The following is a 288,358-nucleotide window of genomic DNA, read 5'->3' as shown; positions in this document are numbered from 1 at the left end:
ACCTCTTTACCCGCATACATATCAATTGTGATCATTTTTACTCTCATTACCCGTCTTCATCCCTCAGTCTATTTTTGTCTTTACCCACATACATATCAATCGTGATCATTTTAACTCTCATTACCCGTCTTCCTCCCTCAGTCTATTTTTGTAATTGTTCTGCAAATTTTCGTGCTTCTTCTGGATCCGAGAATAGTCTGTTTTGTTGTCCTGGAATAAGTATTTTCAATACCGCTGGATGCTTTAGTATAAATTTATACCCTTTCTTCCATAAAATCGCCTTTGCTGTATTGAACTCCTTTCTCTTCTTTAGGAGTTCAAAACTTATATCTGGATAAATGAAGATTTTTTGCCCTTTATACTCCAGTGGTTTGTTGCCCTCTCTTACTTTTTCCATTGTCTTCTCCAGTACCTTTTCTCTTGTAGTATATCTTAGGAATTTTACTACAATAGATCTTGGTTTTTGTTGTGGTTGTGGTTTAGAGGCCAATACTCTATGTGCCCTTTCTATTTCCATTTCTTGCTGTAGTTCTGGACATCCTAGGGTCTTAGGGATTCACTCTTTTATAAACTCCCTCATATTCTTGCCTTCTTCATCTTCCTTAAGGCCCACTATCTTTATGTTATTTCTTCTGTTATGGTTTTCCATTGTTAGGAATTAAAGTACCTTTAAAGAAATTGCTCGAGACAAAAATTGAGAACAAAGAACATTTATTACTACAACAATGCAAAGTTGGGTGCTTCCCCTTACCCTGGGAATACACACACATACTGGGGCTCACCCAACTTTTATACAGTCAATTTCAGTATCAGAATGCCCTCCCCCTTACATTCTTCTGCCCCCTGGATGGGTTTGGCATAGGTAATTCTTCCTGCCTACGTGCAGTTTCAGTACACTTGGAGGACCAGGGGGTATCCTGTGGGTGCCCCATCATGTCATTGTCCTTATTCACACCTTCCTGATTCTCTGGGCTACAGTCTCTTAATATGCAGAGTTGACTCATTCTATCTAGGGTTGGCTAATTTCATATGTATAAATCTGTGTATGGTTAGCTAATTAGAAATGTATGACTTGGTACTTCTGTCCAGGGCTAGGAGACCCTTATCTGATCCAGACTACCTCAACTTCCTACATTCTATTGTACCTTACCATTCCTTATCTTAGTCCTATGGTCTTGTCACAAAGGATAGAAGATTCTTATGTTAATCGTGCTGACTCTGCTTTCCTGCATCCTAAGCCCCAAACTTATCCTGTTTGAACTGGTTTCAGCCATTTTACTGATGAACTTTAGTTTCTTCCATGTTCATAATTTTAGATCAATTTTCCCATCTCTCACAATCCTCACTTTTCTTTTAGATCAGTAATACTGATCTTTCACCATGATCAGTGTTACTGATCTTTGGTTACTAGTGTCAGTGTGACTGATCCCCCCCCCCCCCTCTCCTCACTTTTCTTTTAGATCAGTAACACTGATCTTTCAAGTGTAAGGTGTAGTTTTACCCAGCTGGTCAATAACCGAATTGTAATGTCTGTGTAAAGTCTTTAGGTAGGGGAGCACCATGAAGGTCAGGGGAGTGAGTCCAGCTGCTTATTAGGGTTTGGAGTATCAGGCTCCAGTTCTCAGTAAAGAGTCTAGTCCATCCCATACGTTGAAATATTGAAGCAGTGTCTTTGAAGCACACGACCTTTGTAAGTGTTGTCCCGACGAAGTCTGTGAGAGGCGCTGCCTTCAGCAGCGAACGAGTAGCAGTCTATGAGAAGCGCTGCCTTCAGCAGCGAACGAGTAGCAGTCTATGAGAAGCGCTGCCTTCAGCAGCGAACGAGTAGCAGTCTATGAGAAGCGCTGCCTTCAGCAGCGAACGAGTAGCAGTCTATGAGAAGCGCTGCCTTCAGCAGCGAACGAGTAGCAGTCTATGAGAAGCGCTGCCTTCAGCAGCGAACGAGTAGCAGTAGTCAGGCGGTTCCGTTTGATTGTGGCTCGTATCTGATGTCCTCTTCAGCCCCGAACCCTAGGGCCACCGATCTCCGAAGGCTGTTTGGAGCCTGATATTAAAGTGTCAAGCAGCTCACGTTGTTGGAAACTGGTGCTCCCTTTCATGGGGTGATGAAAAGTGACCAAGCAGGGGGGGGATTGTTTCTTGTGATTTAACTGTGTGTTGCAGCTTGTCTGCTAACATTAGCATATATATCATTGAACTTGTGAGTTGCAGCCTGTCTGTGTACATTAGCATATGTATTAACTCTCTCTCTCTCTGTTACATGTACAATGCTGACTACCATTCTCTCTGTCTTTGTCCCACCATGTCCTTTGTGCTATCGCTTCAAAACTCCTGTCTTTAATACCTGTGTAGGCTAAGATACAAATTAGATGTACTCCACTAAAGCTGTTTAATTCCCCTGGTCCGTATTGGGATCCCTTATATTCCATTATGACTATACATTAAATCTATGCCCTGTCTACATTCTAAAGGAGCTGAATTGTAACCTCTGCTGCCCCTATTCCAGGGGGGCTTAAAACATTAACGAACAATATTCCAAAGAAATTAGTAAACAACAATGAACAATACATGTAAAGCTCATTAAAAACAGCATTAAAATACAATAAGAACTGAATAAAGCACAATAAATGTAAAGCTCATTGAAAACTGCAATAAAATACAATAAGAACTGAATAAAACACAATAAATGTAAAGCTCATTGAAAACTGCAATAAAATACAACAATAACTGAATAATCAAAAGACAAGTAAAATACAACAATAACTGAATAAACCATTAAAGAAACGAAAAAAAATGTTAAATTACGGCACTTTGTCATTAATTCTTTGAATGTGGGTCCAGCCTTTCTCTCTTGTTCTTACTGCGGTGTCTGTAATTAAAAGTACACAGAAGGGACCATCCCAGGCAGGTTTTAGTTGATCCTCTTGCCATGCTTTTACATATAACCAATCACTAGATTTTAATAAAATGAATAACAATCTGACTTTCCTTTGTGTTAGTGTAAAAATTGTAAAATGAAACACAAAACATATTTGCATGGGTTTTGAATATGTTAGACCTTATTAAAATGCAGTTGGAGCTGCTTGTCTGTATGGGGCACAACCCTCCAATTTGTTAGAGTGAGTACATAACAGACATTGCAGCACAAGAGCCCCTGCAAGAGAACTTGAAACATATTCAACCTTTAGTTCTGCCTTAAGTAAAATGCCTTGTGCCACAGCTCACAGGAGCTGGCCTTATTTAAAACAGTCTGTAAAACAGGCACCAAAAAAAAGTTAAAGATGTTCTTATGAAGATTGCACACACAATAATTTAAGTACAGGCTAGTTTCTATTATATTCCACTTAAAAGTTCTGCTGCATGAATCCTGGAGCTTGTGGAGTCATTATTGAATCAAGAAATATTGGTACCATGCCAATCTCATTCTAACATGCCAATTTCTCCAGTCCTTAAGTCAAGATGTACTGAATAGCATCCGGTACAAGATCTGTGAGTTCTTAATGATATTATTATTCTTATGCACCCAATTGTTCTGAACTATGCCACCAATTTAAATCATATTCCACCTATTGCAGTACTCACACAGCACCATAGACCAGTTCGCAGGTTTATTTCTCCATTAAGCTGAATCCAGTTGCGCAGGGTTTACCTCCGTGATTATTTACAATGTAACTTCCGCACTACCGGATTTAAATATAAACCTGATGAATGGGGGAAAGTTATCATGAATTAAATAACAGCGGCAATACAGAGAAATTGTGCTGAGGCATTAATTTCACTCCAGAGGAAAATGCACCAGAGAAATGAATGATTAAACTTATAGGAATCCCCATAGGAATCCCCAGAGGTATCTTTATTCTCCAGAGGTGGGTGATCTTTAAACTCACGGACCTTGACTGCTGAATGTGTAGAAGAAATGTATTAAATGTGTTGATAGGGCTCCATACCTCTAACTGCAAGACAAGAGCCTGAAGCCTCAATTTCAAGTGCCACAGTGTACTTAAAGGGACATGCACACTCCCCCTTCAACTGGCTGATCCAGCCACTTTACACATCAGATCCTTTCTTTATCTCACATACACTTAAAGTTAAGATGTATAGAACTCACCCTATTTGCGCAAACATTTCTCCCTGCAAATGTTATAACATCACTCAACTCTCAGGTACTCCCTGTGCAAAATCACATTTAAATACAATTTATTTCATAAATTGGAATTAACTGGTAGTTAAATTCGCTAATTCTACAGTATTGAAAAACGATCATTTATGACATTTAATTTTTAGCATGAATTTTAATCAATATTGGTCAGTGACTGAAGTGGGAAGTCGTGATTTATGAAATTATCTCTGGTCTCTACTCTCCCACTCCCTGCACTTCTCCCAACATTCAGGAGCTGGCACACAGTCCCTGCCTTTTCCATGTTACTCATCTACTATTACTTTAACTGCTTGCATCAAAATGTTAGCCTTTGCTTTCTGCTTATCCTCAGATGTCTGGACAAATGCTTTTTGTGTGATCTGTAGAAGCTGGGTTATTCCCTGCTCATGCCAATTTTCTGTCTTTTGTAATTTTCTCTTAATGTCTGGGGCTGAGTTGGTAACAAAACCTGTTAGTACCATTTGTTCCCCTGCTGGGGATTCTATGTCGAGACCCCCATATTGTATATATATTTGGTCCCAAAAATTGGTCTAACTGTTCAGCACATCCCTGGGGATCTTCTATCAGGGAGGTCAGTTCTTTCTTAAAGTTACACACTTCAGTACTGGTCAGGGGCACATTTACGAAACCGAGACCCTCTCCCATGGGAACTTCCCACAGTGGTCTCATCCAATTGGTTTCTAGCTTATTAGGTCTGGGTTCCTGCTCCCTGGGAAATGAATCAAAGGGTTCTGCCCTTTCTTCCTGAAGAGTCTCACGCTGTTCTGAATTAAAGTTACCTCTCTCTCCTGCCAACAGAGGTGGTAATCGAGTGCTTTGTGAGCAAGTTATCATACCACTCCTGCTCTCTTCTCTCTTCTCTAGTGGTGGGGGAGGTGGGGAAGGTGCAGAAGGGTAGGCAATAGGAGGGGAAGGAAAGATAGGAGCTGGCATAGGAGGAACATAGGGTGGAGGGAGGGAATGTAACACATCCCAACCCTGTGATTCAGGGACAAGAGGTTCCTCCTCTCTCTTATTCCTGAATTCTTTCTCATTCAAAACCAGCTGTTCAATGGATCCCTTAAGCCAGCAGGCTGCATATTCCCTGCTCTCAACATTGTCTGGCTGGTTTTGATAGAGCCATAAGTTCAAAGCTTCACACATCCATTCATCCTCGGATCCGAATTTTGGCCAGTACACGGAGCTCCCTTTAACCGGGTATCCCACCCATTCATTACAACAATACCTGACCGTCGTCAGTTTGTCTTTACCGCGGGTCTTTCCTGTGCCCCACTCAGATAACATCATCCCAAGCGGGCTGTACGTAGCTATCTGGTGGTCACGTCCTGTGTCAGGACTCTCATCTCTACTGCCCGCTATTCCCATACTTAGGAACAAGTAAAATACTCTTACCGAGTTCTGGCAGTACTGCTCTAGCGCGCGTCCTTCCGCCGTTTGTTCTCAATGCCTCTTCTCGGATATCACTCGCTTCTTCCACTGACCAGCCACCCGTCGCCCGTGAGTCCAGCTGAATCAGCCGGGGTGCACCTACTCTCGTCGTCGGGGCACTCTGTCAGTGGAGGGAGTGTGATCCCGGACGAGCCCCCATTTGTTAGGAATTAAAGTACCTTTAAAGAAATTGCTCGAGACAAAAATTGAGAACAAAGAACATTTATTACTACAACAATGCAAAGTTGGGTGCTTCCCCTTACCCTGGGAATACACACACATACTGGGGCTCACCCAACTTTTATACAGTCAATTTCAGTATCAGAATGCCCTCCCCCTTACATTCTTCTGCCCCCTGGATGGGTTTGGCATAGGTAATTCTTCCTGCCTACGTGCAGTTTCAGTACACTTGGAGGACCAGGGGGTATCCTGTGGGTGCCCCATCATGTCATTGTCCTTATTCACACCTTCCTGATTCTCTGGGCTACAGTCTCTTAATATGCAGAGTTGACTCATTCTATCTAGGGTTGGCTAATTTCATATGTATAAATCTGTGTATGGTTAGCTAATTAGAAATGTATGACTTGGTACTTCTGTCCAGGGCTAGGAGACCCTTATCTGATCCAGACTACCTCAACTTCCTACATTCTATTGTACCTTACCATTCCTTATCTTAGTCCTATGGTCTTGTCACAAAGGATAGAAGATTCTTATGTTAATCGTGCTGACTCTGCTTTCCTGCATCCTAAGCCCCAAACTTATCCTGTTTGAACTGGTTTCAGCCATTTTACTGATGAACTTTAGTTTCTTCCATGTTCATAATTTTAGATCAATTTTCCCATCTCTCACAATCCTCACTTTTCTTTTAGATCAGTAATACTGATCTTTCACCATGATCAGTGTTACTGATCTTTGGTTACTAGTGTCAGTGTGACTGATCCCCCCCCCCCCCTCTCCTCACTTTTCTTTTAGATCAGTAACACTGATCTTTCAAGTGTAAGGTGTAGTTTTACCCAGCTGGTCAATAACCGAATTGTAATGTCTGTGTAAAGTCTTTAGGTAGGGGAGCACCATGAAGGTCAGGGGAGTGAGTCCAGCTGCTTATTAGGGTTTGGAGTATCAGGCTCCAGTTCTCAGTAAAGAGTCTAGTCCATCCCATACGTTGAAATATTGAAGCAGTGTCTTTGAAGCACACGACCTTTGTAAGTGTTGTCCCGACGAAGTCTGTGAGAGGCGCTGCCTTCAGCAGCGAACGAGTAGCAGTCTATGAGAAGCGCTGCCTTCAGCAGCGAACGAGTAGCAGTCTATGAGAAGCGCTGCCTTCAGCAGCGAACGAGTAGCAGTCTATGAGAAGCGCTGCCTTCAGCAGCGAACGAGTAGCAGTCTATGAGAAGCGCTGCCTTCAGCAGCGAACGAGTAGCAGTCTATGAGAAGCGCTGCCTTCAGCAGCGAACGAGTAGCAGTAGTCAGGCGGTTCCGTTTGATTGTGGCTCGTATCTGATGTCCTCTTCAGCCCCGAACCCTAGGGCCACCGATCTCCGAAGGCTGTTTGGAGCCTGATATTAAAGTGTCAAGCAGCTCACGTTGTTGGAAACTGGTGCTCCCTTTCATGGGGTGATGAAAAGTGACCAAGCAGGGGGGGGATTGTTTCTTGTGATTTAACTGTGTGTTGCAGCTTGTCTGCTAACATTAGCATATATATCATTGAACTTGTGAGTTGCAGCCTGTCTGTGTACATTAGCATATGTATTAACTCTCTCTCTCTCTGTTACATGTACAATGCTGACTACCATTCTCTCTGTCTTTGTCCCACCATGTCCTTTGTGCTATCGCTTCAAAACTCCTGTCTTTAATACCTGTGTAGGCTAAGATACAAATTAGATGTACTCCACTAAAGCTGTTTAATTCCCCTGGTCCGTATTGGGATCCCTTATATTCCATTATGACTATACATTAAATCTATGCCCTGTCTACATTCTAAAGGAGCTGAATTGTAACCTCTGCTGCCCCTATTCCAGGGGGGCTTAAAACATTAACGAACAATATTCCAAAGAAATTAGTAAACAACAATGAACAATACATGTAAAGCTCATTAAAAACAGCATTAAAATACAATAAGAACTGAATAAAGCACAATAAATGTAAAGCTCATTGAAAACTGCAATAAAATACAATAAGAACTGAATAAAACACAATAAATGTAAAGCTCATTGAAAACTGCAATAAAATACAACAATAACTGAATAATCAAAAGACAAGTAAAATACAACAATAACTGAATAAACCATTAAAGAAACGAAAAAAAATGTTAAATTACGGCACTTTGTCATTAATTCTTTGAATGTGGGTCCAGCCTTTCTCTCTTGTTCTTACTGCGGTGTCTGTAATTAAAAGTACACAGAAGGGACCATCCCAGGCAGGTTTTAGTTGATCCTCTTGCCATGCTTTTACATATAACCAATCACTAGATTTTAATAAAATGAATAACAATCTGACTTTCCTTTGTGTTAGTGTAAAAATTGTAAAATGAAACACAAAACATATTTGCATGGGTTTTGAATATGTTAGACCTTATTAAAATGCAGTTGGAGCTGCTTGTCTGTATGGGGCACAACCCTCCAATTTGTTAGAGTGAGTACATAACAGACATTGCAGCACAAGAGCCCCTGCAAGAGAACTTGAAACATATTCAACCTTTAGTTCTGCCTTAAGTAAAATGCCTTGTGCCACAGCTCACAGGAGCTGGCCTTATTTAAAACAGTCTGTAAAACAGGCACCAAAAAAAAGTTAAAGATGTTCTTATGAAGATTGCACACACAATAATTTAAGTACAGGCTAGTTTCTATTATATTCCACTTAAAAGTTCTGCTGCATGAATCCTGGAGCTTGTGGAGTCATTATTGAATCAAGAAATATTGGTACCATGCCAATCTCATTCTAACATGCCAATTTCTCCAGTCCTTAAGTCAAGATGTACTGAATAGCATCCGGTACAAGATCTGTGAGTTCTTAATGATATTATTATTCTTATGCACCCAATTGTTCTGAACTATGCCACCAATTTAAATCATATTCCACCTATTGCAGTACTCACACAGCACCATAGACCAGTTCGCAGGTTTATTTCTCCATTAAGCTGAATCCAGTTGCGCAGGGTTTACCTCCGTGATTATTTACAATGTAACTTCCGCACTACCGGATTTAAATATAAACCTGATGAATGGGGGAAAGTTATCATGAATTAAATAACAGCGGCAATACAGAGAAATTGTGCTGAGGCATTAATTTCACTCCAGAGGAAAATGCACCAGAGAAATGAATGATTAAACTTATAGGAATCCCCATAGGAATCCCCAGAGGTATCTTTATTCTCCAGAGGTGGGTGATCTTTAAACTCACGGACCTTGACTGCTGAATGTGTAGAAGAAATGTATTAAATGTGTTGATAGGGCTCCATACCTCTAACTGCAAGACAAGAGCCTGAAGCCTCAATTTCAAGTGCCACAGTGTACTTAAAGGGACATGCACACTCCCCCTTCAACTGGCTGATCCAGCCACTTTACACATCAGATCCTTTCTTTATCTCACATACACTTAAAGTTAAGATGTATAGAACTCACCCTATTTGCGCAAACATTTCTCCCTGCAAATGTTATAACATCACTCAACTCTCAGGTACTCCCTGTGCAAAATCACATTTAAATACAATTTATTTCATAAATTGGAATTAACTGGTAGTTAAATTCGCTAATTCTACAGTATTGAAAAACGATCATTTATGACATTTAATTTTTAGCATGAATTTTAATCAATATTGGTCAGTGACTGAAGTGGGAAGTCGTGATTTATGAAATTATCTCTGGTCTCTACTCTCCCACTCCCTGCACTTCTCCCAACATTCAGGAGCTGGCACACAGTCCCTGCCTTTTCCATGTTACTCATCTACTATTACTTTAACTGCTTGCATCAAAATGTTAGCCTTTGCTTTCTGCTTATCCTCAGATGTCTGGACAAATGCTTTTTGTGTGATCTGTAGAAGCTGGGTTATTCCCTGCTCATGCCAATTTTCTGTCTTTTGTAATTTTCTCTTAATGTCTGGGGCTGAGTTGGTAACAAAACCTGTTAGTACCATTTGTTCCCCTGCTGGGGATTCTATGTCGAGACCCCCATATTGTATATATATTTGGTCCCAAAAATTGGTCTAACTGTTCAGCACATCCCTGGGGATCTTCTATCAGGGAGGTCAGTTCTTTCTTAAAGTTACACACTTCAGTACTGGTCAGGGGCACATTTACGAAACCGAGACCCTCTCCCATGGGAACTTCCCACAGTGGTCTCATCCAATTGGTTTCTAGCTTATTAGGTCTGGGTTCCTGCTCCCTGGGAAATGAATCAAAGGGTTCTGCCCTTTCTTCCTGAAGAGTCTCACGCTGTTCTGAATTAAAGTTACCTCTCTCTCCTGCCAACAGAGGTGGTAATCGAGTGCTTTGTGAGCAAGTTATCATACCACTCCTGCTCTCTTCTCTCTTCTCTAGTGGTGGGGGAGGTGGGGAAGGTGCAGAAGGGTAGGCAATAGGAGGGGAAGGAAAGATAGGAGCTGGCATAGGAGGAACATAGGGTGGAGGGAGGGAATGTAACACATCCCAACCCTGTGATTCAGGGACAAGAGGTTCCTCCTCTCTCTTATTCCTGAATTCTTTCTCATTCAAAACCAGCTGTTCAATGGATCCCTTAAGCCAGCAGGCTGCATATTCCCTGCTCTCAACATTGTCTGGCTGGTTTTGATAGAGCCATAAGTTCAAAGCTTCACACATCCATTCATCCTCGGATCCGAATTTTGGCCAGTACACGGAGCTCCCTTTAACCGGGTATCCCACCCATTCATTACAACAATACCTGACCGTCGTCAGTTTGTCTTTACCGCGGGTCTTTCCTGTGCCCCACTCAGATAACATCATCCCAAGCGGGCTGTACGTAGCTATCTGGTGGTCACGTCCTGTGTCAGGACTCTCATCTCTACTGCCCGCTATTCCCATACTTAGGAACAAGTAAAATACTCTTACCGAGTTCTGGCAGTACTGCTCTAGCGCGCGTCCTTCCGCCGTTTGTTCTCAATGCCTCTTCTCGGATATCACTCGCTTCTTCCACTGACCAGCCACCCGTCGCCCGTGAGTCCAGCTGAATCAGCCGGGGTGCACCTACTCTCGTCGTCGGGGCACTCTGTCAGTGGAGGGAGTGTGATCCCGGACGAGCCCCCATTTGTTAGGAATTAAAGTACCTTTAAAGAAATTGCTCGAGACAAAAATTGAGAACAAAGAACATTTATTACTACAACAATGCAAAGTTGGGTGCTTCCCCTTACCCTGGGAATACACACACATACTGGGGCTCACCCAACTTTTATACAGTCAATTTCAGTATCAGAATGCCCTCCCCCTTACATTCTTCTGCCCCCTGGATGGGTTTGGCATAGGTAATTCTTCCTGCCTACGTGCAGTTTCAGTACACTTGGAGGACCAGGGGGTATCCTGTGGGTGCCCCATCATGTCATTGTCCTTATTCACACCTTCCTGATTCTCTGGGCTACAGTCTCTTAATATGCAGAGTTGACTCATTCTATCTAGGGTTGGCTAATTTCATATGTATAAATCTGTGTATGGTTAGCTAATTAGAAATGTATGACTTGGTACTTCTGTCCAGGGCTAGGAGACCCTTATCTGATCCAGACTACCTCAACTTCCTACATTCTATTGTACCTTACCATTCCTTATCTTAGTCCTATGGTCTTGTCACAAAGGATAGAAGATTCTTATGTTAATCGTGCTGACTCTGCTTTCCTGCATCCTAAGCCCCAAACTTATCCTGTTTGAACTGGTTTCAGCCATTTTACTGATGAACTTTAGTTTCTTCCATGTTCATAATTTTAGATCAATTTTCCCATCTCTCACACCATTGTATCTATTTTTTGAGCTAGTAGTTCTTGTGTCTCTTTAGTTTTTTTATTAGATTTCTCCAATTTCTTTTTTTAAGTCTTCTACCTCCATTTCTGCTGCTACTGCCCGCTCTTCCATCTTGTCCATTTTCTTTCCCATTTCTGTTAAGGTCATCTCCATTTTATTTATTTTCTCTTCTGTGTTGTTTATTCTTTTTCTTAAATCCTTAAATTCCTGTGTTTGCCATTCTTTAAATGACTCCATGTATCCTTTAATAAGAGCAAGTATATCCTTTACCTTGCCTTTCTTTTCTTCTTCTATTTCCCTGTACTCTTCCTCTTCCTCTTCTTCTTCCTCTGGGTTGACCATCTGTTGTTTCTTTGGTGCCCTTTCCTCCTCTTCTTTCTTGTTTCTATTGTCTTCTGTGGTCTCTTCTTGCTGCAGGTGTTCTGCAACTGTCGTTGCCGGCTGTGGAGGTCGACTCCCCAGCTGGTCCCCCCTCCCGTCGGTGTGTTTTTTTTCATTCGCATCATGCATGCGCGAAGTATCGCGCATGCGCGGTTGCGCACTTTTACTCGGCTCTGCGAGCCATTTTTGTAGTCCATTATTTACCGACCTGAGGGAGCGGGTTTCTCTCTCCGCAGCGGGCCTCTTCGGACAGGTAAGGCCTTCACCTTTTTCCTCCTTTGTCTTCTCTTCCTCTCTTCTTACTGTTGCTTTCGATTTTTCTTTTTTTGTCGCCATCTTCTTTCCACCTTTATACTCACTTTTCTGTAACTTTTATTTCTGTGCCTTTGTGTTTTCCTTTGTTTTTCCCGACTTTTCTGGAGAGGGCTGGAGTTCACCGTCCGGCCACTACTCCATCACGTGACTCCCTCCGAAGTTTGTAATATTTGAAGGGGAATTAATTTGATTACATTGAATTATGCAAAAAGGTGAAAATTTGGTTGCTTGCGAAACTGCGCAAGATGTTCCTTCATTTATAGTTTCAATGCTTTTATGTCTACCAGGGAGAAGAGGATGAAGAAGGTTCTCATGGAGATCGAGCTTACTCAGGAACTATGGTACACACATATATTCCTTTGCCCAAAGATGCTAAAATAAGAATTGAACAATGTTCTTTCTTGATATTGTCAGAACTCTTTGACTCAAGTTAGTTTCATGTTTATCAGGCCTTCTTGATCCTCATGGTGAGCCAGGTGCTCTGGGAGAATAAGGGCAGAAGGTATTGTCAAAATAATATATTTCAATTATGAACAATGATTCTTTTGAGTGCAGACTGACTGGCACCTGATCAGTGCGTCCTTACAATAAGGAAGATGTGAAGAATATGGAATTTAACTCCAATAGGTCTGAGGTGTTGCATTGTGGTAGGTTAAACTGTAGCAGGGCTGACGTGGCGAATGGTAGGGCCATGGAGCATAGGAAGCTAAATTGGGGGTGGGGAGGAGTGGGGTGGTGGTGACAATATAGAAGCAATTAAAATCAGAAAGGGGATAGATGGGGTAAATTGTTATTGCCTTTTTCCCCAGAGTAGCTGAACCTAAAACTAGAGGGCAGAGGGGAAAGATTTAAAAGGGATCCAAGGGACACCTTCTTCATGCAGAGGGTGGAGGGCATATACCAGAGGAAGTGATAGAAGTGCAACTACATTCAAAAGATATTTAGACTGGCCCATGGATGGGAGAAGTTTGGAGGGATATTGGGTGAATGCAAGCAAATGTGACTTGCTTGGTCAGCAGGAACAAGTTGAACTGAAGGGCCTGTGGCTATGCTATAGAACTATGACTCTGTGACATTATCTTTTAACCATAATATCCAAATGACTCCTCAATATGCAGTAATGCAAATAAACATTTATGTTTGGAGGCTATAAAAACTGCTAATTTTTCATATTTAAATTAACAATCTCATTGAATTTATTCATATTCATTACAAAGCTATTTAATACCTCTTGTATCATCAGAATTATTTAAGGCGAGCGACAAGTTCTGATGTATTTCAGAGAGAAATCATTCACTTGGAGTTCCTGTTAATTCCACTCCTGGAAATTTAATCAGACCGCTGCTGGCTAAAACGTGGCCAACCTTTTTCCTGTCAAGAAAACATATGGATTATATGTTTCTATAAATAAGCACTATTAAAAAAGATAAAATTTTCTCAGTTTGGGAAATAAAATAGACAGGAGCATTGAAGGGAAATGACCACAAATTGCAATATTCTTTGCTGATTGCTCCTGCATGATTTGTATATAAAAATATTCCAGAAAAAAACCCAATATGGGGCTGCATGATGAGAAATAAAGGAGAAGTATGCCGAGAGATGGAGGAGATTGACGAGATCCTAAATGAATACTTCAGTATTCACAAGAGTAAAGGACCTGGATCAGGGTGAGATCAGAACAGAACAGACTTGTGTGTTGGACGATATTGAGATTAAGGAAGAGGAAGTGTTGTTCTTCTTAAAAACATTAATATTGATAAGTCCCTGGGGCCAGATGTGATATATCCCAATTTGCTGTGGGAAGTGAGGGAAGAGATAACTGTGGCAGATGGAGTTAAATCTGGATAAGTGTGAGGTGATGCACTTTGGAAGGACAAACCAGTAGGGTGAGTATAGGCTTAATAGTCGGTAATGTAGAGTGTGGAAGAACAGAGGAACTTTGGGGGTCCAAATCCCTACATTCCACAGGTTGATAGGATAGTTAAGAAGACCTATGGGATGCTGGGCTTCATTAATAGGGGGAGGTCATGTTGCAAATCTACGAACCTCGATAAGACCACGCTTGGAATATTGTGTTCCGTTCTGATCACCTCATTATAGGAAGGATGTGAAAGCAATGGAGAAGGCGCAGAGGAGATTTAACAGGATGTTGCCTGGATTGTGAGTAAGTCTGGTGAGGTGAGAGGAGCTGATACTTTTCTTTTTGGAATGTAGAAGGATGAGAGGAGACTTGATACAAGATTATGAGAGGCATAGATAGGGTGGATGACCAGTGCCTTTTTCCCAGGCAGGAATAGCAAACTCCAGAGGACATATGTACAAAGTGAATGGAGGGAAGTTTAGGGAGACATCAGGGGTAAGTTTTTTTTACACAGAGAGTTATGGGTGCCTGGAATGCCTTGCCAGGGATGGTGATGAATGCTAAAACAATAGGGGTATTTAAGACACTCTTAGACAGGCACATGGATGAAAGAAAAATAGAGGATTACAGGGTAGGGAGGGTTGAGTATTTTTGTAAGGAATATATGGGTCGGCACAACATCAAGAGCCGAAGGCCTTGCACTGTGCTGTCATGTTCCCAGAGCAGGTGAATCCAAAACAAGAGGGTATAGATTAAAGATGAAACAGAAAAGATTTAAAAGGGGCCTGGGAGGCACCTTCACTCAGAGAGTGATGGGGATATGGAATAAGTTGCCAGAGGAAGTAGTAGAAGTGGGGACAGTTGTTACACTTTAATATTTAGACAGGTCCATGGATTGAAAAGATTGAGATATATGGGCTGAACGAAGACAAATGGGACTTGCTTGGTTGACAGGAACAAGTTGGTTCTGACCTGGTTTGCATGCAGAGTTTGAATCTCTGTGATCTCAGAGGAGAACATGAGTTTTCTCCAAATATTTGGGCTTCTTTCCATATCCCCAGGATGTATTGGTGCTCTCAAAATTGAGTGGTAGAATCTGAGAAAAGTTTGGAGTGTGAGGACAATAAATGTGACTTGTATAAATGTGTGGATAATGACTGGAGTTGTCTCGTGGGCCAAATGGCCTGTTTTCCCTCAATACAACTTTACAAGTCTAAAATATAAAAAATGTTGATGCATGATTTTCTTCATGAAGCATCTCCAATGTACAAACAGTTTTCTTTGGAGATTTTTAAAAAAGTTAAAGGAAACATACACCCATTTTGCTCCAATGTGCTTTAATAAGAATATTTTCATCAACTATTTTTGTCACTTCAGACAAACTGCATTGAAACCAAAATAAATACTTCTCATTATCAATTATTAGTTAGTGTATTTTGTGAGTACCAGACAAATGTGAGGAGGAGATGTTTGTTCTGGAGCTTAACTGGGAGATCAGTCACGATTGGCAACTACATTCCACTCCTCGCAATATGAAAAATTTAGCTTGTGCATGGGAAAGGGAAGTGTCCTCTGGGTCTTATGGCTTACCCTTAACCAGGTGTTTACACTAAGCAGTTTTGCTGTAGTCTGATAAGGCATAGAATCCACAATTCCTGTTTGTAACATGGAGTTAAATAGATATCTAAATGTATCAAGTATATTGGGAAAAACTAGATTTATGCGATTTTTAAAAAGCCTCATATTAGTTTGAATTTCATTAAGCAGTGGAACACACTCAAGGGGCTAAATGGCCTGAATATGATTAGTGAATTTCTTTCTTACTTGTGTTAGCTTGTCAGCTAGGAAATAGGGGATATCCATACAGTGATGGAAATAAATTCAAAGGTGGTCTCGTGCATGCCAACTTCTGTAGGAATTGCTAACAGCATGGGAACGGGTCACATGAAATTCCTCTCCATTGACTTTAAATTGCTTCAGGCTCCAGAGATTAGATGAAATTACTTTTATTGTCCAGAAGTCCTTCATAGAAGTTCATTTGGTGAAAACACATACTGCTTTACACATTGACAGCAAAACTTGTGCAGTGAGGCATCAAATAGTGATGCAATACTTTCATTGACTAAACCCTGAAGGGAACTGTTGGATATGGTGGAAGTGAGCATCTGCCTGGTGTAGACTGATGTAGATTGATCACTGATAATTAATGCCAACATATGCCTTGCTGCTTTGTGAAAGAATATTGAGTGGATTGTAAATATTCAGGGAAGTGAGGAGCCCCATAATTTGGGTTGCCTGGTAACCTTGGCTGAGCTTTTTTCCCAAAAAATAGACTTTATTCACAATAAATTATTTACAAAAAAGAAACAATTCAAAGTCTTTTCACACCCATAGTGTCTATCATATTTATATATTCTCATCAATGTACATTGTTTCATTTGTTCTCCAAATACCCTGTAACCACCTCTGTGTCATAATGTCACTTCTCCCCCTCTGTTGCTTGAGGGACTTCTCTTCGGTCTCAGCACTCAATGCCCAGTAATAGGAGGAACCTAGACAGTGGTCCTTTGCCACAGCACACTTGTGTTGGCTGTGCCGAGTCTCTGTGTGTCCCTTAGCATGTAGTCCTGCAGTCTGGAATGTGGCAGTCAGCAGTTTTCCCTCACTGACATTTCCATGTGCTGAAAGATCAACTGGTTTCAGGCAGACCAAAGTGTATCTTTCACCATGTTGGTCTTCCATCAGTTCTGGATGTCTGACTCTGTGTGCATCCCCAGGAACAGCCCATGGATCAGAGAGTCCTCTGTCAAGTTGTTGCTGGGGATGTGACAGATCCTTGCATCCTTTTCCACTCATTCTTTGCGAATCTGCATTCAGCAAAGAGGTGGGCAACTGTCTTCACTCCATCACAGGTCAACATGCATGGTGGGTGATTCTCCACTATTTTTATATAGTAAATTTCCACTAGCATGGTGTTTCCAAAATCGCGTGACTTGCAAGAGGAATGCCTTAGAAAAGGGGTACCTATTTCTGTGATTGGTCCACAAAATGACACAATTTGTAAATGAATAGTGTTGAGCTTAATGCTTATTCATGAGTGAAGCCTGTTTTGTGATTGGTTAACATCAGAGTGTGGCAGGGTATACAGCCCATGCATTTGTATATTTGGAGAGCTCCTTGATCCTCTAAGGAGGTGATGGACCTCCAAAGGCCTGGGTATTAAATAAGGAGCTGTCAAAGTAAAGTCTAAGTCCTTCATTCCTCAAGGAATGAACCTAGATCGAGGTTTGACACTGGTCCACAATATACAGGCTCACTTAGGGGAACCACGTACATAGGGTGAGATTGTGAATATCTCAGTATATATAAACTATGTCAGATATAATACAACATAATCTGCAAAAAGACTAATTTTAGGTTCTTTATCTTTAATCTTAAAACCCTTAATATCATTATCTCTTCTTATCACCTCTGCTATAGGTTCTATGGCCAACACAAATAAAAAAAGGTGATATTGGACAACTCTGTCTAGATGATCTTTCCAATGAAAAAGGGTTTGATGTTTATCTATTTGTAACTACTTTAGCATTTAGGTAATTATATAATGCTCTTATCCAATTTATAACATTTGTTAGAATTCCAAAAACCTTCAAAACTTTAAATAAATAGTCCCATTCTAATCTATCAAATGCTTTTTATGCAACTTAAGCCAAAGCTACTGATAGTATTTTTCTTTTTTGAGCTATATTTAATAAACTTAAAAACCTAACAATGTTATCTGCTGATCTTCTATTTTTAATAAAATCAGTTTGGTCCATGTTTATCAATTTAGGTAAACATTTAGCTAATCAATATTTATCAACTATGTCATTCTCACGTTAACAACAACTTACAGTTAAGAGATTGGCATCGTTTAATAAAGAGTATTGGGATTTTTATTTTACACACGTTCATTTGAAGTGTGGAACAGGAACATCTGGTGAAGAAGGCAGAATATCTCAGTGATGCATCAAGAAATCAAGAGTTCAACTTTATAAACACCCTAGAGTTTTGTCATCTACTTAATAAATTCTGTGGATTTTTAGGTCACATGATTCTGTCTAGAAGATCATGCTAACTTGTAGTTGTTTGCCAGTGACTCAGGCCCACTGGGACCACCAAGTATTCCGGGATTAAAGGTGATAGTTAATGTACCATTGTCCTTTTTGAATGGTGTTCCAAATGTTAGCAACAATGGAGAAAATAGATACTTATTATTGTAGTTGGTGGATAAAATCAAATCATTTTGATGGAAATTGAAAGGCATATATTTAAAATAAATATTAGAAATAAAGAGCAAAACAAAATGCTGGAGAAGGCCTGTAGGTGAGGTAGCATCTGTGAAGGGAAAATTGACAGTTAATACTTCAGATTTTAAATTGCACCTTTTGTCACTCATCCCTACCTCTGTCCTGAAGACGTCTCAACCCACAGTGTCAATTGTCTATTTCCATCCACGTGTGGTGCCTGACCTGTTGATTCCCCCTGACAGTTTTTTTTAAACTCAACATTCAAAAATCAGCTGTCTCTGTGACTCCTTCAGAAATAACAACTTACCTAGAGGTTGGCTGTCACCTCGAAGTCTGTTGATGGTCTTCCAGCAGTTCTGGGTGTCTGACTCTGTGGTGGGCTAATGAGAATTTTAAAGTATAACTTGTGGCAGTGGACATACTTACAGCGGCGAACTGGCTCCGCTTGTTACCCGCAGTCAGCGGAACAGCCGCAGCAAAGATGGCGTCGCGGGTCCTTCTCTTCTGGTACCGACCAGAAGTTTGAGCTTACATCAGCATGACGTGAGTTCCGGTACACGAGGGGCAGGGCTCTGGATGGACTTAAAGGCTGCAGCCAATTCCTCCCTTCACCATCAGGGCAGGACTCTGGCAACGCCTTCATACTGGAAAGACTGAGAGACAAATTGCGATAATTTGCACCACCTCCACTTACCCCGCAGACTTAAACTCCTGCAACTCTGTGTTTGTTCGCGGGGTGGAAACAGGCCACCCCTCTCATTTCCCTATGCAGGACCCTACAGAGTACTTCAGAGAAATGCCTCTACTTTCACTCTCGACTTCAGGGGCAGAGAGGAACTTTTCACTCTGGACTGCCTCAAACCAGCACACTTAGACTTGTCACAGCCGGTAACGGTCCCACTGCCAACACGTAGGGGTTGGCCACTGAAGCAGAAGACCTCACCTTCAATACACAGTGAGACCACTGGCACTGCTTCTGGGGGGGGGAGGGGTGTGGGTTGTGTGGCATTGCACATATATGAAGTGGTGAACCGGTCCCGCTTGTCACATGTGGTCGGTGGAGCAGCTGCGGCAAAGATGGTGTCACAGGTCCTTCGCTTCTGGTCCACAACGGAAGTCTGCGTATGCGCTTACATCATGTGATGTGAGTTCCAGTATATGGGGGGCAAGCTCCTCGAGATGTGGCACGAACTTCAAAGTAAATCAGTTCTCCACACAGCAGACTGTCTCCCCCCTCCGTCTCCCCCCTCCGTCTCCCCCCTCCGTCTCCCCCCTCCGTCTCCCCCCTCCGTCTCCCCCCTCCGTCTCCCCCCTCCGTCTCCCCCCTCCGTCTCCCCCCTCCGTCTCCCCCCTCCGTCTCCCCCCTCCGTCTCCCCCCTCCGTCTCCCCCCTCCGTCTCCCCCCTCCGTCTCCCCCCTCCGTCTCCCCCCTCCGTCTCCCCCCTCCGTCTCCCCCCTCCGTCTCCCCCCTCCGTCTCCCCCCTCCGTCTCCCCCCTCCGTCTCCCCCCTCCGTCTCCCCCCTCCGTCTCCCCCCTCCGTCTCCCCCCTCCGTCTCCCCCCTCCGTCTCCCCCCTCCGTCTCCCCCCTCCGTCTCCCCCCTCCGTCTCCCCCCTCCGTCTCCCCCCTCCGTCTCCCCCCTCCGTCTCCCCCCTCCGTCTCCCCCCTCCGTCTCCCCCCTCCGTCTCCCCCCTCCGTCTCCCCCCTCCGTCTCCCCCCTCCGTCTCCCCCCTCCGTCTCCCCCCTCCGTCTCCCCCCTCCGTCTCCCCCCTCCGTCTCCCCCCTCCGTCTCCCCCCTCCGTCTCCCCCCTCCGTCTCCCCCCTCCGTCTCCCCCCTCCGTCTCCCCCCTCCGTCTCCCCCCTCCGTCTCCCCCCTCCGTCTCCCCCCTCCGTCTCCCCCCTCCGTCTCCCCCCTCCGTCTCCCCCCTCCGTCTCCCCCCTCCGTCTCCCCCCTCCGTCTCCCCCCTCCGTCTCCCCCCTCCGTCTCCCCCCTCCGTCTCCCCCCTCCGTCTCCCCCCTCCGTCTCCCCCCTCCGTCTCCCCCCTCCGTCTCCCCCCTCCGTCTCCCCCCTCCGTCTCCCCCCTCCGTCTCCCCCCTCCGTCTCCCCCTCCGTCTCCCCCCTCCGTCTCCCCCCTCCGTCTCCCCCCTCCGTCTCCCCCCTCCGTCTCCCCCCTCCGTCTCCCCCCTCCGTCTCCCCCCTCCGTCTCCCCCCTCCGTCTCCCCCCTCCGTCTCCCCCCTCCGTCTCCCCCCTCCGTCTCCCCCCTCCGTCTCCCCCCTCCGTCTCCCCCCTCCGTCTCCCCCCTCCGTCTCCCCCCTCCGTCTCCCCCCTCCGTCTCCCCCCTCCGTCTCCCCCCTCCGTCTCCCCCCTCCGTCTCCCCCCTCCGTCTCCCCCCTCCGTCTCCCCCCTCCGTCTCCCCCCTCCGTCTCCCCCCTCCGTCTCCCCCCTCCGTCTCCCCCCTCCGTCTCCCCCTCCGTCTCCCCCCTCCGTCTCCCCCCTCCGTCTCCCCCCTCCGTCTCCCCCCTCCGTCTCCCCCCTCCGTCTCCCCCCTCCGTCTCCCCCCTCCGTCTCCCCCCTCCGTCTCCCCCCTCCGTCTCCCCCCTCCGTCTCCCCCCTCCGTCTCCCCCCTCCGTCTCCCCCCTCCGTCTCCCCCCTCCGTCTCCCCCCTCCGTCTCCCCCCTCCGTCTCCCCCCTCCGTCTCCCCCCTCCGTCTCCCCCCTCCGTCTCCCCCCTCCGTCTCCCCCCTCCGTCTCCCCCCTCCGTCTCCCCCCTCCGTCTCCCCCCTCCGTCTCCCCCCTCCGTCTCCCCCCTCCGTCTCCCCCCTCCGTCTCCCCCCTCCGTCTCCCCCCTCCGTCTCCCCCCTCCGTCTCCCCCCTCCGTCTCCCCCCTCCGTCTCCCCCCTCCGTCTCCCCCCTCCGTCTCCCCCCTCCGTCTCCCCCCTCCGTCTCCCCCCTCCGTCTCCCCCCTCCGTCTCCCCCCTCCGTCTCCCCCCTCCGTCTCCCCCCTCCGTCTCCCCCCTCCGTCTCCCCCCTCCGTCTCCCCCCTCCGTCTCCCCCCTCCGTCTCCCCCCTCCGTCTCCCCCCTCCGTCTCCCCCCTCCGTCTCCCCCCTCCGTCTCCCCCCTCCGTCTCCCCCCTCCGTCTCCCCCCTCCGTCTCCCCCCTCCGTCTCCCCCCTCCGTCTCCCCCCTCCGTCTCCCCCCTCCGTCTCCCCCCTCCGTCTCCCCCCTCCGTCTCCCCCCTCCGTCTCCCCCCTCCGTCTCCCCCCTCCGTCTCCCCCCTCCGTCTCCCCCCTCCGTCTCCCCCCTCCGTCTCCCCCCTCCGTCTCCCCCCTCCGTCTCCCCCCTCCGTCTCCCCCCTCCGTCTCCCCCCTCCGTCTCCCCCCTCCGTCTCCCCCCTCCGTCTCCCCCCTCCGTCTCCCCCCTCCGTCTCCCCCCTCCGTCTCCCCCCTCCGTCTCCCCCCTCCGTCTCCCCCCTCCGTCTCCCCCCTCCGTCTCCCCCCTCCGTCTCCCCCCTCCGTCTCCCCCCTCCGTCTCCCCCCTCCGTCTCCCCCCTCCGTCTCCCCCCTCCGTCTCCCCCCTCCGTCTCCCCCCTCCGTCTCCCCCCTCCGTCTCCCCCCTCCGTCTCCCCCCTCCGTCTCCCCCCTCCGTCTCCCCCCTCCGTCTCCCCCCTCCGTCTCCCCCCTCCGTCTCCCCCCTCCGTCTCCCCCCTCCGTCTCCCCCCTCCGTCTCCCCCCTCCGTCTCCCCCCTCCGTCTCCCCCCTCCGTCTCCCCCCTCCGTCTCCCCCCTCCGTCACCCCCCTCCGTCACCCCCCTCCGTCACCCCCCTCCGTCACCCCCCTCCGTCACCCCCCTCCGTCACCCCCCTCTCGTTCCCCCCCTCTCGTTCCCCCCCTCTCGTTCCCCCCCTCTCGTTCCCCCCCTCTCGTTCCCCCCTCTCGTTCCCCCCTCTCGTTCCCCCCTCTCGTTCCCCCCCTCTCGTTCCCCCCCCTCTCGTTCCCCCCCCTCTCGTTCCCCCCCTCTCGTTCCCCCCCTCTCGTTCCCCCCCTCTCGTTCCCCCCCTCTCGTTCCCCCCCTCTCGTTCCCCCCCTCTCGTTCCCCCCCTCTCGTTCCCCCCTCTCGTTCCCCCCTCTCGTTCCCCCCCCCTCGTTCCCCCCCCCTCGTTCCCCCCCCCTCGTTCCCCCCCCCTCGTTCCCCCCCCCTCGTTCCCCCCCCCTCGTCCCCCCCCCTCGTCCCCCCCCTCGTCCCCCCCCTCGTCCCCCCCCTCGTCCCCCCCCTCGTCCCCCCCCTCGTCCCCCCCCTCGTCCCCCCCCCTCGTCCCCCCCCCTCGTCCCCCCCCTCGTCCCCCCCCCTCGTCCCCCCCCTCGTCCCCCCCCTCGTTCCCCCCCCTCGTTCCCCCCCCCTCGTTCCCCCCCCCTCGTTCCCCCCCCTCGTTCCCCCCCCCTCGTTCCCCCCCCTCGTTCCCCCCCCCCTCGTTCCCCCCCCCCTCGTTCCCCCCCCCTCGTTCCCCCCCCCCTCGTTCCCCCCCCCTCGTTCCCCCCCCTCGTTCCCCCCCTCTCGTTCCCCCCCTCTCGTTCCCCCCCTCTCGTTCCCCCCTCTCGTTCCCCCCCTCTCGTTCCCCCCCTCTCGTTCCCCCCCTCTCGTTCCCCCCCTCTCGTTCCCCCCCTCTCGTTCCCCCCCTCTCGTTCCCCCCCTCTCGTTCCCCCCCTCTCGTTCCCCCCCTCTCGTTCCCCCCCTCTCGTTCCCCCCCTCTCGTTCCCCCCCTCTCGTTCCCCCCCTCTCGTTCCCCCCCTCTCGTTCCCCCCCTCTCGTTCCCCCCCTCTCGTTCCCCCCCTCTCGTTCCCCCCCTCTCGTTCCCCCCCTCTCGTTCCCCCCCTCTCGTTCCCCCCCTCTCGTTCCCCCCCTCTCGTTCCCCCCCTCTCGTTCCCCCCCTCTCGTTCCCCCCCTCTCGTTCCCCCCCTCTCGTTCCCCCCCTCTCGTTCCCCCCCTCTCGTTCCCCCCCTCTCGTTCCCCCCCTCTCGTTCCCCCCCTCTCGTTCCCCCCCTCTCGTTCCCCCCCTCTGTTTCCACCCTTCCTGCGATACTTGGCCTTAACGATGTCCATAGCTGCTTCGTATGAGATCGTGTTGCAGATAAACAGGAACACTTGGGGCCGACACACGAGAGGAGTAGTCTCAGTCAGTTAGCATCCATGGTAATGGCATCCATGGCTGCTGACAGGAAGTTTTCAAAGCTGGGTAGCCAAAGTTTGAATGTGTTTGGGGCATCTGGCGACCATTGGTGATATCAAACTTCTCAGGTTCCAGGTACTGTTTCATGCTTTTTTTTGTAATTTTTAGTTAATAAAATTGATATGCCATCAGTAATCACCAAAAGCTGAAGTTGTGAAACTATTAGGCTTTTATTAACTAAGACTGGAACTACTATCAACCTCTTTGACTGATTGTAACAAAGAGAAAGGGGAGCACCTAAAGGCCTATGGGTAGGATTGATCTCGGGAGGTGTGTCCAGCCGGCAGCAGCCAATCATGGCTAACAGTGGAATTTAAAAAAAAAAACAGATTATTTTAAGAAACACACTTTTCTTTTATCAATAACTTTTTTGGTAAAGTATTGTTAGGAAGCACTTTTTGCCTATTGTATCGTGTAATTGTTTTGAAAACAGAACTATTGCAAAGTTTTTAAGGTAAAATATCTGTTTGTTTGTAATTACAAAATCTATGAAATATCCAATATTCCAAAATAATTTATCTTTGTTTTTCTAGGGTCCAGGAATGCCCAATATGAATTGTGTGAAAGAGTGGTGAATGAGCAAATAGCCCTCTATGCATCTGTGATTCAGCAGGTTTGTACACAGGCTTGTCCAATCAATAATGCAACATTGATAGGGCACCCTGGCCCTCCTGGCTTGCCAGGGGAATGAGGAAAGCAAGTAAGTTACTCCTGAATCATTGTATTTAACATAAATCTCCAATAATAAATCCCTATTGTACTTTCAACTCACTTGTTCCTGATTTCCTGTCTCCCTTCCATCCCTGGAGCCACACTTCCTGGTCTCCCTTCCATCATTGGAGCCGCACTTCCTGGTCTCTCTTCCATCCTTGGAGCCACACTTCCTGGTTTCCTTTCCATCCTTGGAGCCACACTTCCTGGTCTCCTTCCATCCCTGGAGCCATACTTCCTGCATTCCTTTCTACTCAGTGGAGCTACATTACCTGAATTCCACTCAATTCACCAGAGCCACATTTCCAGTGCATCCTTCCACTCGCTCGAAACCCATTTCCTTCACTCCTTTCCTCTGACAGGTGCCCGACTTCCATCCAAGAAGGCCCTGGATTGTCACAACCATCATGAACATTTTAATTCTTTCTTGTATTTTGGGTTTCACCACCACATTGACACTCTCCACACTTGAATTGGTACAGGCACTGATATATTTTTGAAAAGGACTGTCTTTTTTTGAAAGTCTTTTAAAATTAAGTTCTGCTTAAATAGATTCAATTAAACAAACAATTAATGGAAGTTTTTTTTCAACAGCGTGATTCTGGTAAACCAGGAATGGTTGGTAAACTTGGACCAAAAGGTAGAACAGGATTACATGGACCAAGAGGTGCTCCAGGAATGAAAGGTGACACTTGGTTGTTAGAGCTCAACACAAAATGTTTCCATATAAATCTTCCTTGGGGATCACCTTTTATGATTTTTATCTGAAATTCTCTTCTATTTTAGGAGATAAAGGTGAAAATGGACCAATTGGAACTCAAGGGCTTGGACTTCCTGGAGCAGATGGAACACAAGGGCCTAGAGGTTTATTGTATTTAAAGAGCAAAACTCATTCTCTAATTGTATTATTTTCCAATTTCCTCTCCAAAATATGGATTTGGGTGTTGGTGGAATAAACATTTCTGGTCAGAGATTTTTTTGATTGGCTGGACTTAAATGATAAGAAATCAAATCCGTTTCAAATTAACCAGATGGCAGACAAACACAACTTGTGGTGAGTTGGAAGGAAAATCAGGAAATTCTGTAAGTAGCTGGTCAGGAGGCACTGATGAACAGAGTTATAGAAGTCCTGTCTCGAGTCAGTGAACTTTCAGCTTTGGTTTGAACCTGCGCATAGAACAGAAGGGAGTGGAGGAAGGTTTTTAGAAATGTTTTTCTTATTAACCATGTGCTTGGAATAGTTCTGGTTAATAGGGAAGTACTTGTGATACCAGTATGAACCATTCCATGTTTTTCTTGTAGTGCTATTTAGTTCCCTCAGCTGGTCAAAGTGAGTCAGATCATGTTGCTACACAGAACTTCAACAAAAGTTGAGTTGGGCTGAAGGTCCTGCTTCTGTGTTGTGTAACTCGAAATTCTCTCTATCCTTCTTCTTTAGGATACTCTGGATATCCAGGAGCTTCCAAAAATGGAGAACCAGGCCCTCGTGGACCAGTTGGATATAGTGGGCCTCCAGGCTCACCAGGAATACGTGGAGTTCCAGGAATTCCATGAATTTGTAGACCTGAAAACTGTGGAATCCGTGTTGCTGGTTCAGCATAGATATTTGAAAGGTACAAATTACTAGTGTTAAGCCACTGGTGAAAACTAAGATCAAAGATAAAAGTATAACTTGAAGCAGCAAGAATTGATTATCCTTATAAGAAGTGTTGCATTCAATCTTGATTTTATAGCCTCATCTCTGGGTAAAACAGATAATATGCAGGATGATTTTCATGGTTGTTTTAAAGGAGACAGCTGTGCAGCTCAATTTTAAAGCTGCACATCATAATTATTCTTTAAATTATAGAAATAGCTAATCAAAGATCTTTCCCTTTAATGTTATGGGTATTTTTATCCAATATATCTTGAACATTATTCTCAATTATCTGTTTAAAAGCAAAATATTTTTGTCTTTTTGAATGGAAAAAAGTGAGTAGTGGAAAATTAAATCCCCAAATACAGTACCCAGGTAAAAAATCAACAAAAGTTCCTCAAATACATTGAACATTGTTGAAACTAAAGAAAATAATGAACCATGAAGAATAAATAGATGTTAATCCACTGTTCATGACATCACTTTCAGAAGTCTGACGGCACGCTTGCACTTAAATCTCAAGCTATTGCTTGAGGTTAAAAACAAAACTGAAGCAAGAATGAATCTTCTTGTGCTATTGTGATACAGGGACAACTTAAAATGATGGCGGATGATGGAAAGATGAATACAATAAAATCCCCATTATATGGAGTTCAAGCAACCAGCCAAAAAAATAAATAGGTAAAAAAATTTGCAAATTTAAAATTGGGGTCCCCTAGCAGTTAGTTCACCAATCACGCCACACACAATCTCAAGAAACTGGCAAATACACTTATCTGGCATCTATTAATAAGTGCTAGATACCAGAGTTTTTTTTTACTGTATAATGATAATGTCTTAGTGCAATTGCTGAGTCAGCCTATGATTTCTAACCCAACGTTATGGGGAATGTCAATTATAGTTTCTCATGTCCTTTTGGCATTGTTGCAGAACTAACCAGAAATGATACATCAACATTAGTTGTAGTGAATATTATTACAATTCCTTACCAAATGTGGTCTCTGTCATTTTTCAAAACCAAAACTAAACTTGTATTTCATCTGTTTACAATGACTTAACTGCATTAGAACAGATCTTTTACTCCTGTTTAAATTTGAGTGGGAATTTTTCATCTCTTCCCCCCGCCCCCCCATTAAAAATGTGACTTAATCAATAGAAAGTGGTAAAAAAAATGTTTTACTTATACAGTACCCTAATCACAAAATTATAAAATGATCTTGTTGACTAAGGAAAAAGTTCAATAGATTTTACCATATTATTAATGTGTTAAAACTGTAAATGGGTATAAGGTTATACAGTGAATGCTGTTGAGGGGGTAATAGATTAGGAAGATAATGGAAAAGATATTGGAATATTCGCAAAGCTTCTCTGAAGAAGTTCAATGTTCCCACTGACTCCTGGGGATCACTGACCCTTGACTGTTCAAAGTGGAGAAGGGATGGACAAATTTTATTCCTGCATTGAGAGCAAATGTAGTGACAAGAGCCTTGCAAATGACCAATTTGCTACATCAGCCATCACCTACCCCATCAGCAGAGGAGTCTGTAGTTCCTACATTGGCCACCAAAGTATCTGTAACCCAGAATAATGTAAATCATCCTCAATCCTGGGGAACTGCCTAAATAACTGCCTAACTAACTACGATCAAGAAGAAAACTTGTATTAATGGTTCTAATTTAAAAAAAATCAATTATGTTGCCAAATTACTTCATTGGGTATTTGAATTGATTTTTCAATCCCAATCATCCTATTAACCAACAAAAAAAGTTCTTTAATGTACTGGTGAAGGATATATGTACATGAGATACCTCAATAGGATAGTTTGTAATCTAAGCTACCTGCTTTTGCTACATTTTCTATATTTGTTGTCCAGGAAATATTGTTTCATTCATGGTCAAAAATAAAAGGAGAACACCACTGATTATGTAAAAGATGTGAAAACTAGAGCAACTGTTGATTTCTTAAATTCTGTGAAAATAGACAAATTATTTTGAAATTCCTGTTTTAAAGTTTGTTCTGCATTCACCTGTCCAACTAGTGAATACTTATCCTAATTCTCATCTTATTTCCTGCAAAAAGAGCATGAATACAAACCTTGAGTGGAAAATTCAAAAAGCATATGTCAAATCAGTGTCGGCATGGATTCTGGATGACTGCTTTAAAAATTCATGGCAGTAGATTGCAGAAGATCAAAATGAACCTTTTAATTATGCAAGCACTAAATTATGAAATCACAAAGTTGTGTAAACTGGAAATTACAATTGTCAACACAAAGTTCTATTTTGTGTTGCTTCCTTGATTGTGTTCTGATTCCAAAATACACTCCAATGTCAACACTTGTGGGGTGTGTCAGGTGAGGTAAGACTCCAGTTTGTCAAATGCTGTTGGAAGAATGCTGAGGAGCAAGGCTGTGGTAGTCAATCAGTAATACTAACTTTTTTAAAAAAATTTTTATTTTTCATACCATGAACCATATTAACCAAAATACACACAAACATTTCCCTCTTGAATATACATGGTGTCATTTTCTCCCCTTTTCCCCCTCCCTTCCCACCCTCCTCCAAACCCATTAAAAGTTCAACATATACAATACAATAAACCCATTAAACAATGTCATCACACAATGAAAATAAACAAGAAAATTGTGTCATCTACTTTACACACGGGGTCAGTTCATTTCGTCTTCGTCTCATTCTATCATTTTAGGGGGTGGAGGTCCACGGTAGACCCTCTCTGTTGTGTTCCATGTACGGTTCCAAAATTTGTTCGAATAATGTGACTTTATTTTTTAAATTATATGTTATTTTTTCCAGTGGAATACATTTATTCATTTCTATGTACCATTGCTGTACTCTCAGGCTCTCTTCTGATTTATAACAAACATGTACATCAAGCTGCAAGAGCATGAAAATGGTGAAATAAGCTGTAAACCCAAACAAAAGTGGGAACAAGATCTAAACATAAAGATAAAAAATGAAATATGGGAAAAGCTATGCTCTGGAACTATGAGAAATACAATAAACACGGGGTTACGCATGATACAATATAATTGGTTACACAGGCTATATATCACGCCCAAAAAGATAAATAAATGGGACCCAACAGTATCAGATAGATGTTTTCGCTGTAAGAAGGAAACGGGAACAACAGTACATGCAATTTGGGCATGTGAAAAGTTTTGGGAAGATCTAAATCAGATATTAAATAAAATCACAAAAAGCAACATACCAAAAAATCCAAAGATCTTTCTTCTAAGTAATATAAGAAGTAAAGAATTAGGCCTCAAACTGGATGAACCACAAAAAAGATTTATTATGATAGCCTTAGCTGTAGCAAAAAAAAATGTATAATGTCAAATAATAATAACTTGATGACAGCTTTATGAAGAGCTCAAAGCTTCAGCTTTTTCCTTTCCTTAACTCCAATCAGTTCAACACATCCACAGGCAGGAAGAAACTCCCAATGTTAATCAAGTAGACCAGGGGTGTCAAACTCAAATTCACGGAGGGCCAAAATTAAAAACTTGGACTAAGTCGAGGGCCGAACTAAATATTTATTGAAAATTTTCAACAACATCTGCATGTTTTCTCTTCTTTCAACATATGTAATGTTAAACTTTAGGATATAACTTTAGGAGGATAATGTTACAGGTCAGGAGTAGGTAGCTCAAGTTCACCCTTTGCTTGACCTGAGGGAAACCTATTTGGTCCCTGTGGAGATGTAGTCAGCAATCACAGGCTGTGTCCATTTTGGCCTGCATCAGGACTCAGCATTTCCTGCTCACTCCTCAGGCTCTAGGCCTCTATTCACCCTCGACCCACCATCCCTCTACCTGACCAGTCCTTTACCCAACCTCTACTCACCCCTCACTCCACTCACTCTGCCTCTACCCACCCCATCCTCTACTGTCTCTCCCCTCAACCTGTTCCTCCCTCTACCCGTCTCTCACCCTCTAATCACCCCTCCCCGACTCGCCCTGCCTCTCCCCTTTTACCTCTTCCCTATCCACCCCTCCTTCTACTCATCCCTCCCTCTAACTGCCCCTCGCACCACCATAACTTCCCCTGCCCATTACTCCTCACCTACACCCTCTGCCCACCCCTGCTTACCCACCCACTCAGGCCCAGCGCGCTGCCGATCAGCCCTTGTGGACAGCCACCATCTCTCTCTTCACGTGCAGGGCCGAACCAGCTGTCCCTGGAGTCCGCGCGAGTGCAAGCGCTGAAGGCCGTGGTGACTGGGAGAAGTGCGCTCGTGTTGTGGAAGGGCTGTCCGGTGCCAGTCGCGCGGGGCTCACGCTGCCCGAGGGCCGTGCGCAGCCTGCCATGCCCGTCGCACCGACAGGAAATCACAGGCACTCGCCAATCCGCCGCACCGCTCGACAGGTGGGAGAAGTGACTGGTTGTGCGGGGAGGCTTCCAACCGGCTTGCCGGCTGATGATATCGACAGACTTCTCGTGTTACAATTTCTCGTGTTACAATGGGGAAGGATGTGCAATGAAGGGGGAGGATGGTGGGGGTGAAATTGCCAAAAAACAGCATCGGCTCTTGCTGCAGGGCGGGCCACCTCTAATACATTTTTGAAATGATCTTGCGGGCCAGAGTTTGACATGTGTGAAGTAGACCATAAAGGTACTTCCGTAAAAGTGGCTGACTGATTTCCATCAACAGAGAAGTGGGACTGTGTAGAGCACTGACCACTTGGAAGAGGGAATTAGGGAGGGGAAAGACTCTGAGCAGGAACTGTATTCAAGAATATCTAACCCAGTCTTGATGCAACAGTATCAGGCTCTGAACCTCCCTAAACAACACAAATCACAACACCTCTCCAGGACCAAAGACTTTACAATAGTAACATCATTTTTTTTTGTTACTGTGAATGTTATGCTTGTTCTTTCAAGAAGAATTACTTTACATGGGTTTAACACTTTACTGACTTTATTTTCCTTGAGCTGCTTAAACTGACTTCCAGCAACTATATCCACTTATTTTTCTGCTCAAGGAGTGACCCAAGTGGTGCTGACAGTCAACAGATGAGGAATGAACTTAACCAGGTAAGTCACTGTCCCCAAGAAATGTCTCCCCTCGTTGTTTTGGGGCTTCGCAAAATTCTCAATGGCTGATGTCTTTCTTGGATCATTCCCTGTTCAGATATCACATCTCCTACAAAGATCAGTGTCTTTATGCCAAACTCACATTTCTCTTTATTTAATTTCAAATCACCATTCCATGTCATGTCAAGCATTTGCCTTAGTCGTGTGTCATGTTCATTCTTGATGGACCCCCATACAATGATGTCATCCATCATGGTCTCAACTCCAGGAATACTTTCAAAGATCATGTGGATGGTTTTATGGTAGACTTCTGGTGCGGACAAGATCCCATATGGTAGCCAAAGAAAGCAGGATCTTCCTTGTGGAGTATTGAAAGTACATAATCTCAAACTTGCCTCATCTGCCAAAATCCCGATGATGCGACAAGCTTGTTAAACCACTTGGCACCTGCAGACCGGGACATGATTTCCTCCCATGTCATCAATTCAAAACCATCTTGGGTAAATTCAACAGGGATGCCTCTACATGAGGTTTGGTCTATGTATGTTCTGTCTTGGTGCTGCTTGCTTTAGTTGATAAATCTAGTTGTTTAAAAAGAACCCGTTCCTTTATTGTAATAAAAGAAACATCACACTCATCAGGGAAAGTATCACAGCTGTGCTCAGGCAGGACAGACCAGAAGGAGGGCTTATCTACTGAGGCTATATGGGTGGAGCTGAGGAATGGGAAAGATATGAGCACACTCATGGAGTAGTATTGTAGACTCCCTCCGCCCCCCCCCCCCCCAATTGTCAACGAGAATTGGAGGAGCAAATCTGTTGAGAGATAGCAGACAGTTGCAGGAAACACAAGGTTGTGATAGTAGAGATTTTAACTTTCCACATATTGACTGCGACTCCCAAACTGTAAAAGGGTTGAATGGCTTGGAGTTTGTCAAATGTGTTCAGGAAAATTTTCTAAATCAATATATAGGGGTCTCAACTAAAGAGAGTGCAATACTAGATCTCCTATTAGGGAATGAGACAGGTTAGGTGACAGAAGTATGTGGAAGGGAACATTTTGAGTCCAGTAATCATAATACCATTAGTTTCAAATTAATTATTGGAGAAGGATAGGTCTGGACCTTGTGTTGAAAAATGACCAATTTTGATAAATGAGAAAGGATCTAGAATGCATAATTTGTTTTCCAGCAAGAATGCATGAGGTAAGTGAAAGACTTTTGTTATATACAGAGGAAACTTGGGACTATTTTATGGTGGAGCATGAAAACTGCAAGACAGTAAGAACTGCATCACACTTGAGCACTGGGCATGCTCAGGGAACCTTTGTTTTTGATTTTTTGATACTGGGGGTCTAGTTCAAAAGAAGAGATGTGTATAGCAGGTACAAGCAGCAAAGAACAAATGAAGTACTTGAGTATAAAAAATGACATGGAAATGACACCAAAAAAGACTAAAAGAAGACATGGAATTGCTTTGGCAGACAAAGTGAATGAAAATTCTAATTCTACAGGTATATTAAGAGCAAAAGGATAGTAAGGGACAAAATTGGTCCCCTTGAAAATGAGAGTGGTCAGCTATGTATGGACTAAAATAGATGAGAAGATCTTAAAAAAAAAAATTCCATCACAATTCCCTCGGGAAACTGGATCAGGGTCGCGGGAAGTAAGGAAAATAGTTAGGTCATGGAGCCTATACAGATTAAAGAGAAGGATATGCTTGCTGTCTTTAAAGCAAACAAGGTTGGATAAATCCTCAGGGTCTGACAGGATATTCCTTTGGGCCTTGAGGGAGGCTAGTGTAAAAATTTCAGGGGGTCTGGCTGAAATATTTAAAATGTCCTTAGTCATGGGTGTGGTGTTGGATAATTGAAGGGTAGGTCATAATGTTCCATTGTTTTAAAAAAGGCTTCAAAAGCAATCCTGGAAATTATAGCTGGTGAGCCTGATGTCAGTAGTGGGTAAATTATTGGAAGGTGTTCTGAGAGATCGGATATACAAGTATTTGGATAGCCAGAAAATGATTAGGGATAGTCAACATGGCTTTGTCCATGGCAGGTTGTGTTCAACCAATCTGATAAGAGTATTTCGAGGAGGTTACCAGGAAAGTTGATGAAGGAAAGGCTATGGATGTTGCCTACGTACACTTTGCCAAGGTCCCACATGGGAGGTTAGTCAGGAAGGTACATTCGCTCGGTATTCATGGTGAAGTAGTAAACTGGATTTGACAATTGCTGGACAGGAGAAGCCAGAGTAGTGGTGCATGATTGGCTGTTAGACTGGAGGCCTGTGACTAGTGGCATGCCTCAGGGATCGGTGCTGAACCATTGCTGTTTGTCATCTATATCAATGACATGGATGATAATGTGACAAATTAGATCTGCGAGTTTGCAGATAACACTGAGTTTGGAGGTGTTGTGGGCAGCAAAGATTTTCAAAGCTTGCAGAGGGGTCTGGACCAGCTGAATAATGGACTGAAAAATGGCAGAGAGAATTTAATGAAGACAAGTGTGAGCAGTTGCTTTCTGGAAGGATATGCACAGTAAATGGTAGGGCACTAAGGAGTATGGTAGAATAGAGGGATCTGGGAATACAGATACATAATACCCCTGAAAGTAGTGTCAGAGTTGGATATTGGCCTTCATAAATCAAAGTATTGAGTATTGTTAGGTCTGCTTTGTTCATGAATGAGTGAGACAAACACCAGGCTGAGTCGAAATCAGGGTTCTTTGTTCTTTATTACCGGATTGTAACACTTGCGACTAACAAAGTTAGCCGGAGAATGCATTCTGCCGTTATCAGCAAAATGGTGATTTTTATACCCTTGGATACATGCTTAGAACATCATCATATCATTACTTGTCCAATGACTAAAACTGTTGCTATCCTTTCCCTGCTAGCTTCCTGCCTCTCAATCCATCAATGTCTCTCTTAAACTGTTGCTATCCTTTCCCTGCTAGCTTCCTGCCTCTCAATCCATCAATGTCTCTCTTATCTTGTAAGTACAAGGATGCATTCTGTTACTCCTTAGTACTGGGTGACTCCTTCTCCGGTCCCATCTCATGATGTTTTACCTAACAGGAGTACAAGGACACCTCCCCTTCTTGTTACTGCCCTGTACAGGGTAACTCCCTACACATTCCCATCTCATGATGTTTTACCTTACAATCCCTCCTTTGTCCTCTTTAGAGGACAATCTCGCCCTGACTATGCTACCACCGCGTTACATTATTTCGCCTATTATTGCCAAGCTCTATACGGGTTCTGTTCACAGGGTAGTTCGGCTGGTGGGCGAGGGCTCCCCCAACCCTCCTTTGCGTACACCCCCCATCCGTCACCCCGATCCCATTGCCCGTTTACAAGTTTCATCCCATTTGCCCCCAAGCAAAAAACTAGCTAACCCCCCGTACATTAGTAAATTCCCAAGTTAACATATGGTCTACAATCTAATTCATAATACTTGTTCTACAATCTGATTAATAATGTTTGTGTTACAATCAATGTTATAATATTTGGGTTACAAGCAAGGTTAAAATTATATGTGTAACAATCTAATTCACAATCCCTCCTTCCCATCACATTCCCCTTCAGACTCCAGATCGATCTCAGCAACTTTCTCCGTCTCCTGTAATGTGAGATAGTCTTGCTCCACAGCCTGCACAGCTTGATATTTCGGAGGCAGTTCATCACGGTCAGCAAGGGCTGTCTCTATGGTCCTCGTGACCAGCGTTCGAATGCATGGAATACAACAACAGCCACAAGTGATAAAAATTGATACAGAAATGAACAAACCCAGCAAAAGTTGTCCTAACAATGTGCTCCATCTCCCAAACACTCCCTGTAACCAGGATAAAACAGGATTGGAGACTCCAGACTGGGCTTTTAATTCTTTCGCCAATGCCCTAAGTTTCGTTAACCCCTTAGTGAGTGATCCATCTGGCCCTGTGTTATTAGAGATAGAAGTGCAGCATAGATCTCCAAACATAGCACACACTCCACCTTTCTCTGCCAGGACCATATCAATCGCTATCCTATTCTGAAGTGTCATAAGGGAAGTTTCTGACAGTTGTTGATGTATTGCCTCAACAACGTCCCTGGTCAAATTTGCAAGGCGCTGGACATTATAGTGAATAAGGTTGATCCTATTAACATTCTTATTTACAGTGATGGGAAATATTGCACTAAAAACAGGAAAGCTTTCAAACCCAGCTGCAATCTCATCGGCTAATTTAAATTCGTCCGGAATATTCCGGGCTTGGCCAATGGCATCAATCCATACCCCATCAGGGTTCCTTCCTCCCGGCCCCAAGAGTCCAACACTCCTCCTTTTTCTCCACAGCCAACTCTCTGTGTGGCGCAATTCTAGGGAATCCTCGTCTCCCTCCTGCATTTTGACAATCAGCACTGGCGCATTAAGGGTTACTAGAGCACACCGACCATCCCAGTTAGCGGGGAGCCAGTTGTACAGCACTCTTCCTCCACAAAACTCATCTGTGTAGTCATTCAATCTGCTACAAGTCTCCTTAGTTTCAGATTCATTTTTTTTGTTATGGGACCTCAAAATCATGTTCATGATAACCAGTAACCTGTTTGGCTGCCCTGTCAGGCACCCATGTGGCGTTTTCCCTGCTAATAGTAGGTCGTCTACATACTGAATCAGTGTAACATCTTCCGGGAGCTTTAATTTCATTAGGATTTCGCTAAGGGCCTGATTGAACAGTCCTGGACTGTCCTTATAACCCTGAGGTAATCTAGTGTATGTGTACCGATGTGCTTGGTAAGTGAAAGTTAACCAGTCTTGCCATTCCTCAGCTAAATTCAAGCAGAAGAATGCGTTTGCCAGATCAATGACAGTATAGTATTCGTGCTCCGGACTCAGAGCCCTAAGTGCTACATATGGGTCTGGGACTGGTCTCCCGATGGTCTTGGTAGCCAAGTTAATCTCCCGGAGGTCGTGTACCATCCTCCAGTCTTTTCTACCCGGTTTGGGAACAGGCATGATGGGCGTGTACCACATACTGTCAGGTGCCGCCCTTAAAACCCCTGACTCCATTAACCCTTCTATCGTTCCTTTAATACCCTCCTCCTGACTGGGCGACAAGCGGTATTGTTTTCTCCATATTGGTTTCTGCCCGGGGTTGGCCAATTCTAGAAATACCTCTCCTTTTATTACTCCCACATCATAGGGCCCCGTTGTCCATATATGTGGACTCAGATTAGAAAGATATTTGTCTGAGTCTCTGTGATCAATATTTTCTCCTTCTATGGCTCGGTCTCTTTCTACTTTCTCATTCACTACCTGGTCCCATGCTTCAATATTCAGTCTGACAAATTTTCCTCCCTCCGAGGTGGAATATCCCGGGATTTCTGTCTGCCTGTATTCGCACCCTATCGCTTCCTTTACCATCGGACCCAGCTGTCGAGCGTGATGATCTTTGTCAATACCCAAGGTCACATGAGGCACACTTTCTACTCCTAAGCAGAACCACTCCATTTGTTCTTCTGTCATGACAACCATAGCAGCTATTCCCTCCTTACCTACAAAGATAAATGGACAATGTATCGTTTCTGTCTTCCCTTCTTTTAGAGAGTCCCACCTCTCCTCATATTCCTGGTCCGGGTGGATGGTGTAGTTTAATGTAACATGCATAGGATCTAGTGGATAATGGTAATCCCCATACCGTGGAATACTGGCCCTCCACTCAAAAAACTGTTTAATCAGCCCTGGGCCTGGTTCATCATACAGTAGCCGACTCCAGAAAATACTTCTGAAGCGTTAGATGGGGTCATTACTATAAACTGTCCTCCCCTTCTTATTGTATCCCCTGGGTATGTTAACCGAAGGCCCTTCTCAGAACATTGTATGGTTATTCCTAGTTTGGTAAGAATGTCCCTTGCTAATAAATTAATGGGGCAACTTGGCACAACCAGGACAGGCGTTTTAACCCTTTGTCGTCCAAATGTCATGTCGATGTTATCTGTATAGGGCTGTGTTTCCCTTATTCCGGAGAATCCTATTGTAGATAATGTTTTGCCCGAAAATGTGCTCCCTGGGGGTTTTTTAATCACTGTCGTAACTGCTGCCCCTGTGTCAACCATAAATTCAATTTTTTCTCCATTTACCGTCCCCCAAATTTTTGGTGGCTCCCAGGGAGGCGTGATTTTTGATTCTCCAGGGCACCTTCAATAATCAAATTCAGCACCTTCCTCAATATAGTCATTACACTGAGGTGCCTGGACTTGTTGATCACTCTGCCACCCCCCGATTCTCTGGGGCCCATCAATGTGTCCATCCCTACCCCTTGCTTGTCCTCTTAAGTTTCCTCCTCTTCCCCGATAGCCTCTAATAGAGGGTAATCTTTTTCCCCTTGCTCTCCCAGCCTCCGGACAGTTCCGCTGGTAGTGTCCAGGATTTTGGCAGTACCAGCATACTGCATGTTCCCCTCTATACATTGTACCTAGCTGTCTTTCCCAACCATTTCTTACTTGGGGTCCCGGATTTATCACTGGCCCCATGACCTGTGGGACTATCTGTTGGGCCGCTAATTTAACCCCTATATGTTCTATGGCTCTCACCAATTTATCGGTTGTTTTGTCCACCTCCTTCTGGGACGCACTTTCTGACTTAGCATGCTCTGATTGACGATGTCGTTTGATTGCATGTGTCAGGTGTCTTTTCCACAAATCCTCTGACATTGTCTCTAATCCCACAATGTCCCTTAATTTTGCTTGAACCGTAGCAGGTAGTCCGTTTATTATCCCATTACGAAAGTGAGCCCTTCCTAAGGGGCTGTGGTCGGGTCTTTCTCCAGTCCCTGTTTCCCATAAGTCCCATGCTCGAGTGAAATACTCGTGTGCAGTCTCTCCTTCCTTTAGTTGAAGGGTTACCAAGGCATCCAAACTATAGGGTGTAGGAAATGTTTCTCTAAGTGCTTCCCAAAATTTATTCCGAAGTGGGTTAAATTCTATTTCATCCCCCAATTTACTGCTTCTTACAATTCTCTCTATTTGCTTCAGGGCCCCTTCTGCCTTTAATTTTATCATGATAGTTCTGACATCTGCGAGTGCTAATTGTTCTTGGCAGGTTTCTCGCTCAAAACAAGAAATCCATGGACTAGCCCCATTACTCAACGGAGGTAGTTTTTTCATTAAACTCTCTAAGTCCATTCGTGACCAGGGTACATATTTTTGAGTTCCCCGTCCCGTGATCAGTAATGGGCATTGATATCTCAATTTTGGGGATTTCTGCTCCTTCTTTACTCTTGGCATGCATTTATTTATCCCACCTTGTTCTGACTCTTCTTCGTCACTGTCACTGTCCCTATCAGCTTCCAATGTCTCAGGGTTAAAGGTATATTGGTCACGTTCATCTCTAAGATAATCTTTTCGGCCATAGTTTAGTTGTTTCACATCTTTCTCTTTTGTTCTAACTATGTCCAGGTAGGCATGTCTATTTTTCTCCCTCCCGAGTCTTTTCCTTTTACTTTCCTCCCATGGTGGATCGTATCTCGTTTCCTCATCTGTACTACACTTTTCGTCCTTTACTCCTATTACCATTCCTTCAGCTTTAATTTCTCCTGACAGTGTTGTAGTTATCTTTTCCACTTCCTTCAATACACCTACCATTAATTCTTTTTGATCCTCACTGATCTGCCCCAGCACATTAATATCTCTGTTTAAGTTTTTAATGTTATCCTGAACCTTTTTCATGTTCCATTTCTGTATCTCTAACTCCTTTTCTATTTTCTTAGACTCCAGAGGGGTCTCTACATCTATTACTCCCCCTTCTATTTTTATTAAAGGGGCCTGTACCTCGTCTGATGTGTCCCTATTCCCGAGGTTCTTGTCACACCCCAGTGTCTCAATATCTGGATATAAGGGACGTGACTCCAGGATCCCATCTGGGGTGTCAGAGAGAGAGAGAGAGAGAGAGAGAGAGAGAGAGAGAGAGAGAGCATAGCGAGAGAAAGAGATAGAGAGGCAGATACACAGAGCACAAGAGATAGAGAGAGAAAATGCCTTGCACTGGCCCCACTGGGAGAAAAGTCTTCAGATTAACACTTTCGTTTCAAAGGTTTTAAAAGGTTCTCATCCTGTGATCACTGGTCTGGATCAAATTGGGTCTCCCACCACTGGGAACTATCACTCCTTCCTTCCCATCTCACCTCGAGTGAGCTACACGTCAGCCCACAATGTCTGCCCTGATCCCGCAATGGTGGGGGTGCGGGAAAAAGGGAGGGAGAGAGGATAAAACAGGATCCCATTTGATGCGGAGCTGGAATTGTGGGCACAAAATTAAAACCAAATTGTATTTCTCTGCCCTGCCCAACCTGGGGATTTCAGGGCAGCACCGCCACAGATTGGGATTGGGAGGGGGAGTGGGTGAGAGAGGAGGGGGGGGAGAAGAGAGAGAGGGGGAGAGAAGAGAGAGGGGGGAGGGTGAAAGGAGGGAGGGAGAGAGCAAACCCGGACACTTCGTGGCTGGAAACTGGAAACAGGCACTTTTCCTTTCCCTTCCGTGTTTTGTTTCTTCCAGCTTATCTAAGCCTCTACGTTTTAAATTTTTTTTCCTCACCTGTCAGGAACATCTCAGTGCCCCCGGGTAACCAACCCCTCTTCCTCCAGCGGTCTACACATTTTCGGAGCATTTTTTGTTTTTCCAATGCCGCATTACTGGTATTTCGCTCCTCTAATTCCTGATTAATTTCCTTAATAACTTGGTCAAAAGTCTTAGCAGGCAACTGTACAGCCATAGCTGCGGGACCGCTTTCTAATGCCTGTTTTAATTTAGGTTTTTGTCTGTTTAGGGGATCTATGTCAACGAAAATTGCTTTTAAAAATGTCCCCTTGCAAGCTGGATGACTAATATCTTTTAAAAGAACAGTCTCTAAGTCTTGTCCTCCAATTGACTTCAGACTGTCCTGTATACTCTGATTGCTCGTTTTCCACTCTCTGTTTTCCCAAAGGGGTCTGAAAGTTAAATTACAACTAGAAAACCAAATATTTGGGCTATACTTTTGTCCTGTTTCCCTGTACCAATCTATGAATTTACGTAACTTTATCTCCTTGGTGATGTTGGGAATACCCTCATTTAACTTATCAAAAGTATTTCGAATAAACTGGGTGTCTCTTAGGAGTTTGTCAACTTTTTCATTAATATCTCCTACCTGATCCGGACACAGCTGTCGCAGCCTTCTGTCGTCGTTCTTGTTCACCAGGCAGGCGTCCCTGAGTACTTTTTTTTGTTGTCTCAAGGTCTCTAGTGTCTGCTGTGGTATTTCACCACGGCGAATTGGGGAAATAAATTCTTAACTTCTTAAGTGTACAGACATTATCATACCTACCGGACATTTATAAGTCAGTCTCTCAGATACAATTGAGGCCAATAAGCCTGAACCTTTGTTTTCTTTCAAAGCCCAACCTTCACGTGGGAGATTTCTCCTCTTAATAACCAGTTTAGGGCAGAAAACTCAGGTCCTCAATTGTTTATAGACCACCTTCTCACTCTATTGGACTTTGCAACGACACAATAAAGACTTTTAAACTCTAGTAGTTTCTTGCGAAGCACTTAATAAATGTCATTCAAACACCTTAAGGACTTTTATCTTGTCTGTAATCACTTACGTGTTACAATCCTGGCATGCGACCTTCAATTGTGGTCGTCTAATTTGTCCGATCTCCAGTTCTTACTGACAATCATAAAGATTTAAAAAAAAAAAGAGAATTTTGTTAAAACAGGCTTCTCTGGACCTTTTTATCAGCCGGCTGAGATGATTGTCAGAAAAAACAGAAACCGTCGTCCAGTGTTCACTCACCCATCACGTCGGGGTCACCAAATTGTTAGGTCTGCTTTGTTCATGAATGAGTGAGACAAACACCAGGCTGAGTCGAAATCAGGGTTCTTTGTTCTTTATTACCGGATTGTAACACTTGCGACTAACAAAGTTAGCCGGAGAATGCATTCTGCCGTTATCAGCAAAATGGTGATTTTTATACCCTTGGATACATGCTTAGAACATCATCATATCATTACTTGTCCAATGACTAAAACTGTTGCTATCCTTTCCCTGCTAGCTTCCTGCCTCTCAATCCATCAATGTCTCTCTTAAACTGTTGCTATCCTTTCCCTGCTAGCTTCCTGCCTCTCAATCCATCAATGTCTCTCTTATCTTGTAAGTACAAGGATGCATTCTGTTACTCCTTAGTACTGGGTGACTCCTTCTCCGGTCCCATCTCATGATGTTTTACCTAACAGGAGTACAAGGACACCTCCCCTTCTTGTTACTGCCCTGTACAGGGTAACTCCCTACACATTCCCATCTCATGATGTTTTACCTTACAGTATAGGAGTTGGGATGTTATGGTAAAGTTGTATAAGACATCGGTGAGGCCAAATTTGGAGTACTGTGTGCAATTTTAGTCACCAAACTACAGAAAGGATATCAATAAGATAGAAAGACTACAGAGAAGATTTACTAGGATGTTGCCTGGACTTCAGGAACTGAGTTACTGGGAAAGGTTAAACAGGTTAGTACTTTATTCCCTGGAGCATAGAAGAATAAGGGGAGATATGATAGAGATACACAAAATTATGAAGGGGATAGACAGTGTGTAGTATCTGCTAACAGCAGCGCTATCAAAATGAGAGATGTCCACACGATACGACGAGGTGAACCAGTAACTGAATTTATTTTGAATTCCTTGCACTGCTCAAATGGTCCACCCACTTCCTGTGAAGGGCGCGCTGATCTAGGAAGTGACGTCAGTGTATTGCGGCATCACTCCATCCTGCGCATTCAACACCAAAGCGGCACTGTCCCCTGGGCAATGCGCATGATCAACCATGGGCTTCTCCATGTGCCATCTTGTGTCGAACGACTGGGGCAGTGATTTGGCCCATCTAACTACTCGTTTGTTCATTCCACTACACAACACCCCCACCACGAATTGCTGCCATCCTTTAAACAGGTTACCATTACTGTCTTTGGGCAGGCAGCATCTGTGTCTGACCTGGGAATCCAGGGCAAGTTAGCCTGAGTCCAGATGCACTGCCTGAGGTAGTCAATAGTAAACCTGTCCTGTCACCTGCCAATGTCCAAGGTGAAAATGACACTGTCACGGTGCAACACCTCGAATGGGCCTTCATAGGGGCACTGTAGGGGTTTCCCTTGCTGTCCTCTCTGCACAAAAACAAATTCAGTAGGCTGCAAATTCATCGGGATGTAACAGGATGGAGAGCCATGTCGGGAAGGTGATGGAGGTTTCTGTTTAACCGTTTGTTCCCTCAATCACTGAAAGATGCCTAGAGCACTGGGTTGTGGTCTGGGAGGGTTGAAGTGATTGTCCCCAGGGATGTTATGGTAAAGTTGTATAAGACATTGGTGAGGCCGAATTTGGAGTTCTGTGTGCAATTTTAGTCACCAAACTACAGAAAAGATGCACCATCTCAGCTGATGACATTGATAGGTCTTCTTTTGGTGCTGTGCGAATTCCTAATAGCACCCATGGGAGTTCATCCATCCAATTCAGGGCTTGTAGTCGAGCTTTCAGGGCAGTGGAAATGTTCGATGAGGCCATTTGCCTGAGGATGGTAGGCCGAGGTTTGGTGTAACTGGCTACCACAGAAATTGGCTGGGTTGGCCCAGACTGAGAATGTGAACAGGGCCCTTCGGTCCAAGGTGATGTCGGTCGGGACTCCAAAGCGTGCGACTCAAATGGACACAAAAGCTTTTTTTTAAATTTTTTTTTATTATTATTAAATTTTTTATTTTTCACACCATAAATCACATTAGCCATGATATACACTTTTTCTTTTTCACACATTTACAGTGACTTTTTCTCCCCCCCCCACCTCCTCCCAAGCTACCCCCCCACCCCCCCCCCTCTCATCCATTTTAGGTATACAATCTAGGTTGCATTAATTCAGTCAGACAATGTTGTCATTCAACAAAAATACACCAGAAATTCTACAGAGTCCATTCTTTTCTTTCCTTCTCCTTCCATCAACTTAGGTAATGTTTGTCCCCGGTAGGTTTTCGCTATTGTATTTAATGTAAGGCTCCCATACTTGTTCGAATATTTCAATATTATTTCTTAAACTATATGTTATTTTTTCTAATGGAATACATTTATTCATTTCTATATACCATTGTTGTATTTTCAAATTATCTTCCAATTTCCAGGTTGACATAATACATTTTTTTGCTACGGCTAGGGCTATCTTAACAAATCTTTTTTGTGCATCCTCCAAGTCAATTCCAAATTCTTTATTTTTTATGTTACTTAGGAGAAAGATCTCTGGATTCTTTGGTATATTGTTTTCTGTTATTTTATTTAATATCTGATTGAGATCATCCCAAAATTTTTCTACTCTCTCACATGTCCAGATTGCATGAATTGTTGTTCCCATTTCTTTTTTACATCGAAAACATCTATCAGATACTGTTGGGTCCCATTTATTTAACTTTTGCGGTGTAATGTATAGTCTGTGTAACCAATTATATTGTATCATACGTAGCCTCGTATTTATTGTATTTCTCATCGTTCCAGAACATAATTTCTCCCATGTTTCCTTTTTTATCTTTATATTTAAATCTTGTTCCCATTTTTGTTTAGTTTTACCATTTGTTTCCTCATTCTCCTTTTCTTGCAGTTTAATATACATATTTGTTATAAATCTTTTGATTAACATTGTATCTGTAATCACATATTCAAGGTTACTTCCCTCTGGTAAACTCAAATTGCTTCCTAATTTATCCTTCAAGTAGGATCTCAGTTGGTAATATGCCAGCGCTGTATCTCCAGTTATATTGTACTTATCTCTCATTTGTTCAAAGGATAAGAATCTACTTCCTGAAAAACAATTTTCTATTCTTTTAATCCCTTTTTTTTCCCATTCTCTAAAGGAAAGGTTGTCTATTGTAAAAGGGAGTAGCTTATTTTGCGTCAATATTAGTTTTGGTAATTGATAATTTGTTTTATTTCTTTCTACATGGATCTTCTTCCAAATATTGAGGAGATGATGTAATACTGGAGAAGTTCTATGTTGTACCAATTTTTCGTCCCATTTATATAATATGTGTTCAGGTATCTTTTCCCCTATTTTATCTAATTCTAATCTCGTCCAGTCTGGTTTTTCCCTTGTTTGATAAAAATCTGATAGGTATCTTAATTGTGCGGCTCTATAATAATTTTTAAAGTTTGGCAATTGTAAGCCTCCTTGTTTATACCATTCTGTTAATTTATCTAGTGCTATCCTCGGTTTCCCCCCTCTCCATAAAAATTTCCTTATTATTTTCTTTAACTCTTTGAAGAATTTTTCTGTCAGTTATATTGGCAATGCCTGAAATAAGTATAATATCTTTGGAAAAATGTTCATTTTAATACAGTTTATCCTTCCGATCAGTGTTAGTGGTAGATCTTTCCAATGCTCTAAATCGTCCTGTAATTTTTTCATTAGTGGATTGTAATTGAGTTTATATAATTGGCCTAGATTTTTGTTTATTTGTACACCTAGGTATCTTATTGCCTGCATTTGCCATCTGAATGGAGATTCCTTCTTAAATTTTGAGAAATCCGCATTATTCATAGGCATTGCTTCACTTTTATTTACGTTTATCTTGTAACCTGACATTTCTCCATATTCCTTCAATTTCTTATATAATTCTTTTATTGATAGTTCTGGTTCTGTTAAGTACACTATAACATCATCCGCAAATAGACTGATTTTATATTCCCTGTCTTTTATTTTTATTCCTTTTATATTATTATCTATTCTTATCAATTCTGCTAGTGGTTCTATAGCTAGCGCAAACAATAAAGGTGATAGTGGGCATCCCTGCCGCGTTGACCTGCTTAAGTTAAATTGCTTTGATACATGTCCATTTACTGTCACTTTCGCTAACGGTCCCTTATATAATGCTTTAATCCAATAAATATACTTCTCCGGTAAACTGAATTTTTGCAATACTTTGAACAAATAATTCCATTCTACTCTGTCGAAGGCCTTCTCTGCGTCTAAAGCAACTGCTACTGCAGGTGCTTTATTTCCTTCTACTGCATGAATTAAGTTAATAAATTTACAAATATTGTCTGTTGTGCGTCTTTTTTTGATAAATCCAGTTTGGTCTAAATTTACCATTTTCGGTACCTGTTCTGCTAATCTGTTTGCTAATAGTTTAGCTATTATCTTATAGTCTGTGTTTAGCAAAGATATTGGTCTATATGATGCTGGTAAGAGTGGATCTTTCCCTTGTTTTAGTATTACTGTAATTATTGCTGTTTTACATGAATCTGGTAAGCTTTGTGTTTCATCAATCTGGTTGAGTACATCCAGGAGGGGCGGTATTAATAAGTCTTTAAATGTTTTGTAGAAATCTATTGGAAATCCATCCTCTCCTGGTGTCTTATTATTTGGTAATTTTTTTATTATCTCTTGTATTTCTACTATTCCAAATGGTTCTGTTAATTTATTTTGTTCCTCTATTTGTAGTTTTGGTAGTTCAATTTTAGTCAAAATTTCCTCTATTTTCCCTTCTTTCCCTTCGTTTTCAGTTCGGTATAATTGTTCATAGAATTCTCTAAAGTTTTCCTTAATTTCTTTTGGATTATATGTAATTTGTTTGTCTTTTTTCCTTGATGCCAAAACCATTTTCTTAGCTTGTTCTGTCTTAAGCTGCCATGCTAGGATTTAGTGTGTTTTTCCCCCTAGTTCATAATATTTCTGTTTTGTCTTCATTATATTCTTCTCTACCTTATATGTTTGTAATGTTTCACATTTTATTTTTTTATCCGCCAATTCTCTTCTTTTGGTTGTATCTTCCTTTATTGCTATTTTTTTTTCTATGTTTACTATTTCCCTTTCCAACTGCTCTGTTTCCTGATTATAGTCCTTCTTCATCTTGGTGACATAGCTTATTATTTGCCCTCCAATGAATGCTTTCATTGCGTCCCATAGTATAAACTTAGCTTCCACTGATTCCGTATTTACTTCAAAATACATTTTTAATTGTTTTTCAATAAATTCTCTAAAATCCTGTCTTTTAAGTAGCATGGTGTTTACTCTCCATCTATACATTCTTGGAGGGATGTCCTCTAGCTTTACTGTCAATATTAAGGGTGAATGGTCCAATAGTATTCTCGCTTTATATTCTGTTTTTCTTACTCTATCCTGCATACTAGCTGATAACAAAAATAGGTCTATTCTTGAGTATGTTTTATGTCTAGCCGAGTAGTATGAGTATTCCTTTTCTTTTGGGTTTTGTTTCCTCCATATATCCAAAAGTTTCATTTCTTGCATTGATTTAATTATAAATTTGGTTACTTTTTCTTCCTGTTAATTTTTTTCCCCATTTTATCCATATTTGGATCCAAATTCAGGTTGAAATCCCCTCCTATTAGTATGTTCCCTTGTGTATTAGCTACCTTCAAAAAGATATCTTGCATAAACTTTTGATCTTCTTCGTTAGGTGAATATACATTAAGTAGATTCCAAAACTCCGAATATATCTGACATTTTATCATAACATATCTCCCTGCTGGATCTATTATTTCCTCTTCTATTTTAAATGGCACATTTTTACTAATTAATATAGCCACTCCTCTTGCTTTTGAATTATATGATGCTGCTGTTACATGTCCTACCCAATCTCTCTTTAATTTCTTGTGCTCCAATTCAGTTAAAGTGTGTTTCTTGGACAAATGCTATATCAATTTTTTCCTTTTTCAGTAAATTTAGTAGTTTCTTCCTTTTAATTTGGTTATGTATTCCATTAATATTTAAAGTCATATAGTTCAGCGTAGCCATTTTATACTTTGTTTATCTTCTTCCGTTTTTCCATCATTACCTTTCCTCCTTTTCCATTTCTGTTTTCTTATTTTCAACTCTTTATAAGACAACATTCCTACAACATCCAACATTTTCCTTATTCTTCTATTTATATCTTCTTTATCCCCAATCTCCCCTTCACCTCCTGAGTTGTCCTTTATCCCTTGTCGGACAACCACATCTGCCTTCTCCATTTGGGTTTGCGAATTCACTCACAAGCGTCAACTGATTTTGCAGTGACCGCTATTTCTCCGCACCCAGCCCTCCCCAGAAAAGATTTCACTTTTCATATGTAACAAAGGTCACTCTTTTAATTCCCTCCTTATTCTCTCTATTCCATTTCCTTCCCTTATTCATTCTTGTCTATACTATCTATATTTTCCTCTAAGTACAGATACCTTCACATATGCACATTTTATCTATTCACTCTTATACCTCTTTACCCACATACATATCAATCGTGATCATTTTTACTCTCATTACCCGTCTTCATCCCTCAGTCTATTTTTGTAATTGTTCTGCAAATTTTCGTGCTTCTTCTGGGTCCGAGAATAGTCTGTTTTGTTGTCCTGGAATAAATATTTTCAATACCGCTGGATGCTTTAGTATAAATTTATACCCTTTCTTCCATAAAATCGCCTTTGCTGTATTGAACTCCTTTCTCTTCTTTAGGAGTTCAAAACTTATATCTGGATAAATGAAGATTTTTTGCCCTTTGTACTCCAGTGGCTTGTTGCCCTCTCTTACTTTTTCCATTGTCTTCTCCAGTACCTTTTCTCTTGTAGTATATCTTAGGAATTTTACTACAATAGATCTTGGTTTTTGTTGTGGTTGTGGTTTAGAGGCCAATGCTCTATGTGCCCTTTCTATTTCCATTTCTTGCTGTAGTTCTGGACATCCTAGGGTCTTAGGGATCTAATCTTTTATAAACTCCCTCATATTCTTGCCTTCTTCATCTTCCTTAAGGCCCACTATCTTTATGTTATTTCTTCTGTTATAATTTTCCATTATATCTATTTTTTGAGCTAACAGTTCTTGTGTCTCTATCGCTTTTTTATTAGATTCCTCCAATTTCTTTTTTAAGTCTTCTACCTCCATTTCTGCTGCTACTGCCCGCTCTTCCATCTTGTCCATTTTCTTTCCCATTTCTGTTAAGGTCATATCTATTTTATTCATTTTCTCTTCTGTGTTGTTTATTCTTTTTCTTAAATCATTAAATTCCTGTGTTTGCCATTCTTTAAATGACTCCATGTATCCCTTAATAAGAGAAAGTACCTCCTTTATCTTGCCTTTCTTTTCTTCTTCTATTTCCCTGTACTCTTCCTCTTCCTCTTCTTCTTCCTCTGGGTTGGCCATCTGTTGTTTCTTTGTTGCCCTTTCCTTCTCTTCTTTCTTGTTTCCATTGTCTTCTGTGGTCTCTTCTTGCTGCAGGTGTTCTGCAGCTGTCATTGCCGGCTGTGGAGATCGACTCCCCAGCTGGTCCCCCCTCCCGTCGGTGTGTTTTTTTTTCATGCGCGGTTGCGCACTTTTTCTCGGCTCAGCGAGCCATTTTTGTAGTCCATTATCTACCGACCTGAGGGAGCGGGTTTCTCTCTTCACCGCGGGCCTCTTCGGACAGGTAAAGCCTTCACCCTCTTCTTCCGTTGTCTTCTCTTCCTCTCTTCTTACCGTTGCTTTCTATTTTTCTTTTTTTGTCGCCATCTTCTTTCCACCTTTATACTCACTTTTTTTTCACTTTTATTTCTGTGCCTTTGTGTTTTCCTTTGTTTTTCCCGACTTTTCTGGAGAGGGCTGGAGTTCGCTGTCCGGCCACTACTCCATCACGTGACTCCTCCCGACACAAAAGCTTTGATGCAAGTCTCTGTGTCGCATTTGGGCAGGGGTATCGCTTCCGGCCAACAGGTAAAATGGTTGATCACTGTGAATAAATCCCGCAAACCTTGGCTCACGGGGAGCGGACCAATGATGTTTACATGCACATGGTCAAAACGGTGCTGTGCTGGATTGAAACTCTGGAGCGGTCCTTGGTGTGTCTGTGTACTTTGGTGCATTGGCAGTCCAAACAAGTCTTATCCCACAGTGTTACATCGCGATGGAGGCCACACCTCATGAACTTGTCAGACAGCAGGCGGACTGTGGATCTTGTGGAAAGATGTGGCAGACATTGTATTTGGTTGAACACCCACCATCACCAGGTCACAGGTAGGATGTGTCTGGGGAAGCCTGTGCCCATGTCGCACAGTAAAGTTGGTCTCCCCGGTGAAGGACAGAAATTACTAACCTTCAGGCTTGTGATGGTGGTCTGGTAGGCCTGGATGCCCGCATCCTCTGCTTGGTTTATGGCTAGCTGAGCAACATCAAGCCCTCCTGAGGTAGCAGCGATGGCCAGTCCAGACAGAGCACTGGCCACCACGTTGGATTTGCTGCATTATGAGCCCAAAGGACCCCAAAACTCAGTAGCAATAGGTATTCACCAAGACAAGTAGTTACTTAAACAAAAGTTGTTTTTAATTATCTTTAAACATGAAAACAGAATCAAAATTTAATTTTTCTCTATTAACTTTACCCAACTTAACCCCTCACTAATTCTAAATGCACGTGTATGTGATGTGTGTGTAAATTTAAGAAAAGTTCTTTGGTTCACAGTTCAATCTCACTTCTCATTCTTCCAAGTTTACTGGTTGCAGGCAATTCTTATACTGTGCACAGAATTTAACATGGATAAAGTTCACCAGGCTTTGGTGCTCGAAAGGTATATGTTTACTGCTCAGAAAGGTTCTTGTAGAGTTTGCAGAGAGAGTGATTTGTTGTTCCAGGATTTCCACAACTGAGGTACCACCATTAGTCACCTCAATGTCTCGCTGATGAATCTTGCCCCATCAGGGTTCTCCTCTTTCTTTCAGGCTACCACAGAGTTCCTTTCTGTTCCAGTTATTCCAAGAGAAAATCAGACAGATAGCACTTCCAGCCATCCGCCACACTGGAGCTTGCTGTTTCAGTTCCAACAAGCTTCCTGGCTTGCACAGCTGTGGCTGTTCAGCTGTCTTTCAGTATCACACACACACTGGCTGAGATAACTTATTTCACCCTTCTCTCTCTCTCTCCAACTGCTAGAAAGCCCATGTGACTCTCTCACTTGCAAACCCCCCTCCCCCCACCTTCTCCAGGAAACAATAGGAGTTACTCTTTCATTCTCATCTGTTGCCTTAGGAAAACAAACTTCTCAGGAGTGACCTTTCTGTGCACTTTACAGAAAGGTCAGAAGCCTTGTAAAAATGTTTAATACAGATGACCTGTCTCCAGTTGATTCATTTGATGACATCATTTCAATTGGCAGCTACTTGTGAAATGTGCATAGCATTCTCCACAGTTTCTGTAATGTTACTGAATATGAATTCTTCAGTATTTCAAATAAGATGTTTTAAAATGCTTGTATGTAAGTAACCTACTCTAATTTTACCAAACTCTCCCAATATTTATCTACATTACACCTGCGACATGGTGAATGTTCATTGTATACTCGGAAATGTAGGAGAGGTGTCATTGTTACCTTGCTGATCACGGGTCCAAATCCTTGCTGAGTATGTGGTGAGTGGTTTGTGGTCTGTGTAGGCGATGAAAACCCTTCCATCTAACATGTACTGGAAATGTTGTATTGCCAGGTACAGGGCCAAATGTTCGTGGTCAAACACACTGTACTTGAGTTCTGTTGTCAGGAGATGTTTGCTGAAGAAAGCCAGGGGGCGCCACTGTTCTCTGGTCCACTGCTCCAGCACCTCGCTGACCACTCTGTCCAATGCATCTTTTGTAAGGGCCAGGGGGGAGGAAGAGCCTGGATGGGCCAATGATGTGATCTCCACCAGTGCAGCTTTTGTTGCCTGGAATGCTTCCATGGTTTTACATGTCCACAGGAGTGCCTTGTGGCAGAGTTTGATTAGGTTGAATAGGAGTTGCGTGAGGGTAGCTGCTCCTGGGAGGAAACAATGATAGAAGTTCACCTTCCCTAGGAATTCTTGTAGGCCCTTGATTGTGCTTGGCCTGGGAAAACGATGGATGGCTTCCACCTTTTCTGGCAGTGGTGTGGCCCCCTCTCAGGTGATATGATGTCCCAGGAAATCGATAGATTCCAGGCTGAACTGGCACTTAGCTGGGTTCACCGTGAGTCTGAACTCCTGAAACCTGGTGAAAATGCGAGTCAGATATGTCTCGTATGTGCTGGTGTCAGGGCTGGTGATAAGAAAGTCATCCAGGTAGACGAAGATGAAATCGAGGTCCCTGCCAACCATGTCCATGAGACACTGAAATGTCTGGGCTGCATTCTTAAGACCGAAAGGTATCCAAAGGAATTAGAAAAGGCCAAAAGGTGTTAATGATAGCCGTATTCGGGACGTCGTTAGGATGCACCGGAATTTGACGGTACCCTGTGATGAAGTCCATCTTGGAAAAGATCTGGCAGTGTTGCGGAGAAAGAATCAACTACTGACACCAGGGTAATGCTTCAGAAGAGTTTTATTACCAAGATATCTTGGAGAGCATGCCCAGCACTCAGCCTGAGCTTTCTCTGCTCACAGCCAGTTTTAACAGAATTTATATACAATAAATGGCAGTGCATTCTGCATGTGGGCTTCCTGTTCCGGTCAACCTGACAATAGTTTATCATTGTCAACATTTGGCAATAATTTAATTCATTGTTTCACAGAATTCCAAAGCTTATCATGTCTGCAGATAAATCACAACCTTGAGGTTCCCTGCCTCCACTTAAGCAATATGCAATGACTCTTGTATGTTCTTGTAAGCAACTTATGGGTGAACCCTTAACCCTTTGTGTTCAGATTTTCCTTGATCCAGAGATCAACATCCCATACCTAACTCCACTAAATAAATGTGTCCTTTTCTCCTTCTCCCCTTCTAGCACTTTCAGTCACCTTTAACAACTTATATTGTATCTTTCTTTCAGTCTTCTCACCAGCCGCTTAAGTCTTATCCATCGGCCTATAATCAGGAGTAACAGGGCAATAATCCTACTGACGATTGGGTGCAGTGTTAGCTTTAGAGGACCATACTTTAAAAATATTCCACCAATGATGGGTGGAGAGCTGAGTGACCCGGATCAACTGTCCCTCCTTGTAAATTAAATCCACTCGGGCTTGATTCATGGTTCGCCCTAATTTTTTCATCAGATGGGTAATTTGGTCATTTTCATTAATTAGTCTATCCAAACGGGTATAGTTAATAAGGGGAGTGAGGAGTTGCTGGCTGTGTGCAATGCGATAATCTTCTACCTGCCTCCAGGTTTCCAATACAATCCACCCCTTGGAGGTCACACCACTCGCCATTCATGAGACAATCAATAACTATGTATGTTACAAGTCAAAACATGTAAAAAAAAAATATTGATCAAGTGGGTCAATATATTCACTAGTGCCGTCCAAATGCCGGACAAGGCACAAAGTCAAATTCAATGACAACACCACACCAGTCCGTGCACCCCTGATCAAACAGGGTTATTGTGTTATGGGCAGGGTTCTGTGGGAGCTGCTCCCCAGTGTCAGAGGGGAGGATAGAAAAAGGAATTTATTTGGTCACCAACTCCTATGCTGGGTTCTCCGGCTAGCTGGCAAATGTGAGCACCCTTACCAACATCTGCGAGCAGGCAGTGCAAGGTCATCCATCAGGTGCCAGAGCCCTCTCTTGGCTTGCGCATCCCGCGTCTTGGCCTCATGCTTGGGCATGCCTCAGGCACAGAGCCCAGGTGTCTGTCACCGTGCTACCCCATTGGTGAGGCAGGGGACAGGCCAGCAGGTCTACATCCGGGATGTACCTGGGGCGTCTGCTTTTCTGGGCTGACGTTTGACACCAGGATGCCATTCCTGCTCACATTCTCTTAAAACGGGGGCCCCAAGTGCCTGTGTTGGATCCCTGTAACGATAGCCAGGAGAAGTCAGGACAGAAAATTAGCCAATTTAGCGTTTTTAAATAAAGGCTCCCACAGCCCGCACCCCATGAGGTGTTTTTCTGTTAATGGGAGTTTCTGGGGTGATGCCGTCATTGCAAAACAAAATATTGTGGCGGCTCACAAGGGCAGATGAACCGGCCCCTCTTGTCAGCCATGCGACGGGGCAGCCGGCCAAAATGGCGCCATTGGGGGTTTCCCTTCCTTCCAGCACGGGGCTCAGAAACCCCGACCACGTGATGTCAGCGCCCTCCAATGTGGTTCTCAGTCCGGACTGGGAGTATAAGTGCAGCTCAGCAGCCCGCACTAAACTAGTCTGCTCACTGAGCTCAACCCATCGGGTTGTGTGTGTTATTGCAAGAGCAGTGTAGCCGCAGCTATAATTGGTGACCCCGACTGGTTCAAATGTCTTTGAACCCATCATGAGAGAGCCTGGGATCAGCGCTATAGTCATAAAACTGCCTGAATTCTGGGATCAGGAGCCAGAGACCTGGTTCGGCCATGTGGAGGCCCAGTTTCATCTCCTCCAGATTTCGTCCGACACGACCAAATTCTACCATGTGGTCGCTGCCCTGGACCAGGCCACCACCAGACACGTGCTGCACCTTGTTCAGCACCCACTCACCGAGGACAAGTACAAGACAATCAAGCGAGTGCTTTCCGGGTCCCTCGAACTATCCAGACACCAGCGTGATGCTCAGGTGCTGCACCTCGATGCCCTGGGGGACAGGTCTCCAATTGAACTGATGGACGAGATGATCGCGCTCATGGGTGAGCACACCAACTGCCCACTCTTCGAGCACATCTTCCTCGAACATATGCCTGGGGAAATCCACCCGCTGCTGGTTCAGGAGAGCTTCATTGACCCGAGGAAGGTCACCCAGAAGGCCGAAGAGCTATGGCTCACATGATTCTCAGATGGCTCAGTGGTCCAGCAGATCACGAGGCACAGGCACAACCACGCCAAGACCGCCCATAGCGCTGCAGTAGAGTACCCAGCCCCTGCAGGAGCCCCCAAGAGCATAACCAAGGACAGAGCATTGCTTCAGGCCTCTGCTTCTACCACCAGCGCCGGGGAGCCAAGGCTCGGAAGTGTCATCGGCCCTGCTCATTCCAGGGAAACAACCAGCCTGGCCGCTGTTAATATCTGTGGTGGCTGGCCAAGGACACAGCCTTCTTTACCTGTGGGACTCAGTCAGCGGCCGGCGGTTCCTCATTGACAATGGAGCCCAAATCAGTGTCAACCCGGCTACGGCCATCAAATCCAGGAACTGACCTTGTGGACTTCCCCTCCATGCGGCCAACGTAACGGCAATCCAGACGTATGGAGACAAGACAGTCCACTTCTAGATCGGCCAATGGAATTTCGGATGGAGGTTCACCATCTCATCCCTCCCGACTGCCATCCTGGGTGATGCCTCCTGATGCCTCCTGCTTGGAGCAACTGCAGATGGCCACAATCAACACACCCAGAGACGTTCCAGCAGATCCAGGATGAGTTCCCAACACTCCTCAAGCCACAGTTCTCCACTGCCTCACCACACAACGGGGTGTTCCACCACATCCCCACCCAGGGCCCGCCAGATCATGCCAAGGCACACCAGCTCCTGACAAGCTCCAGGTAGTGAAGGAGCTTTCGCACCTGTTGAAGCTGGGGGTCATTCAGTGGTCTGACAGCCCGTGGGCCTCGCCGTTCCACTTAGTCCCAAAAGCTTCCGGTGGCTGGCGTCCCTGCGGAGACTAACAATGGCTCAATGAGGCAACCATTCCTGACCGTTACCCCATTCCTCACATCCGGGAATTTACGGCCAACCTGCACGGCGCGAGGGTCTCCTTCACAGCGCGAGAGATATCACCAGATCCTGGTGCACCATGAGGACATACCCAAGTCGGCCATCACCACCCCCTTTGGTTTGTTCAAATTTCTGTCCATGCTGTTCAGGCTTAAGAACGCCGCTCAGACCTTCCAGCACCTCATGGACTCTGTGGGCAGGGACTTGGATTTCGTCTTTATTTATTTGGACAATATCCTCATCGCCAGCCAGGACCGGGCGCAACACAAGGCCCTACATGCCCTTTACTCCCGGCTGGCTGACCAGCCTTACCATCAACCTGGCCAAGTGCCAGTTCGGGAAAGGGTCCATGCAGTTCCTGGGCCATACCATCATGGCCAAAGGAGTCATGCCCGCCTCTGTGATGGTCGCTGCTATCAGGGAGTTCCCATGCCCAGATAGCCTCAAGGGGCTGCAGGAGTTCGCGGGTATGGTCAACTTTTACAACCGCTTCATCCCAGGAGCAGCATGCATCATGCAGCCGCTGTTCGCCCTCATCACAGCCAAGCACAAGACGCTCGCTTTGAACCCAGAAGCCTGCTCCGCATTCGAGGCCACCAAGGATGCCCTGGCGAAGGCTGCCATGCTCACACACCCGCACACCGACCTGCATATGGCACACTCTGTCGATGTCTTTGCCACAGCCATCAGTGACATCCTGGAGCAGCAGGTGAATGGACATTGGAAGCCGCTGGCATTCTTCAGCCGCCTGCTTCGCCCACCAGAATGCAAGTATAGTGCCTTCGAGTTACTGGACATGTAACTGGCAGTGCGGCATTTCTGCTATTTTTTGGAGGGGAGGACTTTTACCATTTTCACAGACCACAAACCCCTCACCCAGGCGCTTGCGATGGCAAAGGATCTCTGGTCAGCCCACCAGCAGCATCACCTCTCCTTCGTGTCGGAGTTTACCACCGACATTCAGCACAAGGTGGGGAAGGACAATGTGGTTGCCGATGCACTCTCACGACCGGCCATCTGTGTGCTGACGACCAGCTTCAACTTTGAGCACCTCGCCTGGGACCAGGAAGCTGATGAGGCGACGAGGACCTTCAAGATCACCATCACCGTCCTGCAGTTCCGAGACCTCCTGAATCTGAGCGGCGAAGGTACCATCCTATGCGATATCTCCTTGGGCACCCCGCGGCCAGTGGTTCCCCAGCAGTGGCGCAGGCTGGTCTTCTGTCACATCCTTTCACATTCATCCATCAGGTCCACGGACCGGATGGTGGCATAACGGTTCATATGGCATGGGCTGCGGAAGCGGATTGCGGGCTGGGCCAGAACATGCACCCATTGCCAGACATCCAAGGTGCACAGGTACACCAGGGTGCCCGTATAGGAGTTCGAGCACGTCCAGGAATGGTTCAGCCACATTCATGTAGACATCGTTGGGCCTTTACCCATTTCCCAGAGCAACCGTTACCTGTTTACAGTGGTGGACCGCACCACTCGCTGGCCTGAGGTGATCCCGATGCCAGATACCTCCACCGACTCCTTCTCCCAAGCACTGTTGTATGGTTGGATCGCCCGGTTCGGCATGGCTCACCACACCAACGTTCGGGGCATCCAGTTCACATCTGCGCTCTGGGCACAACTCGCCAACAGTTGGGGATCCAGCTACACTGCACCACGACCCACCACTCGCAGGCTAATGGACTGGTTGAACCTTCAGTTGGCGCTCATGGCCTACCTCACCAGTCCCAATTGGATGGATGAACTGCCTTGGGTGCTCCTGGGCATCCGCTCCACTCCCAAGGAAGATCTGCAGGCGTCATCAGCTGTGCTGGTCTACGGTATGCCGCTGGCACTACCTGGTGAGTTCGTCAATGCACCTCACAATCCCCAGCAGTTGCCGCACAAACTACTTCCTCACCTCAGGGCACGCTTGGATTCCTTCAAACCCCCACCGCTGCCCAGGCAAGGCACCCGCCCATTTCACATTCCTGGCAAACTGCTTTCTACGGAGTACATTTTAGTTCGGCGGGGCCTGACTGCGGCACCTCTGCAGTGACCGTACGAGGGGCTGTACAGTGTTGTATAGCATTCCGTCTCGACATTCACGTTGGACATGGGCGGCAGCCGGGAGCTGTTTACCATGGACAGGCTGAAGCCAGTGCACCTCGATCCCACTGAGCCCGTGGTCATTGCCCAGCCCAAGAAGTGAGGCCACCAGTTCTGGAGAGGGGCTGTGTGGTGGCTCACCACAAGGAAGGCGAACTGGCCCCGCTTGTAAGCTAAATGGCAGGGCAGTGGCCAAAATGGTGCCGTCGGGAGTTTCCCTTCCTTCCAGTCCGGGGCTCAGAAACCTGCACTGGGGGACCACGTGACGCCCAGGTGACGTCAGCGCCCTCCAGCGTGTTTCTCAGCCAGGTCGGGGCTGGAAGTATAAGTGCAGCCCAGCACCCTGCATTAAAATAGTCTGCTCACTGAGCTCAACCCATCTGGTTGTGTGTGTTATTGCAGGAGCAGAGAAGCTGCCGCTACAATATATACTATGTTTCCTACCATGGTCTGATCATTGACTGGTCAGCTCACAAACTGTAATTTTACATCCACACTGCGATTTTGTATCTATAAATTTCAGTTTCTCTGAATGGGCTTAGAGTCATTATGCCTTGTAAAAACCACAGCAAAACATGCAATTTTAAAAAAGTTGAAGGCTTGACAAGATAGAATGTCCAGTGATAGTTTGCAGAGGCTGTTCTCTTGCTGATTTTTATCGTAATACATGACGAACTGTCTTGTTGGTCAGTCGTCAGTTCGGTGTCACTGTACAGGTGCTTGCAAATTCATAAACAACCCTGAGGAAAGTGTTGGCCGACGAAGTCAAATGGGTTGTAGCAAGTGGCGGCACCAGGCAGAGATTTTCTCCAGAAGACTAGCAGGACTCTGCACCCTTGGATCTTCTGCTGGAGATTCCATTCAGCACCTGCCTTACTGGCTGAGATCTGTAATTTAAAGGGAACACCTGCCTGGCAGGGGGCAGGGGGCAATGGGCAGGGCTTGTTCAACAGCTTGCTTTGCTGTGTCAAAAGCAGCCTGTTGTTCTGGGTCCCCATAGGAATGTGGCTTTCTTATGGAAGACCCTATAGGGTGGATCAAAGAGCATGGTAAGGTAGGGTAGGTTCTGCTGCCAATAACTTAGGAGGCCCATGAGGCTCTGGGAGTCTGTTTTATTTGAGGGGATGGCAAAATTCAAAGTTTCATTTTTGGGTGTCTCAGAAATATCTCTGGCCTGAGCACCATTGGATCCCTCATTATCTCGGTCAGAGCTACCACTATCTTTCCTGTAAAATGGGTACCTCTATTGCTATTTATCTCTCTGGGAATCCCATAGCGGGGAATCAATTCCTTCATCAGGATTTTGGCCACTGTCTGGGCACCATCTCTCTATCCATCGGGTAAACATAACCAGCAAGTACTTGTACCCTTTAAAAGGGGGCATATGGGTAAAGTCAATCTGCAAGTTCTCAAAGGGGGCCTGAGCAGGGGGCAATCAATCAAATTTGGCAGGTGAGTGTCCCCAATTGTTCTGCTGACAGATTAGACAATTCCTCACTTGTCTTTCTATGTTTGTAGAAATTCCGGGGGCAAACCATACCTGCTTTATATTATGCAGCATTCCCGCTTTTCCCAGGTGGGCTTGCCTGAGGGCCAGTTTTACTATGGGCTGATATAGACTTCGCAGGCACACTACCCTTCCATCTTTACTCTTCCACAAGCCTTTGTCCACTCAGCACCGTGGGTTTCCCACGTACACTGCTCTTGGGCAGTTTTCAATTCCAGCTCCTGTATTACTTGAAGCTGCTCCGAGGTAGTGACATCTCAAGTGAGTGTCATGGGCAACATGGGGACTTGTTGTGACTTGTTGTGTTCCTGCTTAGAATCGCACAGCGAATGCAGAAGCTGGTATGTATTAGTGGTGGGCAGTTGCATATAAACGCCCTCCTCGGTACAATATAAAGTAGCATTAAGTTTGCAGAGAGCTTGTCTCCCTAAGATAGGGGCAGGGGTCATGGGTGACACAATCAATCTTTCCTCTACTTGACTATCCCCCACCGTCAGGATGGTGGGTTGTGAAACAGGGTCAGTCATAGGGTCCTGGACACCCCAATGCTACCTACAGTTTTTTCACTCAGGGGTAATCCTGTGGGTGACACAATCAATCTTTCCTCTACTTGACTATCTCCCACCGTCAGGATGGTGGGTTGTGAAACCGGGTCAGTCATAAGGGTCCTGGACAACCCAATGCTACCTACAGTTTTTTCACTCAGGGGTAATCATGTGGATGGTGGCACAGATAATATGGTGGCCCTGGTATCCACCAACATCAAAATCTCTTTTCCTCCCACCCGCACATTAAGCATAGGCTGGCTTTCTCCATCTAAGGACAATTGGAGGAGGGGGGGGGGGCCTGTACCACCAGCCCCTCCAGGCACCCTACAGGTTCGGCTGCTGAAAGGAGAACTGAGGTCGTTGGTTACAGTCCTGGCCCGCAAAGGGATTTCGATAAGGCCCAGGGTCTCTAGGCCAATGGCATCCACTCTTTGCCATCTTCTTCCCCGGGGCTGGCTTCTACATTCCCGTGCCCAATGACCCTTCGTTCCGCAATTTTGGCACTGATCCTAGGTCTTAGCCCGGGGCCTGCCCCGCTCTCGGACACCTTCTCCCTTATGTTCGTTCTTTGTATACATATAAAACTGCCCTGTCCGCTTCTCCTTCTGGGTGAATAATCCTCCTCTGTCTATATTAGTCAATACAGTAACAGTGTTAGCCCAATTCTTTCCCTGCCAATCCAATTGCTTCATCTTATGCATTTTGGCATTTTGGGGTAGCAGGCAATTTAACAAGATCTGCACAGCCAAGGATTGGTTGTCTTGTGAAGGCACCCCAGCATTTTCTTCTCAAGTGTTTTTAAAACAAACCACAAAATAAATTGTTTCTTTCCCAGCCTTCTGGAGGCAGCGCGTTACTTCTCCCATTTTCTCCTATCAGGACTAGGAAAGGTTCTTTTACTGTCTGCCAGTGAGATCCGTAGGCAGCTTGTAACAGCATACGGACGGCGCCGGGCAAGGGATGACCGATGGCGCAGGTTTGCTGCAGCCAATGGAGGAACGCTGTGGGTCCCCTTACTGGGTCTGGTGCTGCTCTAATCATGTCCCGTGCCTCAGTGGGCATCCAGGCCTTTAGTATGGGGGTGTCTCTGATCATTTTTCAGGGCATTTGACTAGTTGAATCTGGCTTTTCCTTTGCCCCCCTACATGTTGTTACTCCAATCCTTTCTCAGACCTGGGTTCTCTGTGCCCTGAAGCATCAGGCACCGAGGCAACATTTGCCTCCTGCGAAACAGGAGGTTCAGCCTAATGCGTGGGCCCGACGGGGGCAGTGTCCCGCGGTCTGCTGGCATAAGCCACTGCTGCCTGGACCAGGTTGTCCCAGTCGCTTCCCTTTCCAGCAGATAACTGGGGATACAGGCCGACAGGAGGTGTGGAGGCCGTGCCCGGAGGCACAGATGGTGCTCTAGGGGAGTATGAAGGGGGCCCAGGAAGCTCCGAATTAGGGTCTGTCCCTTTTCCTTCCTTTCCGGTCGTGGGCTGATGCCTCATCGCGACCTTTGTCCACTTATTAAACACCCATTAAAATATCCGAGATCCCAAATGGGGTCTCCTCCATTCTTTCAGATCTGCTATCAGCTTTAAATTAAAACTTCCCCTGTATGGCTATTCATTCGTGAACCACACATATAGATCATTACTAAATGGGACAGCATAATTCCAGTTTCCCGTTTCTCTCATCATGATGTCAGCTGGGGAGCCCAGAGGATGCAGTGGATCTCCTACCAGTTGGCGACGTCTCCGTTGTTCCTTTCCTCGGGTCTTTAGTGGCTTTCTTCATCGGAGTCATCGTTGTGGTCTGGGAACAGACTTATGTGCTTACCGGGAATAATTGCCTTGCTGAGCCGATTTCCCATCTTGGTCTCCTGTTACATCTTAACAACAGTTATACAATATATACACAGTTGTCAGTTCCCTTACTTTACAGTGCGTGCACCGGTGCCTCTTCTGTCCGCATTGTCACCCTGAGTTCTACTTTTCCATCTTCCCTCCCATTTTATATTGAGAGACTCCTACTCTCTGTACATCACCTCACCCTCTCAAGCAGGGATCTCGGTGTGTGAGCCTCACCCTCTCAAGTGGGGATCTCGGTGTGTGAGCCTGCTTCATCCCCTTTCAGCTAGGTTCATGGCTAGGGCTGTCGCCCACTCACTCCTAGGGGACCCTCAGTCCCAGGTTTGTCATCCTGTCAAATAGGACCCTGCTCTCAGCGCCAGATTTGTTGCGGAGAAAGAATCAACTACTGACACCTGGGAAATGCTTCAGAAGAGTTTTATTAGCAAGATATCTTGGAGAACATGCCCAGCACCCAGCCTGAGCTTGCTCTGCTCACAGCCAGTTTTAACAGAGTTTATATACAATAAATGGCAGTGCATTCCTGCATGTGGGCTTCCTGTTCCGGTCAATAATTTAATCATTGTTTCACAGAATTCCAAAGCTTATCATGTCTGCAGATAAGCGTGTCTGCAGATAAATCACAACCTTGCCTCCAGTTAAGCAATATGCAACTGACTCTATGTTCTTGTAAGCAACTTATGGGTGAACCCTTAACCCTTTGTGTTCAGATTCTCCTCCACAGGCAGCCCTGGTGCCACGTGGCAAAATCCAGGAAGTGTGGGATGGGAAATCTATCTGGGACAGTGGCATTGTGAAGCAAATGGCATCTGTTCATGTCCACCAGAAGCTCGTATGCCTGAAGGAAATCTGCTCCAAGTAGGGCTCGTCCCACAGATGCAATCATATACTTCCAGTGGAAAAGTGTGTCCGGAGCGTAGATTGTGACCAGACAGGTGCTGAAACTCGGAATGGAGGAACCGTTGGCTGCTTTTAGGGGAAGGACCTTGTGATTGTGTTTGAGTTCAAAATATGTCAGTAGAATAAGTCTTTCCTTTGTGCCCCTGTTGACTAGGAAATCCCTCTTTGTTCACTGGTCCCTGAGGTAGAGTAGGCCTTTGTGTGCCAAACTGCTGAGGCCACTAATGGTGGCCAGCCTGTCCATTTCCTGCCGTCATGCTTGGCTTAGTGTTGGGGTACGAGCATGGAGGGATGCACCACTGGGTGTTATGGCCAAATCTGAGATGGTAGAAGCAGTAATTGCTCTGCTTGTCTGAGTGCTCATAACATTGCGGCTGGGCTGCGCCTTCTGCTGGGGGGCATGGTTGGGGGGGGATGGGTGAACCAGCGGTGCCAATGGTGTAGATCGGTTGCATATGTAGGGAGCTCTTTTGTGGGGTGCAGAAAAGTCTCTCTGCTTCTTTGGCTACCAGGTGTGGGGCACTGAAATCCATGTCGGATATTGCCGAGGAACTAGCTTAGAGAAGAAATGATCAAGAAACAGTTTGTGTGTCTGTCCACTAAGGCCACCATTTCATACATGAGCTCAGATGGGTTCATATCACCCAGGCCTTGCATATTCAGGATGGAGATGGTGCGCTTATGCCAGCTGAGTTCCAGGGAATCGAGGAAGAAACACTGGGTTTGTCCATAGGAGGATTTTCCACGAAGGAGCTTACTTTTTCTGTGGTACCAGTGTCCAGGGCACTGACAATGTGCCAGAAATTGGTGTCCTCCAAGACAATGCATCTGATCTGGAACTGTGACTCGGCCAGATGTAACCAATTCCTGGGCTGATTTTCCCAGAAGGGTGGCAAATACACGCCCACAGAATTGGTCACAGCTGTTGTGACTGTAGCGGTAATAGAATCCTGCATTTTGTTGCGTTTGAGGTGGGTTCCTAAAACGTTTGAACCGTCGGAGTCACCACTGTAGCGTCTGCTCACACTGCTCGAGGAGGCCACCCATTTTCTGTGAGGGGCTTGCTGGTCGAGGAAGTGAAGCCAGCGTGTCATGGCATCACTCTCCATCCAGCGGCACACAACACTGAAGTGGCGCTGTCCCCCGGGCAACACTCATCGCCAACTGCGGGCCTCATCTCAGAAGGGAAGGGGGCCCATGCCATCTTGTGTCGGACAACTGGGGTGGCGATTTGGCCTGTCTAACCGCACAGTTGTTCGGCCCGCTACAAGAGAAAATATATAGGTAGGCTTTTTCCACTGAGGGTAGGTGAGATCCAAACTAGAGGGCCTGGGTTAAGGGTGAAAGGGGAAATGTTTAGGAGGAACATAAGGGGGAAAATCTTCACACAGAAAGTGGTGGGAGTCTGGAGCAAGCTGCCAGGTGAAGTGGTGAATGCAGGCTTAATTTTAACAATTAAGAAGAATTTGGACAGGTACATGGATGGGAGAGGTATGGAGGACTATGGGCAGGGTTCAGGTCAGTGGGACTAGGAAGAAAAACGTTCGGTGCAGATTAGAGGTGCCGAGGTGGTCTGTTTCTCTGCTGTAATTGTTCTATGGTTCTAAAACACTTTGTGAGACAATAATTTACCACCATGTACTGTGGTGAACTGTTAGCCAGAATCTTCTTTCTTCTTTGGCTTGGCTTCACGGACGAAGATTTATGGAGGGGTATGTCCACGTCTCCTGCAGGTTCGTTGGTGACTGACAAGTCCGATGCGGGACAGGCAGGCGCGGTTGCAAGGGAAAATTGGTGGGTTGGGGTTGGGTGTTGGGTTTTTCCTCCTTTGTCTTTTGTCAGTGAGGTGGGCTCTGCGGTCTTCTTCAAAGGAGGTTGCTGCCCGCCGAACTGTGAGGCGCCAAGATGCACGGTTGGAGGCGAGATCAGCCCACTGGTGGTGGTCAATGTGGCAGGCACCAAGAGATTTCTTTAAGCAGTCCTTGTACCTCTTCTTGGGTGCACCTCTGTCTCGGTGGCCAGTGGAGACCTCGCCATAGAACACGATCTTGGGAAGGCGATGATCCTCCATTCTGGAGATGTGACCCACCCAGCGCAGTTGGGTTTTCAGCAGCATGAATAAGACACACCCAAAGATAAAGACTGTACAACAGGCTTTAATCCACAAAAACTTCCACAGAGCCAGGCTGGCAGCAACTCAGTGTGAGGCCTTGGGAGGCTGGCGCAGGCTTGTATCCCGGAGGGTGATTGACACCCGACCTGGTGGGGCTTGATCCATTCAGGCCGACTGATTGGCAGCCGGCCAGGTATTGTCCTGTCCCCTTACACGCCTGCAGGTACAGAGGTTGCCCTCTGCAGTAGGGCGGTGATGTACCACCACACGTACTAAACTCCAGCTACATAGCTCATGTTTTTAAACATTTTAAGTCGAGTTCCCATATCAGTTTAATATAATACTTGTAACTTTATCAGCTCTCATATGAATGCATTCCTGATTGCTTTCATATACTCAGTGTCTGTTTTCACTAGTTTACCAAGTATGTCTGTACTAAATGGATGCTTGAAATAAAAAGAGAGAATGGGGTTTAAAAAAAAACATTTTTTAGCAAATTGGCCACCAGAGGGGGGTAAATATCAACAGGTACTTCAACACGACACCCGAGATTCTAACTGTGGCTTTATAAGATCAACATTGATATGTAGGTGAATCAACAATCTTAGTTCAGGAATTTGAAATTAAATCTGTAATCAAAGCAACATCTGCAATAGAAATATTACCATTTGATTCTTGTAGAGCTTGTCGAAAGAACCAAAGACTTGTTGATCCAAACCAAGGCTTTTATTAGCAAAAGACAGGAGCTCTTCACAGGTGGCTGACCAGTCCGGAATGATCCGACCTGGCTAGGGACACAACCCTTTAAGGCCCAGACAATAGGTGTGGCTTAGCTCTCAGCCAATCGCTGTAAGCACAGTTTAGATACAGTAACTATATACACTATGTACATGGTGATAGATCTGTACTATCACAATTCTATTAAATCATATTGTAAAATCATAAAGTGTGCAGATTTTGTTGGCTGGTCTCATTTTCCCAAATTAGATCTGTAACAGTGCCTTGGATTACTTGGTTAGCAAGTAAATGTCCAAATATCTCTTCAATGTTGTAATTTTAATTGCCTCCATCACCTCTTCTGCAATCTCTCCTCAGATATTCACCACTTGGTGTTCAAGCCTTGCCCTCAGATCTACTTTAAATTTCCCCACTCTCTCCTTAAACCTGTACCTTCTAGTTTTGGACTTCTCTGCCCTGTGAGAAAGTTTCTATTTAGACCCCTCGTCATCATGGCTATCCCTCATAGTCGAGGATGATGGCTTTCATTCCATTGATCCACAGATTGATGACGCCTGTGAGTATATTTGTTTAACATGTACTTCTTGTTGCACTCCAAGAAGCACACAATCCTTCACAAATCAACCCACTAATTCCAATGGCATGGAAATTGCGACGATTGGAGCTGATGAATTTGTTACAGCCTTTGTCTGCCTTCACAGCTGTTAAGTTCAGAGTAACTTTGTCTGCCTGTTCCTCCGTTGAGGCCTTATACCCCTCATGATTATATAAATCTATATAATGTCACTCCTCATCCTCCTACTTTCCAATGAGAATAAATCCAGCCAATTCAATCTCTCCTTCCATCTTTTGCCATCAATTCCAGGAAATGTCCTGGTGAATATCTTTTGCACTTTCTATATTGCTACTCCATGTTTCCGGTGGTTACACAACCAGAACAATTCACAAAACTCTGAGAGCTGTCTAACCAATGTGTAGTACAAGTGGAATATGACGTTTTGCCTTTTGTATTCTATGCCTCGGCCTATGAAGGCAAGCATACCAAATGCTTTTATCATCATCCTATCTATCTGTGTAGAGAATCTGGAGAAAGGGTATATATTAAATAAGGCCCTGAGTGCCCACACAGACAATCAAATACTCATGAACACTAATCCTATTTTATCCTCTCCACATTCCCATTAACTTGCCTGCTCTTCCCAGATTCTTTCACCTACCTACATGATGGAGGCAATTAGTAGTGACTGAGCACATCTTTGTGATGTGGGTGAAAACCAGAGCTCCCCAAGGAAATCCATGTAGTCCCAGGGAGGGCTTGCAAACTCCACACACACAGCAGATTCCCACTATTTGAGGTGTTCAAAAGACATTAAAATTATCATTGTTTATGCTTTGCAATGTGACAAATATTCAGGACATTTTATGTTGTAAATTAATGTTTATGAAATGGTTGAAACACACAGGTATTAGACATTAAATATATTTCAATGTTTGGTTAAATAAATATCTTCACAATGTAATTTAAGCAGGTTACATTCAATGTTGCCCATGTTTATTTGCCTATGTATTTAGTTAAATTTTTAAATACTAGTAATATCAACTATCCAAAATATTTTAAATAATGTGTTTGTGGTGGCTTGCTAAAGTTGAAATGTTACATTTTCAGACACAAAACAGAAAATGCTGGAAATGTCCAGTAGATCAGGCATGAGCAGAGGAGAAAAAAAGTTAATGTTTCTGGATGCTGATCTTTCATCTCTCCATTGATTCTGCCTGACCGAGTCTTAGCATTTTCAGTCTATTTCAGATTTCTAGCATTGGCAGCTTTTTGATTACATCTCCTGAAATGGATTCCATAGGTATTACATTATCTGAGTAGCCATTCTGTTTCCTTTCGCTGGTCGTTTTTCAGTATTAAGTTTCTCCGTACCTATTCCTGACCTTAATTTACCCGTAAGGTGATTTTTAAAAATCTGCTTCAGTAACTATTGGTTTCAATAACACTGAATACATTATTCTTGACATTGATCTAATTTAGACAGAGACAACCTTTCAAACTTTTCATCTGTAAAATGACGATATTAACTTCTTCTATCACATGCTGATAGACACCCAGAAGTTATAAAAACTCACTGCTTCTCACTAATTCTTCTTAAGACTTGAATTGCATAAAATGTTGGTAATGGAAATGGGATTTGTGAAGTTGCCTGTTCTGCTATAAAACTGGGTTAACTCCTCCGGAGAAAGCTTTATTGCTCTGGAAAAGTGCACAAGAAATGGGAGCAATAGGATCCCATTGGGCCCCTCCACTCTCTCCTGTTATTCAATGGTTGATTTGACCTTGTAACCTCAATTCCATTTTTCCACCTGATTCATAAAAAAAAACAAGTTTTTTTAATGCAAAAATCCACGTATTTCAGTTCTTTATTGCCCAATGAAATTAAAATGATCTTATTTCAAGTCGGTTTTGATGTCATATTTCAATATGTTTTTCCATTTTCAAAATTAATATCTTTGTGTACCTCAATGCTAAATCTGCCCTCACAAAAGACTTTCTCTTCATTTGTATTCCACCTCTTGCAAGATATCCATTCCATCCAAGTCTTTCTATCTTCTCTAATTCAGGGACTTAACTGATCTTTTAAAACTTAAAATTTTTTTTTAGACATACAGCATGGTATGTGCCCTTCGGCCCACAAGCCCATGCTGCCCAATTACATCCAATTGACCTACAACCCCCTTCCATTTTGAAGGGTAGAAGGAAATTGGAGCACCAAGAGAACGTACAAACTCCTCCCATACACTCCTGGATCAATGGCACTGTAACGGCATGGTGCTAACTGCTATGCCAACCATGCCATCCCATAAGCCTGAGAAATGCAAGAACTGTAAATGATGGAATTTTGAGCAAACAAAAGATGGAGAGTCTCTGCAGGTCAGGTAGCATCTATGTAAATGTGCTACACTTCATCTCACTCTGGTTTAAAGATGAAATCAATCTGCAGGTGCAACATCTTATTTTCCATCTGGGCACTCTCCAGCCAAATGGCATGAACATTGACTTTACTGCTTTCAACTCAACTTGCATCTCTTCTTTCCCCTGTTCCCCCTTTCCTCTCTTTCCAGTTCTTCCACCCACCCAGCCTACCCCTCCCTCTCATTGCTGCTGTCCCCTCCCTCCTATCTCCACCTATCATCTCCTGCCTTTGCCACCCCTTCCCCTCCCCCCTCCCCCACACTTTTGTTTGATGCCTGCCGACATTTTCTCATACTTTGATGAAGCGCTCAGGCCTGAAACGTCAGTTATGTACTTTTACCTTTGCTACATAAAGGACACTGTTTGACCTGCTGAGATTTTCCAGCATCTTGTGTGTTTTTACTTCAATCACAGTGTCGAAAGAATTTTGTGCTTTACTGTTGTGTTATATTTGCATACGTGGCCTAGTTATTAGGACATAATCCAAATGTGGTTTTTAGTACTAAGTAGACTAAATATTTTGATTGCTTTCAGTCTCCTGATTTTCACGAACCTACTTATTTCAATAGTCAAGCTTGTTCAAATATGTATGAGAAGAAAGTAGTTGGCTCAAATGATCAAAGAGGGTTAATTATTATTGACATTCCACAAAAACATTTCTGCCAGAGAGGGAAGAGGAGGGAAGAGGATGGTGGAAGGAATATCTAAGGTCATGCTCCCTTGGCAGTGTTTTATATTTAGGACCAGTGTTGCTTCACACGTTAAAAAAAATTTGTTTCAGACCTGAATGCTTTTGATAGTGTAGATACAAGAAGTTGTTTCGACTGAGAGGTGGCCTGGTAATGTAAAGATCCAAATCTAAGAATTCTGAAAAGAACTAGGGATGGGGCGGTGGGGGGGGGGGGGGGGGGGGGGCAGGGGGGAAACAGACATTTACTGATGGTGAATTGTTCTGATCCAGGGTGCTCTGCCTGAAAGAATACCAGAAACTATTTCAAAGGGGCATTGGAGGTTAACATGAAAAGGGATAAGTTCCAGAGACAAGGAAAGAAGAGACAAGCTCTTCAAATCGTTAAGCAAAGTGGACCAAATTACATCTGCCCACTGAATGATCTGATGGTCAGGTTTTTAACTGCTTGTGCCTGAGAGACCACCAGAGCCATCTGGATTTCACAGGTTTCCTGTGCCAATCTTCTGGAGTTATTTCAATCCAGTTGAAAAGAAAAGCTGAAAATCTGACATAAAAGAGAATATGGTAACTATTCAACAGGGTCAGGCAGCATCTATGGAGGGAGAAGCAGTAACCCACAGGATCACAAATTAATTGAATGATAGAATTATTGAAGGAGGTCCAAGTCAAAATCATTAACATATATTAAAAGGATTCAATGATCCTAACACTGATCCTGAGGGATCTCCATGGTACACTTGCTTCAGCCTGTAAAACAATCTTTAACTATTCCTGTTTCCTGTTACTTTGTCAATTTTTGATCCATGTTTCCACAGTTTCTTTTATTCCATGATCCTTAGTAAACATTTTTCATAAGTGCATGTTACCATATCAACTGATAGCCTCTCTTGTTTTTCAATTTATTTAGTTGGGCACAATTTGTCTTCAAAAAATGCAAACTGTCTCTCTAATCAATCCACATTTGTCCAAGTTAGAAGTGATACATGTCATGATAATGAATATGTATGAGATGTACCGGAAGTCACGTGGTATGAGAGAGAGAGATAAGAACACAAGCAGGAGAACAAAGGAAAACGGGAGAATAAAGCCACTAAGAAGTTTACCTGATAAAACTTGTGTTTGATGTTTCATTAACTTCACATTTCGGGCCACAAATGTGACATTGGCGACGAGGATGAAAGAAGCTTGAAGAAAATTAAAGACTAAACAAGATTACAGAGGATTACAGACAACTTCAAGGTGATAAGAATTTTCTCTGTGACTCAGTACTTTTGGGGCTGGAATACTTCCTCATGGCTGGTGCAGACAGTGACTTTCTAACACATTGTGGAATTGCTCATTTTGACCCAACGGGTGATGCAAGCACTGTAAGTGTGAAGTGGAAGGCATGGCTGGAAGAATTTGAATCCTACGCCGACAGTCGTGGCCTATTTCTAGATACCGGTACAGTTGAACAAAAAGCACAGAGAAGGGCGTTACTTCTTTTCACTGCAGAACCCTCAGTTCGGGAAACTTTTAAGACACTTTTGAATACTGGAAGAAAGGATGAGTACCAGAAAGCGGTAGATGCATTAAATGCACACTATGTAGTGACACCGAATGCTACATTTCAACGCCATTTGTTTCTGAGAACGAGACAAGAAGATGGCCAGACAATTGCTCAGTACGTGACGAGACTACGCCAGCTAGCTGTTGGATGCAATTACATGCCAGCTGATTTGGACAACCAATTATTGGATCAAGTCGTACAGCACTGCAAATCAGATAAACTCAGAAGACGTCTACTGGAAAGAGGGAGTGAGTTGGAACTCACCGATGCTTTAACCATTGCTGCTGCATTAGAAGCTGTTGAAGGGCAATTTCATACCATGACCCTGAAAGACAACTCAAGCCAGCAAATTAAGAGGCTCTCACATCGCCATAACCAGCCAAGATATACGTTGACACAGGACGTGGAGTGTTATCGATGTGGAAACCGAGGTCACTTTGGAAAAGACCCATATTGCCCAACCAAAGGCAAAGTTTGCAGAAAGTGTGGAGGTAAGGACCACTTTGCAAAGAACTGCAAAAGCAAGTCCAATGCAGACCAGAAGAGGAAGAGTACAACTTCCAAAGGCAAAGCCTGGGGGAAAGGAAAGTATCCTGGAAAGAAAGATACCATTCGCCAGATAGACGGTGATGATGATGAAACCCAGGAGGAACAGAGTTGTTACCAACTTACGTTGAATGAAGTACGTCATGAGAAGGTCCCAGTGATCATTGGTGGAGTGACAGTGCAGGTCATTGTAGACTCAGGCAGTGACAGTAATGTGATTGATCGACATTTATGGGAGAAGTTGAAAAGGAAAAAGATCATCTGTACCTCAAAGAAGTGTTCCAAGAAACTGTATCCATACACAGCAACCAAGCCATTGCAGACCATTGGATGTTTTACTGCAACTGTTGAAGCTGGAGATAAGTACACCGAAGCAGAGTTTATGGTCATAGAAGAGAGGGGAGAACCATTGCTGAGTAGAAGAAAGCAAGACCTGGCAATACTTCATATTGGAGCTTGTGTCAATTCAATTCAGTCATACGAGGATATGAAGCAAGAATTCCTCGCAGTCTTCCAAGGAGTAGGAAAGCTGAAAGGTCGACAATTGAAGCTAGCGGTAGATGAAACGGTCAAACCCAAGGCACAACCAATGCGCAGAACTCCATTTGGACTTTGTGGGAAAGTCGAAGCCAAAATTAAAGAATTGATGGAACAAGACATTATTGAACCGGTGGAACATTCGACACAATGGGTCAGTCCCGTAGTGATTGTGCCCAAACCAAAGGGTGACATAAGACTATGTGTTGACATGAGAATGGCCAATGAAGCTATAATTAGAGAACGACACCCTATACCAACGGTGGAGGAAATACTTCAAGAACTAACTACCAGCAAGATATTCTCAAAAATTGATCTGAAATGGGGCTATCATCAATTAGAGCTGGATCCAGATTCCCGAGATGTAACTACATTTGTGACTCACTGTGGATTGTATCGTTACAAGAGACTATCATTTGGAATTAATGCAGCTTCGTAGATCTACCAGTATGAAATCCATCGAGTGATTCAAGGCATTCCTGGAGTTGCCAATATTTCTGACGACATCATAGTCCATGCACCAACGAAAGAAGAGCATGACAAACGGTTGAGGCGTGTACTATCTAGACTACAGGAAGCAGGCCTTACCGTGAATGGAAACAAGTGCCAGTTCGGTGTGTCAGAAATGGACTTCATGGGACACAGACTTACACAGGAAGGACTAAACCTTGCAGAGGCCAAGGTAAAAGCTATTGCAGAGGCACGTGCACCTCAGAATGCAACAGAGGTGAGGAGTTTCCTGGGATTGGTCAATTTTTGTGCAAAGTTCATTCCTAATTTCGCTACAGTGGCAGAACCACTAAGGAAACTAACCAGGAAAGGTGTACCTTTTCATTTTGGATCTGAGCAGAAGAAAGCGTTCACAGCGCTGAAGCAAAGCCTGACAGATGCAAAAACTCTTGGATATTACGATCCGGCGGCATCAACCAAAGTCATAGCGGATGCCAGCCCGGTTGGTTTAGGAGCCATGTTGGTCCAGATGCATGATGGAGGACCAAGAATCATTGCCTATGCCAGCAGATCGTTATCAGATGTGGAGAGAAGATACTCTCAGACAGAGAAAGAAGCACTCGGACTTGTATGGGCCTGTGAGAGGTTCCATGCATATTTATACGGCATTGAATTTGAACTCATCACAGATCATAAGCCATTAGAGATGATCTATGCACCTAGATCCAAACCATGTGCCAGAATAGAGAGATGGGTACTGTTAGGTCTGCTTTGTTCATGAATGAGTGAGACAAACACCAGGCTGAGTCAAAATCAGGGTTCTTTGTTCTTTATTACCGGATTGTTACACTTGCGACCAACCATGTTAGTCGGAGAATGCATTCTGCCGTTATCAGCAAAATGGTGATTTTTTATACCCTTGGATATGTGCTTAGAACATCATCATATCATTACTTGTCCAATGACTAAAACTGTTGCTATCCTTTCCCTGCTAGCTTCCTGCCTCTCAATCCATCAATGTCTCTCTTATCTTGTAAGTACAAGGATGCATTCACATCTTGTTACAGCCCTGTACATTCCCATCTCATGATGTTTTACCTAACAGGAGTACAAGGACACCTCCCCTTCTTGTTACTGCCCTGTACAGGGTAACTCCCTACACATTCCCATCTCATGATGTTTTACCTTACAGTACTCAGACTACAACCCTACAAATATAAAGTAATCCACATAGCAGGGAAAACAAACATTGCAGATCCGCTGTCCAGATTGGTGAAGAATGGTGGTCCACAATCCAAGTCAGAATTGGGAACAGAAACAGAGAGCTTTGTACGCTTCGTAGCTATTCAGTCGACACCGAAAGCTGTGACTACGAAGGAAGTCGAGAGAGAATCCGAACGTGATCCAGAACTCATGGAAGTAAGAGAATGCATACAGAGTGGACAATGGGACAAGTGTACTCACAAGGCTTACATTCCCATCAGAGACGAACTTTGTTGCATCGGACAGTGTGTATTGAGAGGTTGCAGATTGGTGATACCGCAAAGATTGAGACCGAAGATCGTATCCTTAGCGCATGAAGGACACCTAGGTATTGTTGGTACAAAGCAAAACCTCAGGACCAAGGTATGGTGGCCAAGTTGTGATAAAGACGCAGAGAAATTTGTTAAAACTTGTCACGGATGTCAAATCACAAGTAGGAGTAATCCGCCAGAACCGATCCGGAGTACGCAACTTCCGACAGGACCATGGATCGACGAGGCTGTTGATTTTCTTGGACCTTTACCGACGGGTGAATCAATTATGGTAGTGATAGATTACTACAGCAGATACTATGAGTACGTGGTGTTGAAGTCCACAACCACTGAAAAAACAATACAAGCGTTAGCAGAGATATTCGCAAGATATGGATTACCTGTTACATTATACTCTGACAATGGTCCACAATTCATTTCAGAGACATTTACGGAATACATGAGGACCACAGGTATCCACCATCATAAAGTAACTCCGAAATGGCCGCAAGCCAACGGAGAAGTAGAGAGACAAAATCAATCCATTGAAAAACGATTGAGGATTGCACACGCAGAAGGACAAAATTGGCGAGAAGCATTGCTATCTTATGTGGCTGTCTATCGAGCAATGCCTCATGCAACCACTGGAAAAAGTCCTGCAGAAGCATTTTTTGGGAGAAAAATCCGCACAAAAATGCCAGAAATAAAGGAAATCCGAGACGACCAGGAGATGAGGGACCACGATGCTGAAAAGAAAGGTGCAGCAAAGCTATACACAGATTCGAAACGTGGAGCCAAGTACTCAGACATCATGCCAGGAGATAATGTTCTAGTGAGGCATGAAATTGATGGTAAGCTAGACACACCTTATTACCATCAACCCTATACTGTCGTATCCAGAAGTGGCAGTATGATGACAGTCAAGTCTCCGACTGGAGTCCTGTATAAGAGAAATGTCTCAGGTGTAAAAAGGTACCAGTCCAGAGATAAATCGAACGAAGAGGTTGAAAGGCCAATACAAGATGCTGAAACTGAGAGACCTGATGATGTTCCAGAGGCAGTTACCAGCATTCCTGATGAAGTGACTAGAGCGCCAGAAACACCCGAAGCCGTGGTGAGCAGTATTTCCGACGCTGAGAGTGAACAACCGAGAAGCGACGACAATATCGCAGGCAGGCCGAAACGAAACCGGAAAGTGCCCAAACGATACGAAGACTTTGTGCCATAGTTTTAATAAGAACTTTGGGACAGTATTTAATCTTATATCATAAAGTGCATGTATGAGTGCTGTAGGAAGTAAATTTTATGTAGTGGAGTTATTGTATTACCATTAGTTACGATGTTTGTATGTTTCCGAGGGATATTGATAAGTGAAGGTAAAGTTTATTTCTGATTAAAGGAGGGATGTCATGATAATGAATATGTATGAGATGTACCGGAAGTCACGTGGTATGAGAGAGAGATAAGAACACAAGCAGGAGAACAAAGGAAAACGGGAGAATAAAGCCACTAAGAAGTTTACCTGATAAAACTTGTGTTTAATGTTTCATTAACTTCACATTTCAGGCCACAAATGTGACAATACAGTCTTTGGTTGTTTTCCCACCATTCAGATTAATTTGGGTGTTACTAATTGGATGAATTTGGAAATTGATTTCACCAAGACGCATTCCCTCATTTTGATAGTTGGAGCTCCATTAGCCTTTTCTGCTTTTACATTATCTGCTAATTTTGTTGTTAAACATACGTTGAGGATTTGATTCCAATTTAGAAAACATTTTGGATGCCACAAATTTTTATGAATGAATCCCCTTTTAGCTAATTCCTTTTTCCTACCTTTGGTACAAGTTTTTGTTTTTTGTCAATGGTCAGAGTTTGGTATCCAAGATCTTTTTATTGACCAAAATTTGGCCTCTTCTAAATTTAAAATAGCTAAACTTTTTTTTAGATATTTACATATTAGGATCTTTTAAAATTCTTTGGTGTTAAAACTCCCTCAAGATTTGGAATTAAAGATGAAAGAGAAGATTTATAATATTAAACCAAATATCAAAAAGTTGATATCGGTTCTCTATGAGCTATTATTGATGTCTAGTGGTGATTCCCTGGACAAGGCTAAGAAACAATGGGAACAAGATTTTCAACAAGGATTTTCTGATGCTACATGGGATTCTATTTTGAAATTGGTTAATTCCTCTTCTTTATGTGCCCAATATTCATTATTTCAATTTAAATGCTTACTTTTCCAAAGTTAATTGGCTAAATTTGATTCTAATTTCTTATTAAAGTGTGATAGATGTAAGACTGAAGAAGGTACATTATTTCATATGTTTTGATCATATTCCTCGCTTTCCAATTATTGGGAAAGTACCTTGTCTTTAGTTCTTCATGTTAATTTGACTCCTAATCCTTTTCTTGCCCTATTAGGAGTAAGTAAGTCAGCTGATTTAAATTTGTCTGGGCTTCAATCCCATGTAGTTGCCTTTGCTCTCCTTATCACAAGAAGAGGTACACTTATGAGAAGGAGGGATGCTGTCCCTCCTACACATACTCAACGGTTATCTGATGTGATGGTGGTATGCTCGACTCTGGGGGAAAAAAATTAGATGCTCTACTAATGTAATGAAATTTAACTTTTTAAATTTATGGGGCCCCTTCCTTGATTATTTTCAGAATTTATACTATTATTGGATCCAATTTTGTGGTTTGGTCCTTTCTTTCATACATTAATGGAACATTTATGTTTAATCATAACTTCACAAGGGAGGGGATAGATTCAATGGTTCTCAACCTTTTTCTTGCCACTCACATACTATTTTAAGTATTCCCAATGCCATAGGTGCTCTGTGATTAGTAAGGGATTGCTAAAGATGGTATATGAGTGGGAAGAAAAGTTGAAAACCATTGTTTTAATCGTACCTAATTGACTCGTTATGTGCATGGTTTCAAAACTCCAAAGGCCAATGACAATTTTTCTCAAACAAAATATTTCAGTAACAATTGGGTCACTGATTCTCAACCTTCTCTTCCCACTCACATACCACCTTAAGCAATCCTTTACTAATCACAGAGCATTTATAGCATAGGGATTACTTAAAGTGGTATGTGAGTGGAAAGAAAAACAGTTGAAAACCACTGGGTTAAATCATTAGAATAGATTTTGCTTTATATACATTTTGTTTTTTTTGTCTCTTTCATAGATTACTTATATCTATTTATTAATATATGTTTGCTTTATTGGATATATATTCTTATTATTACCTATGTATCAGCATATAAAACAATAAAAATATAGGAAAGAGATGAATTTGGGTTGTAATTCGTTAATTTATCCAATGTCTTTTTAAAAATAATCTTTGGCACTTGCAATTTTCTAGTTCTTGGCCAACACTCTTTATCTATGGATGTTTTAGAAGATTATGTCCTTCCTATTTCCCTCAGTAATCTGAGAGGCATTCCTTTTAGACCAGGTGGTTCATCGATTTTAAGTGGATGTATGAAATGTGGCTTTTCTAGTATGATTTTTTTTTTAGCCTTTCCAGAATGACCTCTTCCTTTACTGAGACTTCTGCAATGTCTGTAATTTTTAACCATGTGAGACCTGGAGCAATGAAGATCCCCAGGACTTTGCATAGATCATTAAAAAGGTTCAGTGATTCAGTTCAGATCGTCATTTGGAACGTTGCATTGCATTTTCGAAAGTTGGCTTCAGGTGAGCAACATTAGAGGATAGCTACCTAATAAAAACAGAAAATATTGAAATCACTCACCTGAGCAGAAGAGACAGAAATTGCGTCATGATTTCAAGTAGATATCTTGTGTTTCATCAAATCTTCTTATTTTCTTTCTTTTATAAAAGATTCAGCAGTGAGAAAGCATCACAACTGTGAACAGAAGAGGTTTTTGGCAGAATGGGCATGTACAATGCATTAATGGCTTCATAAGTGCATGCTAAATGCATCAAGATTTATTTCAACTGTACATGGTCATGGTGTCGTATGTGTTAGTTGTAAGTTAAGTTACTCTTGCAAACATATTGTCTGCCAGCACTTCTAAGTAAATTGCACAATGTGACTTTAATTGCACATTTGACTAGACCTGTATGTGCTTATTTTACTAATTGCTTCTTCTGTTATATTAGGTGTACCTTGTTAGATATATATCAGAACATGATAGGGATCTGTTGGGTGATTCAGGATCAGAGAGTGAAAAAAATCTACAAACAAAAAAAAACATGGACTAAAACATCTTCCAAAAGATATGCAAAGAGCATATAATGTTCCTTTGTTAAAGCATGACATTTCCCTCAATCCGAGAGTTCATTTCTTTTGATCTTTCACCTAATAAAGGACCTTTCATATGAATCTTCTCACAAAATGTGTTCACTGATATTTATACTTTTATTTTGTATGCTTTCAGCGGAGAACCCCAAGGGCCCCTTTTCCTTTAAATGTAATCAAGGGTTCTGAGTGATTTCCAGTCAAGTTGTTGAGGCATTGAGAGATTACAAACAATGGCAAAAAAAAATCCTTTTTTTGTTTGAATGATAAAATATGCTTACTTTTTCATGAAGAAAATCACAAGATGCATCTGGCAGATTAGTCGACAGTAAAAAAAAATCGACAGAAATTCTCTTGAAATGTACCATGCCTGGAGCCCAGAATTGGTTTATAGTTTGGGAGAGGTCTTTTTAGGTATAAAGCTAAAATTTGACCTGACTAAGCCAATTTGAACTGGAAGTAAGCCCAACAGGTCCCGTTAGGCACATGTTGACAAATCAGGCAATAAGTACTGTACTATAGTGTGTTTATTTATAAACAAATTTTTAATCCATGCCCAAAGATTTGCCATTATTTTTTTGATGATTGGATCTGATTTGAGTGGTCAAACTCCATGTTCTTTAACATCCCAGTTTCTAATATTCGCTGGAAAAAAAGGAAAGGTTGATTCTCAAATGTGTTATTTCTTCCAAAAATATAAGTTGGGAGCTCTAATGAACACCTGTGGCACAGAAAACACCAGAAACTGAAGGATCTTCAGGTGCTCACACCAAAGTGTGATTAAACCCGGTAGGCAACATGAAACCATTATTACTTTCTTCTGTCTGGTACCTCACAACACTCACTGTTATCCACCATGGAGAGTCTGTTCACTACAAACATCATACATCATTGGAGTATTATCTAGCTGATTCACCCAAGCATCATTGGACTTCACCATATGTGCCAGGGGTTTCCTACATCAGGTCTTAGAACTTAGTACAGCACAGAAACCTTTGGCCCACAATGTCTATGCTGATCACAATGGTTGCACATGATCCACATCTCTCCATTCGCTGCATGTCTCTTAAATGCTACTATCATATTTGCCTCCACCACTATTCCTGCAGTCTGTTCCATGCTCCTAATATAAATCTTTCCCTACACGGCTCCTTTAAATTCATCCTTCCTCACCTTAAATGCATGTTCCTTCACACTTTACACTGTTACCCTGGGATGAAGATTCTGACTGTCTATCCTATCAATGCTTCTCGTAAATTTTTAATCATGTCTCCCTTTACCCTCTGATGCTCCAGAGAAAACAATCAATTTTACCAACCTCTCACCGTATTTCATATGTTCCAATCCAGGCAGCATCTTGACAAATCTCTTTTGTCACCTTTCCAAAGCCTCTGCATCCTTCCTAAAATGAGGTGTCCAGAATTGTCTGAAGAGGCTGCAAATAATTCCATCCTGCACACAGCATCTCTCAGCTGCTCCCATTGGGGAAGAGATACAGGGTATCAAAGCCAGCACCATCAGGCTGAGAAACAGCTTCTTCCCATGGGCAGTGAGAATGCTGAATGACCAAAGGAACTGCTCACATTAATCATCTGAGACTCTCATATATACAAAACAATATCTATTTATTTGTACAGATGAAATACTCGTCCTGCATATGTATTGTTTGTCTATATGTCTGGTTGTGAGTCAACGTGTTTTGCACCGAGGACAGAAAAATGCTGTTTCATTGGGATATACGTGTACAATCAGATGACAATGAATTCCACTCAATACTCCAAATGCAGCCTGACCAAAGTTTGAAATAGCTGTAACATAATTTTTTATTCATACACTCAATACTGTGCCATAAGGCACACCATACACTCTATATATCACCCAATCTACCTGTGTGGCCACTTTTTAAAAAAAAAAACTATGGATCTACATTCAGATCTCTCTGCACATCAGGTACCCTTATCTCCGAAAGTGCAACACCTCACACTTGTCTGGGTTAAATTCCATCTGTCATTTCTCTGCCTCTGCCTGTACCGGATCTATACCCTGTTGTATTCTTTGATATCTTTCAACACTTTCCACCAATGTCTTGCCTTTATACAGGTCACAACAAATTTTCTCTGTTCTTCAGCAAGAACAATGTAGGTGCAATGTCACAAATGCTTTGTCTGAAAATATCACCAGGCTGTCATGGATGTGAAAAATGTTAAAACTCTTTGGACTTGGGTTGGGTTTTAATTTCATATTGGAGCAAAATCTCACTAGAAAGAATCTACAGATGGGTCACTGACCCCCTCTGCCTGGCTGCTGTTCTCTGACCAAAGCACAGACCCACAAAATTACAGATGCTGCCCCCACTATGGTCATCGCATCTCCCACTGATGTATTCCAGAGCTGAATATCTCACCCTGATATGAAGTGCAAACAGTTGGACTAAACCCATTGGCACAGAACTGAACCTAGCTCTTTGGTTTCCTCCATTTCAAGATGCTGCAACAAACATTAGGATGTGCAAAACATCAGGCACTTGTATCGCTCATCCATTCTGAACCATTGCACCCAGCCTTTACCCCTCCAACACTCCAGATAGTTTTGCTTTCTACCTTGCAAGTCTTGTCTTTACAATTTCAAGAGTCAGGACGGACAGATTAGACTTTGGGCTGAAAGCAATGGCCCAGACCAGGAACCCATTCAACACCCAGTGGCTCACCTGCCTCAAAAGGCCTGGGTAACTCTTAAGCAGATTCAAAAGAGAGGTGGTTTATGTGGCCACTTATAGCCTGAGTTGGAATCAAAACTCTGCCTGTAAATCCACATCAACAAACTGTTTGCCTGACTATATGAGAAATCAGATCAAACTCACTGGAGATATCTTTGAGATAACTTGTTTTCTGAGTGGGGCTTGGAGTTCAATTTATCAATGTTGCTTGAAATGTACAGAAGGATAGCTCATTGTTAATGCCAGCTATTATACAAAAGGAATAATTTTAACAGAGCACAAATATTTGCAAAAAATTCATACATAGTTTGACACTGGCTTGATTGTAATTGAAAATTAAGGTGTGATCGGAAGCTTGATTTACTCAGTCAATGCCCAACAATTAATTATTCATAGAATAATGAGCCCTCGGCTCTATTCCAAAGTCAATAAACACATTGAACACTATAATTAAGTCAATATACAGTGATCCTATTTGCTTTCTTCCTCAGGCACTTGTCCAGATTTTCCAGGGGAATGTTGGGATATTTCCTGGCATCAACAATTTGAGATTTTGCCGGGAAGGCATAAGTGCCTAGGACACAGAAGGCTGCAGAAGTGGTAAACCTAGCAAAGTCTATCGTAGGCACTGACTTCCTCCAGTGAAGATGTCCATGTAAGGCACGGTTTCAAGTTGGCAGCAGCATCATAAAGTATCCCCATCATCCATTGCACAATCTTCTTGTCAATAGCTTGAAACAGAGGTCAGAACGCTGAAGCCCAGGACCTCAAGGCTCAAGAATATTTTTTTCCCAACTGCTGTCAGGGCTCTTGAACCACCCTGTACTATCCTAATTGCAAAAGTACTCTGAGAATCACCTAAAGATATGTCTGTACTAAATGCAACTGTAAATATTTATTAATCTTTTCATATTTATTACTTCTATCTGTGTCAATATATAGTGTGGTAATGTAGCAGGTTTGTGCGCAAGTGCAGCGGAAAGACTGAGACATTAGGGTGAGAGCTCAAGTAACACAACTGCTTTACTTTGAATTCCACACTGCAGCCTTTAAGGCTGTGTCTGGTCCTACCCCTCATGTTCTGGAACTGACATCAGCGTGCACACGCCCTTCAGTCTGGACTGAAGAGAAGGTCCCACGATGCCATCTTTGCTGCGGCTGCCCCACTGACCTTGCATGACAAGCAGGTACAGTTCGCTGCTACAACTATGTCCATCACCACACAACCTCCCCCCCCCCCCCCCCCCCCCCCCCCCCCCAGAACTGGCACCGATGGTCTCACGATGTGTCAAGGGTGACGTCTGCCATCTCGGTTGCCGACCTCAACGTACCAGTGGGGGGACCTGTACTGGTTGTGACAAGTCCAGGTGGGCTGTTTTTCAAACGGTTCAGTCTGAACAATTTCACCTTGCCCCCACTGTCGAGCATAAAGGTGGGATGCGTTTCTTTGCAGCACTTTGTAGGGTCCCTCATAGGGGTGCTGAAGGGGAGTCCTGTGTGCACCCCTTCGCATGAACACATACAAGAGGATAAGTCTGGGGGGAGGTAGTTGCAAGGTGGCAGACCGTGTCATGATGGTGGCGGTGGTCAAGGAGCTCATTTGTCTCGCAGCTTCCGAAGGACCACTGAGCTGTCGGTAGTTTGATTGGCTGCTGAAGGAAGGAACTGGCCCAGGACTGCAAGGGTCTCGCCATAGATTAGTTCAGTTGCGGAGGCTTTAAGGTCATCCTTCGGCACTCTACAAATCCCTAGGAGAACCCAAGACAGTTCGTCTACCCAGTTGAGCTTCTTGAGCCGTGCCATCAGTGCTGATTTCAGGTAATAATGGAAGTGCTCAACCAGCCTGTTGGCCTGAGGATGGTAAGCTGTGGTGCAATGCAATTTGGTGCCCAGGAGTTTGGAGAGCTCATTCCACAGGGCAGAGGTGAACTGAGCTCCTTGGTCAGTCGTTATGTTCGCTAGGATGCCAAAAACAGGAGACACAGGCGAAGACACAGGCACATATTGGTGAAGGCATCCAGGAGGTGGATGGCCTCTGGTTATCAAGTGACCTGACAACCACTGTGAGCAGGTAGTGTGACCCTCAGGAGACTGGCAAGGGCCCAACTATATCGAATGATGCTAGAACCTGCGGGTTGGAGCGTCAAACTGCTGGACCTGGTACCTGGTGTGTTGCTGGACCTTTGCAGTCTGGCAGCCCATGCAGATTTTCTGTGTAGGCTGTGCCAGACAATTTTGGAGAATACCAACTGCAATGTCATTTGGATGGAGGGGTGAGACAAACTATGGATTGTATTGAAGACTGTTTCTTCATTGGACGGGGACCAGCGACTGGGGTTGGCCCATGGAGACATCACAGTGGAGTATAGTGCCATTGGCATTGTGGGAAGTCCTGAGCTGCAATCTTGTGACCACAATCCTGAAGCTGTGCATTTCAGGGTCATCTTGCTGGACGTGACCCAGATCATGGTAGTTGATGCCTTGTGATAAGGCATTGATCGCCGGCCTGGACAGTGCATCAGTGACAATGTCTTGCTTTTCAGAGAGATGGTGGATGGAGGTGGTGAATTCAGAGATGTAGGATAAGTGTCTCTGCTGTCAGGTGGACCATGGTCAAAGGACTTGGAGAAAGTGGAAGTGAGTGACTTGTGATCTGTTTAGACAGTGAACGGCCGTCCTCTCCAGAGAGTAGCAGAAATGACGGACAGCCAGGTAGAGGGCTAGCAGCTCTCTGTCGAACATGCTGTACTTCAGTTGGGCAGTTGCAGGTGGTGACTGAAAAAAGTGTGAGGTCTCCATGAGTCATTAATGAACTGTTCCAGGGATAGTGCCTACTGCCGCGTTGGACGCGTAGATCGTGAGGGACCGTTGGTACGTCCATTTATGGGTGCACTAGCATCATTGTATGAGCCAGCCCCTCTTTGGTCTCCTCGAAAGTATTGTGAACTTCGCCCATCCACGTGAGCTCCTTCATTGAGCCCAATATTAGAGTGAAAAGAGGACCCATAATCCAGGCTGCCGCAGGGATGAATCTGTTGTAAAAATTCATTATGCCCACTAAATCTTGTAGCCCCTTCAGTGTCATTGGTCTGGTGAACCATTGTATGGCTTCCATTTTGTCGGGTAATGGGTGGTGCCATCTTTGGTAATCTTGTGGCCCAGAAAGTCAATTTCCTCAAGACGAACTGGCAATTCTCCAGATTAATGGTGAGGCCGATCTTTGCAAGGCAGTTGAAAAGCTGGTGCAGGTGTGTCAAGTGCACCTCGGGCTTTCTGCCGGCTACCAGGATATCATCGAGGTAGATGAAAAGGAAGGGTAAGTCTCTGCCGACCACATCCATGAGGCACTGGAAGGTCTTGGCCATATTCTTCCAGCCGAAGGGCATGCAGAGGAACTCGAAAAGGCCAAACTGAGTGATGCTTGCAGTCTTCTGGACATCATCCAGGTGCACAGGGATCTGATAATATCCCTGGATCAAGTCAATCTTGGAGAAGAGCTTTGCGCCATGTTGATTCTCCATGAAATCCTGGATATGGGAAATGGAGTAGCGGCCAGGCATTGTCACATTGTTGAGGTGTCTGTAGTCTCCATAGGGTCTCCAGGTGCTGTTGGACTTTGGTTCCAAATGTAGAGGTGAGGCCCATGGGTTGTCACAATGATGGATGATGCCAAGCTCTTACATGCATTTGAACTCTTCTTTGTTGAGGTTGAGTTTGTCTGGGGCTAGATGGTGGTCTCGGCAATGCAATGGTGGCCCAGTGGTCATGATGTCGTGCTGCATGCCATGCATTAACATGATGGCAGTGAACTGGGGACACAGAATGGAGGGAAAACTAGTGAGAAAGCAGCTGAAGTGGCCAGGTGAAGTCTCCACAGAAGCATGCTGGGTTGACGGCTGGTTGGATATGCCGAAGGGCACCATCTGGAATGTCTCCGCATGGACTAATTGCCCTGGAGGTTCAGCAGTAGGGAGTTTGCCCATAGGAAATCTGCGCCTAATAGAGGCTTGTCCACCGAAGCCAGCATGAATGACCAGTTGAAGGTGGTCTCACTGAAACGCATAGGAATCTACCTCTTACCACATGTTTTAATGACAGTCTTGAGCACCATGGGGATTGATACTTATCTATCCCCCTGTGTTCACGAGGAATCTGTGGCTCGAGATCCTGTCCCAGATATGGAGAAGGCTGTTCAGTCGGCCAGCCACCGCAGCCACTAACGGCGGCTGGCCCTGTCATTTCCCAGAAATGAACACGGCTGGCTGCAGCCGTGAGCTGATGTTCCCCCCCCCCCCCCCCCCCATGTTGATGATAGAAGCACCATTTTGGGTCAGGCCTTTCTGTTTTCTGGCAGGGCAGGGCCTGTTCTCTCTGGTTCAGATGCAGCCTCCATGTTCTTCTCCAGCGATCTTGCATTTGAGAGTAAGGTCATCGGGAGCAGGGGTCTGAAAAGGTTAACTTTCAGTCTAACCCTGATGCTAGCTTGTTTTCCACACTTCTGCCTTCTCCAGCAGCACTTCCGGTGCTCTCCCACGCATCCCCCATGATCCGCTCTGCAGTTTACAACAGTCTGTTTTCCCTTCTTCAGTAGGTTTAAACCGCACAGAATCTTAGCAATCCAATCTGCTAATTTGAAAGGAGATGACCAAGGGATATAGATAGATTAAGAGCAAGAGCAAAGATCTAACAAACAATTTAAAAGTGGGACAATTTTGACTAGAAAAATAAGAAAAAAGAAATATATTATTCAAATGGCAAAACTGTGAGATGCAGAGGCAGGGGAAGCAGACAAGGGCATTTCGGGCATGTAATTCATGCTTTGGAAAAAGAAAAGCATGTTGGTACATGCAGGGACAGCAGATATTTTTGCATTTGAACATATGGAGGTTACACTTCAGTTATAAATTTCAGATTTATTGTCCAATCTATAGTGACATCACATACAACCATAAGAATCTTTTTCCTGCAGGCGAGGTAGAATTGCCACTTATTGATAGTGCAAAAATAAAACTATACTCAGGGTAGACATGTCAATAAATAAAATGTAAACTATCTGACTGTGCAATACAGAGAGAATAAAATTCAAAGGTGAGAGTCCTTAAATGGGTCCCTAATTCTGTTAATTGTTGAGGAGTCTGATAGTGAAGGGGTAGCAGCTGTTCCTGAACCTGGTGATGTGGCACCTGCACCTCTTTCCTGGTGAGAACAGAGTGTGCATTGGGTGATGTGGATCCTTGATGATTGCTGCTGTTGCTTTTCCAAGGCAGCGTTCCCTCCAGGTGTTCTCAATGGTGGGGCCTGTAATGTCCTGGGATGTGTCCACTACCTTTTGCAGGAATTTATGCTCAGGGGTATTGGTGTCCCCCATACCAGGACATTAACATGATTACATTTGAACTGTTGTGTAGAGGATTAGTCTCCTTAATTTAGTAAGACATAAGTGCATTTCTGACTAATACGACTGGGTTATCTTTTGGGAAAAGTTTGGCGGGGCTAATCATGCATCTTCTAGATTTAATTGACTATGAGTAACTTTGACAAGCAAAGCAACAGTAGGAAAGCTACTGCAGACGCTGGGATCTTGAGCAAACAACCAGAAGCAGGAGGAACTCAACGGGTTCCGTTGTTTCAGGTCGGGATACTTTTTAAAAAAATCTCGATAAAGAGTCTCAACCTGAAATGCTCACTGGCCATTGTAACCCATGGATGCAGCCTGTGCACTGTATTGTGCACTGCATTAAAATAATGAAGCTGTATTGAACCCCCCCTGTGTTTGAAACAACAGTCGGAAGGACCCTTGAATTTCCAGCCTCCTCGTCCCACCTGCGATAAAATCTGTGGATCCTGCATAAGAACCCAGAGAACTGGAGTGGAGGCAAACCAAGCGAAGGTTGAGATCCGCCCAAGGAAGTCGGAATTGCTAGCAATTCTTCACCATTAATAAGTAACCTTGCAGATCCGCTGTCAGATCGGATTCGAGGCATGGAGCGGGTATTCCTTTATCCTTCCAATGGCAGAGGGTACCTTTATCTAACTGAGAAGTTAATTTCAGTTTCTAAGGGTTTTTTTTAAAACAAACTATGTTCTGCACATTTTTCCCACGAAGATGCAAAAAACGGTATCAGAGCCCGGAACAACTAAAGGCTGCAACTGTAGCAGCCGCACGCCGCCCATACCTGAACTCGGGAGCTCGCGGGGGGGGATTTGAGGGGAGGGGGTTCTTACAAGGTGCGTGCCGCCACCAGTCGGGAGCCTGCTGTTTCCCTCCTTCCTGGGGTGCGGAGACTGGACGCGACTCTTTCACGGGAACGAGGGCGTTAAAAAAAAGCGAAGGAGGTGCATTGGGTCCCGAGAGACGGAGCGTATCAGAGCTCAGATGTATTTAAGTCGAGCAGTGGACCGGCCTCAAGAGTGAGGGGGGGAGGGGAAGAAGGGAGGGGGAGGGGAAGAAGGGAGGGGGAGGGGAAGAAGGGAGGGGGAGGGGAAGAAGGGAGGGGGAGGAAGGGAGGGGGAGGAAGGGGGAGGGAGGAAGGGGGAGGGAGGGAGAGGGGGAGGAGGGAGAAGGGAAGGGAGGGAGGGGGAGGGGGGGGAGAGGGGGGGAGAGGGGGGGAGAGGGGGAGGAGGGAGAAGGGAAGGGAGAGAGCGGGAGAGAGCGGGAGGGCGGGAGGGAGGGACAGACAGGACAAGAGAAGTTAGACGCATAGAGAAGGAGGCGACAGGAGTTGTTGGGTCCAGCGGCTGAACTATCGGCAGCGAGAACTCTTGGAAGTGCCCAACTGTGAAGTGACAGCGAACAGCAACCGGAGCCGGCTGCACGGTGTTCACCGAGCCAGCATCCCACTGTAACAGTAAGTGGGAACTCTGCAAAGAAGCTCTTCTTCCTGCAAAGACCACTCTTTGCAGTTGTAGTTCAGAGCTGGGATGTCTTTCTTTCACCAGTCATGTACTATTTTGGTCCACCTGTTAGAATAAGGATGTTTTATTTAGAAACACGTTTTGCTACAAGATCTCTGTGCTGAATAGCTGTTGGTGTTGTTCAACTGCTGGAATCAACTGAATAATTATTGCATAAGTGCAAGTCGAGAATCAGTATTGTCACGAGCAAGTCAGGAAATTTGCATAATAGTGCAAATATTGCTATAAAATTACATTAAAAAAAATAAACAAATGAGCGAGGTCGTGTCTGTGGTTCATGGCCCATTCAGAAATCTGATGGCAGTGGGGAAGAGGCTGTCCTTGTGCCACTGGCTGCTGGTCTTCAGGCTCCTGCACCTCCTTAAAGTCACCGTCTCTTGTAGATATCCTCAGTGGATTGGAGACTTGAGGTGTGCCTGTTAACAGCCGAAACAGATTTATTTCAGTTATAAATCTGAAATTTATAACTGAAGTGTAAACTCCATAGGTTCAAGTGCAAATGCCAAAATATGTGCTTGTATGTACCAAAGCATGAACGACAAGCCCTGAATGTAGTTAGTGAGGCGGAGACTTTGTTTCCAATTCGTACTGACTGTGGTCTTCCAAAAAGAAAGTCAAGGATCCAGTTTCAGAGGGGATTACAGAGATCAAGGTTTTGGAGCTTGTTGACGAGCACTGATGGTATGATGGTGTTGAAAGCTGAGCTGTAGTCAATGAAGAGCAGCCCATTGTTGATGTCTAGGTGATCGAAAGCTGAGTGGAGAACCAATGGTATTGCATCTGTTGTGGAGAGATTTTGACAGTAGGCGAATTGCTGTCGGTGCAGATCTTTACTTGGATGGGAATTAATTCTGGCCATGACTAACCTCTCAAAGCATTTAATCTCAGTAGATGTGAGAACTATTGGACAGTAGTTGTTGGGGCAGCTCACCCTGCTCTTCTTGGGTGCCCTTTGAAGCAGGTGGGAACCTCCGACTGCAGCAATGAGAGATTGAATTGTGAAACCATTATTAGGTTTAATATTCTTAAGAATTCCAAAAATTGCAGTAATGGGATGTGGTTGTAAATCAATATTCAAAACAGTAGATATAATGGAAAAAATTTCCTTCCAATAATTCTGTAAAGAGGGACAGGACCAAAACATATGTGTAAGGGAAGCTATTTCCAATTGACATTTATCACATATAGGATCGATATGAGAATAAAAGTGATGGAGTTTATCTTTAGACATATGAGCTCTATGAACAACTTTAAACTGTATTAGTGAATGTTTTGCACATAGAGAAGAAGAGTTTACCAGTCGCAGAATTTTATTCCAATTTTCATTAGAAATATGAAGGTTGAGTTCTCTTTCCCAATCATTTTTAAACTTTTCAAAAGTCCCAGAATTTATTTTTGTAATTATATTATATAATTTAGATATCACACCTTTTGGAGGGAATTTTGAATATAGTATATCCTCTAAAACAGTCGTAGTCTCCCGATTGGGAAAAGAGGGTAAAGTCGAAACTAAGAAACTCCTAATCTGCAAATATCAAAAGAAATGAGATCGAGGTAAATCATATTTCATGGATAATTGTTCAAATGACATGAAAGAGTTATCCAAGAATAAATCCGAAAAGCATGATAGATTTGACTTATTTATCTCTTCCTGCGGATCGTATGATTGCTTTTCTTACACTAATGGTTAGAAGATCTATACTATTAAATTGGAAAGAGGTAAATCCTCCCACTGTTTTCCAATGGTTTACCCAAACTATACTATGTTTAAATTTAGAGAAAATTAGAAACTCTGTCTATGAATCCCCTTCTAAGTTTGAGTTAACCTGGTGACCATTTATTCAATATTTTCATTTGTGGTGAGTTGATCTGGCTCTGTTTTCTTTCTATGATTATGTATGATAATTGGGCTGTAAGATGAGATCGGAGTGATCGGCGTGGTTTAGCTCTATCTGTAGGTTTTTTTTTAAAGTTTTTTTTAATTCAGATTTGTTTTTTCTTCTTTTTTGGGTTTTCTCTCTCTTTTTTCATATATTGTTATTAATTATATCTTTTTTTAGAGATAGTTCACACCCTAAACTGATCAAAATTTTTTTTTTATGATATATTTTTAATCTGTAATATTATTGTTTAATATCTCTGTATTAATTCATTACTTACTATGTATTTTTTTATATCTCTTTGAACTGTATGTGTTTATAAATTATAATAATAATAAAAAGATTAAAAAAAAAAGAATTCCAACTTTGGTTTGACAAATTTTGGCTGATAGCTTGTACAACTTACTGTAAGATGATATCCAATGAATTCATTAATATCTGAAATAGTTGTTTATCATCACCTACAATCTGCTATGTGTTCCCTCATTCAAAGCTACTAATATTTCCTCCTAAGTTGCCAAATTGGAGTGTTTTTCTTTCAAGGTAGTTTCTAAATGAAGGACTGAAGCAAGATTTGTACCTACAATGTTGACTGGATTTAGTTTTGACACAAAATACTCAAATAGATCATGCTTGATTAGTTTTTACTAGATTTTATTTCTCAAGAGTATAGGATGTGTGAATAATAGAGGGAGGGGTGTTTATATTAGGGTTTCAAAAGGCATTTGATAAGGTTCCAAGTGGGAGCTATGTTGCAAAAATTGTGCATTGCATTAAAATAATGGAGCTGTATTGAGCAAAATCCTGGGGGCAAATGGGTAACTATCAGGGGCATCTTTCATATTAGCACAATGCTGACTGACCAGCATTTTCAGTTAATTTTCATAATTATAGCATCAGCTGTGTTTTGGTTTGTGGATATTAAATTTGAGTTTTTTTTAATCCTAACATCAACAATTCCTTTTCGAACTTTGTAAAAAAAAATGTCACAAGTGCATCATAGGAATGTTAGCAAGCTAACATTGGAATATATTGAACTGTCCAAGTGAGCTAATGACACCACCATTGTTGGCTCAATGACAGGAAATGATGAGTCGGAATGCAAAATTGAGATTGGGAATCTGATTGAGTGATGCATGAATAACAATCATGTTCTCAATAGGCCATTTCATATTGGCTCTCTGGCTTGAGACTGGCTACGGAGCAGATAGAAAAATGGGAACTTACCAGTCAGACAGCAGCCCTAAAAGGCTGCTCCAGTGTCCCTTTCATATCCAGAGGTGCCTCGTAGCACCATCCGGATCTGATGGAGTTGGGGGCGACTGGTGCCGTAGCAGTTCCAGAACAGTTCCAGCTGCATGGGGGATTATGGGTAGAAAAGATAGCCATTCCTCTGCCGTGCTTTGAGCTGCAGAGAGCGACCCTGAAGGCCGAAGTGGCCTGATGGGGCTGTCCCAGCCCCGTCGGTCCCTGATGAGAACTCCTGCCGGCTCCCCACCGCCCCTGACTTAGAGGGAGAGGGGTGAGTGAGGAGATGGGTAACGGGCTGATGGCATCATCAGCCCGCCCCTAAACAGCCGCTTAGCGTGGCTGTACATTCAGATTGATCGGCCGAGGGTTGCGCTGCGGAGATGATCCCTCTTGGAAAGGGGTTGGAATATGTAGCTCGGTGATGATGTATTTTGGTGGAGTTTCCCCGCCTTTACATTTTAATTTTTGGGCTATCTGAAATGGCCTAATGTCACAAAGGAGCTTTAGAAAGGAGAGATTGAGGGATGATGTAACTGTATGGTACAGAGGTGGAAAGGGTTTGAACCAAGTTGCAGGGAGTCCATATTTTAGAAGAACTCTTCTGGAGACAGCACATTGAGGCAACTGTGAAAAAAACAAAACCAACACTTCTAAGCAGCCTGAGGAAGTTTGGCTAGTCTGTCAAACTTCTAAAAGTGTACCGTGGAAAGTTAACTGGCTGGTTGCCTCACAGCCTGGTATGGGAATTTGAATGGCAGGGCTGCAGAAGGTAGCAATGGAAATGGGAGTGAAGTTGGAGTTTCAGACTAGGGATAGGGGAAATGGGCATAATTATTAGAAGTTTGTCCCTGTGGTCTAGCAGAAGGAAAGTAAGTGGCAGAGGAAAGCAATACAATGGCCTAAAGGTTACTGACAAGGAAATCTGAGTAATGTACGAGAAGAGAGTTTGCAGGAGTCCTGGAACAGTGCATGGTTTGGAGATCTGATAATGGACATCTAATTTAGCCTCTTTAAACCTGAACCCTTTGACCTTAAGGGAGTAGAGGGGAAGGTTGTACCTGTGAAGGGGCTTGGTTTTAATTAGGTAGGTTGATTGCTGCAAGAACCTTGTGACAATTAGAGGCCAAGGGTCAGATAGGTGAGCTATGGAAAGAGTTTTTAACTGGGGCTGATGAAAAGTGATATGGGAAGAAGGTACACTGGAAAAAAGTGTCACAGGGAAGTGATCAGAGATGGTTCTGGCTGTGGTTTGTAGTTGTGATAATACTGAGGGGTAGCAAGGTACCAGGGAGATTGCAAATATGTGGAGTTTTCATGAAGCAAGAGGATAGACTAGTGGTAATTTATGTGGTGCTCTTGTAGCCTTACCTTGTATCACGGCATTGATATTTTGGGTACACCATTGTGATGAATGTTCAAAGGACCATATTACTCAACAGACTTGAAGAAAATAAAGAAATGCATAATGGTTGAAACTAAAAGATGCCATTTTTTAAAAAAATTAGTTGAAGTATAACACATTGTGGTAATGAATTGTTTCATAAACTATTTACATAAAAACAATAGGTGAAAGAGACAGACAGTCTAACAATTGTGTGGTTTTAAAAAGGAACAATTACCATATCAGATTTGATTGTAATCTTGACTCAAATCAGACATGGGAGGAATATTGTGAGATCTGATTACATTTCTTTGCTAGCATTTAACACTGATGAGCAAGAGAGAGGTCTGTCCTAATGAGTGCAGCGGGAGTTTCATGAGAAACTTGCTGAATCTGAGAAACTCAAAATATTTTTGAAAGTGATGGATTTGCTGAAGAACCACTTTAAGCCAAAACCAATCTAGTTTGTGCAAAGATTTAACTTTGATTTGTGACTCAGGAAAGCTAATGAAGTAGCGAGCATCTTTGCCTCTGTATTGGGGTATTTACTGCTGTACCATACTTAGTTGCCCATTCAAGCCAGCTCTTCAGCGCTTGACGTCCTGTTTTGCGGAAACTGCCAAAATGTTTGGCCTGGAAGTCAGCCTGAAGAAAACTGAGGTCCTCCATCAGCCAGCTCCCCACCATGACTACCAGCCCCCCCACATCTCCATCGGGCACACAAAACTCAAAACAGTCAACCAGTTTACCTATCTCTGCTGCACCATTTCATCAGATGCAAGGATCGACAACGAGATAGACAACAGACTCGCCAAGGCAAATAGCGCCTTTGGAAGACTACACAAAACATCGAAGTACTCGAGATGGCAGAGGCCGACAGCATCGAATCCACGCTGTTGAAGATCCAACTGCGCTGGGTAGGTCATGTCTCCAGAATGGAGGACCATCGTCTTCCCAAGATCGTGTTATATGGCGAGCTCTCCACTCGCCACCGTGACAGAGGTGCACCAAAGAAGAGGTACAAGGACTGCCTAAAGAAATCTCTTGGTGCCTGCCACATTGACCACCGCCAGTGGGCTGATATCGCCTCAAACCGTGCATCTTGGCGCCTCACAGTTCGGCGGGCAGCAACCTCCTTTGAAGAAGACCGCAGAGCCCACCTCACTGACAAAAGACAAAGGAGGAAAAACCCAACACCCAACCCCAACCAACAAATTTTCCCCTGCAACCGTGTCTGCCTGTCCCGCATCGGACTTGTCAGCCACAAACGAGCCTGCAGCTGACGTGGACATTTACCCCTCCATAAATCTTCGTCCGCGAAGCCAAGCCAAAGATACTTATTGAAACATAATCGGTTAGTGTGCAGGAACAATACAACCCAATTTAGAAGCATTTGTCCTCAGAGATAAATCTGACATTTGAGAACATACTGAAAATTTCCCCAGCAGAGGAATGAGCAAATAAAAAGTTTCTCCTCCATTTGTTCCATGTAAAGGAAAAGAAAGTGGTCCACTGCTTTCTGCCAATTGATCATTTCTTTCTCTGTAATGTTCTTCTACTTTATACAATTGTATGAATCTTGGTGTTAATCTGTTAGACTGCTTGTGGAAGAACTGTACCAATCGTAATGTTACAAAAAAAGAGATTTAAACTATGCTAATGTTTAATGAAAAAGGCTGACTAAAAGGTAGAACTGCTCTTGCCATTGAAATGAATGACTGGGTCGTGACATTTGGGATTGAAGCTGATTGTACCATTACACAAAAACACAAGGAAATAGGACCAAAGGTGGGTACCAACTGGTGAATCTAGTGGGCTGAATGATCAGTTTCCATGCTGTATATATGACTCCATGAGCAGGTCTCTTAGCCCCTCAAGTTTTCCCTGCTATTCAATGTGATCATGGCTGCTCTGTGCTGGCCTCAACTCTTCTATGCAATTTCCCATATCTTTAAGTTTTATCAATCTATAAAATATCTCTCTCTGCCTTCAATGTATCTATTAACCTGGCCTCCACTACTATCAGGGAATGGAAATTCCTGAGATTTGGCTACTCTAGCCCTTATTTTGCAGCTATCTCACCTTGTTTGAATCTCTCCAACAAAAGGATCATCTCAACAACTAACCTTGGCACCTTGTGTTTGACTAAGGTCACCTCTCAGTCTTCTACACTGCAAGGTGTGCAGACCAAAACTGTCCAGCCTCTCTTGATAGGGCAATCTTCTCATTCCAGAAATTAGCTTGGTGAATCTCTGTTGAACTGCCTCCAACATGTTACTGTATATTTTTTTTAGGGAAGGGACCAAAATTGAGCTTAGTTTTCTAGGTATGGCCTCGTAATACTAATGAACCAGACTGGATGGTTAGGATACACCATACCTGGACTTGGGGGAAAAAAACAGCTAATTCTGGAAATCATTACAGTTTAAAATAGTTGGAATGACTAGTGTGATAGTGAAATTATGAAAGATGGGCCAGAACATTACCATAAATTTGCAGGTTGTGGACCAACTCTGTTGAGAAAATGCTGGTTGAGAGAAGTTTTCCTGGATCAGAGAAACATTTATCACATGAATAAGGGTGAGACTAGAACAGGACAGCAGATGCTGGAAAAACATGGAGAGGTTTTTTAAAGGTGAACTGGACACATTAAAGGACATCCGATCCAATATTTGTATCGATTCTGATATTGCATTGTGGGTCTTCAAGTGAAGGTCAGCACCTTATGCAATGAAACCAAACACTTGCAGGTTATCAGAGGGAAAAAAAAAACATAATTAAATCAGTTAAGAATTCTGAATAGGCGGCTTTCTTTGCAGCAGGAATAATTATGGTGGATACAACTAGGCTTACGGAGATTACTGTCAATTGGGTCTTGTTTCTGGAACAGTATCCCCCTCCTAGAATGGAAGACTTACTTGCAGTTTTGTCTTGAGGGCAACAGTTCACCAAAATGATTGAGTCATGCATATCAACAGATAATGGTAAAGATGGAATCTAAGAGGCTTCTGAGGGTGAGCATACACATGTCCAAATATAAGCCATGATCTTTTGAAATTTTGTCTGTGCCAGCCATCTTCCAGAAAACTGTGGAGGGGTTGCTGCTGTATATTTGGACGGCTCTGTAGAATTTTTTCCCCCTCAGAGGGCAATGAATCATTGGTTGTGGATGTCAGTTCATCATTTACATAGATCACAAACATGTGATTTTCCCCCTCACATAAAATGAAGCCAACAGATCAGACGATTCTCCCGTGAGATGTAAGATAATCATTGACTTGGAGAGCATATAATTACACGATGCAAAGCTGGGAAGTACTGTGGAAACATGCATATTCTCAATCCTTTCCTGGTGTCAGAGACAACTGCTTTTAAAGAAATACAGAGCCAATTGCAACAATGGATCATTTGGACAATACTGAGAATGCTATGCAAATCAGGCAGTGGATAGAAAAATACCCTGCACTGTCTCAAGGTCATAAGTACATCAGAGAACAAAAACAATGTTCATGCATTAATATTCTTGGAAATAGAGCTAAACATTGGTCGTGATTGTCTCCTGTGAGGAGCTAGATGTTGTTTCCCCTGAAAGGGCTGGATGGAATTGCTTCTGAAGAACTGCTCCAGGAATTAAGACGATGAAGAGCCAGACCATACATGTTGCAGCCTAAAATGGACTCTGACATTGAGCAAGAAGTGTAGTCATCATGTGTCAAGAAAGCACTTGGGAGTGCTGATCCTTCCATGGAGTGGATTATGTTGGGCCTTTCCTCCGAATCAGGCAGTGAGAGGAGCAGCCCCTTCCTGTACAACTGGAACATCACTCACAAAGCACATTGTTCCTGAAATGACTGTGGTGGTTTGTAGACAGTTGCCCACCTCCTCTTTGCAGAATGCAATTTCGCTAAGAGTGTGTTGCCACAGTTCATCTCCAGCAACAGTGTAACAGATTTACGGGAATGCTCATAGAGAACACTCACACCCTGCACATAGCACCTTTCAGCTGTTCCCTTTGGGGAAGAGATGCAGGAGTATCAGAGCCAGCACCACCAGGCTGAGGAACAGCTTCTTCCCATGAGAAGTAAAAATGCGGAACAACCAAAGTAACTGCTCACATTAACCATTCGAGCACAAAGCAAAATTTAATTATTTATTTTTATAGACTTAATACTTGTCCTGCATACATATTATTTGTCTGTATGTGTGTTATGTCTGCATGTTTTGCACCGAGGACCAGAGAACGCTGTATTGTTGGGCTGTACTTACACAATCAGATGACAATAAACTTGACTTGAGAGTCAGACGACTAAAACTGATAGAAGACCATCAACTCCCCGTCAAGCCTGCTCCACTATTCAATAAAATCACGGCTGGTGGGGCCATGGTCTGAGCTCCACTTACCCAGATCAGATCAGAAACTATTTATTGTCATGTGATAAAACAGAAATGCAATATTCCATGGAAATGCCTTTAGTCTGCTATAAGCCAGATAAAAATTTGCCATTTGCATTGCCCGACACCCCTTACAGTCCGAGAAAGAGAAGCAAATGAGAGTCCCCCAGAGTCATCGAGTGTCTGTGTGGATTTGCCTTCAGTGTTCCCAAAGCCTCTGCAGATGCACAAGACTCTAGTTCATTTGAAATCATTGTCAAATTTCTGACTTGATGAGGAAGCATTCAGCCCTCCGGGCCCTGGTTGCCCTCAGTATCTTTTCAAATCCGAGTTCTGCTACCTGGTTCTTATGAGCCAGTCTCCAGCAGTGCGAGTCCTTTGACCTAAAGTCACCAGCATCCTGCAGACTGCATGGGTTCCTTGCCCACAAATATGTGTCCTTAAGCTGCAAAATCTCTCGCTGGTCTGCTACCGTGGTCACCATCCTTTGGGTTGTCCCCTCTGCTTCTCCTTCTCAATGGAGGGAGGGGGCCTATCTCCTTATTTCTGGTGCCCTGTGCCAGTCTGCTGCTCTCCTGGAGACTGCATCCCCTCGAGGGCTGCTGAACATAAACGCCACCCTCTTGAGCCCAGACCCAGCAGTCACAGGATTTTAAATCTGTTCCCTATCACCCTTAATTCCCCTATATTCAAAAATCCATCTATCTGTGTCTTAAATGGATTTAACAAGGCAGTATCTACTGTTTAATTGGACAAGGAATTCCACAGATTCTGGGAGAAGAACTTCCTCCTTATCTCTTGAATCTACTCTCCCAAATCTTGAAACTATGGGGGTGTTTCTACTGAGCCGGGAAAAGCGCAGAGATGCGAGGTAATGCGAGGTGAAGCACGGTGATGTGCGGTGACACCTCGAATCTGGCCGCCCTGTAAACACATCTGGTTGCGGCCGATGTGGGGCGATTTGAGGTGCTCTGGCGTCCTACTTTTGAGGTGGTCGATGCGGGGTGATGCGAGGGACGACCTCGCAGTGGAAACACCGCAGGTGACTCACCGGAAGTTGCGATTTTTCACCTGCGGTTTTCAATTGCTCATTGGACTTCCTGGTCACCTCACATCGCCCTGCATCACCTCGCATTCCTCGCATCACCCTGCATCACCGCGTATTCATCGCTCGGTAGAAACAGTTCAGGTAGTCCTAAAATGCGCGATGATGCGAGGGACAAAAAAATCGCGGTGATCCGAGGTGATGCGGGTTGATGCGAGGGATGACCTCGCAGTGGAAACACCGCGGGTAATTCACCGGAAGTCGCGATTTTTCACCCGCAGTTTTCAATTGCTCATCGGACTTCCTGGTCACCTCGCTTCGCCCTGCATCACCTCACATTCCTCGCATCGCCCTGCATCATCGCGTATTCATCACTCGGTAGAAACAGTTCGGGTAGTCCTAAAATGCGCGGTGATGCGAGGGACAAAAAATCGCGGTGTTGCGAGGGACGACCTCGCAGTGGAAACACCGCGGGTGACCCACCGGAAGTTGTGATTTTTCACCCGCGTTTTTCAATTGCTCATCGGACTTCCTGGTCACCTTGCATCGCCCTGCATCACCTCGCATTCCTCACATCACCTCGCATCGCCCTGCATCACCGCGTATTCATCGCTCGGTAGAAACAGTTCATGTAGTCCTAAAATGCGCGGTGATGCGAGGGACAAAAAAATCATGGTGATGCGAGGTGTCCTTAATATAAACACACACATTTTCTCCTAATTCTCATTTCCTTTATGAGTGGAAACAATCTTCCTGCTTCTATCTTACCTGCTCCTTTCATAATTTTATGTTTCTATAAGATCTCCCCTTATCCTTCTAAACTCCAATGAATATAGTCCCAGCCTACTCAATCTCTCCGCATAAACTAATGCTGCCATTTCTGGAATCCACCTGGTTAACTACACTGCCTCCAAAGCCAATAAGTACTTTTGCAAGTAAGGCGAACAGAACTGCATACATTACTCCAGGTAACCTATATAGAACCTCACAGGACATAGTAGGTAAACAAAATTGACTGTTAAATTATAGTTTGAAATAGAAAAGTCAAAACTAATATATTTGGGAATAAAAATCAATAAAACCCTAAACTGTTGAGTTGAATCACTGTGATCTAGGAACCTGCTGACAGAAGTCTTTGGAAGTATATGCCATGTGAATGGGTTTCTGATAATGGGATATTGAATGCTAAAACTGCATAGCAATGTTTCATTTGCACAAGCCATTGGCAAGACCACAGCTGGAGCTTTGTGTGCATTTAAAATGTCCTTAAAAAGAAAATCAGAGCCAAGGTTAGGTTATAAAATGGGAAGATTGCCATGTAAAATATGGACCATCTGTACTTGCCTAGAGAGGGCAAAGGTGAAATCCATTGGACTTTTTAAAAAAAAGTTATGGAAAGTTTTGACTGGAGAAATATTTGAAATGTTATCCAGTGATTGACAAATTGGAGCAAAATAGGAATTAATAATGATCATACAGAGAATGTATTGGGGATGCAGAGATTATGTACTTTTCACTGGAGGAAGGAATCTTTTGTCACAAGCAAATAATGTCAAAAACCTAAAGAGGAAATTAAAATGTAAAAGATGCAAGGCAAAATTTGAAGGTCAATGGGTAGAAATTTGCCTGGGCCTGATCAGAAGGGTCTGAGTTCATCTTGAAATTAAACCTTGGATCACATCTTCTTCACTGGACACGGTGTAATCCCCAGTGACCCAGAAGTACCAGGATATCAGCGCAGATTTCAAGTTATGCTCCGGGTTGGGTTGGAAAAGTATAGGGATGGCTGCATTTCCACCATTACTCACATGTCAGCTCTCACCGCCACCATGCACAGGGTGGTGTCGCTGAACTTTGTTTCAGCCCTGCAAACTTGAGCTGATGCTCCCTGCTCCATGTCCCCTTATCCCTCCAGGAGATTAATGACTTCCCAGACATTTTTCCTGGTCATCAGTCCCATAAGGGGCAAGACCAACCTTCTAAGGTCGGGGCATGCAGTGGCAACTAAATAGCTCACCAAGGCTCCATTATCCCACGTGTTCTTGGGGATATGGTGGTTTCCGGCATCCCTATAGATGCCAGTGATTAGTGCCCACTCCCTGATAACCCAAGTCTCCTCACTATTGGTGTGTCACTACCGGTCCCGTTCAAGAAGGACAGGGAACCAGGCCTGCATTGCAGTCACCACCCATTCGCATAGGGTGGTGTTATCACTCACCCCTTCTGATGATGCTCACAAAGTGTTGTTAATCATCTGGTTTTTAGTCAGACCATCCAGGGCACTTGCTTCCCAATGAGAGAGAGGAGAACATTGGGCCCCCCTCATCTCAGACCAGAAGCAGCCATGTGGCTAGTTATTCACCTGGCCGTTTGCAGTTTCGGTCCCCCCAGTTAGCTGCTTGACAGAGTAGATCCAGGTCACCGTAATATCACAGTGATCACATGTGTGCCCACTTGATGTCACTCCATTTTAAGCTTCCTCCCCATTTTGGAGGGTCAAAAGGGTGCCTTCGAGGTGGATCTGAGATTGCGTGGTTAGGCTTGCAAAGGCTCAGGCAAATAGTAGGGAGGATGTGTGTAGTAGGAATCAGTTTCCTCAGTCATCACCATTCATCCACATATCCCCAACCCCAACCACGTGCCGACCCCTTCACCCCGCTGGACAAAGGCTCGGACCTTGACTGGGTCGAGCTGCCAGCCAGACTGGTGAGCCTCTTACAGCTTCTACATTTTAATCAGCTTGTAAGCTGCCTCTGTGACTTCCATCTCTAGGTTGGTCGCTTGCACCTGGGCAGTCTGTGCTGCCTCCTGTAGTGTCCAACAGTGAAACTGGAGGGATTCTATCTCCCTGTCTTTCTGGGCACCCTGTTGGCTTAATTCTCCTATAATTTTCCATTGGTGTCTCAGGAGAGGTGCCAAAGAGCCCCATGACTCCCATTGGTCTTGGGAAATTCCAGCCTCTCAAGTAGTGATGCCATGTGGAGCACAAATTCCCCCCTCCGCCCCCCAATGTGTCCAAACTGTTAGCGCTGTCTACTGTGGTCTTCCAGTAAACCTGTTAAAACCAGCACAGTCATTAGTCCACCCAAGAGTTCTACTCCTGTGCCCTGACATGCATAAGGAGATTGCAACAGGGATAACACATACAGGTACTAGTACTCTCATCACAAAACATAGTATAATCAGTCACATTGGACTTAACACTATGGACACGAGCAACTGCTTACACTCATACAAAAACAATATAATCAGACACATCGAACTTAACATGACTGATACTAGCAACTGCTTACATTCATACAAGAACTGTGCAACCCAGTCACATTGGACTTAACACTATCAATATTATCAACTGTGTATAGACGTCTAGCAATCAAGGATTACAATATGCTACCCATTGTTTTTGTCTTGTGTGGGTTTGGCTCCAGTGTTATCTAATTGCTCCAATCTGAGTATAGTGCACACCTTACCAATGACTCCTCCAGCATTGTCCACAGTTTGCAACCTGGTCTGGTTTAGGGTTCTTCTCAGGACCCAAGTGCAAAAGAAAAAGAACTACTGCATGTGGTAGACTTAAATAGTGCAGTAAGCTGGAGGGTCCGGCCCAGGCAATCACTAGGTGCTTAAAGGAGCCAGTTTTCAGGTATCCACTAATGGGTGGGCAGAGTCCAACCTTGATTAGCAGGTGATGTGACTTTTGACTAGGTTCCAAATGGAGTGGTCACATGACCCTCCACAACCCACACTACACCGTGTCCTCTGGTTTATATCTCACCTAACCTTGGTGGGAAAAGCTTACTTGCATATACACGTTTTCCCTCACAATTTTGTATATCTTTGTCAAATCTCCCCTCGTTCTTCTACACTCCAGGGAATAAAGTCCTAAACTGTTTAAGCTTTCCCTGTAACTCAGTTCCTGAAGTCCTGGCAACATCCTAGTAAACTTTTCTGCACTCTCTCAATCTTATTGATGTCTTTCCTGTTGTTAGGTGACCAAAAGGTGCACACAATACTACAAATTTGGCCTCACCAATGTCTTAAATAACTTTCTATAACATCCAAACTCCTATACTCAATACTTTAATTTTTGAAGGCCAATATGCCAGAAACTCTCTTTACAATCCTTTCTATCGACGACTCCACTTTCATGGAATTATGTATCTGTATTCCCAGATCCCTCTGTTCTACTGCACTCCTCAGTGCCCTACCATTCACTATATACATCCTTTCAAAATGCAACATCTCATGCTAGTCTGCATTAAATTTTATCTCTCATTTTTCAGCCCATTTTTCTAGCTGGTCCAGACTCCTTTGAAAGCCTTCCTCACTATCCACAATGCCTCAAATCTTTGTGTCATCTGCAAACTTGCTGATCCAATTTGCCACATTATGATCCGGATCATTGATATAGATGACAAACAAAAATAGTTCCAACATTGATACCTGAGGCACACCACTAGGCCTCTAGCCTGAGAAGCAATCATCCCCTACCACTCTCTGGCTTCTCCTGTATAACCAATGTGGAATCCAGTTTACCTCTAGTTTGAGAACCAATCATCCCCTATCACTCTCTGGCTTATCCTGTATAACCAATGTGGAATTCAGTTTACTAACTCACCATGAATGCTGAGCTTCTGAACCTTTCTAATTCCCATGTGGAACCTTGTCAAAGGCTTTACTAAGTCCATGTAGACAACAACCACAGTCTTTCTTTCATCAACTTTCTTGGTATCTGTAAAGGTCAATACCTTGTGTTTTTTATTTGTAATTAATTTTATGACTATCCATTTAAGAAAGATTGTTGTTTGTAGTGTGACTATAGTCACTATAATGCCATATGTCATAATATCTGTGCAGTCTCAGGGCTTGCTTTTGCATTCTTCAAAGAACCATGGAAGATACGCGAGGTCAAAATACTTTTCTTTGAATTTGTCTTAATAATTTCTTATCTTAATTTGTCTTGTATTGTTATGTCTTTGAATATAACTGAATGCTTTGGTTATTCATCATTATGAAAAACTTGATGTGAAGTTATGCAAAATGTTTATCCATTTATATCAACCAATTAAAGGCTACATAAAGCTGCAACTATGAAGTTTGATTTATTGGATACTAAGATAGTAATTTGGAATATTGTCATTTACATTTATGTGAATATGACATGTTTTGAAATTGGGAAATACTAGAAAATGGAAAGTGTCGTCTATATTATTATTCAAAGAAAAGTGATAAAATTGTGAATTTTGTTTGGAAGAAAGGCTGAAATAACTCAACTTGTTACAACCAGATTTAAAATTGAGAAGCATTTAAGCTTTAACAGAGAAGCAGTTTCTGTGTGAAAATGTCTGTCTGATTGTGCAGTTTAAATTGAAACAGCCTTGAAAGACACCTTTTGACCTTGGTTCAGCAGTTCTGATTTGCAGAATTGGCAGAAATCCCAGATTCTGTGTTTTTTTTTAAACTCCTGATTATGCCAGCCTGCTTCCTGAACACAGATTTAAGACAGCCAGAGAAATCCCAAGGGGCCACGGAAGATACAAATTTGTTTACAGTTCCCAAGAACCAGATGAAGCAAGGAAAAGAGAGGCTGCAGTGTGAAGAATCCAAGATGGGAAAGAAGGCTAGAGACCTCGAGCAACCAGTTCCTCTCAAGGAACTGTTTGATCATGAGTTGAGCCAGCAAGGCGGACCAAGAACTATTGGCAGGAGATTGGAGCCAGCCACCATTGAAGAAACGGCTTCAATTACTAAGCAAAAAGAGGACCATGATAAGGCACTACAGACCTCATTTGTTGACTTAGAGGTTAGTGGAACTGGTGCTGTACCGAGTGATACTCAGTCAGTGGTATCTGAATGTTCAGATGTGAATTCTGATGATAGTATTTCCAAGGTTGAATGTAGGAAGATTTTCAAAGGCATCTAGAGCAAGTACAGCTTCGCGTGCTTCAAGTACATTAGCTATGCCTGCTAAGGTGCAAGCAGACTTGGCTACTATGTATGCACAGCGTGTGTGGTTGGAGAAGGTATGGAAGCTGAAGTGAAGAATCAGCAACTAAGGCAAGAAGCTGAAATGAAGAATCAGCAACAAGTTACAAATGGTTAGTGAAGAACAAAAAAGATTATTGAAGAGAGAAAAGAAAAGACTAGATCTTGAGGGACAACGTGCTATGAATATGGCCAGAGTAAAAGCATTAGCTCAGGCTTCTGAAAGATCTATCACGCAGAGAAATACACAAAAAATCAGCACCTAACATTCCATCAGGTCAATGGGTACCACAACAACAAGAGATGAGTATACTCGAGCAAGGAGCCACGGGTGATGCTCCTAGTGCTCAAATGACAAGGACCTACCCTGTGGAAGGAGCAAGTGACAATCAATCTCTCCAAAGCACACAATATATGAATCTTCCTGAAAAGAGAGCATTTCCACCAGGTTCAACCATGTGAGTTGATCATACTCAAAAAAAAATGTCTCTTTGCGTTGCTGAAGAACCAGCAACAAGTCAAGGATCCTCATCAATGCCATCACTTACCACTCAAGGTCCTATATGTAAAGCACCAGTTCAAATTCAACCAGCTCCATTCACAACAAGACAACCAGTCACAAGCCATGGTGGACAAGACAATATATTATCATTCATAGCAAAACAAAATGCTATGTTAGCGAAGCAACAAGGTTCATATCATTTACCTAAGAAGGAAATTCCAGTTTTTAATGGAGATCCATTACAATATCTGATGATCATAAAACCCTTTGAACATCACATTGGAAGTAATACTAAAAACGCTAAAGATAATCTGTTTTACCTGCATGCTGGGGACAGGCGAAGGAGTTAGTTAAAAGTTGCCAATATATGAATCGAGAACAAGGTTTTAAAAGGGCAAAAGAATTATTGCAACATCATTATGGTGACGAACAGAAAATCGCAAGGGCCCGCATAGATCAGATTCTTTCTTGGCCAGCAATAAAATCAGAGGACACAAAGACTTTACAAGCATATACACTCTTTCTGAGAGGATGTTGTAACGCAATGGGAAGTAGTGTACATTTGCAAGAGCTGAATTTGCCTTCTAATTTATCAATTATTATAAATAAATTACCTTATAAGCTGAGGGAATTATGGAGAACCAAAAATTGCAGAGTTTAAGACGCTTCCCAGAAGGGATGCCATTTTTGAAGATGTTGTACAATTCTTGAAATGGCCTGTGCATGTTAACACTGTTCCAGTATTTGGAAATATTAAGGATACTTCAATAGTTCCTACAGATGTAAAGAAGTCTAAATCATCACTTCAACAGAAACCAAAGGAAAGAACAAGAAAACCATGGAAAAAGAAGTTCAGACTATTCAGGAAAGTGGTTTGTATTGCAAAGATGAGTATGCTCTATAAAAAATTTTCATGATTGGAGAAAAAGTTGTATGATGAGAAATTAACCTTTTTAAAGAAGAATGGAATATGTTTCGGTTGCTTGACACATCAGAAAAACTTGTAACAAGTGATTCATATGCAGTTTAAAGCATCCAAAGTTACTGCATACTGCACGAAGTAAAGTTGAGAAGGAAGTCAAACAATCTGAATCCAAAACTAAAGACACAGTCGAACAGAATGATTCGGACAAACAGTCTTACTGGAGCCAGTGACAAAGCTCTCTCAATAGTTCCTGTACAGATTAAAGCTAAAAAAATGAAGCTTCATACAGAATACCTAGGAAGTATCGTATCATTTTGAACTGTTGAATCAATGAATAAACTTAATCTTCATGGTAAAAGATAACAAATCTTGTTGAAGACAAGGAATGATGAAAAAAACATTGAAACTAATATCGTTTCAGATCTACAGGTTGCTGGATTGAATAGCAATGAATTTTATGATCTCCCAAGTGTATATACTCAGAAGACTATGCCTGTGAATAAGGAGAATATTCCCTATCAAGATGATATCAAACAGTGGGATCATCTAAAAGACATTTTCTTACCCAAGATTGATGCTAAGATTGAGATGTTAATTGGATTAGATGTACTAAAGGTTCTTGAACCTGTTAGAAGTAATAAGGAGTCAAAATGACGGATCTTATGCCATGAGAACATTGCTCAGATTGACAATTAATGAACCATTAGGAGGAAAAATGAATAATGATCGGGAGTTGTTGAACGTGAATGTAAACAGAAATTCAGTTGTCAAACTTAATGATATATAGCAGTGGTTCGCAACCTTTTTCTTCCAACTCACATACCATTTTAAGTATTCCCTATGCCATAGGTGCTTTGTGATTAGTAAGGGATTGCTTAAGGTGGGATGTGGGTCGAAAGAAATAAATTTGAAAACCAGTGTGTTAATCGTGCCTAATTGACTTGTTATGTGCAGGGTTTCATAACTCCAAAGGAAATGGGCCAATGACAATTTTTTCCAAGCAAAATATTTCAGTAACAATTGGGTCTTGAGCAGTGATTCTCAACTTTCCCTTCCCATTCATATACCACCTTAAGCAATCCCTTACTAATCATAGAGCACCAATGACATAGAGAATACTTAAAGTGAGATGTGAGTTGGAAGAAAAAGGTTGGGAACCACTGATCTATGGGAACAACAGTTTAAAATTGATGTCCCTGAATGTCTCAAAGATATTCAAGAACCTTCAAAAGAGGACAAACAGTTTCTGGATTTAGTTTCAAATCTGTTAAATATGTCATTTCTGTATAGCATTTCCTTTGAGGAAAAGAAAAATTTGTAGGCCAGATAATAAAAGAAATGCAGAACAGTGTATGCTGAATTTGAAGAGAAAATTCTATTTTACTTAATTCTATTTTGAATAATCAAAATGATGACAATCTTCAGACAGTATTGTGTGAAATTTAAGCTATTTTAAATTGTCATCCAATAATAAAAATTTCTGTTGATTCAAATGACATTGGGGTACTTATACCAAATCATCTCTTATTTCTTAAATCTAAACCTTTAATGCCTCTGGGTCAATTTCAGAAAGAACATATCTATGCAAGACACTGATGAAGACAAGTACAGTTTATTGCAGATTTATTTTGGAAAAGATGGATTAAAGAATATCTTTCATTATTAAAAGAAAGACAAAAATGGTCTAAACCTAAACACAGTTTTGTATGCAGAGACATTGTAATTATCATGGATGATTCTGCACCAAGCAATTCCTGGTTGCTGGGAAAATCGTGGATACAGTTCCGGACAAGAAAAGTTTAGTTCGGCAAGTGAGGATTAAAACCAAGACTGGTTACTTAAATAGACCTATGACTAAAATCTGTCTTTTACAAGAAGCAAAAAGTTTTGATTTCTAATCTTATATTTACTTTTGTATCTGTAATAGTAATTATTATTTATTAGTCATTAATGTCTATTATAATAATTAGGAGTGGGAATGTAAATTTAAATCTTGTGTTTTTGATTTGTAGTTAATTTTGTGACTATTCCTTTAAGAAAAATTGTTGTTTGTAGTGTTACTATAACATCATATGTCATAATATCTATGCAGTCTCAGAGCTTGCTTTTTCATTCTTCAAAGAACCATGGAAGGTATGTGAGATCGAAATACTTCTCTTTGAATTCATTTGAATAATTTCTTATCTTAATTAATCTTTTCATCTTATATTCTTATGTCTTTAAATATAACTGAATACTTTATTTATTCATTGTTATGAAAATCTTGATGAGAAGTTATGCAAAATTTTTATCCATTTATATCAATCAATTAAAGGCTACATAAAGCTGCAACTAAAAAGTTTGATTTATTGGATATTAAGATAGTAATTTGGAATATCGTCATTTACGTTTCTGTGAAGGTGACATGTTTTGAAATTGGGAAATACTAGAAAATGGAAAGCATCATCTAAAGTAACCTCTTTGGAAAAACTCTAAGATTGGTTAAATAACACGCACAAAACCATGTTGACAACCCACAATCAGTCCTTGGGCATCCAAATACATGTATATCTGATCTCTTAGGACTCATTCCAATAATTTACTACTGACATCAGGGTCACCAGCCCTGGGTTACTTTTGAGCCTTTTTTAAAAGAATTGAAAACATGAGCTACCCTTCAATCCTCTGGAACCTCACCTGTAGCTAAGGACATTCTAAATATTTTTGCCAAGGCCCTTAAAATTTTTACACTAACTTCTGTCAAGGTCTGAGGGATTATCTTTTTGGCCCCTGGGAATTTATCCACCCTTATTTGCTTTAAGATAGCAAGCTCCTCCTCCTCTTTAATATGTATAGGTTCCATTACTTCACTGCTTGCTTTCCTTACTTCCCACAATACTTTGCCAGTTTCCTGTGTAAATACTGATGCAAAAACTCATTTAAGATCTCTCCAATCTCTTCTGGCTCCATACAAAGCTGACCACTCTGATCTTGTAGGGGACCATTTTTGTTTCTTACTATCCTTTTGCTCTTAATATACCTGTAGAAATCCTTAGAAGTTTGTTTCTCATTGTCTTCTTTTAGCCCTCTTGATTTCCTTCTTAGGTTTTTTCTTGCATGGTAAATGATAGAGCACTGAGAAGTGCGGTAGAACAGAGGGATCTGGGAATACAGATACATAATTCCCTGTATGTGGTGTCACAGGCAGATAGGGTTGTAAAGAGAGCATTTGGCATATTGGCCTTCATAAATCAAAGTAATGAGTATAGGAGTTGGGATGATATGGTAAAGTTAGTGAGGCCAAATTTGGAATATTGTGTGCAGTTTTAACTGCAGGAAAGATATCAATAAGATAGAAAGAGTGCAGGATCCCCAGACTGACGCTGCTGCCCCCCAGTTCGGCGCTGCCACTACCATGCGCCCCAGCCCCGGTCTGAGGCCACCGAAAAATCATGGCCTCCCCATCATTGTTAGCCTAATGCCCCTCGATTAGATTTGTTCTGACTCAGTCTCTGAAACAACCTATGCCAATCTACACTTTCTTGATCCTTTCTCATTTCCTCAAAATTAGCTTTTATCGAATTTAAAATCTCAACTAGACCAGACCTATCCTTATCTATAATTAACTTGAAACTAATGGCATTGTGTTCACTGGACCCAAAATATTCCTCTACACATACCTCTGTCACCTGTCCTGTCTCGTTCCCCAAGAGGAGATCCAGTATTGCACTTTCTCTTGTTGGTACTATATATTGATTTAGAAAACTTTCCTGAACACTTGACAAACTCCAAGCCATCCAGCCCTTTAATAGTTTAGGTGTCCCAGTCAAGATGTGGAAAGTTAAAGTCTACTATCATAACTTAAATGTTTCCTGCAGCTGTCTCTAGACAGCTCTCTAATTCTCACTGACTATTAGGCGGTCTTTAATACAACGCCATGAGTATGGTCATATCTTTCCCATTCCTCAGTTCCACCCATATAGGCTCAGTAGATGAGCCTGTCTAAGCACAGCTGTGATATTCCTGATGAACAATGCTACTCCTCCCCATTTCAGTATTCCTGCTCCATTATGTCTGAAACAACAGAAACCTGGAACAATGTCAGTCCCGGCCCTCCTGCAATCAAGTTTCACTGATAACCACAGTCATAATTCCACTTGTCAATCCACACTCTAAGCTTGTCTGCCTTTCTTACAGTACTCCTTACATTGAAATAGAGGCACCTCTGCTATTTCCTCCAGCTCCAATGTGATTCTAGTTACATCATCCACTCCACCCTCCCTCCTTTTTTTCTGTCAGGATCATGTTCTTTGTGACTCACTGGACTCCTAATCCTTCCTCACCTACCTCTCATGTCCCTTGACACCTACCCCTCCAACTGAAGGAGAAGTAATCTCTACCTCTTCACCTCCTCCGTCACCACAATTCGTGGACCTAAACAGCCCTTCTAAGTTCATGTGCACCTCTTCCATCCTGGTCTACTTCATTCATTGTTTGTACTGTGGCCTCCTCTACATTGGTGATACCAAATGTACCTTAGGCTGCTGTGGCTCTATCTACAGTAGCTATATTAAGTTTCTAATTCCATGTCATTTTAACCCTCCTTCCAACTCCCACATTGGCCAGTTTCCATTGCTGCAGAGACCTGCTGAAGAACAGCTTGGGTAGCTTACCCAACTTTCCAATTCCAGGTAAAACGTATGCCAATATTCTCCCTGGCATACTTGCCTGTACCCTAGTTTTCTTCTTCCTTTGTTCACCTTTCCTTCCCCTCTCTGCCACCTAGTTCCATCTGCCCATTATCCCCTCCCCATCTGGTTCCACTTAAAACCAGTTAGTCTCTGTCCCACTCCCCATTGTGCTGCGATATATTAGTTAGTAATCTTTCCTCTTCCCTCTATTCTTGAGGCAGGGTCTCAACACAAACTATTGATTTACCTCCACAAGTGATGCTTGATCCACTCTGTTCTTCCAATGTCTGTTTGTTTGATCTTGATTCCATCCTCTGCAGTCTCCTTTATCTTCACAACTCAGCATACAGTCTGCAGCCAGAACTCCTTTCCTCCTTTTTAATGTGGAAACTTGCCTGCACCTGGAAGCCTCAGGGATGGCACAGAAAAACATTGTGTGCTGGGAAATAATTTTACACAGGGGTCTTTCTGCATGCTTTCGGAGCCCTTTTAACAAAGTTAAGAAGCCTTGTGTCTTTATTAGATGTTTCTCACAGAAGTAACATCCAAACGGATTTGGTGTTGTTCCTACCAAGTCCCTGAAGTCAATGTATTCATAAAAAGAAAAAAGACTTCTCTTTATAAGACACCTTTCACTTCCTGGAGATTTGGCCACCATTTAAGAATACTGAAGCAGTAACTGTTGCAGGTAGATAAAATATTGAGGTAGTGTGCATGCAACAAGCATTATGATAATGGAAAGACCATCTACTTGGCTGATATTGTTCAGAGAGTATATTTTTTTAAAGTCCAGTGCTTGTATTATTGTTTGTGAGACCATGCTGTGCACAAATTGGAACCACTTATATGGATGGTTGAAAGGATAAGGACCAAACACAAGCAAATGGGACTTGCCCCGAATGCTATCCTACAACTAAATGTAAAGCACTTTGAGATTTTGTGTCAGGCATTGAAGAAATTAGACTGTTCTCTCACTTGCTTTTTTCATAAATTTTTATGGTCTAGGTAGAAAGATTGCAATGGAATTTTCTTTCTTAGACCTCAGCCATTGGTGTCTTTGCACCCAAGTCAAGTCGACGATTGCAATATGATTCATTTCTGCTGATGGAAGCTAAGATACTTGCTTTGCTCTTTAAGAACTAAATGGGAAACAAGAAGGTAACAGCTGACTGTCTGGAATTTTTTTTTAAAAAAGAGAGCAACTTGGGAAAATTTTCACTTGCTACTTAGTCCAAATTATTCGTTGCTGAAAGGTACTTTGAATCAATGAATTGACCTTTCTGCTAGTTGGTAGAAACTCATGGGGCTTGTGGTGAATGGTGATCCCAGATATTTAGAGTCTCATTTGGGATTAAAAATACTTTGAATTACTTATTAAAGTGAATCTTCTATGAATCAGTGTTGCTGTAAAGAAGATGGAATTGGCTAAATCAAACTGAAAAAGAACCTGTAAACTAAGTACTGCACTAGATATTCTGAGATTCCTCCATTTCCTCTTGGTGTGGTTTACTTGTCTGCTTCACTCTGCCGAGGCCGGGGCCACCACCTTCCCCTCGCTTCTGCCCGGACCGGGGCCTCCGCCTGCTTCGCTCTACCGAGGCCGGGGCCGCCGCCTCCCCCTCGCTTTTGCCCGGATCAGGGCCGCCACTGCCTGCCTTCTGCTCGGACTGGGGCTGGGGCCGCCGCCGCCTTCCCTGTGCCCGGACCGGGGCCACCGCCTGCCTCACTCTACCGAGGCCGGGGCCGCCGCCTCCCCCTCGCTTTTGCCCGGATCGGAGCGGCCGCCGTCTACCTTCTGCTCAGACTTAAGTATATGATAATTCTCATAATCTCAAAGGCAGCTCTCAAAAAGCAAAAATTGGATCTCAACAACAAAGTAGGACTAATTAGTTATAATATAGATATCAATATCGAAATTATATGATCATTATAATACTAGAATTCCACGCAAGCGCTATAAAGATGTTGTGAAGGAACCCTACGCTTCTGTGACACCAAAGCCTTCGACACCGTGACCAGGAAAGGACTTTGGCAAATACTAGAGCGCATCGGACGTCCCCCAAAGTTCCTCAACATGATTATCCAACTGCATGAAAACCAACAAGGTCGGGTCAGATACAGCAATGAGCTCTCTAAACCCTTCCCCATTAACAATGGCGTGAAGCAAGGCTGCGTTCTCGCACCAACCCTCTTTTCAATCTTCTTCAGCATGATGCTGTACCAAGCCATGAAAGACCTCAACAATGAAGACGCTGTTTACATCCGGTACCGCACGGATGGCAGTCTCTTCAATCTGAGGCGCCTGCAAGCTCTCACCAAGACACAAGAGACACTTGTCCGTGAACTACTCTTTGCAGTCGATGCCGCTTTAGTTGCCCATTCAGAGCCAGCTCTTCAGCGCTTGACGTCCTGCTTTGCGGAAACTGCCAAAATGTTTGGCCTGGAAGTCAGCCTGAAGAAAACTGAGGTCCTCCATCAGCCAGCTCCCCACCACGACTACCAGCCCCCCCACATCTCCATCGGGCACACAAAACTCAAAACGGTCAACCAGTTTACCTATCTCGGCTGCACCATTTCATCAGATGCAAGGATCGACAATGAGATAGACAACAGACTCGCCAAGGCAAATAGCGCCTTTGGAAGACTACACAAAAGAGTCTGGAAAAACAACCAACTGAAAAACCTCACAAAGTTAAGCGTATACAAAGCCGTTGTCATACCCACACTCCTGTTCGGCTCCGAATCATGGGTCCTCTACCGGCATCACCTACGGCTCCTAGAACGCTTCCACCAGCGTTGTCTCTGCTCCATCCTCAACATTCATTGGAGCGCTTTCATCCCTAACGTCGAAGTACTCGAGATGGCAGAGGTCGACAGCATCGAGTCCACGCTGCTGAAGATCCAGCTGCGCTGGGTGGGTCACGTCTCCAGAATGGAGGACCATCGCCTTCCCAAGATCGTGTTATATGGCGACCTCTCCACTGGCCACCGTGACAGAGGTGCACCAAAGAAAAGGTACAAGGACTGCCTAAAGAAATCTCTTGGTGCCTGCCACATTGACCACCGCCAGTGGGCTGATATCGCCTCAAACCGTGCATCTTGGCGCCTCACAGTTTGGTGGGCAGCAACCTCCTTTGAAGAAGACTGCAGAGCCCACCTCACTGACAAAAGGCAAAGGAGGAAAAACCCAACACCCAACCCCAACCAACCAATTTTCCCCTGCAACCGCTGCAACCGTGTCTGCCTGTCCCGCATCGGACTTGTCAGCCACAAACGAGCCTGCAGCTGACGTGGACTTTTACCCCCTCCATAAATCTTCATCCGCGAAGCCAAGCCAAAGAGAGAGACAGAGCTGTTGTCATACCCACACTCCTGTTCGGCTCCGAATCATGGGTCCTCTACCGGCATCACCTACGGCTCCTAGAACGCTTCCACCAGCATTGTCTCCGCTCCATCCTCAACATTCATTGGAGCGACTTCATCCCTAACGTCGAAGTACTCGAGATGGCAGAGGCTGACAGCATCAAACCCATGCTGCTGAAGATCCAACTGCGCTGGGTAGGTCACGTCTCCAGAATGGAGGACCATTGCCTTCCCAAGATCGTGTTATATGGCGAGCTCTCCACTGGCCACCGTGACAGAGGTGCACCAAAGAAGAGGTACAAGGACTGCCTAAAGAAAGCTCTTGGTGCCTGCCACATTGACCACTGCCATTGGGCTGATATCGCCTCAAATCGTGCATCTTGGCGCCTCAAAGTTCGACGGGCAGCAACCTCCTTTGAAGAAGACCGCAGAGCCCACCTCACTGACAAAAGACAAAGGAGGAAAAACCCAACACCCAACCCCAACCAACCAATTTTCCCTTGCAACCGCTGCAACCGTGTCTGCCTGTCCCGCATCGGACTTGTTAGCCACAAACGAGCCTGGAGCTGACGTGGACATTACCCCTCCATAAATCTTCGTCTGCGAAGCCAAGCCAAAGAGAAAGGTTTACTTGTTAAAGTGGTGCTGTTTTGCTTGGTATTTAAGTCTGTTTAATTCAGCGGAGATTGGGATATGTGAAGAATATTGCCTTTGTGAAGGTTCTGCAAGAACCTCTGTTATTCCTCACTGCTCACAAACAGTTTAAAAGAATCATGAGTCTGCCTCTGCATGTTCCATACCTAGTGCATGTGTGTGTAAATCTATCGGCTTGAGATTTTCTTCATTGTGCTGAACTCTGCACCTGAGTTACTGTGTTCTCATTGATTTAATATGGTTTCTTGCAGTCTGCATCATTTTAAGGACACCTAACCAACAGGGTACATTGGAGATAAGAAAATGATTTGAAAAGTCAGCTGAATTGACTTAGCAATTGAGGTCACAAAGAGTATGATGAATGTATTTAAAACACAGAGAAATACTATAGGAACTCAGCTGGTCTCACAGCATCTATAGGAGGTGTAGCATGAATAAAAGCTCTCACGACTGGAGGGAGAACAAATGCTTTTATTAGCTTATAACTATGGGTAGGATTTCACAGTAGTCTCCAGAAGGCAGGAAACCAGGGTTATATGTAAGTAGATGGGGGTAGAGCCAGGAGGCAGGACCAGCCATCAGCACAACACCCTACCAGTGAATCCCAGTTCACTGCAGGAGGTAAAGATGTTTTGGGCCCAACCCCATCTTCAAAGAATAGCAAATACTTTGAGCGAAGGCTCAGGTTGAAACATCAGTAATATATCTTTACCTCTTACAGATGCTGCAAGACTAGCTGAGTTCTTCCAGCATATCTGTGTGTGTTTTACTGCAGTCACAGTATATGCAGACTTTTGTGTTTCACTCCATGATGAATGTACTGTCCATTGTTGTTTGAAATGTACATTTTTTGTATTGAAAAAATGTGATGGACACTCAGACCCAAGAATCATTTTTTTTTAAACAGGGTGCATTGGAGTTGTAATGTTTGACGGAAATTTTTGGGGAATGATAAAGAGAAGTTTAAGTTCAGGAAATAGAATTCAAAAGAAACTTTATTCAAAGGGAGGTGAGAATGTGGACCTTGCTTCCATCAGGAGTGGTTGAAGGACTAATGTGGACAGATTGGAGGGCAGGTTGGACAAGCACAAAAAGGAAAGAGAAAAGGACTGCTCTAATTTAAATGAGGAAGGAGAAAAGGAAGCACAAGTGGAACCTAAAACCAGTGGAGAATAGTTGGGTTGAGTGCCTGTTTCCTGCGCACATCTCCAGTGTAATCCTGTAGAACATGATCAACAAGACATAAACCAGTTCTCATTGAGGGGTGAGCAGTGGAGAGGGTCAAGAACTTAAAATTCCTAGATGTCAGCATCTTTGAGGAGACCACAAGGCCAGGCTTTATTCCAGAGACCTGACAGCCATGGCTTGTCCCTGACAGTTTGTCCTCCAACATCGCTTCACTTTTATTTGCGTTGATCTTGTACCCTGATACTTCTCCGTATTCCTTCAATTTCTTATGTAATTCTTTTATTGATAGTTCTGTTAAGCATACTATGACATCATCTGCAAATAGACTGATTTTATTCCTTTTATTTTCTGTTCTTATCAGTTCTGCCAAGTTGACTTATTTAATTTAAATTGGTTCGATTATTTATCCATTTATTGTCACCTTCGCATTGAATTCGCCCATCGTTATTGAATGAAGATCTACCGGGACCAATGCCTGAAGAGGGCGCACAAACTCAGTGAACCGGTGCGGACTCGAAAGGCCAACATGGCCTGTTTCCGCTCTGTAAATGGTTATATGGTTATTGAATGAAGAGATTTCTTTTGGCATTGATCAAAGTACTCTTGCTAATAAAGGTACGTAAAAGGGAAGTAAATGCATAGATATTTCCACTTGGATTAGAAATCTCCTGAGGAAAGTGCAAACTGAAGAAGAGGGTAGAAATTGTGTTGGACCCTTTGGAGACATTGCAGCTACCAAGGCCAACCAACCCCAGGGACAACAAAAGATTGTCTTTTGGCTTCATCTGATAGTAGGGATGAGTGTGCGGTGCTGGTTGCACCTCTACCAGCCTGCAGACCACATCATACAGGTAAATAATTTCAAGCAATCTGCTATATCAGTAACACGCAATCCAATTTGAACTTCAAGGGATGAGAACAAAATGATCTTCAATGAAATTTTTGCATAAACAATAGTAGGAGGTGGAGAGCATTGAGACAAAAAATATTGGAAAAGCAAATCGGAAGTGAGAAGATAAAGGAGCAGGGATGTGAATTAGGTGCCAATGGGACTGAGTGTGAGATTTCTTATTTTTTTTGTGATGCTAAGGGAACAAAAGCTACTGTTTGAAGAAAGGAAAAGTTCTGCCAACTGTTTCATAGATTCATAGCATGTTATGTGATCAAATTTTGTAATGAATTAGTAGAAGTAAAAGTTTATTTGTAGATTTTCTTCTGTTTTGAATTTCATATCTTAATTTATCTTTCACCTATTACTAATTGAGTTACATCCATAATTATCAGATTTGGATGAACTGGTAAAGCCTTTCGCATCAATCACTAAATTACATGGATGCGATTCAGCAAAAGGATACAAGATCCAAAATTAAACTGCTGCACATATTTTGAGGAACCACTCAATGGAAGTACTTTTTAAATAATTTAAGATGGTGTAAAGAAAATCTTTCTTTTCAAAATATTTTTATTGAGTTTAACATAATCATATACAAGTTATTAATATAGCAAAGCAATATGATAATATACATAGCATACAATTAAAGTAAATGCACAATACCACAAATTTTAAATTTCATCTCTAATTATGAAATGTGATTGTTTGTTAAAATCATTATACATAAAAATCAGTTAAATATTATAACAAACCTCATTACACCTTAAGATAGTATCTTAAAAAAGAGCTATCATCTAGGATTATCATAATTAAACCCCATAAATCCATTTATCAAAAAGAAAACTGATACTAATCTAACCCCTCCCTCTCGTCAAGATTACAGAGAAATTCAAGGATGGATCAAGTTGCAGCCCCCAGGAGACAGACGCACCAGCCTGGAGGACCCTTCTCACCTAAAACTGACAATTATGACACTATTCTATATAAATGGGGCCCAAACCTTTTCAAACTGAAACTTTTTATCTTTAATATTATACCCAATTTTCTCTAAACTTAAATACATTATTAAATAAATTACATCATGTAGCCACTGTGCATGAGTCGCTGAGAGTTCATCTTTCTCTTTCGTTAAAACTGTTTGTCTGGGTATCAACGTGCTAAAAGCTAAAACTTTTTCTTGAGGTGCCCATGAAAGTTTATCTGGTTTGCACAAAAAAAAACAAACAGGGCAATTAAAGGGCATGGATCTAATTTAATCTTAAAAATCATAGATAGATTGAAAAATATTCTGCCAATATTCTCCTAATTTAGGACATTCCCAAAACATGAATCAATTAAGCTTCAAAAACTTTACACTTTTCACAAAATGGATTAACTTCCGCATAGAAACGGAATAAATTGTGTTTAGATATGTGTATTCTGTGTACCACCTTAAATTTTAATAAACAGTGCCTTTACAAAATGAAGAATCATTGATCAAACTAAAAGAGGAATTCCAATCCTCATCTTAAAAAGTTATATTAAGATCACACCCCATCATTGGAGCTAGTCTTAAATCCAATAAATTTATATAAATATGTGATATCAATCCACTGTGAACAAATTGTAGATTTAAAAAAAAGCGTATCAAGAATATTTGAGACTGCGATTTGAGGACAAGTGTTCAATTTAGATTGAACAAAATTCCTAACTTGCACATAACTTTAAAAAAAAGTCTATCAGAGATCTTAAATTGAACTGACAATTGTTTTAAAGAAGTGAAGTTATTTCGAATAAATAAATCTTTAAAATTTTAAATACCAAATCTGTACCATTCCTTAAAGCCTTCCTCTAATACAGAAGGCGGGAATAGATGGTGATCTATAATAGAACTAGCCAGAGAAAAATGATTATAACTAAAAAATTTCCTAAATTGAGCGCATATTCTCAATCTCATTCTCGTTATCAGATTGTGTCAATTTAGAAAATGAGAAAGGTTAAAGCGGAACCTAAAATTGCCAACATAAGACGATTTCTTAGAAAAGTTCAATTCCTGCCCAAAAAGGGTGACTTACTAATTTATCAAATTTGGATAATAAAAGTAAACTACATAATACCAATCGTCCAAGAGTAAAATCGTAAATTTGAAAGTGACATTCTCCCATTCCTAATAGTTTTCTGAAGATGGGCTTTACTTGTACATGGTTGTTTTCCCTGCCATATATATATATATATGTGTGTGTGTATCTTTGGCTTGGCTTCGCGGACGAAGATTTATGGAGGGGTAAATGTCCACGTCAGCTGCAGGCTTGCTTGTGGCTGACAAGTCCGATGCGGGACAGGCAGACACGGTTGCAGGGGAAAATTGGTTGGTTGGGGTTGGGTGTTGGGTTTTTCCTCCTTTGTCTTTTGTCTGTGAGGTAGGCTCTGCGGTCTTCTTCAAAGGAGGTTGCTGCCCGCTGAACTGTGAGGCGCCAAGATGCATGGTTTGAGGCGATATCAGCCCAATGGCGGTGGTCAATGTGGTGAACTAAATAGGATTTAGGAATAAAAATTGGTAGAGCTTGAAAAAGACACAAAAACTTGGGTAGAATGTTCATTTTAATCATATTAATACATCCAACTATTGAAATTGAAAGTGGTGACCATCCTGATAATAATATTTTAATCTGATTAAGTAATGCTACAAAAAATTTTTTGCAAGTTTCTTATAACCTTTTGTGATAGTGATTCCTAAATGTTGAAAATGGTCTTACAAAAATTTAAATGGAAATTTATAATACATAGAAAGAGATCCTTTTAAAGGTAAAGAAAAGCAGAAGAGAACAAAACTGAGACGATGGAGAAAAGTGTCCAATGGAGCCAAGATTAGCTGAGGAATCGAGTAATGGCAAGGTCGAGGTGAATTAAAGATGATACAAGGGAGATGAATTAAATCAAAGACAGGATTGATGCATTATTGCCAAATGCACTGGATAACAAAGATACCCTTTTAGGATTCAACAGTGCCCAAAACTGAAAAAATTCTATCCCAAGCCATCCAGAGAAAGTCTTCATTGAAAAGAAAGACTATTCTTGAATAATTTTATGTTGCTATGAATAACAAGCTGTTGGAAGACTTGTTACCTTTTAATGTATTTGTTCATTAAATTACATGCAAAAACTAAAATGTTTGTCTCGTATTTCATGACAAAAGGAAACCATTTGAGCCATTGAATCTGTACTGGTTCTTGGAGCTTTGCCTTCATTTCCATTTTTCCCACCTATTTCCAAATATCATATTGACTTTCATGTGCCCACCAATTCTCATGATTCTCCTGACACCCACCTACAAGGGAAGGAGGGGTGGAACAATTTACAGTGCTACAGTGGCCATTTAACCTACAGCACATATTTTAGGATATGGAATGAAACTGGAACATCTGGGGGGAAACCTGCAAAGACACAAGGAGAACAAGTGAGCTTTGCTCAATCGGCACCTGATGTCAGAATTGAATTGTGGTCACTGGAGCTGGGAAGCAGCAGGATGACATTGTGCCACCTAATTTCTTAATAAGTTGTGAAATATGTAAGGCTCACAGGTAACAGATATAAATTAAAATTTTTTGAGTGTCCTAGCTTTGTGCTGATCTCTATTATCATTTACTGTGTTTTGTTTCTTTAAGGTACCTTGTTTCTCTGTAGTGAATGTGCACAAAATAATGCAGGTTGTTGAAACCAGGTTAATTTGTAATGTAATCATAAAATGTGGAACATGAAATATTCTAGATTTGTAATCCTGGTTTAGGCAGCCATTGAATTAGAATTTTAGTTCCTCTTGCAGACCTCTTGATAGTTTGAAATCTGAATGCACATGCCAATAAAATGCTTGTTTTCTTTGTTTGTAGGTACAATGAATTTACATATACTACAAATATTAGCAATATGTTTGCCATCTTATTTATATCGTGGGGCTGCACAAGATGAAGACACAAGAGCAGGTGAGGACTCCTTGGAACTTATGAGAACAATGTCCACTCTGAAGTTTGAAATAACTCATTTGTCATTGGTTGTAATTCAATGGCAACCAATTAGTTAAATTACTAATATTTTTAAAGTACTTTGCACATCCAAAGAATATCGGAACATAATTTATTGAATTAAGCAAATTATTTTTTTCAAGAAATAAACTTTAGTCCCAATAAATTATTGACAAAGGATAACTGTTCAAAGTCCTTTTACATCCTTAGTGTCATATCCATACATTTCCATCACTGTACATTGTTACATTTGTTCTCTAGTTAGCACTATTACCACTGCTGTGGCATCTTGTAGTTACTCCCCCCTCTGTTGTTTGAGGGACTTTCCCTCTGTCTCAGCCCCTAAGTGCTCCTTCCCCACAATGCTCTTGCATTGGGCTGCATCAAGCCTCAGTGTGTCTGAATGAAGTAAATGATGATCAACACAACTGGAAGAACCATGCAAGTATCAAATAATATCCTAGTCACTCATTCCCAGACACACATTCGGAGGTATGACATTAACAATATATACGAGGCACACTATGCAGTGTTTAGATTTCCAACTTGTTTAAAATTGTGTCAGCTTAGCCTGCAGATTTAAAAGAAATGTCAATAAAAAAAAATTGTTACTCTTAACGTTTAGCTGTTTTATTAAATAATACAAAATGATAAATAAATCACTCCCTTCTCTTTCTCAATAGGATGCAGAACAGCAGTAAATGATTTGGTTTTCATCATGGATGGATCCTGGAGTGTAGGACTTGACAATTTTGAAACAGCAAAGACGTGGCTAGTTAACGTTACAAGCAGATTTGATATTGGACCTGAATACACACAAGTTGCTGTTATCCAATACAGTGACACTCCACGTCTTGAAATTCCATTTGGCCAATTCCTCACCAGTAAACAACTGATTGCTGGAATAGAAAGAATTAAATATCTTGGTGGAAATACTCAAACAGGCCGGGCTATTAATTTTGCAACAGAGTCTGTTTTTCCCTCTTCACAAAGGACCAAGACAGCTAAAAATAAAATTGCTGTTGTTGTCACAGATGGAAAATCTCAGGACGATGTTATTGATGCCTCTGTTGAAGCGCGTGCAGACAATATAATCCTGTTTGCTGTCGGAGTTGGATCAGAAATTACAGAATCAGAACTGAAAACAATTGCCAACAAACCTTCTACAGCCTATGTTATATTTGCAGAAGATTACAACACCATAGAGAGAATTAAAGAGGTGATGCAGCGGAAGATTTGTGAAGGCGAGTGTTGACTTATTGCAGTTTATTTTGTGGCCATGTGGTTGCACACAGCTCTGCCAAAGCATTTTGTCTTCAAGTTTTATGGGTGTAACTTAAGCATAATATTTCAGTTTTGTGCAGTTTGATCATGCAATCTGGAAAGAAAGCATTTTCTCTGTGGGGAGGAGAAAACAGCTAAGGTCTTGCTTAATCTGAATTGAACTTTCCAAGAGCTAGTTATGCAAATATATAGGTGAAGATGGAGAATCCCATGGTTCAGTCGTGTGCTGTACTTGTAGATTAAGGGAGCTGTAGGATAGTAAAGTGCCTCTGTGTGATGTAAGGAATAGCTAAACTCCATGCCCCACCTTTCAATCAATCATTATAAACAGGACCAAAATGATGTGGATCTTATCCTTTAAAATCTTTGGTACTTCCTCAGAAAATTCTTTGGTTAGAAGGTACAATATAGATCAGAACAACCCAGGAACTGGTTCTTCAGCCCACTATGTCTGCATTAGACACTATGTCCAAATTAAATGGTATGTCTTCTACTCCTGGTTGCTTGTACCAGGCACCTTTTTTTTTTTAACAAAAAGGAAATAAGCAGCTTGCCTTACATATCTCTTTAGACTTTCTTCCTCCACCTTAAAAGTAAGTTCTCTAACATGTGACATTTTTACCCTGGGGAAATTATTCTGATCTATATTTCTTATAATTTTCTAAACTTCTATCAGGTCACCTTTCTGACACTTCAGAGAAAACGACCCAAGTTTGTCTAACCTTCCCTTGTAACTCATACCCTCTGGTCCAGGCAGCATCCCAGTAAATCTTTTCTGTAGTCTTTCCAAAGGTTCCACATTGCTCCTGTAATGGAAAGACCAGACTTGCATACAATTCCATTTCTCTTGGTAATGCCCCATTTTACTTTCTAATCAGCAAAAGCATGATCCACCATTATTAGATTGTCATGAAGTACCACAAACTAAAAGACTGAAAATTCTCTAACTAATTTAATGGAAAAAAAAATTGGGAAAATAAAATGGGAAAATATTAATTGAATTCATATTCATTTTTATTATCATAGCATATATTCTGTTGCTTTTGGCCTTGGACCCCAAGGTGGTATCACATTAGATGGTCCAAGGAAACTTGATCACTGTTCATTTTAGGACCATAATTCTCTGTGGAATAGTGGTTATCAAATGCAAAATAACTAGATAATAGTAATGCAGAGACAAACATAATGTTATATGTAGACATTGATTGAAAGAGAAGATGCAAAAGCATAATACAGAGGATAATATAAATTCTGACTTGAAGAGTTGAGATTGCTGGGAATACTCATGTCAGGATGCATCAAGTTAATGATCTTTGTCAGAATCTATACTGAAGGTTGCAAACTGGAATTGTTCATTTAGTTTCTCCAGAGAAAAGGTGTTGATTAATCAATGCATTTAAAGTCTCTCTGAATAATAAATATGTACTGTGGCATTTGGGCTACTATATCTCAACAGATGCATGGGAATGTGATATTGTCACTTCTATATTGGAATGTGGGGATTTTTAAAAAAGGGATTAATGTAGATTTGGTGTAAGTGGCAATTGATGGGTTAGAACAACTTTAGTGGGCCAAATAGCCTATTTCAATACTGTATCTCTCAATGACTCCATGATATTCCAGTCAGCTGCCCCAAGTGGCCCTTGCAGCCACCATAGAAAGCAAGGGGCAGTTGATGTTTCAGGCTTGGGCCCTACTTGAGGTTTGATGAATGTCAGGCAGACTTCTGAATAAGAGGTTGAGGGTGGGGGCAAGAGGAGCACAGGCTAGCAGGTGATAGATGGCCTTGAATCTGGTATGTGTTTCCAAACTCATGAATCTTCTGCCTGAAGAGAAGGAGAAAAGCGCATCTGAGAGGGTGGGATGTGTCCTTCAATATGTTGGCTGTTTTCCTGAGACAGCAGGAGGTGAAGATGGAGGGGAGGTTGTGTGAAGACCTGAGCTGCTTTGACATCTCCACAGTTTCTTGCAGTCTTGGGCAGAGCAATTCCCATATCATGCATCTGGACAGTACACTCTCTATGATATAGCCATAAAAATTGGTGATGAGTACTGGAATGTAAGTGGTTGTAACATCAACATGGTTGGAGCAGGTCAAGTTATTGGTGATATTTATTCATAAATATTTAAACCTTTCCAGCATCTCTACTTCAGCATGGCTAATACAGACAGGGCTCCTCCACATTTGACAGACATTTGAAAAATCAGGAAGAAATTACTGGTGTAGATGTGGAACAAGGTCTATTTTTAAAAACTATCCGACAAGATTTTGAAAGGAAAGTTGCATTCTAGAGAGGATTGCCACTTGAAACAGTGGGGATGGGACCAGTGAAGCTAGCAGTGAGGCAGGAGGGGGCATTGTTACTACCAGGCCTTAAAGGCGAGGCCAGTGGGCTCTTTGCAAGTGTCTGATGAGTAAATTCTACACCTGAGTAAAAGCCATCCCAACACCATGAGAAACTAGCTTGACCATTGATGTGGAGCCAAGATGTGAGTTTGGATTGAGAAGACATAATCTCTCTGAATGGGAGAGCAGGCGTAAGCAGCCGAATAGCCTCCTCCAGTTTCAATTCAGCCAGCTGCAATTCCTTGACTTTTGTAAATATGTGGTCAAGTCAAGTCAATTTGAGAATAAAGGGGTCTTTAAATCTAATCTGGCATGCAGGAAAAACTGCTTAAAATAAACTTGGCAGGACCTGTAAGAGCTCTTTTGTCAAGTAACTCAGATTTCTTGATGTCAGTGATTTCCATTTTAATGTGTGGGGCGGAGGAAATCCATGTGATGCATTTCTTTAAATATTCATTTGTGGTGTATGCTCTGTGGTGAGTGCTGCCAGACAGCACACAAGGACATTGTGATAATATTCTGCATAGAGCCAAAATGGAAAACGACAACAATTAGAAAGATCCAGGAAAAATATTATTTCAACTTTGCTGAAACTTTTTCCTTGCTGAAAACAATGTATATGCAATGTGTTTGTGATGTGTTTTGGTGAATCCATTGCAAAATAGACAAAAAAAGAAATCTCCATTCACATTGCCCAATTTCCAGGCATCTCAACAGACTACAATAAAAACTAAAATTATTAGAAAGGACCTCTGATGTTTTAGCCATTAGCAGGTAAACCTACTTGAAACATTTTTGCACTGCTGTTAAAAGTGTCTTTTGGTTAGGAATGAGCGTGCAGCATGGAAACTACCTTTTGGCCCACTGGATCCTTGGGTACCATCAAACACCCATTATCATTAACCCTACACATATTGTCCCCCACCCATTCCCAGCTTCTCAGATTCTACCACATACACTCACATGTAGGACAACTTACTGTGACCAATTAACCCGCCAACCTGCACGGGATGTGGGAGGAAACTGGAGGATTGACGTGAGCGGTAGTGGTCGTAGGAGAATGTGTAAACTCCACACAGCAGCAGTGAAAGTGAGGATTGAACCCATGTCCCTGCATCTGTGAGGCAGCAGCTTGACCACAATGTCACCCTGAAGAGTGATTCCTGGGCTGTGGCAGTGAGAGCACTGAATTTTAACTACTTGACTGCCAGGTCCTTTCTGCTGCCTTGGATGGATATAAAAAGATCCAACTGTATCACTTAGAGGAGTGACAAGTAGGAGAATTTTTCTGATAACTCATCTACTACAGTAAAACCTCGTTAGAACGCAGTAGTTGGGGTCCAAGATTTCATACCGCGTTACAGCCGAGTCGCAGAACAGATGCATATATGTGGCTGGAGACGCACCAAAGTGGTTACCATCTTTACTGCCTCCTCAGTTCAGGAACAATTCATACCCAGTTTAGCCTCGATGAAGTAAAACTGCAGATATCGTAGTTGAAGTAAAAACACAAAGCTGGTGAAAATCAGCATGTCATTTATAAAGTTTGGGGTCCGCAGACACCAGCACTATAAACAATTCCGTGAATTAACGAATCGCGTTCTAACGAGGTTTCAGTGTATTTATACCTCATCAACTAAAATCACCAAATCCAATGATGTGGTCTTTATAACATCATTTCGCAGAAAGGGTATTGTTTCCAATACTTCCCATCTCATGACAGTAATTATACTTCAAAATGCTGAATTGGCTGTAAAGTGCTTTAAGATGTCCAGATGTTTGGCAATGTGAATACAAATCTTTCTTTATCCCTAAGGACCTGCCTAAGGAAGAACCGTTGATGCCCAGTCTCAAGTAGATAATTGGAAATGGAAGATGGTGAAACTAATTGTTCCTTTTCCTGCATGTCCACTTTTGTCATCAATCCTCTGGCAGTGTTGCAGTTCAGAAGATTGGTTTCCAGGGTGCAATTGCTTGAATCCAGAAAGAAAAGCAAAGCTATGTACCTGCTACTTGTCTTGCCATACTTTCCTCTTTAATCCTTCCATTTATGTTTCTGCTTACACTCCCAACCTGATTACTGATGGATTATTTTCCCAGTTTTTTGGAATTATCCTTAATCTCTGACTCACTCTAAATGCTCACAATAATGTTTGTGTCAGAATATGAAATGGAAATGTTTCTGCAAATACAGAATCTTCTTTGAACTTGCTTCACAATCATTGAAGAACCGTTTAGTCCCTTTCACACTGCCAACCCTCCTAGGAAGCGGGAAAACTTACTGGACATGCTGCACTCGGGAACGTTTCCCACTGTACTATGATTCACCTGGTTCATTGGCAATCTGGCAATTTAAAGAGGGTCCCACCTCCAGCGGTGACAATGCGAGAGCAAGTTGTGCTTTCACACCTCCAGAAGGCAATTGGTGAGTTAACTTGGCTGGATGGAAGCAAGTGTCAGAGCCCAGTTGAATTTAACTTGCCCTGCTAGGTTGGGACGTTTCACACTGCACGATTACTGGGAAAGGAGCCGCTAAATTAGCCGGTTAACCCACACAGAATTGGCAGTGTGAAAGGGGCTAAAAGCACATGACATCTTTGTTACAATGCCATAACAAATATGCGTACAGCAGGATTCTACATATTGCATTCAGCCAAGGGAACTTGTTATGTGATGTTGTTATTTAAGAATTAAATGATAACCTGAACATTAGGAGAAAGTGAAGCAGAAAAATCAGTAGGTTAATAATCTGTAGGTTAAGCAATGATGACACAGGGAAAAACAGCAGTCCGATTGCTCACCTTTCAACTGCTTTAGCAAATTAAAACAGGGCACCTTGTAATTTCAAGTAAATCACAAAAATATGTAGACACTACAGTTGAAGTAAAAACACACTGCTGGAGAAACTCAGCTGGTCCAACAGTGTCCTTTCTATAGCAAAGGTAAAAGTACATAACCGTCGTTTCAGCCTTGAGCCCTTCATCAAGGTATGGAGAACCCTTGGTGAGTGGTCAAAAGATCAAATGTTGCCAATGTCAGAAGGAAACAAAAACTGGTGGCATCTCTGCCAAGTATCTCTCAGATTCTCCTGGAGTTTCCTGGATTGGATCTTCCTGGCACAGGCTAACCTTCTGCGTGTGTTGAGGGAACTGCTGGTCTGTGGAAATTTGGATGGCCTTTGGTTGTCTGCTAGTACCTGGTGTACTGTGGTTTCATGAAAGATCCCATAGTACAGTCACAGGATTTCCAAGATTAGGAAGCTTAAATGTTCAGTTTATCCCCCAGAGCACCCCAAAGAGAAGGGAGGGTATTTATCCCTTATCACGACTTATGCTTCCAGTCCTTACAAAACTCTGCTAGGTCAGAATAATCAAGACTGTTCACAGGACCCAACTGTCTAATACAAGCAATATAATTTGGTTGTATTTGCTCCCTGCTCAGAACATTTGTTAAAAGTTTAAAGTGGCATGACATCAATGCATCAGTTTTTAACTGTCTGTTTCCACTAAATTAAAAAGGTTTGCTTTCGAATAAAATATTGTCATCTTTTTGCTTCCTCCTATTGCTAATAACTTATTGCTTTTGGAGCTTGTCCTGCTTTTTGCTGAATGGTTGTAAGTCTTGTATCTGGTGTAGTTTGCTGTGAAACTCTACAAACAGACTTTCTTGGGTAACAGCAATTTACTTGAGGCTCTTCTACCAAGCTATGAGCTCTCATTGGTCAGTAACATCCAACAGATCCTATAGGTGTGCATCAATCTTTGTAATCCCCAAAATAAATCCATACCCCTGCCCAGCCCTATTCTTCAGGATGGCCCAGGGGGAACTACTCTTCGCTTACCATTGACAGCTCGACCATTGAGATCTTCACTTCCTTGGAGTGTACTTGGTGGAGAATCTCACCTGGTCCCTTAACACCAGTCCATAGCCAAGAAATCCCATCAGTGCCTTGACTTGCTGCGAAAGCTGAGGAAAGTTCAGGGTGACAATGCAATGGATGGCTTAAATTTTATTTGGAATCAATGGAATTAAATATTAGACAGAGCATAGAATGGATAACTGATCCATTGCCATTTAATATGAACTTGAACCCTAGGGTATTATCTTGAATTAGAGATGCATGATCTTGGAGGAACTCAGCCAGTCAGGTACCAAGTGGTGATGGCTGAAACTTTGAGTCAAGTCCTTCCATTGAAACTGATCCTGATTCTTCAGCAGCTCTATTTTGGTTCAGATTTCAGCATCTGCAGTCTCCTGTGACTCTAATTCAAGAGAGACCTTGTGGAACAATTTCATATTGTGTGGGTCATGATGGCAGGTCTCAATTTGAAATGTTGACTTTCCATTTCCCTCCACAGATGCTGCCTGACCTGTTGAGTTCTTGCAACAACATATCTTCTCTTGACTGACCCCTCTAAAGATCACAGGCTTTGCTGTTTAGCCCTACACTTGCATGATAGGTTCCTGGATACTACACCTGATTGACCATCATGGGAGAATTCAAAAAAGCTTGTCCTCAAGGCAAGAAAAGTGATGTCCCCCACAAAAGAAGACAATACATTTGGAGAATTGTGTGCAATTCTGGAGGCTCAATTATTGGAAGGATGTTATTAAACTGGAAAAGGCATGGAAAATATGTCCCTTCCCTGTGAAGCAGTTTAGTTGTTTTTTCCTTCTCTCCTACTGAATACATAAAAAACATTAAAAATATTTTATGATTTGTCCATGCCCCTCCCCTCCTTAAATATGCTGATAGTCCCAGTGTAGCCTTTGTTGAGAATGGCTGGTTTAGAGAGATAGGGTCCAAATGCAGGTTCAATGGATTAACTCAGGGAGCCAACTTGGTTGGCATAAAGAATTTGGACTGAAGGCCTTGTTTCCATGTTGTATAGTCTATGGCTGTAACTACATCTCAGATAAAAGTTGAATATTTAAGATTAATTATGTTCTTGAAGGTAACTTCTGTAAAGAGAAGTATTTTCCTCATTTTACATGATCCTTTCAGAATCGGTGTGTCCTACAAGAATCCCTGTAGCAGCACGTGATGAGAAGGGCTTTGAACTAATGGTGGGCTTTAAAATTCCACAAAAAGCTCAGGAAATATCTGGATCATTGACCACAGGAACAGGTTTTCTATTGATGGCTGAAAATGATGTGACTGAAAACACCAGGTATGGTTTATAGGTAAAAATGTTATAATTCAATTTCTGTCTATTCTGTTTTATAAAGTAATGATGGGTTCATAGAGCAGCAAGCTCTTCCATTAACACAGCAGGAAGGCAGCCACTGTCCAGGACATTAATGGCTAGAAATAACAATGACTTATTGGCCAACACCTTGCTGTAATTAACTATAATGATATGCATTGGCGAAACCGGTCCTACAGCCCAACATATCCATGCCAACCATCACATATTGTCTGTACCAAACCTATTCACCCACACTTGTTCCCTAGCCTTCTATGTTTCACCGTCTTAAGTGCTCATATTGGTACTTGCGTGTTGTGAGAGTTCCTGTCTTGAAAGCTCACTCAGGCAGTGCATCCTAAATCTATCGCCAATCTTGTGAAACATGCACTATTTACATTCTACGATCTCTATGACCATATAACCCTATAACCATTTACGGAGCGGAAACAGGCCATGTCGGCCTTTCGAGTCCGCACCGGTTCATTAGAACAACTCCACTAGCTCAAACCACCCGCTCACCGCCAATAACCCATCTTTGTTAAACTTCATGACGGCTGCTTTAAATTCTCAAAAATAAATCTGAAAAGTTAAATATACCCTTGTTTCCTTGTTCAGCTCATTTGGGTTGTATGTAAAAAGACTGTTTAAGAGCGGAAAGGGATGTTTTACAATCTTTTAACTTTAAATATTGTTTCACATGGTTGAAAGACAGAAGAAGTATTTGAGCACTCTTATGTATGAGCCACGGGTTAACATGCAGATGCAACAACTATTTGTGAGGGCATTGTATGGTTAGGGAACCCAGTACCGTTGGATACTAAGAGTAAGGGAGTTACGTTACAATGATGATTTGGTCTCCCTGCCTAAGGAATACAATACTAGTCATGAAGGGGTAGAGTGAAGGTTAACTGGACTGATTGGGAGTTGAAAGATTGTGAAATTGATTGAACAGAATAGGCCTGATTATCAGCTCATGAAATGGATAACATTTTTACATGGCATTGCAGGACAGATGTTGAAGGTGTTTCAATAAAATGGAGTGTCTGGAACTAAGAGTCTTGACTATAAATTTAGGGCAGCCATTTAATACAAAGATCAGGACAACTTTATTCATTCAGTGGGTTTCGAAATCCCAAACCCAGAAAACTCTAGTTCTCAGCAAGTATTTACTTAAGGCAGAGGTCATTATTTGTTGAGCCAAGGGATGGTGGGGGGGGGGGGAAATGGGTGGGAGGAGAAGTGAATCTGAGGAATAGAGTCACTCTAATCTTGTTGAATTATGGAGCAGAGTCTAGGAACTATTATTAATTCTGTTCCTCTTCCTTGTATTGGTACACCGGTTAAATATATTTGATCATCAAACTATAAATAGATTATATTAAAACTGCAGCACTTATTTCAGAATACACCCAACTCTAATTGTGCAAGATTAATACAATTTTAAAGCAAGTTTGGGATAATAACCTATTGGAGTGGTTTGAAGGAAAATACGTTACATGAAACATTATCAGATATCGCCACAGGAAGCCTCAGGTATTGCCACAGGAAGCCTTTGATATCGTAATGAGAATTTATAAATACTCACAAGATTAAAATCCTTACAAAATGCAAAACTTGCTTGTCAAGAAATATTTATTATTGGATCTGAAACCTGACTCTCCCTAGACAAAAAAAACATTTAATCTGAAAACCTCAGCAGTTGCCTGTTTATAACTTAAATTTGAAATGACATAATATTTGGATCACACTGAACAAAATGCACGTTTGCAGCAAAGTGATTACAGTGTTAAAATGAATTGACACTGCAAAATTGTCACAAAAGTAATTTGTGTCGTTGAGCAGTTAAGAATGTCTAAACCAGATTTTGAACCACAGTAGAACTTTCATCCAATGTTGCATTCACCAGATGATTTTCATTTCCAGTTGTGTAAATAGGGAAACAACTATCTGATGCATTGTTACATTTTCCAGTTCCCAGAGCTACATTTCTAAAGTTGACTTTAAGACTTAGATCCGTGCTTCAAATGTTTATTTGGTTTAAGTTGCTATGATTTGTAATGTATTATTTCTACACAAAATATAATGCTCTCGTGATTGATTTGGGAAACAGAATATATAGCCTACTAGCTCTAGTAATAAGGTTAATAATACTAGTTCTGACTAATATACCACACTTTTTTTTTGCCAGTTTTCTTGAAATTTTTATATTGGATAAGCCATTTTTAAACAAACAAAAATTTGTCCAGCTGTTACAGGATAATGCATGATGTGGCTCAGATCTGTTGTAGTCTTCTCTCTGATGAGAAAGTGCATTATGAAGATGATGACGTGCCTTTTTTACTGCTGTTATTTTAGAAGGTGTATTTGATGTTGCTAGTTTTGCTACTATAGACTTGAGATTGATTAAGCTCCTCCTTGTCTTCTAATACAATTTTGATAATATAAAGCTTTGGATAATCAATATTGTTAGTCTTAACTGCATTCCAATTTTTCATCACTAGATTCTCCGTCTGCTTAGCTTGTCTTATGAATTTGGGTGAAGAGTTAACATGGTTATAATGTTGGCTTCCATTCACATGTGCATCTGCCAGTCATTTTCTTAATTAATATTGGCCTTGAGGAGACAAATTTTGTTTTGCAGTTTGTTTTATATTTTCTGATATTGAATAGCTAGGCTGAAGATTTCATGTTGGTCCTGGCCTTGACAATAAGATGAGGTTTGTGCCTTGCTTGATTTCTCTGCATTTGACAATTTTCCTCTTGGCTGCATAAACATGTCTCTGTATGAAACTATGTCCTCTCTGTGGAGAAGGGATCACGATAGTAAACCTGCAACACTCAGCAACCCTATAAAATTCTCAGCCAGAGAATTGGATTCCATTGCGTTCACCATTTTTTTTTTCAGGGATTTCTTCTTCTGTGGCTGGAATTAGGGGTACTGTTGTAATTTGTTGAAGCATTTCTTGTGGGAAGTTAGGGCAGCGCAATGATGCAACTAGTGGAACGGTCACCTTGCAACGCCACTAACTTAGGTTCAATCCTAACTTCCACTGCTGACTGTATGGTGTTTACACGTTATCCCTGCAATAGATGTGTTTTCCCCTAGGTGCTCCAGTTTCTTTCCAAGGATGAATGCGTTGCTTACTGTAAATAGCCCCTAGCATGTAGTTGAGCGGTAGAAACTGGAGAGAGAAATGTGGGATTCCACTGTGAGTCAGCAGGGATGATGAGCTTAAATGGCCTCTTCCAAAGTCAATAAAAGATCCTTTACACTTGTGTATAAACAATCAACTCCAACAGTATGCCATAGCTAGTGTGTTTCTCTAATTTTGACTTGTGCAACAAGTTGACACGTTTCTCTGTATATTTTATAAATATTAATCTGATGTACAGCTGATCCATCTCTTAGTTTGCAGGTCTTGTGATCTTCAATCTTCATGTTTTCTTTTGGAGTTGATCTTTTTGGATCTGTTTGATTATGTGGATTCCAGATCAAACCAGTCAAAAGCCATCTTCCACTCAGGCACCATCCTTGATTGTCTGATTGCCTCTTGTTGCTCACTGTTTGTTTCCCCATTCCATACCTCCCCTGAATCATTTGCAGAGGATCTTGCTTAGCTTTATGGGGTCACATTTACTCGGCAATGCTTCTTCACATCTAGATCTGCCATTTCATGAGTTACTTGTACTGACATCCAAAGGAATGCATCTGCCAGCATCAACCATTTTCCAAGTTTGTATTTTGGTATGAAATCATAACTCTGAAACCTCAACAGTAATCTTTTCAGCCTTGTTGGCACTCTATGAATGTTCCTTTAAATAGATTTGCTCTGGAGTCAACGTCACCTTCCAGTGCAAATTTCCTTCTGCAGAGATGGGTGTGAGACTTCCTGCATCAACCCAAGATTGCTAATTGCTCTCTTTCGCTGTTAGCATGTCTTGATTCTGCCAGTATGAGAGTTTTATTTCCAGATAGTTGCTCTCAGATATTGTATGGAGGCATCTACACATGTAAAGTGATGGTTTGTTTTCTTTTGTAGCATGACTGGTTTGTCTTAATGAACCACTTTTATTAGCTCTCAGGCTGAGTGTATGTCCTTTTTTTTAATATTCCAACATTCAGCAACTAATTATTATAATGCTACAGATATAACAAAAAAACCAAGTTGATTACATATATGATGGTTTTCACCCAACTGCCCCCCAAAAAAGAAAAAAGAAGCAATATACAAATTGAACAATTAAAAAAAAAAATTATAGAGATAAGAAACAAAATCTTTGGATTGCAGAGAGAGATGTCGTGCAGTACAATTCATCAGTTCTAACATAAACCTACAGAGGAGAATCCCTACAGGACTAGAGGGATAAGATCCCATTATTTGAGTGTACGGGTGCCAAATTTATAAAAGCATAAGAGTATTTATTTCCTAATTTATAAGTAATTTTTTTCCAAAGGAATACAACTTTGAATTTCAGCATGCCACTTTGGCACAGTTAAAGATGTATCCGATTTCCAAGTAATTGCAATATATTTTCTTGCTACTTTTAATGCTAATTTAACAAATTTCAATTGATAAATTGATCATTTCAATTTAGGACTTGTACCTTCAATATCTCCTAATAAAAACAAGTCAGGATTTAATGAAAAATCAGTTCCTGTAACTTAACGTGAAAAATTACTTCTAGGCATTCAAAATGGTTTCACATTTGGACAAGACAATTTTGAATGTATGAAAGATCCTACATCCTCACCACATTTAAAACATGGATCTGATAAATCTGATTTCAATCTTCAACTTCTGTGGTGCAAGATATAATTGATGTAAAAAAAAATTGTATTGATCTAATCTTTACCTTACATTAATAGCATTAGTTACAGAATCCCTACATAAATTTTCCAAAATTTGTTGATCTATTGTAATATTCAAATCTGTTTCCCATCTCTGCCTAGATCTATACAACCCTAATTTAGGAGTTCCTACTTGTAATAATAAATATATCAAAGAAATAAGTTTTTTCATCATCCCACTCCTAATAAGTTTTACCTTGGTACAATTAGACAAAAACATTGTTGGCCCTAATTTATCTCTCAGATATGCCCTTAATTGAAAATAACAAAAAAGAGAATTACATGGTGTAGCACATTTGTTCCTCAATTGTTCAATTAATTATTAATTGTCCTCTTTCATAACAATCTTTCACATGAACAATCCTTTTATGATACCATATATTTAAAAACTGATTATCTCTTGGAAAAAAACAAAAGAGAATAAATCAATGACATCTTAGGTGATTTAGACCCTCAACCAATATCTTGATTTATTTTATTCTAAACATTAAATAAATGTTTCAATAGTGGTGTGTCTTTATCGGCAACCAAAGATGTCAATTTCCACGTGTATAAATTCTTCTGGCTTTTTTTTTCTTCGATTTTGTTCAATTCTATATTAACTCATGCCGGATTTACATTTTCAAAAAAAGAAGCAAGGAGTCTCATCTATGCTGCTCGATAATAATTCTTAAAATTAGGAAGCCAAAGTTCTCCTAATTCATATTTTCATGTTAACTTCCCAATAGAAACTCTTGCCATTTTAACTTCAAAAGAAATTTCCTTAATTGTTTGTTTAATTCTTGAATAAAATTTTGAAGTATTAATATTGGTAACATCTGATAAAGATATTGTATCCTCGGAAATACATTCATTTTATACAATTCACCCTTCCAACTTGATGGGTACATTTATCCATTTTTAAAAATCTTAATTGATCTTTTTAAGTAAAAACAAATAATTCAATTTTATATAAATTCTTCAAATTGTTTTCTGTACGCATTTCTCAATAGTTAATATCTTCCCTTGGCCATTTAAACTGGTTATCTCTCTGACACTGTGTATAGTCACCTACTGCTGAGTGTATGTCCTGGCATGTGCTCAGTGAAGTACTTCATGATTAATCCCAGAGTTTCTCAGCTCTTTTTTTGTCCTCTTGTACAGTTAGCTCCTCTTGGAGATGACAGCGCACAGGCTTTCTCAGCACTCCAAGACCTGGATGTCATCAGTTATGCTAATTCTTCCTTTGCAAGTCTTGTCAACTTTCTGCCAGAGTGCATCGTGGCATATGTAATGTCAAGATGTTGCCACTTGTATTATTCAAGTGGTGTGATGAATGTTGTCAACTGAGAAGATTCCCCATTAAGCTGCACATCTGAACATAAGACAGTGGAAAATTAAAGTAGGGTTCAATAGAGTATGATTCTCAAAATATCAGACTCTTTGAGTGAAACATTCTGGGTACAGAGCATTGTGTATCCCATTGTCTCAGACCATTCCAAGTTGTGAATGTTGCCTCCTCCTGACATGAAGTTACTTTGTTTCAAGGCAGTTTGATTTTGAAATCTATTTTCTTTCATGTTTTCAGGGGAAATCTTCCTTTCAACATAAGCTGAACTGATAATTTGTGTGCCTGTACCTAAGTGAGTTTAAGGTTGATGGGTGTTTGTTATTTCCTGCAATTTCCATGTTCTGGAGTAGCTTTTGGCTCATGAACTCATCCCGCCTAATAGACTTACAATCCTGGTACGTCTTGAACGGTAGGAGGATGGTAGCTTTCATTACTCCAGGAAATGACCCATCCAGTTGCTCCATCCATTAACTAACTAATTAATTAATTATTTTGACGATTATAGCATGTTAGAAGGCCCTTCCAGCACATGACACCTGTGCTGCCCAGTTGCACCCAGGTAACCTACCGACCCCATACATTTTTGAGGAAAATGGAACATCCGATGAAAATACATGCAGGTCATGGGGAGAAGGTACAAACTCCTTATAGACAGTGCTGGATTCAAACCTAGGTTACTGGTGCTGTAATAGCTTTGCACTAACCACTTCATACAAATTTTCAGTTCCAATATCTATTGTGTCCTCAAACTCTCCTTCACCTTCCATGATGTGAACAGACTGATTTCTTGCCTTCGCCACTAATTCTTTAGCTTTCCTCTGATGTAAAGACCAGCATGGCTAGCATAGCGGTTTGTGCAATCCTATTACAGTGAATGTGATTGAGACTGGGGTTTGAATCCGGTGCTGTCTGTAAGGAGTTTGTACATTCTCCCCATGTCAACATGGGTTTCCTCCCACCATTCAAAACATACTGGGGTTGTGGGTCAATTGGGCGTGATGGGCTTCAGGGGCTGAAAGGGCCTGTTATTGTGCAAAAATAATTTAAAAACTCATTTTCACTTTGTACATCTCCCATTGATTGAGTCAACTACATCATCCATATACAGTTTGTGAAGTAAGGTGATCGTCCAAAGCCCCTGCAGGACGATCCACCAGTCTGATTATTGCATTTTTATTTATGTTGCCCTTTTTGCGCCAACTATGCTTCCTTTCCCAGCACTCAAATGGAGTTTTGAGTGCAGTGAATTGGAATTCATTATCTGTGTGTTGTCGTGATGACTGGCTCCTCCCTTGGCTCCACCCTCATCTACCCCAAATATAAACCCTGGTTTTCCCACCTTACCTCATATTCACCTGAAGACTATTATATCTACCGGCCATTGATTGTAAGCTATTAAAAGTGTGTTTGTACTCCTCACTTGTCTCTGAGGGCAATCAGTCACGTTATAATTTTAATAGTTTACTTTGAAGCAGGATGGAAGCCCTGTTGAAGCCAGACATTCTCTAGGTTGACCCTCTGTCCCCAGATGCCACGGAGGAATTCGTCTATTGGCTGGAGTAGTTCCAGTCCTACCTGACGGTAACACAAGACGTCTTCAACTCCGATAGTCTCTGGAGATCCACACTTCTCTCTCAAGTCAGCCCCAAAGGGGTTCACTGTCATCAGATTCTGTGCTACCTATGAGTTGGCCATAGAAAGCTTGAAGGCCCACTACATGAGGCCCCAGAATGATGTGCTGGTGAGGCACCAACTCTCTCAACGTCAGCAGGTGGGTCGCTGAAGGACTATATTCTTGAACCGTGGGGCCTGACTAGAAAATGCCACTATGAAGTGGTCACGGCCTGGGTGAGAGAGGAGAAACAAATCCGGGACACCCTCATGGCAGGAGTGAGGTCGAGATACATGAGGTAGTGACTGCTAGAGTTGGGGAAGAAAGACTTGGTCAGCACCCTGGATCTGGCGAAAGCGCTCAAACAGACCCAACTGGGAGCTGATGACCTCATGGATGAAAGCGACGCCTTTTCAGAGAACCAGGTCATTGGGGCGCCTGTGACCCCTGAAGCCCCAGCGCTGACTGCTGTGGCCACCTGAAACCAGGGATGCTATTTCTGTGGACAGGCACAGCACCCCCGCGCCTGATGCCCCATGAAGAATGCCATGTGCTCAAGATGCAGTAAGTGAGGGGACTGGGTGAAGGTCTGCAGGGTTAAGGGGAACCCAAAGACGGCGACTGCGTGTGCGACCCCCCAAATCGTCATTCAACCGGTGCCCAAGTCCTGAAGTGCTGGCCTCTGGCTCACCACCAGCATCTTGCTGGCCTCGTGGCGAGAACCTGCCACTGGAAGCATGGGAAGCAACAGCAGCTATCTTGCCATGCCTTGAGGTTGACGCCACCTAGATCTTCTTCGGGTCAAGGTGGAGAGCAGCCATCTTGCTGCGCCTTGTGGTCAAGGCCATCTTGTCTGTTGATGGGCCAAGAGGAGAGCGTCAACATCGGCATGGGGAGCAATGGGGTATCCAGAGACTGGCATCATTGTCCTGGGTCAGGCAATACCTCACCAATTGAATAACTCGAGAATGGAGGTGAGGGTAAACAGACATTTGACTGATTGCTCAGTGGACACTGGCTCCATTGAGAGCTTTATAAACTCTGCGATGGCTTTGCGATACAACTTAAGAGTGTACAAGATTGACTATCATAATTTCCTCACTTGCACTCTGCGATGATCCAGGATATTGTCTTACATCTAACTGTAAAAGGGGGGGTATTTTGTAAGTTCTGATTGTATGTACTGAAGGATTTGTGTGCTTCTGTGTTGCTGGGCCTGGACTTCTGTGTCACCTTAAAAGTGTGATCATGGAATCCTCTGGCCCACTCCTTCCAATCATAGTGCAGAACGGAAGGTCCCAAAAGCCGAACACCACATGTGGTCTCTCCACCCTAAATATTGATCCCCCCCCCCCACTGTTTCCAAACCTGCCTCCCGATTGCAAACCAATAGCTACAAAGAGCAGGCGATATGGTGTAGGAGATCGGGAATTTATCAGAGCCAAGACACAGTGGCTGCTCAAAGAAAATATAATTGAGTCTCGCAACAGCCCATGGAGAGCCCAGATGATAGTCAGGAAAGGGGAAGAAAAGTCCAGGCTAATGATTGACTACAGCCAAACAATTAATAGTTTCATATTCCCTCCCTTGAATTTCGGACATGGTAAATGATATTGTGCAGTACCAGACCTCATCGACCATTGACCTGAAAGCTGCATACCATCAGTTACCGATCCGTTCCGAGGACTGCCCTTACACAGCATTTGAGGCAGACGGAAGGCTTTATCAGTTCCGGATCTTCCAGAGACAGATGGACAAAATGGTCAATGAATATGGGTTAAAGGCCTGCTTCCCTTATCTTGACAATGTCACTATTTGTGGACAGTCTCTGGAAGTCCACGACACCAATATCCAGAAGTTTCTCCACATCACCAAGGCCCTGAATCTCATGTATAACTCCAGTTGGTCCATGTTCCAGATTAATCATCTGGCAATTCTGAGCTATGTGGTGGAGAATTATGTCATTGACCCTGACCCCGATTAAATGTGTCCCCTGTTAGACCTCCCGATCCCAAAGACCATGAAGGCCTTAATGAGGTGCCTGGGTTTCTTCTTCTGCTACATCCAGTGGGTCCCTCACTATGCGGATAAAGTCCGCCCCTCTTAAAATGCATCTCCTTCCCATTATTGGCTGAAGCCCAGGCAGCTTTCAACTATGTTAGGAGCAATATCACAAAGGCCACCATGCATGTGGTGGACGAGAACACAACCCTTCCAAGTGGAAAGCGATCCCTCTGACATAGCTCTGGCCGCTACCCTTAACCAGGTAGGCAGGCTGGTTGTTTTTTTTCTCCTGCATCCTACAAGGCAAGGAGCTTCAGAACCCATCTGTGGAGAAAGAGGCTCAAGCCATTGTAGAGGCCATCAGGCACTGGAGGCATTACCTGGCTGGCAAAGTTCATCATGCAGTAGTGAATGGTGGGTGGGTGGGGGGGGGGGTCAATATTAACATTTAAGAAGAATTTGGACAGTTACATGGATAGGAGGGATATGAGGAATGAGATGGGATTGGAGTTTATCAATGGGTGTGTTAGAGAGTAAAAGTCTTGACAAGGTTTTAAAAATATTCAATGAATGCTTCAAGTTGACATCAATTCACCAGGTCCATTGAAGTGAGTTCCATTATTGGAGGGGAAAGGACAGTTCACTACTTCTCAAGGCAGATGAAGATGCTGACTGCTCAATGTAATGTGACCGGGGGGGGGGGGGGGGTGGAAACCAGTCATGATGAACTTTGCCACCATGGCTCATTTTGTCAAAGCACGCAACCTGCCCTACTCCGTTGAGGACATCAGGGAAATGACCAGGTCCTGTCAGGTCTGCATAGAGTGAAAACTGCACTTCTACTGACAAAGCTTACCTGATAAAGGCATCCCACTCCTTTGACATTGTCGATTTCAAAGGTCCCTCCCTTCCACCAATGGAAATGTCTACTTTCTCAACATCATCGATGAGTATTCACATTTTCTGTTCGCCATCCCCTACCCAGACATGACCACTACCATGGATACCATTGGGTATCCCAGCTATATCCATAGTGAACGGGCTCATCATTTATGAGCAAAGAGCTACGCCAGTACCTGCTCATAAGGGGCATTGCCTCAAGCAGGACGACTAGCTACAATCACCGGGGGAACGGACAAGTTGAAAAAGAGAATGTGACTGTGTGGAAGAGCATGAAATTGGCTCTCTGGTCCAAAGGCCTTCCAAACTCACACTGGCAAGAAGTCTTATCCATGGTGCTCCACTCTCTATAAGGTCACTCCTCTGGACAGCGACCAACACAACTCCTCACAAGCTTATGTTTGCATTCCAGAGGGAATCCACATCCGGGACTACTCTCCCTCCTTAGCTATTGGTACCGGGGCCGGTCCTGCTGAGAGAGCATATGAGGAGGAGCAAGACAGACCCCCTGATCGAGAAGGTCCACCTACTGAACTCCAACCCAACGTATGCCTACGTGGCATACCCTGATGGCAGAGAGGAAACTGTCTCAATCAGAGACCTGGCACCCACCGGAACTGAGGTTCTGATGCCTCAAGCGAGTCAGGAACTACCAAGTACCCCACTCAGGGTCCCAGAGGACACTTCTTGGGAAGTGGACCAATCCACCCCACGATCTGAGGTGGAGCCCTTGAGACCCACTGACCCTGTACCACAGGGGGTCCAGGAAGCCCAAAGTCCTCCAGTACTGCAGCGCCTGACCAGAATTACCATACCCCCGCAAACTTAGCTTGTAAATATTTGTAAACTATTAGTTTTTTTTAAATGAACCGTCTCTGTTTTTCACCCACAGGCTCAATTCTAAAGGAAGGGGTGAATGCAGTGAAGTGGAATTCACTGTCCCTGTATTGTTCAAATGACTGGTTCCCCCCCCCCCCGCCCCCGGCTCCACCTTCACCTACCCCAATATAAACCCTGGTTTTCCCGCTTGATCTCAAATTCACCTGAGGACTATCAGCCATTGATTGTAAGGGAATAAAAGCGCGTTTGTACTCCCCACTTGTCTCTGAGGGCATGCGGTCACATTACATTGAGCAGTCAGCATCTTCATCTGCCTTGAGAAGTAGTGAACTGTCCTTTCCCCTCCAATAATGGAACTCACTTCAATGGACCTGGTGAATTGATGTCAACTTGAAGCATTCATTGAATATTTTTAAAACCTTGTCAAGACTTTTACTCTCTAACACACCCATTGATAAACTCCAATCCCATCTCATTCCTCATATCCCTCCTATCCATGTAACTGTCCAAATTCTTCTTAAATGTTAATATTGACCCCCCCCCACCCACCCACCATTCACTACTTCAGCTAGCATCTCTTTCCACACTCCCACTACTCTCTGTGTGAAGAAGATCACCCGTTGCTCCTCCTAAACTTTTCCCCTTTCACCTTTAACCCGTGTTCCCTGGTTTGTATCTCACCTACCCTCGCATAGCTTCACATCAGTTTACGTTTTCATTAGATTTTTCAAAGTCCTTTATAGTGTAATCATTGAGGGGTGAAGCTATACCATTTTTCCTATGGTGCATGGAATCAATATAATAATAAGTAAACAAAAAATAGATGATGGACATGTGAAATTAAAAAATGTCTAACGTTTTTTGTTTTTATTTGCAAATGTAATAAAGTCAGTGATTTTGTTTTTTTTAATTGTTGCTTCTCTTCCACAATTGTCTGGCTCTCTCTCCTGACACTTGTATCTCTCATTTTTGATTGCGCATCTTCCCTACCTTCCATTTCCTTTCTAGCTCCAATTAATTCCATGTGGATAGCAACTATTCTACCCGTCCCTTCCACTGCTTGGCCCACCGCAGTTTCTACCTGGCCTGCTCGTACCTCACGTATCTTCTGTTTCAGCAGGCAGATCCAGTACTTAGATTGCCCTTGAGAAGTTAGTGATGAGCTCCCTCCTTGAAAGGTCCTTAAGGTATTAGAGAGGGAGTTACAGGATTTCGATTCCATGTGGCTTGGAGAGCAACTTCCAGGTGGTTTTGATCCAACACTTATTTTCTGCCCTTGTCCTTTCAGGCGGGGGAGGTGATGGATTTAGAAGGTGTTATTCATGGAGACTTGGCGAGATGCTGAGTGTATCCTGTAGATGCCATAAAGTCATTGGTTTACGAGCGAAAGGTTACGATGAGGTGCCTATCAAATGGGCTCTGTGTCCCATATGGTGCTGAGTTTCTTGAGTGTTGTTGAAACAGTAAGTGGTGAGTATTCCTTCGCACTCTGTCTGGAGCCTTCCAAATGGTGCATTGGCTTTGTGAATTTCTCCTCTTGCAGCGACATTATGTATAAAACTGCTGCTGTTCAGCTTCTGGTCAATCCGTAACCTCCCACCAGGGTGTTGAATGCAGGAGATTCAGTGATAATAATGCCATTGAATGTCAAGATGGTGAAAGCTGGATTTTCTCTTGGATAGCATCATTGCCTGCACTTGTGTGCTGTGAGTGCCACTTGCTACTTACCAGCCTACACCTGGAGATTATCCAGATCTTGCTGCACTTACATGGGGAATCCTTCGTATTCTGAGGAATTGTGAATGGTTCTGAACATTGTGCAATCATCAGCGAATATTCCTTATGATTGAATGATGGCCATTGATGAAGCAGCTGATGATGGTTGGTCCCAGCACACTATCCTGAGGAGCTCTTGCAGGAATTGTGTGTTCCACCTCATGAGAGCAACCATGTCATAGGTCTTCTCCAGTGTCCTCAACAAAGCAATTAAAAATACAGCAAAAATGAACCATTGTTCAAGGACAGAGTCTCTGCAGAGACTTTTGGTTTGTGGGGCAGGTTTCTTTGAAAAATTATGCATAATTATGAATTTAGATCCTGATTTAAGTATATGAAATATTAAAAGAACTGTATGTATTTTCAGAGACATATTTCCTGAAGGCCTTCCTCCTTCTTATGTATTTGTTTCCACGCTGCGTTTAAAAAGCCCAACCAACAAGATGCGATTTGATTTGTGGAGAATCCTTTCCAAAGAAGGAATTGTGCAGGCAGCTGTCACACTTGATGGAAAACAACAGGCTGTATTTTTTACCACAACTAGCCTGGCTGAGGAGATCCAGACAGTGGCTTTCATTGATGAAAGACTAAAGGTTTGTGGTCATTTTTAATGAGCAAAGAGTTTAATTTTTCAATAAATAAATGGACAAACCTGGGCAAGATTCTGCACTCTTGATGTATTTCAGTGCATCATGGAGTTTGTATATTTATTAAAATAAATCAATATATAGGGAAGCAAATTTCATAATGGATAGAAAATTGCCTTGGGGAATAATCCATTATAAACTTTATCACATGCAAAGAAAAACACAAGAACTGTAGATGCTGGAATCTTGAGGAAACAACGAGAAGCTGGAGCAGTAAGTCAGCCAGTGTCCATGGAGAGAAATGGTCAGTCAATATTTTGGGTTGGGAGCCTTCATTGAATCTAATTGAAAACATTTCTCTCCATGGATGCTGCCTAACTCAGTGAGTCCCTTCAGCATCTCTTTGTTAGCACATCCAAGTCTTGCCTGACATTCGTTTGCACTATGTATCAGTGGAGGAACGTATTAAATGGCCAGTTTAATATTAATCACTCATACTGTCATTTGCTAAGAATTTATTTTCAGAATATCTATTTTCAGAATAATTTCTATTCTGAAAACTGGTTGAATAACTACTGCATCAATAATTTCTACTTGGTAGCCACCAAATAACTTTTTTGCTTGTATTTAGTAAAAATCTGGAATGTAATGATCTATAGACCAATCAGCATACACCTATTTATTATCAGATCCAAATGTACTAACCCTTAGCCTAGGGAAATCATTTGGCTGGGGTCATCTCTTTTAAGGATTATTTAGACCTCTTCAGTGTGTTCCATAGGATTTGGTATCATTATAGAATGAATAGTAGTCTTCACATGCTGCAAATTGTAGAAGAATAAAGAGACCAATCTGTGCTCAGTGTATAACCCATCATCCTAGCAAATAACCAGTTATGTTTTGTGTGTGGAGCATGTGAAGACAAATTTCCATTATATTGTAGTACAGATGTGTAGTATTGCTGGACACTAATACGAAAGGTGAATAATGAAGGAGTTGTAACAGTGTAAGAGAGTTTGGCATGTCTGTCAGCTCAATGAATAACATCCATATGACTAATTCCTTCTAAATATGCATCTCTATGAATATTTTTGCAACACTTCTTAATTTCCAACCACCCTTTGGCAAGATTTAGTGACTGACCAGTCAAAGAGTTATCTGGTTAATAATATGGGGAGTCATGGAGGGCCAGCTTATCTAAAGGTCAGCAAGCATTAATCATACCAAACACTAATTTTCCATTGAGTGCAGGGACTGGAAACTTTTAGACACTGCTTTCAAAGAAATAATGAATGAATTGATGGTTTCTATTAAAGTAGTTGGTGAAAAACCTTTTTCTCAAAGTAAAATTCCTGTAGGCAATGGATTTAGTATTGCCCTTAATTTGATATAAGGGGAACAGTTAGGACATGTACATCATTTAACACTTATATGTTTATGATTTTAAGATAATGCATTCTTTTTGATTGTGGGAAAGTTTGTTCTGGTGTCATGAGGTTAGCCTTACTACCCCTTGTTTTTTTTCTCAGTTGACAGTAGTGAGCTTTAATTTGTGTTTGTCCTATAATCCCACCATGGAGAGTTCACTGCCAGGATAGAGTGTCCAAACTGGAAAAAGTGTTCCATTTGCCAAACTTGATATAATTTCACCACTTCCCCATCCACAACTCCAAGTACGAACAGTAATGGACCCTTTCAGATGCAAGGAAATCAGTCAGGTTCCAAGAACCTGACCAAGAGTAAATGTACTGTGTGGAAAATGTCAAAATGCAGACTTATGTTTTTGGCAACAGGAAAAATATATCCCTTGCTTGAAAAATGAGGCGAGATTTTTTTTTTTAACTTGATGTTGAAATAATTTTGCTTGAGAAGATGATTGTTCTTGAAATATTTGTCTATTTTAGATAATGAAAGAAGCACAGTGACAAACTAATAACATGAATCATGTTCATATGCAATAATGAGAGTTTTAATGAATCCAGACTGACAAATTTTCTGAAATGCTGGAAAACACTGCTTTTAATGCTTCAACACACTTTCAATGCATAATAGGAGAATCCCTGAAAAATGTATTCTAAGTTTAAAGGGAGTAAAATAGAAAAGAAGTTATGAAAGTCAGTGGAGAGATGTGGGAGCCCTTGAGAGGGTTTGTTGAATTATCAAGTGTGGGAATAAAATAAGATGATCTTGCACCTTAACTCAGATATTGTACTGGGTACACTGAGAAGTGGTAAATTGTTCCAATTTTAATCCAATCTTTTCTGTTGTACTCATAGAAATTGTTTGATGAGGAGTGGCATCAATTAAAGTTACTGATACTTGAAATGGAAGTCACTTGTTTCTTAGATGATATAAAAATTCAGAAAAGACATCTTGAGCAAGTTATTCCTATTTTCATAAATGGGAAGACCCAGGTGGCTAAATTTGTGAAAAGGGAGACTTCTGTACCCGTAAGTAAAAATACCACTTATTATCATATGAACTTATTGTCAAATAATTTGGCTGTTAGACACAGCTATCATTCTTGGTTTGCAAGTAACAATTTCTAATAAACTGATTAGGTACATGAATTTATAACCATATAACCATTAACGAAGCGGAAACAGGCCATGTTGGCCTTTCGAGTCCGCACCGGTTCTCTGATTTTGTGTACCCTCTTCAGGCATTGGTCCCGGTAGATCTTCATTGATGTAGAAAATTATATTTAACTAATTTATATCTAACATGTATTTGTCATACTATCTTGATATAACTCTGACCAATTTTATTCATCAATAATGTTTAGTCTATACAGGTTGAATACCCCTTATCCAAAATGCCTTGGACCAGAAATGTTTTGGATTTTGGAACACCATTTAAAAAATGCACTTATTCACTCAGACTTAAAGATACATACGTTCACATTACAATACAAATATTTACATATGCACAAATTAACTGAAGTAGACATATATTGAAAAATCTACACAATTTACGTCTGCTATGTCCCGTTTTCTGATTGGAATTTCTGAACTCTATTACATATTACCTTATGGGACCATGGACAAAAAAAAGTTACTGATTTTAGATTTTTTTTGGATTTCAGGTATTCAGATCAGAGGTATTCAACCTGTAACTTTAAATAAAAAAGCAAAGATGGTGGAAATTTGAAAGCAGGAAATGCTGGAAATACTAACCAGGTCAGGCAGCATCTGTGGAGAGAGAAAAACGAGTATAATATTGTAGGCCATTGATCTCTGATCAGAACTGAAAAATTGAGAAAATTTGTAGGTTTTAAGCTGTAGAGAGGGAAAGGAGTAGGAAGAACAAATGGAAATCTGTGGCAGGACAGAAACCAAAATTGGCTATGGGATATATTTGTTGGTGCTCTCCAGAAGAGGGTGATGAACTGGTCAATTGCAGCTGGTCTGTTTGGATGAGTGTATGTTGAGGAAAATTAATGACAGTAGTAGACAGAAAGAAAATTGAATGGCTGAACCTGAAAGGCAAAAAAAAAAATGGTTTGGCACAGACTAGAAGGGCCAAAGCAGCCTGTTTCTGTGCTGTAATGTTCTATGGTTTTATAGTTCTAACCTGTGTAATGTCAGGGACAGCAATTCCTGAAAATCTGAAATAAAGGAAAATGCTGAAAATATTTAGCATTTCAGATGGCATTAAAGGAAAGGGGGGGAAAAAATGGGTTATAGCTGTAGATGGATGATCTCACACCAGAACCATCCAGATCTGGCACCAACAGGAAATCATACTATGCTGAATTCATTCTTTTTTTTTATTTTTCACACTGTGAACCATATCAATAAAAATATGTACAAACGTTTCTCACTAAATTTACACAGTGGCATTTTCTCCCTTTTTTCCCCCCCTTTCCCTCCCTCCCCTTCCCCCCCCTCCAAAACCCATAAATATTCAACATATACAATACAATAAAACCATAAAACAATATCTTCACACAAAGGAAAATAAACAAGAAAAAGGCATCATCTATTTGTTACACACTGAATCTAGTCGTTTTGTCGTCTTATCATTTTAGGGGATGGAGGTCCTAGGCAAGCTCTCTCTGTTATGTTCCATGTATGGTTCCCAAATTTGTTCAAACAATGTGACTTTATTTTTTAAATTATATGATATTTTTTCCAATGGAATACATTTATTCATTTCCATGTTCCATTGCTGCATTCTCATGCTCTCTTCCATTTTCCAAGTTGACATTATACATTTTTTTGCTACTGCTAAGGCTATCATAATGAATATTTTTTCACTTTATTCAATTTGAGGCCTAATTCTTTACTTATGGTACTTAAAAGAAAGATCTCTGGATTTTTTGGTATGTTATTTTTTGTGATTTTATTTAATATCTGATTTAGTTCTTCCCAAAACGTATTCACTTTCGTACATGCCCAAGTTGCACGTACTGTTGTTCCCATTTCCTTCTTACAGTGAAAACATCTATCCCATAATGTTGGATCCCATAATGTTGGATCCCATTCTTTTAATTTTTGATGAGTGATTATGTACCCTGTGTAACCAATTATATGGTATCATGCATAACCTTGTGTTTATTGTATTCTTCATAGTTCCAGAGCATAACTTTTTCCATACTTCATTTTTTATCTTTATGTTTAAATTCTTTTTCCACTTTGATCTATAGTTTATTTCATCATTTTCCTTATCTTTCAGCTTAATGAACATGTTCATTATAAATCTTTTAATTATTATTGTGTCTGTAATCACATATTCAAAGCTGCTTCCTTCAGGTAATCTCAGTCTGCAAATAAGCTGATTTTATACTCCTCCTTTATTTTTATCCCTTTTATTTTTATTTTCTATTCTTATCAGTTCTGCCAATGGTTCTATTGCTAAGATGAACAATGAGGGGGATAATGGACATCCCTGTCTAGTTGACCGACTTAATTTAAATTGATTCGATACATATCCATTTACTGTTAGCTTCGCCAACAGTCCATTATATAATGGTTTAATCCAATTTATATATTTTTCTGGTAGATTGAACTTCTGTAATTCTTTAAAATTCTGTAATTCCACTCTACTCTGTCAAAGGCTTTTTCTGCATCTAAAGTAGCAGCCACTGTTGGTTTCTTATTTCCTTGAACTGCATGAATTAGATTAATAAGTTTACAGACATTATCCGCTGTTCATCTTTTCTTAATAAATCCTGTTTGATCTTGTTTTACTATTTTTGGTACACAATCAGCCAATCTGTTTGCTAATAATTTTGCTATTATTTTATAATCTGAGTTAAGTAGAGATATTGGTCTATATGATGTTGGTGTTAATGGATTCTTCCCCATCTTTGGTATTACTGTAATTATTGCTGTCTTACATGAATCTGGAAAGTTTTGTGGTTCTTCTACTTGGTTCATTACTTCCAGGAGAGGAGGAATTAATAACTCTTTAAATATTTTATAAAATCGTATTGGAAATCCATCCTCTCCTGGTGTTTTATTGTTCGGCAGCTTTATTTTTAATATATCCTGTACTTCCTTTATTTCAAATGGTTTTATTAGTTTGTTTTGTTCCTCTTCTTGCAATTTCAGCAGTTCAATTTTAGCTAAAAATTTCTCTATTTTATCATCTTTCCCCTTATTCTCAGTTTAGTATAATTGTTCATAAAATTCCTTAAAATTTTCATTAATCTCTGTTGGATTATATGTTATTTGTTTGTCCTGTTTCTTTGATGCCAATACAGTTCTTTTAGCTTGTTCTGTTTTAAGTTGCCAGGCTAATATTTTGCGTTTTTTCTCCAGTTCATAATAATTTTGCTTTGTTTTCATTATGTTCTTCTCCACCTTGTACGTTTGTAATGTTTCGTATTTAATTTTTTTGTCTGCCAATTCTCTCCTTTTTATTATATCGTCCCTTTTTACTAGTTCCTTTTTTGTACTTACTATCTCCCTTTCCAACTGCTCTATTTCCAGATTGTAATCCTTTTTCATCTTAGTTCCATAACTTATTATCTGTCCTCTAATGAAGCCTTTCATTGTGTCCCATAATATAAATTTGTCTTTCACTGCTTCTGTGTTTTTTCAAAATATATTTTAATTTGGCTTTCAATAAACTCCCTAAATTCCTGCCTTTTAAGTAGCATGGAGTTTAACCTCCATCTATATGTCTTCTCATTCTATTGTGAATAACAGGAGTGAATGATTTGATAGTAGTCTAGTTTTATACTCAGTTTTTCTAACTCTCCCTTGAATGTGGTCCGACAACAAAAACGTATTAATCCTTGAATATGTTTTGTGCCTTCTCAATTAATATGAAAATTCCTTCTCTCTTGGATGTTGCTTCCTCCAGAAATCCATGTTTCATTTCCTGCATTGATTGAACCATAAATTTGGCGACTTTATTCTTTTTGCTTGTGTTTTGTCCAGTTTTATCCAACATTGGATCTAAATTAAGGTTAAAAACCCCTCCTATCAATATATTTCCTTGTGTGTCTGCAATCTTCAAAAAAATATCCTGCATAAACTTTTGATCCTCCTCGTTAGGCGCATATATATTGAGCAAATTCCAAAATTCTGAGTATATCTGACACTTTATCATTGCATACCTCCCTGCCGGATCTATTATTTCCTCCTCTATTTTGATTGGTACATTTTTGTTAACTAATATGGATACACCTCTGGCTTTTGAGTTATAGGATGCTGCCGCTACGTGTCTTACCCAGTCTCTCTTTTATTTGTTATGTTCTGCTTCAGTTAGATGCGTTTCCTGCACAAATGCTATATCTATTTTTTCCTTCTTCAATAAATTTAGTAGCCTCTTCTTTTTAATTTGGTTATGTATTCCATTAATGTTTATAGTCATATAGTTCTACATGGCCATCTTGTATCTTGCTTATATTTATTTTCCACCTCCTCACCACCTCCATCCCCCTTTTTCCCATTTTCATCTCTTAGTTTTCCCTTATTAAACTCATTGTACGACAACACATTTAAAACATAAAATACCCCAACATTTCTCACACCCAATAATACCTCAACCCCAAATGCTACCCCCCCTCTCTGAGTTGCCCCTTATCCTTTGCCGGGCAACCAAAACTCCCCTTTCCATTTGGATTGTGATTTTGCTCGCAAGCGTCAACTGATTTTGCAGTGACGGTTATTCCCTCTCCCCCCAGCCACCCCAGAAAACACTTTTTTTAACATATGTAACAAAGCTCTCTTTTTTCCCTCTTACTTCCTTCCCTTCTCTTTTCCCTCTTTAGTTCTTTACATATACATTGTTTTTACATCTTTATATATAGTTTATCACCGTTCTTCATTCTTGTTACATCTCTTCATCTCTTCTTCTCCTGTCCTGCAAACGTTCTGCAAATTCTTGTGCTTCCTCCGGATCTGAGAACAATCTGTTTTGCTCCCCAGGTATAAATATTTTAAGCACGGCTGGATGTCTTAACATGAATTTATTACCTTTTTTCCATAAAATCATTTTCGCTGTATTAAACTCCTTCCTCCTCTTTAAGAATTCACAGCTTATGTCTGGGTAAAAAAAATATATTTTTTGACCCTTTTATTCCAATGGCTTATCTTCTCTAACTTTATTCCTTGCCCGCTCCAGTATATTTTTTCTTGTCGTATATCTCAAAACATTTACTAAGATGGATCTTGGTTTTTGATGTGTCTGTGGTTTCGGAGCTAGTGCTCTGTGTGCCCTTTCTATTTCCATTTCTTTCTGCATTTCTGTCGTTCCCAGGACCTTTGGGATTCATCCTTTTATAAATTCCTTCATGTCTGTGCCTTCTTCACCCTCCTTCAGGCCCACTATTTTCATGTTGTTTTGCCTACTATAAATTTCAAACATATCAATTTTCTGAGATAACAACTCTTGTCTCTTTAATTATTTTGTCATTTTCTTCCAATTTTTCTCTTAAGTCATTTACTTCCATTTTTACAGCCGTTTCCCACTCTTCCACATTCTCTACTCTTTTCCCTATTTCTGTCATGACCAGCTCTAAACTTTGCATTTTATCTTCTGCTCTTTTCATTTTCCTTTTAATTGCACTAAATTCTAATTATAACTATTCTTTTAATGATCTCATTTGTTCTTCAAAAAAAACTTTATCTATATTTTGTCCATCAGTTTTACCTTCTATTTCTCTGTGAAGATCTTGGTTGCCTTCTTCTCTTTGTGTCTGTGTCTCTTCTGTTTTTCCTGATGAGCTGCTTATATTTCTTTGTCAGGCCTCCTCTTGCTGGCCCTCTTGCTGTTGGTCCTCCCCTCCTGGGCTGCTCATCTGTCAGGCCTCCTGTCGTTGATTCTCTTATTGGTCACCCCTCTGTCTTTCTCCCTTGTCTGTTTCCTTGCTCCCTTCTCTGCCATCTTCCTCGTCCTCCAGCTGAGCGCCCTGGTGTCGGGCATCCTTCAGCTGTTTGTGCTGTGGCTGCCCGATCCTCGGCTGAGCCCCTCTCCTGTTGGTGTCCTCTTTTTCCTTTGATTGCGCAGTTGCGTACTTTTGTTTGGCTCCAAGAGCCATTTTTGAAGTCCACCAGTCAGGAGATCGCGACTCCGCAGGGCCTGCACCAACCTCGGGGATTGGGCTCTCCTCGCCACCACAGCTCCCTGTTCCTTTGTCGAGGTAAGGCCTTCTTCTTTCTTCTCCAGCGACTTTTCAACTTTTTTTTCGGTTGTTTATACTTTCTCCTTCTTGGGTGCCATCTTCTTTCTCTTCTCTGTAACTTTATCTTTTATTTCTTATATTTTATTTTTGTTGAGCTTTTTCTTTTCCTAACTTTTTTCCTATTTTTCTGGACCGGCCACTACTCCATCACATGACTCCACTGCTGAGTCTGGAGGGTGGTAATATGTTTAAATGAGAATTTGTTCTCTGAGTTTACATTGGACGTCAGTGAAAACAGCATAGAGCCTCAAAGATTAAGATGCAAATGTAGTAATGAGATGGCAAATTAAAGTAATAGGTGACTGGAAGCTCTGGAATGCCCTTGCAGCCTGATGGAAGCCATCACCCAATCTGCATTTGTTTTTTCAGGTGCAGAGGAGACCACATCTAATGCATTTCAGAAGGTAGAAAGTGAATTGCTGGCTCACCTGGAGGGACTGTGTGGCTCTCTGACTGAGGAGGAGGCAAGAAGTAAAAGGGATTGCATCTCCTATGCTTGAGAGGAAAGTGCTGTGCAAAAGAATGTAAATATTAAAGTTAGAAGAGCACACTGGAGCATCATGGAGGGAATTATTCCTTCAGAATACTGACCGGAGAAGGGAAAATGCATCACATTGAACGTGGCAGAAATTAGTTGAGATAATCCATTGTATGTGGAGACTGATAGGATGGAAAGTGAGGACGAGGAGCTTTAGTCTTGGTTGGAAGGAGAGTGAGTGAATGCAAAAGTGTGAGAAACAGCACAGAACATGGTTGAGAACACAGCCAACTTTGGTGGAGGGTTAAATATGATTAAGGAAAAAGCAGGACTTCTCAGAAGCACTAGTCCAGAAAGTTGCATCATCACACCAGACACAGTGGAGGCTCCTCTTTCAGCATAATGGGATTGTCCTTGCTGTGACTCATTATCTTCCTTTTCCATTATTACAAATCTCTTCTTGTTACAGCACTTTGCCCTTCAATCAAAGGAGATACAATAAACACCCCTTTTTTCAAGAACTCACTCACTTCCTCCATGAGAAGCAGAAATTTACTTGCACTTCTATTTTGGTGTGTTGCATTTAGTGCATGTAATGTGGTTAACCCTTACATTTGAGAAACTACACACAGATTGAGTGTCCATTTTACTGAACACCTCCATTCAGTTTGCAAGACTGATCATGAGTTTAAAATTGCCTGTCATTATAATTCCCTGTCCTATTCCTAGATTGACCTCAGTCTCTGGACTCTTATATTGTTTCAATAAATCCCAAAGTAAGCTCAAAGAACATCATGACATCTAATCACAATGGATTGAACAATTTCAGATAACTTTCCTTTTTCTGTTTGTGTCAGAACTGGCCAGTTCTGATGTAAGGCTATTCACCTGTAACATTAACTTAGTTTTTTTTTAATCTCCAAGGATACTACCTGATCTGCTGCCTATTTTGAGCATTATCTTTCATTTCTGTTTTAGATGTCCAGCAACTGCTGTGCTCCATATATTTTTTGGTTCTCCTTATTTTTACCATGTTCTCTCTTTTTAAACTGCGTTAATGACTTGGATGATTAGGACAGGACCTAGATGAACTGGGAAAGAGTGCCAAGGAATTGCAGATGGAATTTAAATGTTGCACGTTGTAGGTTAAAATAGAGCAGGGCTTGCAACATGAATGGTAGGACCCTGAGAAGTGTTGAGGCGCAAAGAGATTTGCGGGTACATGTGCGTAGTTCTATGAATGCAGCAACACAGGTGGATAGGTTAGTAAAGAATGGTTTGTCATGATCGCCTCCTTTGGTCAGGGGATTGAATTTAGCAGCTTGGATATCAGGTTACAACTGTCTCAGACCACATATTGTGAATAGTTTTCATCCCCTAATTTTTGGAAGGATATTAGGAAAGATTCATGAGGTTGGGGAGGGGCGGGGGGGCTTGAATTCCAAAAAGAGGCTGCATAGGTTGGGAGTTCTCTTTCAAGAGAAATGGAAGGAAAAGGCCGGGGTACCTTCTTGAGGATTATAAAATCATAAAGAGCATAGTTAAGGTAAATAGTGATTCTTTTTCTGTAAAAACACGCAGGAGAAACTCCACCGATCCATAGGAGATAAAGATATATTACCAACTTTTTGGGCCTGAGCCCTTTTTCAAGGAGTTCTTTTTCCACCCAGGGTACAGAAATCTAAATCGAGAGAGCATAGATCTAAAGTGAGAGGGGAAAGTTTTAAAATAGGGCGGAGGGGGAGCTTCTTTACACAGAAGGTGGTGGGAATATGGAATAAAATGCTAGAGGAAGTGGTAGAACCAGGGGCAATTGAAACATTCAAGATAGACAGGTATATTGATAGGAAAGCTTTATTATAATATGAGCTGAATGCAAGCAAATAGGACTAGCTTGGTCATGGACAAGTTAAGACAAAGGCCCTGTTTCTGCGCTGTAAAGCTTTATGACTCTATGACATATCATTCATCTCCCTCTATTTACATTTTCTTCAAAGTGGTCAGCTTTGATCAACAACATTCATTGCCCTCTCTTAGATGGCCCCTTGACAATCTTGGTTTCCACCCTACAGACAAATTGTTCTCTCTGCCTCTCTCCCTCCAGGACTAAAAATTTACTTGTTTTTCTCAGTTTTCCAGTTCAACAACTTGTCACCAGACCTGAAATGTTAATCATGTTTCTCTTTCCACAGATGCTACCTGACCCTCTGAGTATCTACAGCATTTTCTATTTTAATATCAGTAGGTATGGATTTTTATAAGTTCATGAGCATAAGAATACTTAAAATTCTTGTGATTCAGATTTACTCAGCTCTCCAGGAAATTCTATGTCTATATTTAATGCAAAATCAGTTTCTAAAATTTCATCACTTGATACAAATTTTGAAGACACCAAGGAAAGTGTACTGATTCCCGTGGTAAAAGGTTCATTTGTTGTTATTATTGGAAGTGATTTTCATTGGAAGGAAAGAACTTTCATAAAATCACACTCTTAAATCTTTCCCACTTTTTGTCAACTTTTGTCATTTTGTTAACAATGCTATTGGTTGCATTTGGCTGACATTCATCCAAAGCAGCAGATAGGTCTCTGGGCCAAATGGTGCTTTCCTGTTTCCTCTGCATTGTGCCAAACTATGGACTTCTCCTTCAACCAAAGTGATTTAAATCAAGGTGTGAGTGAGCAACATCATTTTCACCTGGGCCAAAGCAACTTAAAACTTTAAAATTGAGCCAACTCACTGGAACAGCTGAAGTGAGGTTTTCTTTTTGAGGTAGCTCCATTCATAGGGTATTGGTGCTTGTTCCACATTTCAGTGGAACTGCTGCCACACAGCTCCAATAAACTGGATTCAACCCTGACCTTGGATGTTCTCAGTGTGGAGTTTGTTCATTCTTACTAAACCTGTGTGGGTTTCATCTAATTGCTGAGGTTTTCTCCCATGTCCCTAAGATGGTGACAAAACAACGTACATTGCCTGTAATTTGTGGCTGAGTAGTAGAAAGTGAAGGGAGGGTGATTAGTATGTAGGGAAATTAGTGAGAACAAATTGCTCGGTGAAACCAGCATAGATTCTGAAAAAAAAATCTCTGTTGTTTGGATATTTTAATGTCAAGTCTTTCCCCTAACTCTCAATTCTTCTAGCTCTATGACTGTGGTGGTGTACCACCGGCTTACTGCAGGGGGCAACCTCTGTACCTGCAGGAGTGTAAGGGGACAGGACAACACCTGGCCAGCTGCCAATCAGTCGGCCTGAATGGATCAAGCTCCACCTGGTCGAGTGTCAATCACCCTCTAGGACACACATGTCAAACTCTGGCCCGCGATATAATTATATTTGGCCCGCAAGATCATTTCAAAAATGTATTAGAGGTGGCCCGCCCTGCAGTGAGAGCTGATGCTGTTTTTTGGTAATGTCACCCCCACCATCCTCCCCCTTCATTGCACATCCTTCCCCATTGTTACACGAGAAATTGTAACACGAGAAGTCTGTCGATGTCATCAGCCGGCAAGCCAGTTGGAAGGCTCCCCGCACAGTCACTTCTCCCACCTGTCGAGCGATGCGGCGGATTGGCGAGCGCCTGTGATTTCCTGTCGGCGCGACGGGCATGGCAGGGTGCGCACGGCCCCTGGGCAGCGCGAGCCTCGCACGACTGGCCCCGGACGGCCCTTCCACAGCGCGAGTGCACTTCTCCCGGTCGCCACAGCCTTCAGCGCTTGCACCCGCGCGGACCGCAGGGACGGCTGGTTCAGCCCTGCACGTGAAGAGAGAGTGGTGGCTGTCCATAAAAGCTGATCGGCAGCGCGCTGGGCCTGAGTGGGTGGGTAAGCAGGGGTGGGCAGAGGTTGTAGGTGAGGAGTAATGGGCAGGGGAAGTTATGGTGGTGCGAGGGGCAGTTAGAGGGAGGGATGAGTATAAGGAGGGGTGGATAGGGAAGAGGTATAAGGGGAGGGGCAGGGCGAATAGGGGAAGAGAGATTAGAGGGTGAGAGACGGGTAGAGGGAGGAACAGGTTGAGGGGAGAGGCAGTAGAGGGGCGTGTATAGGATGGGGTGGGTAGAAGCAGAGCGAGTGGAGTGAGGGGTGAGTAGAGGTTGGGTATAGGACTGGTCAGGTAGAGGGATGGTGGGTCGAGGGTGAATAGAGGCCTAGAGCCTGAATAGAGGCCTAGAGCCTGAGGAGTGAGCAGGAAATGCTGAGTCCTGATGCAGGCCAAAATGGACACAGCCTGTGAATGCTGACTACATCTCCACAGGGACCAAATATGTTTCCCTCAGGTCAAGCAAAGGGTGAACTTGAACTACCTACTCCTGACCTGTAACATTATCCTCCTAAAGTTATATCCTAAAGTTTAACATTACATATGTTGAAAGAAGAGAAAACATGCAGATGTTGTTGAAAATTTTCAATAAATATTTAGTTCGGCCCTCGACTTAGTCCAAGTTTTTAATTTTGGCCCTCCGTGAATTTGAGTTTGACACCCCTGCTCTAGGATATAAGCCTGCGCCAGCCTCCCGAGGCCTCACTCAGAGTTGCTGCAGCCACAGCCAATCTGGCTCTATGGAAGTCCTTGTGGATTAAAGCCTGTTGTACAGTCTTTACCTTGTGTGTGTCTGATTCTGCCTAACAGTGCACCACACTGACAATGCACAACCAGATGGGAACAAAAAGCCTGTAGAGAAATATAGACAGTGGGCAAAGAGGTGAAGTCATGCACGTTTGGAAGGAAGGAATGCAAGATTTGATATTAGTAATCAATGGCAAACTGAGGGATCTTTAACTACTAGTTCATGGGTCACAAAGATTAAATATGCAGGCTCTGAAATCAGTTTAGAAGGCAAAAGGAATTTTGGATTTTATTGCAAGATATTAGAGGACAAGAATAAGGGAGTTATGATAACAGGTTGCGGGCCTTTGGATTGCATCTAAAGAAAAATGTACAAGTTGGGAGCCATTCCCTCAGTTGATTCCAAATGAGAGGTTGTTCTCTGAGGAGATGTTTGCTCATTTTCCTGAGCAAATTGGCCTATACTCATCAGCATTTAAAAGAAAGTGGGGGTGATCATTTTAGGACACAATTTTTGTGCTGAAGAGTTCAGAACTGAGAGATGTGTTCTCAGGAAAAGAGGTTGGCTACTTAAGATTTTAATGAAGATAAAAGTCTTTACTCAGAGGGCTCTAAATCTGTCTTGGAGGGCCAGAGATGCACACTTATTGAGTTGTATTTCAAGGGTGAATATGATGATAATGGATTCACAAGATAGGTGTAGGACTTTGAACTTTAGATGCATGTAGAGTTATTCTTTCTAATGCTATTGTGCACAACAAAGAGCAGAATCATTAAACATCATAGTATTGTTATCTGAAGTATAATTGAGGATATCTAGGGTGAATTAAAGTTCCATTTCCTACCACCCATCCAATGTGACAGATTCTCTCACAATTTTTCCATGTTGGCTAAACATTGATGAAATAATTCAGTCATGCACATTCAAAGCTAAACAAATTAGTGCACAGAACCAGGTGTACCAAAGAAACAGTCCCAGAAGAGCTTAAGCAACACGTTCAGCATTGTTGTCAGGTGCACATTTTAAAGAATACATTCTCTAGCCAAGTCCTTTCACAAGAACTTACTGAGTCACTAAATGGCAAACAGTCAGCAACCTCTTTTGTTAGTTCTTAACTCCATTCTAACTGCAACTGAATTACTATTGTTGCATGTTTTGATTTCCTGTTTTGCTCGCAAACCAGAAACAACAATATTGAGGCTGCAAGAGCAGCAATGCAATCTCTTGGAAACCTTGGTAGCTTGCAAATTTAATGATGATGTAACTTCCAAGGTAACTCTTAATAGGGATGTTGGCTTGAAGTGAAGATTATCAGTGTATTTCCCTCAAAAATAGATTTTCTTCCTCATAAAGTACAACAAATGAACAGTGGTTTTCCAAAAGAGAACAAGTTAACAATATGAAATTCTACTCATGGAAAAGGCTCCTTCAAAAGGCACTGGTAATCTTCCCAATAATAGAGCAGGTTAGAATGCTACCTTGGCCAAATCCAGACCAGAATAATAAAACTATTTCCATACTATGTGGCAAGTTGACATTCAAACACATTACTAGAAGAATGAACAGGTAGCGGCTTCCCCTCCAAATCACACACACCACTCTAACTTGAATCTGAATTTCCATTCCTTCACTGTCGTTGGATCTGGATTGTGGGATCCCCTATGCCACAATACCATGAGAGCATTAACAAGAGACGGAGAAAAAAGTGGATCATCAGTATCACCTGAAGAGAAATCAGATGGACAACATGTGCCAGCAACATGTGCTTTTTAAAAAAAAAAATATATACATATTAAATAAAAATGATAGAGTTACTCAGGTAAATTGAAAGCTGAAATATTTTACATAAAATGACAATTTGTTCTGCTTTACAAATCCAAAATATCCTTCAACTAGGATAGTAACACTAAATGATATTTGTTGTGGTCAACTGGGTGTTGGATTGAGCCGTAGAATCCTTTTCAACAGTGAGCCTTCTTCATTTGTATGGTTCATGATGATGCTCTCTGTAACTTGTATTAAACAGATAGAAATACAGAAGCTTAGACTCTACTGTGACCCTCAGCAAAGTGAACGGGAGACGGCCTGTGAAATACCATCTGTGGTGAGTGAACAAATCTTCTTGTAAGCTAAAGCAGTCTCTCAAACTCGCCTTTCCTTAAAAACAATGAGTGACCAATAATTTTTCAGAAACAGTTTATTTTTGGATTAAAATTAGCTACATTAATCGTATCTGCTTGTTTGATATCCTGATCTCCAAACATTAACCTGGAATCCTCTTGGAGAGATATAAGTTTAGTAAAGACCTGCTAGCAGCTGGATGTGTATTTTGGAATTCTCTCAGTGGCTTTAATCTGTCTCCCTTATATTAAAACAATTGAGTAATAGAACCTGGAACAGTTTATGTCAAGAACAGGCCCTTCAGCCAATCATCTCTATCCCAAATATGATGCTCAAATTAATAAAAACTCTACTGCTTGTACATGATCCATATTTCTTTATTCCCTGCATATTTATGCATTTATCTGGAAGCTTCTTAAACATTAATATCATATCTGCTTCCACCCTGGCAGCTCATTCCAGGCACCTGTGAAAAATCTTGTCCTGCACTTTAAACTTTACCTCTTTGACCTTAAGTACATATCCTCTGGTATGTGACATTTTTACCCTGGGAAAAAGATTCTCTCTTCTTTGGCTTGGCTTCGCGGACGAAGATTTATGGAGGGGTAATGACCACGTCAGCTGCAGGCTCATTTGTGGTTGACAAGTCCGATGCGGGACAGGCAGACATGGTTGCAGCGGTTGCAAGGGAAAATTGGTTGGTTGGGGTTGGGTGTTGGGTTTTTCCTCCTTTGTCTTTTGTCAGTGAAGTGGGCTCTGCGGTCTTCTTCAAAAGAGGTTGCTGCCCGCCGAACTGTGAGGCGCCAAGATGCACGGTTTGAGGCGATATCAGCCCACTGGCGGTAGTCAATGTGGCAGGCACCAAGAGATTTCTTTAGGCTGTCCTTTTACCTCTTCTTTGGTGCACCTCTGTCACGGTGGCCAGTGGAGAGCTCGCCATATAACATGATCTTGGGGAGGCGATGGTCCTCCATTCTGGAGACGTGACCTACCCAGCGCAGTTGGATCTTCAGCAGCGTGGGTTCGATGCTGTCGGCCTCTGCCACCTCGAGTACTTCAATGTTAGGGATGAAGTCGCTCCAATGAATGTTGAGGATGGAGCAGAGACAACGCTGGTGGAAGTGTTCTAGGAGCCATAGGTGATGCCGGTAGAGGACCCATGATTCGGAGCCGAACAGGAGTGTGGGTATGACAACGGCTCTGTATACGCTAATCTTTGTGAGTTTTTTCAGTTGGTTGTTTTTCCAGACTCTTTTGTGTAGTCTTCCAAAGGCACTATTTGCCTTGGCAAGTCTGTTGTCTATCTCGTTGTCGATCCTTGCATCCGATGAAATGGTGCACCCAAGATAGGTAAACTGGTTGACCGTTTTAAGTTTTGTGTGCCCGATGGAGATGTGGGGGGGCTGGTGGTCATGGTGGGGAGCTGGCTGATGGAGGACCTCAGTTTTCTTCAGGCTGACTTCCAGGCCAAACATTTTGGCAGTTTCCGCAAAACAGGACATTAAGCGCTGAAGAGCTGGCTCAGAATGGGCAACTAAAGCAGCATCGTCTGCAAAGAGTAGTTCATGGACAAGTTGCTCTTGTGTCTTGGTGTGAGCTTGCAGGCGCCTCAGATTGAAGAGACTGCCATCCGTGCGGTACCGGATGTAAACAGCGTCTTCATTGTTGAGGTCTTTCATGGCTCAATACATAACCCAAATATATTTAAGTTATCTGATGAGACCAGTAAAAATAGAGAAACGCTGCTTAAAGTATGAACAAAGAGCATTCAACTTTATAATGGAAAAGCATCCCAAAGTCAATCTGTGAGTCAGAATAGAAATGACTGTCGAAATAGAGAGTGGGAGAAGCAACCAAAAGTTTGAAAAAAGGGCATTAAGAGAATAAGCGGGAGAGACATGCAGTTTCAGGGGAAAATTATGGACTTGGCAAGCAATGAGAGGAAGCTGAGGTGTGATGGAGATGGGAGATGAACATAGGTTGAAGGGCATTGAGGGTTAGCAGAAGTGGGTCCAGGAGAAGGCCATGACCTTATGTGAAATGGGAAATGATTCAGGGAGATTAGTTTGAGTGGGAGTTTAGGGATTGTGGAAGCCATTATGAATAGCATTGGAAAAATCTTGCCTGGGATTGGCAAGTACACAGGGAGATGGATAAAGTGGAATAGGATATGTTCCAAAATTGAAGTAGATGCCCTTTGATCTGTTGAAATGGTTTTAATATAGCTACAATGTCACTTGTTTAAATTGTCAGAAAGAATCTTTGGAAGATTTGCTTGAAATTTTGTAATTAAACTAAAAGTCATAGGAATAGAAGAAGTTAGACCAATTGGTTAAAACATAAGAGCATCATTTGATTTGACAGAGCGGAAAAGCTAAAAATTGTATCTAACATTTCCAGTACCCATAAATAATAGGGATATTAAAGTTGGGTCCAATTAGTCCATTTTGCTGCCAATGTTATGAATCAGATGTGTTCTAAGATTTTTGGGAGTTAAGTCAACTGTGTGAAGAAATGTAAGGAATTAATCATAAGGACTGGAAATCTGAGAATGTTCAATTCAATGTTTTTATTGTCTGGAAAATTAATTGAAAACAACGTGGTTTAATTTTTAAAAAAGCTAGGATATCTAGCTAGTACAATTAAGATCAAGGCCACAGAAGCTATCCAAGTGAAACAATGACTAGAATATGTGTCTAGATTGGTTATTTAAACCATTAGGGGAAAGTGCTCAGTGGTGTAGGAAAGGGTAACTAGATTCATCCTACATGTAAAAGCATTCAAGGAAATTATTGGTTTCATGAGAATAAATAGGGGGCAAAATTCCACCAGTATTATGTGAGTTTCAGCCACCAGCTGCATTTAGGTGCAAATAGCCAAAGACTGATTTCACCCTTTTATAATTGTTGATAATTTGGAAAAACCAAAATTTATTGCTTCTATTAAACCAAGTCAACAGAACATAAAACATCTGTCTATTAGTGAAGTAAATGTAGAATAAAAATCATGGAACTCCAAAGGGTGAAATTGGCAATAAAATAGAATAAAATCACTTTTTTTATAAACTTAAAGTCATTGAAAAGTCTGATTATTTCTCCTTTTAAAGTTTATTTACATTCATAATTGCAGAAATCATGTCAGAGACATCTCGCTGTGCTGGGTTTCACTTTGCTCCTTACAATCCTATATGATTTCCAGTTAAAACATAAAGTAACAGGTAGTGATTAAGCATGACCCGACTCTTTGTTCTCAAAGCCAGGTATTATTCTATTCTCACTGTAGTTCAAAACTGGCATAAAGTGAAAAGTTGGCTAACTCATTTCAAAGCTCTCAACATTTCAACTGAGACAAAGACCTTCAATAAATGAATGGGGTGGGCATGAAATGAAGACAATATTCACTCTTGCTCAGCATACACTGACATGGTACATTTCAGTTTTGGTGTTATCACAGAAGTTTATTGTTGCACAGTTTGTTGCACCTTGTTTATACATATCTGCCTGTCTTTGTCTTTTCGAATCCCATTTCTTTCTGCCAATAATAACAAATTTCTTAATTAAAAACACAAGGCTGGAGAAGCACAGCAGACTACACAGTGTACTTTAAATTGCAAAGATAAAGATACATAACTAACGTTTTGGGCTAGAGCCCTTCATCAAGGTATGAGTGTATATTTTTTTCTCTTTGCTTTGCAGCACATCAAAGGTTAAATTGTCTCAATCTAAAATCCAGGCACTGTCACAATATAAATTTGGTAGTAAAATTCAGCCCTAATGAATGAGCTTTAAATTTCTTTTGAAAGTAAATTTGTTGTTTATTTTTTTAAACTGCTGTTTGTCCTCGTTTCTTCATTGAAAAAGAGAGCTGGAATGTGGCATTCAACTTCTGCCAGAAACTGGGACTTCAGAGCATTGTCTGCATTGTTTTGGAAGGGAGTTTAATTTTCTCAATGGATGATGGTATCTCCTGACTGCATGCCATGTACTTTCACCAAATTCCAACAGAAAAAAAAGCTTTTATTGTAAATTAGTTTACAATAATGTCTGCATTTAAAATGACAAACCTGGGAGATTTTCAGATGACAAATTAACATTGTTGAGGTCATTCTTGACTTTAGAATGTCATGAAGTATTTGGAGTACAATATGCAAATATGTTGGAGAAACTCAGCAGGTCACTTAACACCTTTAGTAAGTAAGTAAACCAATGTTTTGGGCCTGAGCCCTGAGTCAAGGTGTGAGCAAAAAACAGACAGGTTCCCGAATAAAAGTATGGTGATTGCGGGGGGGGGGGGGGGGGGGGGGGAGGGGTAGAGGAGGAAGGGAAAGAGCGAAGAGGGAGGAAGAAGCAATGGGAGGAGCACAGGCAAATAGGTAAGTGCTCATGTCATGTGTGGTTACGGGGGGGGGGGGGGGGAGAGCAGAAGAGATAAAAAAGTGATGAGAAGATAGGTTCTCTGATAGGAGAGGGAAGGGTAGGGAGCTCAAGGAAAGGAGACAGAAGGGTAGTAAAAAAGAGAGAGACTCGGCGGAGGGGCTTAACAGAAATTGGAGAAGTCAATGCTTATGCCATCTGGTTGGAGAGTGCAATATAAAGTGTTTTCCTCCAATTTGTGGGTAGACTTTGTTTGACAGTGTATGAGGCCATGGATGGGCATTTGCTGTGTTGAATCTCTAACCACAAAGGTAATTTTTTCTTCTCTTTCTTCTGATCTAGGATGATGAGAGGGTGAGTAATTTTTGCTTGTGCATTCCAGTTTTACTACTTGCATAACATGTAGCTTGTGCTAAAATCTATTACTTAAAATTTTGCTTAGTGTCTGCCCAACAGAATGGCTCCCAAGACAGATTGCGAGTGTCCGATGGGGGCTCCTGGCATTCCTGGTCTACAAGGAGAGAAAGTAAGTTTTTCTGTCCTTGCTGATACCCACATCTAATTACTCAAAACATTAAACCTTGCCTTAAAACTAATGAATGCTAGCCTTCAGTTAAGATGGCACTACCATTTATGATGGGAGAAAGTCAGAGAGAACATTCTCGGTGAATGTGAAAATTTCTTTCTTGTCCACTTTCTGAATCTAGAAAAGATGACACTATCACATTGTGACCAACGAGCTCAAATGTTCCTGCCCCTTTCTCTCCATGGATGCTGCCGAACCCATTACCTCCTCCAGCTTCACACTTTTTCGTCAAGGTTCCAAAATCTGCGGTTCATTTGGTTCCCTGGTCTCCTCAATATTTATTTGGGTTTCAACAATATTGCCAACCATTTTGGAGTGTTGCATTTTGTTTGTACGTACTTGTATGGGCTTGGCTTTTTAATAGTGAACCTATGCTAAAGATTTTGATGCTCTGTAATGTAACTCATTTCATCATGGACATCCAAACTGTTGCCTGGGTAAAATTCAAGTAATGTATTGCTTGATTTTGAACCTGGGAATCTTCCCTGATACTACATCATTTTTTGGGGCTTGAGGCCAGTTGCAAGCACAATAGGAGCCCTGCTTCTGAGAGAAAAATTGCTAATGTAAAAAAAGAATGGTGCATGTGGTTTGTATGAGAACCAATGCAAGAAGAAGGGAAGATGAGCAGAAACAAACCTAGCTCTGCATCAAGGTCCTAGCCAAGCCTTTTGATTCTGCTTGGCCTCAACCAGAGTGAAGGGAGATCTTTACCAAGGCCTGCCTTTCTTTTGGGCCACTTGGGTGTCAAAATAGCACTGAGGGTTGTGCAGCTACCTCATAACTCTAGTGACCCAGGTTCAGTCCTGACCTCCAAGGCTGTCTGTGTGGAGTTTGCTTCCACGTTCTGGTTGGTTGATTGGCCGGTGTAGTAGATTATCCTCAGTGTGTAGGCAGATGATGGAAGATCAGGGAAGTGTTAATGGCCTTGTGAGAGAGAAGAGATTTGTGGAAAATAAGTCAGAAAATGGCATTAATAGAGCTGGCATTGATTCATTATAGACTAATTAGGATAAACAACCTCCTTCTCTGTCATAAGGAAATATGGTACTATACTTCTGCCTAACTTTAACCTGTGTAAGGTTATCCTGGAAGGAGGTACAGAGCTGATGGCATGGAAGTGTGGACTTCATGAGGTGTTGTGGTTTTCTCCTTGTCAGCAAACAAGGAGAATTCTTCAGAAAAGTTTAAGCCTTTATTTGCAAACAAAAGCTGAGACAAATCAAAGCCTGTGGCTATGAGACACTGCCCTTTATTTTTAATATTATAGTCCTGACTTGATCACATTTCTGCACTCAATCATTCAAAACCTCGTATCTTAACAGGATGTCATCCCTTGGCTCGCTACAATTATTTTTATTATTCTCCACCCATTTATCAAATTTTGAACCACGTGTTTCATCATCTCCTGCCACCCGCTTCCTTCAATTCATTACTGTGGCCTTGTGTAGTAAATTCATAACGGATTATTACTTTTGTAACATAGTGTGTGTAAATTGTTAAAGTAATGGAGGGTAGTTCATGTAGTTTATTCTACCTATATTTACCCCCTTTGAGACCTAAATGGTCTCACATAGAGAGAGAAGACAAAGAGCCACACACAAATTGTCAGAATAAACCACAGTCGTTATCCCCAAAATGTATTTCTTATCTGCACTGCCTACATTCCAAAGTCATCTGTTGGTGCTTTATGAAGGCCATACCAATCTGTAACTTTATTCAGGCTTCCATTTTGTGTTTTTAATACACTTTAATACTACATTTCTTAGGTTTGTCTTTTGGTTTGTAATTTTTAATTAGCTAATATCACAATTGCATGTAAGATATGTGATCCCCCATAACCCTCCAAATAATCAGGTTAGCCAAGCAAGCCATCCATTCTGCCCCTTAGTCCCTGTCTAAAATTGTCTAACTGATTATAGATATCTTGTATCGCCACTGAGATGCTGAAGGATTCATCTGTAACCTTTGTAATGCACTTATCCCCTATAATCGAGTATACACCAGCCTGGGTAGCAAACTGATAATCCACTGTTTAGTGTGAGAAAAGCCTCGATTCTACCAATTCTTAATTAACAGCCTGCAACCCTACCACTTTCTCATTGCCCAACGCTGTTAAACCACAGATGAGATGATTGTGATTCTTGGCAGCCTCCACCCCAGCTGATCTTCCAAGGGATATGGAGCTGAAGACTACCCATCCAATGTCAGATCCTAGGATAACAAGATTTTTATAGTCCGCACAAATTACTTTGATACTCTTCAGCAATGATCCATCTTCTGACTCTAGCATTTTCTGGGTATGGGATGACAAGAGGTCCTAACGTCCCAATGGCAAACAAGGCAGTGAGGCTGTTTCCTATAGACAGTGGTTCCCAACCTTTTTCTTCCAACTCACATCTTCTTTGGCTTGGCTTCGCGGACGAAGATTTATGGAGGGGTAAAGTCCACGTCAGCTGCAGGCTCATTTGTTGTTGACAAGTCCGATGCGGGACAGGCAGACACGGTTGCAGCGGTTGCAAGGGAAAATTGGTTGGTTGGGGTTGGGTGTTGGGTTTTTCCTCCTTTGTCTTTTGACAGTGAGGTGGGCTCTGCAGTCTTCTTCAAAGGAAGTTGCTGCCCGCCGAACTGTGAGGCGCCAAGATGCACGGTTTGAGGCGATATCAGCCCACTGGTGGTGGTCAATGTGGCAGGCACCAAGAGCTTTCTTTAGGCAGTCCTTGTACCTCTTCTTTGGTGCATCTCTGTCTCAGTGGCCAGTGGAGAGCTCGCCATATAACACGATCTTGGGAAGGCGATGGTCCTCCATTCTGGAGACGTGACCTACCCAGCGCAGCTGGATCTTCAGCAGCGTGGATTCAATGCTGTTGGCCTCTGCCATCTCGAGTACTTCGATGTTGGAGATGAAGTCGCTCCAATGAATGTTGAGGATGGAGTGGAGAAAACGCTGGTGGAAGTGTTCTAGGAGCCGTAAGTGATGCCGGTAAAGGACTCATGATTCGGAGCCGAACAGGAGTTTGGGTATGACAACGGCTCTGTATACGCTAATCTTTGTGAGGTTTTTCAGTTGGTTGTTTTTCCAGACTCTTTTGTGTAGTCTTCCAAAGGCGCTATTTGCCTTGGCGGGTCTGTTGTCTATCTCGTTGTCGATCCTTGCATCTGATGAAATGGTGCAGCCGAGGTAGGTAAACTGGTTGACCGTTTTGAGTTTTGTGTGCCCGATGGAGATGTAGGGGGGCTGGTGGTCATGGTGGGGAGCTGGCTGATGGAGGACCTCAGTTTTCTTCAGGCTGACTTCCAGGCCAAACATTTTGGCAGTTTCCGCAAAACAGGACGTCAAGCGCTGAAGAGCTGGCTCTGAATGGGCAACTAAAGCGGCATCGCCATTGGCCCATTTCCTTTGGAGTTATGAAACCATGCAAATAACAAGTCAATTAGGCACGATTAAAACAGTGGTTTTCAATTTTTTTTATTTCCACCCACCTACCACCTTAAGCAATCCTTTACTAACACAGAGCACCAATGACATAGAGAATACTTAAAGTGGGTTGTGAGTTGGAAGAAAAAGGTTGGGAACCACTGCTGTAATACATACTCTTTCTCTCTCTCTCTCTCTCTCTCTCTCTCTCTCTCTCTCTCTCTCTATTTTTCCCATTGTTATTCCTGTCAGCTAGCCCACAAACCACCTGAGTTTCTCGAGTTCAATTCAAGCATTCCTTCCTTAAACAAGTGCATGAGAAGTGTCCTTTCTTAATCTCACAATCATGTTCCCAGCAGTGTTCTTCTATATAAGGCAAATCATCTTTCAATTTTACTATCCCACATTCCTGTCTCAGACCATCAAAACACATGAGGTAACTATTATTTAAGAAATATGCAGACTGTGCTAATTTAGAAGTGATTGCATTGTAAAAGCGAGTACCCGGGCAACCTCTTCTAGTCATACTATCTATCTGATCAAATAAGTGTGGCTGGCTTTCTATACACCTTCCTTTAGCTGCTTGGAACCACTTAAGCGATTCATAAGCCAATAACCCTAATATCTGACTGGTGCATCTCTTGTACATGATGTGTAGAGGGAACCACATACTTCAATTAACAGGACCCCATTCAATTAGTAGTGAGCCATGGATATGCATTATGTCAAAATAAATGTCTCATTGTACACACTAAGGGTCTTGCATCAACTTTCTCCCAGGTTTAGTATAGCTATATGACTAGAAATACCATTTAATAAAAGATGTCATGTTCTATCCTGCTCTCCTCCATATGTTAATCTCCTTGTCTGTAGTCAATTCTCTCTCAAAATCCATTTTATCACTTTCTGTATGGGGTAGGGACTGGGTTTTGAGGGGACACCTCCTGTTGAGTTGGTTAGAATATGGGAATAGATTCAACAGCTATAAACATTCATCTTATCAACATATAAGTAAGACACATTTAAAAAATTATTATGCTGTCACCAAAAAATCATCTTTTCAGTCGCGACTGAGGTCTTCAGTTCAAATGACAGGGCGACAAGAGGCAAAATAATAAAGTTCTCATATTGTAGGTGGTCCTCGCTTTTTCAGTCTGTTTTGATAAATGTCTTAGCGGGGCCTTTTTCCTTAAGTCTGTTTGATGTATCTTTTGAGACTGTTCTTCAAGCTTTACTGCAGTCAGTATTATTACTTGGACCTAGAATTGTCCTTTCCAGTAAATTCCCAATTCCTTCTGATCCCAATTCTTTACCAGAACTTAATTCTCAGGTTTGACATCAGGATATTCACCACTTTGATCTGTTAGATCACCCTCCTTTAGGTGTGTTTGTTGTACCTGTGAACGCATCTCTCAAAAAAGTTTTAGTTGGATTACTCAAATATTTGCTTATGTCATCACCTAATAATAATAAATCCATCCCTACTGGCAGTGCGGGCTTTGCTCCCCAAGATGTCCATCCATATTGGCTGTCCGTGGACCAGCTCTGCAACAGATAGCCCGCGTTTAAAACAATGCTAGGGGTAGCACTTTTTTTTGCCAATTTTAGCCCTGTTTTCTCAGTCAATTTGGCTAGTTATTTTTTTTCATTTGCACATTCCACTATTCCTGCTGCTTGGGGTTAATGGGAGCAATGGAACTACTGTAATCCTCAATTCCTTTATCCAATTCAACCCAGTTTCTGCTGGCAGTCAATTTATTCTTTAAGGATCCAGGCAGATCAATAATAACAAGAGAATACTTATAGTTATGTACTTAATTCTATAAAATCAATCCATATACAGTCAAATGGTAGGGATTCAATTTCTTTACCAGGATTACTTTGTAGGCCTTTGGAAGGAACTACTTTCTTAGATTAGTGATGTGCCGCTCCTATGCCACTCTTCCTTAGTCTATCTGTAATATTGCATGTAAATAATAAAGTAGTCTTTGGCTTGGCTTCGCGGACGAAGATTTATGGAGGGGGTAAAAAGTCCACGTCAGCTGCAGGCTCGTTTATGGCTGACAAGTCCGATGCGGGACAGGCAGACACGGTTGCAGGGGAAAATTGGTTGGTTGGGGTTGGGTGTTGGGTTTTTCCTCCTTTGCCTTTTGTCAGTGAGGTGGGCTCTGCGGTCTTCTTCAAAGGAGGTTGCTGCCCGCCAAACTGTGAGGCGCCAAGATGCACGGTTTGAGGCGTTATCAGCCCACTGGCGGTGGTCAAAGTAGTACAAGTAAACTAAATTGTATTTGGTTCAGAAATTGTCTAGCGGGGGTGGTTCATAATTTGATTTATGGCACACCCCCTACTGTTTACAGAGCTTAATAAAATTGTAGGAGCGATCCCCTGAACTTATGATTCATCCCTGTGTCAGGCAAGACAGTTCTATTCAAGCAATTTATCGCTTTCTGAATAAACGGTGAAGGAATCATTTATAACAGCAGCTTTTGCAATAGCATCCGTATAAGCATTCTCAAGGGGTAAAGAGTCCTGGTATGGGCATAAATATTCCTTTCCCTATCATGTAGGCTCTAACAAGGGCAAACAATTCAAATTCCTGGGAAAACTGGATGATAGAAGGCGATCATCTTCATTACTTCATTTCTGTATTTTTTGCAAGGCAGTTTTAAAAAGGCCATCGAGTTAACAGTAATACACTCATAGAAGGTCAGATAAATTCACCAAGGGAAAGGTTCATAGTGACTCAAAAGTGCCTGAGTCATCTATTGGATTAGACATCCGGAGAGCTGCCCCTACATGTTGAATGTATTTTACTCTAGGTTTCAAAGGTACCTCAGCTTTCTCTCTTTAATACTTGGCTCAAAGGTCATCACCATTTTTCCAGGTTGTTATTGGTATTAGGCCAGTTGCAGTTTTTAAAAATAATTCTTTCTTTTGTGTGATTCGTTTTTACTCCTTCTGTACAAGTTAGAACCAGGAAACACTGCAGAAGTGGAACACCATTTCTTCATTGTTACTTTTAAAGTCCAACAACTTGTGAAATTGCTACATGATTGAAGCACTCTGGAAAGCGGGTTTCAAATTACTGCAGATAACTTTCAGTTCAAGTTCTTTAACCCCTTCTTCCTCTCTTATGCACAGTCTTTCTACTGTCAATGAAAGTGTGAGCAAATTTTCATGTTTGTTTTTTTCAAAATGAGCAACAATTTTACATCAAAGCTGTCAGAAACCACCTTCTTTATCGTAACTAGTGAGACACAGGTCTGGTCACTGTGGCTCCTAGGGTACATATGGGGGTGGCCTTGCCCACAAGGAATCTTTTGATTCCTCACTCTCAACATTCTGCAAGAATTGTGTCTCTTTGCCTGACGTCAGGTCCCCGGGGTTTTATTCTTTCATCTTCTGTTTGTTAACCATTTGGCACCTGAGAGAATGTGTTACCATTTTAATCGTAATTATCATACATTTAATCTGAAATGCTCAATCAATTTCACATTGTGTTGTTGGTGCTGGTCTGTTCCTTAATTAAATTTTATTTTTAATACACATCTTGGAGAAAAGTTTAATTTCAGCCTTAAAAAATATACTGCCCAGACAGGGCGGGAGTGGCCAATCATTATTAACTTTACTTTCATTACCAAGCAATATTCCAGACATGTAATTGAGATCCCCAACGTTTCCTCGCCTGTGGCTCCCATTATCTCTCCAGCTCTTATTCTTTTTTCCACATTAGTTGTTTTGCCACGGCTGTATGACTACCATTATAAATTCTTCTTTCTGCTTCGTGTAATTGGAACATGACAGGACTGGTCCCTTTTCTGATATATCATTACCTTTTTAAACTCTATCATAAATTTACCTGGTCAGCCCTTTTCTGGTCTCCTGCTCAATTCCTACCTTTTTCTGAGTTGTGCAACTCACTGCCCAACTTAAATTTTTACTATACTTCAGATATAAATAACACACTAGCTATCCTGGGGTCCCCACATCACTCATTTCCGACATTTTACCCATAGGAGTCTTTACTCATGATGGATCACACACTTGTCCCATGTTGTCCTTTTGTTCCTTTGTGCCCACTTCAGGGCCCTGACCTTCGCGTGGGGCATTTCCCCTCTTAGCAACCTGTCTAATGCAGGCCGTCAGAATGAGGGCAACATGTTATGATGGACAATACTTTTATCCTCTCACCGGAAAAATCCTTAAGCCCTTATCCTCTGTGTGCTCAGGATGCGACACTCTTGGTTCATCTGGAGTCCATCAGAGTTATGCTATAGGAAGGGAAAGATCAATTGATCTAACACCTTAAAAGAAGAACCGGGAAAATGTCCCATGGGCCCATTCTTTAGATTTTAGATGCTGGTTCAGCTGGTCACTGACACCATCCAGTAAGCATTCCCCACTCTTGGACTCATGGCTGGTTTGCCAAATGTATTGAAACTGCTACCTCCCGATGCAAAGAACACAGCATACAGAACTGGTACAGTTAACTCTTCATTGGACACCGTTAACCTGAGAGAACCCTGTAGAGCTCGTCGAAAGAACCAAATACTTGTTGATCCAAACCAAGGCTTTTATTAGCAAAAGACAGGAGATCTTCACAGGTGGCCGACCAGTCTGGCTAGGGACACAACCCTTTAAGGCCCAGACAGTAGGCGTGGCTAAGCTCTCAGCCAATCGCTGTAAGCACAGTCATTACACTCTAGATACTGTAACTATATACATTGGTGATAGGTCTGTACTATCACAAACCCTTACTGCTTTCAGCCTTGAAAGCAGTCTCCAGAGGTCTCTATTCAACAAATGGATGCATCAACTTTTATACGCTCGAGAAAACAACTTTGGCATTCAGACCAGTCGTGGTCTTTATTTCTGTCCTATCCACTCATTGCAGTTACTATGCTATTTTCAATGCAACTTCTACTATTTTTCCCTAACATGTTGTGGTTTTTAACATGTCCAATTGATCCCAATTTTATCTTGCTTACCTGTACTGCTCATGCAGACCCCTATTTACCTTTGGCATTATCTGCAGAACCCCTCGTCTGTTCAGATCCCTTTTTACCTAGGATGATATCCACGAGGACTTACCAACACCACTTGGAATTTTTCCTTTCATCAAACTCTACCCTTTATTATTACTTGCCCCACTGCACAGTTTTCCTGATCAATACTCCGAGCCTCGTTTTAGGTCAATTTGTCAGCAGATTCTTTGGATTGGAGAAACCCTCTGACTGTTGTTTAAGCCTTTATTTGCAAACTAAAGCTGAGACAAATCAAAGCCTGGACTCTGAAATGTCTATTGCTATGAGACACTGCCCTTCTTTAAAATATTATAGTCCTGACCTGATCACATTTCTGCACCCAATCATTCATAACCTCGTATCTTAACAGGACATTATCCCTTGGCTCATCACAGTTATTTTCATTATTCTCCACCCATTAATCTAATCCTATTTAGAACCACGTGTTTCATCATCATCTGCCACCTGCTCCCTTCTATTCATTACTGTGGCCTTGTGTAGTAAATATGTAATGGATTATTACTTTTGTAACATAGTCTGTGTAAATTGTTACATAGTAATGGATGGTAGTTCATGTGGTTTATTTTCCATAGTGGTTGTGGCTTTTCATGAAAGCCTTAGGCTACCATTTAGAACTAAATGGACAGGGAATTCCATAAAGCTTTTGTTCTAGTGTGACAGATTATGTTGTGTTTGTATTGCATATAGATATGTTTTTAGGAGATAAAATGGGGCAGGTTTTTTAGTGTAGGTCACATACAAACATTTTAAAACAGATCTTATTTAAAATACTGGAGCTCTGCTCATGCTAGATATATCAGCCCCAGAGCCTTTGCAAGAGCTTTGGAGAGTGCCCAAGAGACCTTACTAATGGATTGTTGTTAACAAAAAGGCATCAATTTCCTGTATATTGTTTTTATTGGAGAATTAAAGTATCAGGCAACTTAAAGCTTAAATTCAACCTCATAGACTAAATGATTATGTTTTGCAGAGGTGTCAGCCAGTCTGTGTGTGGTGTAGTAGAGTCCACATTGTGAGCACTGAATGCTATACATTAGACCAGAAGATGTGTGAGTGAATTTTTACTTCATCTGACAGGTTCATTTGCAACTGTGGATTGTGGGAAAGGATAAGATAAAGAACAAATATTGCATCTTCTGCAGTTGCATTGGAAAGTGCAGTGAATCATTGATGCATCATCTCTACCTATCATCAAGGTATGAGCAAAAAATGGGCAGGTGTCTGAATAAAGAGATAGGACCAGATCTACCGGGACCATTGCCTGAAGAGGGCGCACAAAATCAGTGAACCGGTGTGGACTCGAAAGGCCAACATGTTTCCGCTCCGTAAATGGTTATATGGTTATAGATGAAAGAACTTGTCGGAGCCGCAGGCTGTCTGGAGTGGAGCTTACTGTTCTAGGGGGGTCATGTGGTTTTGCAAGCAGAGAGAGTCAAACAGCTTTTCCCTCAGAATGTGAGAGAGAGAGAGAATTCATTTCTACAGTTTTATAGACAGCAGCAGTAGCTGGGACTGGAACAGGACAAGCTGTCAAGCTTGTGGAAAACCCCATTTGGAAGACAGATTGTGAGTACTTGGTTCAGCCTGGTCAAAGCCCTTGTGGCTAATGAAGAGGAGAGGACTGGCTGCTTAATGTTTCACTTGAAATAACTGAAACAAAAAGGAAATCTGTAGTGACTTGAAAGAAAGAGGTTATCATCTGGAGAATCTTGATGGGGCAAGTTTCGTTGGCAAGACATTGAAGTGGCTGATTAAAAAGTAATCAGTTGTGGGTGTCCAGTGTACAACAAATCTCTCTGAAAACTGACAAGAACCTTCCTGAGTGGTTACCATTTACCTTACAAGCACCAAAGCCTGGTGAACTTTATAAATGTTAAATTCTGTGCACAGTATAAGAATTGCCTGCAACCAGTAAACTTGGAGGAATGAGAAGTGAGATTGGACTGTGAACAAAAGAACTTTTCTTAACTTACACACGCATATTACATACACATGTGCTTAGAATTAGAAGGAGGTTAAGTTAGGTTAGTTAAGTCAATAGTGATAAGTTAAAGTGTGATTCTGTTTTCATGTTTAAAGATAATTAAAAGCAACTTTTGTTTAAATAACTATTTGTCTTGGTGAATATCTATTGCTGCTGGGTTTTGGGGTCCTCTAGGGTCATAACTCTAGTGACCTTAGTTTAAGGAAAGCATAGGTTTGACTTCAGTCCCTCACCTCTGAACCTATAATGAGGAACAAGATTGAAGGAACCTGTGAGCAATATGACTGAATATATTCAGGCCAATTAATCCATGGGTTTTTGTTTCTCTGTTACTAGGGGCAAAAGGGAGAACATGGCAAACCAGGAAAATCAGGAACTGATGGTGTGCTTGTGAGTACTTTTCCATTTCTGACACAATCTTCACATGTTTAAAGGGATCAGTGTTTTGTTATGTGTTGTTACCTGGTGCTAAAATACCATACACACCTTTGATAAACTTTAAGGCAAAGTTGCATTTATTTTGGAAATTTTTATGTTTCCTTGGCTCCCTGTGGCTGCATGTTTCATTCTGGGTGCAGGTACTCATAACAGCTCAAGAGGTGGTTGCAGAATTACTATTCTAGAGCAGATGCTGAACCAATACTCATATCATATCAGAAAATTGATGCAGAATGAAGTGCATTTAAATCTGTGACTTTCTGACATCATTAATGGTGGGAGATCTCTGCTACTATAAGCACACCACAACATAATATTTTGTTCAAATATTAGCAAATGGCTGAGGGAATGAACAGGAAGAATTCTCCTTTGTTAACACTGAAGACTACCATTTTTTGGACAGCAGTACAATGATTGGTCTACCAACTATAGTTGCAGTTTAGCAGGACCAGGGAGTCAGGAGAAGAATATATTCATAATTTGTACTTAACAAGCATCTCAGTAAAATGTAAAAGATCCCTTCCTAGATGATTAGCTGCAGTAAAGCTATTACTTCTCAGTGGAAAGTCCAGAATTGGGAAGCGTGCTCCAGAATTAAGGGTTAGTCATTTATGCTTGAGGTGAGGGGAGATTTCTTTAAACAGAGTTGTAAGTCTTTGAGGTACTGTGGATGCTCAATTATTAAGTGTAGACAAAGCTAAGGGAGATCTTTAATTTTGAACTCAGAGGATTAGAGTGTTGGTGAAATGAGCTGGGTGCAAGAGTTCAGCCATGATGTTATTCACTGTAGGAACAGACTTAATGGGTGATATTTGCTCCTGTTTATAAAGATGTGAAGCACTGACTGCACGGTGAACTGACATAGGACTGTCCATCGCCAAACTAATAATGATTATCTAAGATTTGACATCCTGGCCATTTCTGTACTTCTCTAACTAACCGTTGCTTAAATTAACAGGGATGTGATGGACCTACTGTGCTTTTTTTTCAAAAAGAAAATCAGAAATATTGCATTGTGATGAGTGGTGCAGTGAATAAAGCACCACGCAAGTTGTCTGTGAGCTGAACCAACAGAGCTGGTTTATGGAATCTTCACAGGAGTTTAAATAATTACAGTTGATGCGCTATCACAATCACCTGACCTCTGAAGTCACGCGCCTCCCAGAGTTCTTTGTGACCCCAGCCACTGGGAACTCCTGATCCTGCTGGGCCCACAACTACAGATGGTGGTTTTATAATGGAGCGGCGTGGTTCGCCACATGATTTCCCACCCCCCCCCCCCCCCCGCCGAACCAGATTTATGAGGACACCCCCTGTACCGGCTGATCTAAGTCCACATGTGCCAGCTTACAGTGATCTACTGAAACTGTTTCATGCCTGTCGCCAACGTTCATAACGAACATGGAGCCATCATTCCGTATCACCTTGAAAGGTCCTTCATATGGACATTGCAATGGCCTCCGATGCGCATCCCTGTGCAGGAATACATAAAGCCAGTCCTTTGGTTCAGGTGGAATGTAAGAAGTCATAGACCCATGTTGGTTGGCTGGGATAGGTGCCACTGTACCTACCTTCTCCCTTAAGTGTGTGAATACCAAAGTGGGAGATTCCTGCTGCCCATGTGCTACTGGAATGAAATCCCCTGGGACCATTAGGGGGGCTCCAAGAACCAATTCTGTGGAGCACACAGCTAGATCTTCCTTTGGTGCAGTATGGATACCTAAAAGTACCCAAGGCAGTTCATCTATCCAATCCAGTCCCTTAACACATGAGAGTCATTTTCATATGACGTTGAAAATGTTCCACTAAGCCATTGGACTTGGGATGATAGGCCGTTGACCGATGCAATTGCGTGCCCAGCAACAGTGCGATTGTGGACCATAACCTGGACATAAACTGAGCTCCTCCGTCAGAGGAGGTATGGATTGGCCGAAATGCGCTATCCCATTGGCGATGATGGCTCTCGCACAAGATGAGGCAGAGGAGTCAGAGAGTGGGATAACCTCTGTCCATCTTGTGAACCTGTCTACTATTGTGAAGAGGTGAGCAGTGCTCTTGGTCGGGGGCAACGGTCTGATGATATCCACGTGGATATGATCAAACCCATGCTGCTTAGGTGCAAAAACCTGTTGTGGGGCCTTGGTGTGGCGCTGAACTTTTGAGGTCTGGCACGGATGAATGTCCTTGCCCAAGCACCGACTTGCTTGTGCAGGCCAAAGGGTGAAGCCAATGTCACCACGCAGCAGGTACAATGGGCCTCGGTTAGCTGATGGATATATCACAAAGTAGGGAGGCATTTGCTGGACCAAAATGTATGACCTCTAATTTCAGTCCCAATATGGCAGTGTGAAACATGGCCATCTCTTCATCCTCTTGCTGAACTGCTGCCAAAGCTATGTACTGTATACCGGAGCAGGCAAATGGAAGGAAGTGATGGAGGTGTGGGATAGCATGTCAGCGATGTGTTTTATCATAGTCGTAACCTTTGAAATGTAGAAGAGTTGTCATTGTCGTGCTGACCACAAATCTGATATCTTGGCGAAAGCGAAAGTCAACGGCTTGTGATCCGTGTAGACCGTGAACCCTCTGACCTCTAGGAAATAGTGAGAACGCCGTTTAGCCAAGTAGAGGGCAAGAAGCTCCCTGTCAAAACCCCTGTACTTTTGCTATGGTGGTCTCAGATGGTGAGTAAAGAAAGCTAAGGGTTTCCAGATGCCATTGATGAGCTGCTCCAGGCCCCCACCTACCGGAGTGCCTGACACATCCGCTGTCAGAGCCATTGACACATCAACTGTTGGGTGCACAAGCAGAGTGGCTTTTGCTCGCGTTTCTGTGGCAGACTCGAATGCAGCCGTGGCCACGTCATTCTATTTCAGTTCATTAGGATGTCAGGACAAGAGTTTGAAAAGTGGCTGCAGCTGGCATGAAACAATAATAAAAGTTAATCATGCCACATGCCAACAAACTCCTGCAGACCCTTGATGATAGAGGGTCTTGGAAATTTGCAAATGGGCTCGGAAGGTAGTGGAACCGCTCCATGCTGATTAATGAGGTGGCCAAGGAAATCGATTGATATGAGGCCAAATTGGCATTTGTCCAGGTTGATCACTAACCTGTGGTCATTTAACTGCTTACATAGTTGACCAAGATGGGCCTGGTGCTGTTGTTGCGAGTGGCTGGCAATAAGGTTGTCATCCAAATAAAGTATCTGTGCCCATTAGGCGTTGGAATGTCTGCACCACATTTTGTTTTAAACCAAAAGGCAGGTGGAGGAATTCAAATGGTCCAAATGGGGTCATCAAGGCATTCTTAGGAATCTCGTCTGGTGAACTGGGATTGGATGGTACCCGCGCACCTGGTTGATTTTGGAGAAAATCTTAGCACCGTGAAGGATTGCAGTGATGCTATTCAGGTGCCGAAGGGCTGTCAGAACCATAAGCAATCCTCATTTCCTCCATGTGTCAGAATTCGTCTTTCACAAATCACAATGTATCCAGAGATAGCCTATGCACTCGAGCATTCCGGGGACGTCCATGAGTCAGAATGTGGTACTGTATTCCATGTTCCGATTGGGCCGACAAGAACTGCAGAGTAATAATGCTGGGAAATTCTGACCGAGAACATAATTGAGTTGAGGCAAGGTGCGGGGAACGCCATGGGATGCAAGGCGAGGGACTCAAAAGTCTTCAAATTAACGAGGCGGTGACCTTTGAGATCTACTAGAAGGGAGTGTGCTCGGAAAAAAAAAATCAGCTCCCAGGAGGGGCTGTGATACATCAGCAATGGTGAAGACCAGCTGAACCGCAACGAGCTGAAATTGAGAGGAATTGTCCGTGACCTGTGTGGTGTGCTGTGGTGCAGCAAACAACACCAAACTCGAAAGCTGTACAACAGGTTTTAATCAGCCTAAAGTAGAAGACACCAGATATGTGTGGAGCCCAACTGGTTTAGGAAAGGGCTGGCTCAAGTCTTGATATGGGCTGGTGATTGACAGCTGGCAGGTGGGGTCAGGCTCCCAGGTTACCTATCTGCAGGTACAATGATTGCCCCCTGAAGTAGGCCAGTAGGATTGCAGCTATAGTAGTAATCATATCACCACATTCACCCCCTTCTAAAAAAGAGTCCTGGGGGGTGGTGGGATGGAGAAATTCTAGGGTATTTACAAGTTTAAGCAGTCTGGTGGTCACAGGGCAGGTTCCTGGTTAGTGGTTGGTGGGGGCGGGGCTGCTCGAAATTTGGCTGGGTCTGGGATGGTCAGGGTGGCCGGTGATGCGGGCAGGGTGGTGCCTGATGAAGTGGGGGAATAGGTGTGGAGTGGGTCCACGGTTGGTGGGGGCCTGTGGGAGGCAGTAGGTAGATGTTTCCCTCGGGGGGGGGGGGGGTAGTCCTGTATGTGCCAGGGGTGGCCAGGGTAGGGGGGCTAGGTTCCTGCTGGTGCCAGATCCCTGGTTGAGACGGTGTCCTCCCATCCACTGGGGTACCTGATACAGGCATAGTTTGGGTTTGCGTGGAGGAGGTGTACCTGCCTGACCAGGGGGTTAGACTTGTGGGTCCTCGCGTGTTTACGGAGGAGCACCGGTCCCATGCTGGCAGGAAAAAGTCGGTTGCTGATTTCCTAGGAACGTGAAAAGGCATTTGTAAGGGGTCTGGCTGGTAGCTGTGCATAAGAGCGACCATATGGCATGGAGTGCCTCGGGGAGGGCCTCTTCCCAGTAGTTAGTGGACCATCCTTTCGACCTCAAGGCCAAGAGGACTGCCTGCCAGATTACCCCGGTTTCTTGTTCAACCTGCCCATTGCCCCTGGGGTTATAGCTAGTCATGGTACTGGTGCAGCTCCTCCCTCATGAAACTGGACCCCTGGATGAATGCCGGGTATCCAAACATGGTGAAGATCAGCGCCCCCAGTACCTTGATAACGGAGGTGGTGGAGGTGTCATGGCAAGGGATGGCGAAGGGAGAGGAAATAAATGTTCTTCTTCGTGGAAGGCAGTGGTCCCTTGAAGTAGATACTGAGTAACTCAAAGGGCCGAGTGGCCTTCACCACGTGGGCCTGTGATGGACAGAAGAAGTGTGGTTGAACCAGACCTGTGGTTGTGAGGTCCAAAATACTGGAAGTTTGAGTGCAACAGTGTTCTGTGCATCCATAGTGAGTTCCAAAATGTCGTTTGGACCATCAGGGTCACCAATGTAGCGAGTAGTGCAGTGAATAAAGCACAACAGATGTTGTCTGTGAGGTGAAACAACATCTGAATTTTTGCAGGAGTTTTAAGTAATTACAGTTGGTTCATTGTCACAATCACCCGACCTCTGAAGTCGCGTGCCTCCCAGAGTTCTTTGTACCCCCGGCCACTGGGAATCCTGATCCTGCAGGGGCCTGCAACTACAGATGCCGGTTTGACAATGGAATGGCATGGTTCGCCACAGTATAAAATTAAGGAGAGAGTAAAAATACTTGCCTTATTACCTCCTGATAATCAACTTGTAGGTATTAATGATGATTAGCGATGAGGGACTAATGAGGTGGGGTGGTGCTGTTTGGAATTAAGAAGATTGGGGGAGGATTTACTCAATGGGTGTAAAACTCTAAAAGTCTCGACAGGTTGCATTGGATTTTAAAAAAAGGACAAAAACAGTTTACAAGGACTGTCTTTCAACAAGATCTTGGCTGATCCAAATGTAGTGGTAGCTACAGAGAGAGAGAGAGAGAGAGAGAGAGCGAAAGAACGAGACTACACACTGTGAGTCAGTTTCGCTTCCAACAGTTTAATTTGAAAAGCCCATGCTGTGCCTTATAAGGTGGCCAGCAAGTCCTGCCTCTGCATGGGCGGAGATGTAATGATGCAACCGAGTGCATGTGCGCAGCCCCGCTGACCATGAGGGAAGCAAACTCCAGCAGCGCCATTAGCCATGGGCGTGACAAACACACAGCCAGTTCGCCTGCGTCATGACGTACGCCGCCACACCAGGTTGGATACGCAACCAGCTGCCCAAAACTATACTCAAGTGTCAGAACATAACCTTCCACTACCCGCCTCTGAGATATTGTATCTTTTCCATGTGCATATTGACATTTGCAGTTTGCAATCCCTGTAGTCAACCCCATAGTCAATGGTCAGGTATTGTAATTTAGGAATCTCTCCTGTTCAAGTAGTTCAAATAGGTTAAATAGACCAGTTGATGCTCCAACCAATTGCTCAAAAATGATACCTGATGTGGGTGAGAGCCTTGTACATATACTCGCAACTGGCAGAACAGTTTTCTCACAATCACAGTTCTTCTTAACTCACCACTGTGTCATCGGCTACGTGTGTGGTTCTTTTTCTCTTGACCGGGAACCAGATCATCTTTGTATGAGGGACCACAATGTTACCCTGGGTCAGTGAAGGAGTTCGGGCTCAAGTGTCCTGAAGGTGCACTGCTGCTCTGTCTGATGTCCCACTATCCTCGTGGCTACTTACAACATGCGTGGTGATCTTCACAGCGAGAGATTGCCGACTACGCCAATGTTAAAGTCGAGCTTCTGTCAAGATACAAAAAGTACAACTAAGCCACACAGTACAATTCAAACAGACTTTACTCAAATAACGCTAGCAGGAATGAGCAGACTGTAGTGTTGGGTGGACAAGGTCACCTCACTAAGACTGTTTGGTCTAATTCAAAGAACACAGTAGCAGGGTACAATATTTAAGGCATTTTCCTGCATATAAATTGGATAACATTTCTTTGAAAGTATTGCTACAGCTAGTGTTTTACATTTTGCACATCCTCTTCCTAAAAACAGGGAAATGATTTGTTGTTGGTCACTTAATCTCATGTACCAGTAATAATTAGGCCATTTCAGATAGGCAAAAACTTGGGATGTAAAGGCGGAGAAGCTCCGCCAAAACACATAAAGACCTACCTCTCTGAATGTGCGGAGAGGGTCTCCAAGCCGCATAATCCAACCCCTTTCAGAGAGGGATCATCTCCGCTGCGCAGCCTCCGCTGATCGATCTGAATGTACAGCCATGCAAGGCAGCTGTTTAGGGGCGGGCTGATGATGCCGTCAGCTTGTGACCCATCTCCCCACTCCCCTCCAAGTCAGGGGCGGTAGGGAGCAATCGGGGCACTGGGGACCATTGGGGCAGCCATATTTAGGATCATTTTAGATCCATGTCCAGTAATTGCACTATTTGGTTTTTCTAAAGATATAAATATAATTTTATCTTCTAATCAAAGACAGCTTGTAGCATTCTCCACTTTATTAGCAAGAAGAGTTCCCACCTACACATAATCAATGGTTATTAGATATGATGTCCTTTTTAAATCTGGAGAAAATTAGGCATAATGACACGAAAATCAAGATTTCTTTTGATAAGACCTGGGCCCATTTATAGTTCACTTCCATCATACGACTCATTAGATAAGATGATGGATGCCTCTGGACATGCTTGTTTGGATCCCCTGAGTCCGCTTGTTCAGATTTAACACTACATACAATATGAATTTTAACCTTGATAGCTGTGGGTTTGAATTTTTTCCTTTTTCTTTTCCTTTTTTTCCTTCTTTGGATCCCCTGAGTCCGCTTGTTCAGATTTAACACTACATACAATATGAATTTTAACCTTGATAGCTGTGGGTTTGAATTTTTTCCTTTTTCTTTTCCTTTTTTTCCTTGCTTATCTCTTCTAATATTGTGTGTATTCCCATTTATTGGATTTAGAGTGAAGTCGTATTGCTTCTGTACCATGTGTTATGATTTGTAAATCTGCAAAGGTTTCATTGCGATTGAATTACTGTTTTTTTTGTTTGCTTTTCTGATAAATAATTTTTAAAGAATAGCAAATATACAGGATACAATTCACCAAAAAACAAATCAAAGGTTTTGAGCTTGTATCTATTCTAAGAGAATTCATATTTGCACCATAAAGATAAATGGGAACATGAGCAATACGGAGAAGGCAGTATTACTTTTGTCTTCCAAAGTGCTGTTTCATGTAAATTTTATTAAACAAGGTAGTGGCATAGATCGAATAAAGTCAGCTTAAAATGTCATGCCCTTTCCTAATAATGTATACAGAATAAAGGCAATGTCCTATTTTTTCAAATGCATGAGACAGCTGTAATTTTTAGTGAATTACTTAGCAAGTTTACATCCTACTCTAACAATTTTATATTCACAAAGATTAATTTCCTCAACCTATTAAACAATATCACCCAATGTGCTCATAAACACATTCTGCTATTGATGAATTATATTTCTGACTATTTAATCTTGGTGTGTGTGCACAACACAGTAGGTAGAAAGAGGATTGTGTCCTTGCATTTAAAATAAGCAAGACTGAAATAGAAGGTTTGTATTTCATAATGAATAGCTCATATTGTTATTAATTTTATTTAAACTGGCACTGTGGTGAGCAGTGGGGGAGCATTGAAAAGTCCAATTTTCTGAAAATAATTGGAGTCTTGCACAAAAAATGGGAGCGCACTGGATTACTGGTTAAGCAACTTCAACAATGTTGTTTCCGTGCTGGTAAGAAACATGTTCCTTGTTCGTATGATATGATTAATACAAATGCATAATTGGTACATGTGCATACTATGCAAATTCAGGCCACTGATATTATCAAACGAATACCATCAGTTCTGACTCTAGACATGGGAAACACACAGTTAATGGAAAGAACAAGCCGCCAGTGAATTGGTTACAATTACATTTAAAAGACAAAGGCAAGTCAGTGAATAAGAAGCACAGGCATAAGGGTGTAGATGAGGCAGGCAACTTGGTTGTGGCCTGTTTCTGTGCTGTATAACTATAATTCTGTGAAGTTAAACAGCATGAGGTGAAGTTAGATGCCGTAAAAGAAATTTTAAAGATATGATCCTCTGTCAAGCTCGGGAGCATTGCAGTTTAAACATTCCCTGAGCACATGTCCCAGAAGGTGGACATTCCACTGTCACAGAAGCTGCAAGAGGCAAGGAAGGAAATGGAGAGCAACTTTGCATCTAGTTCTGGGAAATAAACAGGGGCCAAGTGAAACATGTTACAGCAGGAGATTGCATGATGAACATTGCAATGGATCCAAACCTTTTTGGATGTAATCCCCATTTATTCACATTTGATAAAATATGATCCTCTTGGAATCTTCACATTTCCCCAGACTGATGACATCTTTGGCCACTGTTTTGAACATGCTGGAAGTGTCCCAGGGACTTCCATCAGCCTACAGCCCAGGGAGTCAACAGGCCAAAAATATTTTTCATTATTTCTATTAACTTATTGAAACATGGAAGTTTTTACATGGCTGCAGCAATACTATTTTGCATGTCTGGTTTATCTAGTATAAGGATCATCTCTCTTTTCTCTTTGGCTTGGCTTCGCGGATGAAGATTTATGGAGGGGTAAAGTCCACGTCAGCTGCAGGCTCGTTTGTGGCTGACAAGTCCGATGCGGGACAGGCAGACACAGTTGCAGCGGTTGCAAGGGAAAATTGGTTGGTTGGGGTTGGGTGTTGGGTTTTTCCTCCTTTGTCTTTTGACAGTGAGGTGGGCTCTGCGGTCTTCTTCAAAGGAGGTTGCTGCCCGCCGAACTGTGAGGCGCCAAGATGCACGGTTTGAGGCGATATCAGCCCACTGGCGGTGGTCAATGTGGCAGGCACCAAGAGCTTTCTTTAGGCAGTCCTTGTACCTCTTCTTTGGTGTACCTCTGTCTCGGTGGCCAGTGGAGAGCTCGCCATATAACACGATCTTGGGAAGGCGCTGGTCCTCCATTCTGGAGACGTGACCTACCCAGCGCAGTTTGATCTTCAGCAGCGTGGATTCGATGCTGTCGGCCTCTGCCATCTCGAGTACTTCGATGTTGGAGATGAAGTCGCTCCAATGAATGTTGAGGATGGAGCGGAGACAATGCTGGTGGAAGCGTTCTAGGTGATGCCGGTAAAGGATAATACTATATGTTTAACTGGCTGAATAGTTGGGCTTTATGGAAATCTCAGGGAAGAGATGGTTCAGTTACTAATGGAATTCTTTCATGGAAGGTAATAGAAGTTAAAATAAAACAGCATATAACAAACATCATTTGTGGTTATTTTGCAGCATTTTATTTGAAAGACTAGTTAAAGATTAACAGTTGACTTTAATTTGAATCCTAAAATACTTTATAAAATAATTAAATTTAAAGTGGCACATTGAAAATTAATGGCTGGCTAATGGAACAGCTTAGCTAAAAAATATCCCAAGAGAAATATTCATTTAGGGATAGAGGATGTAGCCAAAATATGAAATAATACTTGAAAATTTTCCTCAGAAAGGATTTTGGCCAGCATTTGCTGAATTTAGCGTATGTGTTCCTTGGTCTTGGGATTGCTGCACAAATGTAAGTAATTTCTTAGCTGAGGTCCTCAGTTGGACATGGTGTCTAATGACAGAACTGGAATTTGCTGAGATCTCCCAGCATTTACTCCAAAGAATCCACTCTCAGATTGACACTCTACCTTGCAAGAGAAGGAGGGAGAAACTTATTAAAAGTTGCTTTATTTTGCAATGGCAGTAATCTTTTCATTTGTTCATAGTATTAAACAGTTTTCGTATTTTATATCTATTTTTACTTTTTTCATTCATTATCTTTATCGTATTTAATTATTTAAAAGCTGGCAACTTTTACAGATCAAAATTGGGGGCATAGCTTTGTTATTTATCAAAAGCTGTCAGCAGAGTTTTATTGTGCAGGGTTTGTCCGAACTCAATCACCCAGCACAATTACATCACCCGAGACTACTGCTTCTGGAGACTGGTTGAACCAATGAGGCCAGCCTTTCAGATCCAGACCATATTGGTTAAGATGAGATAGAGATAGTGGGAAGAGATTGCAGATGGTAGGCCCCATATTGGAAAATCTGAACTGTGAAATTTGTGGTAAAAGAAGAAAGTTTTGCACAGAATTATAATAGAGAAAATGTATGCACTGAAAGATTATAAGTCACATGGTCAAGGTGGAATGTATTGGAGGTTTTAGATTGAAACAATGGCTGAAATAGCAATGGAATTGGTAAAAATCTTGTACAAGGAGAAGACCTGTGATATGATGTCACACACAAACAAGATAGATTTATTGTCCAAAGTGGCCTTTAGAGAGGGAATCAAAAATTGCTCCCTAAAGGCACATTGAAAATTAATGGGTGGAAAACCCCCATCAAGTCTAAAGTCAAGGAGGGTTGCTCATTCTTGCTTGTCTTGTTTGTGTGCTGCATAGAGGACTTTGCCAAATTCATCAGGAAGGACGAGGGCATAAGAGAGATGATGTTGGCAATCAATGGAGGCACCCAAGCCAAGGCCTCCATGTACATGGACAACATCACTGTCTTCAGTTAGATACATGATCAATCTGCAAGTTGCCTTCAAGACAACTGCAACGGAGTGGAGACAATCACCCACCTCTTTGCAGACTGTTTGCTAATAGTGTGTGAAGAAAGATGCAAGAGTTCTTGTCATCGTTCATCCCCAGCAGATGCATGACAGGGGACTCTCTGATTTATGGGCTGTTCTCAGGGATTCCCCCAGAGACAAACAACCCGTTCAGCTGAGCGATCACCAATTCAATTTTTTGGTCGACCCAAAACTTGTTGATCTTCCAGCACAGTGAGATGTCAGTGAGGGAATACCTGCTGATTTGCAGATTCCAGGCTGCACTGGGTACATGCTGAGGGATGCACTGAGCCTAGGTTGAGGCAATGCAAGAGCATTTATGTGTAAGGATCACAGTCTAAGGTCTTTTCTGCTCCTGGGCATTCAGGGGCTGAGACTGGTGTGGAAGGTCCTCAAACAACGGAGAAGGAAGTAACCACAGTGGGCTATGTTGCAATGTAGTAAAATAAAGGATTAACATTACAATGTACTGTAAAGGAATGTTAATGTGAATATGACTCTAAGAATGTGAAAAGACTTTGCCTTGTTTTCTTTTGTCTATATTTTTATTGTGAATAGAGTTTATTTTTGAAATTAAAAAAAATGTCTTCTGCCTTCATTAAATATGAGAGCATTTCTGGAGTAGTGCTAATGTTACCAGCACTGAATCAGTAGTGAGAGAGAGAGGAAAAATAATGGGAAACTCGAGGCCAGTCAGATGATGGAATTTATTAGAGATTTTGATCATAGATGATGATGTAAAATGGTCAAGGAGAGCTAATATTAATTTGTTGGTGATAAATTCTATACAGTATAAGGAACTTTAGGTTACTTGATATGCAGAATGAGTTGATGAAGATGGTGAGTTTTTTCCATGTCTTATGGATGCCTTGCAGGAGGCTTATTGTGAAGATAGAAGCCTAAATATTCCTTCTATTTATTCAATCACAAGATTTGGAGGGCAATGCCAGCAATTTTCTTACATCCCTAGTTGCCTCCAAATTGAGGAAACAGTTCAGAGTCAACCACTTGGAGCCATATATCAGACAGACAGGTAAGGATAGAAGGTTTCTGTTCCCGACTGTTCACAGAGCATCAGTGTACCAGATGGGATTTTATAATTATGCACTGGGTTCATGATTACTGTTATTGAGGCCAGCCTTTTCTTTTAAATTCTGGATTAATTCAATTATTTACATTTAAATTCCCCAGTTCCCACATTAAGACTTGAACCCATGACAAGTGAACATTAGTCCAGAACTGTCTGTTGGTTCAATAACTTAACCATTATGCTACCATAACCCAGAAATGAAGTGAAGGCAGTGGATGTTCATTTGTTGGTGGGAAGCAGAGAGTGGTGATGTAGGTGGGGGTTGTCGTGGCAGTCTGAAGGTTTTGTTCAATTTTTTTTTTAGAATCTAAGAACATTGAAAACAATGTGTAGGACACTCAGCTCCTCAAGCTTTCCCTGATATTCATTGTCATCTTAGCTGATCTACTTGAGGCCTCATCTCCTCTTCTGTGCCAGTTCCACCCAGCCCTCAATTCCATAATCTTGTCAAACTTGCCCAATTCCTCTTTAAATACCTCACAAATTATCATGCCTCCCCAACTCTCTGGGGAAGAAAATTCCAGAGATTCACCACCCTCTGCAAGAAGAAGGACCTTCATACAGTTTTAAATGACAGCTCCATGATCTTGTATTATGTCCTTTGATTTATGGATCTTCCACTTTTAGAAACCCTCAATGTGATCCAGAGCATTTGTCAAAGTTGTCACTTTATGTGATGAATGTGGGTTTGATTGAACATAGGCCCATAAAGACCTCACTATCTGGGGAAAGGTGTTTGGATCAGTCTCCCTGTATTTCATTGGACTACTGACATGTCCATACATCATCATTGTGGTGTTTAGAGATCTAGATAAATTCCCTTTCCATTCCCTTTGAGCCATAGACTTCCTATTTCTTTTGGAAATGGCCATTTGAAGCAAGAAGCTTCTTCATTGATGTGTGGATAGAGGTGCTTAGGACCTGGAATAAACTTTGTCCCACAGTTTTTTGGATTCCTACGTTGCCCAACCAAAATTTAATGAGCCAACTTGGCATCACCCAGGCTTCAGAGACATTGGGGCCTTTGTATCCAGAGAGAACATTATTATCACATGGCAAGTCTAGTGCAAGTTGCTGAGCACAGATTTCTACCCCAGGCTCAGAGCAACAGAGAAATAACGTAATGCTATTAGCATGCTCTTCTTGAAGCACAAGCTACAGGCCTCTTAGAGGAGATGCAGTCATTTTGCCATAGGTGGGCTTTAGCCAAGGAATCAGGCTTTGCCTGTTCTCTGCCATAGGTTTTGTTGAAGATTTCAATGTCTACACTTTGATGAATTGCCACTTATCTGAAAGTCTTGTCAACGGGATAACTTAATTAATAATTCTGAAACTTAGAATGGCATTGGGTTTGGAGGCAGTCTCTTAGGTGGTGAGGAAGTGAGGTGAACCCTATCCAAGGTGAATCCATACAAGGTGGCATGACTAAGCAACATACCTGGTCGGGTACTGAAGGACAGCACAGACCAATTGACGGAGGTTTTCACGGACATCTTCAACACCTCACTGCAGCAGTCCATCATTGCCGCAGGGTTGAAGACAGCCACCATCATCCCGGTACCCAAGAGGGCGACAATAACAGGGCCTCAATGACTACTGCCCTGTGGCGCTGACCTCCACCATTATGAAATGCTTTGAGCATATTGGTGATGGAACACATCAAAGCACACCTCCCAGAGCTGCTGGGCCCATTTCAATTTGTATTTAAAAGAAACAATTGCACAGATGAAGCTATAGCCTTGTCCCTTCACTCTGTCCTGACCTACCTGGAGAATGATGCCTCATATGTTAGCCTGCAGTTCATTGACTTCAGATTGGCATTCAATCCAATAATTCCCTAGAGGCAGGTGGAATAGTTGGTCCTCACTGGGATTCCTCTTTAACTGGATTTTGGACTTCCTAATGGAAAGACCACAGTCTGTCTGGGTCGGTAGCAGAACAAAGAGCTCAATCACGCTGACAGTGGTGCAATTCAGGGCTGTGTGCTCAGCTGCTCCCGTCCAAGCTACTGAACCATGTCTGCATCACAAGATCCAGCTCCAACAGTGTCAAGTTTTCAGATGGCACAATAGTAGTTGACCTCATCAGAAACAACAAGTCCACCTTACAGAGAAGAGGTGGAAAACTTTCTGATTTGGTGCAAGAGTAACAACATGAGTCTCAATGGGAACAAGACAATGGAGATTAACGTGGACTTCAGGAGGACCAGTAACGACCAGCCTCCACTACACATCGACAACTCTAGTGGAGAGCACCAACTTCCTTGGAGTTTACTTCACTAATGACCTATTCACAACATTCCTCACTTGTCAGGAAGGAGCAATGGTAACTGCACTTATGAGAAGACTGAAGTGGCAAGGCTATTGGTCACCATTATGTCAACCTACTACAAGAGCTCTATTGAGAGTGTCCTGGCCAGTCTCATCACAGTGTGTAACAATTGCTGCAGAAAAACGGATTGAAAGTCAATCCTCAGGACCATAAGTGTGGTAGAGAGGATCACTGGAGTCTCCCTCCCATTTCCCCCCCACTCGACACCCACCCCCAAACTATTCTACGAGATCTACCAGGATCATTAAGAACCCCTTCTTCCTTGCACGCAGCACCTTTCAGCTGTTCCTGTCGGGAAAGAGATACAGGAGTATCAGAGCAAGCAGAACCAGGCTGAGGAACAGCTTCTTCCCACAGGCAGTGAGAATGCTGAACTATCAACTATTTCGGATCTCATATTCTTAAAACAATATTTATTTATTCATTTATTTGTATATATGAATACTTGTCCTGCATATGTATTGTGTTATATCTGGTTGTGTGTGGGTGTGGGCGTGGGCGTGGGTGTGTGCGTGGGTGTGTGGTACCGAGGACTGGAGAATGCTGCTTTGTCAGGTTGTACTTGTGTAATGAGATGACAATAAACTTGACATGACTGTGATCTTGTTTTCCTGTTGGTTTATTTTTATAGTGGACTCGCGTTTAGGCCAAATTGCCTCTTTCTGTGCTATGAATTTCTATGATCTTTGAACAGATGCTTGGCTAATTTATGGGTGTCCTCAATGATCATGACCATTGTTGATGCACATGGGGGTGAAAGATTGCTTGGACTGGGTGGGAATGCGGAATTGAGGTCACTCTCTGATCAGCCAAAATTCATTGAAAGGCAGAGCATGGCTGAGGGACTCTCTCGTCTACAACTGCTCCTTACTTGTGCATTCAAAAGTATGATGAGATCATGTTGGCATTTGCAGGAGGGGATTCTGAGTGAGTATATGCGGTTAGAGTTCAGATTAAGAATGATTTGGATTACAACTGCACCCTTTCCTTTTTTTTTACCCATTGTTGAGGGGTGGTGAGAATATTTCTCTTGAATAAGTGACAGGAGGGTTGTTGCTCCTTCTCCATTCTGCCAACCTGCCACCATATGATTAACCTTGAGGCAGCAACTCTACAGTTGTCATTGTGGCAAGAGTATTGGCCATTGATGTCTTTAGCTCATGATATCTATTGGACCATGCAAGCTTTGGGGGCCTTGGTGACTAAGCCTCAGTGCTTTCCAATGATGTGCCATCTGCTCATTTTCACCCTGTCATCCAAAATACTGTTTGATGTAGAGTTATAACTGCTTACATAAATTATGCTCTATTTTGAAGGGACTGCCTGGCAAACAAGGTATTCCAGGTCCACGTGGATCCCCAGGCATACAGGTAATGCACTGTAGCTTAGTAGTAACTAATAGCTATGATTCATATCGTTATAGTATTACAAGCTCATGTTTCATTTCATGACTATCATTTTAAGGATTGGTGCAAGCTGCAACCTTTCACAGCTTGCGGTAAGACAGAGTGGCAGCATTAAGTATTGACTAGAAACAAAAGTTGATACTTTGGAAGAAGAAAAGAACAATGGTTGTTTATTCAGGAAAAACAAATGATGAGAGAGTCATGTAATTGAGAATCATGTGATTGGGACACTTAAAAAATCAGTTTTCATTATCGATCAGCCAGCCATCTGCTGAACACAAGAGGTGAAGTGACTCTGAGCGAAATGGACAATTCTGCTGATTCTCCTTGTCAGGGGAATTATTGAACCACCGTGACCATTTGACCATTGTAATGGCTATTTTGATTGACCCATATCTGGGAAAAGGTAGCAGGAGAATTGCTTCATTGGATCTTGACCATTGTGATGGTAATTTCGTTTGACCTGTGCCTGGGTTTTGGAAGCACTGTGGAAGTCATGCGTATCATTTCCCCTCGGCAAGGAAGAGTTGCGACGACCATTTGTATGAAAGGACAGTTCTCTGGAAGCAACTCAACAAGAATTTGTGAGTTTTGGGTGGTCTGATCACTCAGTCTCTCACCTCCTTCGTGATTACTTCTGTGCATCAGTTTAAAAGTCTGAGTTTCTAAGCCCACTACCAAAAAAAGAAGCTGTTTGGCAAAAAAAAAGAAAGATAGAATTCTTATGGGAGTGATAAATCACCTCATTAGTCTATATTTCTACTTTCTTAACAAATCAAAGATTATAAAAGTAATTCAAAAAAGGTCCCCACAGTGTTTGAAAATTTAAATTCAAATCATATAGCCATTCAGCATGATGAGGCGGAGTAATGATTGTCCATCTGATCAACACTGCCCACCTAGCCATAGGAGAAATAAAAGTTAATACATATAGCTCAGATGTCATTATCTCCGACAATACCAAATAAAGCAGTTAAGGGATTAAGTTTAAAATTAATTTTAAAATGTGCAGAGAAAGTTTGAATACTTCAATCCAATATTTTTCAAGAATCTGGCTTGTCCAGAACATATGAATTCATGAAGTATCTCGATTGTTGCATTTATCACAATGAGGAGATGCATCCACATAAAAATTAGAGTTAGACTTTGGACATGATAAAATAATATCAATACAGTATAATCTGTTTGATTAAAATGTGGATTACCTTGGATGAAATTATATGATTTAAATGTAATGTATCTTTTTGAATTTCAACATATATCCAATATGTTAATAAAAATATTGAAGAAAAAAAAAGTCTGAGTTTCAACACAGGATTTCTAAGACTGAAATTTGGAATGACTTTGCAGAATTGTTCCTAAGCTGTAATGGTTTGGGCATCATGCGCGCGCACACACAGAGACACAGACACAGTTGGGGTAAATTTAAGTAAGATGTTATGTTATTAATAAATGTATTGTTTTAAAAATAACACTGTCTTGGTGAATTTCTTGTTGCTTGTCTACGACGTAACAATAGACTTGCATATAAGATGTCATTTATCCATCTACTCTATTCCTTCACACTGTTCATCTGCTTCCTTGCTGTTACTATCAAACTAACAGCTGTCTTGTCCTTTTAAGTTATCTAGCCTCAGCACAACCTTCTATTTTTCCATCCCTGATTGCCTCTCAATGCCATGAATTTATTTTTGTATGAATTATTTTAAAAATGTATTTAACCACAATTTTTTATTACATTTCTTTACTAAACTCATGTTAATTGATTGGCTCATCCCACTACATTCTACCAACTGCCATACTCTCAATATGGTCGAATTTGTGTCAGGGAGAGAGACCCCCCTCATGGTCCCTTATGCTGGAGCATCCAAAACTAATTTCCTCTTCCCACCAAATATTTACTCACATTTCACTTAAATTGTGCATTGAATCATGCCTCAAACACTCCATGTTGAAAATATGTTCCAATTATCTTTCCAATAATGAAATTTCACCTCTCCCCAGTTTGGAGAGATTATAATTCCATGACTCCTCTTGGATTCCAAAATGAAGGAAGTCAATTTTTCCATGTGTACTTCATCAAAATCTTCCCTCAGTTTAAAAAAAATCTCAGACAAATGCCATCTTCTATGAACAATTTCCAATCATGGATGTTATTCAAGGAAACCAAAGCAATGAGTTTTCATTTGTTTAATTCAGTAGCATTTTCCTGTTATCTTTCCAAAGTTTTGCACAAGGTAAAAATTGTCACCATCCTCTCTTACTTTGTTTCAACCCTAAAAATTATTTGCCAGATGATTCCATATTGAAGTTTGAGAGACGTATGTCTGGCAATGCAATGTCCTTCTACATGTTTCTCCTTTTTTTATTGACCTCACTATGACAGAACATTACGACTATATTATATTGGCCGACTACCTACTCTGCCAAGCCGTTTTGTTTTTGAAGTTTCTGGGAGGCTGTGGCATTGCTTGAAATCTCCTTCCTTATTATCATCAGTAAATTTTGATACCTTTGCCTTTGAGGCTAAAATATTTTTTGTTTTTGCATGCAAAACCAACACTAATAATGGGCATGGAACAGGACTCACATGCTGGTTAACTGGAAACCAAAAAGCCACTCATACCATACATTTTGTCAATGTACATGCTTTGTATTTTTGCTGATGGCATACTGGTATACTCAGATATGTAAAACATTAAAACCACCAAGCAACATAATATGTGGAAGGGGCTTTCACAGCAAGAAACTGTCAATGGTGGGATAGGGTGCTCTCAGCATGGGGAGATGGATTGCCACGACATGGAGGTATTATGGTAGATGACTAAACTAATAACAAGGTGAAAAGCCATTAACATAGGAAATCTTTGGCCAAAGGCAGGCTGCAGCTCACTCTGGATGGAGAGGAAATGTGGGTTTCATATGTGTCATTGTGAGAAGTACAGTTGCTGGGGGAGATGTGCCACATTCAATTGATTCCATTAAATTCCCAGTCATTGTTAAATCAGAAAGACTCCAATATTCCAGCAGAAACCAGCACATGATAAAAAGGCATATTCCAGAGGAGTTCTCCTCTCCTTATCCTTGGGCTAGTAGATCTAGATTTGCATCTTCCTCATGGATTCACAACTCAAAGAAGCCATTTTAAAAAATATACATTCTCTGTTAGGATTCACCCTTGAGATGATGGGGAGATTTTAAAGAACTATTGTATGCATGGACATATATTTACGTTTTACTTGCATTGTGTCTATTATCCAGATCAATGAAGCTGGCACCTGTAGCTAAAAGGTCATCAGCATGAGAATATCCATAGCCATTGAGAGTATCTATTGGAAAGAAGTATTTTATAGTAGTGGTTCTCAAACCTTTAAACCCTGCATCACCAAAAGTATTCCTTTACTTACTATGGACCCACTGACCATGAGGTGGGGGCGGGGGGAGTATTAAGCTACAGTACCTTCCTAGACCATTTACTGGAGTTTTGTTTTGATGTGGAATTTTTGAGAATTTTGGGGGTGTTTTGGTGAAATTTACAACCTTGTTTCACATATTACTTGTTTACTAAATCAAATCATTACTAAATGGGGGTGATGTGGTTGGAGAAGCCATTAGTGCAATGCCTTTACAGCACCAATGATCAGGACTGGGGTTCAAATCCAGCACTCTCTGTAAGGAGTTTGTACGTTCTCCCCAGAGGCTCCAGTTTTCTCCCAATGTTCGCAACATACCGGGGTTCTAAGCTAATTGGGAGTAAATTGGGTGGCATGGACTCGTAGGCCGAAATGGCCTGTTACCGTGCTGTATGTCTAAATTTAGATTCAGCAGTCTTTGCTGTGTTGCTGTGGACCATCCATAACAAACTCATTGACCACCAGTGGTCTGCGGACCACAGGTTGAAAAATTCTGCTCTTCAAAATACCAATTCCTGTCTATTCTGAGTAACGTCCATTTGCCATTCTCACACTTTCCAATTCATCATCCAAGTTCCTCCCAATGGTGCAACATTTCTTCCATGTTACCAATGCATTAACAGCCATCTTATGAAAATCCTTAGGAACAATTGCATTTCATAGTTCACTTCATCAAAATATCTACATTGACTTTGCGAAAACTTAACTTGTCTTCAGCAACACCACTTCCTCTGAGGAGAGTGAAGCATCAGGTTCAGTGGATATTTGTCTTAAATCAGTGTTGATGCTCAGAAGAAGCTATTTCTCTGTCTGCTGCAATGACTCCATATACTTTCTGTAATGTAGTGATGGAAACATAATGTAGTACAGGCAACCTTGCATTGTAGCTGCTTGGGCAAGGAAAATTCACCCTTATTGAATTCATAAATCACTACTCAATAATTGGAGATAGCAAATAAAATCTGCTCTTTCAGAATTTTTGTGAAAAAAAGTAAATAAACAAAACATAATTCAATTTTTGAAGTTACACTTCTTGAAGCATGCATAGATGATATGGCCATATTCTAGGACACAACCCATCTCTTTCTGTAACATAGGGATCACCTGCAGTTGGTGAAGCTTCATGTAGACCAAAGGGTAGTCTTTGTTTAATCTTGGTCTTCTTTTAACATGGGATAAATGTATGCAATCCAAAATAGGCATCTATTCATGACTCCTGCCCCGTGTGACTCAGGCTTTTAATTCTTTCTGTAATGTATTTTCCCCCTTTTTCAGGGTAAACCTAGTTTGCCTGGACCTCAAGGAGAACCTGGACCAAGAGGATACAAAGTACGAGATCTGTTCCCATTCCTCAAGCAAACAGAATTAGTTTGTAACTGTGATATTATTGCCTGAACGTTATTATGTGCCTCCAAAGGCGAGCTCTATGGACGTTTTATGCTGTATCGATGAATGTTTCAGTCATGTGGCCAATTCTGCAGACTTCATTAAGCTCTGAGAAACAAGGGATCAGGTGCTCGATAACTGCAGTTATGTTATCCTCTGTAAGTTAAACGGAGAGGTTACTGGTAGGGGCCTGAGCAGACTGTTGCTTCACCATTCTGGGCCCGGGTTTTGCTTTGGGTGGGAGGATGAGAATTAATGGCCGACTGTCTAGTATTAGGCCTTGTGGAAGAGGAAAATTTAAAGGGGTGGGAGTTGGACACATGGATATTGGGTAGTTGAGGATTGTGGGATGGGGTTCAGGAGCTCTGAATTGATGTCAGGAATTTGGAAGATCTTGGGGTTGGAGTCAAAGATAATTATCTGTTAGGGCCTAGGGCAATTTAAGGATCAGGCCCAAGGGTGACTGAAGATTAGAGGCAATGGAACACTTGGGAGTCTGGGTTTGGGACAAGAGATTTGGACTTGGCAGTTGAATGGTTGGAATAAAGGGCAAATGGGGTGTCGGAATCAGGGATGACGATCAATGATTTGAGCCAGAGATGATCAGATGTGAAATTGGCAGATGGTAAACATCATTACTCAGGTGGAGAGGCATGGAGACAAGAGGAGAAAGCACTTATTACAGTGGTGTCCCTGTCCATGAATGGCAATGAAAACATGATTAACTGCTTCCTAAACCAAGTGAACTAATTTCTCCAGTAACATCACAGCAGGAGCAACATCATTAGATGGAGCATGATGAAGAAATCAAGACCAGTGCCAGGAAGTGCCTGGTCAAATTTCTGGAGAAATATTATCACACCAGAAAAGTTTCATTCTAGGAGAAGAGATTTTTAATCCCTTGTCATAAAATAAAAACTAGTCTATTATCTAATTTCCATGCAGAGGCTTTAATTTTATTGAAGAAGTTTCACCACTGAGACTCATTCAGAAGAATAAAAACCAACTCCTTGCAAATAATTAAGATTAGCTGATCATCTCTTTCGCATTGTGTTGTATATTACAATTAAAAAATAAAATGCATCAAAAACATACTAGCTATCTTCAACCATTCAGTATATTATCTTTAACATCAGAGTTCAGGTCAATTGATTATTTCATCAATCTAAGATGAATCTAACTAATCAGAGTTCTTCAAGAACTAAAAGTTCCTCACAATTTCAAAGCTATGCTGGATATTCTCTTAAATACCACAACTCTGAATGTTCCTGGTGTGTTCCTTCTGACCTATGATTATTTTATTGCTTAACTCAGTCAATGAGTTATATATTGACCCTTTTATTAATGATCTTTACACTCTTTAATCTTGCTTCAGAAATATACTTGAATGGTGTAATGAAATAAAATGAGATATAAACATTAAGATACACAAATTACAGATGCTGGAATCTGGTGCAAAAAAAATCTGCAGGAGGAACTCAGCAGGTTCAGAAGTACCCAGTATTCATGGGAGAAGAAGAAATGGTCAACGTTTTGGGTATGACCACTTCAAGACCTATCGTCGGCAATTATTTTTCTCCCACTGTTGCTGCAGGACCAGCTGAGTTCCTCTAACAGATAAGTTTTTTTGCTCTATAAACATTAGCTGTTTAACTCCACAAGTGGTTAGACTTGCAGCAACGAGCAAGCCTGCTCACTTCACTCCCTGAAAATAATGGTACGGGCAAAGGTATGCTTCTGGCATGCCCTTCTCTAAGGGCAAGTGAACTCCTATGTCTTGCGTTGAACCTTAAAGTCTGTAAACCAAAGCCTGGCCCTCAACCAATGTTTTCTTTCTTCATTCATTTATTGTCACTGCAGATTTGCCTCCATCCAAGGATTTGCTGAAAGGAAAGTGGTTTAGATTTCAAGAGAGTATATTCTCCATTGCCATTTTAAATAAAAGGAAAAAAAAACATAGTTCACTAGAATCTCTAACTTACCTTTTTACTGCAGATACTTGACCTGAACGCTAATCTGCACTGCCCATCTGTTTACATCACATTCAAGGCTTTTTAAACCCACCCAAACTTATTTTGCTCCAAATTAAACCTCTCAAATAAAACTCACTTCCTTTCCAGCAAAGATCCCACACCACAAATTCTCTTCATGTCATGAAAACTGGACCAGAATGGTGGGAAAAAATATTGGTCAAAATGAGTGGTGCTGATAGAATTTATATTTTTTTAAGAGAAAATTATGTCTTGCTTTTTTACCATTAGGGTGAAAGAGGACAACAAGGTTTTCCAGGGATTCAAGGACCTCCAGGTGCAAAGGTATTTTTGAATGAAGTATATCAACAGTTCAAATCAATAATTATGGTTTCAAATACAAATGACAAATTTTGATTTGCTCCTTCTTGCAATTTTGTTTAGGGACCTGAAGGATTGGCAGGACAAGATGGATTACCAGGTTTTCCTGGAAAAAGGGTATGTGGTTTTTTTTGCTGTATTCCCATATTAAGGTTTGTCCTTTTGTAATTGCAGAGATCATTGCTCAGGAGAAATTAATGGTAAGTTCAAGGTTCTTACAGCATGCAGTGTGCCCTGATGCACCAAGTAGTCTGAGAAGAACATGTGCAAAGTAAACAGGATCAGGTTCCACCTCCCTCTAGTTATCTCATTCAACTTGGTGAATCAGGGCTGATCTAATTTTGGCCTTATTCCCATTTTCCCGCATTTAAAATCAAGCATTTGAAAGCTTCTGCAACATCTCTGAGTTTGGACTTACTCCCACAAAACATGGCTTTTTTCTGGTCTTTAATTCATGACAACAGTTCTATGTACACTCTGCTTTGAAATCCAGGATAAAGAAAAGGAACTTTTTCTAGATCCAGAACATCATTCTATCTTTCTTAGGACGGCACTGTTCATTGAACTGTTGCCTCATAACATCAGTGGCCTGGGTTCAATCCTGAACTGTCTATATCTGGCTGCTTTGGCTTCTTTCAGGTGCTCTTGTTTCCTCCAACAGCCCAAGGACAAGCAGATTGATAAATTGGCCTAGAAAGTGGGTGAGTGGCAGGAACTGGGTAGAGTCCATGGGAATGTTGGAAGAATAAAACTAATGAGATCAATGTAGGATCAAAATGAATGGTTGAAGGACCTTGTGGACTCAATGGCCATATGATCTGCCTTCAAGGTGTATATCTCTGATTTTCTCACTCTTTCAAAACAATCAATAGGCTTTACATTGGTTCAATGCTTTTTATTTTCCAGTGGATCTAATATGCTTCCTATTCAAAACCATTTCTCTCAGTTGCAACCCCTGCCTCAGCCCACACAGCCCTGTGGTCCACAATGGCCAACTCTAGTTCAATTCTTACAAGTTTTATGCTTGCCTATCCTGGTCTTGGAACATTGATGACATGCGCAGACCCCTAGAGGGAAATTTAACAGTTCATTCTGGCCTAGGATTCTGGCACAGCCCTCGCCTGTAGACCTCTTACTGGGCAAACAACTCCACTGAGCCTCCTTCTCGTGGTTAAGAACATCAAGTAAACTGTGTTAACTGCCAAACTGTGGCAATTGACACTGAAGTTATCTTCTTCTCAGGGAGTAAAACTGAGCACTTGCGGCATCAAATGTTTCCCCGCAGCTTGTCAACAAAGTGGTCTCCTGCTGGCTAGTTCCCAAAGTTCCCACTGGAAAGATGGATTTTATGATCCATTATTTGGATATATTCACATGTGATCCTTTGTTTATCACTGCTCTCATCTTACATTTCTTATTTCCAATGCCCACATCCCATTATGCAGTCACCCACCCCAATCATTTGTCTTCTCCCAGATGTGCACCTTGTCTTCAGTCTATCCTACTGATGAATCAGCCCAACAACTCACAAGGAAGGACGACACCTTCTAATGCAGCTCACTTGTTCGTTAGTTCATCTACTACCATAAACATTCAACCAACCCCTCCCACCATCACACTATTGCGGTAGTGTGTGCTGTCATCAAAATGGACTGTAGTTACTCGCATGGGCGACTTCAACAACATCTCTCTTGGTGTCATGTGATGGAGTAGTGGCTGGTCGGGTGGAATCAGCCCTCTCCAGACAAAAGAAAAATGTGAAAAAACAAAGCTCAATAAACATAAAATACAGGAAGAGAAAGATGCAGAAAGAGACAGAAGATGGCACCCAAAAGAGAAAAAAGTAAGAATAACAGAGAAAAGGGAAGAAGGAAAATCACTGAAGAAAGAAGAAGGCCTTTCCTGCACGTTGGAGCAGAGAGCCACCATGGAGAGGAGTGGCCGAACTCCATTGTTGGTGAATCCCCAGAGAAGCGGTGTCCTCCCGACTGGCAGACTTCAAAAATGGCTCTCAGAGCCAAGAAGAGATGCGCAACTGCGCATGTGCGAAGAGTTGCACATGCACAATGCGCAAGTAAAAGAAAAGGTTAATGCCAGCGGGAGGGCGACTCAGCTGAGGAGCGGCCATCTGAGAGACGTCCAGTATCGGGGCGTTCGGCTGGGGAAAGTAAGCAAGAAAGAAAAAAAGAAGAGTGATGAGAAAGTAAATGAAGGGCTGGAAAAGAGTGAGCGGCCACTGGGCGACCGGCAGGGGGACGACCTGCGGCAGGAGGCCCAGCAGTGGGTCAGACTGCAACAGCGGATCAACCTGCAGCAGGAGGCCCAACAACAGGAGATACAGCAGCTGGAAAGAATGGCTATCATTAGAATTTAGTTCAATCAAAAGAAAAATGAAAAGAGCTGAAGACAGAATGCAAAGCTTAGAGTTGGTCATGACTGAAATAGGGAAAAGAGTAAAAAATGTTGAGGTATGAGAAGCTGCTGTAGAAATGGAGATAAATGATTTAAAAAGGAAGTTGGAAGAGAGCGAAAAAAAAATTAAAGAGACACAAGATTTATTGTCACAAAAAATTGACGTATTGGAAAACTACAGTAGGCGAAACAACATAAAAATAGTGGGCCTGAAAGAAGGCAAAGAAGGGTCAGATATGAAGGAATTTATAAAAAGATGGATCCCAAAGGTGTTGGGAACAACAGATTCACATGAAGAAATAGAAATCGAAAGGGTGCATAGAGCGCTAGTACAGAAACTGCCACCACATCAAAAACCAAGATCCATATTGGTAAAATTTCTAAGATATACGACAAGAGAAAACATACTGGAGCAGGCAAGAAAGAAGGTTAGAGAAGACAATAAGCCGTTGGAATATAAGGGACAAAAAATATTTTTTTACCCGGATATAATCTTCGAACTTTTAAAGAAGAGGAAGGAATTCAACATGGTGAAAACAATCTTATGGAAGAAAGGGTATAACTTCATATTAAGACATCCAGCTGTACTCAAAGTATTTATTCCTGGGGAACGGAAGAGACTGTTCTCGGACCCAAAGAAAGCCCAAGAATTTGATGAACATTTGCAGGACAGAAGAGAGGAGGAGGAGTGACAAGAAGACTGGCAAGAAAATATACAAAAATATGTAAAAATATAAAGTAAAGATAATGTATATATATAAAGATTTAAAGATGGATAAGAGAAGGGGAAGAAGGGAAAAAAAAGAGAGAGAGCTTTGGTAGAGCTCGTCGAAAGAACCAAAGACTTGTTGATCCAAACCAAGGCTTTTATTAGCAAAAGGCAGGAACTCTTCACAGGTGGCCGACCAGTCCGGAATGATCCGACCTAGCTAGGGACACACTGTTTAAGGCCCAGACAGTAGGCGTGGCTAAGCTCTCAGCCAATCACTGTAAGCACAGTCATTACACTCTAGATACTGTAACTATATACATTGGTGATAGGTCTGTACTATCACAGCTATAAGTATAGGAAAATAGGGTTCACTGGGGGTGGGAGAATAATGGTCACTGCGAAATCAGTTGACGCTTGCGAGTAAGTTCGCAAAGGGGAGTTGTGGTTGCCATCAAGGGACAAGGGGCAATCCAAGGAGTGGAGGTTAATTTGGGGTTAAAAGGTTATTGCTTGTGGGGATTGTTGGGGTATTTCATGTCTTAAGTGTATTGTTATATATTGAAATTAAAAAGGAAAACTTAAAAAACAGTAATGGAAAAAAGGGATGGAGGTGGTGAAGAGGTGGAAAAGAAGTAAAAATAAAGATATAAGATGGCCACGTTAGACTATATGACTATAAACATTAATAGAATATATAACCAAGTTTAAGTGTATCCCATTGGAAAAAAAAATCACATATAATTTAAAAGACAAAGTTACAATGTTTGAAAAAAACCTGGGAACCATATATGGAACATAACAGAAAGTGCAGGCCTCGGACCACCACCACCTAAAATGATAAAAAGATAAACACGATCAGATTTAATGTGTATAAGTAGATGATACGTCTTTTTTGTTTGTATTCCTTTTGTATAAAGATATTGTTTTATTGTATTTTATATGTTCAATATTTACTGTTTTTGGAGGGGGGTGGGAAGGGGAAAGGGAGGAATGGGGGAAAAAGAGAAAATGTCACTGAATATTTAAAGAGATGCATATTGGTTGATATGTTTCATAGTGCGATAAATAAAGAATTACAAAAAAAACCCAACATCTCTCTTGACCAACACCACTAAGGGGGACAAAAACAGCAAGTACATGGATACACTGCCATCTGCAAATTCCCTTCCATGTCACATTATCAACCTGAGTGAGAAATTCATCTCCATTCTTTCACCATTGTGGGGTCTAAGGCTTGGAACTGCTTCTACCCAGTACCTGTAAGGGAGCATCTTCATTGAAAGCACTGCATCAGTTTATGACAACAACTTTAATTTAGACATTCAGCACGGTAACAGGCCATTTTTTTCCATGAAAGTTAAAGCTTGGCAATAAATGCTGGTCTTAGATGTCCAAATGAATTTTTGCAACAGATATGAGTTCCAATGCAGCGATGAGACCAGGTCTTTGTGAAGGCAATGTCATGAATTGTATGAACCAAAGCAGTAAAACCCTAATGATCTGCTGCACTCAGGAAATTGGTGGTAACTGACTGACATCCAGATTATTGGATGTTTCTACTTTTAATTCCCCCAAACACCTTTAACTCACATTTTTTAGTGTTTACACAGGATTGTAATGACCAGTCTAATATATTTCCCAGTGATCTAGGAGAAAGGGAACAGGAGTCCCAGTGGGTTGGCAGGGGTGCAGCAACTGGGCCTTAGTGAATGGAAAGAGAGTGGCAAACATCACCTGCTGAGCCTGGTGCTGATCCATTGGGATTTCTCAAAAGTCGGATGGTGGATTATTGCAGTCTTAATTTTAAATTTAGACATACAGCTCGGTAACAGGCCCTTTTGGCCTCTGAGCCCATGCTGCCCAATTACACGCAATTGACCTGGCATGTTTTTGAATGGTAGGAGGAAACCGGACCCCCTCCCCCAAGGAAAATCCATGCAGACATGGGAAAATGTACAAACTCCTTACAGACAGCGTGGGATTCGAGTCCTGATCGCTGGTGCTGTAATAGCATTGCGCTAACCGTATTGCTCCCGTCTTGCTGCAGTTGGTTTCATCACTGCACACTTAAATTCATAAATGTTTGCCTTGCCAGTAACCTGGAATGAAAATATGTTAAAGCATGGTAGGGTGTCAATGGGGATGTGGGTAAGGCCATTTAAAGACTAATATTTAAGGATTGAGACTTGATCAGAGACAACAATAAAGAGGATAAATCTAAGTCAAATGAGGTATAAAAAGAATATTAGAAAGGGAAGGGGAGAGGAATAATGGATTCACCAAAAGAAAAATATACATATAATAAAGTTAAATCTCAGAGGAGGATTTAACCTGGCGAAATGAGGCTCAATAGTTCTCTTCCTGCATCAACTTTTTTTTTTGTGTTGCATTATCTATTATCCCATTGTTAATAAGTTCTGCACCAAAGTTCTGTGTGTTTTGGCATTTTACATGCAGTTATGGCAAATCTTCAAAACTACAGGGAGGCTGAGGGCGAACAATTATTTTTGCTTGGAAAACTGTGGAGTGCTGTAAATCTGCTATGCTAATTTGCAACTTGATGCAACTTTTCTTTCCCTGAGTATATTTGCCAATCTGTACATAGAACTATATAATGAAATTGATGTTTTTTGAGGGCAACATTATGAAATAATAGATTTTATTGACCACAAAGCCAGTGGATTTCTGAAATAATACTTGGACTTTGCCAATTTAATAACAGGCAAAAACTTAACTTTACATAAGTTATAAGCCAACTGGAACTGGTTTAGTTCTTGTACTATTTGGTGGTGGAACAGATTGGTTTTCTGCTGTGCATAGCAGTGGTTTTAATTCCCTGGATTTGCACCAGGAACAAAACATAAATCATTAAAGTCTATTTCAGGTGGGCGAGTTGTTTGGCTCCTAATGGATTTGCTTGCTCCAAAATTTCAAAAAGATCAAAGGGGACACAATAGTGCCTTGACACTCAAAAAAAGAGATGCTGGAAATCTGAAATAAAAACAGAAATTGCTGGAAATACTGCAGATCAGACAGCATCCTTGGATAGAGAAATAGTTTTGTTAAATTGTTCAGTTACCAATGGAAATTATCCTTGAATTCTTTATCGACTAAAATTGATCACTAATGGGTCCATAGTGGGTGAACTTTAGAAAACAACTGTCTCTTGTATTTATGTAGTACTTTCAAAGTAGTAATCTGTCACAAATAACTTCACAGAAGTTGCTAGACAAAAATAATTATTTAATTATGACGTTATTGGGACAGGTGACCAAATACTCTATCAAGGACATGATTTGTTTGTTTATTACATCACGTTCTTTAGTTACCTGCCAATAAGTGTTTAATTGTGCATATCAATACTCTTACCAATTTGGCTTCAGCCATTAAGAAGTTTTTAAAATTATGAATCGATGTCATCACAGGGTAGCAGAGGTGAAAAGGGAAAACCTGGTTCTCCGGGACAACATGGCCCTTCGGTAAGTGGGTTTAAATATCTAGATGTCTAATCAGGAAATAAAAGACTGCTTAAGTTGTAAAAGTTTTATGTGTTTTTGAAATTATTCAGGTTTGCATTTTATAATAATTTCTTAAAATAATATTAGCCTTGCTTTCAGACAAGGTATATTCACAGCCCATTCCTGAAACAATACTACTGTATTACTATTTTCTTCTTTGTCTTGGGATTTCTCCAGGTATGTGAGTGGCCCTTCTGCTACTTTGTGATAGCATATATATAACATATAACAGCTTATGGCGTGGAAACAGGCCATCTCGACCCTTCAAGTCCATGCCAGTTCACTCAAACAACTCCGCTAGATCCTCCCACCTATTCTCCGCCCATAACTCTCCAACCCCCTCTTATCCATGTATATATCCAGCCTCCTCTTAAATGAAAGAATTGACTCTGTCTCAACTATTTCCTCTGGAAGATTATTGCATTCAGCCACTACTCTCTGAGCAAAGAAGCATCCTCTAAAGTTTCTCCTAAAATTTTGCCACCTTACCCTCAACTTGTGTCCTCTTGTTTCAACCTCTCCTGCTCTCAGTGGGAAGAGTCTACTTGCATCTAGTCTATCTATTCCCTTCATAATTTTAAACACCTCTATCAAATCCCCTCTCGACCATCTACAGTCCTAACCTCTTCAATCTTTCTCTGTACTCTAGCATAGTTTATCTTTTCCACAACTTCTTTCATCATGTATCTGTAATTAATCCCTCCCCCCTCCCCACCTCCCACCCCATTCATTGACTTGTAGTACTAAGAAAACATGGTGGTAGAAAGCAACTTTCAACGTACTGCAAGTAATATTATTGGTTTCCTTCTTTTTCCTTTTAACTATGATTTTTTTTAACTTGGCATGTTCTCTTAATTCAGGATTTGTTTCTATAAATCCATAAAATGTTCTCAGAAAGTTTCCAAGGCTGTTTATAGTATGAGACTTGTACTTTGACTGTCTCTGATTTACAGCCATTTTACTGAAAGCCAGGTGGCTTTAAGCAATTTAAACATATGAAAGAAAACTAACATAAAGTAAATATATTACAGTATAAAAATAATCACATATATGCTAGAAACAAGAGTGGAGCAATATGCTCGAAATGAGTTGGAGCATTTCCATCTTGTTTGCCAGGCCGGAATGTTATATATGAAATTTACAACTGTTTCTATTTGACTCCATATATTTAGCTCTATTAACTCCATGAAATTAAATACATAGAAGGAACCCAACTGACCACTCCTTAAGCAGACGTCTAGTGATAGCAACCAATGAGGAAATCTTCTCTGCTTTTCTGGGAAGATTGTTATGACCAAGCTTGCCTGAATTTGGTGTGCCCTCTTGTTCCTTACTGCCACTTTTCCCCATCCAATCACCCCCTAACAAGCCGCCAGGACATGGCTGAGACAGCCCTCTGTGCCACTGAATTATCAAATGGTTCACGATAAGTAACTCAGCCTCAGGTGACATATCTTGAGGCCTTGTCACCAGTGGTCCCTCTTGAGTGCAGAAGCAATTAAAATAATGAAAATTATTTTTAAAGCTCAAAAAAATTATAAACACCTTAAGAACTGGAAATTAATTATGTCCAGTGAATATGGTTGAAGGTCAGGAGGGCAAATGCTCCTACCTTGACCTCCAGCTGAACCCCAGTTTCAGTGCTTCAGTGCACAGGGTTGAAAGACGGGGAGCTGAGGAGAGAATGACAGAGAGCTGGTGTCCAATGAAAAACAGCTACAAAGACCCTACTTATTCACACCTTCACTTTCAATACCAGTGATATGGCTGACTGCTACTTTAAAAGAATGAGGGCCACTAGCATGCTGGGCATACTTTTATTCACTTTTGGATATATTTTCATCAGCTTTTCTAACGAAATTATCGCAACATTATTAAAGCCTTATAGAGCTTCTGTAATCTTTCAGAACTACTGTTCTAATACTTGGTGTTAAAATGCTACCATGGTTGGAATGGGGAGTATGTTAGCAGGGAACAACTGGGGTGAATGTGATTGGATGCATTCAAGAGTAAGTGAGTGAGTGAGGAACAGAAGGGTTGGAGTTGGATGAAGAAGGAGGAAAAATCTCATGTGCCCTCATAAACACTGGTGTACCCTGATAACAAGAAACTAAGCAACACACAAAATGCGAGAGAAACTCAATGGCTCAGGCATCATCTGTGGAAAGGAATAATCCATGAAAATGATTGGGACCCTTTAGGAATGCTAAAGGATTTTTAACACAAAGCGTCAATTGTTGATTGCTTTCCATGGATGCTGCCTGACCTACTGAGTTCCTCCAGCTCTTTGCATGTTGCTGTGGACTGGTTAGGCTTGATGACCTTTCTTTGTGCTGCTCAACAATGTAAGATTAAATTGCATCAAAACAACTGATTAAATATAAAGCATAATATAAAATCAAATCTTTCTGCGAAGTCAGTTTGACCATGGATCTGCTGCAATATTTTGCTTTCAGGGGGAGCCTGGGGTTCCAGGTGTAAATGGACATCCAGGACCACCTGGTTTAAAGGTAGGATATATTTTATGTTTTCCATAAATGTTGTGTTGAAGCATCCAGTCCCAGCTTCATTCTGTTGATATACTATTCCAAACCAAACATTTCTTGGCAGCTTAGTAGTGGATCAGAATAGATCTGGAACCTTACAAAGGGTAGGACAGATAACCAAGTTACATAACAAAATAAATTCATTTTTCACCAGAGCCTTTAACATTTTATCATACTTTGAGAATCTGTGAACCACACATAAAGGAGATCTGCAGAACCGAACTGCCACCCTGCCTGGCATATTGTACACTGTACAGTTATGTGATGTCATTGTGTAATAGTGAAAAATCAATCATGAAGGTAATCTGTGTTAATCTTTCTCTCTTTCCTATTTCTAAACAGTTCAGCATTTGAATTAAATAGTTCATTCTTCAATCGGATATCTCCATCTGGTATCACTATGAGGAGACTGTCCTTTTTATGTTTTCTTCTGGCTGTCCATCCCATAGGATGACTCTGGTTCCTTTTCAGTCAGTTTGTGAAGTTTGATAAGAGGATACCCTACTCATTAGAAAGGAACAGCGTGTGCATGAACAGATTTGGATGAATAGGGGTTTGCACAGGTCTAGACCCACCCTCTCAATATCCCTTCCCAGATCCAGCAGCATGGTGAGATCCAAGACATCTGGGGAAGTTCACAGCACGTGTTTGCTAGATGGCCATTGACCTACAAGAGGTTTCGTCCGCCCTTAGTCAGATTTTTCATCTTGCAGGGTGTCTAGCCACCCTCCACACCTGGCAAGCCTGGTAGGGAAGCCGGTTTAGTTGCCGACCACCAGTAATGCGACTGGGTTACGTGGTACCAGTAGCACTTAGACGAGTGACCTGACACTAAATCAGTCTAATCTTCTGTTTCACAAAGGAACTAGATCAAAAATATGATTGTTATCAGGCAGCAGAGTTCTTATGCTAAGTTTGTGGCTTCTTAATTTAGATCATTATTTTGGCAACAAGCTCTCCACTTTTTGAAAGGTGTGACGAGACTGATTTTCATTGTCAATACAGTATAATCAATTAATTTATTACAAGATGTATTATATAAAAATACACTTATTAACTAGCTACAGTGAGATAACAGGAGTCTTTAAAACTACATATCATTTAAAGCATAAAATGATTGTATTGTTTGCTTGCCTGTTTAATTATTTAACAGATGTTGCTGACATTCTGTCCTGTATTGCAAATCATCTCTTGTTGTTCATGTATTTTGTTAAGTAGGATCACACATGTAATATATTTTCCCCTCCATTTTCACTGCCAGTGCTAACATGTGGAACCATTAGTCCAAACAAGGTTAACCCATTCAAGGTTTTTTTTCCCTCTGATTCCTGAATGCTGATCTTTCTGAGAAGAGGTTAACTTTAATGGTTTGTGAATAAGGGATGGTCTATTTTCCCCTGCAACCGCTGCAACCGTGTCTGCCTGTCCCGCATCGGACTTGTCAGCCACAAACGAGCCTGCAGCTGATGTGGACATTTCTTTCTTTCTTCTTCTTTTCTTTGGCTTGGCTTCGCGGACGAAGATTTATGGAGGGGGTAAAAAATCCACGTCAGCTGCAGGCTCGTTTGTGGCTGACCAGTCCGATGCGGGACAGGCAGACACGATTGCAGCGGTTGCAAGGGAAAATTGGTTGGTTGGGGTTGGGTGTTGGGTTTTTCCTCCTTTGCCTTTTGTCAGTGAGGTGGGCTCTGCGGTCTTCTTCAAAGGAGGCTGCTGCCCGCCAAACTGTGAGGCGCCAAGATGCACGGTTTGAGGCGTTATCAAACCCCCTCCATAAATCCGCGAAGCCAAGCCAAAGATTTAGGAATGAGATCAGGAGACATTTGTTCAGTCTGAACATCTCCAAATTTTAGAATGTTCTATGTTAGAGGGCAATGGAGGCTCTGTCAATGAGTTAATTGAAAATTGAGATCAGTAGATTTTGGGATATTATTAGAATCAAACATTATGGGGATAGTGAAGGAAATAACATTAAGGTAGATCAGCCATGATCTAGAATAGATGAATTTCTGGGGTAGACTCGAAAAGCAAGGCAACCTACTCTTGCTTCTGTTTCTCTGTTTCTTCTGTTCTGATATTATGTGTACTAGAATCTCTCTGGAGTGTCAGTACATCTCTTTTGCCAAAAGAGAACACTGAACACTTGATGCTATAATGAATGCACTTTGAAATCTACTTCCACTGAGCTCAATAAAGCTATATCACAAGAGAAGAGTCAACTTGCTTACATCTTGTATATATTTTGCACATAAAATAAAGGACATATTTCTAACTCACTGCCTACTGCTGTATTATTTTCTCTCTCTTTAACTTTTCTTTTCTACTCTCCCTTCCTAATGGTTTCATCCCCTACCTGGTCTCTCCACCTCTCACATCTTCTGTCCTTTATCACCTCGCCCCCTTCCCCAGCTTCTTCCCCCTTTATATAGTATAATTTCACCTTTTAAATTTCAGTCTTGATAAAGGGTTCAGACCCAAAATGTTGACTGACAGTCTCTACCCATGGATGCTAACCTACTGAGTCCCTCCAGCAATTCTTTGAAGGGTGAAAAAGGTTTCTCTTGTCCACGTGTTGTCTGTGCAAGAACTCTTTTAAGAGCTGCCATTTTGGTAATTCTACAGAGGTTTAAAATGCATGTTGAAATAGAAACAACTTTAGAAAATCCAAACCATTATATTTACAAACATTGCACATTGTAAACTGAACTGATTAAATAGTTTTACATTTTGAAATGGAAAACATGAACCTTGTGATTATAAGGTTTATATTTAGCAATGCAGAGTGCTGACCTGTAATATGATGGAAGCTTTACATCTGTCAGCAAGCAAAAATGCATTGGCAATGATTAATTATGACCACCTTGCAACGTTGTAATTCAAAACAAGCTATGAAATCAATTTTTTATACTGCAATTTGGTTGGAGAATTTAAGGAACTGCTTGATGTTCAATCAGTGTCAGAAGCAGAATTTATTGTCATGGAATTTGGTGTTTTGTGGCAGCAGCTTAGTGCAAGCACTCATATTATAACCATCTTACATCATTATTATATATTAAAAAAAAATAGTGCACAGAAAGGAAGGCAGTGTCTTTGGTTCAGGAATCTGATGGCAACGGGGAAGAAGCTGTCCTTGTGCCATTACGTGTTCGTCTTTAGGCTCCTGTACCTTTTCGCGATGGTAGCAGAGTGAAGAGGGCATGGCCGGGGTGGTGAGGGTCTTTGAGGATAGATGCTGCTTTTTTAAAGCACCGCCTCATATACGTATCTTCAGTGGTGTGAAGTCTGGTGCCTGTGATGTCACAGGCCAAGTTAACAAGTTTATTGTTGTCCTGGGAGTTGGTGTCTCCATACCAGGCAGTGATGTAACCAGCCAAAATGCTCTCCATGGTACACCTGTAGAGGTTTATGAGAGTCTTCGGTGACAAATGCGAGTCTCCTCAGAGGCCTCATAAAGAATAGCCGCTGGCAAGTCTGCTTTATGATTGTATCAATATGGAGACTCCAGGACAGATGTTGACACCCAGGAATTTGAAGTTCTTGACCCTCTCCACTACTGAGCCCTTGATGAGGACTGGGTCATGTTCCCTTGATTTCCTCCTGAAGTCCACAATCATCTGCTTAGTTTTGCTGATGTTGAGCACAAGGTTGTTGTTGTGACACCATTCAACGAGCTGATCCATCTCCTTCCTGGACGCTTCCTCATTGCTGTTTGTGATTCTGCCGACATCTGTGGTGTCATCGGTGAACTTGCAACTGGTCACACAGTCATGGTTTTTAATGAGTAGAGCAGTGGCCTAAGCTCACATCCTTGATAATCAGTGAGGAGGAGACTTTGTTTCCAAATCATACTGACTGTGGTCTTCTGATGAGAAAGTCAAGGATCCAGTTGCAGAGTGGGGTACAGAGGCCTAGAGTTTGTAGCTTCTTGACCAGCACTGAGGGAATAATGGTACGGAAGGCCAAGCTGTAGTCGATGAGGAGCAGCTGTATGTATGAATTGCTGTTTTTGAGGTGATCCAGAGCTGAGTGGAGGGTCATTGATATTGCATTTGCTGAAGAGCAATTGCGATGATGATAAGTGAATTGCAGTGGGTCCAGATCTTTGCTTAGGTACGTATTAATTCTGGCTATGATCAAAGCATTTAATCACAGTAGAAGTTAGTGCTTCTGGGTGGAAGTCGAGATTGACCTTTAGACTGACGTGTGCTTTCAGACTGTATTAATATCCTGTGGAAAGTATAAGGCAGTGTCTAATAAGCTGTCATTCAAAATATCATAGAAGGAATGGCTTTTCTCAGCTGCCATTGCTGTCCTCTGAAGATCTTGTAGACCTCTTCAAAGCACCTGCTCTGACTTTGACAAGACTTCTGTTGAAATTCAGAACACTTGACTTCAATGTTAAATAGGTCTTAATAAGTATGGGGGTGATTCTCATATTTGGTGATTGAATATATGAGGACAATAAATATCCACTGCTACTTGGACAATCCATGCTAATAATTATGTGGATGTGGACCACTGAGCTAGAACCATAGAACATAACAGCACAGAGAAGAGGCTCCTTGGTCTTTTTAGTCTGTCCCAAATGATTATTCGGCTTAGACCCACCGACCAGGACATCCTTACCCCTCCCATTCATGTACTTGTCCAAATTTTTATTTAATGTGAAAATAAAATCTGCATTTACCAATTCAGCTGGCAGCTTGTTCCACACTCCCATTACCTTGTGCGTGAAGAGGTTCTCCTAATATTCCCCCTAAACCAGGGGTCCCCAAACATTTTAGACCATCAACACCTTCAGGGACTATGTGGTCCCTCATTGACTCCCAGGCATGGAATCCTGGTGCTGGGCAATCGGTGTGGGGGGGGGAGGCTGGATGCAAAGGGGGTGGGGAGCTGGACAGGGGCAGCAGGGGGCTGGATGGAGGGGGCCAGATTTGGGGGCTGGTCTGGGAGGGCTGAGGGAGGGCTGGACAGGGGGTGCTGGGTAGGGTGGTCAGATATCTGGTTTTAGGCCAGACAGTCCAGCTTTTTAAGCCCTCTGTCCTCCATCAGGTGCCACATCAAGCTGGACATTAATCTATTCTCCTTTTGAGGGTGTAGGCCCTACAGCCCCTAAATGGAGGACAGATTAAGGGGCAGAAAGGGGATTTACCTGTTAAATGCAGCGTCCCAGGGTCCGCAGGCTATGCATGGCCAGCTGGAACAAGGGCGATGAGGGGAAAGCGTGACAGCAGTTCATGGCGTGTAAGCCTCACCACCCCCCCCCCCCCCACATCCTGTGCTGCATCGGGGTGGGGAAGGGTGTTGTGGTGGCTGTGCTGGACCGGGCAGTGGGGTTGGGGGAGGTGGTATTTTAAATTGACCTTCCCCCCAACCCCCCCCACCAGCCTTATCGACCCCCGCCGCACCCGAGTTTTCGACCTCCTGGCATTTATCGACCCTTACCCTAAACATTTCCCATTTCACACTTAACTCACCCTTTGGTTTGTTTTTCACCTAACCTGAGTGGGAAAAAGCCTCCTTACATTTTCTCTGTCCATACCCCTCATAATTTTGTATACCTCTATCAAATCTCCTCTCATTCTTCTACACTCCAGGGAATAAAGTCCTGACCTGTGTAATCTTTCCTTGTAACACAGTTCCTGAAGTCCAGGCAACATCCTAATAAATCTTCTCCATTCTTTCAACATTATTGGCATCTTTCTTGTAGTTAGGTGACCAAAACTGCACACAATACTCCAAATTTGGCCTCACCAATATTTTCTACAACTCCTATACTCAATACATTGATTTGTGAAGGCCGATATGCCAAAAGCTCTCTTTACAATCCTATCTACTTGCGAAGCTACATTCAGCAGATTATGTGTCTGAATTCCCAGATCCTTCTGTTCTTACTGCACTTCTCAGTCCCCCACCATTTATTGTATATGTCCTACCTTGGTTTGTCCTTCCAAAATGCAACACCTCATACTTGCCTACATTAAATTGCATCTACCATTTTTTAGCCCATTTTTCTAGCTGGCCTGGATCCCTCTGCAGGCTTTGAAAGAATTCTTCACTGTCCATAGCTCCTCCAATCTCTGTGTCATCTTGCTGATCCAATTTACTACATTATAATCCAGATCATTCATATTGATGACAAACAACAATGACACTGATCCCTGAAGCACACCACTTGTCACAGGCCTCCAGTCTGAGAAGTAATCATGCACCACTACTCTCTAGCTTCTCCCATATAGCAAATATGGAATCCAGTGTACTACCTTGATGCACCATCAATAACTTCAAAGACTAGAAGTTGCTGAGAAACTGATAGGCTTTTATTCACAACAGAATGGAGGCACTTCCATGCAGGTCAACTCTCCTGGACTGAGGAGGGTGCTGTGGTACAGTTGCCTTTATTCAGGGGTCAGTGGGAAGAGTCTGAGGCACAGTCAGCAGTGGGCATCTCCTGACACATCCAAACATATCTACAGTGGTTTACCACATACCTTACCATCAATACCGAGTGCCTGAACCTTCTTGACTAACTTCCCATGTGGAACCTTGTCAAAAGCCTTACTAAAGTCCACTTAGACATCATCCACATCCTTTCCATCTTCAACTTTCTTGGTAACTTTTTTGAAAAACTCTTAAGATTGGCTAAGCATGACCTACCATACACAAAGCCATGTTGACTATCTACAATCAGTTCCTGGAAACACTTGTATATCTAATGTGATATAACACCTTCCAATAATTTACTTATGACTGATGTCAGGCTCACGGGCCTATAATTTCCTGGGTTACTTTTGGAGCCTTTTTTAAACAACAGAAAATGAAAGTTACCCTCCGATCCTCCAGCAACTTGCCTGTTGCTAAGAACATTTTAAATATTTCTGCCAGGGCCCCTGCAATTTCTACACCAATCTCCCTCATGGTCTAAAGGAATATCTTGTCAGGCCCTGGGGATTTATCCACTCTTAGTTGCTTTAAGACCGCAAGAACCTCCTCTTTCATATGAATATTGTCTTCAATATTTCAATGGAAAAGTCACTCCAGTTTTTATGGTTCTGCTTCCAGCTGGCCAAAGTAGACACTGTGTCTCTGGGTATAAGCGTCTTGGTATGTTGTTTTCCTATGTCCAACCTACAAAGTCTTTTAGTAAAAAATAATATGTTTATAAAGCTAAAGATTAATAATAACATAATTCTATAACACCTACGATGACCTTCAACATTATCGACAACTCCTCCAACCTTCTTATCTGCAAACTTCTTGACCCATCCTTCTATTTCTTCATCTAGGTCATTTATAAAAATCACAAAGAGCAGGGGTCCGAGAACAGATCTCTGTGGAACTCCACTAATCATTGACCTCCAGGCAGAATACTTGCCATCCACTACTACTCTCTGCTTTCTATAAGCAAGCCAATTCTAAATTCACACAGTCAAGGTTCCATTTATCTCATGCCTCATGACTTTCTGAATGAGTCTTTCATGGGGAACTTGTCAAATGCCTTAATAAAATCTATATATACTACATCTACCACCCTACCCTCATCAATCATTTTTGTTACCTCCTCAAAAAACTCACTTAAGGCTTGCGAGGCACAACCTTCCCCATACTGACTATTCCTGTGAAGGCTGTACTTCTCCAAATGCTCATAAATCCTCTCTAATAGTTTACACACCACTGATATAAGACTCACCAGTCTATAATTCCCAGGATTCTCACTATACAGCACCTGAATACACGAGATTGTCTGATCTTGGAAGCTAAACAGGCTCAGGACTGGTCAGTACTGGAAGGGGAGACCGCCTAGAAACACCAGATGCTGTAGGTTTTTGTGAGGGGCGCTGGACAAAGTGGTGACTCACTGTCTGTGAACAAATGTTAGAGAATTTCATGTATATTACATTCTAAATGTAGTATTATGTGACAATAATGGAGCCTTTACCTTTTAAATAGGGGGACCACATTTGCCTTTCTCCAAATCCTCCAGCACCTCTCCTGTGGCCAAGGAGGATGAAAAGATCATAGGCATGCTCTAGCTTTATCTTCCCTCTCTTCCCACAGCAGCCTGGGATATGTCATGTCCAGCCCTGGGGACTCGTCAATCTTGATGTTTTTAAGAAGATCTCTTTCCCAATCTCAACATGGTCCAGCACACAAGCTTGATCTATTCTGACCACACCTTGATCAAAGACCTTTTCTCTGGCGAATACTGAAGCAAAGTATTAATTTAGGACCTCCTCCCCCTCCAGGCACATGTTCCTCAATTATCCTTGTGGCCCCACCTTCATTCCTGTCATCCTTCTGCTCTTCACACATGCATAGAACACCTTGGAATTCTCCTTAATCTTACTTGCCAAGATCTTCTCCTGCCCACTTCGAGCTCTCCTAAGTTCCTTCCTGGCTACCATATAATTCTCATGAGCCCTTCCTGTTTCCTGCTCCTAAATCTAATGTCTGCTTTCTTCTTCCTCTTAACTAGCTGCCTCACCTGTTTTGTCAACCACGATTCCCTTTTTCTATCATCTTTTCCCTGCCTCAGTGGGACAAACCTGTCCTGAACCCCACACATGATCGCTAAACATCCTCCACATCTGTGCTTTTGCCTGTGAACATCTGTCCTCTATTTACTCTCCCTAGTACCTGCCTCATACCTTAATAATTAGCCTTTCCATAAATAAACACATTCCCATTTTGTTTGTTTTTATCCTTGTCCATAGCTATGCTAAAGCTCAGGGATTTGTGGTCATCATCACCGAAATGCTCCTCACCAAGAGATCTGTCACCTGACCACATTCATTACCCAGTACTAGATCCAATATGGCCACTCCTCTAGTTGGCTGATCCACATACTGTGTCAGGAATTCTTCTTGGACACATCTGACAAATTCTGTCCTTTATATCCCTCTTGCAGTAAGGAGGTGCCAGTCAACATTAGGGAAGTTGAAGTTTCCCACAGCAATGGCCCTATAATTTCTGTACCATTCCAAAATCTGTCAACTTATCAGTTCCTCAGTGTCCCGCGGGCTATTGTGGGGCCTATAGACAACACCACTGCACCATCTCCAAAAGTGAGACACTCTTCCTGGATATGATTGTAGATTGTCTGAAGCAAAATAAAGGGTTAGGCATCTAGGAAATAAAGGAAGTGTATTTCTGAAACAACATGTTTAACTAAACTAAGATGAACGTGAACGAGATATGTGCGGTGATATGATTCTAAACCCGAAACAGAGAAACTAAGAATTCTTTCTGGTTTGCATATTCTAAAGCATTATCACAGCAAAAGTAAATGTGTGCTCCTGGTGAAAAATATTGTTTTTGGCAATTGAACAATATTCTTTATCAAGATGATTGAGGACATATTCAGGTGTGTCCTAAACTAAAGCTTGTTCAATAACAAAACATCTAATATTTGAGTGAAAAATGTATTTAATAACCAGTTTCAAAAGAAAATTTCAAAGTGGCTTGTGATGCAATTAATGGCTTCAGTGGGAATGTTATTGAAGTTTCTCTCCACTTGATAGAACTGTGTTAATTTTCATATCAAGGAGTAACTCTCAACAATTCCTTTCATTTGCCTTGTCCTGCTTTTGTAGCACGAATTATCCTGCAAACAGCTGGGAATGAATTAGTTTCATAGACAAGAGTTTAAATGTCAAATAAGAAAATAATTTATTAATCTAGTAAAGTGAATTTATTGTTGGATGATTCAGTTGGCATAACAGGGCCAGCAACCAGGTTGGAAGCTGGCACTGTCTGTAACAAGATTGTGGGATTGGAGGAGTATGTTCTCCCCATGAATGCATGGGTTTCCTCTGAGTGCTCCAATTTCCTCCCATATTCCAAAGATGTTTAGGGTTAGAAGATTAATTGGTCACATGGGTGTATTTGAGTGTCAAGTCAAGTTTATATCAATAAGGGCAATGTGCTTCATTTTGGGAAGAATAATCAAAGCAGGACATATGCAGTGAAGGGCAGGGCATTGAGGAATGCAGAGGAACAGAGAGATCTTGGTTCCATCTTGGTTTTGAAAGTGGATTCTCCTGTGGATAAGAGTGGTAAAGAAGGCTTTTGGTATGCTGGCCTTTATAAATCAAAGCATAGAATTTAGGAGCTGCGAGGTGATGTTGAGACTGTTCAAGGCATTGGTGAAGCCAAATTTGGAATTCTGTGTGAAGTTCTGGTCCCCAAATTATAGGAAGGATATCAATAAGGTAGGGAGGGTGCAGAGAAGATTTATTAAAATGTTGCCTGGATTACAATATCTAGAATACAAAGAAAGATTGAGTAAACTGGGTCTTTATTCATTGAAGCATAGAAGATTGAGGGGGGATTTGATAGCCGTAATTAAAATTATGAGGGGGACAGATAGAGTAGATGTGAATAGGCTCTTCCCTTTGGGGGTTGATGAGAGTGGAACACGGGGTCATAAGGGTGAGAGGGCAAAAGTTTAGAAGTAGCATGAGAGGGAGCTTCTTCACTCAGAGAGTAGTGGCTGAGTGGAATGACCTTCTGGAAGAGGTGGTTGCAGCAGGGTCAATTTTATCATTTAAGAGAAGGTTGGATAAGTGCATGGTTGTGAGGGGATTGGAGGTTTATGGACAGGGAGCAGGTAGGTGGGACTAGAGGAGATCACTTGAATCAGTGCTGACTCGAGGGGCCGAGATGGCCTGTTTCCATGCTGTAATTGTTATATGGTTATTTGGTTGTACAAGTACAATCCAACAAAACAGCGTTCTAAAGTTCTCGGTGCAAAATATGCAGACACAAAAGAAGACATAACACATACAGACAAATAATACATTTGCAGCACATGTATTTTATCTATAATAGTATATTTAAAAAATTATTTTGTACATATGAGACTCTCTGATGGTTAATGTGAGCAGTTCCTTTGGTCGTTCAGCATTCTCACTGCCCTTGGGAAGAAACTGTTCCTCAGCCTGATGGTGCAGGCTCTGATACTCCTATATCTCGTCCCTGCTGAAAGATACGGTGTGCAGGGTGGAAGGGGTCCTCAATAATTTTGCAAAGCCTCTTCAGACAATGATCCCAGTAGATCACGTCGATTGTGGGGGGGGGGGGTGGTTTGGAGACTCCAGTGATCCTCTCAGCCACTCTTATGGCCCTGTGGATTGACCCCTGATCCATTTCTGTGCAGCAACTGTAATACACTGTGATGCAGCCAGCCAGGATGCTCTCGATAGAGCTCCTGTAGAAGGTTGACATAACAGTGACCGGTAGCCTTTCCCACTTCAGTCTTCTCAGGAAGTGGAGTCACTGTTGGAGGAGATGTTGAGTGTCCATGATAGGTCATTAGTTAAGTGAACTCCAAGGAACTTGGTGTTCTCCACTCTCTCTACTACAGGATTGCTGATGTGTAGTGGAGGGTGGTCATTCCTGGTCCTCCAAAAGTCCACGATCATCTCCTTGGTATTGTCCATGTTGAGATTCATCATGTTATTCTTGCACCATTTCAAGGATATTCCAACTCATCAGTGCGACTCATCATTGTTGCTGATGAAGCCAACCACTGTTGTGTCATTTGCAAACTTGATGACACTGCTGGAGTGATGCAGGCTCATAAGCTGGAAGTGCCAATAACTGTGGCAAGGTTCTAGCCAAGTTGCCTGCCTGCACTGTTTCATTGAGGTTAAAATCTATGCAGCTGTTTTGCGTAATCAAGAAATAATGTGGCAAGAGCAGCAACAGGAAAAAGGTGACAATGGAAAAAGAAAGACAGGTTTCAGTTTTAAGAGGGAGAGCAAGGAAAGGACTGGCACGGAGAATGGAAGGTCAGTTGCTGAGTTTTGCAAAGAATTACAAACTCCTTGCAGAATGAGGGACAATTGACTGTCACAATAGTGCAAGGAAATAGCTTGCTGTGATTGGATTTCATGTAGTAAAGCCATTACTATGCCAGTGACCTGGGTTCATTATCTGCTGCTGTCTGTAAGGAATTTCTCCCTTCTCTCTGTATCCACATGGGATTCCTCTGGGGCCTCCGGTTTCCTCCCACTTTCCAAAGATGTATGGGTTCAGATGTTAATTGGTCACATGGGCATAATGCGCAGCACGGCAACGTAGGCCAGGAGGGCCTGTTACCGTGCTGTATCTTAGGGGAGACCCTTAAGCTAATGATAAAAGAGCTACCCAATCCAACCCACCTTACTGCATAGCTCAATATATCATGGCTCTTCAGTAAATGTCCAGTCATGTGATGAGAGCCCTAGGGCATCAAACATAAGGGGGAGAAAAAGTACAGACAGTTCAAAGAAGTTTTCATGCCTCTTGAAAAATTCATTGGAAAATTGAAATTATGGTCAACTGATTCATGACCAGAACCTTTGTGGTAATGTGTGGTTTTGGATGATAAGAAATAAATGCGTGAGCTCTGATATTTACAACAGAGAGGAGGCCATTCAGCCTTTTGTATCCATGTCAGCTCCAAGAGGGCCACGCCTGTAAAGTCTTACTCCCTCTCTTCTTTCCAGTAACTTTTCAACTTCTTTTCTCACATATGGCATTCAGCTTTCCTTTGGTTACCCTATATTAAATGCTAATTTACAGTAACCAATTAAATTACCAGCAACCTTTGAGATGTAGCAGAAACTGGGGTACCCAAAGGGAACCCAGAGGATGTTGGAAACAGCATGTAAACTCCATGCACACCGCACGAGGACAGGATGAAACCAGCTCTCTGGAGTTATGAGGTAACAGCCCTCAGCCATTCTGCAAGATTTGATATCCTAAACTTCACAATGCATCAACAGTGGCATAGGTAGTAGGGGTGGCTGCCTTGCAGTGCCAATGACCTAGGTACAATCAAGACCTCTGGGGCTGTCTGTGTGGAGCTCACAAGTTCTCCTTTGACCACATCGGGATCCTCTGGTTTTCTCCCACATATCAAAGATCTGCAGGTTGTAGAGTGAATCGGTTACCTTAGATTGTCCCTAGTATGTAGACAAGTGGTGGCATCTGGAAAGTACTGCTGGGAGGGTGAGGAGAGTAGTGCAAATGATTAGTGTAAATGGTGGATTGATGGTTTGTGCACAGTTAATGGGCCAGAGGGCCTGTTTCCATGCTGTACCACTCTTTCATCGAGCAATTTGTATATACATGGCCAAATTGGTAAGGCCAAAATAATTCCACATTTTTTCATCATGTTGCTTCCAAAATGGCAAAATCAATAAAATTACATATTTTTAAAAAAAACTTTGATTAAATAATAGACTGGCACAATTCTTCAGTTACTTAATGTGCCAATCCTCCACATCATCAACATTCCATAAATTTAGGGCCAAAGCCTTGGCTTCTCCTTTTGTAAATCATGAAATTAGCCATTAAGCTGGATCTACTATGTTCAATATCAGAGCTTTCTCTGGTGACTGGGGATTGGTAAACAGAACACTGAGAGCGACCTGGTTTCATGCTGACATCCAGTGCTGTCTGTATCAGATTTGCACATTCTCCTTGTGACAACCTCATTTCCCCAGATGCCCTCGTTTTCTCCAACATCTAAAATTCGCGTTGGTGGGTTAATTAGCCATTGTAAATTATGCCTTCGAATAGCTAATTGATAAGAAGGAATCAAAGGGAGGTTGATGGGCATGTGAGAGAGTAAGTTGCAGGTTTGGGGAAATAAAGAGAATGGCACTGGTGCTCTGCTGGTGACCAGAATGGACCAGATGAGCTGAATGGCCTCCTGTTTTTGCACTAAGTAAATATCCCTTCACAGAAGGAGAGACACTGTCAACACTTGTTGGGTTCTATTTTGGAAGATTTTCACAACTATTCTGGAATTCCATTTTGTCGGGCACACAAAACTCAAAACGGTCAACCAGTTTACCTATCTCGGCTGCACCATATCATCAGATGCAAGGATCGACAATGAGATAGACAACAGACTCGCCAAGGCAAATAGCGCCTTTGGAAGACTACACAAAAGAGTCTGGAAAAACAACCAACTGAAAAACCTCACAAAGATAAGCGTATACAGAGCCGTTGTCATACCCACACTCCTGTTCGGCTCCGAATCATGGGTCCTCTACCGGCACCACCTACGGCTCCTAGAACGCTTCCACCAGCGTTGTCTCCGCTCCATCCTCAACATCCATTGGAGCACTTTCATCCCTAACGTCGAAGTACTTGAGATGGCAGAGGTCGACAGCATCGAGTCCACGCTGCTGAAGATCCAGCTGCGCTGGGTGGGTCACGTCTCCAGAATGGAGGACCATCGCCTTCCCAAGATCGTGTTATATGGCGAGCTCTCCACTGGCCACCGTGACAGAGGTGCACCAAAGAAAAGGTACAAGGACTGCCTAAAGAAATCTCTTGGTGCCTGCCACATTGACCACCGCCAGTGGGCTGATATCGCCTCAAACCGTGCATCTTGGCGCCTCACAGTTTGGCGGGCAGCAACCTCCTTTGAAGAAGACCGCAGAGCCCACCTCACTGACAAAAGGCAAAGGAGGAAAAACCCAACACCCAACCCCAACCAACCATTTTTCCCCTGCAGCCGCTGCAACCGTGTCTGCCTGTCCCGCATCGGACTTGTCAGCCACAAACGAGCCTGCAGCTGACGTGGACTTTTACCCCCTCCATAAATCTTCGTCCGCGAAGCCAAGCCAAAGAAAAGAAGAAGTTCATTGGGTACATTCCTTCAACATTGTTTAAAACTAATAATCAATGACACACTTGTGCACTGGTTAATGTGCTCCACTACCAGTCAGATTTCTGGGCCATTGATCACAGACATGAGTTTGAATCCCACAATATTCATTGTCTTCATCAAATTAAATCAATCTGCTATTAAAATTAAAGTTAGTTCTAGCATTGGTAACCGCAAAACAATTGGATTCTTGTAAAAATGCATCAGATTTACATACCCTCCAGGCAAGGAAATCTGCCATCTTCACTGTATCAGGCCTATATGTGACTGAACCTTGACTATTTTCTAAGTTCAGGGCCAATAAAAGATGAACAATAAATGCTGCCTTTGGCAGTTATATCCACATATTCTGGGTGAATAAACAATAATACATTAATGTTGACATTGTTTGAATATTTCTATTTTGAAACAGTGTCTCACAAATATTTCTTCCTTTCAGGGAAAGCATGGTCACCCGGGTTTACCAGGAAGAGATGGACACCGTGGACCACTGGTAGGACTTCTTTCCCAGCTGCTGAGTTCTGGATTTTGTTTACTGACTCTCCATTGTTCGCTTGATGGGAGGTATACTTGACGTGCTGCTCTCCCACTGCCATTGACAGCTCCAAGACTTTTCCCAAATGGTCCCTCTTCATGCCATAGCTTATATAAGTTAATTATCTGATGTGGAGAGGAGTGTGAAGGATTGCTTCCAAGTTTGATCAAGTATTAACCAAAGCATAAGGTGAGAGGTGGGAAGATCTGTTGACAAGTGCACAATGCTTGATTGCATTTGCAACTCCTCAGCAAGTGAAAGGAGCCCTTGCCTGTTTTTAACCTGAGTGGGACAATATTCAGGCATGGGGTGAGAAATGACATGTAATATTCATACTACTGAAGGGCCAGAGATTTTCTCCCACAAGTCAGTTTTCAACCACAATCAATGACATAGCCATTGCTGAGTCATCCAACAAATTTTATCTAATGAAATCTGGGATCCATCAGATGCTAAAAGCTTAAAAATGTCATTTCTACTGACTTCCTGATCTAATGGAGGTGGGGCAGGGTTTTGGCATCCCATTTGCTCCCAGAAATAAGATTGCCAGTTTGAATATTTTAATAGAATTGTTTTGATGGGTTTAAGTTAAGAGTATTGCTGCTGCTGAGGTGAAACACAAAAGTCTGCAGATGCTGTGATTGTAGTAAAAAAAACCCAGAAGTGATGGAGGAGCTCAGGAGGTCTCGCAGCGTCCATAGGAGGTAAACCTATATAACCGTCGTTTTGGGCCTGAGCGCTTTTTCAATGTATGAGTGAAAAGCAGGCAGGCACCTGAATTAAAAGACAGGGCAGGGGGAAGAGTACAGACCACCAGACAAAAGCTGTTAATTGAATATGGGTAGGAGGACAGGAGAGAGGAGATGGGAGCAGGGATTCTATGAATGCAAAGCTGGAGGAAAGGAGAAAGGGAAAGGGGAGAGAGAGAGAGAGAGAGAGAGAGAGCTGGAAAAATGAGATATTGGAATTGATGGGGGGGCATGCTAATGAAAATTGAAGAAGTCGGTTGATACCGTTTGTTTGGAGAGTGCCCAGATGAAATATGAAGTATTGTTCCTCCAATTTGAGGGTGATCTCAGTCTGGCAGTGCATGAGACCATGAACAGACATGTCGGCAAGGGAATGGGGCAAGGAATTGAAATGGCTGGCTACTGGGAGATTATCATTATAAAACCAACATCAGTTGTTCCAGAATAAAATCATCAATTTGTTCTCTTCCCCTACAAACACCTGCAAGGTGAGCATGATGCTGACAAAGGAGGTTAGCTGTGACCAGAGCAGGATCTTCATCATTTACCGGTATGTATTGGGAAAGGAAATGGATTGGGTAGTGGTGGAGCACTCATGACTCCAATGACCTTGGTTTGGTCCTGACCTCTGCTGCTGTTACTATGGAGTTTGTATGTTCTCCATGTGACCCTGTGGGTTTCCCCAGGTGGCCTGTTTTCTTCCCATATCTGCATCTCTGGTAAATTGAGCGGTCAGTGTAAATTATCCCTACTGTGCAAGTGAGTGGTGGAATCAACACGGAGAATGACGGGATTAGAGTGGGTGCTTGAAGGTCAGGGCAGACATTATGAGCTGAAGGACCTATTTCAGTGTTCTGTGACAAAACTCTCTATGACATGTTTGCTGCTACTTAACGCTTGCCTCCCAAATCATGTCCTGTTTCCCCAGTTCCATCTAACCAAACCCCTGCCATACAACCTTTGTTCACTGAAACCTTTGTCACCTATTCCATCCCCAACTCCTTCCTCACAACCCTCAAGAGGAATAAAGAACAGCTCTTTGGTTCACCATGCCTGCCACAACCATGATGCCAATTGAACTAATATCATTTGCCTGCACGTGAACTGTAACCTTCCATTCCCTTCCTGTTCATGTGTCTATTTAATTGGCTCTTAAATGTTATCATATCTGCTTCTACTGCTTCTTCTCCCTCCAGAATCATCCAGGTATTGATCCTTCTCGGTGTTTTTATAAAAAAATCTACCTCACAAATCTCCTTCAAACGTTTTCCCTCTTACCTTAAATCAATGCTCTCTGGTATTTGGTATTTCCACCCTGGGAAAAATACTCTAGCTACCCTGTCTCATAATTAATAACTTTTAACAGGTTGCTTTTCAGTTGCCTATACTCCAGAGAAATAAATCCAATTTGTCCATTCTCACCTTCCAGCTGATGATCTTAATCCAAGTAACATCTTAGTGAACCTCTCCTGCACCTTCTCCAAAGCCTCTGCATTCTTTCTGCAGTGTGGGGACCAGAACTGCATACAATGCTCCAAGTGGGACCTAACCACCGTTTTATAGAGCTGCAACATGATTGCCCATCTTTAGTGCCCTTATTAAAGGCAAGCATGTCATCTACCTTCTTTACCATCCTATCCATTTGAGTTGTTGCTTTCAGAGAAGTATGGATTTTCCCACTAATTTTCACCTCCACATCAATGCTCCAAAGGGTTCTGCAATTTATTGTTGGCTTTACTCGTACATTTTCGATGTCCCAAAATGCATCACCTCATACTTGTCCAGATGAAACTCCATCGGCTATTTCTCTATCCATATTTCCAGCTGGTCTGCTGTATCCTTTGACAACCTTCTCACGATCCACAACTACAGAATGCCATCTTCATGTGCACACATACTGATTAGGTGATCAGCATTTTAACCCAAATCAGTGAACTGTACTATATTACAAACAGAGATTCCAGCAATGATCCTTGCAGAACCCCACTGATCACAAATTTCCAGTCAGAAAGCCACCCCTCTACCATTGCCCTCTTTTATGATTAACCCAATTTTGGATCCAATTTACCATTTGATCCCATATGGCTTAATTTTCTGGATAGCCAACCATAAGGGACCTCATCTAATAATTTATTAAAGTCCATGTGAATTTCATCCACTGTCCTACTGACACACAATAAATAACTTGAGAGGCTGAGACTGAGTCACTGATCCACAGGCTTTTATTCACAATGGACAAGGACCTCGTCCTTTGCAGTGTCCGGGCTTTCTGGGGAAGGGTCAAGGTGTTAGAGGCTTTATACAAGGTCAAAAGAAGGAGGGGCCACAGGTACAGTCACAGGATGGGTGGAGCCATGTAATTGGGAATACAGCAGTTCAACAGTTCACCACATTCACTCCTTGTTTTTTTTATTGTCCAGCAGAGTGACGTGGGCACAAAGTCTTAAAGGTTAAGCTGGTCTGGTGGCTGGTTGTGGGGTTGCAGCCAGGGCTGTAGTCTCATCCCGGACCTCCAGCACCGTGTTAGCCTGCTGGAGGCATGACAGCTCACCCAGAGTGAATAGGGTGGGGGGAAGGTACAGCAGTACATATTGCGTGTCCGTGGAAGGTGGTGTTGCCTGGTGGATGTGCTCCTTTGGAGCCCCCGCATGTGTGAGGTCCTGGATGAAGACAGTTTCCTGGTGCCCATCTGGGTAGGCTATACGCGCGTATTGGGGGTTCATGTGGAGGAGCTTTCGACCAGGGGGTCAGCTTTATGGCCCCTCACAGTAGAACCGGCCCTGGCAATGTCAGGCAGGAGGGGAGGGTGGCCCCTAACGTGGACTTCCTGAGGAAGGAGAAAATTCTTTCGTGAATGATAGTTTTAGTGGCAGTACATTAGCAGAGATCGAGTGGCATGGAGTGCCTCTGGAAGGACCTCCTGCCAATGAGAAACAGGCAGTCCCCTTGATTTCAGGGCAAGAAAGATGGTCGAAACACAGTGCCATTCTCTCTCTCTCTACCTGACCATTCCCCCAGGGGTTAAAACTCAGTCCTGCTGGTGGTGATACCCCTGGCCACCAGGAATTGGTGCAGCTCATTGCTCATAAACAATGACCCCCAGTCCCTGTGGATGTACAATGTGTATCTGAAGAGAGTGAACAGGTTATGCAGGGCCCCAATGACTGTGATGGTGGTCCTGTCAGGGTAGGGGATGGCAAATGGGAATTGGTGGAGGGAAGGGGGCCCTTGGAATCCATGCTCAGGCACTTGAATGAGCATGTGGCTTTTATCAGGTGTGCCCTGTCCAGTTGGTAAAAATATGGATCGTCCTCCATACAGACTCTGCAGCCCCTGGTCACGTCTCTGACATCCCCTATGGAGTATGGCAGATTACAAGATTTGATCAAGTGAAAAAGTCTCGTGAGACCAGGATGGCAGAGGTCGTTGCGGAGGATTGACGCGATCCATCTGTGCACTGGAACTTGTCTTTTGTGACAGGGCATCTGAGGGCTCGATGAGTTTCCCTGGCCGGTAGAGGATGTCGTAGATGGAGAGCTCAATCCTCTACCTCAAAATTTTATTGTTCTTTATCTTACCCCACTGTTTATTGTTGAACATGAATGCCACGGCCCATTGGTCTGTGAGCAGGGTCAAATGTCTGCCGTACTGGCTCAACTATCATCTGAGCCTCCTTCTCTATCGAGGAGTGTCAGGCCAGGGGTCTGTACGATTCGGGAAAAGAAGGCGATGGGGTGGTCTGCCTGATTAAGGGTGGCAGCAAGGTGAAATCGGATGCATCAGTCTCCACCTGGAAGGGGACAGATTCATCTACCAAGTATGTTGTAGCTTTCTCGGTGTCCTCTTTTATGTGGCAGAAGGCTGCCCGTGCTTCATTTGTAAAGGGGAAGGAAGTGGACCTGATAAGGGGGCAGGCTTTATCTGCATAATTTGGAATCCACTGGGTGTAATAAGAAAAGAACCTCAGGCACCTTTTCATGGCCTTGAGGCTGTGGGGAAGGGGGAGGTCTAGTAGAGGCCACATGTGGTCGGGATCGGGGCCAATGACCCAATTCTCTACGATGCAGCCAAGGAGCACCAGTAGGGTAGTGTGGAAAACACACTTATCCTTATTATAGGTCAGATTCAGGCATTTGGTGGAGGTGAGGTATTTCTGGAGGTTCGCATCATAGTCTTGCAGGTCATGGCTGCAGATCATGACCTTATCCAGATATAGGAAGGTGGCGTGCAGGTCGTTTTGGTCTACCATCCAGTCCATCTCCCGCTGGAAGACAGAAATACCATTGCTAACACCGAAGGGGACCTTGAGGAAGTGGTAGAGGCAGCCATCTGCCTCGAAAGCTGTGTAATGATAATCCTCAGGGTGGATTGGTGGTAGGTGGATTTCAAATCTATTGTGGAAAATACACATAACCATATCCATGATGCAAGGGAGGGGGTATGGATCCAGCTGGGTGCAGCAATTAATGGTCTGACTATAGTCGATCACCATTCTGCATTTATCCCCACCCTTAACCAGGGTCTCCAGGGGCTGGTGCTGGTGTTGATAATCCCCTCGTCCAGGAGTCGTCATACCTCCGCCTTTGTAAACACCCTGTCATCTTCACTGTATCGCCTACTTTTAGTAGTGACTGGCTTATAGTTGGTGAGGTTGGTGAACTGCGGTTGGGGGGGGGGGGGGTCAATGCGGAAGGTAGAGAGACCACACGTCAGTTGGGCCAGTGGGAGAAGGGTGAACAGAGCGGCCAGTTAAGGAACTGTGAGTTGCTGACTTTGAGGGGTGGGAGAGGGCCGTCATATTGCATAGTGACACTCTCGGTGGGACTGGAAATCTAGCCCCAACAGCAGCAGGACGCAGAGCTGCGGCATAAAGAGAAGCATAGTCTCTATATGTCGTGCCCCACATGGTCAGCATGACCGTTGTGTAGCTGTGGATTTCTGCAGAGTGATATTTGAGGCTACGGCGACTTTGTAGGTGACCGGTTTTGCCTTAAGGGACTAACGTTGGGCAGTGTCAGGATGAATAAAGCTCTCAGGGCTCCCGCTATCGAAAGGGCATTCAGTCACCTGGTCGTTGATGGAGATGTCCAATATGGAGCAGGTGAATTGGTAAGGGCTGTTCTGGATAATAAAGCATACTTTTCCAAATGCAAGTAAACCCTGCCCCTTAAAATTTGCTCCAATAATTTACTACTACTTGCGTAATGCTCACCATCTGATAATTTCCTGGCTTGTCCCTGTTGCCTTAAGCAAAGGAATACAACTGGCTATTCCCCAGCCTTCTGTACATCTTCATTTCCTTGCAGCTTGCTTGGGAATCTTCACCCCCCCTCCCCCCCCCCCCAACAGGAAGATGAACCTACCAAGCATGTTGACTTGTAGGTGGGGGACCTGTCAAACAAAGCCCCACATTGTGGACTTAAAACCCTGTACAAAGCATCTTTTTTTTTACCCCCAAAGCCAATGGAAGAACCAACAATTCTTGCAAAACCTCCTGAAAGAGAACGAAAATAGTTGAATGTATTGTTTGTGGTAAATGAGGTATCAATGCAGCAGTGATGGTGTCATACTGCAGATCATTCTATGGTGGGAAACAAATTTGCTATAAGTGATGACTTTGCTTTGCTAAATTAACTGAATTAATAACTTTCCCAACTAGAACCTTAAAGTGACAATGCTAAACCAATTATATATTTATAATTTCTGAGGTCTTGAATATATCACATAATAATTTATGTGTTGTGTTAACCTGGTATCCATTTTTCTGTCTATTTCAGCAGATGTTATGTTAACTTTTTTTCTTCATTTAGAGCTGGTTGGTGTGGTGTGAATATTATGATGACTAGCTTATAACTAATAAGCTAGCACTTGAATCACTGCCACATACTAGCCGACTAGTAAATGCTATTAGTCTCAAATGATCTTGGTTGGCATATCTGTGCTGGCCTGCAGGCCCTGATTTTGTGCTGTATGGTTCTATGATAGTAAGCAATATTTCCCATGTGCCCTCATCAGAAATTAGTATTTAACAGTTATATCTGATGTACCATAGCAATCTTATTTTGTGGAATTTAGCAGAGCTGGTGAAATACACAGTGTCCTGCAGGTTTACAAGAATCCAGTGTGAATTCACTTTCCTCAGATGGGCAACATGTGTAGGAGCGAATTAATAACAATAACTTTTTCTTCAACTTCTTTCAATATTCCCTCCTCCGTCTTATCTCTGTGTTGCTGATGGGGATCGTACATTGGGAAGAGCTGCTCTTCCTTCCAAGGAGAAAGCTCTGTGTGTTGGATGGAAAAATGCAGATACTACTGCTTCATAATGAATATGTGTGGATTACCTGTTCAAACACATGGCTCTGGCAGAAGGAGCAGATGGGAATGGAAATCAGAGCTCCCAAAAGATTCATCTGGTTTTTTTTGTGAGAGACTTAATATTTAATTTCCTCTAAAAGAAAAGCAAGCATTTGGGTCTTCTTTAAATTGTAAAAAAAATTGACCAAACGTTTGGCCTTTGACTTTTTAAAACAGTAAGCTCAGAGAATCATTGTAAATATCCAATGCTTACATTAATAAGATTAAAAATAAGGATGGGAATTCTTGTCTCATATTCTGAATAGTCACAGTGTGTACTTACATTTTCGGCTGCTTGAATCAAGTGGAATATTTGGAATCCAAACAAATAACGGCAAAGAATTACAGTCCTGATTGGATGTGTTGGCTACCTGGAGAGAAAGCAGGTGGTATGTCCACAAATCCCATCGCCTTCTAATTAAAGAGAAAAAATTACGGGAGCCGAGAGACCAATCATGGACTTTATGCAGGCATGGCTCAACACCAGGGTTACCATTCCATAAAATTATTCCATGTCCATTCTTGTGCATGTACAATTGATGGCAAACTTTAAAAAGAAAGTACTTGGATTATGTAAATCAAGTTACATCACTGTTGTCATGAGAAATGAACATTAACTGTATGAGAAATGAACATTAAATGTGGGCGGGAGATAAAAAAAAGGTTACTTCACATAGGTTCATTTGGATCTTTTATATCCCTTTTGGGAGGGAAAATTTGGTCATGTTGCAGCAACTCACCTAGAAGTTCATTTCCAAACTATAAAGTGCAGAGCATCCTTCTGACTTAATAGCGGTGCAAGTCTCTGGAGCTAGAACTCACTGACATTTCACTCTGCTTTTAAAGTGCAATCCACAGAGTGGTGACGATAACCTTCTGTAATAAGGGTGACTGTCTTTCTTAGGCAAATATTGATTTTAAAGTGTAAGGGGGAGCCACAGACTAAAAACAATTAAAAAAAATGTTTATATGTAGTTGGAAGGAGAGAAGTACGGAAGAAGCCAAGGGCCCATAAACTTTGGGCAGAGTCCTAAGGGGGCCATAGCCCAAAAAAGAGGGTTGAGAATGGCTGCACTAGAGCACAAGATTCCAGCACTGGTAGTCTTCGTTTACACACTTAACACCCTTTAGCAGCTACAGTACACACCATAATGTTTGGGACAATGACATTTATTTTCCCCTGTGTTTCACAGTTTTAAATTTGTAATCAATCAATTCATATGTGATTAATGTGCACATTTCAGATTTTATTCAAGGTTATTTGTGTACATTTTGGTTTGACTATCTAGAAATAACAGCACTTTTTAATATATTGTCCCCTCATTTCAGGGCCCCAAAATGTTTTGGACATTTGGCTTCTCATGTGTTTATGATTACTCGGGTATATTTATTTGCTTCATTGGTTAAACGTTTGATCACCTTTGGAGTCTGTAGTTGCCATTTTTCAACATTATGACCAGAGTTGTGCCAATTAAAATCAAAGAACTCATTATGAGGCTGAAAAACAAGAATAAAACAGCAAGAGACATTGCCCAAAACTTAGCATTAGCAAAAGAAAGAGCGTGAGCTCAATTGTCATAAAGGAGCTGGTATGCCAAGGAAAACCTCGACAACTGATGACAGAAGAATTCTCATCATAATGAAGAGAAATCCCTAAATGTTTGTCTGACAGATCAGAAACACCCTTCAGGAGGCAGGTGTGGATGTTCCAATAATTACTCTCCACAGAAGACCATGAACAGAAATACAGAGGCTACACTGCAAAGTACAAACCACCAGTTAGCCACAGAAACAAGATAGCTAGATTATAGTTGCTTTCAAAATTCTGGAAAAAGGTTTTGTGGACAGACGAGACCAAGATTAATCCGATTCAGAGTGATGACAAGAGAAATGTGTCGAGACGTAAAGGAAATGCCCAAGATCCAAAGCTGTGAAATGTGGTGGGAGTACTATGGCCTGAATATGTATGGCTGCCACAGGTACTGGCACACTTACCTTCATTTATGATATAAATATTGATGACAGTAAAAAACAAATTCTGAGATGTATAGAAACATCTTATTTGCTCAAGTTTGAGCAAATGCCTCCATACTCATGGGACAGCGCTTCATCCTACATCAAGACAATAATCCCAAACATAGCTAAACCAACAAAGGAGTTTTTCAAAGGTAAAAGCTGGAAAATTCCTGAATGGCCAAGTCAGTCACCCAATCTAAATCCAATTGAACATGCCTTCCAAATGCTGAGGAGAAAACTTAAGGGGACAATCCCCCGAAACAAGCAGGAGCTGAAGATGGCTGCAGTAGAGGCCTGGCAGAGCATCACCGGAGAAGATGCTCAGCACCTGGGGATGACTATAAAATAACAGTCATTGCAAGTAAGGGGTATGCAGCAAAGTACTAAACACGACTACTTTAATATACACACTATTGCTATGTCCCAAATATTATGGTGTCCTGAAATGAGGGGACTGTGTTTAAAAAGTGCTATAATTTCTACATAGTCAAACCAATATGCACACAAATAACCTTGAATATAATCTGGAATGTGCACTTTAATTGTATATGAATTGTTTGATTACAAATTTAAAACAGTGGAGCACAGGGGCAAATAAAGGAAAAAATGTTCCTGTCCTTATGAAGGGCACTGTACCTCCTCCTTCATCCATTCTAGCTCATTGTATTCTACCTGCCCACTTATATTTTATCTCTCTCTCTCTCTCTCTCTCTCTCCTCTCTCTCTCTCTCTCTACCCCCCTCCCCCATCTATCAGTCATCTGTTTCTGCCTCCCAATTCCACCCCTCCCTGGTTCACCAATTGACTCCGTCTCATCCTTCCCACCCCCTCCTTATACTGGCTATCTCCCCTCCATAATCAGTCAAAGGGACTGAAATATCCGTATACTTTACACCCCCCCCCCTCCCCCATTGATGTTGTTTGACCTGTTGAGTCTGTCTAAAGGATCCTCCCATTTTGAAGATCTTTGCCTCTTTAAATAGTTAAATATGGAGAAAAGATTTGGAAAAGTAATAGAATTGAGCATGACCAATCCTAGTTTTGAATATTGTGTGGGATATCCTATGGTTTTGACCTAGAAGAGTGGGCTTATAAGCCACTGTGGGGATATATACAAACAATGGCATTGCTGGATAAGGTCAACAAAAAATATAATATCTTCTTTCTCCAAAGGCTTTGCCAAAAACAAGTAGTTTACAGCTGTTACTGATCTGTGTTAAATGTAATGTTAGCAGTAAATGTTTATGAAAAGTGTAATATGTAATTATAGTTATCCATAATTATTAAGGCAATCATTTTCAGGCAACATGTGTGGTATAGGGAAGAAGGTCTGATATTTATGAAACCTATCTGGAGTTATGATCCATTGGAGTAACTTGCACCTGGAGTGGATAAGTACAGCTTATGAATAATATATTTTGTATTTGAAAAACCTCTCAAAGAATGGTTGAGAGAAATAGGTTTCAATTCAAGATTGACAAGGTTGAAGAGGGATCAAGTTCTGTTTGAATGAACTTCATTTGAATCAGTGGCCTGCAGGTAAAATCACTAGGGCTGAAAATGTTTTGAAAAACAGAGTGAGGGAGAAGTGTGGGCAGTGGTGGATTAACAATTAGGCTGAGTAGGTTTAAGCCTAGGGGCTTGGAAGGAAAGGGGGCCCATCACAACTACTGGTACACCAATGTCTTTTCTTCTTTGGCTTGGCTTCGCGGACGAAGATTTATGGAGGGGGTAAAAAGTCCACGTCAGCTGCAGGCTCGTTTGTGGCTGACCAGTCCGATGCGGGACAGGCAGACACGATTGCAGCGGTTGCAAGGGAAAATTGGTTGGTTGGGGTTGGGTGTTGGGTTTTTCCTCCTTTGCCTTTTGTCAGTGAGGTGGGCTCTGCGGTCTTCTTCAAAGGAGGCTGCTGCCCGCCAAACTGTGAGGCGCCAAGATGCACGGTTTGAGGCGTTATCAGCCCACTGGCGGTGGTCAATGTGGCAGGCACCAAGAGATTTCTTTAGGCAGTCCTTGTACCTTTTCTTTGGTGCACCTCTGTCACGGTGGCCAGTGGAGAGCTCGCCATATAATACGATCTTGGGAAGGCGATGGTCCTCCATTCTGGAGACGTGACCCATCCATCGCAGCTGGATCTTCAGCAGCGTGGACTCGATGCTGTCGACCTCTGCCATCTCGAGTACCTCGACGTTAGGGGTGTGAGCGCTCCAATGGATGTTGAGGATGGAGCGGAGACAACGCTGGTGGAAGCGTTCTAGGAGCCGTAGGTGGTGCCGGTAGAGGACCCATGATTCGGAGCCAAACAGGAGTGTGGGTATGACAACGGCTCTGTATACGCTTATCTTTGTGAGGTTTTTCAGTTGGTTGTTTTTCCAGACTCTTTTGTGTAGTCTTCCAAAGGCGCTATTTGCCTTGGCGAGTCTGTTGTCTATCTCATTGTCGATCCTTGCATCTGATGAAATGGTGCAGCCGAGATAGGTAAACTGGTTGACCGTTTTGAGTTTTGTGTGCCCGATGGAGATGTGGGGGGGCTGGTAGTCATGGTGGGGAGCTGGCTGATGGAGGACCTCAGTTTTCTTCAGGCTGACTTCCAGGCCAAACATTTTGGCAGTTTCCGCAAAGCAGGACGTCAAGCGCTGAAGAGCTGGCTCTGTGTGTGTATGTAACCTCTTGTCATTATGGGCTTGTGTTAGTCCTGGGTCCACCTGTCAATCAAGGCATGCAGCAGGTCCACATTCATCTGTCAATCAGCAGTGGAGTCTTGGTCCCATCTATCAATTTGGGCTCCGCCAGTCCCACTGTTAACTACCAATCAATGCTTGCGTTTGTATTCATGCGCAAGTCTGACATCTGCCTCCTGCAGCAGAGCTCAGCTCATTGCAGTGTCGCTCACAGGAGGTTTAATTTTTTTTTTAAAGACTCTCCCTTCTGTGTTATTTTGTCTCGAGACTTTTTTTTTAAAGAACTGATTTTTTAAAAATCCTTCTGACTTTTCAAATTAATCAGGGCTAACAGATGGCTTCTGTCAGGTAAAGTTTTGTTTGATTTTAATGAAGTTTTTCCTCCCCTCTTCCAACCAAACACCAACTGGTGTATTCCCAACACAGACCTGGAGATAAATTCAGAATATATGAGGGAATCATGCCTTAAGGCTAATAAACGGAACAATTTCACTTTATTCTATTCAACAAAGGGTGAGGCCTGTGCGTTGGGGTGAGGGTAAAATCAGGGGGAGCCTTAACTAAAGCTCAACCTAGGAGATCAGGTCTGCATTGACAAGTGAGTTGTTCAGCTCCAACTGATAGCAGTTGAGAAAATGAAGAGAAAAGCCAAGGAGACAGGAAAAGTTATTGAAAAGAATAACAACAAATAATGGGACAGAACATGGGAGATAAACGAGGAAGATAAAATTGAAGGTGATTTAGCAAGGTGGGTGAATCAATCAGACAAGAATAAATAAATGTGCATCATATAATGGCCTTTACAGAGACCTGGTTGCAAAGAGACCAAAGTTGAAAATAAAATATTTCATTCTAATTTACTTTGAGAGATGTCAAATGCAAAATAATGTGGGGTAACTCTGATTACTGGAGATGAGGCAGCAGAGCCCTGGTTCAGAAAATCCAAGTGGAAGAAGTAGTCAGATGAAAACGAGGGGTAGGAAAGAGCAGAAAACATTGGTAGCAATTGTTTGTAGGCCCCAGATCTATAGTGGTGTGGAGGGCATAGTGTAAACCAATGCATTTAAGGCAGAGCTATTGGGGGAGGAAGGGGCTTTAATCTATACAGACTCATCACCTCAAATTAGCTGAAGGACAAATTTATGAAGTGTCTAAGAAATGGTTTACCTGGTCAGTATGTTTAAAAAGTCAAAGGAGCAGCAAAGTGTCAATTCCAGTTTCATTCCAGATTTCCAATATGTGGAATTTTCCTGTCCTCCCCCTGACCACATGGGCTTCCTCCAGTTTCCTCCCATGTTCCAAGAGGTTAATTTCCCTTTGTACGATGCCTTGGTATGTAGGTAAGTGGTGGAATCTGAGGGGAGAGTCATTGAGAATGTTGGGAGAAGAAAATATAGATAACCCGATGGGCCTGTTTACATGACTCTGACACTTTCAAAAGGGAGCATAATATTGTGCAAAGCCAAAATCTCAATGAATAATCTTGTAGTTAGTAAACTTTGTGGAAGAACAATTATGCATAGAATTTTATATAAAAATTGAAAGTAATTTGGTTCAATCTGAAACCAATGTCTAAACAAAGAAAACTGATTGGAAAACTACATTAAATTACATGATAGTGAAAATAAATTATGCCCTAAAACCCCCAACAGGATCATTGGTTCAGTCATCATTGTCAAGAGAAGTTAAAGATAAATTAGATCAGAGAAAAAGACTTGTAATGTTGTCAAAAACAATTAAGTGCGAGGATTGGGAAAATGTCAGTACATAGTGTTAGGGAACCAATTCGCAGTAACTACTGAGGTGAGTTTCATTGCCAAAGGTATCTTTTGGAGATATTAAACCATTACACATGCTTTGATTCACATATGCTCTTATAGATCTGCATTTTAATTATCACATCTGCAACAGACCACCATGTTTCTAGTTGAGGTCCATTTTGCAAATTTCAGTAACAGCTGGAGAGTTACAACCAAATGGATATTGTACATTTTCATTCTCCTTTTTTTGTATTTCCATTACTACGAACACTTACCTTAAAATATAGCCCTCCTTTGTATTCCAATATGAATGAAGGCACAAGACATTTTTGTCGTAGCAATTTTACATTAATTTCAATTTGTCTCTTAAATTGTATTTTTGTTCCTTTTCTTCATTTTCTATAAGAACATTATTGCTCTGTATTTTCTCTGAGGACATAATTTATGACCGCAAGAACATCTGTTATCTCTTTTCCTGAAATATCTCTCTCCTGCTTTTGATTTTACATATTGTTTCCTTGAACTATGTTCTGCCAGTAATTATAAATGGATCAACTACTTGCAAATGAAAGTTATTATTACCATATGAGAAATAATTTAAATTGTATAATTTCTGAATGGAAACACAATGAAATAGCTCCAAGAAATTTCATATTTTTCCATAATTAAATATACATTTTGTTAAAGGAGCAAATTAAAGTTCTCATCAAGATTCAAAATTGTACTTGAATTGTAAAAAATTAGGGAACTTTGTAATTTAATTCTTTGTTCTACTCTGTTAGTTCTCTCTCTCTCTCTCTCTCTCTCACACACACACTCACACATACAACCACACACACACACACACACACACACACACACACACATACACACACACACACACACACACACACACACACACACACACACACACACACACACACACACACACATATTTATGGAGTAAGTTTAAATTAGGGGTCTCCACAGCGGTTGATATCAACTCCTGGTGGCCGATGGAACAATCCAAGGAGTCAATAAAAGCCAGAGGGTTAAAAGCGGGTCAATAATGCCAGGGGAAGAAGGGGTCAATTGAAAATAGCATTAATGGCAGAATTGGCCAACCATTCACGAGAGCAGGCATTTAGTGGCCCCCATGTTGTATTTGATTTTGGTCTTTGAATTAATTTAGAGTGAATAGAAGGACAAAAAGAGGTATGTGTTCTGTTTTATACACGTGTAATCGTCGAATATTTTGGACCACGTTTTGGGGAAAAAAGAGGTAGTCTTTTACATGGGTCAAACTTTTGACCTCATGATAGCCGCAACTGGTGCTGAGTTCATGGTTGGGGCATTGGTAGCTCAGAAGGTGTCAGGGTGAGGGTCCACGTTTGGAAGTTCATATGGGTGGGCATCGGGGCAAGGATCTCAGGTCGTGAGTTTGGATGGGCAGGCATCGGGGGCAAGGTTTTGCAGTCCGGGCATTGGGAGAACAGATGGGTATGCGGCTGAGGCCAAAATTAAGGGGGGGGTTAATTTTAACACGGGATCGACTATTACTCCAGTACATACAGTACCACGTTAGTGCCCCCTTCTGTCCAGCACTGCCACTCTACCCCCAGCACCCTGTTCAGTGCCACCAGCCCCCCCATCAAGTGCCACCACCCCCGTCCAGCGCAACCTCCCTGTCCAATGCTGCAACCTCACTCTCCAGCGTCGCTACCCCCTGCCCCTGTACAGTGCTGCCCCCCCCCCAATCCCGTGCTGGGATTCCATGCCTGGGGGTCGATGAGGGATCAAATATTCCAAAAAGGGGCCAATGGACTTAAATGTTTGGGGACCCCTGGTTTAAATTAACTTACTTTATTTTGATGTTTTTATTTATTTGTTAGCATTTTAAGTTTTTAAAAATTTATTTTAAATTTTATGGCAACAGAGACATTTGCACAAAACTAAAAATTCTGTTTAAAATAAATAGTATGATTTTGAAAATGGAGTGTTCAAGACCTGGTTTATTCGAAGGTCTGCTCTGCTTCATGGGATTAGCTCATTTGCTCCCAGCATCTGGAAATAGATGGGGATTACAAGGATCAAAGCATGGCAGGGGCTTTGACTCTTGGCTAGTTCTAAAGGACTTGATTATGGTGAGTTCCTGCATTGCCATCTCAGATTCCCCATGGCCATGCACTTCATTTGGTGTGGACCCACGAGACTGACCCAGCAACAAGTCCTAGAATGGATTCCGGTTGGCTGGCCAGGCGGGCTAGCTTGGCTTTCAAAGGAGCTGCTGGCATCATAGACAGAGCCACTCGCCCCGGTTTTGCCAGCAGGCAAAGCTATCAAAGTGCTTCATTGGAAGTCTGTAAAGCTGCAGATCTCTGAGACAAAAATAAAAAAAAATGCTGGAAATATTCAGCATGTCAGGCAGCATTTGTGGAAAGAGAAACAAAGGTTCCATTGAAGACTGAAGATCCTTCTTCACATTTCTATTTTCAACTGTCTTTCTGAATGTCCCATATATTTAGATGTAACGGCTATTAAACATTTTGTTTTGTCTCTTAAGAAATTAGTCAAGAAACAACTCAAAAAATAGGTTTAAAATAAACCCCACAATAAACTAAAATATATTTTTATTCTTGTCTTACTCCTTCAAAACCATAAATCCTCAATGGATGGGAATGAATATGTGAATCATGCAGTTAGGCCAACCTCCTGAGCCAGCGAGATGAACACGTCCGCAGACTGATTTTCAAGCGCTTTTGTTGCATTTGCCAGCAGTTCACTGTAGAACATGAAAATACCGACAAGATTCTGGCCTTCTACGCGAGATGTTTTTACAGAGAGAATTGCTAAGTGCTTTATATTTGTGGCTCATATTCAATTCTGAACATTTTCATCCAGTTGACCTTTGACGTTATGGGGACCTACTATAAAACAACACACCATTTGTTTCAAGGAAAATGTTAAAGGTGGGAGAGAAATGGAAAATTGCCATAACATTTTGTACAATAAAATTTATTATTTAAAAAAAGTCAGTGGGTTTTATATTGAAGTTCAATGTTGAAAAGTCAAAAGCCCTGTATTGCAAGATCAAACAATGCAAGTCACTAATTAAAAGTCTTCAGTCAGCTGTTAAATGTTTTACCATGAAATTCATATGATTTTAGGAACCTTCTGCACATTTTTAATGGGAAAAACATTGATTAACCTTTCTGTGGAACTCTAAAAAATATACATGACTCCAGTTTCTTGTGTTTTGCGAACCTCCTGTTAAATCATAGAACGTGGGTTTGCTGCTTAAAGTTTAACACTCATGCAGTGTCCTGGAGAGCAAACATCCTCCCCTCTTCCAAGGCTCAGCAAACGGTGGTCCTGGATCCTTGCATTTATGGTAGCAGTGCGAAAAACTCAGTCCAAGTTCTGAACACTGCTGACCCAAGTCTTAAGCTCGGAAAAACCCAATTCTTCGTGCTCACTGCCATGACTAAAGTTAGAAAGTGGCAAAGGAGAGAAGCCCCAAGATCAGTTCAGGGCCCGGAAGGGAGGTGGTATTGGAGGAATAGGGGTCAAATGATGGTTGTCGTCATCCCAGCTTGTGATGTGAATGAAGGTTTGTTGCATTGGTGTGGGGACCAAAATAGAGCAGGCAAGCCAATAAAATAAAGGAAGATGTGGTGCACAGTGAGCCAGAATCAGACACACACAAAGATAAAGACTGCACAAGAGGCTTTAATCCACAAAGACTTCCACAGAGCCAGGCTGGCTGTGGCTGCAGCAATTCTGAGTGAGCCCTTGGGAGGCCAGCGCAGGCTTATATCCCGGAGGGTGATTGAACCCGACTGGGTGGGGCTTGATCCATTCAGGCCAATTGATTGACAGCTGGCCAGGTGTTGTCCTGTCCCCAGTATCTGCAGGTACAGAGGTTTCCCCCTGCAGTAGGCCAGTGGGGTACCACCACAGAAGATATACCTGAACTAGGCTTCAAATACCAGGTCAGGATCTGTTTGGGAGCTGCGCAGTACACAGGTAGAGATATGCAGAGAATCCTGTGCACAGAGCAGAGCAGTAAAATATCCTGTATTTTATGTCTTTGTTATTCACAAGGCAGGGCACTGACTTTGCATGAACAAGAATACACTTTAGATCCCACTAGGTTTGCATGGAATGACACTTGGGCTGGAAAAACACTTAGCCACTAACTCCTCCATGGATGTAACAATGTTGATGCAAGTATCAGTCTGTGTTTCAGCTTGTCAATGAAGGATTAATTCAAACTGCTTTGCCCATAAGAATTGTTCTGAAGATTTCTAAGGTCATATAAGTTTCATGGTAGAATTCTAAGGAGCTGACTCGTGTCTTCCATACAATGGCTTGTATTGTTTGATCCAACAACACCGTGTTTCTGATTTTTTGGCTTTGGACTCCAATGTAAAACCGCAGGTTGTAATGTGCAGAATGAATATGCTAGGGTCTACAGCAGTACATTCCTGAGCTGAATGCTGATTAAAGGGAGTGATAAAGGCATTAATAATCTCTGGACTGGAGATGTTAAGAGATCTTGAGAAGAATCATTGAGAATGAAGAGTTGTGTAGAGGTATTTCCCCCTTGAACTAGCATACATGAATGTGACAGTTGAGTGAAACTCTCTGATAAAGTGCCCAGGCCTGAAAGGGTGGTTACGCTATGGATGCTGCATGACCTGCTGAGTTTCTCCAGCATATTTGTGTACTGTAGTCAACCCCAGTATCTGCAGTTTCTTGTTTAAGCTCTCTCTTGAGAGATTTCTGGGACATAAGACTTACACTGTTGTCCTAAAAGCTCAAGTTTCCTCTTTAAACTGAGGGACCACATAGCGAGATATTTCCTGGAATAACAGCTGCTGAACTGCATCACTGGGCACATCTTCTGAAAGTGATTCGACAGTGGTACACATATTTAGCTGGCTTTTTAAATTCAGATTCAGCTGAGGCACATGGGATATGCTGTCCTTCCAGCTTGACGCTCTAGTTCTAGAGTGCCTGTTGGGCCTCGCCGTCCCCTCCAAAGCTGTATGCATTCCAGTGCCAGTTTCCCTTCCTACGCTGTACAAAGTGCCCCACATCTCAGCCCTGTCCAGGCTCATCAGTCCTAGCTACGCTGGCCTGTGTCAGCACATCCAGGGAAGTGACATAAAATAGAAATGCTTCTTATGCAAGGCATATATCTGACTCATTAATTCTGCTGCTTTTTTTAATAGGTGCTGCCTGATCTGCTGAGTATTGCCAGCACTTGCTGTTTTGATTTTGGATTTCCAGCATCTGCATCTTTTTCCCTTCAAGTTTTCTCAAGTTGATTTTTTTATTCATTTCACTCGCCCTCTCTCTCTCTCTCTCTACTTCTTTATTTATCATTATTTCTTCTTCACTTAGCCACTCTTTGCACTGCTCTGCCGTGATTAACAAGCATCTCCAGCTAGCATAACCACCATGCGTTGGTCTCCACCTCTCTCCTTTCACTGCAGCCTTAAACGTGCTTGATTTTCTACTTTTCCAGTACTGAAGAGAGCTCCAAGGCCTGAAACATTGACTTTATTTCTCTCTCCATTGATGCTGCCTGACCTGGGTGTTTATCCATTTTTCATGTAAAATCGAACATAGTGAGGTAGATTTTAGTTCATCTCTGGGAAAAGGATTCCCCCCATTTGTGAGGTTCCAGCCTTATTATCTTCACCAGGGTGCCAGCAGAATGTAAGTGCAATGATATGATTCAGTAATAGCTCCCTGCAGAGCATTTGTACGATATAGAGTCATTGAGTTATAGAATGGAATCAGACTCTTTGGGCTGTTGAGCCCGTGCTGATTATCAAGCATCCATTTACACTTCATTAGATCAAATGTTGTACTCCTTATGTTATCATTAATTTCCACCACCTCACCAGCAGTTTCTTCCACTTATACATGTGCAAGAAGCAGTTTACAGTGATCATTATTCTACCAGCCCACATGAAGGAGGAAGAAATCAAAGCACCCAGAGGTCGTTTGTCATCACAGGAGAATGGGCAACTCCACACAGGAGGTCAAAGCTGAACAAAGATGGCTGGAGCTATGAGACAACAGATCAACTAGTTGTGTCACTATGCTCTAAAATAGATAAAAATGCACAAATAGTGCGGTGCAATATTTCCAATAATGCAAAAATAGTGATGAGGACATCAGACAAATGGAAAAATGTAGGTGAACGTGGGACTGCAGGACTTCCCTGCGCTACAATAGGTTCTCCTCAAGGATCAATTCAAAGAATGTCTCAGTAAATGTAGTGATTAGTGCAGCGCTGTTGCAGCGCCAGCGGTTGGGACAAGGGTTTGAATCCCGTGTTCTCCCCATGGGTTTCCTCCCACCCTTCAAAAATTGTAGGTCAATTGGGTGTAATTGAGCAGCATGAAAGGGCCTGATATCTTGCGGAATGTCGAAAAAAATATGTATAGAATGCTCTGATACACAGGTATTTATGTTGCAGATTCCAATTAAATTTAGCAGAAAATATTTGGGCATGCCCATTTCAATGTCACCAATTTTTTTTAAATGGCAAGGTAACATCCTGACATTGACAAATAAAATTCACAAGTATGGAATCAAAATGTTATTGACATTTTTATTTTTTAGTATGAACAGTTTCTTTAAAATCATTCTTTGCTCAATTGTTCTCCCCCTTTCTGTAGCTTTCTGTGAAAAGAAATGCAACTGAAAAGAATGATTTGTCAGTAATTTACAAACATCAAGCTCAACAGATAGGAGTTTGGCTCTCTGTCCCTGTGGATTGTAAGGCTAAGTGGTCGTGGCTGGGTGTGGGGAAAGGTGATGGTAAATAAATCCTTTCTCATCCATAGTTTTTACCCAGTACATGCAGCTAAAGTGCTGGAAACACAAATCCACCATTAAAAAGATAACACAAAGGCACAAGCAGGGACTTGATTAGGATAGCAAGCACAGAAGTTTGCACAAGCCTACAGTACAGACTCGTGGCTGGATGGAATCCACAGGCACTAAGACCAGCCTGGAGTTTGTAGCACTACTCCTGGAACACTGATGACCTTGGGATAGAAATTCATTTCAGTAAACTACGAGATTGCATCAGCGAGTTGCCAAAAATATTTTGTTCACTGATTCTACGATGGTCAAAATCAAATTTGGATTCCAACTCAAAACTCTCTGTAAACATTTAATTATTGCACAACAGTTGCATTGTACACTTCATTGGTTGATGTTAGTAATGTATTGAGCGCAGAAGTGAGTGAGTGGAATAAGGTGGTCCAGACAAAAGCAGGAGCAGTGCCTTTGAACTTTAAAGCCTAGGTGAAGCTGCCAATTTGTCATTCTTTGTTATCTGGCATATTAGGAGATGTATAAAAGGGATTTCTGAGAAGCATCTGACTGATCTCAATGAAGCTTGTCATTGAAATTGTTCTCCTTTCAGGGATTCAGAGGTCTTCCTGGGGCCCCAGGACCATATGGACCTAAGGTAATTACCATGCTCACATCTGATCCATGACTGGATTTTGCAGTGTGTGTAATGTTTAAGTCTTTAAAAATCATGAATCAAATTTGTGCCAGGACCAACACTCTTTGGATGTTGTATGAGTTTGTTGTCCAATATATTCTCTGTTCCATTGTGAGAGGTCACTTTATTAGCATTTTATTCTGCTGCTTTTGGCTCAGAGTACTTGGTAAGTGGGCCAATGGCTAAATAGGTTATTAACAGTCTTAAAGAAAGGGAAAAACGGTTAGAATGTAGGAATCCATAGAGACAGCGAAGCAGTCAACAAGATCATTTTCTTTTTAAAATATCTTTATTGAGTTTCATTAAAAAAAACACACACATTGATCCAATACATGGGCTGAAATATAAGAAGAGACAGATAATTTGGACTTGTCAAATAATACATTAATCATACATAGTTTAAATTGTGTGTACCCTTCTCAATCAAACCCATTTCAAATTGGAAAAAAAAAGGGAAAAAGGACCCCCCACCCCCATTAATCAAACCCCTCCCTCTAAACAAGATTAATTTGCATATCTAACGTATATTGGAAATGAAAGATGACATTTGGAAACCAGACAACACTGCTTCGGAGCATTCAAACACCCTAACTCCTTAAACTATGATAATACTCCATGAATGGGTCCCATGTCTTGTAAAAATTTACCTTTACATCTTTCACATTATATCTGATTTTTTTTTTCCAAATTTAGGAAGGACATCACTTCCTGTAACCACTGAATATGAGTAAGGTGGAGTACTGTTAATAAGTTCATTAAGAAAAAGTCACTGTATATGTGTGAAAAAGAAAAAGTGTATATCATGGCTAATGTGATTTATGGTGTGAAAAAAAAAGACAGTGTTGACCTTATGGAGATGAGAACAGTTAGCACAAGAACATCATGGATGGCCAAAAGCAAAGGTTGACTCACATATGCACTGATTGTAGGTGCAGGTGAGGAAGAAATTTGCTCTTCAAAGGGAATCTTGCTTAAGTTTAATTTAATTTTAAAATGTTCTCTAAAATAAACATCTCAGCAACACACACTCTTGCCTCTCAGAGGGAAACATTCTCATACCTTTATGAATGTGCTATGTTACCTTTATATTCCTGGGCCCCTTTCGATTACATTTGGGGAAAAAAAGCCAATTGGTCAATGGCATTCTAAATATAGCAAGAAAAAGGTATAAAATATGTAAGCAAGGCTTGGTGCATGTACAGATTCTTGATAGACAGGTAACTTTCTTGACTCCAGGAAATGTACCTTTTTGGTCAACGACAGTTAAAGGTCACACATAACGTGTTCTGCTCTTTGCATCCAGAAGGGATCATTCCACACTGTCACCTGACTCTATTCTCAGTAATGTTACACTGCCGCAGACTATCGAGGAAATTCTGTCTGTAGCGAGTCTTGGTTTCAATAAAGAGGTTGTGATGAGAGTGCCATGTTGTAAATTAACCTCCATTATAGAGGATGCATATGAAAAATGAATTATGTTCTATGTTAACCCACTCATGAAAACCATAAGATGCAGGAGTAGAATTAGGCCATTTAGTTCATCAGATCTATTCCACCATTTGAATCATGGCTGATGTATTTTCCCCTCAACCCTATTCTCCTGCCTTCTACCTGTAACCTTTGACACCCTACAGGTCCTGGACTCTCCCACTACTAAAAGACACACTTTGTGGAGAGAGGTGCTAGTTGCACTGAGGTTGGATGAGACAAGAACAAGAGGACATGGGTTAAGGAAATGCTTAAGGGGAACATTAGGTGAACATCTTCCCTCATCGTGTGTGGAACGAGCTGCCAGCAGCAATGGTGGATGCAGGTTCAGTTTCAAAATTTAAGAGAAATTTGGAAAGGTAAATGGCAGGGAGGGGTATGGCGGATTATGGTCTGAGTGCAAGTCGATGAATCTAGACAGAAAAATTGTTTGGACTAGATGGGCTGCAGAGTGAAACAAGAAAGTCTACATATGTTATGATTACAGTTAATACATGTAAGTGCTGTAGAAACTCAACAGATCCCACAGCATCCATAGGAAGCCAAGATATGTAACCAACATTTTGGACCTAAGCCCTTTGTCAAGGTATGAACCAAAAGCAGGCAGGCACCAGAATAAAAAGGCAGGAGGACCAGGGAAGAAGGGACAGGGGAAGAAGCACAGGTGAACAGCCAAATGGCCATATGTGGATATAGATATGAGGGTGGGAGAGAAAAGCTGCAAATTTATCAGGGGAGGGGGTAGCTCTGTGAATGTAGAGTTGGAAGGAGACAGAAGGAAATGGGAGCTGGAGGAAAAGAGACAATAGGGAATGAGAGAGGCAGAAGGGGTGGGGATCATGGAAACTGGAGAAGTTGATATTAATACCATCTGGTTGAAGGGTGCCCAGAATGAATAAGAGGTGGTGTTGCCCCAATTTACGGGTGGTCCCAATCTGCAAGTGCATGATACCATGGACACACATGTCGATGTGGGAATGGAGTGGGAAATTGAAATGAGCTGCCATTGGGAGATGCCCGCTATTACAGCATACAGAGCAAAGATGCTCAACAAAGCGATCTCCATATCCAGGCTCTCCGATGTAGAGGAGGCCACAATGGGTGCACTGGATGCAGTAGATGACCCCTGCAAATTCAAAAGTGAAATGTTGCTTCCCTTGGAAGGACTGTTTGAGGCCCCAAGTGGTGCTGAGGGAGGAGGTGTAAATGTGTGTAGTTTCCTGTGGTTATAGGTATCAGTGGGGCAAGGAGGCACAGAGGGGAGGAAAGGGGAAGGTGAGTCTGGTGGTGGGATCAGGTGCAAATGGTGGAAACTGCAGATGTTAGATTTGGTGGCTGGTGGAGTGATAGGTGAGGACAAAGGGAATCCTATCCTTTTTGCTTCTGGAGGTGGAGGGGCCAGGGTAAATGTGCCAGAAATGGAGGATATGTGGGTGGATGTCAAGTTGATGGTAGTAGAGGGAAAGCCACATTTTTTGAAGAAGGAAAACATCTTGGTGTGGGAGCAGATGAGAAAATAATTCTCACGGGGACAGGGTGTGAAGAGGTGTAGTCAAGGTAATTGAAGGATTTTGGTGGGTTTGTAGAAAATGTTGTTGAGTGTTTGTCCCCCAAGATGGAGTCAGAGAGATTGAGAAAAGAGAAAGTGTTGCTAGAGATGAACCAAGTGAATTTGAGGTCAGGGTGGAAGATGGCAGCAAAGTGGATAAAATTGTTGAGTTCATCATGGGTGCATTAGGCAGCACCAATTTAGATAATGTAATGGAGTAAGAGATGAGGAGCTTTGCCTGTGTGGGCTTGTAGCATGGAGTGCTCCACATAGCCAACAAAAACAAAGGCATAGTTGGGGCCCATGTGGGTACTCAAGGCTACCCTTTGACTTGGAGGAAGTCAGATGAGTCAAAGGAGAAGTTATTTAACATGAGAACAAATTCTGCCAGGCAGAAGAGAGTGGTGGTGATAGGGGACTGGTTGAGTCTGTTGTTGAGAAAGACATGATGCTTTGAGGCCTTTGGATGGAGAATGGAGGTCTAAGGCCGTTAAGTTCATGGAAATGGACATTGTTAAAGTGATGGAGGCCACGTGAGGTATATAGGGAGGGACTGGACTGGGGTTGGGTGGGGTGGGGGGGAAACAAAGCGGAGTCAAGGTAAGCAGATACCAGTTCAGATGGACAGGAGCATGTGGGACAATTGGGTTTGTGGATCTTGGGCAGGAGGTAGAACTGGGCAGTGCAAGGTTGGGAAACAATAAGATTGGAGATCTCTGGAAGTGATGAGGTCAGAGATAGTGCTTGAGACAGTGGCTTGATGTTTTTAGTGGGGTTCTGTTCAAGGGATAAATTGGAGGAAGAGTCGGAGAGCTGTCATCTGGCTTTGGCAACATAGAGGTCAGTGACTGTTGTGCCTGTTGCTGTCCTTTAATGTTCTATGAGATTACAGACACCTGAGGGAAATGGAAATCAGAGATTTAACCTGAGTTTGTTCCTAATCATTTCCTTTTATTTTAATTTGTGTATTTTATCAATCCATGCCTCATTTATACACATATAGGTAGAACAGCACTGAATCTTAATCCATTACGGGATCAGAGTGTATTTGTGTCGCGGTAATATCCAGCAGTACACTATCACTATATCTACATTGCCCAATTTTTCTCTCAGACTGAAGCTGTGTTGTCTAAATGCATGTAAGATGTGGTACCTCATTGATGGATTTCTCCTCTTGACCCTGGGATACCTTCACCCTCATCCCATGAAGTACTGATGAAAGTGAATTACCTGCCAATTGGATCTTCAGCATTTGCCTCACACAAAACTACCTGGAGCATTAATTAATAAATCAGTTTTGAAGGCAATTTCATAATACCAAGCATCTTGTCTCAAAGATAATAGCTTGTTCGCCAAGATTACTTTGAATCACCCAAGGTGTTGCTCTGTTAACGTCAATAAGGAAGTGACTTCCTGATGTGGTGATCTTGAGTAACATCTATTTCTGAGACGATGAGTTTGATTATCTAAAAAGCACCTCAAAGGGGAGAGGCCATATTAAGTTAACTGATTTTTTTTTAAATTTTAAGTGTTGGAAAGTGAATAACACTCACAAAAGTCCATTTTAAAGAAGATTATTATTGTCTTCAGCCAAGAAATTCTAAGTGAGAAATAAATATTAACTGTAGAATTTATAACTTCTAACAAGCTAATACAAGTTGGTGTGCACCTGTTATTGTTTCTTACTACAATTCATTTGTGCTTTACAGTCACCAAATATCATTGCATTTTTTCAGTGAAATATATTTTTAACAATTGTGATGAACATTAATGAAAAAAAAATGAATATAACAAAAAACCTGAAAAATACACACCCTAGTTATATTACATTTCACAGATTTAGGCCAATGTTCATGAAATTCTCAATGACTAGGCAAATAAGTCATCAACAAGGTTTTTACCATCACCTATGCAGAAAAGGTTCACAAGGGTATTAATGGGACTTGGGTCATGAAGAGAGGCTGGGATTTTTATGCCAGGAGCATCGGATCCTGATGGGTATCTTATAGAGGTAGATATAAGGTAGATAAGGTGAAGGGTGACAGACTTTTTTCCAGGATATGGGAGTCTAGAATAAAGGACATAGGTTAAGGAAAGAAGGAAAAGGTTTAAAATAGAATTGATGTGCAAATTTTACACAAACAAGGTGTGGGTATGCGGAACAAGCTGACAGAAGAAGCAGTAAAGGCAGGTACAATAACAGCTTTTAAAAGGCATTTAAACAGGTGCATGAATAGAATAGATATTAGCCAAACACAGGCAGGTGATACTCTGCCAGTTAAGTAACTTGGTCAATGTGGCCAAGTTAAGTCAAAGGGCGTTTATCTGTGATATGGTGATTTGAAACCATGTTGGTGTTTGTTTGAAAATTCAAAAGTACTGGTAATGTTTTATTATATCTTTCAGAAGGGATGGGGAAATAAAACTATCACTTGTTAAATGTTTGGATTTCTTTTTAGGGGCCGAAAGGACAGATTGGTCAAAGGGGAGCAGAAGGGCAGCCTGGGATACCGGTGAGTCACAGTTCTTTTTGATCCATTTAAGAGGAAAGTCCCAGTCTCTGATTTCTCTTCCTGCAACACACACTCACAGCTCCAGTTTCATTCCATCCAAATCCCTACTGTATTCCTCTCATTACATCCGCCAGATGAGATCCATTTCCTCTGGTGGAAACCAGTGCATCCAAGCTGCTCTGTTGCGAGGATGCAAATGATCTGATTTGGAGAATAAGCCATCTGCTTCGATCTTCAAAGAATGCAGTTCTGGCACAGAATGGAGGATAAAATAGCAATGTTAGATTTCTTTCTTTATTAATTTCTTGGAAAGTTAGTGTTCCTTGCCAGTATTTAATCCTCTTTCCCAATTGAAGTTGAGGTAGTGAACTGCTTGAACTGACTTCATTGTGTGTTTGTCTCAAGTACTCCATGTTGACGACCTTTTCTTCTAATGAATGTAATTCCTTTGTTTTCAGGGGTCTTTGCTGTTGTTTTGCTTTACCAGTTTCTAGATGGCCTTGAAAAATCATTCATTGACTGTAAGCTAGATCCTTGCATAAGCCAATGAATGGGAATTCTTTTGACCACATCTCAACCTTAAATCTCAAATTATGGAAATTCAGCTCCATGCTCCTATCATATGGTCTATTAACTGAATAAACAGGAAACTGGCCCCAGGCTTTTGTTCCCTCCCTCTCAGTGACCTAGCTGATGTCATTAAATGCAATGTTCATTTCTTTTTTTGACACAATTACCATGAGCACCATATCCAGCAGGTGGTGATGGAGTCAATGTAGGCTGAATAGGTCAATGGAAGGAAAGATGGTGTGCTAGCTTTAGACATGAAGCCACATGGATGAATATCGATAGATTGATTGAATTGATGGTGTACTTACAAGCTCACACAAATTCAGTGCCACTTTACCATCAAACGTGGGTGAAATGATGTTGTTTGCTTAGCTTTCAACTTCAGTGTTAGTTTCATCCTAGAAAATATTCTATCCCTGGCCCTGAACTTCCACATACTGCAAAGTCTTGCAGCTCGAAAGAGGAGGCCACTTCCATGATGATCTCCAAGCCACAGGGGAAATGTAGCTGACCCACTACTCCAACTCAGAAAGAATGTTGCATCCAATAAAGGTGGCATTGATGATACAAGCTGAACTGCCAAGTATTCGTTAAATTTGTTGTTTCTTTAGAACAGGGATGTGGAGAAATGTCTTTGGCCAGAATGTGGTGGATCAGTGGAATTCGTTGCTTCAGATGGCTGTTGAGGCCAAGTCATTGGTTTATTTAAAGAGGAAGATGATGGGTTCTTTATTAGTAAGGTAGTAAGGATGTCAAAGGTTACAGGAGAAGACAGGAGAATGGAGTTAAGAGGAAAAATACATCAGCCATGATTCGAATGGTAAAGCAAACGATGAACTGAATGACCTAATTCTTTTCCTATGTATGTATTTGCCCCTTAGATTCAAATTCCTGTCAAAGCCCTGCACTACCTGCTATCAGAGTCTGGACCCAATGCAATCAATCATTCAGCTCTTCCTGAAGCCTGAAAAATGTGTTGAGGCATGAATGACAGACAGAAACTTACTTTACCTTTACTGTTCCCTTTGCCTGTACTACTGAGGCAAGCCAGAAAATCTCAAGTATCGAACATATGCCTCCGTACTCCAAGTGCTGAGGTAACCTTCTAGTCCATTGGACCAGCAGGTGGCAGTATGGGTCCAAGTGTGATACATGGGAGTCAGGTAAAGGCGCGGTTTAGGAAGGGACACAGAGTAGGCATTTTTATGCTGCAGCATCTGGGTAGCCCTCCAGGAACCCAGGTGCTTCAAGCACCTATCAAGCTGGGGGGGTTGGTGGTGGGGGGAATCGACCCAATAATAGGGATCCTGCCCCCTTGATGACGTGGTAGGTGATGCATCACGCAAACTATTGGTGGTCAGTCTCCCCCATCCCCCCCCCCACCAGCTGTCAGTTACCTCCCCCCCACCGTCATTCGTGCTCCCCCCCATAGCAGTGACCCCTCTCCCCCCCTCTGATCACAGTACACCCTTCAGCAGGGGTTTCCCTGTGACACTGGCTTGCAAGTGCTGACATCGCAGAAGTAACTGGGTTGGCCATTTTTGTTTTCAAGTTGCCAGTGGACGCGACCTAGATAAGTTTAACTGGGTTCCCTGACTACCTCTGAGGTAGGGCAGGGACCCGGTTGATTTTGGAGCTCGCTGACTGGGTCAGATCCTTTCAAGTTGCCTTGTGAGTGGGGCGCTAAATGGGCAAATTGCCCACTTAACCCCATTTTGCAAGGCAGCTTGAAAGCGCCCAGTGTCAGTGGTGCAGTAACCCTGCAGCCTTCCTTGGGTCAGTGGTGTGGTAAATCCGTGGCCTTCCCCGGGTCAGTGGTGGAGTAACCCTGCAGCCTTGTCCAGGTCGGTGGTACGTTCAAAGTGGACAGCAGAGTGAGAGGGTAGCAGAGTGTTTTGGCTTAAGCAGTAATGGAGGCCAGGTAGGTTTACCTGTGTTAACTGTGAACATAAAGTATGAGTATGAGGCTGGTGTTCTGTGCTTGATGTCAGATGTGGAAGGTCCTGGACAGCCACTTCAGCACCTGGTGTGTTGAGCTGCAGCTCCTAAGGTTGGCATTAAGCAACTGGAGTTGCAGCTCGATGACCTTCGTCTGGTTAGGGAGAACAAGGAGGTGATAGAAAGGCAGGTGGTCACTCCAGGGTCAGGGAGACAGATAAGTGGTTCACAGTCAAGAGCAGGAAGGGGAAGAGTCCGGTACCAGAGAGTACCCCTGTGGTTGTACCCCTTGACAAGAAGTGGCAGTGAAAGGGAAAAGAAGAGGAGGGCAGTAGTGATAGGGGACTCTATAGTTTGGGGCCAGAGACAATTCTGTGGATGCAGGAAAGAAACTCGGATGGTGGTTTGCCTCCCAGGTGCCAGTGTCAAGGATGTTTCAGACAGTGTCCAAGAGATCCTGCAGTGGGAGGGAGAACATCCAGAGGTCGTGGTACATATTGGTACCAGTGACATAGGCAGGAAAAGAGAAGAGCTCCTGAAAAAAGACTACAGGGTGTTAAGGAAAGAAGTTCAGAAGCAGGACCGCATATGTTGTAATCTCAGGATTACTGTCTGTGCCAAGAGACAGTGAGTATAGGAATAGAATGAGGTGATGGATAAACATGTAGCAGGGGCCAGGGTTTCATATTTCTGAACCATTTGGACCTCTTTGGGGGCAGGTGGGACCTGTACAAAAAGGACGGGTTGCACTTGAATCCGGGGATGGGGAAGGATCAATATCCTGGTGGGGTTGTTTGCTTAGGCTACTGGGGAGAGTTTAAACTAGAATTGATGGGGGATGGGAACTGAACTGGAGGCTGGGGAAGAGGTGGTTGGCTCACAAATAGAGAAAGCTTGGAGACAGTGTGTGCGGGAGGATAGGCAGGTGAGAGAGAAGGGACGCTCTCAGTTGGACAGTTTGAGATGTGTATGTTAACACAAGGAGTATTGTGGATGAGATGTGGATGACCTTAGAGCGTGGATCGGTACTTGGAGCTATGATGTGATGGCCATTACGGAGACTTGGATGGCTCAGAGACAAGATTCAAGTGCCAGGTTTTAGATGTTTCAGAAAGGACAGGGAGGGAGGTAAAAGAGGTGGGGGCATAGCACTGTTGATCAGAGATAGTGTCATGGCTACAGAAAAAGTGGACATCATGGAGGGATTGTCTACAGAGTCTCTGTGGATGGAGGAATAGGAAGGGGTCAATACTGGGTGTTTTTATAGGTCACCCAATAGGAACAGGGATATCGAGGAACAGATAGGGAAACCGATTCAGGAATGGTGTAATAATAGTCATGATAGAAGATTTTAATTTCCCAAATATCAATTGGCATCTCCCGAGAGCAAGGGGTTTAGATCAGGTGGAATTTGTAAGGTGTGCTCAGGAAGGTTTCTTGACACAATATGTAGATAAACCTAGAAGAAGAGAGACTGAACTTGATTTGGTATTGGGAAATGAACTTGGTCAGGAGACAGATCTCTCAGTGGGAGAACATTTTGGAGATGGTGATCATAATTCAATCTCCTTTACAGTGGCATTGGAGAGAGATAGGAACAGACAAGTTAGAAAAGCATTTGATTGGAGTAAGGGGAATTATGAGGCTATCAGATAGGAAATTGGAAGCTTAAATTGGGAAGATGTTCTCAGGGAAAAGTACGGAAGAAATGTGGGGAATGTTCAGGGGATATTTGTGTGGAGTTCTGCATAGGTACATTCCAATGAGGCAGGGAAGTCATGGTAGGGTACAGGAACTGTGGTGCACAAAGGCTGTGAAAAATCTAGTCAAGAAAAAACAAAAAGCTTACAAAAGGTTCAGAGTTAATAATGTTAGAGATCAAGTAGATGATAAGGGTAACAAGAAGGAGCTTAAAAAGGAAATGAGGAGAGCCAGAAGGGGACATGAGAAGGCCTTGGTGGGCAGGATTAAGGAAAACCCCAAGACATTCTACAAGTATATGAAGAGCAAGAAGGTAAGACATGAAAGAATAGGACCTATCAAGTGCGACAGTGGGAAAGTGTGCATGGAACTGGAGGAAAAAGCAGAGATACTTAATGAATACTTTACTTCAGTATTCACGATAGAAAAGGATCTTGGTGATAGTAGTGATGACTTGCAGCAGACAGAAAAGGTAGAACATGTGCTGGAGCTTTTGGAAACCATCAAGTTGGATAAGTCGCTGTGTCTGGATGAGATGTGCAAAACTGGGCTGAGATGTGGCTGATGGAGTTCAATCCATATAAGTGTGAAGTGGTTCATTATGGTTGGTCAAATATGATGGAAGAATATAGTATTAATGGTAAGTGTGGAGGATCAGAAGGATCTTAGGGGTCCGAGTCCATAGGATGCTCAAAGTAGCTGTGCAGGTTTATCCTGTGGTTAAGAAGGCATACAGGGTTTTGGGCCTCATTAACCATGGAATTGAATTTAGTAGCCGAGAGGTAATGTTGCAGCTATACAGGACCCTGGTCACATACTGGAGTACTGTGCTCAGTTTTTTTCACCTCACTACTGCAAGGATATGGAAGCTATAGAAAGGGTGCAGAGGAGATTTACAAGGATGTTACCTGGATTAGGGAGCATGGCTTATGAAAACAGGTAAGTGAACTCGGCCTTTTCTCCTTGGAGTGATGGAGGATGAGAGGTGACCTGATAGATGTGTGTACGATAAGATGCATTGATTGTGTGGATAGTCAGAGGCTATTTCCCAGGGCTGAGATGACTGCCACAAGAGGACACGGGCTTAAGGTGCTGGGGAGTAGGTACAGAGGAGATGTCAGGGGTAAGTTTTTTACGCAGTGGATGGCGGCTGCGTGGAGTGGGCTGCCGGCAATGGTGGTGGAGGCGGATACGATTGGGTCTTTTGGATAGGTACATAGATCTTAGAAAAATAAAGGGCTATGGGAAAGCCTAGTAATTTTTAAGGTAGGGACAGGTTTGGAACAACTTTGTGGGCCAAAGGGCCTGTAATGTGCTGCAGGTTTTCTATGTTTCTATGACCTCTGTTATTTGAGTAGATGTATCAACTCAAGTAGTGAGCCAGTGATTTTCTGGTAGGAGTGTTTGTTACTATGGCTCCTCATCACCTGTAGGCAGGCAGAAAAATGTAAGGAGCATTTTCTCTTGGTTGTGGAGTAGTTAACAGTGATCCCCAATGAGAGTTGTAGCTCTTCAGCACCCTTACTTCCGGGTCGAAGGTCAAGGATTCCAAAGACATGGGAACAGAAACCCAGGTCAACACTTCAATACACTACTGAAGGAGGGCTATACCTAGTCATGAAATCATCCAGCCTGGAAACAAGCCCTTCTTCCAACCAACCATCAAGTACCCATTTTCATTAATCCTATGTTATTCTCCCCAAATTCCCATAAACTCTCCCCAGTTCTCCCATCCACTTACAGACTTGGGGACATTTTACAGAAGCTAATTAACCTACCAACTTGCATGTATTTTGGATATGGGAGGAAACCAGATCACTTGAGGAGAATGTATACGCTCATGGTGTACACATTGAGAATGTGTACACTCGTGGCTCACAAAGATGGTGCCTGAGGTCAGTATCAAACTGGGGTCACTGATTTGTGAGCCAACAGCTCAGATTGCTGTGCCATTCTACCTCCCAGTTAACATCTTTCAAATGAGATAACCACTTATCTCAGTGGTTCTCAACCTTTTTTTTGTCACTCGCATACCACCTGAAGAAATCCCTTATTAACCACAAAGCATCTGTGGCATAAGTGCTCTGTGGTTAGTAAGGGATTACTTAAGGTGGTATGTGAGAGGGAAAAAAAGATTTGAGGACCACAGCCCTAGTTTCTCTCTCATTTAGATGGAAAAGATCCACAACCCAATTTTGAAGAAGGCTATTGGAGTGTCCCAGTAACATGGCCACTATTTTATCCTTGAACAAATGCTACTAAAATATGGCTAATACCAAGTTGCTGTTTCTATGGGTGCTTGCTATGCACAACTTGATGGCCCGATTTCCCATATCACATCAGTGAGTGCAGAGAAAAGGAATTAATTAGGCATAAAGAGCCTTGATACAGCCTGGGCCATGAAAGGCACAATCAAAGGGGCGGCACGGTTAGTGTAGTGCTTGGTGCAACACTATAACAATGCCAGTGGCCCAGATACAAATCCAGCACAATCTTTAAGGAGTTTGTATAGTCTCCCTGTGCCTACGTGGACTTCCTCCAGGTGCTCTGGTTTCCTCATTCCCTTGAGTACGGGGGGTTGCAGGTGAATTGGGTGTAACTGGGTGGCATGGGCTTGTGGGCCAGAAGGGCTGTATGTCTAAATGTTTTTGAAAAAAATTAATTAAATTTCTATGCAAAGAATATACAATGATGTAGAAAATGTGTGAAAACAGATGCATCAGTGCCTCCTTGCATTTCATGACTTGTTGACCTTTATAGTGGATCTGAAGCTAGCCAAAATGGACATGCTTAATCTAATATATATTTGTGCATGTATGTTTATTTGTTTTTCTGTTCTCCATACACTCTAGAAACATTCAAGGAGGTTCAGTAGGGGTAACATTCAATACTGAATGTCATGACCACATGGAATTTAACCTTTAAGGTCATATGAAGTTCAAAAAACTTTGAACTGGCACCAGGAACACCGATTAATCACAGTGCTATGCATCAATGTACATTCAGAATAAAACCAAGTGGCCAAACCCAGTTCAAGATGGGCCCGAAAAAAACAAAGCAACATTGGAAGAAGCTCCTCACAAGCCCATAGAATTAGACAAAGGAGAAAGCAAGAGACAGTAGAGGAACATCTGTCTCGCCTCACTGTTGATGCTTCCAGACATGCAAGGAGCAGGCAGTGGAAACAGAACAGCAGGGATACACCTGTATCAGTGTTCAGGCCTCCAGTCAGACAAGGGACAGTACAGTGGAACACTGTATTACAGGCATGGTAGTGGTTGGCCCACCCCTAATACAGTAACTCTTCCCCCTCCAGGATGCCTAATAAAGGTGATATTGCCCAATCCCCTCCCTCAGTACTGCCTTGGAATCAGGCCAACAACATGCAAGACTGTAAGTTTATAGTGAATAAAGCCTATTAATCTCAACTTATGGTCCGTTGAGTCTAATTCATAGCGCCACAATTTAATCGCTATAACTATAGTACGTGCCACGGACAAGTCTACTTGAGCGGAGAAGCTGGACACTGGCCCTAAGGATCCAGAGGCCTCCGCAAAATTTGATCAGTGGCTGCACTACCTGAATGCCTTTATGAGACGACACGATATTTGGGAAGCAGTCGATAGGAGAGACCTGTTCTTTGCACAGGTTGGCCACCACATTTTCCAGATGATTAGAGATTGTGAGATTTACTTAGCTGCTAAGGGGCTCCTGCAAAAGCAGAACCTGGTGCTGAAGAACATAATCTACGCCAGATACCTCATAGGCAGCCATTGACAAGCACCTGGTGTGTCTGTTGGCGAATACATTCAGGCCTGGCAGGAGCTGGGGAGAGCTTGTGGCTGCACCAACATTACAGCAGCCGTCAACCAGGAGAAGCTAATCAGGGATTCCTGTGTAGCTGCTCCCAGGTCTGATCATATTAGACAAAGGCTCTCGGAGAACGGCGATTGGACCCTGCAGAACATGGCAAATCTCGCCAAGGCACTAGAGACGGCCCAACAGAGCACAGAGGCTTACTCCACATGGGGAACTCAGGCACCGCCATCTGGAGACACGGGGTCCCAAACTGCAGCCGCTATCATCAAGCACCCAAAGTGCTAGTACAGCGGCCAGACAAAGCATCCACGGAAGAATTGTCCTGCCAGAAGGGCAACCTGTTCCAGCTGTGGAATAAAAGGACACTACACAAGGGTATGCAGCACCACATGCAAACAGCAGCCGTTGCCATCTTGGACCACGTCACTTCCAGCTCCACTTCTGTTCACGGAGAACAGTGCGGCGGGGTCCCGACCACAACAGCCAGGGTTGACGTCACTTCTGGCGGCGGCCACGTGGAAACCTTGGGGGCCGCCATCTTTGGGGTGGACATCGCGAAGGTCGCCAACGCACACATACAGTAGCAGCGAGTCAGACAATGAACTGACACTAGCATCCATCATTCTGGACCAAAGCAGCCCACATCAATTAGCAAGTCCACCAAGGACATTGACATAAACGGCCGCATTATGAACTGCTTGTTCAACACCGGAAGCATCGAGAGCTTCATACACCCGGGTACAGTACAGCACCGCTCCCTCACAGTGACTCCAGTCCAGCGTAAAACTCATTGGCCTTCAAGTCCCATTCGACCGAAATCTAAGGGAGCTGCACAGTAATGCTAACAATGGGTGACACCAAGAGCAACAATTTTCAATTGCTCGTGATGCTGGGGTTGGACTTCCAGTGCCAACTTAAATGTGTTCTGATGGAATATGACAGGTCCCACCCCTCTCTCATGCTCTATAATAACCAACTTTTAAACCACCCGCCTGTCTCCCCGAACACAGCCAAACAGCAACCTGAACGTCATCCTCTGCTCACAACCTGTGGTCTACCCATCCTCCAGGTCCCACCGCCTCCTCCTGTTTGAAAATCTCACTCCTGACTGTAAGGCTGTGGCAACTCAGAGCAGGCGATACAGTCTCTGGGACAGAGCCTTTATCCTGGCAGAGGGCATCATAGAGCCCAGTCTCAGAGAGCACAGGTGCCATCAACCAGTTCACCCTCTTAGATTTCCTATCCCCTCCCCCACATAGCCAAAATGGTGAACAAGATTGCCCAATATCGGGTCGTCCACTATTGACCTCAAGTCAGCCTATCACCAGCTCCTGATCCACCCGTACAGCCCACACAGAGTGTTCGAGGCAGATGGCAGCCTTTACCATTTCCTCAGGGTCCTCTTTGGAGTCACAAATGGAGTTTTGGTCTTCTAGAGGGAGATGGACCACCAACTTAAAGCTATGTTTCCCTACCTGGATGCCATGACCTGCAGGATCATGATGTTAACCTCCAAAAATTCCTCCACACAGCAAAAGCCCTAAATCTCATTTATAACCAGAACAAATGCATGTTCCGCAGTTTACGTCTGGCTATACTAGGGTGTGTGGTGGAGAATGGAGTCATTGGACCCGACCCTGAGTGTATGCAGCCCCTGCTGGAACTCCCACTCCCCCATAACTGTAAAAACTACTACTTCTCCCCCATTGGCAGAAGCCCAAGTGGCTTTCACTCACATTAAAGGCAACATTGCCAAGGCAGCAATGGACACCATAGACAAATCTATCCCATTCTAGGTGGAGAGCGATGCATCCGACTTCGCCCTGGCTGCCACACTGAAATGGGTGGGTAGACCAGTGGCACTTTTCTCACATACCCTCCAGGGTCCCGAACTCTGGCACTCAGCCACTGAGAAAGAGGCCCAGGCCATAGTGGGAACTGTGTGTCACTGGAGGCATTATCTAGCTGGAAAACCATTCACCCTGCTGACTGACCAACGTTTAACAACAAACAGCGGGGAAAAATTAAGAACGACACGATCCTGAGGTGGAGAGTTGAACTGCCCACCTTCAACTATGAGATCTTGTTCTAGCTCGGGAATCTCAGTGAGCCTCCCCATGCCCTGTCCTGGGGTACCTGCAACAACGCGCAAGCAGATTGCCTCCAAGCCCTACACAACAGTCTCTGTCACCTTGGGATCGCCAGGATCTATCACTTGTGAGACCCTGCAACCTCCTGTGTTCGGTTGAGGACATCAGGGAGTTGACCCACAGCTGCCCGGTCTGCGTGAAGTGCAAGCCGCACTTTTACCGGCCGGAGAAAGCTCAGCTGATCTAGGACACATGCCCCTTTGAACGTGTAAGTATGGAATTCAACGACCCCTTCCCCTCCACCAACCGAAATGTGTATTTTTTCAACATTGTTGACGAATACTCATGATTCCACTGCCCAGATATGACTACGGCCACTGTCATTAAGTCCATGCTAATCTCTTCACACTCTTTGGATACCCCAGCTACATCCATAGTGACCAAGGGTCCTCATTTATGAGCGAGGAGTTGTGCCAATACCTGCTGGGCAAAGGCATAGCCACGAGCAGGATCACCAGCTATAACCTGCAAGGGAAAGGCCAGATGGAAAGGGACCATTTGGAGGACAGTCCTCCTGGCCCTCAAGTTAAAATAGCTGCCCATCTCCAAGTGGCAAGAGGTCCTACCAGAGGTGCTCCACGCCACCAGAGCCTCCTCTGCACGGCGACAAATGCGACCCTGCATGAAAAATTATTCTCCTTCCTCAGGAGATCTGTGTCAGGAACAATGCTCCCAGTCTGGCTGATGACCCCAGAGCCTGTGCTACTCTGGAGACACACCAGAACCCACAAAGCAGACCCCAGTTGAGAAGGTCCACCTCCTCCATGTGAACCCCCAATATGCCTATCTGCAGTACTAGGATGGGTGGAGAGACATTGTCTCTGTCCGGAACCTGGCATTTACTGGAGCCCCCACAACTGAGGCGCTTGCTGATCTGACCACAATCGATCAACCAGTGCCACCCCTCCCACTTCTTCACGACTGCCAGAGACACAGTCGAAGATCCAACCCCACCATAGGCACCAGTTGCACTGACCCAATCCAACCCATACCCCACCCCCCCCCAAACTAGCCCCAACTGATTCTATTCAGCCATCCGAACCATAGCCCATCACACAGAGCACTGCCCAAGAGCCTACAGCAACACCATAGGCGGTGTGACAGTCAGTTTTACAGACAAAACCAATGGACAGGCTGAACCTATAAACAGACTCTGAATGGGCTCTGACACTTCGCCCTGCCAGACTTTGTTTCAAAGGAAGGGGTGAATGTGGTGGAACACAAAATTACAGGCTGGTTACTGATTGGCCCGCCCCTGATACTCCTCCCCCTCCAAGATTCCTAATAAAGATGGTATTGCCCAATCCCCTCCCTCAGTACTGCATTGGAATTGGGCCAACAGTGTGTAAGAAACGTTTGTAAGTTTATAGTGATTAATCTCGACTTCTGGTCTGTCGGGTCTAATGATAGTGCCACAGGCAGGCAGCAGGGAACAGAACAGGAACACCTGGCCTGCCTCAGTGCTCATACCTCCAGACAAACAAGGAGCAGGAAGCAGGAAACTGAGGAATAAGCCCAAGCCCAAGTGTTTTGTTTCCCGGGCAACGCCAGGCATCCTGCTAGTATATGATAATCACTGCCTAATCCCCATGACCCCCAGTAAGATGGATTAAATCCTGACCTCTACTTCTCTTCCTCTGGTTCCCTATACTCTGTGACTGCATGGGTTTCATCCAGTTGTGATGGTTTCCTCCCACATCCCAAATCGGTGCAAGTTGGCAGGTGAATTGGCTGCTGCAAGTTATGTATAGATGAGAGGTAGAATTGGGGTGGTGGTGACTGACATGAATGTGAGGAGCATAAAATATGACCAGTGTAAATGGGTGTCTAATGGTCAATGCCGATTCGGAGGGCTGAAGTGCCTATTTCAACACTAGAAGTATTTATCATTGACTCTTATGACATTTATCCACTATTGTTGGCTGCCCCGATACGTGTGGATGGTTTATGGGATGGGGATCTGCACGTCTTTCATGGTCAGTGTCATGGAGTTGCAGCCAACCGGCACAATTCACCTGCTTGGCATATTTTATTATTTCCCCTGGCAAATAAGGTCCATCTAACACTGCCTTCAGTCGTATCTGGTTTAAAGCTTTCTTGTAATAATCCTTCTCTTCTTGGAGAAAAAAAATTGCTTACAAGAAAAAAAATCTTTAAACAGATTGTTTTTCACCGTCTGGTCTTCTCCAATCAACAGTAAGGTCATCCAAGTTTCACAAGGTGAATTAGCTCACTCATGCCTTTGAGAGAGGAGATTGACAGATATTTTGGGCACATGGTATTTCATTTATTAGTTCAAATCACTCTGCCAAACTCCTCCACCCTGTCTCTGCCCATTCACACCACTTCCCAGTTCTGAATTAAAAGCAAAACCACCTTTTATGCTGCATTTGTGAAGTTCAGAACTAATATTTTAAAAGATCCCAGAGGGGATGGTGGCATTGGGCAAGAAGTCCATTTGTGCTTTTATTGGCACAGGGTCTTTGGCAGTGTATTTTGCTGTGCATTACAAGTTATTAACACACTTTTCAAGGTTTAATGTGTATTGATTTTTGATTGCTCAGCTATAAGATCAGTCCATGCATTGAGGAAAGTGGCGGCTGCCTGTCTGCTCTTGCCTGCACCTCGTATTGCCCCAAATAAGGCAATCCACCAAAACTATGTGTCATTTCTTTGGAGTTTCCTTTGTTGATGAAAGATATGAGCCTTGTAGAAGCAGAACTTTAATCCATCCTGGATCAAGAATGGAATTCCCTGCCCATACAACCCCTCCCTTTAGAATCTTCTGTTTATATGATCCATCATGCAACTCCATCAGAATTAGGATTTATTGTCATAAACAATTCATGAAATTCGGTGTTTTGAGGTAGCATCAATAGTGCAAACATTCATATGATGAACCATCTTACAACAATAATATATTTTTTATAATATTTTAAAAATGAAAGTAAGGCCAGTGTCTTTAGTTCATTGATCATTCAGGAATCTGGGGAAGAAGCTGTCCTTGTGCTGCTGAGTGCTTGTCTTGAGGCTCCCGATGGTAGCAGAGTGAAGAGGGCATGGCCTGGGTGATGGGGGTCTTTGAGGATAGAGGCTGCTTTTTTAAGACAACGCCTTATGTAGATGTCCTTGATGGAGTGAAGTCTGATGTCTGTGATGTCGCAGGCCGAGTTAACAGCCCTCTGGAGTTTATTCTTGTCCTGAGAGTTAGTGCCTTCATACAGACAGTGATCCAACCACCAGAATGCTCTCCACAGTACACTTGTAGAAGTTTTCGAGAGTCTTCCATGACATACCGAATGTCCTCAAGCACCTCACAAAGTACAGCAGCTGGTGAGCCTTCTTTGTGATTGCATCAACATGGAGACTCCAGGACAGATCTTCGGAGATATTGACACCCAGGAATTTGAAGGTCTTGACCCTCTCCACTACTGAGCCCTTGATGAGGATTGGGTCATGATCGCTTGACTCCCGCCTGGTCCATAATCATTATCTAAGTTTTGCTAATGTTGAGTGCAAGGTTGTTGATATGACACCACTCAAAGAGCTGATCTATCTCCCTCCTGTAAACTTCCTCATTCCTATGCCTGTCATTGTTTTATCAGTGACACAAAGTCTGAGGGATGAAGGGAACATTGTTTGCTTTTGAGAATGGCCAAGATGCACAAAAAAACCTCAGGTGTAATCATGATTTTCTTTGACATTGCAGGGTAAGCAAGGAAATCCAGGATTACCTGGACGTGATGGACATCCAGGGCTGAAGGTAGTGTACAGCTCTTTGGGATTCTTTGTTCTGGATGATAGAATAGAATAACAAGAGATTCCTGGCAATGAGATTTGTCATTTGCAGTGTTTGGAGGTGGGAGAGTGGGGCTGACAGAGCTCAATGAGTAAGATGATGCCTCAGGCCAAGCTCTTCTAGAGGGGATTGAGGGCAGCATCAGAAAGGCAGGCTGGCATCAGCATAGAAAATCAGTTTTAGAGTGCAGCATCAGAAAAAAGCAAGGTGGTCATATGCACTGAACATTTATACCAATAATATGACATTTAATGGAAGTTACAACCATAAAGGAAAAGATACATTTATCCACTCCAGGTAGGGTATTGAGTTCCACATTCTCAACACTCTGGGTAAAAACAAATTTTAGAATTCCCTAGATGTTTCTTGGTGACTAATATTGATTTTTTTTTGCTTCAACCTACATGTAAACACTTGGAGTCAATCAAACTCTTGATCATATTCAAATCATTTGCTTGGTCACACTGTTCTTTTGGTCAAAGACCCAACCTGTTTATTCGAAACTGAAGGATTTAATCTCAGCTTTTCTCCCTCTAAGGTTCTGGAAGATGATCTGTAATTCAAACTGACAAGAAGGAAACATATTTAAACAGAAGTACATCTGGCAGTCAGGGACAGTATCCTTGCTGTGTCTTATTCTCACACAGGCAAAGTGCCCTTTTCCACACTGGGGAAGTACAGAGAGCAGTTGGTTACATGCTACATTTGTTAAATGGTACACCTATTATTACATAAGCCACATAAATTACAGCTATTTTTGTTATTTATCCAAAATGGAAGGAAAGAATTAGATTTTTTAAAAGGCCCAGCCTCCATTACATGCTCCACTCTTCCCTCCCTCTGACTCCATCTGCCAAGCGACCACTGCTCATCTGGATCCATCCATGTCACCTCTTTGTACAAGTCATCTCCCAACTTCTATTTTAGTCCAAGTGAAGGGTCTTGACCTGAAACATCGACTGTTCATTTTCCTCCACAGATGCTGCCTGATCTGCTGACTTCTTTCAGTGATTTTATTTTAGCTCCAAATTCCATCAACTACAGTTCCTTGTGTTTCCAAAATAGTGAGATCAAATTATTCAGGAAAGAACAAACAGGCTTTGTCAGCAAAGGTATAACAAAAGCTCATTTAAATTATGATAATTCACTTCTAGGTTATAGCAAAATGCAGGAGCTGTAAGATAATTATCAGAAATGGGAAGTTCAAGAGAATTATTTACCCAGAGAATGTAAAGAATGTTCAACTCACTCTCATATCACTGGTCTCGATATGCAAATTTGATCCTTTATAATTATAATCCTCATCATACCTTGTTTTCTCTTCATTGTCTTGAGAATGAATATGATTTTGTCAATGTATTAGTATATTGAATAGTTCCTTACATCCTCCAAGCTGACATTCTATATCAAGAACAAGATTCCTTTATTGTCATGTACTAACAGACAAAATACAATAATACACAATATCTGAAAACTATTGCCTGCTCTTTCATTGCTCGATGCTCCAACAGTGAGAAAAAGAAGCAAAAAAGAGTCCCTTCAGAGACACCATGGATTAGCTTCCAATGTCTCTCAGCCTCTGCAGAAACACAGCCTCCTTGGCAAACCTGAGCACCCAGATCCAAACCTCTGATCAGTGCTAAAGGCCCACTCGGGAGCCCTTCTTGACCTTGGCACACTCCTGAATCCCAGTTCTGATACCTGGTTCCCATAAGCCAGTCTCCAGCAGCCCACAGCCTGTTAAGTCCTTTAGCCACCAGTCTCCAGCAGCCTGTGTAGATCTTTCTGCCCCTCACTGGTCCATTTGCGTAGCCTCCTTCTCTGTAGAGTCATCTCCCAGGCTTCTCCTCCTTGGCAGTGGGGTTGTTCTCACTCCCTGGTGCCTGCGCATGTCCAATGATTCCCAGAGTCCACAACCCCTTGTAGTCCGCTGCCAAGTGTGACCTACGCCATCTTGGGCACGAACCTCTGTGGTTTAAGGATGTTTTTTAAAAAAAAACACTGCTGTCTCTTTTTTTACAGGCAGTTTAAAGCATTTCAATCCCCTGTTTTTGTATGAATGTTAGATTCTGCCATGCTTCCAAGTGAAAAGGATGAGCAGAACAGAAGCAACTCTTGGAATATCTTAGTGCTGGCAAGCAAAATGGCGCAGCATACAGTTTTGACTTATTAATATTTTCATTAAGCTGTTTAATGTATTGGAAGTTGCAAATTAACATCCTGAGAAGTAGATTCTCCCTGGCCACTTGAACTGAGACAACCAATGCAAAATCCATATCCTCTCCCTCCATACCCACTTATATCCACTCCACTTTCCTTGCCCTCATTTTATGCTTTCTTTCTTTGTTGCCTCCATTTCCACTGACCCCTTCCTTTGTCCTTCAGCTCTCCATCTCCTCCGTCACCTTGTTCCCGAGCTTGTCTCATTTACATTGTAACTGAAATGTGCTCTTGGTCCTAACTTCCCACAGGGAGTCAACCGATTGTGTTCCTTCCATCCCTCCCTGTTTTGGTAATCCTGTCCTACTCCTGCACCACTCCCTATCTCTGTAACCTGCTCCTGTCTAGACCACTCTCTATCTCCCTGTAAAACACAGAGGTGCTGAAGAAACTGAGCATCCATAGGATGTAAAAAAATAATCAATGTTTTGAAACGATGAAGGGCTCAAACCCAAAAGTTGCTGTGTGATCTGCTGAGTTTCTCCAGCACTTTTGTGTATTGCACTCAACTCTGGCATCTACAGATTTTCTTGTTTTAACTCTCTATATCTAACCCCTTCAAGCCTGTACATCTATCCCAATCTTGAATACACCCTCTGACTCCTGCTCCCCTATCTCTGGAACTCCCTCCTATCTCTACACCCTTCTTATCTCTATAAATGTCCTCTAGCCACTACACTCCTCCTTATTTCCGTAACCCTCTCATGTTTCTACACCTCTATCAATCTCTATAATCCCACCTGGCCCTAACACCCCTCCCTATACCTGTAATATGTTTGAGCATCTTTAACTCAACTTTTTATCATTGCTTGAATTTTATTCAGGGGGATGTTGGTGAATGGGGGTTGCCAGGACAGCCAGGACGTACCGGTTCACCAGTGAGTAATACCAAAGTCTCATTCGCTGTCTAAATGAATGTACTTGATGCCAGATTTAAGACAGTTCTAACTCTTAAAAACTGCTATTTTTTTTATGTTTAGAATTTCGTTACTGTTCTAAGTCTTATGTTCAATATTCTATTATTTAAATTTTTGAATGACTTAATTGGAATGTCCTTGGAGGGGGCAACTTAGTGGTGCAGCTAGTAGAGCCACTGCCTTATGGCTCCAGCCACCCTGGTTCAATCCTGACCTGGGTGCAAGTAGCCTATTAAACATCATTCATGGTCTTGATAAAAATAACTAATGCAATGTATTGACTGTTGCAGCAACATGACAGGCAAGGACACACTGGAGCCAAACCCATTAGAAATGAATTTCAGACATGATTTTATACATGGGTGAGAGAGTTTTGAATGCTCTTCCCTAACTTTTTAAAACATTGATCAGACTTTTGCCAGATTGCTGTTGTGTGCAATTATGGTTGTCATTCTGTCGGAAGGATATACTTGCACTGGAAAGGGCACTGAAGAGATTTAGCAGAATATTGCTTGGGATGAGATGTCTCAGTTACAAGGAGTGTCTGGATATGCTGGGTTTGTTTTCCTTGGACTGAGGAGAACCTGATAGAGGTGTACAAAATTATAAAAGGAACAGATGGGGAAACTTTTATCCTTAGCAACTGAGTCTGACCTAGGCAGCATTGGTTAAGGGAAAGAGGCTTGGAGCATATCCGACGAGGGATATTTTACTTCTCAGAGTGGTTTGAATCAAGAATGCACCACTTGAGTGGATGATTAAGGCAGCTTCTCTGATCACATTTAAATATTTATACAAGGGCTTGAATTTGCCAAGGCATAGCAGGCTATGGACCAGGGAATGGTAAATGGGATTAGTTTAGATAGGTTCTTGATGGTCAACACAGGAATGGTAGGCTGAAACCTGTTTTTGAGCTATATAACCATATACTTTGTCTATGAGAAATGAATGCTGGGTTGATTGCTAATTTTATAGGAGATTATTAAGCAATGATATTGTGGAAAAAGGAACAAAGAAGACAATACAGAGTTTCAAAACAAATCAGCTTTGATCTTATCTAAAAGCAAAACAGGCTTGAGGAGCCTGTTCAATCCCCTACCACACACTGTAAAACTAATTTTACGTACAGCTATAGTAACCTCTTAATTTTAATGGAGATAAAAATCAGTCTGTTTAAGAAGCAGTCAGTTGAGACTCAACCACATCCTTTCGCCAACATTTTAATGGTTTGCACATGTTCTGAGTACTATATTGAACTTGTCTTCAGGATGAGAGGATGGTTTTCATGAATCACCTCAGTCCTAATGGGTGATCTGATAAGAATTACATCTTTCAATAGTTGTGTTAAACCCACCAGAATTTCATTCTTTGAAAAATGCTTGGATCTTTTGCAATTGCTAATAGTTCAATGATCAAGATGGATGTACAGTGGATCCCTAATTTGACGCGACCCGATTTAACATGAATCGGAATATAACGCAATTAGTCAATGGACTTGGGCATGGGGCTGCAGGGAGTTGAAACCTTGGGCTGCTGCAAGGAGCGGGGACCTCAGGTTGCTGCTGGGAGCGGGGACTTCGGGCTGCCGCCAGGAGTGGGTCGGTCAGTTTACTAAAAATTAATTTGTGTTTTAATTTCCACTGTAAATTTATTTGAAACCCCGATTTAGCGTGACTCCACTTTTTTTGCAATGTGATTTTTATAACTATCACGTTATAATGGGATTCCACTGTATTTCTGTCTGTTTCTTTTCCCCTTGTATAACTAAAGCCAGAAGTAGTGATTTTAAAGAAACCCAAACATTTTTTTGTACTTTACAGGGTTTAAGAGGAGAGCCTGGGGTACCGGGCCAGTCTGGATCTATTGGAATTCCTGGAGTGAAGGGAATCAAGGTGAGTTAAACATAAAATTCTCAACCTGATTTTACTTTTGTTCTACTTTATGAATAAAGCATTTTTAAACTGGAACAACATTCAAAATATTACCAAATGAAAAGCATCTTGATTTTGGATTCTTCAACACTGTTTTGCAAAAGTTTGAGAACTTCAGTATGTTCAATAAATGTGGATTTTGCTGAGAGAATTAGTCATTGTTTATAAAATTACTAAAATTATTAAGCAAAGCAATGTACTGACATGTTGAACAATAGCTTATGATAAGTGGTTGGTTTGCAGCTGCAACAGGTCATCAAAAAGGCACTTGGAATGTTGGCCTTCATTGCTAGAGGGATTGAATTTAAGAGCAGGGAGGTTATGCTGCAACTGTACAGGGTAATGGTGAGGCCACACTTGGAGTACACGTGCATTTCTGCTCTCCTTATTTGAGAGAAGATGTATACTTTCTTTGGAGGGAATGCAGAGGAAGTTCACCAGGTTGTTTCCAGCGATGAGCCAGTTAGCTTGTGCGGAGGGATTGAGTCACCTAGTAATTGGTGGAATTTAAAAGAATGAGAGGGGATCTTAGAGAAACAGTTTAAAAATTATTAATGAAATGATAAAAGCAGGAAAGTTTTTCCACTGGTAGGTGAGACAGAAGGGACAGAGCCTCAAGATACATGATGGAGATGAGAAGGAACTGTTTTACCAAACAATAGTGAGTCTATTGAATTCTCTGCCCAAGGAAGATGCTACCTCATTAAGACAGACAGATTTTTGCATTTTGGGTGAATTAAGAGTTCCAGGAAAAGGCAAGTAAATGGAGCTGAGTGCACAGCCAGATCAAACATGATCTTATTGCATGGCAGAGCAGGCTCGACAGAGCTGACTCCTGCTCCCATTTGTTAAGTTCTTAAATGAATGTCAGTTTGGTATCTGAATAATTCACATTTAACGTTGTCAGCCAATTATACAATAATACTTTACAGTGTTACGCACAAATATTTTACAGGGTGAAGCAGGAAATCCTGGGAAGAAAGGCAGCCAGGTAATAATTGCATACTTCCCTGTTTTTCTTGGGTGAAACGTCAATGGCATCAGTGTCTAAAAAAACTGAGCAGTTCTCAAGCACTTCAAGAACTACATGATGATGACCTGTTGAGGTCATTCAGTCCATTATAGCCCTGCCTGTTACCACCTTTTTCACTCCTCCAGCAGTAAGTAATTTGTTTGCAGAAATCAAGGGTAAGACAGAGCCATTTACTTTGCATTTTCTGTAAAGTGATCATTAACCAAAGTGGGATTGCTGTTTGTAATTATGTCCTCAGGAGACTTAATAACTTTAATTTTGGCATTTGGAATGCAGAAAAATAATACAAAGGTTACACAAGTCATCTCATGTCAAAGAAACCAAAAGCAATGGTTTGGGGCAGCAAAGTAATGGCTAGCACAATGATATCATACCACCAGTGACCTGGGTTCGAATCTGCCGCTGTCTGTAGGAGCTTTTATGTCCTTCCCATATCCATATGGGTTTCCTTCAGGTGCTCCGGCTTTCTCGCATGTTCCAAAGATGAATGGGGTTAGTTGGTTAATTAGGCACATTTGAGCAGCATGGACCTGAAGGGACTTAGTGGTCCTGAAGGGACTAATACCATGCTGTATTTCTAAATTTAAAAAAAAGTTTAAAAAAAACAATTAAAAATGCCAAATATACTGGACCTCTGAAATAAAGGCAGAAAATGCTGGTAATGTTCAACAAATTAGACTGCATTTATGCCAAGAGAGTTAAAGATTCAGCATGATGGAAAAAAAATGGTGGCATTGCCAGAGCTGCAAAGATGGCTAATAGCACTGGTATGGACCCTGGTGAGAAAAGAGTGGAGATGCAGTGCTGCTACGAAGGGTTCATCTGGCCAGTCCTAATGCCAGTGACACCATACAGACCTGTTAAATGAGCTATTGGTGTTTTATTTTTAAAATCCTGCGACCATTTGTGCCCAAGATGGTGGCGCCTGTTCTGGCAATGGCCTCGAGGGATTGCAGACTCAGGGGAGCAACAAATTAGCACAGGGCATCTGAAACAGGGAGAATATTTCCCCCCCTCCCCCATTGAGAAAAAGCAGAGGAGAAGAACCTACAAGATGGTGACCATGACAGTGGACCAGCCAGGGGCTCAGCAGCTGATGAACCCACACAAGCTGCAGGCAACTTGCGGTTGGGGGAATCTGCATAGGCTGTGGGCTGGTGGAGACTGGCTATTGAGAACCAAGTATTGGAGCCAGGGTTCAAAAAGACGTTGAGGGCAAAAAGGGCTCTCGGAGAGCCTTGGGTGCTGAAGGCTTTCCTGATCGTGCTGGAGGTTTCAATCTGGAGCTCAGGTTGCCGATGGATCGAACAGGAGTCCATGCGGCGGCAGAGGCTGCGAGAGCACTGTGGGCGAATGCATGGACACTCAGTGACTTTGGTGGGACATTCCATTTTGCTTCTCTTTCTCTCATATTGTAAGGGGTGCCTGGCAGCACTAATGATGATCTATCTGCCTGACAGCAGGCAGAAGGCAATTTTATGCAATATGACATGTTCTATACTACTACATGACAACAAAGGAATCTTGAATAATGATCTTTCTCCAGAAAAAAAAATAGAAATAAACAAGTTTAACATAGCAGAGAAATCAGGAAGGCCAGAGAGAACAAAAGTGAAGTGTTTGAGTGTTATGTGTCTGGCTTATCTACCAAATGTCAGGGTGATTTCTAACAATGCTGGTGGAGAGAAGAATTTTTAGGGCAGACTTGCTTTAGTGTGACATTGTACCTTTTTTGTCATCTAGGCTGAGAAAGGGCGAGTAGGACCCCCTGGATCCCCAGGCCTGCAGGTGATTAAATACCATAAATACACTTGTTAATTACATTATATTGCAGCTTACTTTCAGTGAAGTAATTTTCTGTGTTTATATTCCTGCAGGGATCTACTGGTGCCAAAGGAGTAAAAGGAGAGGTACATTTCTGGGAACTAACATAAGCCAATTAAAAGCAGGGATACACAGCAGCTCAGGCAGCATCTGCGGAGAGGTGTAAATCACAAAAGTCTGCAGACACCATGATTGAAATTAAAACATGATGCTGGAAAAACTCAGCAGGTCAAATACTTCATATAGCAAAGAGAAAAATACATAGCCAACATTCAGGGCTTGAGCCCTGAGGTAATATTTCTGGTCAAATACCTTTTATCAGGATTGAAAAGGAAGGAAATCAAGTTGCAGAGAAGGGGCAAGATGGAGACACCAAAAAGATGAGAGGGAGACCAAGAGATAGAGCAGGGGAACCATTTTGCTTCTGAGGTTGAGGGATGCATTGATTGGGGCAGTCTTCTCCACATTCAAAATCTGCAGATAGTTGAGAGGGAGAAAAGGTCACAGAGCATTGAAACAGACCTTTCAGCCCATTAAGTCCACCTGCCATTTGCACTACTCCTTCATGAACTGCAGCTTTTATTCTCCCCTCACTCTCATCAGCTCCTCCTAGATTCTACATTCACCTACACACAGAGGGCAATTTACAGTGGCCAGTTAACCTACCAAGCACCGTCTTTGGGATGTGGGAAGGAACCTTTCAATGAACTATTGAATAGATTAAAAAGGTGACCTGCTAGAGATATTCATGAGGGGTTATGGTACAAATAGAGATGAATGATATCCTCTTGTCATTGAGAACAGAGAATTTTAATATAATCATGAAAAGAATTGAAAGGGAATTTAGAAGTGCCTTGGATATTAGAGTGTCATGGTTGGCATAGCGATTAGCACAGTGTCAGCGATCAGGACCAGGGTTAGAATCCCATGCTGTCTTTAAGGAGTTTGTAGATTCTCTCCATGTCTGTGTGGGTTTTCCCTGGGGGCTCCGGTTTCCTCCCACTGTTCAAGACGTACCAGGGGTGTGGGATAATTGGGTGTAAATTGGACGGCACGGACTCGTGGACCAAAATGGCCTGTTACTGTGTCAAATGTCTAAATTTAAATTTAAAGTGTTTCATTAATCTCATTTGTTCATGAAATTGATTAATTCCTACAAGTAAATTAATGACTAGAAATGAAGGAATTTGAAAATCACCATGGTTTCTTCCAGTATGATAATGTCCTATGGGTGAGATTATTTGGTAAAGGTTAAGGTAAAGGTTCCATTATTGTCACATAATACTACATTTAGAATGTAACATACATGAAATTCTTTAACATTTGTCTATAGACAGAGACTTTCCACTTTGTCCAGCGCCCCTCACAGAAACCTACAGCACCTGGTGTTTCTAGAAGTTCTCCCCTCCAAGTACTGACCAGACCTGAGCCTGCTTAGCTTCCAAGATCAGACAATCTCAGGCATATTCAGGCTATCAGGTGCTGTTGTTGTGATCAGAGATTGAGTGGAATGGGCAATTATTCTATGAAATTTGGAAGAATGTTTGCCTTTATTGCAAAGTGTGATCCCTTCAGAGTTAAGTAAAGTATCTACCTCTTTGAATATGTTTAATGACTTCTGTGGTAGAGAGATGAAGATGAAATTCCTGCAGAAACCAGGAGGTATAGTCTCACAATTAGGCCATCTCACATGAAGATGAGAAAGCGTTCCTTCTCTCAGGGGTTTGTGAGGATATGGAGATGAGGCGAAGGAAATGGAGTATCATTGAAAATCAAATGTGATTGCACTGTGAAAAGGAGCAGGTTGGAAGGGCCATTCAGTGAATTCTTGTTTCTTATTTTCTCATCTTTACATGTCTTCATGTATCATGAATATTTTTTTCTGATGTTGTTTAGAAAGGGGACATGGGATCACCCGGTGAGAGGGGGGCCGAAGGCAGGAATGGTGAACCTGGTGCAGTTGGCCCCTTGGGCCCCCGTGGAACATCGGGGCAGGAAGGCCCAGCGGGACTACCTGGTGTCCCTGGACTTCCTGGGAAACCTGTAAGTGTTCTTATAACAATTATAACAATTACAACACAGAAACAGGCCAATTTGGCCCTTCTAGTCCGCACTGATCCAAGTACCCTCCTCTAATCCCACTTACCAGCACTCTGCCCATATCCCTCCATCCTCCTCCCATCCATATACTTATCCAACTCTTTCTTAAATGAAGAAATTGTCCCTGCCTCCACCACCTTTCCCGGAAGCCGATATATCTGATAGACCCAGTAAATTTGCTGGCCAGGCTGCACTCTACGCTGGAAGACCATGGAGAGGTCTCTGGATATAAGATCAATTGGGATAAGAGCGGTTATGCCACTTACTAAGGGGGTTTATAGTCAATATCAAGAGAATAGTCATTTGAAGTGGCCATAAAATGGAATCCAATATCTAGGAATTAGGGTAGACAATAACCTAAATAATTTATATAAGCTAAACGACACCCCATTGCTCAAGAGAATCAAGGAGGTCTTAAATAGGTGGATGACCCTGCCTATCGCACTCGTGCTAAAATGAATGTGTTGCCAAGGCTTCAGTACCTCTTCCAAACTTTTCCCATGGCTCTGCCCCAAGGATTCTTTCAGGACTTACATTCACATGTGAGAAGGTTTTTGTGGAATGGCAAGGTAGCCAGAGTCGCTATGGAAAAACTAACCTGGGACTTTAGTCGAGGCAACATAAGGTTACCAGACTTTAAGAAATGTTATTGGGCAGCCCAGTCAAGGTATATCACCTCATTATTTTAAGGGGGGGGTGTACCATCCTGGGCACACGGTTGGTGAAAAGGTCGCAGGAGACTATATTTACAAACGGGACATTAAATTATTATCTGGTAAAAAAGACTGCCCTGTAGCGGCTGCTACTGCTGGAGAAGTTACGCTCAAATAGACACACATCATGAAAGTGAATTCAACACTGGTTTATTGTGCTGGCAGCTCTGCTTATAAAGGTCTCAGAAGCCCATCTCTGATGTCATCATTCCACCTGAATGGTGGCATTATGATCCACTTCCTGGGATTGGTCGTTTAGTGCTATCCGGGGAGTGGCCAATCAGTGAACCCCTCTTATCCCTCGGTGTGACTTATTCCCTAGCTCCACCCAATTGGTTGCCACTAGCTAGCCGATGGGGCTGGGGCGCTGCAGCCACATGCTGCTGAGTTGGGCACTGGCTTTTCTTGGAAAACTAATACTTCAGACAGGGTCAAGAACTTCCAATTCCTGGGAGTCAACATCTCAGGATCTGTCCTGGAGACTCCACGAAGAAGGCACGCCAGCGGCTATACTTTATGAGGTGTCTGAGGAGATTCCATATGTCACTGAAGACTTTCATAAATCTCTACAGGTGTACTGTGGAGAGCATTCTGGCTGGTTGCATCACTGTCAACTCTCAGGACAGGTATCACAGGCACCAGACCTGAGGTGGTGTCTTAAAAAAGCAGCCTCTATCCTCAAAACTCCCACCACCCAGGTCATGCGCTCTTCACTCTGCTACCATCGGGGAAAAGGTACAGGAGCCTAAAGACGACCACTCAGTGGCACAAAGACAGCTTCTTCCCCGCTGCCATCAGATTCCTGAATAATCAATGAACCAAAGACACGGCCTTACTTTTTGTGCACTATTATTTATATTTTTATAAACACCAAATTTTGTAACTTGTTCATAACAGTAAATTCTGATTCTGACATGTATGTCAAGCCACATCAAAACTAACTCCAATTTATTCTAATTAGGCTAAACCTGTCACAGATGAGCATGTGATGAAATTGTGCAACAGTGTTCTTCGTGGTGAGTACTTCCAGCTTCACTTGTTGGCTGGTGACATGACCAATTCCATACAACTAAAATGTTTCCCATGACCCTATTGCACTGTTTCTATGCATCGCTATCTTGTCCCAAATCTGATTTAAAGTTTTATGGAGTATAACTAATATTCACTGCATTTTACATTTATGAATTTGGTGCAACAGGTTAAAAAAAAAAGAAGCAACCCTGGCTGAATCCCTGAAGCATTAGGAAGCCATTGGCTCCTGAGGCCCTTCAGGAGACCCTGCTTTCCATCATGGAACCTAAACCCAATTCCCGATCCCAGAAGCCAATCGTCTGCTGCCAGGCATGAGGCCGTCAACCACCAAGTCCTGCAGTGGCCACATTTAGCTGCATGCACTCCATACATCGATCCTGCAGGACCGACGGATGCCTCCCCGGACACATTCCTCCCTGGCCTTGACAGACCTCATCCACTGCTTTTGCTTTCCTTCTCTGTCGGCTTCCCTACAGAGCTCCTCCTTCTAGGATGCCGTGTTCTCCCACTCTATAGTATGGTGTAGCTCAACAATATTCTGTGAACACTGTTGGCCTTCAATACCTCACCCAGTGGCTACACTCCATGCCTGAAGCTGAAGAATGTGTATGGAGATCATGCATTTCATCACAATGGAGGCTATGAATTGTCCTCATTGATGAACGTCCTTTTCGAAGTTATAGAATAATATTCAGGAACCTGCTTTGCTCTGTGCGGAGGCACCATCCCTGCCTTCTTTGAGCTTTTTAAAGGATACTGATTTCAGCTTTCTTTTATAATAGAGTCCCTGTGAATTTTTAAGGAGTAACCATGTTACTGTTGTTCCTATTGCACAGCTCAGTTGCCATCCCTACTTCAAAGCATGAGACCAACCTGCCATTGTGAAAGTATTAAAGGAGCTCCTGGTCAACCGGGATTCCCAGGGCAGCCAGGGCAAAGGGGATTACCTGGATATCCAGGCCAAACCGCCAAGCGAGGATACAGGGGGCTACCTGGTATGCCTGGTCTACCAGGAAAGAAAGGTACAACAATGTGAATATTTTCTTTAAGTTGGGGTGCAATACACAACAGTGTTGGAGAAACTCAGCAGGTCATGCAGCATCCATAGGAAGTAAAAGGTATCTTGAAAAACAGATAGACACTTTGCTAATGTGGGTTGGTCCAAATAAAATCAAGTTTATGATGGTCTTACCTTGTGGAGCACGTGGCTGGGTCAATTGCAACACTGAGCCTGTAGCATCATCCCTGAAGCCCTTCTTCATTCTCACTGCTCTGAGTATAATCACCAAGTGCTACTGTTCACTAAAGCTATTCTCGCTTTTTATTATCGGCTGCTTAATACCAAGTCATTTAAGTGAATGAAAGGAGAATGGAAAGTGCCATGCTTTGGCCCAAAGAATTGTGTCAAAAGAGATGGTCCCATTAATGCCAATTGCTATCACTTTGCTTTATCACCAGGTAAACTCAATAGCAGTGATACTGTTCTCACAAATCAATGATGAGCTTTCTTATGTTCACAGGATATTAACAATTGCCATTTTGTTTTAGGTGAGCAGGGGATGAAAGGAGCCAAAGGTATGAAGGGGGAAGAGCACCCAGGATTACCAGGCCCACCTGGACAAGCAGGTAAGATGCAGAAAGGCTTCAGACCATGAAGACCTTCCTAGAAGGTGACACAGGGTTAAGTTTGGGTTTATTGTCACATGTACTGAGGCACAGTGAAAATCTAAGTTTTGTTTTCTTTACAGGCCTCACACCAAAAAAAACAACATTCTCTGCCACCATTTTGCATATAATTTTTTTAAAATTAATGATACAATATGGCCCTTTCGGCTCCTGGAACCTGTGCCATCCAACTATACCCAATTAACCTACAAACCCCATACGTTTTAGAGGGTGGGAAGAAGCTGGAGCACTCAGGGAAAACCACACAGGTCCAGGGGAGAATTTACAAATGCCTTCCAGACAGTGCCAGATTTTAACCTGGGTTGTTTGTGCTGTAATAGTGTTGCATTAACCATGCCACCCAAGTTTACAGAACACACGGCATATCATGACAATGGTCGAACTGGGTTTCCGGCATTTTAACACAACAAGTGAATCAGGTTCATTCACCGTGGCTTCCTATCATTCTGGGAGCCACTTAGCCCTCAGTGGGTGGATGGTAATCCAGTACAGACAGTTGATTTGTGCCTTAAGTTATAGTCCCAGTAAAAGATTTTGTGGTTCACATGGTGAGCAGTGAATTCCTAATCTAAGAGCGAAGCAAGAAAAGCAGCGCATTTGGGAAGTTATCCTCAGGCAGCCAGTTGAGGGAAATGGTAACAGTATTTTAAAGCATGCCTTTTATTTCAACTCGTGCTGTAACTGTAGCTCTCTGGAACATTACACTTCAGGATTCATAAATTCTGAGGGCTAAAAAAGATAGTTGGGGTTGGCTATATTCTTTTGGAGGGCATATCATTATATTTTATTCATAGTTTATTTATTTTAATTTAATTTAGACATACAGCACAGTAACCCCCTTCCAGCCCACGAGCCCATGACACCCAATTACACCCAATTGACCTACAAGCACAGTACATTTTGAAGGTTGGGGTGGGGGGTGGGGGGAGACCAGAGCACTCGTAGGAAACCCATGCAGACAGGGGAGAACGTACAACCTCATTACAGACAGCGCCGGAATTTTGAACCCTGGTTGCTGGCGCTGTAATAGCGTGGCCTAAAGCTACGCTAAAGTTCTATCATTGCCACAAACCCCAAGACACTGTGTGCAATAGACCTGATTTTACTGGTGAAAACTGCACAGAGAGACAATTTTACAACGTTAGAGTTCACAAAGCAAATCAAGTGGACTGCAGATGACGGTCGTGGGTTAGGAGGAGGTGGTCGGAGAACCGTGGGGGTTTTGGAGGGAAGCTTAGGAGGAATGGGGCCTGGTCACATTGCATGGAATTAGGCCCTTTGACCACTCAGCCAAACACTAATTTTTAAACTCACCATACATTGGACCTATTTTATGTTCCCCATCTTCCCATCACCTCACTCACCTACACAGTAAGGGAAACTTACAGTGGACAATTAACCTATCAACTTCCACCTGGAGGAAAGCAGGAGAACATGCAAACTCTGCACAGACAACACCCAAGAACTCGAGGAGGGAAAAGAAGTATGAAAGTCGGCTAGCAAATAGTATCAAATAGGGTTCAAAAAGCTTCTTTAAGGATATAAAGAATAAATGAGAAGTGAGAGTAAATGTAGGACCATTAGAAAATGATGCTGGAGAAATAATAATGAGAGACAAGGAGATGGCAGACTCTTCAGTCTTCACTGTGGAAGACATTAGCAGTGTGTTTGATGTCCAAGGGCATCAAGGAAAGGAAGTGAATGCAGTTACTATTTCAAGGCAGAAGGTGCTCAGAAAGCTAAATGGTCTAAAGGTGTACAAATCTCCCAGACCAGATAAATTGCACCCTTAGGTTCTGAAAGAAATAGTGGTAGAGATTATGGAGGTTTTGAATGGTAATGATCTTTCAGGAATCAATAGATTCTGGCATGATTCCAGAGGTCTGGAAAATCACAAAATGTCACTCCACTATTCAAGAAGGGAGGGAGGCAGCAGAAAGGAAATTTGAGGCCATGATGCACCATCAGTAATCACAAAAGACTGGAGTTGTGAAACTATCAGGCTTTTATTAACTATAGACTGGAGCAGCCATCAACCTCACTGACTGATCAAGACAGAGTGGAATGGGGAGCATGCAAGAGCCTATGGGTAGGATCGGTCTCCATAGGCATGTCCAGCCGGCAGCAGCCAATCACAGAATAACAGTGGTTTACCACTTTCACCCCTCCTTTTTAAGAAGAGTCCTGCAGGGTGAGGTAAAAAGATGAAACAAATATAAGTATATACATTTTACAGATTAAGTCTGTCAAGAGGTCTTCTCTGCTGCAGCGAACGATGTGGTAATCCTGAACAGCTTGTGGGGTTGGCCTGTCATCACCGGTTACAGTTTGTTGAGGAACAGTGGCCAGGGGTAGAGAATGGTCAGCTGCAGGTTCAGGAACTCCTAAGGAAGAAATGGGGGAGAAGTGTCTGTTGGTGGTCAGTGGTGGTTGGAGAGGTGCCTGATGGTGCGATCCTGGATCGAGACCGTGTCCTTGCGTCCATCAGGGAAGATGACATAGGCATACTAGGGGTTAGCGTGAAGGAGGTAGACCCTTCAACCAGTGGGTCAGTCTTAGATTGCCTGGTCTGCTTCCAAAGCAGGACCGGTCCTGGGGAGGTAAGCCAGGTGGGCAACATAGTCGCTGATGCAGAATTCCTCAGGAAAGCAAACATAAAGATGGAGTGGAGTGCATCTGAGAGGATTTCTTGCCATTGGGAGATGGGGAGGCCCTGTGACCTCAGTGCCAGGAGGATAGTTTCCCAGACCGTGGCATTCTCCCTTTTCACTTTCCCGTTTCCCCTAGAGTTGTAGCTGGCGGTCCTGCTCGTGGTGATGCCCCTGGCCAGCAGGTACTGTCACAGCTCATCACTCATGAATGAGGTCCCCGGTCACGGTGGATGAAGCTGGGGTACCCAAAGAATGTGAAGATATTGGTGAGGGCCTTGATAACTGGCCGTGGTCATGTCTGGGCAAGGGATGCTGAAAGGGAAATGGGAGTATTAATTGATGATTGTAAGGAAGATTGTGAGGAGAGGGGCCCCTTAAAATCACTGCTTAGGTGTTCAAAGGGGTGGGTAGCTTTGATCAGGTGCATCTTATCTGGTTGGTAGAATTGCAGTTTGCATTCAGTGCAGACCTCACAGTTTTTAGTCATTGTCCCAACTTCCTCAACGGAGTATGGTAGGTTCCAAGCTTTAATAATATGGAAAAACCTAGTTACTCCAGGGTGGAAAAGGTAATTATGGAGGGTCTGCAGTCTGTCCATTTGGACACTGGCCCAAGTCCCACGGGATAGAGCATCCAGGGGTCATTAAGTTTGCCAGGCCAGTAGAGGATGTCACAGTTGTAAGTGGACAGTTCTCCAGATGAGGACCTTACCATTCTTGATTTTGCCCCTTTGCTTATTTTTTTTATATTTTATTTTTGATTTTTCGAACTCAAACAGTTATCAACATTATCAGTGTCAATATTAACAGTATCAGCATTGACTACAATTTACAATTATCCATTTTATACAGTTTTCTGCAGAGTTCAAGCTCTTTTCATCTCCCTCCCTCCCCAACCCCACATTTAACACTAAACACTTAACTAACCATAGTTACACACGACCTTCAAGACACTCACAACAAAGGTATAAGAGCTTTATGGTTTTAACATGTCATGGCAGCCAGTGCTCAGGCTGTTCTCTTGATTTTTCCTGGTTGGGGTGTGATGGAATGCCCCCCCCACCACGATCCCTTTGCTTATTATTAAACAGGAATACGACTGCTCACTGTTCCGTGAGGAGAGTGAATAGTTTTCCAGTGAGGTAGTGCCTCCAGTGGCAAACTGCCTCCATGATGGCCTGGGCTGCTTCCTTCATGGAGGAGAAGCAAATTTCAGGACCTTGGAGGGTGGATGAAATAAAGGCGACGGGCCTGCCTACTTGGTTGAGTGATACAGCCAGGGCAAAGTTGGACACATCACTCTCCACATGGAAAGGTGTGGACTCGTATGGCATGCATGGTTGCCTTGGAAATGTCGTCTTTGATATGGTCAAATGCAGCTTGGGCCTCTGCTGGCAGAGAAAACATGGTGGCTTTGACCAATGAGTGAATCTTGTTCGCATAGATGGGGACCCATTGAGCGTTGTATGAGAAGAACCCAAGGTATCTCTTCAATACTTTGAGGTATATGTGAGAGGTAGCTCCAGCAATGGATGCATGCGGTCAGGGTCGGGGCCAATGACACCATTCTTGACCACTTAGCCGACAGCTGTGCTATCCAGAACACAAATTTGTCCTCATAAGTAAGTTTCAGGCATTTTGCTGCCCGCAGAAACTTACGGAGATTTGCATCATGATCTTGCAGGTTGCAGGTGCAGATGGTTACATTATCTAGGTATGGGAAGGTAGCCTGCAGATTATAGTGGACCAACATGCGGTCTGTCTCCCACTGGAAATCATAGACCCCGTTTGTGATGCTGAAAGGGACCTAGAGGAAGTGGTAGAGGCGGCCATTCTCCTCAAACAGGATATACTGGCAATCCACTGGGCAGATCGGGAGCTAGTGATACACCAATACCCAATATTGTGCAATCTGGTTGACCATATTTGACGTTCATGGAAGGGGGTACACAATGAGCTGTGTGTATAAGTTGATGGTCTGGCTGTAGTCTGTGAGCATCCTATTCTGTTCCCCATTCTTTACCACAACAACCTGATGCCCTCACCCAACAAGCTCTGAACCTCCAACTTAATGAACCCTTTAGCTGCCGCACAGTAACATCTACTCTTGGTGGCCACCAGCTTGCAGTCAGTGGTGAGGTTGGCGAACAGTGGCGGGATGGTCAACCTTGATGGTCGAGAGGCCACAAGTTGCACACAGAGGGTCGTCTATGAATTGTTCATTGCAAATGGTGAGGTGGGTGGGGGGGTTGGGGCCCATCGAATTTCAATATCACTTTCTGAAGTTGGCACTGGAAGTCCAGCCCCAGTAGCAAGGGAGCACAGAGTTGTGGCATGACAAGTAGTCTCAAATGTTTGTAAACTATGCCTCTAACAGTCAGGGTCATTACACAGGACCCATGGATGGTGTCGTGTGTGATTTGCATGCAAGTGATATCTTGTGTTTACAGGGTGAATAAAACTTTCTGTACTCCTGCTTTCGAATAAGCAGTTGGTAACACGCCCATTTACTTGGGTATCTATCATAGACCTGACAAGTTCATGTGTTGCCTCTTGGTCAAGGTGATGGAGGCCAATATAGACTCGCTATCTGAGTCTGATGGGTGCTCACGATCCCAAGATGGTTGCCCTTGAATCAAGATGGCTACCCTTGCTGTTTCCTCACGGTGTTGTATGGCTGGGAAGATGGTATTTGCTGCATGGTCCAAAATGATGGCCCCCATGACTCGCACATGGCATCACTGGTTTGTAGAGGAGATGGCACCAATTGCTCTCCAGAGTGGCAACTGTCCACACATGCAGATGGTTTGGACTGGCAAACTTTGGCATAATGTCCCTTTTTCCTGCACCTAGCACATACCGCATCCTTGGCAGGGCAGCATTTCCAGCTGGCAGCAGCCAATCATAGTATTATAATAGTGGTTTACCACAGGCTGGTTAGCCTGACACCTATGGTTGATAAGATATTGGAGTGAATTGTCAAAGATGAGATTACGGAGTACTTGGAGGCACATAGATAAAGGAGATGCAGTGGATTTTGTGTATTTGGATTTTCCAAAGGCATTTGACAAGATGACACACAAAAGACTACTTAACAAGGTAAGAGTCGATGGTATTACAGGAAATGTTACAGGGTAGGTAGAGCATTGGGCTTATTGGCAGGAAGCAGAGAGTCAAAACACAGGGATCATATTTTTGTTGGTGCCAATTGCTTGTAGTGTTCCACAGGGGTTGGTGTTGGGACTGCTTCTTTTTAGTTTGTATATCAATGATTTAGAATGTGAAATGAATGGATTTGTGGCCTCATTTGCAGATGATACAAAGGTAGATGGAGGAAGAGGTAATGTAGATGAAACGGAAGATCCAGAAGGAAGGAAAAAAATTATTTAAATTTATTTGAAATTATAAATTAAATGACAAGTGATTGCAGCATTCTGCTGTGCAGAAGGTCTTGGGAGTACTTGTGCATGAATGGCAGAAGATTGGTGTGCAGGTGCAGCAGGCTATCAGGAAGGCAAATGGAATTTTGGCCTGCATTACTAGTGGGATTGAATTTAGGAGTGGGGGGTTCGGTTATTCTGCAACTGTACAAGGTACTGGTGAGGCCTCATCTGGAGTACGACATGCATTTCTGGTCTCCTTGCTTGAGGAAGGATGTACTGGCTTTGGAGATGGTGCAGAGAAGGTTCACCAGGTTGGTTCCAGAGATGATGGGGTTCACCTATGAGGAGAGATTGAGTCATCTGAGGCTGTAATCACTTGAATTTAGATGAGAGGGGATCTTATAGAAACGTATAAAATTATGAAAGGCAAAGGTAAGATAAAGGTAGGTAAGTTAGTGGGGGAAAACTAGAACTAGGGGACAAAGCTTCAAGATTCAGGGTAATTAATTTGGGACAGAGATGAGGAGGAACTGCTTTTTCCAGAGGGTGGTGAATCTATGGAATTCACTGCCCATAGAAGTAGTGGAGGCTACCTCAGTGAATATATTTAAAACAAGGTTGGATAGATTTTTGCAAAGTATTGAATTAGGAGATATGGGGATAAGGCAGGTAGGTGGAGGTGAGCCTATCATCAGATCAGCCACGATCTCATTGAATGGCCCAACAGGCAGATGGCCTACTCCTGCAAATGAACTGCAATGTTTGAAAGTGTACACTCAAGCACTTTAGTAGAAGAATTAAATGAGCAGATGTTTTCTAAATAAGGAGAAAATTGAAAATTCCCTGATGCAAAGGGACTTGGTATTCCTTATGCAGGATACCCTGAAGGTTAACTTGCAGGCTGAGTCAGTGGTGAAGAAGGCATGCAATGCTGGCATTCATTTCAGGAGGAATAGAATATCAGAGGTGACATTGAAACTTTGTAAGGCACTGGTGAGACCTCACTTGGAATATTGAGAGCAGTTTTGGGCTCCACATTTAAAAAAGGATGTGTTGACATTAGAAAGAGTTCAGAGAAGGTTCACAAGGATGATTCCGCTAATTAAAAGGTTATCATATGAGGAACGTTTGATGGCTCTTTGACTTTGCTCATTGGAATTTAGGAGGATAAGGCGGAATCACATTTAAACATTTTGAATATTGACAAACATGGACAGAAAAGATGTAGAAAGGTTGTTTCCTATGGTGGGAGTATCTAGAACAAGAGGGCGCAACTTCAGGATTGAAGGGCATCCACTTACAACAAAGATGCCACAGGCAGGCAGTTATGGACACCAAGTTATTGGGAGTATTTAAGGCAGAGATTGATAGGTTCTTGATTAGACAGGGCATGAAACGTTATGGAGAGGTCCAAGGAGTGGGGCTGAGTGGGAAATGAATCAGCTCATGATTAATAGCAGGGCAGACTTGATGGGCTGAATAACCTATTTGTGCTCCTACATCTTATGGTCTTAACAGGGTGGAACCTGGGTCACTGGAACTGTGAAGCAATGGCTGTACTAGCTGCATCAGTGTGGGATATGTAGTATGTAGATATGTAGTATCTGTACAGTGCATTGAGGCAAGAAACAGCTTTGGAAGACAGGGCACTGTGGTGAGTTGGGGTCATGACTACAAATGGGCTGGAGATCTCTCGGAGACAGAGGCATAAAAGAATTTAAACATTATAGATGATTAGATGAATGAGCCGAACTTTAATACCCATCTTTCCTAAAATCAAACTTTGGCCTATTTGGACATGGATCAGGTAAGGCTGGTTGCCTTTATCTACCAGAGAAGCAGGCCACATATTTGTTGGTGAGACCCTCTTCAGTATGACTGGACCATTCTGAAGGTATCACTGTAAGAGCTTGGAATAAAGCAGGACAATTGTGTGCACCAAAACTGATTTAGCATAGCAACCCTCAGGAAAGCTGAACAACTCTGCCCTGGGAATGTTCAAATGGAAGATCACAATTTTTATGGGGATTTTAAATGAAAGGTTGACACATGATGCTGTTTTAACAGCAGTAAAAGGAGGGAAAATAATTTCTTAGCTGTTGACCCTGAATGCTTCTGAAATGGCCCATTGTCCAAGAGCAATTAAGGATGAACATCATATGCCATGCTTCAATGAAAAAGCAAAGCAAGTCACATCAGATATATTATCCTCTGCATGTCAGATACAGCTAATGCATATTGCTTAACTGGTAGAGATTTAGAAATGTGAATGTACAGAGACCTGGGTGTCCTTTTTACCTGAGACTGAAAATGAACATGTTGGTACATGTTGGTAGAAGGCAAATGATATTTGGGCCTTTATTGCAAGAGGCTTTGAATATAGGAGGAAGGATGTTTTCCAACAATTATAAGGATCCTTTGTGAGACCACACCTGAAGTATCGTATGCAGTTTTGCCTTACCTAAGGAAGGAAATTATGTGACAAGGTTCTCCAGACTGATTCCTAGGAATGGCAAGACTCCTGTATGAGGAGAGATCAGGTTGACAGAGCCTGTACTCACCAGAGTTATGAAAAGTGAGAGTAAATCTCCCTGAAATATACAAAATCCTGACAAGGCTTGATAGTTAGAGAACTGGAGGCTTTGAGTTATAAGGAGATGTTGGATTGGCTGGAATTTTTCACTCTTATGTGATCTTATGCAGGTATACAAAATCATGAGGGACTTAGATAAGATAAATAGTCTTTTTTTTAACTCTAGGATGACACAGTTAGTGTAGCGGTTCACGCAACTCTAACACAGGACCAGTGACCTGGGTTCGAATTCAGCGCTGTCTGTTTGTACATTCTTCCCGTGTCTGCGTGGGTTTCCTCCAGGTGCTTCAGTTTCTTCCCACCAGTCAAAAACGGTACCAAGGATTGTAGGTCAATTGGATGTAAATGGGCAGTACAGGCTCATGACTCAAAAGGACCTGTTACCGTGCTGTATGTCTAAATTAAATTAAAGGGTAAGAGGGCATAGATTTGAGGTGAGAGGGAAAGGTTTCAAAGGACCAGAGGGGCAATCCTTTCACCCAGAGGGCAAGAAGGTACATGGAACGAGTGCTAGAGGAAACAGTAATGGCAGGTACAATTACAATGTTCAAAGATGTTTAAATAGGTACGAGTATAGAAAAGGGTGAGAGGGATTAAAGCCAAACTCAGGCAAGTGGGACCAGTTCAGAGAAACAACTTGGTCAGCATGGTCAAGTTAAGCCAAAGGGCCTGTTTCCATGTTATCTAACTCCATTATTAGATGAGGATGATTCCTCTGGCTGGGAGGAGCAGGATCAACCTCTCAGAATACTGGTCAAGACGTTTTGCATGCAAGATGAGGAGAAATTTCTTCACACTGGGGATAATGATTTCTGTGGAATTCTTTACCAGTCACTGAACATATTTAAGAAGGAGGGATATACTTTTCATGTCACAAAAGGTATCAAATGGGGAGGTGGAGAGAGACGAAATGTGGAATGGGGTTAGGGGTCATCATTGATAGCATCCAGTGGCAGAACAGGATGAACAACCTGCTCTTGCTCGTATATTCAACCTTTCCATTTTTCTCTCTTTGGTCTGTACAAGAAGCAGGAAAAAATGGTTAACTCTTTCATGTTTCCCACACATTACATATCTAGTAATGATAACAGCCATTGGTCAATATTCTAGGCCTTCCTGGGCTACCAGGTCCTGCTGGCCATGGATTTCCAGGGGTGGATGGGGTACCAGGAAGAAATGGAGTACAAGGAAGTCCAGGGAAGCGTGGCCCACCAGGAACACCAGGAGTCTGCGATGTATCCAGCTGCTACAACTCCTATGACACGGGTGAAAATCCTTACAACAAAGGGCCCAACTTCTAAGGATGGAGTGTGGGTCGATGTCTGGGTGCTGAATCTCAAAATGTCATCTCATGTCTCATCGTGTGCTACCAAAGAGGAGGAATCTTTCTCAGGAAATAAAATTACAATCAGATAATCACCCTGCCAATTATTACAAGTTCCATCTTCCATCCTACTGATGAATTCAGAATATTTCAATATAAACACATGGCGTGCTGTGCATGTATGTTTATCTCCCTACCTTTTTAAAATAAATCTTGGTAACAGCTTTATTATTGTCTGTATAAATAGTTTGTGCACATTTAAATAAAATAGCTATAATATACAGATTTTCATGAGATAATTTCGACCTTGGTAAACAGAAGAATAACCCGATTGTAGAAATCACCCAATTTTCATCTCAATAGTAGAAAATCAAAATCAGTGAAAAACGTTGGAGATGCTGGACGTCTGAAATCAAAACAGAAAGTCAGGTCAGGCAGCATTTATGAAAGAGAAGCAGAGTCAACATTTTGAGTGAAGGACTTAATTAACCTGTTCCATCAGGGTTACTTTCTTTCCACCATATCATGGACTACAACACAGAAGTTGGCCCTTCGTGACCAGTCTATATTCTACCAGAGCAACATTCTAATTCCAGCACTGGCCCTTTCACTGAAGCCTTTGAAAAATTTTCTTCACCATCTATTTATACACCTCTCTTGAAAGTCAATGATACTTTCACATCTACCACATCTAGAGGCTATGCATTCCTATTTCTAACCACATGCTGCATAAAACTGATACCCTTTGTTTTATGAACACAAGAAATAGAAGCCATCTGCCCCTTTCAGCCTGCTCTGCCATTCAAAAGATTACAGCTTATCTGCCTGTGGATTTAGCTCCACTTACCCACCTGTTCCCCACAACCCTTAATTCCTCTTTTCTTTAAAAATCCATCTATCTGTGTCTTAAATACTTTTAATTAGGCAGCCTCCACTGCTTCCTTAGCAGAGAATTCCACAGATTCACTTCTCTCTGGGAGAAGCAGTTCCTCCTTTTCTCTCTCTTAAAGCTATTCCCCTGAATCTTAAGGCTATGTCCCCCTAGTTCTTCTCTCACTTGCCAATGGTACCAACCTCCCTCTTTTACCTTATCTATTTAATTTGTGATTTAATATGTCTATAAGATTCCCTCTTATCCTTCTAAACTCTAGTGAGTATAGAACTAGACTTCTCTCCTCTAAAGATAACCGCCATTACTGGATAACCAGCAATTTGGTGAACCTCCTGTGTACCACCTCCAAAGCCAGTACATCTTCTCTCAAATAAGAAGACCAGAACTGCACATAGTGAGTGCTTCAGGTACAGCCTCACCAGTACCCTGAACAGTTGCCGCAGAGCTTTCCTGCTGTTAAATTAATGCCTTTAGCAATGAAGGCCAAAATCCAATTTGCTTTCTTGATTACCCATTGTACCTGAAAATTAACTTTTTTGGTGATTCATGCACAAGCACACCCTGCTCCACAACAGCATACTGCAATTTTTCACTGTTTAAATAATAGTCTGATCAACTATTTTTCCTTCCAAAGTGGATATCTTCACATTTACCAACTTTGTTCTCCATTACTTATCCTGTTTGTATCTCACTGCATACTCTCTGTGACTTCCACATAATTTGTTTTTACACTTAATTTAATATCATTAACAAACTTAAGTACGCTATACTTGGTCCCCATCTCCAAATCATAAATGAATATTGTGTGGCAGTTGTAGGCCCAGTACTGATCTCTGCAGTAATCTACTAACCACTGATTGCCAACCAAAGAAACACTTTTACCCCAACTCTCTGCTTTCTATTAGTTAACCAATTCTCTATCCATACCAATACACTACTCCCAACTCTGTGCATCCTTAATGTCCTGCAGAGGCCTTTTCTACAGCATGTTATTGAACACCTTTTGGAAGTTCAAGTCCACCACATCTACCTGTTCCTCTCTATCCACTGCACTCATATATTCTCAAAGAACTCCTGTAAGTTAGTGAAACATAACTTGCCCTTCCTGAATCCATGTTGCACCTACCTGATGGAACAATTTCTATCCAGATGTCTTACAATTCCTTCTCGTGATAGCTTTGAGCATTTTCCCAAATATGGCCATTAAACAAACTGGCCTATAGTTACCTAGCTTTAGTCTAACTCATTTTTAAACAACGTAGTTACATTTGATGTGTTCCAATCAGCCGAGACCTGATCAAGTCCATAGCATTTGGTAAATTACCACAAATGCATTTGCTATGACTTTTGCCATTTCTTTCAGGACCATTGGATGCATTCCATGAGGACCTGGGACCTAACTATCTCTCAGCCCACTAGTTTGTCCAGCACCACCTATTTAGTGATAGTTAGATCTTCCCATCCCATCGCATCCTTCACATCAATCTGCAGCATGTTTTCAGTGTCTTCCACTATGAAGACTGACACAAAATAGTTGTTCAGGGCCTCGGCCATTTCTGCATTACCTGTTATTAATTCCCCCTTCTCTTCTTTTTAGGGTGCTGTCTTTATTTTATCCATTCTTTTCCACATACATTTATTTCAAAAAATCTTTTTCTCTCTTTTTATATTCTGTACCAATTTACTTTCATAATTTATCTTTCTTTACTATTCCTTGGTGTTCTTCTGCTACTTTATAAAGTTCACTAATCTTATAGTTTCACACTACTCCAGACCCTTTTGAATGCATTAGCATTTAACTTCATGCCTTCTTTTTATTCCTTAGTTATCTACGGCTAACTATCCCTACCCTTTCTTTCCTTGTTTTTAATATACTTTAGTTGAGCACTGTATAAAAAAAAATTTTTAAATTTCTGAAAGTTCTCTGCCGTCCCACCATATAGACTGTGTTCCTGGTTTGTGTTCACCAATTCCTCCCTCATCCCATTTGTAGTCTCCTTTTCTTAGGCATAACACACTTATTTGGATCTTACGTTCTCACCCTCCATCTGCATTAGAAATTCAATCGCACTGCAATCATTCTGAGAGAATTCCTTATCATGAGATCATTAATTTTACCTGTCTCATTTCACAGGACCAGATCCATTCCTCCCTTGTAAATTTCATAGTATGCTGTTTAAGAAAACTATCACAGATGCATTTTAAGAAAATCTCCTCAAGGCTACTTTGACTGACTTGATTTGACCAATCAATATGCAGGTTATGATCTCTCACTCTCATCTCATTCTTAATTACCCCTCTACCCCACCTTCCTTACCTTCCTGCCTCTCCTTCTAAATGACCCAATATCCTGGATATTTAATCCCAGTCATCTTCAGTTGCAACCATGTTTCTGTAATAGCTGCTAAGTTATACCCATTTGTACTGATTTGTGCCACAAGCTCACTCATCTTGGTCTTCTCTTGTGTTTAGTTTAATAAAAACTTCTGGACTTACAAATTTCTTCCTCCCCGCAAAAGCGTGGTTAGAAGGTATTCCATGCATTTTATTGTCAATGATACACTTACACACCACAAATCACAAGAACTGAATTTAGGCTTGTAGAAACTGTCAGCTGGATGAATAACAGGAGACCCAGAAGAAGGCTTGGGATATCTAGCTTGGCA

The 288,358-nt window shown here is 42.5% G+C and overlaps 1 protein-coding gene across 1 annotated transcript; it reads left to right on the top strand.

Moving 5' to 3' along the window:
* Positions 1-86,290: 86,290 nt before the first annotated feature.
* LOC138755243 (collagen alpha-1(XXI) chain-like) lies at positions 86,291-285,204 on the top strand. The gene is made up of 29 exons (XM_069920865.1): positions 86,291-86,456; positions 118,518-118,610; positions 119,333-119,893; positions 127,286-127,451; positions 141,148-141,373; positions 143,644-143,817; positions 157,076-157,153; positions 161,986-162,069; positions 172,913-172,966; positions 189,155-189,208; positions 193,933-193,986; positions 196,305-196,358; positions 196,458-196,511; positions 202,944-202,997; positions 205,493-205,546; positions 220,693-220,746; positions 241,784-241,828; positions 247,364-247,417; positions 261,305-261,358; positions 264,439-264,492; positions 266,352-266,423; positions 267,418-267,453; positions 269,239-269,283; positions 269,373-269,405; positions 271,216-271,362; positions 273,094-273,148; positions 274,001-274,186; positions 274,713-274,790; positions 284,587-285,204. Exons 2-29 carry the CDS (start codon positions 118,523-118,525, stop codon positions 284,775-284,777), a joined length of 2,859 nt encoding a protein of 952 aa, XP_069776966.1. The 5' UTR covers positions 86,291-86,456; positions 118,518-118,522; the 3' UTR covers positions 284,778-285,204.
* Positions 285,205-288,358: the final 3,154 nt, after the last annotated feature.

Source organism: Narcine bancroftii, chromosome 2 (assembly GCF_036971445.1).
Source record: "Narcine bancroftii isolate sNarBan1 chromosome 2, sNarBan1.hap1, whole genome shotgun sequence".
NCBI classification, from domain to species: Eukaryota; Metazoa; Chordata; class Chondrichthyes; order Torpediniformes; family Narcinidae; genus Narcine; species Narcine bancroftii.
The sequence above is the reverse complement of the archived record's forward strand: the minus strand, read 5'-3'. Positions and strand labels throughout refer to the sequence as shown.

Bases quoted from the DNA above. Each gene is read 5' to 3' on its own strand.
- LOC138755243 (XM_069920865.1), top strand. From the start codon at position 118,523: ATGAATTTACATATACTACAAATATTAGCAATATGTTTGCCATCTTAT. The intron at 162,070-172,912 runs GTAAGTTTTTCT...CTCTGTTACTAG, and splicing joins CTGGTCTACAAGGAGAGAAA to GGGCAAAAGGGAGAACATGG. The intron at 269,406-271,215 runs GTACATTTCTGG...GATGTTGTTTAG, and splicing joins CCAAAGGAGTAAAAGGAGAG to AAAGGGGACATGGGATCACC.